Here is a 230,375-nt window from a genome sequence, read left to right on the forward strand (position 1 = left end):
CGTCTATAGAAATATGGTGAATTGGAGTACAGATGATTACCCTAACTCTTGTTATAAATTGTATGAGGGAGGGTTAGATTATATGAAATGACAAGTGACTTGAGTGTAGCTCTGTAATAGATATGAACTAAACATTTAAATTAAAATGTCCACTTGACATTACAGTGTGCTATTCTGATTAGAAGTTAAAGAAACCTTAAAAATGCATGTAGTTGTTTAAAATACACTCACAATCCTCAGACGGAAAATAGTGTATCGCAAACATTACTGTGAACTTCCTGTCAGTTCTACATCAAAGGCTTCAAAATGCTAACCACTGCAAATCGAAGAGTGTCAATGCTTTTCTTTTTATATTTGTATTACTTCTTAATGTTTTGCTTTTGTTGATGTTCATCTTATATCCTCCTTTCAGGACACTGTCCATTCCATTCAACTGCTCTTCCAAGTCCTTTGCTGTCTCTGACAGAATAACAATGTCATCGGCAAACCTCAAAGTTTTTATTTCTTCTCCATGGATTTCAATACCTACTCCCGAATTTTTCTTTTGTTTCCTTTACTGCTTGGTCAATACACACACTGAATAACATCGCGGAGAGGCTACAACCCTGTCTCACTCCCTTTCCAACCACTGCTTCCCTTTCATGCCCCTCGACTCATAACTGCCATCTGGTTTCTGTACAAATTGTAAATAGCCTTTCGCTCCCTGTAATTAAGTCAGGTGATGCTGAGGGAATTAGGTTAGGAAATGAGACATTGAAAGTAGTAAAGGAATTTTGCTATTTGGGGAGCAAAATAACTGATGATGGTCGAAATAGGGAGGATATAAAATGTAGACTGGTAATGGCAAGGAAAGCGTTTCTGAAGAAGAGAAATTTGTTAACATCGAGTAAAGATTTAAGTGTCAGGAAGTCGTTTCTCAAAGTATTTGTATGGAGTGTAGCCATGTATGTAAGTGAAACATGGACGATAAATAGTTTGGACAAGAAGAGAACAGAAGCTTTCGAAATGTGGTGCTACAGAAGAATGCTGAAGATTAGATGGGTAGATCACATAACTAATGAGGAGGTATTGAATAGAATTGGGGAGAAGAGAAGTTTGTGGCACAACTTGACTAGAAGAAGGGATCGGTTGGTAGGACATGTTCTGAGGCATCAAGGGATCACCAATTTAGTATTGGAGGGCAGCGTGGAGGGTAAAAATCGTAGAGGGAGACCAAGAGATGAATACACTAAACAGATTCAGAAGGATGTAGGTTGCAGCAAGTACTGAGAGATGAAGAAGCTTGCAGAGGATAGTGTAGCATGGAGAGCTGCATCAAACCAGTCTCAGGACTGAAGACCACAACAACAACACCTGTTAATGTACCGTTAAAAGTCAATTCCGGTCTGAAATTCACTTCCCAGAGTTGTTCGTGGTTCCTGAGTAAATGTAAGTCCTAAAGTTCTTGCTTGCGTTGGTAAAGCGAAACGAAACAAAACTACACAACCACGCTTAACAACCAAAGCGAGTCGCAGTTGGGCACCCATATTGTCATACATCGCATGCCAGCCCTCAGATTGTCTGGTATTTCATTGCGGTCAGTGATCTGCTGCCGATCACAACAATTTGTCCCCACACGTACGACCTACAAAGAGACTGCATCCCTATGCGGCGCGTCGCGGTACCCGCTTGTTCGTGAACCGGCATGGTGGCGCGCAGACGCTACCCCCACCACGGCGCTTCCCCCCTCTCCGAGTCAAAAGCGTTGCAGAGACGTTTATTGGCTGGGAAGCGCCCAAGGTCTCGCGTCACCGCGCCGCCTCAGTAAGCCAGCGGCTTTCGTGAAGAGAAGTGATATAACGTATCGTGCTAAGTGGCGGTCATTCCTCCAACAGAACTGTCATCGGCAACAGCTATGAGACTAGCTACAGGTCAGTACAACCGGCTCGGCGCCCACTTTGTAAATTGGTAAATTTGCATAGCCGGCTTTCTTCCCTGACGCACGCCATGGTCCGGTCTAAAATACGCAATGCCTGTGTTCGTGGGCGCAAGGACTACCGAAGCTGGCTTCTGCGGGGTACGTTGTTGTTGTATGTAAAACAACACTTCAACCAGTCACAGTTTGTCCGTTAAGTAATTTGCTGGTTCGGCCCATCATCTGACGGCGGCATAAACTACTTACGCAGTTAAACACAAAAAGTTTCAAGAAATCCATACCGTTATCAGAAGATGGGCTTAGAGCTGTAAATATTGTGGATAAATCGGTTATTCGACGAAATTGTGACTAGGTCCATAATTCTTATACTTCTTATATTTTTGTGTAGTAGTCAAGCTATTACGGATAGGGTTATATTCCTTTTATTTCTACGTGTGTATCTCCTGCTTTTAGTCTGGTTGACAGTTTTTGTCATTACAACGCAGTATATATAGTGCGTATTACATATACCTAGAGAAGATTGCAAGAGACCGTTTGATCCCAAACAGCAATAAGCTCCAATTCCTATTGAACTCTCATATTACGATAACGAGGAGGAATAGTTTTATGCGGCGTGCGTTGTGAAAAAGTTGTGTAATGACGAAAAATAAGAGCATCACCAGACATGACGTTTATTGTTCCTGCAAGTACGTACTTTTCATTGGATTCTATCATTCTTGTTTCTGTCGTCTATAGATCTTGTATGCCCCCGCTATAGGACGTTAACGCCTGTTACAATTAGCAAACGGGAAGTTCGTTTAGGTAATCCCGGAAACCCATACGGTAGCGAGTTTCTACAACAAATGGGTAGGTAAGGTGCAATTAAATAGATGAAAATTGATCTTGATGTATTGCGATGAAATCACTCACACTAAAAATTCGTGATTATTTTCACAGTATAGCTTTTTCGAGAATTGTAATACCCTTGGTAAGGAAAACACTTTTCTTTCCCTGATTGTCCGGTAAACATCACAGAAATGACGAGGGAAATCTTTTTTCATTCAATGTACATCTTTGTATGCATCATGACTATTACAGAGCTCTTTATTAAATTCAAAAGGCGTGTATTGTCAACCAAAGCAATAACCTGACAGTTGAGAAAAAAATTGAGATAATGTTTTCCACTAGTTACCAACGGAGCTCACTTCTGGAGTGATGTGTGTTCTATAGTCAGAGTCACAAAGACCAAATTTTAAGGGATAAGAACTGATCAGGGATTAGCCTACGCCAAATTTCATATCTTAATCGAACATACTATACGATATAAACGTGTCGATTTGCCGTGAAAATATAAAAGCGCGCGCAGCCGCATAATGTTATTGCTTGCTACGTATCTCCGTGTTGGAAAACAGTTCTAGAGTGAAGGCTTTATTTGATGGAAATAGGCAGCGTTTCACATTCTCTTCATCCGGAATCGTTGCTCACTCGAAAGCAGAGTGAGGAGTTGTTTACAAAAGTGATGACAGCCGAAAATCACAGCAACAAACACCGATTCTCCGTGGATCTTCCTGGATTTTGCCACGGGCCTCACTATAAACAATAGCATTGTCGGAGAAAAGTCTTGCAGGAGCTTGCCGTGCTTCACATTCGCGGTTGTCTTTCCGCTTCATTTTCATTGTAGGAAATTAAAATGGAATGATCATATGGCATTATTGGCCGGGAGACCCATTCTAGAAGTTTCGGCTGCTTGGCGCTAGTGTTTGGCGCCAATTCGGCGATTTGCGAGTCGATGAAGACGATATGAAATAACACAAACAGCCAGTCCCCGAGCGAAAGAAATCTGCGGCCTGGCCGGGAATTGAACCCATGGCACCAGATCTGGAGGCAGCGATGATTACGACTTTTTGCTGTCTCTTTTGATCAGTTTGCCAGTGATTCTGTGCGGATGTCGCGTGACATCTTTTAAATTCAATCGATGAGAACTTATTACAAAAAAGTTAAGCCAGTACGGTGGCCGAACACTTTGCCACCGTGCCGGCTAGACCATGAGCTATGGACATTCTAGGGCACTGAAAATTCATCGTTTGCAGTAGCTAAATAAAGTATGCTAAATCACCCAAATCTGAAAACAGAAACATTGTATCGTTCCTTAAACGAAGACATCTAGAAGTTTAGCTTTCCAACTCAGCCCGGTGTTACCAGCTGTCCCGAATGCAGCCGGATATGCGGATTTTTGAGAAGTGGCATTACTCAAATACCTCAAGTTTTGGATGTTGGTGACAATGGAATATGTAACGCGTATTCACTTAAAAAAACAGTGGAATACATGGAAGTTCGGATATGAGTTTCTGAACGCGTTGATTGCGGTAATTAAGAATGCGGCGCTGTAGGAGCTCAAGATCAGCCTATGAACTACGCAGCCATTTCCAAAGTGGTGTATATCCAACCACAGGGGTCGACTCTCACCTGCAACGAGAAAAAAATGAAAGGGAGCGCATTAAATGAAGGTCACAACCAAAATTCCGAATTCTTATGAGGCTGAAGTATGTTCCTGTGTATGTTGCCGTTCGCCTCATCAGCTAAGAGGGTGGAACAACTCTATTTTTGCTCTCCTGCTCGTAACGTTCAGCGACGTTATTATTTTTCTATCTCCACTCCCTTTGCCGTCTTCAGAGGACTGGAAAAAGCATCTGGCTTTGCCCGTAATGGGATAGGAACCGCTTCGTCACTCATAAAGAGATGTATTAATTTGGGACATCACATGACACAACAATCACTTTGCAGCTTCTGCCAACTCGCAAGTAGGGAGGCCTCGTTCATCTGTCTGTAAAATGGCTATAGTTAGGAACCTTAAGTTAAACGGAATCAATGTGATAAATAGGTCTGCTATACCAAGACAGTTATTTTTTTTATCAAATTTTCTTTTTGTATTTCCGTAGATTGCGTAGAGACTTGCCGATCATTAGTTGGGTTGACAGGGTTGATTTTGATTGCTATGTCGTACCACATTTACTAAACAGCTCAATTTTTGTGCTGTGTCTTGCCATATTTACCTGAACAGCTCATTTTTTGTCCACAGGAAACTGATTTTAAACATGAGCGCTATATATTCGAAGCTTGGCTGCATTCTATCACTGTTAGATAAATGATTACCTATGTGCTTTTTATGCAACAAATTAATGACGCTGGAGGATCATCTGAGAAGGGTTTTTGATGCAGTTGCCAAACTGCTTAAAGATGAACACGTAAGTAAATAAAGAAATAAATTGGAAATCACTGACTGCAGAGATTTAAGGTGAAACCTAACAAAAACGAAGCCAAGTATTGAAAACTTGCTAATAAAGCATAGATTCATCCATCCCATGAAAAGCATTTACAAGGTGAACGAGAAAAATGACTACGCTGCGAGCGATCTAGCAACGCTGTGTTCTACTTGTGTAGACTTGCGTGTTCATCCTTTCCAGATGCTCAGTCCACGATTCAGCTTCGTAGAGCCATCACGTGATTTTTGAGAGTCCCATCACTGAAGTTGGGTTTTTAGTGTATTACGAAAATGGAATACCGGAATTTTGAGTGACGTTATCAGGTTTTGTGCTAAACTTGGGGAATCCATGACTGGGACTTTTGAAAAGTTGAAACAGGCCTATGGGGAACATTCGTTATCAAGACCACAAGTTTTTCGCTGGCACAAATCATTTCTGGAAGGCAGAGAGCGTGCCAAAGATGAACCTCTCTCAGGGAAACCTTAGTCTTTAAAAAACGACGGAAACTTCGAATGAGTGCGTTCTCTTGTGTGATGAGACTGAAGTTTAACAATGTCAACCAAGTGTTTTACAACGATGTACTTGAAAGGCTCAGGCAAAGGGTGAATCGATTGAGACCGGACATGGCAGACAAGTGGATGCTGCATCATGACAACGCCCCATGTCACACGACCACTTCCATCACGGGATTTTTGACTTCAAAAGGCATTCCGGCATACTTGTTGTTCCACAGCTGCCACCCCTCCCCCCCTTTTCATTCACCTGATCTGACTCCTTGTGACTTCATTCTTTTCCCGAAATCGAAAAATGTGCTAAAAGGACGTCGTTTTGGGAACTCTGGAGAACATTAAAAGGAATGCTACCGACATGTTGTCTTTCAGCGCTACTACCAAGACTGGAGAAGACGACTGCGCCGGCGTGTAGTTATCGAAGGGAACTGCTTTGAGGGGGACAAAATTGTTTCAGAAAATAGAAACTCGTGTAGACAAAAAATAAGTCTCATTACTTTTCTCACACACCCCGTACACTACTGGCCATTGAAATTGCTACACCAAGAAGAAATGCAGATGATAATCGGGTATTCATTGGACAAATACAGGGTGTTACAAAAAGGTACGGCCAAACTTTCAGGAAACGTTCCTCACACACAAAGAAAGAAAATATGTTATGTGGACATGTGTCTGGAAACGCTTACTTTCCATGTTAGAGGTCATTTTATTACTTCTCTTCAAATCACATTAATCATGGAATGGAAACATACAGCAACAGAACGTACCAGTGTGACTTCAAACACTTTGTTACAGTAAATGTTCAAAATGTCCTCCGTTAGCGAGGATACATGCATCCACCCTCCGTCGCATGGAATCCCTGATACGCTGATGCAGCCCTGGAGAATGGCGTATTGTATCACAGCCGTCCACAATACGAGCACGAAGGGTCTCTACCTTTGGTACCGGAGTTGTTGAGACAAGAGCTTTCAAATGCCCCCATAAATGAAAGTCAAGAGGGTTGAGGTCAGGAGAGCGTGGAGGCCATGGAATTCGTCCGCCTCTACCAATCCATCGGTCACCGAATTAGTTGTTGAGAAGCGTACGAACACTTCGACTGAAATGTGCAGGAGCTCCATCGTGCATGAACCACATGTTGTGTCGTACTTGTAAAGGCACATGTTCTAGCAGCACAGGTAGAGTATTCCGTATGAAATCATGATAACGTGCTCCATTGAGCGTAGGTGGAGGAACATGGGGCCCAATCAAGACATCACCAACAACGCCTGCCCAAACGTTCACAGAAAATCTGTGTTGATGACGTGATAGCACAATTGCGTGCGGATTCTCGTCAGCCCACACATGTTGATTGTGAAAATTTACAATCTGATCACGCTGGAATGAAGCCTCATCCATAAAGAGAACATTTGCACTGAAATGAGGTTTGACACATTGTTGCATGAACCATTCGCAGAAGTGTACCCGTGGAAGCCAATCAGCTGCTGATAGTGCCTGCACACGCTGTACATGGTACGGAAACAACTGGTTCTCTCGTAGCACTAGCCATACAGTGGCGTGGTCAACGTTACCTTGTACAGCAGCAACTTCTCTGACGCTGACATTAGGGTTATCGTTAACTGCACGAAGAATTACCTCGTTCATTGCAGGTGTCCTCATCGTTCTAGGCCTTCCCCAGTCGCGAGTCATGGGCTGGAATGTTCCGTGCTCCTTAAGATGCCGATCAATTGCTTCGAATGTCTTCCTGTCGGGACACCTTCGTTCTGGAAATCTGTCTCGATACAAACGTACCGCGCCACGGCTATTGCCCCGTGCTAATCCATACAACAAATAGGCATCTGCCAACTGCGCATTTGTAAACATTGCACTGACAGCAAAACCATGTCTGTGATGAACACTAACCTATTGATGCTCCGTACTGATGTGCTTGATGCTAGTACTGTAGAGCAATGAGTCGCATGTCTACACAAGCACCGAAGTCAACATTACCTTCCTTCAATTGGGCCAACTGACATTGAATCGAGGAAGTACAGTACATACTGACGAAACTAAAATGAGCTCTAGCATGGAAATTAAGCGTTTCCGGACACATGTCCACATAACATCTTTTCTTTGTGTGTGAGGAATGTTTCGTGAAAGTTTGGCCGTACCTTTTTGTAACACCCCGTATATTATACTAGAACTGACATGTGATTACATTTTCAGGCAATTTGAGTGCATAGATCCTGATAAATCAGTACCCAGAAGCACCACCTCTGGCCGTAATAACGGCCTTGATAGGCCTGGGCATTGTCAGAGCTTGGATGACGTGTACAGGTACAACTGCCCATGCAGCTTCAACACGATAACACAGTTCGGCAAGAAAAGTTGGTTGGTTGGTTTTGGGGAAGGAGACCAGACAGCGTGGTCATCGGTCTCATCGGATTAGGGAAGGATGGGGAAGGAAGTCGGCCGTGCCCTTTCAGAGGAACCATCCCGGCATTTGCCTGGAATGATTTAGGGAAATCACGGAAAACCTAAATCAGGATGGCCGGACGCGGGATTGAACCGTCGTCCTCCCGAATGCGAGTCCAGTGTCTAACCACTGCGCCACCTCGCTCGGTGGCAAGAAAAGTGACTGGCGTATTGCGACGAGCCAGTTGCTCTGCCACCATTGACAAGACGTTTTCAATTGGTGAGAGATCTGGAGAATGTGCTGGCCAGGGCAGCAGTCGAACATTTTCTGTACCCAGAAAGGCCCGTGCAGGACCAGCAACATGCGGTCGTGCATTATCCTGTTGAAATGTAGGGTTTCGCAGGGATCGAATGAAGGGTAGAGCCACGGGTCGTAACATATCTGAAATGTAACGTCCACTGTTCAAAGTGCCGTCAATGTGAACAAGAGGTGACAGACACATAACCAGTGGCACCCCATACCATCACGCCAGTATGGCGATGACGAATACACGCTTCCAATGTGCGTTCACGATGTCGCCAAACACAGATGCTGTAAACAGAACCTGATTTCATAAAAAAAAAATGACGGTTTGCCATTCATGCACCCAGGTTCATCGTTGAGTACACCATCGCAGGCGTTCCTATCTGTGATGCAGCGTCAAGGGTAACTGCAGCTGTGGTCTCCGAGCTGATAGTCCATGCTGCTGCAAACATCGTCGAACTCAAAATGGTTCAAATGGCTCTGAGCACTATGCGACAACTTCTGAGGTCATCAGTCGCCTAGAACTAATTAAACCTAACTAACCTAAGGACATCAAACACATCCATGCCCGATGCAGGATTCGAACCTGCGACCGTAGCGGTCGCTCGGTTCCAGACTGTAGCGCCTAGAACCACACGGCCACTCCGGCCGGCCATCGTCGAGCTGTTCGTGCAGATGGTTGTTGTCTTGCAAACGTCCCCATCTGTTGGCTCAGAGATCGAGACGTAGCTGCACGATCCGTTACAGCCATGCGGATAAGATGCCTGTCATCTCGACTGCTAGTGATACGAGGCCGTTGGGATAAAGCACGGCGTTCTGTATTACCCTCCTGAACCCACCGGTTCCATATTCTAACAGTTATTGGATATCGACCAACGCGAGCAGCAATGTCACGATACGATAAACCGCAATCGCAATAGGCTACAATCCTATCTTTATCAAAGTCGGAAACGTGATGGTGCGCATTTCTCCTCCTTACACGAGCCATCACAACAACGTTTCACGAGGTAACGCCGGTCAACAGCTGTTTGTGTATGAGAAATCGGTTGGAAACTTTCCTCATGTCAGCATGTTGTAGGCGTCGCCACCGGCGCCAGCCTTGTGTGAACGCTCTGAAAAGCTAATCATTTGCATATCACAGCATCTTCTTCCTGGCGGTTAAATTTCGCGTCTGTAGCACGTCATCTTCATGGTGTAGCAATTTTAATGGCCAGTAGTGTATTTAGGTACTAGTGTTACTAGATTTGCATTGTTTGTCGTTGAGGCAATAAATCTATAAAGCTTGACCTCTTTCTTTTTAAGTTTTTTCACTGTACAATTTTACAATTAAACCTATGGAAGTGAGCGGCACTGTATCAGCCACCAAGAAAAACGTTTGAAGTTGAAGAATTTGTAAAAATCAGTATTTGAAAGGCAAGAGGTCCACCCAGAACGGAAAGAACTGCAAACGTTCAAAGCAGTTTGGCGACCTCTGAATTGAAAGAAATCTCAGCGCAAGCCCGAACTGTACATTACGACACCACTCAGCCACGTAGCTTCCAATGTTGTATCACTGTCAGCCCGCCGCTGCTTTCCGAAAACTGTTCAAACTTCTCTCCTCTCTCCCACTGAATGGCAGCGACTTCTGATGCCGAATCAGTTACTTGTGCTGAAATGTGTAAAAAAAAATTATTAGCAACTTGAGTTTCGTACTTTGGATGAAATAGAACTATACTTCCGACTACAGTTGTTCCAGTGTAACAGCTTTGTTCATTGTCTGTCTGATAATTCCTAATACAAGCTTCTAGGGGTTGTCGAGGAGACTTAATAAATAAAGCTTTTATAAGGAACCCATGCTAGTAAATGTATCATTTGAATGTAAAAAAAGTTTGACAATCGGATCACTATCAAAACTCCTGCCACACGGTTACGCACACGGCGCAGGCAGTCATCTCTAACCTGTGTCCTGCACATGAGCAAGTAAAATGAGTAGGCCTACTGTACAACTGGCTGTAGGCTGAAATCGACCGATTAAATATGGAGCGAATGAAAATGTTATGCTCCGTTATAGGTCAGTCCTGTTTCCATAAACTTTATTTGGCATTTAGAATCGTTGGCGTCACCAACTCACAACCAGATTATCACTTTTCGGCGTATCCTAGACCTCGGAGTGAGCTACAGATCAGTCACCTCAACCAAATCGATCAATTTCAGCCGAACACCATTTAGGCTGTGTTTACAGTAGCACCGGCAACAGTTGCCAGAGTAGTCGCCCGATAACATCGGCCGACAACTTGTCACAGCGCGTCTGATCTCCTTCGTCGGTTTTGGTGGAGTCAGGACGTTTAGGTTAGGTCAGAATCTGTGCATGAAGTACGTTAGATTTGAACCTCCTAGGGTGGGACGGATACCATGACGCTCAAGTGCATTGCGACGGGACGGATACCATGACGCTCAAGTGCATTGCGACTTTTGCTGTTAAAAAGACGCCTAACGCTTGTGAATGAGCTGTATCTGTCTCGCAAAGAACATGGCGAATACTGTACACTCTGTCCTCAGTTATCGGAATAACCAGACAAGTTTTACGAACATATGATATGAAGGGAGAAATCAAGATGATCTTGAGAAGCAAGGATACAAACAATGTTTTGCTGTATTTACATACGTCAGTTAATCTTTAATGACTGTCAAAGACAAGCATAAAGTGTAGAATACGATATTCTGAAGACCACGTACATTATATTTGCAAGCAATTTCTTATAACAGAATTACCATCCTAATGGCACAAAAAACGCCAGTAAGCAGTAATAATAATTTGTAGACAGCTAAAACCTACCTACCACAACCCCCTAAAAAAAGGTTAACTACATATAAGCACAAGATACGCCGCCCTTCTGGCTCGACAGATTATTTTTTGAGGTTATAATTTATGTATCAAATTTGATAGATTTTGCGTTGTGCTTTCCAATAAAATTGCGATTCCAGTCCACAGATTTCGGACTATACCCCGATAGTGATAGCTTTCATTTTCAGGATGCCACAAACTCTCCTTCTTGGGCTAAACCTAGCAGTTTCTCATAGCCCATATTCCCTGTGTGAGAACGTCAATCGATTTGACCGAAGAAAACTGATCTGATTTTCACCGTTTGTCGTCTGAAGTCCGTACAGTCGGAAGATGAGATCGGCTACACTGTCACTGCGACCCCTAGTGGCGCACTGATTTGAAAAGATCGGCCGTTTTCGACCGATGTCCGTGCTCCGCGGAATCCACCGACATCGGTGCCACTGTGACCGGAGCCTTATACCGTACTCATTTTAGCGACTCACGTATTGTACACCAGCTGCTCCACCTGACGACTGTCCGTTGCAAAATGTGTACTAAATGTGATCACAAAGGAACTGAATAATTTTATTAGACACAAAGTAATAAGCTTATATGGAATTTGATTTAATCTCCTTCAGTGTACTATCCTTGACAAGCAATGCTCTTATCCCAACGTTGAATCCATGACTGGAAGCATTTCTGGAAGGCTTCTTTTTGGGAGGGCGTTCAGCTGCTCTGTCGTAACTCTCTCAATGTCAGGAATAGTGTCAAAACGTTTTTCTTTAAGCACGGTTTTAAGTTTTGGGAAGAGCCAGAAGTCGCATGGTGCAAAATCTGGTAAGGCGGATGTGAGAATACAGGAACCCTTTTCCGGCCAAAAACTCGCGAATCAAAAGCGCGGTGTGGCACGGCGCGTTGTCATAATGAAGGAAACCAGTGGCCCACTTTTTCTGGTCTTTCTTCGTACATCGTTTCGCAAACGTTGCCGTACGCCCTTGTAAAATTCGGCGTTTAAAGTTGTTTCCCTAGAACGAACTGTGATCACACTACGCACTCAGAATCGGAAAAATGATCATGACTTTGCTTAAAGTGCCTTTTTAGGGCGAGGAGATTCACTGGTTTCCCCATTGGAAACCCTGAATTTTTGTCTGTCATACCCAAAGATCTAAGTTTCATCTCCAGTTATAGTTCTGGACACGAAGTGCGAATCCGAATGAAGACGATCCTTCGACTGCGTGCAGACTGAAACAAGATTTTCCTTCTGTTAATCAGTCAAAAGGCTGAGCAAATTTTGCGCTCCCCTGTCTCATTTGCAAATTGTCGGTTAATGTTTTGCACGTACCCGTACGAGATTCTAAGTTCTTCAATAAGCTTAGTTATTTGCCTGAAACTTCCTGGCAGATTAAAACTGTGTGCCGGACCGAGACTCGAACTCGGGACCTTTGCCTTTCACGGGCAAATGCTCTATCACCAAAGCTGTGAGGACGGGGCGTGAGTCGTACTTTGGCAGCTCAGTTGGTAGAGCAGTTGCCCGCGAAAGGCAAAGGTCCCGGGTTCGAGTCTCGGTCGGTACACAGTTTTAATCTGCCAGGAAGTTTCATATCAGCGCACACTCCGCTGCAGAGTGAAATCTCATTCAGTTATTTGCCTGTTTGAATGCTTTTTGCACGTTTTCTTCTATTTTTGAAGTTAATAGACGTCCCGTACTTTGTTCTTCTACAGACTCATTTCCGCTTTTAAACGTACCACTGAAGTCTTCAGAGTTACAGCATTATTGTTATACACCAATCGCAACATTTCGTGAGCTTTAATACGTTTTGCAACTGGAAACAGAACTTTAGGTTAACGCGTTGTTCGAAATCCATGGTGCACGACAGGCACGTAAACACAACCTCTAATGTCTCTGGACGCTGGGCAACAAGTCAGAAGGTGTTGCAGCTTACCACTGCCTGCCTCAACAGACGAGGCTTTCGGACAAAAATTAATCAAACATTTGCAGTATCAGCTGTTGCTAATAAAAAATTCATTGTCTGCGTTTTTTAATCACACCTCGTAATTGTCACGCGAGGCCGGTTTAACGCCCTAGCGACACAAGGGGGGGGGGGGGGGGGGGGCGGGCGGGTGACGCCAAATGCTAAGTTGCTTGTGTGGAAAAATGTTAAGAGGGCCTACCCAGCTGTCACGTACGCTTTCATACACACATTTCACAAACCCTGGTGTACGTCCCTGCAGCTCCGCAGTAAATGTTCCTAGCTGCAAACGTACCAGTTTCTGGCAGTCGTTGTTGTAGGCGGACGAAAATACTGTGAGATGGACACAGGTGATCCGATATGCGGCCTTCGTACTGCATGGTACTCGGCTATTGCGTAACATTTCATGCAGCAGTGACCGCACAACAACGCATAGAAGCCAGTAATAGGAATCTTCCGTATATTACAAGGAAATTCGTATCCTATGATAGAAAATTTACCTCTATTTTAGTCCAACTCCATGTTAATTGTAGCAAATAGAAGGATCATTTTTTTCTAAAACCATTAAACATATTGCTCTGAAATTTGGACTAAATGTTCAGTGAATATTTCTCTACAAAGTTATAATGCCATGTTAAGAAATATGTATTGGTTTTTGTTTTACAATTTTTTTTAAACAGATGCTTATTTTTTTTCTCTAAAATTTTGCACTTTTCTTGTATAACTCTTGAATTATACAATATTTTTTTTACAATTTGTTATAAAAATGAAGGAAAAGAAGTAAACAATATCGTGTATAAATTTCATTGATATACTGTTAGCAGTTTTTGAGAAAATGTTCCTCAAAGGTGGAAAATTTTAAAGTTATGGGAAGTGGCTTCCAAAGTTTTTTAATACATTCCTGCCCCATATCCTCTTTTTTCCAATGTTAGTTTCCTTTTCATTGATGTTTTGTTCCCTTTTACTGCATGTTGTAGGCGTTTGTCTCTTCTTCCTGCTACTCTTAGTCTTTCATCATCAATTAGGCGCATTATGGAAATGGTGTTTTGTCCTGGTTGGGAACCTGACGTTTCAGCACATCACATTTGATAATGTTTCCTTCATTGTATGTTGCCACTGCATCATACACTCCAACATGCAATGTTTTTATCGGCACAAACACTCTTTTGGGAATCCTAATCCAAATTAAATTATTTACACTTTCGTTTGGGTTTTGTGTTTTCCCACGTAAACACTTTTCCAATAAACTTGGCTGTGATAAATCTCTGAATATGGGCTTAATTACATCAATTACAGCATTTGGCAAACTGTTTTTATGGGCGTATTCCTTTCCTGATTGGTAGTTACAGAGTCATCACCAGTGGGGCAAAGTGCATGTTGTGGGTGCACATTTGTTGATGCAGTATGAAAAAATATTGCCCATACTGCTTTCCTCATATGCTCAATGCTTCTTGTATTTTGCACAATTGCTTCGTCTGTCAATTTTCCTCTTCCTCCAAGTGTCTTACCATCACTAAGCTTCTGGGATCCTAATGTCTGCTTTAGTTTGTGTAAGCAAGCCCCCATGTGCTTCTGCTCATGTCCAATGCACTCCTGTTTTTTAATGTGAATTTCATTGCCATATGGTTTGAGTTCCTCTACAGCTTTATATCCCTTAGAATCACCATCTCCTAGATAGTAAGTGAATCGTACATTATACCACTCCTGTGATCTGGAAGAAATTGCTTTCACTCCCTCTACTTCCATCGCTCCACTCGTGCAGTGAAAATTTGCTTCACAACTTTCACTATGTTCGTACTTGGTATTGCCCTTACATCTACAATGTTTTGAGAGAATAGCAACATCAATTACTTTGCAACTGTCTCCACTGGTAGCTGTCACAACTCCATTTAGAGATTTATGACTATGTTGCCATGATCCATCTAAAGCAACAGTTAAATCTCTACAATTCCCATTATCTGTCACAGCTTCTTCAACTGCTTTCTTCATTGTTGCTCGAGCAATATCTTCAGCAGAAGATCCCACCAATTCATTATAAAATCCAAACTTGGTTGGTGGTTTTGGCAAGTTCATAATTCCACATAACATTGCCCGGGTCAACAGAAGCGTCCGATCTTACCCGTCGGCTTTGACCCGTGACGTAAGCGTGTTGTGGTGTGTGACGTCATTACGGCGCGGAGTTTGATTTGCGATTGTGGCGTGTTTGTAGATGTCTTGTTTTTGTTTGTCGTGCTCTCTGGTGGTGTGTTCATGGTTTTCGTTTGTTTCGTTTGTTTCGTGTGGTGGGGTCAGCTTTCTGTTGCTCAGGTGTTGGATTTGAAGCGGAATTTCTATTAGTGAGTTTTTTGAGGTAAGTTCCGTTTTTTTTTTTGGTTATTTATGTATGTTTTGTGTATTGGGTATAGGTTGGAAACATCCGATCTCACGCGTCGGCTTTGACCCGTGACGTAAGGGACCTACACATTGATCTGTAGCGTAGCCCTGAATACGAGGTTAGGTTGGGAGTTTTTATTTTTGGAATGCGGCCGCGGCAGCGGCCGCCTATGATTCGAAAATATTGATTTGACACTAATGAACATGTATACGTAATATGAAGCAATTTGATGAACATATTGATCTGTAGCGTAGCCCACTTGAGGTTAGGTTGGGAGGTTTTTTTTTGGAATGCGGCCGCGGCAGCGGCCGCCTATGATTCGAAAATATTGATTTGACACTAATGAACATGTATACGTAATATGAAGCAATTTGATGAACATATTGATCTGTAGCGTAGCCCACTTGAGGTTAGGTTGGGAGTTTTTTTTTGGAATGCGGCCGCGGCAGCGGCCGCCTATGATTCGAAAATATTGATTTGACACTAATGAAGCCTGTGGGGGGATGGGGGCGCACTGCAGACTCCCCCCACCGCATAACGACACATGATGATCAAATTTTGAAAAAAAATGAAAAATTTTTTCCGTACCTGCTAAACTGCATAAGTGCCGATGTATGTAGGTGTAAGGGAAGCTTTCGTTTCTTAGTTTTCTATTGGGGGATGTGATCGGTAGGTTCTGTTGAGCTATATAGGTTAAGGGAAGTGTCCGATTATGGATAGGAATGTGTTTTTTGGTATTTGGTCAGTTTTGTGATGTTGATTTATTTCGTTGTTTTGCGTGGTTTTGAATGGCGGTCGGTGGCTACATTTCTGTATATTTAGTTTCTCCGCACCCAAAAACCCCTAATTTCCCACGCTTGTCCCGTTACAGTCATTAGGCTTTTTGTGAAACTTGTGTATTTCAGTGTTTACAATACGTATGCGATGTTTTTATATCCGCCATATTGGAATTGTTTATAGTCGTTTCCGCGGTATTTGTGACGTCATGGGTCAAAGCCGACGGGTAAGATCGGACGCTTCTGTATTTCCCATTGCCCCTGCAGCACTGCCCTTGCCAATGCAACGCAAGCCATACACTAGCCTAACATTTATATCATACACCTTCTTTCCACTATTACCACTACGAGGAATACTGTTAGGAAACGAAACTTCTGCAGCACATTTGTTACACTTCAATAACATTTTACATGCCAAATCAACGTGTGAAGTTATTTTCAGTTCCAGTCCTCTTTCTTTGCAAACTTGGCATAATACGTTATGTTTCAAAATATTAGAGAGCAAGGAAATGTTACATTCACATAATTACTGTCACTTTCATAGTTTTAAAATTTTTCTTTGCTGTCAGTTTCTTGCTGGAAGAAGTTCTATCACATTCATTTGGAGTAGTCGGTGAAGCAGTCTGTCAGCATCTCCCTTAGAAACAACAAAAGATTTCTTCTTCCACTCATTGTGCCTTTTCTTAAACACTCGGTTGCTTAAACGAGGCATATTGATATCCACAAACCAAATACATACAACAGGTGCGAGCAAAATTCGTCAAATACGCAAAATTGAACAGCTAAACAACACAAAGCAAACTCCACAAGTCAACACACACGGTATAGCGTTTATGTTTACCGATATGAACAGTCACTTGTCACAGAGATAAAGCCATACAACGCTGGAAAACAAAACACTGTCGAATCCCGCAAAGATACCCTGCTTGCAGCCAGCGAGCGGCGCCGACAGAGGTGGCACGACAAGTCGCTACAACCGTTTACGCGGCGCGTCAACTTTGCAGCGATGAAACACACACTTAGAATTCACTTAGAAGGGTGAAACTTGATTTGTTTTATTCAGAAAATTCCAAATAATTTTGTAATGAAAAAAAACAAACAAACAAAAAACGTTAATTTTGTCATTTTCATCGTTCCGGCTCCCCTAGCATAAATCCGTGTAAACCCATCTGTCTGCGTGTAGAGCTAACCCTAGCAATACTAACGCATTTTCCATAACGGGTAATACCAGGAAGGGTATGAGTACTGTATGTCCACTACGAAAAATTAAAAAAAGAGGAATTTCGCTAATTAACTTATATTAGCCACATACTTCTTAAATAGGAACTGATAAATAAGTAGGGTTCAGAATCTTAAAATATCTGTTAGCAATACCAACGCATTTTCTTTAATGTGTACACTGAGATGAGAGGTACTTTATGATCAGCAAATAAAAATTGTCCACGACTTTTATTCAAAACGTATCTTTTAAAGATATACAGATGTGTAATAAGGGTCATGAAATTGAAAATATGAAAGACATTTATTGTGAAGTCACATTCACTACTAAGACTAAAATTTGTTGGTTAAGTTTTACTGAAAAATTTAAAACAATTACGGATTCTACTCTAAGAGATAACTAGAAACAAAAATTTTTTAAAATTTCAAGGTATAAAGGACATGGTAAGGTAACATTTTCAAAAGGTGGGCATTAAGTGCCCTCCCCTCACCCTCTTCTTCCGTATGTATTGCAAGGGTTAATCCTATTTGCGTGGGAACGTTTTCTACAGCGGACTGCGGGCAAAAATGTGGAAACACCAAAATAACAAGGCAGTACCACGCCTAATATAGTGCAAGAAATCTGTTGGCATTCATAGTGCAAGAAATCTGTTGGCATTCAAAACAGCTTCCATTTATCTCGGAATGGATAAATACGGATCCTGTATAGTTTTCAAGGGAATCTTACACCGTTCTTCGAGCAAAACAGTGGCAAGCACAGGTAGATAGCGATATTTTCGAAGTAGACCACAAAGGTTCAATGATATTGAGATATGGTGATTGTGGTGGCCAGGGGAGATGACAGTTCATCTTCCTGCTCACATAACCAGTCCTGGACGCTGTGAGCTGTCTGAATAAGCGTTCTGTCGTCTGGGAACACAGCATCACCATTGGGTATCAAACATTATACCATGGGATGGACCTGATAAACCAGAATGGCCACATAATCCTTGGGAGTAGCGCGACTTTACAAAATAACCGTGGTCACAATGGCTGCCCATATCACCACAGAACCCCCGCTATGTTTCATTCTTTGGACGTAAACTTGTCCCGAAATTGGAAACAGTGTGAAACAACTCAACCGACCAAATGACTTGCTTCCATTTTTCCATAGTCCAGGTTTTATGGCTTCGGCACCATTTTTTCCTGGTAGGGGCATTTGCATCGTTGAGTGCTTTTGAAATTCCATCTCGCCCTGAAATTCCCCGCTTCTGGAGTTCCCTTCGTGTTTTGGAGTCGAGAGTGTTCGCGGTGCGGCATTCATTTCTGCAGCGACTTTTGCTGCTGTTGGCCCCTTAGTTTTTGTCACATTCCTCTCACGATTACGCAGAACACATTTTCGTCCGCTTTGTGACTTTTCTGATGATTTACCCCTTTCCCCGTATGCGGTATAAATCTTCGATACGGTGCCTCTTGAAACATCGAACACTTCGGCTCCATTGGTTACGGAAGCGCCCACTATCAGCACCAACAATTTGCCCATGCTGAAATTCACTTAGCTCCGACATAATGCACCTCACAAATACACAGAATACTATTGTGACAGCGACTTACATCTGCAAAGTTTTAAGGACATTGCACAGGTGCCGTTTGTGGTTAAACACAACAGTGCATCCTGCAGGCTTGTCTAGCATTTCTCGCTGTGTTTTCATATTTTTGTGCAACTACTGCAAATGTTAACGTAACGTGTATCTGAGGCGGAATATGGATGCCTGGCCGGTATTCATCTAGTGCAGGGGAGTCCAACCCCACTGCCTAAACCAAGTAATCGTATAAGTATGCCCCAAGAAGTGAGTAGTAAAAAAAACCCATAATATTCCGTTTATGTAAAATTATGATAAATTAAATGTTATTGTCTTCTTCCAGTGTGGTCTAGGTAAGCTAAAAAGTTGGACACCCCTGACCTTGTGGAATGTGGGAAACCAACTGAAAAGCACTTTCAGGATGGCCAGCTAACATGCCCTCACTAATCAGCACTTGGTTAAGTGAAGTGATTTACAGATTGGAGGAAGGCAAGGCGTACTGCATCCAATAGTGTCCTCACGGTACACAGCGTCTTCTGAAACGAAAGATCGTGGTAAACCATCCCTCGATGACGAGGTCATTAGAGACTGAGTAAACAGATCAGGCACACAACAAAAGCCCAAGCTGGATAGCCTGGCAAGTTCTGTCCGCGGCTCAGAAGTACGCGCGGCAGGAATGTGGCTGAGAGGGTCGACATGGTCTAGACAGAATTGTTGGCAATGTTCTAAGATCATTTTTGTGATTGCAAGTACGTGAAGAAGATAACTGTGCCTGACTATATTAATTCTGTCTAAAGTCTTCAGTGGAGTGTTATTTCCAAAATAATGTTAGTCGGTCTCCATTTGTTTACATGATTTCAGGAAATGCAGTACCAGTACCGATAGTTTAATACTGGTACTGTGCATGCAACTGCTGAAACGTGTTCTTTTTCATTACGAGACACGCTTAGTTTTATTCAGATAAGACATAGCCAATGGTTAAATTTTCGTTTCTATTTCTTGCTTTTAATGTGATTGCGATATCTGCATTCACCTTCACTATAAATTTTCCCTTTGGCACTGAAGATACAAATAAGAAATTCGGATAGGTGAGAGTAAGATTCGCTCACCGAGCCTTCCGTAAAGATTGAATAACGTATGTACATAATTATCGAGCCCCAGGAGAAAGAGATTTTCTTCGGTTTTAGCCTGTCATCGATACTGGCAAGATACAAAAATATGTAACATAAATTGCCGTGTCTTTTAACCACATGGACGTAGAAATATCCAGATGGCAAATTTGACGAGTAAATCTAGACGGTATGAATTGCAATTATTGCAGGAGGGATAGTTTGCTTTAAAGGAGTAAGATATACGTACACAGTCTAGGAATCGAGCAAAAGTAAGATATTTTGACCGTCTGTTGACCAAAAACAGTGTTCATACCAAAGTTATAGTTCTGTTATGCTCTTTTTCCGACTCTTGCTTGCTACGACGTAAATATTCCCTACTGCCCTTGCAAGGATCACTCAGGCGAGAAAGAATCGTAGGGGGCACACCTGCAACTTCTCACAGCACATTTTCCAGCCAATTTACTATCCAGATTAACATTCGGTATAATTGTATACGAATGCGTTAAGGCATTAATGTTACCTGATCTTGATAAAACTATCTCTGTGCTTCCGATTTCCAGGGTTCCTTCTTGTGCATTTTCTCTTCTGTTCCCGATTGCTCTGAGTTGCAAACAAATTCCTTAATCAATGATCGGATAAGTTTATTACATCATCTACGAATTTTCGGGGGCGATTACGCAGTTTGCTGTACATCGCCAAGTTGACGGTTTGTCTGAAATTTCGTTATCTTAAGTTTTTCAACTCTTTAGCACTGTTTGAATTTATGCAACCATCCACTGCTTCCCTTGAAATCACTTAATCTATATCGCGCGCAATGATAGTGCATCATATTTTTTTACTGCGCTGCGGATGATCTTCCATATACGTAATTATGATTAGTACCCGCTCCTTGGACGTTTGTCCTTTACTACGTTTCATTAGAGATTTAATTTGTTTCTCCCTGTCAAACAAGGATGATGAACTACATCATTCGACATGTGTTTGAATCACTTTCAATTGTTAATCACGTGAAGTCATCCTTGCCCCTCAGGTACATTGTCCGCACAGTCGAGTGTATACACCAGCATTCATTCCACTGACTCATCATGCAGAAACGCAAATATTTCATTTGCCACTTCTTTCTACTCTGTAAAGTGCCTTGGGTTCCTTTATGACGAAATATCAACTACGGTAGCTGTTATTGTAGAAATAATGCAATTTCTGCCTTGTTTATCGTTGCCTTTGCTCTGTTTTGTATCAACATCACTAGCACCGTAGCACTGTTGTGTGTTATTCGTCGACTAAGCAGTTCAACTATATACTCTGCGCCTCATGGAGTGCTCACCATTGGATACCTCCAGGCCCGCCCCCCCCCCCCCCCCCCCTGTTATCATTAGCAGCCAATATTGTGCTTCCATGGTAGACGATATGAGGGGCGTCGAATGCCGTAAACATCGTTGGACTTTTGCGTGTGGTGTCGTATGCACTCGACTGTGAGGACGACGTACACGAGGAACACAATGACTGCGATAAGTGCTTAATGAAAAAGACATCGAAATAGGTATCAAACCGTATAGTTCATCATTATTGTAGCGCAGGGAGCCACAAATCCCGTTTTCAGTGAAACGTAGTAAAGGACAACCGTTGTCAAAGGAGCGGGTACTAAACATAATTACGCACGTGGAAGAGCATCCACAGCGTAGTAAAATAGCGAATAAGAACAGATTTCTTGTAAGTCCGCAGTAGTATGACAGTGCAGTGCATAAGAAAACTGCTGATATTCAAGGGAGGAAAAGGCGCACTTGTTACAAAAACTGGTGTTTGCTCGTTTCAAGGATGCTCGATACAATAGTGATCTACGTTACGCACATCAAATGGCACGACATAGATTAGAGTGATTACAAGGGAAGCTGTGGATGGCTGCATAATTTCAAGCAGTGCTACAGAACTGGAAGACGTAAGGTAACGAAATTTTAAAAAATGCGTCAACTTGACGATGTACCGCAAACTGTGTAATTGGCCCATACATTTGTAGATGATTTAAACTTAGCCCACCGTTCAGTGAGGAATTTGTTTTCAACCAGGCCATTGGGGATTTGAAGAGGAAATTCCTGTGGAAGGAATATTGGAAATCAGATACCGAGAGAGTTGTATCAAGATCAACTAATGTCAGTGCCGACTGTTAATCTGGATAGTAAATTGGTTCAAATGGCTCTAAGCACTATGGGACTTACCATCAGAGGCCATCAGTCTCTAGACGTAGAACTACTTAAACCTAACTAACCTAAGGACATCACACGCATCCATGTCCGAGGCAGGAGTCGAACCTGCGACCGTAGCAGCAGCGCGGTTCCGGACAGAAGCGCCGAGAACCGCTGGGCCGATAGTAAATTGGCTGGGAAGTTATTCATTGTGCTGGGAGAAGTTGGAGGTGCTGTTCTCCCTAAGATTCTTTATCGTGTGCGTGACCTTGGAGGGGCAGTAGGGAATATTTACGTCATAGCAAGCAACAGTGGGAAAATGGGCGTAATAAAACAACTGTGATATGTGTATGGCTTTTGACCAATAGCTGCTGAAAATAACTTGCTTTCGCCTGATTCCTGGTCTGCATATAAAAATCATACTCCTTTAAAGCAGACTATCCTTTCTGAAAAGTGGCATTGCTATTCATACCGTGTGGGACCACTGAACAAATGTAGCCTCTGGATGCTTGTTTTATCCGTGCCTATGAAGTATATTACTATCTGAAGCTGTGCCTTAAAGGATAGCCAGTTTCACGATAAGCTCCACGACAGTGTGTTTCACATTCGGTTGCATGCAGTCACATTCCATCAGTTCCCATCATCCCACTACACCAAAACATTTCCATACTCGTTCTTTGAGTGGATACCTAGCTGAACGTCCTCCACTGTTCGTAACTCCCAAGAAGTTCATCTTCAGTCTTGATGGTGCGAACCTTTATCACTGTGGCGCGCCATTTTTCATGAGATATTCATGGTGAAAGTCAGTAGTTTGTTTTGAACATTTCTTGAATGTTGACGACGTCCATTTTGTGAGGTAAAAGATCAACGTTCCATAGAACGTTGATCTCTGCACCTCCTGGACACTGACTTTCTGTCGCCCTCCTGATGTACAGTGTGTCATTAGCAGCTAAGATTTTTCCTGTCATAACTATTAACACAACACTTTCAAACGAGCCTTATTAAAGATTGAACGTACGTCCTCACAATCAAGGAGTTCCTTTCAAGTACTTATTACAATGATGCGAAAGATGATCAAATCGGCAACCTCTTGGGTGTATAATTTACCTTGTGATTTAAATTTAAAAAATTCTGTTTTTTAAAATAAGACACTTTGGGGACTATAATTACGAAACTAAATAATATTCGTACATATAATTCATAAAATAATCTTCCTGAAATAGGAGCACCAAGTGTCACAAATTTTTACGAGAGCTGGACATTTAACAGTGGCAACTATGTCTTTACAACTTATACAAAATACACACGTTTCCAAGTTTCACTGTCCTTCAGAGTGGTCACCAGCGTTATGTATAGCCAGTAGGCAGCGATTTTGAAGTCGTAAGATATCCTTAGTTCTAGTTTTGTTGATATTTCGAGCGGAGCGATCATTTTTGGGAACACAGTCTGCTACCAGTTTATAGAAAGAAGCGGCAACACACTCTGAAGGACCCGTCCATCATTTTGCAGGAAAAAGCTCGGAGCCGTATGGTGCGAGGTGTAAGTGATTTGTTCGAACGATGGGGCTGGGAAATGCTGTACCGTTTATCACAAACCTCAGACTTAAAGCCGTTGTTATTTCAACTTGCTTCTTAAGATGAACAAAGCACGTTATAGAATTCACTTCAGAACTGTCAGATTCGTCGGGCAATAGATCGCTCCACTCGAACTGTCAACACAACTGGGACTGCTAAGGATATCCTACAACTTCCAAATTGCTGCCAACAGGTAATACACAATGCTGGTGACTGCTCTGAAGAAGAGTAAAACTTTGAAACATGTCTATTTTGTATCAATTGCAAATAAATATTTACCACTATTACAGTTACAGCACCTATATATACGTTCATTCTAAAATGAGATGAATGTAAGTTTTTCTTACAGCCCTCTTGCAGTCATTTGCCATAAATCAGTTAAGTCCTGTTCCAGACCTTCGCGTGCTTTCCTGTTTTCAGCGATACCTATCCACTTGGTTCCTGCTTGTTTTCTAGATCTATTCCGTTAGACCATCCTCTTGGACTTTACTCAGTTCTAGGAATCCACTTAAGATCCTTCTACTGTCTGTTCGCCTGGACACATATCCCACCCGCCTCCATTTTGTTTACATTATAATCGCTAACGTCTCCTTCTTTTCGATCTGCAATAATGCACATCGAGTATACAAACTACACCCTACCCCTGAAAATCACATTGCTTACAAGCTGTGAGAAATGCTAAACTGAGGCATGCAAGTACAATAACCGACAGGACACGGACCACCTGTCCTGTAGAAAAGCCTGCATGGTCTTGGTACGGGCAAAGTAAAACACAGCTGATCCCATTGTCCCAGTCCATGAATTAAACCGTTATTTCACTTCAGCTACAACCACAATTGAGCGCGAAAGAAATAGACTTACTGATTACTACTTTGGGATAAGTTAAATAAGGGTAGCTGCGAAAAAGTCTATTTTAACTATGTTACTGGGAATACCATTAAAAGTGCATCATGTGTATCAGATCAACTTCTACTGAATATGATGGCATCACACACTCCAAATGATAAATCTGTCCACAGTAATAGATACCCCCGTTAGTCCAAAAAGACTGAAGACTGGATTAATAAAAAAGTAGAAGTTAAATAGTGGTGTTACTATTTAGTGTTGTAAAGTCTTACCCCCCACTTGAGTACAGCGCACAGAACGTTCATATCACTATGCCAAACTGACATTCGCTTGAATATCGGTTATGTAGTCAAAGGGCTGAACCTGCGTGTGGATTTCTGCACTTAGTCGTTTTGTGGTAGGCTCGTATTGATGATACAAAGTCTCATCAACCATGATAAATTTTTCCTGAAAGGAAATGTCCGCGTTTTGCATTCCAATCAAGTCACGGCAGGGATCAGTGCGTTGGTTTTTTTTGTTCGGGAGTCAAGATATGCGGGACACGTCTTCAAAACGCTCTGTAGAATATCTTGAACACGTGCTGTAGAGATGTTGTTCCACGCGATTTGTGACACAGTACGGCCGCACGTACACTAATAACACTGCCTGCTCACAACTGACTACTCGAATACACATCTGAAGTTTACAATTGTTAGTTCGAGCTGCCACAGTAGTTATTGCGCTGATGTCGTTTATGCGCCAGGTCTAAAACAAGTCTGGGAACTTTCTGGTCAGACGGTGTACAGGGTGTGCAAAAACGTGGAAACACCGCGAGAATTGCTTGCTTGAACATTAATCTAGATGCTAACCAAGTCTGCAAATTGCAATGTGGTATTTGACCACGAACGGCAGCTGTACATTGCCCTCAATACGTTGCAAGTATCAGTCGTGATCAGAAAGTGTTCCGTGTAGCTTTGAGTGCGTTACGTCGAAGCTGTCAGTTCGAATGTGGGCAAATTGCTGGTGCTCGGAGGGTGGATACCTCCATAACAAAGGGAACCGAAAGTTTTGATGTTTAACAGGTGTTTAAACCGCATAGAGGGAGAGCGGAAAAAACACCATCCACCAAGTCACAGCGCTGTCTGGCGATCGTAACGTACGTATTGAAGAGAATTGTAACGAGGGAGAAGAGGACTACAGCTGAAAAAGTCAAGCCGGCCGCGGTGGTCGTGCGGTTCTAGGCGCTCCAGTCCGGAGCCGCGCTGCTGCTACGGTCGCAGGTTCGAATCCTGCCTCGGGCATGGATGTGTGTGATGTCCTTAGGTTAGTTAGGTTTAATTAGTTCTAAGTTCTAGGGGACTGATGACCACAGCAGTTGAGTCCCATAGTGCTAAGAGCCATTTGAACCATTTTTTTTGAAAAAGTCACTGCAGAACTGAATGTTACACTCGTGAACGCTGTACCCACCAAAACACGATAGAATCTCCATAAGCAGGGAACTTCAGGGGGAGTTGGAATTAAAAAACCACTGAGCAGTGATTCAAATGCCCTTAACAGGAAAACATAGTGCCGAAGCCGAAAACCTGGACTCTGGAGCAAGGGAAGAAACTCATTTGATCTGATGAGTCTTGTTTCACACTGTTTCCAACTTCTGACAGAGCTTGTCCCAAGAGTGATACGTGGAGGGGGGTTTGTGATGATTTTGGCTGTTATATTGTAGATGCCATGGTTACTCTAAAAGATCGCATTACTGCCAAGGATCAAGTATCCATTTTGGCCGATCAGGTCCATCTCATGCCACAGTGTCTATTCCCAAATAGTGATGTATTCCAAGACGCCAGGGCCCTTCCTCACACGGCTCGCATAATAGGACTGGTTTTGCGAGCACGAGGATGAATTGTCACATCTCCTCTGGACACCACTGTCACCAGACCTCAATAATATTGAGCCTTTGTGGTCTAGATAGAGGTTTGCTTGATCGCTTTCCACCCCATCATTATCTGAGCTTGCCGTTATTTTGGAGGAAGAAAGTTAGGAGATTCCTTTGAAAATCATACACGACCTTTACTTATCCATTGCTAGACGTCTGGAAGCTGTTTTATATGCCAACGGTTTTCATATACAGCACTAGGACGGTAATGTGTTGTTTTATTCTTTCCATGTTTTTGATCACCACCCTGTTTCTTGACCACAAGGGTTTCTCCTGAGGCCTAGAAACAGTGACTTGTCAAGCAACTATCCAGGAAGCACTCACTGATTACCGACGTACTTACATTCTTTCGACTCTGTCCCACGCCTCAGAATATAGTATAGTCTAAGACTAGGTAACCAATTAACTACAAACAACTTACTGGACGAATACCAGTTAGATTCCCGCAAACATCGCAGCATGACATCTGCTTTAATAAAAAGAGACAACAGGCGACTATCAGGTGTTTCTCATACTTCAGAAAAGCCTTTGACTCTTGTCGACCAGTATTTTACTCGCCATGTGGCCTACATTTGTGTCAGAGCGCAGTGCAATTGCTTGCCTCGTACCAACTATCTACTGAGCAAAGACAGTGTTCATACCATAGCTGTAGTTCTATTACGCTCATTTCCCCACTCTTCATTGCTATGACGTAATATTTTGTACTGCCATTGCAAGATCACGCACACGAGAAAGAGCCACAGGGGGCAAAGCATCTCCAACTTCTCGCAGCACAATAAATAACTTTCCAGCCAATGGGACCGTGTTGAATATTAGAAGAAAAGCTCAGTCCACTCAAAATCCGAGCTGTCCCTGTTGATTTATGTAGACTCATTAGCACGAAGTATCGACAATCCGTACCATCTTTAATCCCAAATAGGGCAAAAATAAATTTCACTCGCTCGTCAGAGTCTAGGCGTAATAATAAATGAAAAACTAAAGCGGCCTGTGCTCGGCCCTTTGCTTACCCGGAATGATATCTCCAAATACTGTTCCATATTTATAACTGCATTACCAGTACCCCGTATGTGCGTTGCCATGGCAGATCTGGATGTTCAAATGAAGATTTTCTTTGAACTGTGCCTCAAAACCCCTTCCTGTCTGCCTAATATACCTACTTTGACAGTTATTACAGGTAATTGCATATACACTTGTACCCCAATAACGGCTGTTATTAGTTCCTTATGTCTATACCTAATCAAAAAGCGCCGCAGTCAGGCACGGCAGCTAAGTACGAGGAGGCATCAGCTCTCCCCATGCTCAACAAAAGTGTAAATAGCTCTTCCCTTTAGACTTTAGGAAGAAAGTTGCACAATTAATAAAAATATTCCGGGCTATTATGCCGTGGTCGGATGGATTTTACATTAAAACCCAACGTTTCGCCCCTCTCTTCGGAGGATGTTTTCAAGGGGGATCGTAGCTTCTTTGAGTGAGTGTCCAATCTACACTCTGACTCGCTACTTTTGCCGTAGTCCACTGCTGCTATCACCCCATGGTGGAAGACTCGTACACAGCGATGTAGCGCAGTGATTAGCACACTAGACTCTCACTCGAGAGGACGACGGTTGAAACCCGCGTCCGGCAATCCAGATTTAAGTTTTCCGTGATTTCCCTGAATCGATTAAGGCAAATGCCGGGATGGTTCCTTTGAAAGTGCACGACCGATTTCTTTCTGCGCTCGTCCCTACTCAGAGCTTGTGTTCCGTATCTAATGACATCTTTGTCAACGGGACGTTACGCTAATCTCCTCCTCCAGCACTTTTTCTCTTCTTCCTCCTCCTGGAAGGTTCGTATACATAATCTTCAGCTCCAGTATCAAGATGTCATTTAGTTTCACACCCTCATCTTTTCTGTTGAAATCCATGTGTTGTTTAACGCTCTCTATAGTCCCTCTGTATAGCTTTTTTTATGGTATCTGCTTGTAGCTGTCAGTACTTGAAATGAATGTGGTGTACTCCTGGCTGCAAAACATGTCCCGCAACAGCTGTCAACCTCTCCCCTTCTGCAGTTGCCCTGTGATCTTTTAGTCGTTTTTGACCGCTCTTTTTTAGTACCCACGTATACCTTTCTACAACTACATTGAACGTGTACAGAGAGGCCATAGAGACTGTTAAACAGGAAGTAAGAGTGTGTGACACAGAATACCTGGATCCTGGTGCCGATGAATATGTGTACCGGACTTCCACCACGTGGTGATAATGGCGGACGACGGCAACCGACAACTGCCACTTGGCCCCTGGTATGCAACGCATGTGACCTCACGCCACTGCGCGGGTGGCGCGCGTAAATGGAATTTCCTGCAGTCAGCAGCGAACCAAAGTGTGAATCGGTTATTCAAAGAAGCTCCGATGCCCCTTGAAAATGTCCTCAGCAGATGGGGACGAAACGTTGGGTTTTAATACCTGTTAAGTTAGTCTTTTGGATCATATTTCACCATCAAATACACAGCTATGTTGGCTACGTGCAGACAGGCGCAGTAATTTCCATATACTCTGTCCCCTCTCCCGTCTTATCAATGTACACAGTCCCTCCTATCTCTCCTCGACCTGAATGCTCTTGTCTGAACAACATAGCAGCAACATTCGTTTCCGTCAGAACAAATTCCCTTCTATCCCACTCCATCACGCAACAGCTTTCCCGAAGCCCTTTCCTCACAAGGGAACGTCCCCATCGCACCCCCCTCAGATTTAGTTATAAGTTGGCACAGTGGATAGGCCTTGATAAACTGAACACAGATCAATTGAGAAAACAGGAAGAAGTTGTGTGGAACTGTGAAAAAAATAAGCAAAATATACAAACTGAGCAGTCCATGGGCGACATAGGCAACATCATGGACAATGTAATCTCAGGAGCACCGTAGTCCCGTGGTAGCGTGAGCAGCTGCAGAACGAGAGGTCCTTGGTTCAAGTCTTCCCTCGAGTGAAAATTTTACTTTCTTTATTTTTGCATAGTTATTATCTGTCCGTTCGTTCATTGATGTCTCTGTTCATTGTAATACGTTTAGTGTCTGTGTTTTGCGACCGCATCGCAAAACCGTGCGATTAGTAGACGAAAGAACGTGCCTCTCCAATGGGAACCGAAAACATTTGATCGCAAGGTCATAGGGCAACCGATTCCTCCACAGGAAAACACATCTGATATATTCTATACGACACTGGTGACGGTATGTGCGTCACATGACAGGAATATGTTGTCGACCCACCTAACTTGTATAATTGGTGAATGGGTAAAAAGATTCTTCTACCTTGCCCGATTTAGGTTTTCTTGTGGATGTGATAATCACTCCCAAAAAAGTGATGAAAACAGAGTTTGTCACATAAACTGAAAATTTTGAATAGGAAACCGTGTCCGGAAACGTACCGTGATACAGCCGTTTGAAAACATGTTTTCTAGATAGGTATGCAACAGGGAGGGAGGGGGGGGGGTTTCGTCGGACTGGCTGACGATTACGTCTGTCCTACCTCTCTGACCTGATACGGGACTCAATCACGTGTCTGTGTGTGTCGAGTACTCGCTTGCAGATTACGAGATTACGACGACATGATCCTTTTGAATGGTGAAGCTCACGTTAATGAAAGAGTTGCTCGTCGCCTTTATCAGGATCGTTCTCCACTACGTCCGACTCCATTGCATACCCTTTTCGCCACAATTTCGCTTAAAGAAGTGGTGCCATCACCTACAGTAGGCGTGACTGGTACTCAGTGAAGATGACGCACACCAGAATTGAAAGAGATCACACTGCTTCACGTTGAAGAAAACCCGTAAACGAACACACGAGCAATATCTTCGGTTATTAACGAGTGGGACTGTAAAACAAGTGAAGTGCTGGGTCACTCCTAATCAGTCACTTGTAAAAGTGGTTGCCTTACCAACATGCTATGAGCACGGAAACGGTACATTTGCGGATATGGGTTCCAATTCAAAATTTTATCCACTCACTCCTCTCTACAAGTCCTCGAAGTTTATAACGTGAATTTCCGAACACCATGTATACTGGGATGGACAATAATATGGAAACACATTATCATGTGGGGTTTTCGAGAGAATCTTGTATCTTTATATTCCTGTAAAGTAGCAAAATAGTGGCAAGTTCAGGTAACGATGGCAGAGGTGGATAGAGATCACGGACCCTTGTCTCCAAAGTACGCCACAAGGGCTCAATAATATTGGTTTGGTGACTATAGTGGCAAGGGGAGACACAAATGCATCCTCGTGCTCACAAAACCAATCCTGGACGATGCGAGCTTTGTCAACAAGGACCTTGTCTTGGAATACACCAGCACCACACTGTACGGTGGGATGGACCTGATAAGCCAAAATGGCCACATACTACTTAGGAGTAACGCGACCTTGCAGAGTAACCACGGGGCTCATGGAATACCACAACATGGCTGCCCAAATTACCACCGAAACCTCGCCTTGTTTCACTCTAAAACATAAACTAGGCCAGAAGTTGGAAACAGTGTGAAACAAGACTCACGTCCAAATGATGATATGCTGTTGTTCCATAACTCAGGTTTTTTGGTTTCGGCACTATGTCTTTCTGTATGGGGGATTTAAATCACTGATGAGTGGTTTTGAAATTCTAGCACGCCCTGCAATTCTCCAGCTTCTGGAGCTTCGTTCGCGTTTTGGTGCTGACAGGTTTCGCCAGTGTGACATTCAGTTCTTCAGTGACCTCTGCCTCTTATTTTTCTTCACAATTCTCTTCAGTCACCGTCTGTTATAGTCACTCAACGCACACTTTCGTCCGCGATATGAATTTGTAAGCGGATGATGTTTTCCGCCTTTCGTGTATGTGGTATAAACGTTCGATACGGTGCCTGTTGAAACACCAAACATTGTGGCTACCTTGCGTACATACCATCCTAGCACTAGCAATCTGCACACGTTCGAATTCGCTTAGCTACGACGTAATGCACTCCCAGACTTGCAACGTATTGAGGACATTGTACAGGTGTCGTTCGTGGTCAAATAAAACAGTACAGCCTGCAGGTTTGGATTGCATCCACATTATGTTCATGATCCTTAACTGTCATAATAAACTACAGTAGTGTAGAACTGTAGCTTAGTTTTTTCAGTTGTTACAGTCATGGGTGACTGGAATTCAATAGTAGGAAAAGGAAGAGAAAGAAACGTAGTAGGTGAATATGGATTGGGGGGAAGAAATGAAAGAGGAAGCCGCCTGGTAGAATTTTGTATAAGGCATAACTTAATCATAGATAACACTTGGTCCAAGAATCATAAAAGAAGGTTGTATACATGGAAGAGGCCTGGAGATACTGAAAGGTTTCAAATAGATTATATAATGGTAAGACAGTGAGTTAGGAACCAGGTTTTAAATTCTAAGACATTTCCAGGGGCAGATGTGCACTCTGACCACAATCTATTGGTTACAAACGATGGATTAAAACTGAAGAAACTGCAAAAAGTTTGGAATTCAAGGAGATGGAACCTGGATAAACTGACATACCCAGAGGTTGTAGAGAGTTTCAGGGAGAGCATTAGGGAACAATTTACAGGAATGGGGGAAATAAATACAGTAGAAGAAGAATGGGTAGCTCTGAGAGATGAAATAGCGAAGGCAGCAGAGGATCAAGTAGGTAAAAAGACGAGGGCTAGTAGAAATCCTTAGGTGACAGAGAAACATTGAATTTAATTGATGAAAGAAGAAAATATAAGAATGCAGGCAAAAAGAAATACAAACGTAACTAAAATGAGATCGACAGGAAGTGCAAAATGGCTAAGCAGGCATGGCTAGAGGACAAATGTAAGGTTGTACAGGCTTATCTCGCGAGGGTAAGATAGATACTGCCTACAGGAAAATTAGAGACCTTTGTAAAAAAGAGAACCTCTTGTCTGAATATCAAGAGCACAGATGGAAACCCAGTTCTAAGGAAAGAAGGGAAAGCAGAAAGGTGGAAGGAGCATATAGAGGGTCTATACAGGGGCGATGTACTTGACGGCAATGTTATGGAAATGGAAGAGGATGTAGATGAAGATGAAATGGGAGATAAGATACTGCGTGAAGAGTTTGACAGAGCACTGAGAGACCTGAGTCGAAACAAAGCTCCAGGAGTAGACAACATTCCATTAGAACTACTGACAGCCTTGGGAGAGCCAGTCCTGACAAAACTCTACCATCTGGTGAGCAAGATGTATGAGACAGGCGAAATACCCTCAGACTTCAAGAAGAATATGATAATTCCAATCCCAAAGAAAGCAGGTGTTGACAGATGTAAAAATTACAGAACTATCAGTTTAATAAGTCACAGCTGCAAAATACTAACACGAATTCTTTACAGACGAATGGAAAAACTGATAGCCGATCTCGGCGAAGATCAGTTTGGATTCCGTAGGAATATCGGAACACGTGAGGCAATACTGACCCTACGGCTTATCTTAGAAGCTAGATTAAGGAAAGGCAAACCTATGTTTCTAGCATTTGTAGACTCAGAGGAAACTTTTGACAATGTTGACTGGAATACTCTCTTTTAAATTCTAAAGGTGGCAGGGGTAAAATATAGGGAGCGAAAGGCTATTTACAATTTGTACAGAAACCAAATGGCAGTTATAAGAGTTGAGGGGCATGAAAGGGAAGCAGTGGTTGGGAAGGGAGTGAGACAGGGTTGTAGCCTCCCCCCGATGTTATTCAATCTGTATATTGAGCAAGCAGTAAAGGAAACAAAAGAAAAATTCGGAGTAGGTATTAAAATCCATGGAGAAGAAAGAAAAACTTTGAGGTTCGCCGATGACATTGTAATTCTGTCAGAGACAGCAAAGGACTTGGAAGAGCAGTTGAACGGAATGGACAGTGTCTTGAAAGGAGGATATAAGATGAACATCAACAAAAGCATAAGGAGGATAATGGAATGTAGTCGAATTAAGTCGGGTGATGCTGAGGGAATTAGATTAGGAAATGAGACACTTAAAGTAGTAAAGGAGTTTTGCTATTTGCTGATGATGGTCGAAGTAGAGAGGATATAAAATGTAGGCTGGCAATGGCAAGGAAAGCGTTTCTGAAGAAGAGAAATTTGTTAACATCGAATATAGATTTAAGTGTCAGGATGTCGTTTCTGAAAGTATTTGTATGGAGTGTAGCCATGTATAGAAGTGAAACATGGACGATAAATAACTTTCGAAATGTGGAGCTACAGAAGAATGCTGAAGATTAGGTAGATCACATAACTAATGAGGAGGTATTGAATAGAATTGGGGAGAAGAGGAGTTTGTGGCACAACTTGACTAGAAGAAGGGATCGGTTGGTAGGACATGGTCTGAGGCATCAAGGGATCACCAATTTAGTATTGTAGGGTGTAACCTCCCCCTCACTTATCGACCTTAATGACAGTGAAAAATGAAACCGCGTGTACCTAATGGGAATTTTGGAAAAGCAATCGTCACCGAAGTTAATCTGTCGGTAAATAGGGAGGAAAGGGTTACATCTAAATGAAAGGAAAAATGCAAGTGAAACTGGTGGAAATTAATTTTGAAATAGGGATAAAGTTAATAAAGAAAGTAAATGTGCGGCCGTTACGTTAACAATCAACTAGCGGTAATTAGATATTTGAGATTTGGGGGAAATTACGGTCGCCAGTCCTATGGACAATTACTATAATAACTGAAAAAGAAAGGTTATTACACATATAATTAGCACTAGAAGCGTGGCAACTGAAGGTTGACACGTGTAGTGTGAAAACTGAAAGTTTGTCAGAAGTAATAAATTTCGCTACACTTAATTTAGCAAAAGAATTAATGAAACCGGAAAATCGAAAGTTAATTTAGTGACTGAAGTTAATAGTGAGCTTTCTTTCTGAAGCACATCGAAATACAGTTAGTCTTGGACTACCTCAACAATCATTTCTAAAGCTACTTGAATCTACGCAATTTAGAAAGAAGAGATTTAACTTTGAACTTGAATTAAACGATTCTGAACAATTAACAATAGTAAAATTTAGTACGTACCAAGCTGAGCTGCAGTCACAGGTAAGCAAAATACGGTAACAAAACTCGCACTCTTAATTTGTGCTTGTGTAATCTAACTATTGTAGCCAGCTATGAATACTTAAATTGAACTTTGAAATTAAAGCAGTGAAATGGAATTATGCTGGCGTTTGAATTTCAAGACACTCGGGTTCATTTCGGAAAAGGAAGGGACCCTGCTTGGCAATGCAATTGGGACAATGAGCAACAAAGGTTCATGCTAAGTTGCTGTAATTTTGCGAGGCAAATGGAACAATTTGAAAAGCTGAGGTCTGCCATACAGTTCTGAAACTTTACGTGCTTTTAGTCTTCCTTGTTGGTAGATTGAAGGTTTGAAGCCGTCGATCGAGGAGGTGGCGACAGTCACTCATTGTCGGCCGTCGCTGTTGCAGAAGCTGGATGTTGGCGCGCCTTCTTCTCGACACGGTCACTAGGCGAAACGGGCTCTTGATGTGCGCCAGCTAATGCTTCCCGTCCGCGACACCATGTCAGAAACTATCATCGCGAGTCGAGCGCAATTACATGCTGCCAAACCCCGAAAGCGCGGCAACTCGCGGGAGCGTCACACAACACACCTGCTCCACTCGCTACTCCCGCCAGACTCCCTCAGCTCTGCCCGCGCTCCACGTGGCAGAGTTCCCACTACCAAAGATCCTACACACTTTGATTCTTCACACGACCTATCGATGTAATCGTTCGATAGCAGTTTTCCCGAGGCAAGACCCAGCGTAAAAATACAAATAATATTTACGAAACAAACCAATTATACATAAATATGCATAAATATATATATACAAATAGTAAAACAATTACAATATGTAAAGACACAGAAATGTCATATATTCAGGTAACGAAAATAAGGAAAACAAATTATAGTACAATAGATGGAAATAGGAGGATATGCATTTCCGGCGTTACAAGGGCTGCGTGGAGGGTAAAAATCGTTGAGGGAGACCTAGAGATGAATACACTAAGCTGATTCAGAAGGATGTGGGTTGCAGTACGTACTGGGAGATAAAGAATCTTGCAGAGGATAGAGTAGCATGGAGAGCTGCGTCAAACCAGTCTCAGGACTGAAGACAACAACAACAACAACAACAACAGTTAACACATTTTATTCGTACTTTAGTCTTTGCAATAAATATTTGGCGCAGCAGTTCTATCGTAACTCCTCCTTGAGCTCTAACTGAACACTAGCGAAAGACCATTCGCAAACAATGCGCACGGTACGCATCAGCGCACACAGTCATTACTTTGTATCTGGGAGTAAGCATTTACACTGAGCGAACAGAATTAATCCGAGGGGGTGAACATCGAAGCATTTTCTGTGTATTTCCTTTTTTTCGCGCTAACGTTGTCGCGGAGAAGTTGTTATATTGCGTACAGCGCGATAGAGAACTGAAACGTACAACTTGATTTGTCATGTATGGCGAACACACTGTTGGTCGTCGAAGCAAAACGGCGTAGACACCAAAAAATTTAGGTGTCTGAATTTTTGCGCAGGTGTGAAACAAATGGTGGTTTGGATCTGAATAATGATTTTCAACTGCAGCTATCGTCAGCCATAGACGATTTTCGCCTCCTTCTAGCTGCAACTGAACCGAAAATTTTAAAGCAAGACAAAGACTAGTGACGAGCCATACCAGCAGAAGAGGCTCGCACTAGCGCCCGTCTTATATACAGGGTGTCCCTAAATGTCGCCAGGCGCATTTTCTCTGGTGTTTCGGCAGATATTTGGAATTTAGTTATTGCGACTTGTAGCTAGAGTCAGCCCCAAACAGATTCTTCTCATCGCGTCTTTTCTATGACGCTCAGCGTCGATGGAATGCGTCGGTTTGCATCTCGTTACAAACTGTATGATTTTATGTAGAATTTTACGTCCCCATTCGACAGAGCACCGCAAAATTATGAGATACTCATGTTATCGATGTGTATTAACAAGGACAGAAAATCACTAAGGATTTTAACAGTACTCCAGCAGTGGGTGCGCAGCGCTTCCATGTGGCGGTAGCAGTCACCATGGGTCAGGGCGTTGATTTCACTGCTGGATTCCTGATTATTCTTCGTGTTGTACTGTTTCTGTTAATGAATATCGAATAAATCACTAGACTACTTCTGGACCGCTCTATAGAATGGACACGTAAAATAAAGAATTAAAATCATTTTGTTTGTAATGTGAAGCCAACCGACGCTTTCTGCCGACGTTGGGCGTCGTATGAGAGGCGTGATGAGCAGTATTCTTATGGGCTGAGTGTGGCTACAAGTCACAAAAACGAAATTACATAGGTCTACCGAAACACCATTGAAAATGCGCCTAACGACGCACAGGAGAGACCCCCGGTCCACCATTGTTGTTGTGGGCTTTAGTCCGAAGACTGGTTTGATGCAGCTCTCCACGCTACGCCATCCTGTGAGAGCCTATCTCCAAATAACTACTGCAATCTACAACTTTCTGAATCTGCTTAGTGTATTCATCTCTTGCTCTCCTTCTACGATTTTACCCCCCCCCCCCCCCCCCGCCCCCCCACACACACACACACTTCCCTCAGAATGTGTCCTATCGACCGAGCCCTTCTTTTGGTAAAGTTGCGCCACAAATCTGTCTCCTCAGTTCTGTTCAGTACTTTTTCGCTAGTTATATGATCGACCCATCTAATCTTCAGTATTTTTCTGTAGCACCACAGTTCGAAAGCTTCTATCTTCTTGTCTAAACTGTTTATCGTCCATGTTTCACTTCCATACATGCCTAAACTCAAGACAAATACCTTCAGAAAAGACTTCCTAACACGTAAATCTATATTCGATGTGTCGCGCGGAAGGGCCGCGCGGTTGGAGGCGCCATATCACGGATTGCGCAGCCCTTCCCGTCGGAGGTTCGAATCCTCCCTCGGGCATGGGTGTATGTATTGTTCTTAGCGTAACTTAGTTTAAGTTAGTTGAAGTAGTGTGTAAGTCTAGGGGCCGATGAGCTCATCGGTTTGGTCTCCTAAGGATTGACGCACATTTGAACATTTTGTATTCGATGTTAATAGAAAATGGTTTTCTTGCCATTGCCAATCTACGTTTTATATCTTCTGTACTTCGGCCATCATTCGTTATTTTGCTGCCCGAACTCATCCAACACTTTTGTCTCGTTTCCTAATCTGATTCCCTCGGCAACATCTGATTTAATTCGACTACATTCCATTATCCTTGTTTTGTTTTTGTTCATGTTCATATTATATCCTCTTTTCGAAATACTGTCTACTCCGTTCAACTGTTCTTCAAAGTCCTGTCTGTGACAGGATTACAATTTCCTTGCCAAGCCACAAAGCTTTTATTTCTTTCTGAATTTTAGTTCCTACTCCAAATTTTTCTTTGGTTTGCTTTTTGCTTATTCAACATTCGGATTGAATAACATCGGGGATATGCTACAATCTTGTTTCACTCCCTTCTCAACCACTGCTTCCGTTTCATGCCCTTAGACTCGTATTACTGCCTTCTGGTTTCTGCACAAGTTGTAAATAGCTTTTCGCTGCCTGTATTTTACCCATGCTACCTTCAGAATTTCAGAGTATTCCAGTCAACATTTTCAAAAGCTTTCTCTTCATCTATGATTGCTTTAAATGTAGGTTTACCTTTTCTTAACCTGTCCGCTAAGGTAAGTCGTAGGGTCAGTATTGCCTCGCGTTTCCTGCATTTCTCCGGAATCGAAATTGATCATTCCCGAGGTCGGCTTCTTACAGTTTATCCATTCTTCTTCTGTAAAGAATTCGTGATATCTTGCAACCATGACTCATTAAACTGGTAGTTCGTACCTGTCAGCAACTTCCTGTGGAAATGGAATTACCACATTCTTCTCGAAGTACAAGGGTATTTCGCCTGTCTCATATATCTTGCACAGAAGATGGAAGAGTAGTCGTGTCATGGCTGGCTCTCCTAAGGCTATCAGTAGTTCTGACGGAATGTCGTTACTCCCGGGGCATTGTTTCGACTTAGATCTTTCAGAGCTTTGTCAAATTCTTCTCGCAGTATCATATCTCGGAAGTCATCATTATCTGCGTCATTTTCTATGATATTGCTTTCAAGTTCATCTTCCTTATATATACCCTCTACTACTCCTGCCACCTGATACTATTTTTTCAAAAATATCCCCACACCTCTGTCCGTGGAATTGACCACTAGATATCAGGAGAGCCGGAATCGACAGTGGGGCCTATAAAAGGAGGTATTGTCGATAATTCGCGACTCACGTGACTATTCCAGCGCTGGACTGACTGAGCCGAAAGAAACAGTAGGAGCAGAAGGCTCAGTCAGTCCAGCTCTGGAATAGTCACATGATGTCACTTGAGTAGCGAATTTATCAGGGACATTTGGACCCTTCTAAATCTGCACACGTTAGCTGTTGATGTGACTGTAAAGTGGAGATATATGTCGTGTGACTAGGGCCTCCCGTCGGGTAGACCGTTCTCCGGTTGCAAGTCTTCCGATATGACACCACTTCGGTGACTTGGGCGTCGATGGGGAGGAAATGATGACGATTTGGACATCACTACACCCAGTCCCTGAGCGGAGAAAATCTCCGACCCAGCCGGGAATCGAACACGGGCCCTTAGGATTGACATTCTGTCGCGCTGACAACTCAGCTACTGGGGCAGATACTGTAAAGTGGAAACACGAGGGAACATCAACAACTAAACAAAGACTAGGCAGACCTCATATACTACCGGGCAGGGACCTCCGAGCATCGCGGAAGGTGTATAAAATCCCACGAAATCAGCGGGAGGAATCACACTGTAGTTCCAAAGAGCTACTAGCAGTTCAGATATCACATCAACTAGGGAGTTGCAGTGGTCGAGCAGCTTCTCATAAGCCACACATTTCTGTAGTCGGTGCAAAGCGACGCTTGAGGTGGAATAAAGAGCGACGTCACTGAAGAGCAGGTGAATGGAAATGAGTGATTGGCGTGATGAATCACGATATACCGTGTGACAATCCTGCTGTAAGTTGGCTTCCATCTCCGCCAACTCAAATATTCTAGAATTCCGTTAACAAACTGAAGATTGTTGTCCCAGTATTTCAGTAATGTAATTTCCAAATTGTGATTCGGTAGTCGCTCTATGCCGTGTGACTGATTTTAAAAATTCAGTCTTTTCTGAATGACGGCAGGTTCCGCACGTGTAACGAATAAGACTGGACATTGTAAATTAGTGATAAAATCTCGCCAGTGGCGGATCGGTACCACATCAATTTGATGCGTCTTCCCTGCAAGAAATGCGGAAAAATAACTCGTGGCACAATGAATGATGAAATTAAACATGCGGACTTGTTAACCGATAAAACTTTCGTGTCGTCTCGTTGTCACTGTAGGCTTGTACCACGGGAACTAAGGAGAGGATGTTGTTTGGTGGCCAGTATCTCACTTATTTGTCTCCTTCGATAATCAAACATCTGATGCTGTTCACATCCCTTATAAACCCTCCTAGGCCTGGTAACAACACTAAACATCATCAACGCCAAAGCACTGTGGTGGCCGCTCTGTCACGACTCTGATCATTTACAAACATGGTGGATACGTATCCAAAATTACACTGACATCCGACCATGTGTTGTGGGTGCCTTCACTCCCCCCCCCTTTTTTTTTTTTTCAGGCAGTCTGTATTGCAGGCAGTCTGTATTGCAAACATCAAGTTTGTATTGGGCTGTCTTGTGACACTCCTGATACTTCGATTTCTGTTGAACATCCACTGGCTGGTACTGCAAACTCTGTTCTATTACCAAACAATTCTTCGTGCCTATCTCACATTTATGAAGGTAAAGTATATGATCGTACATTATCAGTCGACACTCTGGTATAGTGTCGAATACCTTCCTGTAATCTAGGAAAATGGCATCCACTTCTTCTCCAGCAGCACTCATGCTCATAAACTAAGGATAATGCTGATACATGGTGAAACAACGCTCTGGTGAGCGGTTTGCGGGTTTAAATCACCTCGGGGTATGACCATGCGGTGCATTTGACCTGCGGTCGTCGCACGGTAACGCTGGCGGCACTCCACATACGCAGAGGTGTGTTGGTGCATGTCAGAGTACGGTGCAGCGAGTAAGTGTGCAGACGTTTTCAGACGTGCTAATGGTGACGGTGTGTTGAAAATGGCTCAAAGAAGACACATTGATGACTTTATGATGGGTAGAATACTAGGGCGACTGGAGGCTGGTCAAACATAGCAGGTCGTAGCATGGGCCCTCTGTGTGCCACAGTGTGATCTCAAGATTATGGCAACGATTCTAGGAGACAGGAAACCAGGCCAGGCGCTATAGTGCGGGACGTGCACAGTGTACAACACCACAAGAAGACCGATACCTCACCATCAGTGCCCGCAGACGGCCATGAAGTGCTGCAGGTAGCCTTGCTTGGGACCTTACTGCAGCCACTGGAACAGTTGTCTCCAGACACACAGTCTACAGACGACTGAACAGGCATGGTTTATTCGCCTGGAGACCTGCAAGGTGCACTCCACTGACCCCTGGTTACAGGAGAGCTCGTAAAGCCCTGTGTCAAGATCACAGTACATGGTCATTGGAACAGTGGTCCCATTATGTCAGACGATCCAGGTATAGTCTGAACAGTGATTCTCACCTGGTTTTTATCTGGCGTGAACCAGGAACCAGATACTAACCCCTTAATATCCTTGAAAGGGTCCTGTATGGAGGTCGTGGTTTGATGGTGTGGGGTGGGATTATGATTGTTGCACTACATCCCTGCATGGCTATGACAGAGCAACTGTAACAGGTCAGGTGTATCGGGACGTCATTTTGCACCAGTATATCCGCCTTTTCAGGGGAGCAGTGGGTCCCACCTGCCTCCTGATGGATGATAACGCCCTTCCACGGAGCCGTCATCGTAGAGGAGTACCTTGAAACAGAAGATATCAGGCGAATGGAGTGGCCTGCCTGTTCTCCAGACCAAACCCCATCGAGCACGTCTGGGAAGCTCTCGGTCGACGTATCGCTGCACGTCTTCAAACCCCTAGGACACTTCAGGAGCTCAGACAGGCACTGGTGCAAGAATGGGAGGCTATACCCCAGCAGCTGCTCGACCACCTGATCCAGCGTATGCCAACCCGCTGTGCGCCTGTGTACCTGTGCATGGTGATCATATCCCATATTGATGTCGGGGTACATAGGCCGGAAACAGTGGCGTTTTCTAGCGCATGTGTTTCGGGACGGTTTTCTCAACTTATCACCAATACAGATTTGTGTCGTGTGTGTTCCCTATGTGCCTATGCTATTAGCGCCAGTTTTGTGTAGTGCCACGTTATGTGGCACCTCATTCTGCAATTATCCTTAATTAATGAGCATGAGTGTATAACAAAACTGCACACACATATATTAACAGGGTTCCTTGTTAACATAAACAGGAAGCTACTTAAGATAGTCAACGTGTTGTGGTACTATCTCTCCGTAATAGTCCACATTAGCCTCACTGCTGGTGAAGTAGAAGTCCGCTATGTACACTACTCTGGTCGCTATGTGCTGCCTGAGACTGAGAGCCTGATTACGCCTGCGACTGATGACTCGACTCGGTGACTCACTGGATGACTGACTGGGCCCTCCGGTCCGCAGCGGTGTTCTAAGAGGGCTGTTCAATAAAGAATGATCATTATTTTTTTCACAACATACCTTTACTCATCCTCATAATTTTGATGGTCCTTCTCAAAGTAGTCTCCCATGAATGCGATGCGCTTGTTCCAGCATTTCTGCCAGTCTTCAAATACATGATGGAAACCATTTTTTGAGAGATCCTTCAAAATCGCATCCGCAGCCTTCACCACTGATTCTGATGATGCCTGCCACGAAGGCGTTTCTTCGTGTTAGGGAATGGAAAAGTCACGTGGGGCTAAATCCGGACTACAGGGAGGGTGAGGGATGCACTTCACGTTGACTTTTGCAAGATATTCGGCAACAACATTGGCAATATACGGCCGCGCATTATCGTGCTGCAGCATCTAGCCTGCTTAAAGGAAATGGGGTCTTTTGCGTCTGACATGGACTTGCAGTGATTCATGACATCCCTGTAGTACTGTCCAGTTACTTATGCGTGTGCAGGTACAACATGTTGATAAACCATTCCATGAATATCAAAGAATGGGACGGCGATAACTTACCCAGCAGAAGCAACCACTTTTGCTTTTTTGGGGATTGGTGACGGAGATTTCCCCACTGGGCTTTGGTGTTTGCTTTCAGGATCAGAATGATGTAGCAAAGTTTCATCAGCAGCGATTACGTTTGAAAGAAACTCCGGATCTTCCTCTAACATTAACTTTAACTGCATGCAGACCTGCACGTGGAATATCCTTTTGTTCGGGAATCAACAGTCTTGGTACCTATCGCGCACAAACGCGTTTCATGTGTAACTTTTGTCACCAACAGTGTGGGTGGCACCCAATGAAATGTTCAGTATTTCAGAAAGTGATCTTAGGGTAATTCGTTGACCCTCTCTCACAATGACAGCAGCAGTGTTGTTTTCTTCCGTAAGAGCAGTAACTGGAGCAACCGGTCCACCTTCCTTCGAAATTGTCTCCCCTCTTTAAACATTTTAAACCACCTTCGAGCTGTGCTGTAGCGAAGAACACTGTCCATAGGTCTCCTGTAACATTGTATAGGCCTTAGCTGAAGATTTATTGAGGCGACAGCAGAATTTCAAAGCTTCATATTGTTCCACGCGTGTTACCTCCACTGCAGCGGTGGGGACACTGAACATGTCTAACCTTGCCTGCCTCTCACAGGCGGGAACCAGGAGTTCCAACAATGAACCTACTTCGGCGTGTTTGTTGCACATTAAGCTAGCAGAATATCAAAATTACTTTTTAATACATTGTGGAAGTGAACAGTGATCAATGTGTTACAAATATTTACTATCAAAAACAGTCTTGATCACAATTTATGACCGGTTTCGACCACTGCTTTGGTCATCTTCAGATCTAAAAGTCGTATACAAAGCTTTAATTAGAGGACTACATATATTAAGGAAAATACATAGCTATAAAACGATGAGCCGGCCAGAGTGGCCGAGCGGTTAAAGGCGCTACAGTCTGGAACCGCACGACCGCTACGGACGCAGGTTCAAATCCTGCCTCGGGCATGGATGTGTGTGATGTCCTTAGGTTAGTTAGGTTTAAGTAGTTCTAAGTTCTAGGGGACTTATGACCACAGGAGTTGAGTCCCATAGTGCTCAGAGCCATTTGAACCATTTTTTATAAAACTATGAATTACCAATGAGTAAAGTTGGACGCCGTTCCAAAGATGTGGCAGCAGGCTGCTTTCCACTGAAGTTATTACACCAGTAAATCGTATCTGTGCAGCATGTACTTACATAAGCCAGTTAACGAATATTGCTGCCTACTCATTGAAAATCGTTTCAATAAAGACATGTTGCTGCTCAATAGTACATCGTCTGACGTGAGTCTTTGTCATTCCACTTTCACAACAACTTCGTTAGAAAGAAGCCTGCTGTCACATCTTTGGACTGGCGTTTGTCCTCACCATGGCAATCACTAGTTTGCCTATCGACTTTACAACAACTTCAGTGGAAAGAAGCCTGCTTCCAGATCTTTGGAACGGCGTCCAACTTCGCCATGGCAACCGGTGGTTCCAAATGGTTCACTAACAGGCCTTGAGAGAGCAACCCATGTACTGTCAAAACGAAGTTCATTTATCCTACATGTTCAAATATTTTTAACGCTTCTTAATTGAAAATAGCTAGGTTTAGTGTGTGTTTATTTTCTTTTCTTGATAATGTTCTTTTAACTAAGAAATCTTACATTGTTATTGGACTTATAACCCATTGGTTAGCAATGACATCATTCCGTCAGAAGTGGGCAGAGCCTCCATATATTTAGTAAGACGTGCACTGGTTTCTCCAGCAGTGATTTACCACCAGTAGGAGGATCTTACTCATTGGTAATTAATCGTTTTATAGCTTTGTAACTTTATGTACTTTCTTTAATTTATGTAGCCCTCTAATTAAAGCTTTGTATACGACTTGAACGTCTGAAGATGACCACAGCAGTGGTCGAAACCGGTCACCGTAATAAATAAATTGTGATAAAGACTGTAACTGATAGTAAAAAATAAAAAATATAATATTAAAAGATTAAATTTTAGCGCGAGAAATTATGACCATAAAATTATCGTCATTCTTTACTGATCATCCCTCGTAAATACTGGCTGTCGAGAGGGCGTCGGCGGCACGTTTCTTGTGAGTTTCTTTGGCGTCTCTCCTGACAGGCTCGCTAGCTCCGGTGCCTACTATCGATCTTCTCGCAGCCTCTTTGCCGATCGGAGGGCTGGCGACAGCTTCGCCACGACAAAAACAGCACTCGAGTAACACAAAATAAGTTAGTATATTGTGAAAGTACAACTACAACCCACGATGCTTAAATTGTCAAAAGTTGAAGACAGGAGGAAAAGTGCGAACAGCCAGGCTTCTCCTAGCTGCTTTCAAAAAATTTGAAGGCTGCGTCTTCTTTTATTACAGAGATAATAGTAATACAAACAGACTCTTTGGTCGGAAACTGTTTAGATAAATTTTTACATAAAGTGTAGGGGTATTAAATGACAGAAGGGTTTGGTGAATACCTGGAGAATGTTAAGAAAACACTAAACGTGGAAGGGTGTGAACACACATTGTAATATTTTTTACTACATACAATAGAGAAACAGTTTGGAGACAATGATTGCTTTTATCAGTATGACAGTGCACCCTGTCGTAGGGCAGCATCTGTGAGGCATTGGTTTGCAGGGAGTAACATTCCTGAAACAGACTGGCCTATCCAGAGTCCCGGCCTGAACCAAATGGAACACTTTGCGCTCGGTTAAAACGTCGACGTCACTCCAGAGGCCATCAGTACCGTCTGTGATTTCGGCCCTTGAGGACGCATGGGCTGCCGTTTCCCCACAGACGTTTTACCTCACTGAAAATCCTCAGCAGATTTTAAGCCGTTATAAAGGTCAATGTCAGACACGCAGCATATTAATGTTCACTAACAGATGTCCGAATACTTTTAATCAATAAGTAAACATTAAGAGTCTTTAATGCAGTGGTTTCCATTGTCTCGTGCATCCTCGGGTGATTGATCATTGCTCATTTTTCCGCCTTTTTCGGGCAGTTTCCCATCCCAAGGGCAAGAGGGTGCCCTCATTTCGCTCCTCTGCCCTCTCTGAGTAGGCCGCTGGCAGAACGAGGTCTCTCTTCATAGCTAAAGTCTTTAGCCGCCATTGCTAACGATTTTTGTTCAGTTTTGACAACGTTCTGCTATCGAAAGCGGGACCCAGGACGTCTTGATTTCAGAGACACTACCGCCTGAACCGCTGTAGGTCGTCCTTCGCGTCATACTCAGCAATGGAAACTATTAATCACAAATTTCTTGTAAAGTGTGCCTCATGTGAAGTGTTTTTTAGCCGCAGTACGTGCGCAAACTGTACTGTTTTTAACAGCATTTACGTCGCTATAATCTGAACACAAATATGCCTCCTTACATCCGCTGTGACAATGTTTGTAGTCGCAGTGTATTTACACAGCTTTAAGTGTGTACATAACTGTTGCCATTAAATCCCTTTGTTATGCCTCAGAATCGCTCGTAATGCGGAGGTAACGACGCGTTTTTGAGACTTGAGAGGCAGCATGCCCCACGTGCGTCTTTATTCTTTTTTTTTGTTTCCCCTCTGCAGAGAACAATATGCACTGTAAATATCCGTCCCCCTTTTGTTCGCCCTTAGTAAACGGATGACGACATTCTACTCTCTACAAAGCACAATACAGCAAAGTGCTTTGTTTGACCGGACTTAAGTGCTGTTTTGTAGGGAAACAAGTTCCTATAAATATAGGACGACGTTACAAGATACTTTATATGAATACGTTTGAACTTCAATATCTAAATTTAAAGTTATTCACGAACTATGGGAGACAGACTACAAGGTTTCTTGGACTGTTTCCGTACATGCATACGAGGGTCAAAGTAGCGTCTGGGAAACCGAATATATTCGTAACTAAATATTTTCTGTCAAGGCAGCATACAGGGTAAAAGTACTTCAGATGAGAGAAAGCTGTAGATGTTTGTCGGCATTACAACACATGACACCATGTTAAATGGGTATTGCAGTGCTCTACAGAAGAGTTGTCGCTCAAATAATATAGAGAGTGTACCATTCATCTTGACCACCCCAAGTAACTTATCTAGAAGAAACAAAAAAGCTGTATTAAGGAAAAGTTCTTCAGCTATCAGGGGGACATTGATCAGCATTGGTACCTTTCTTGTAACTTCGAAGATATGAACAGCAGTCCGTCTTTCTTAATTGCACCTTGTATTTTTAATGTGGTAATCTACTTTCTCTCCTCATGACATTTCAAAAATTGCATTGTATCATTCATGTAAACTTCACCTCATTAAAAACGTGACATAAGACTGACGTTGACTTGCCTGTACTAGCATATAGTGGAAGTACCTGGGGTAACGCAAAGCGTCCGCTTGGTGGAGTTGACAGTGAAGACTCTGAAAAACAAATAAAATGCACATTGGTCGTTTAGTCATCCATTTTCTGTTGGTGGTTTGAGTTACTCATTGTTACACAGTATACTCGCATCAGCCTTCAACTGAAGACGTTTGATTGAATGACCGCTGTGCACTTCGTGTTTTCATGTGCTGTCAACTTCTGCGTGTGGATTCCTGGTCTTCAGTCGGAAGACTGGTTTGTAGCAGCTCTCCACACTAGCCTATCCTGTGCAAGCCCCTTAGCGTCCGAATACATACTGAAACCTATGCCCATTTGAACTTCATCCCTTGGCCTCCATCTACAATTTTTAGTCTCCACAGATCATTACCAAATTGACGAGTACTTCATGCCTTAAAAATCCCTTATTTTAATGAAGTTTTGTCGTAAATTTCTTTCCCCGAGGCGATTCAATTGGAGAGTAATTCCATCTTATGCAAGACACACCTTCATGAGTTTCTCTATCTACCAATTTGATCTTCAGCATTCTTCTGTACCATGACGTTTCAGAAGCTTTCATTCTCTTCTTGTATGAATTGCCTAAGCTCCTATTAAATGATGCAGTAGCGCTCCAATCGCAAATCTTTGGAACCGCACACATTCAGGTCGACCGACTACGATTGACACGATACACGCGGAATACTCACGGTTCGACGCCGCGAATGCGCACTAGACGGCAATAACGCGTGAAAGTGGAAGGTGAATGTCTGATTTCTTGTAAAGTCTTTCATTCGAATTAAACATTTCTGAGAGTTCAGGTTTCCTATTTAACTAATTGTTGTAGTCTTACGTAGCTATCACAGAATTATGCGGTTTCTGTTCCGAACTATGGCTTCAACTGTTAATGTCTCTTGCTTCCACAATGAAATTTCATATAATTTTACGTTCATACAGCATTTTGTAACATGGAGGATGCAGTTGTTTTTGGACCTATTGCCCTGGAATTGTCCCTAACCCTCAGGATTAGGGAGGAACGACGACGAAAATGCAGACGTTGGGTTCGATCCTGGTGGGAAGATGGCAGGAGGATATATTCTCTATTAATGAAAAGTGAGAATTGAACCATATTGTGAGCGGACTCTCTCGCCGGCTATAGCCAATTTCTTCTCCCTAGCGTGCCGAAATAAAGCAAAAGATTTAATAAAACCAAACGTGAACTTTCGTCAACTAAGTTACAAACATAAATCGAAAAGCGTATCTCCTTAGAAATAAAAAATTGCCGACAGCAGCTTATTGTGATACAGCGGCCGCGCGGATTGGCCGCACGGTTAGAGGCGCCATGTCACGAATCGGGAGGCCACTCCCGCTGGAGGTTCGAGTCGTCCTTCGGACATGTCTGTGTGTGTGTGTGTGTGTGTGTGTGTGTGTGTGTGTGTGTGTGTGTGTGGTCTTTGGCGTAAGTTAGTTTAAGTAGTTTGTAAGTATAGAGACCGATGACCTCGACAGTTTGGTCGCATAGGAATTCACACACATTTGAACATTTTTGTGATACAGCGGGTCGTGAGAATCATACAGACACCTTTACTCGTTATACGTCTGGATTAGAATGCTGAATGCTTGTTAGGTCTATTCCATTTCTGCAATAGGAATCGGTACAAAGAATGCTTTTCGCAAACATCTTGTACAAAAGAGAGCCTCCTGGCAAAAAGTACTGCTTTTGTTTAATTACTGAACTTACGAAAATTTACTCACTGAAAATGGGCATAAATATCCAATTTGAAGAGTTAGCTGAAGGCCAGAGATGTCAACTATAACAGGACATCATAACAACTAGCAGAAAGCACACGCTGAGTACTAGCCAACCACGATACTTTTTGTAAGTAAGGTTCCAGCATCATTCCTTAAAACATTTATTGATTATTACGACAAATGTTTCGGAAGATTTACATTTTCAAACAAATCATTGTCCTGACGTATATATAACATCTGGTGTGACTGTAATTGGTGACTGTTCTCGTTATACTTCATGAAAATTCACGTCATTTTGTGCTGTTTTATACAGTGGTATAATATTGTAGATTTTTTGACATTTTACACCATCTATGGTGTGAATTGTCCTTTCAAGACATGTATTTCTCTGCAGGCCCAATCATCAAGAAACACGATATTTCTGCTCTTGGCCTCCTGTGGCCGCTATAGGCAAAATGAGGTGACGTCGCAGTGAACAAAAACCAAATCCACTTTTTCGACTCTCCTATATACTGTCGAGGTCCGAATAGCTTACTACTACCCCCTCTGCATATGCGCGTCTTTATCGCCGTCTGTGCGCATGCGCGGTTTCACGGGAGGTTAAAACTCTCGTCTGTTCGAGAATTACAGTGTCATTGGTAATTTTCGAAGATTTAATTTCTTCTCCGTGAACTTTAATCCCATTCCAAATTTTCTTTGGTTTCTTTTGCTGATTGTTCAATGTACAGATTGAATACCAGTGGGAATGAGCTATAACCCTCTCTCTCTCCCTTCTCAACCACAATTTCTCATTAATTTTCCTGTACTCTGGTGTTGTACAAGTTGTAAATTACCTTTCGTTCGCTGTATTTCATCCCTACCACCTTCATAATTTCAAAGAGTGTAGTTCAGTCAACACATCAGACCTTGTACTACGCTGATAAATTACATCCAGTGCGTGTGTCACAGCAAGATAGAGGAAAAAAAGTGGCTTAACACCTCATAAACAAGGGAAGCAGGACCACAACATTAAAAAACGTACAACACCGTAAATAACACGATATATAGCGATTGTCTGAAATGGACGACGAACGGAGAAATAGAAATGGTTTCGTTGTTTGCCAATGGACAAACTGTAGGATGTTTAGTAGATACAATACTACCAGCATACGCAGTTAACAGCGTCATTTGAGGTATTTGAATGAGTATCTAACCGTATTTTTTCCTAATATAGTATCATAGATCTAAATCTTTCGGCATGTCTCGAAAAACATTCAAATGACTCTAACAAGGGAACCTCCCCATCGCACCCCCCTCAGATTTAGTTATAAGTTGGCACAGTAGATAGGCCTTGAAAAACTGAACACAGATCAATCGAGAAAACAGGATGAAGTTGTGTGGAACTATGAAAAAAATTAGCAAAATATACAAACTGAGTGGTCCATGTGCAAGATAGGCAACATCAAGGATAATGTGAGCTTAGTGGTCCCGTGGTTAGCGTGAGCACCTGCGGAACGAGAGGTCCTTGGTTCAAGTCTTCCCTCAAGTGAAAATTTCAATTTCTTTATTTTCGCAAAGTTATGATCTGTCCGTTCGTTCATTGACATCTCTGTTAACTGTAATAAGTTTAGCGTCCGTGTTTTGCGACCGCACCGCAAAACCGTGCGATTAGTAGACGAAAGGACGTGCCTCTCCAATGGGAACCGAAAACATTTGATCGCAAGGTCATAGGTCAACCGATTCCTCCACAGGAAAACACGTCTGATATATTCTATACGACACTGGTGACGGCATATGCTTCACATGACAGGAATATGTTGTCGACCCACCTAACTTGTACGCTTGGCGAGTGGGTAAAAAGATTCTTCTACCTTGCCCGATTTAGGTTTTCATGTGGATGTGATAATCACTCCCAAAAACGTGATGAAAACATAAGAGTTTGTCACATAAACTGCAACAAATGAATGCAACAGTTTCACAGTCGCACAGTTTTGCCTGTGCTCTATCAAAACATATGTTTTTAACGTTTTAAAATTTTTCCGTGTGTAGACCATCAAATCCTGCATATGTCCAAGCAAATCTGAACGTGTCCTGCAATTTTGGAGAGCGAAGTTGATTATGTGTGAGTGCCTGAACTTTGATAATTGTGTGAAAACAAAAAATTAAACTCTTCGCTCGAGGGTAGACTTGAACCAAGGACCTCTCGCTCCACAAGTGCTCACGCTAACCACGAGACCACAGCGCTCCTGGGCTCAGACCACCCTTGATGTTGCATAACCTTCGTATGGACTACTCAGTTTGTATATTTTGCTTATTTTTTCATAGTTCCACACAACTTCTTCCTGTTTTCTCGATTGATCTGTGTTAAGTTTTTCAAGGCCTATCCACTGTGCCAACGTATAACTAAATCCAAGGGGGGTGCGATGGGGAGGTTCCCTTGTAAGTACTGTGGGACTTAACATCTGAGGTCATCAGTCCCCTAGACTTAGAACTACGTACACCTAACTAGCCTAAGGACATCACACACATCCAAGCCCGAGGCAGAATTCGAACCTGCGACCGCAGCAGCAGCGCGGCCCCGGACTGAAGCGCCTAGAACCGCTCGGTCACAACGGCCCATCTCAGTATGCCGTGAGTGTAAAAGAAATAAGTCAACTAGTGACATGTTTAACTGTATGTCGTATGCAAACTAATATAAAATACCTTTTATCCAAAAGTTCGTATAAAGTACACAAGATGTTAACGTGTAAGAATATTTTTTGAGACAGAAAATAAACAAAATTTCTTTCTGTAGTCCACCACCAATGGAGAATGAATATTAGGCACTGCCATCTATTCGTGTTGGTGAAACGTCAGAAAAATCGTTAAACGAACGTCTACCGAAGATTCCGAGACAAAAGCCAACGCACAAAACGTCAAATTTTGTGAAACTAATAAAATGATTTGTGAAATGGAAACAAAACAATAAGCAAATTAAAGGCAGCCGGTTCGGAAGTAAACACGTATAAAATCAAGATCTGTTCTTGGGTGTTATTCAGTACCGCGTTGATCCATCCCGCTCATTGCAACATGTTTACATCCTCCTTGATATGCTGCCCATTCCATGGCCGCGACGTTGGTGCTCAAGCACGCTGCATTCTTCGCCGACTGCAGTCGTGAGGTCACCTAATGTTTGAGGACGGTTCCTTTGACGACGCACTGAAAATTTCTGCTGGTCGCAAGAATGCTCAGTCGGATTTGTCAGCAGTTCCACAGGTTATTCGATTAAGTTGACTCGCCTCATGGAGGAAAATGTTCGCGAGATACTATGTGCATCATCGATTTGAAAGACTAAACCTGAAAGGATAAGGGGAAAAGATTAGGCTATTTTTACCTTTTGAGCGGGGTTGCTTGGATACAAGGATCCTAGAGCAGACGTCAGTGAACTATTAGATTCGGGATGGGATGATTTGGTGGAAGAGACCAAACAGCGAGGTCATCGCTCTCATTGGATTAGAGAAGCACGGGGAAGAACGTCTGCCGCTCCCTTTCAAAGGAACCATCGCGGCATTTGCCTGAAGCGAATAAGGGAAATCACTGAACACCTAAATCCGGATGGCCGGACGCGGGATTGAACAGTCGTTCTCCCGAATGCGAGTCCAGTGTGCTAACCACTGCGCCATCTCGCTCGGTGAACTATTAGATTTCTGAAACTTCATTATCACAGCCCAAAAAACACATTATAGGCATGTATCAGTTCTTATCCTGAGCAATTGATGATAATAGTTATGTTTTACCTGAACAACCAAAGATTCTTAACACAGACGGTGGTAATATACATGAACAATTTGTCCATGAAACAACCCTTTTAAATAACAATAGTTCAAGAGTAGAGCTGGTAGAAATAGATAAATGATTCAAGGTTGGCACTATACTTCTTAGATCAGCTAGCTTTAAATAACACTTACGATAACCATCGACACGCGGTGGTATACTGTGCTCAATAAATTAAATTGGACACCGAACAGTTTTACACTTATACGTGTACAACATCGAGCACTACCTCAGATCGGACAGCTAAATATACCGAGCCACATAATTTTGCAACCAATAGTTTTTAAACATTAAGCATTACTCAATGAAATGGCGGACATACTGTAGTTTGCCACAACTAATCAGACCGAATAGTCGGTAAACAAAAATGGTATGTTGCGCAAAGGAAACAAAAACGGAATGTTGGGCAAGGAAAATACGAATGAGTACTCGAATTAAGAACACTAGCCCAAAAATAAATAAATCACGGACACAGTCCGCCAAAGTTAATCTGGGAGGTTTAATACGAAATAGCAACCAGTTATGGTGCTACTAAAAGAAAGGCACTGCGAAATATGTAAATAGCTGCTCAAGCTAAGAGCGACAGCCGACTTAGATTAACAATTGAAAATAACTGCTTTAAAAGAAACAGCATCCTTAAGTCCATCGGAAAAGTACTGTTGTCGTTGTTGTGGTCTTCAGTCCTGAGACTGGTTTGATGCAGCTCTCCATGCTCCTCTATCCTGTGCAAGCTTCTTCATCTCCCAGTACTTACTGCAACCTACATCCTTCTGAATCTGCTTAGTGTATTCATCTCTTGGTCTCCCTCTACGACTTTTACCCTCCACGCTGCCCTCCAATACTAAATTGGTGATCCCTTGATGCCTCAGAACATGTCCTACCAACCGACCCTTCTTCTAGTCAAGTTGTGCCACAAGCTTCTCTTCTCCCCAATCCTATTCAATACCTCCTCATTAGTTATGTGATCTACCCATCTAATCTTCAGCATTCTTCTGTAGCACCACATTTCGAAAGCTTCTATTCTCTTCTTGTCCAAACTATTTATCGTCCATGTTTCGCTTCCATACATGGCTACACTCGATACAAATACTTTCAGAAATGACTTCCTGACACTTAAATCTATACTCGATATTAACAAATTTCTCTTCATCAGAAACGCTTTCCTTGCCATTGCCAGCCTACATTTTATATCCTCTCTACTTCGACCATCATCAGTTATTTTGCTCCGCAAACAGCAAAACTCGTTTACTACTTTGTCTCATTTCCTAATCTAATACCCTCAACATCACCCGACTTAATTCGACTACATCCCATTATCCTCGTTTTGCTTTTGTTGATGTTCATCTTATACCCTCCTTTCAAGACACTGTCCATTCCATTCAACTGCTCTTCCAAGTCCTTCGCTGTCTCTGACAGAATTACAATGTCATCGGCGAACCTCAAAGTTTTTTATTTCTTCTCCATGGATTTTAATACCTACACCGAATTTTTCTTTTGTTTCCTTCACTGCTTGCTCAATATACAGATTGAATAACATCGGGGAGAGGCTACAACCCTGTCTCACTCCCTTCCCAACCACTGTTCCTTTCATGCCCCTCAACTCTTATAACTGCCATCTGCTTTCTGTACAAATTGTAAATAACCTTTCGCTCCCTATATTTTACCCCTGCCACCTTTAGAATTTAAAAGAGAGTATTCCAGTCAACATCGTCAAAAGTTTTCTCTAAGTCTATAAATGCTAGAAAGATAGGTTTGCCTTTCCTCAATCTAGCTTCTAAGATAAGCCGTAGGGTCAGTATTGCCTCACGTGTTCAGATATTTCTACGGAATCCAAACTGATCTTCGCCGAGGTCGGCTTCTTCCAGTTTTTCTATTCGTCTGTAAAGAATTCGTGTTAGTGTTTTGTAGCTGTGACTTATTAAACTGATAGTTCTGTAATTTTTACATCTGTCAACACCTGCTTTCTTTGGGATTGGAATTATTATATTCTTCTTGAAGTCTGAGGGTATTTCGCCTGTCTCATACATCTTGTTCACCAGATGGTAGAGTTTTGTCAGGACTGGCTCTCCCAAGGCCGTCAGTAGTTCTAATGGAATGTTGTCTACTCCCGGGGCCTTGTTTCGACTCAGGTCTTTCAGTGCTCTGTCAAACTCTTCACGCAGTATCGTATCTCCCATTTCATTTTCATCTACATCGTCTTCCATTTCCATAATATTGTCCTCAAGTACATCGCCCTTGTATAGACCCTCTATATACTCCTTCCACCCTTCTGCTTTCCCTTCTTTGCTTAGAACTGGGTTTCCATCTGAGCTCTTGATATTCACACAAGTGGCTCTCTTTTCTCCAAAGGTCTCTTTAATTTTCCTGTAGGCAGTATCTATCTTACCCCTAGTGAGATAAGCCTCTACATCCTTACGTTTACCCTCTAGCCATCCCTGCTTAGCCATTTTGCACTTCCTGTCGATCTCATTTTTGAGACGTTTGTATTCCTTTTTGCCTGCTTCATTTACTGTATTTTTATATTTTCTCCTTTCGTCAATTAAATTCAATATTTCTTCTGTTACCCAAGGATTTCTACTAGCCCTCGTCTTTTTACCTACTTGATCCTCTGCTGCCTTCACTACTTCATCTCTCAAAGCTACCCATTCTTCTTCTACTGTATGTCTTTCTCCCATTCTTGTCAGCCGTTCCCTAATGCTCTCCCTGAAACTCTCTACAACGTCTGGTTTAGTCAGTTTATCCAGGTCCCATCTCCTTAAATTCTCACCTTTTTGCAGTTTCTTCAGTTTTAATCTACAGTTCATAACGAATAGATTGTGGTCAGAGTCCACATCTGCCCCTGGAAATACCTTAAAATTTAAAACCTGGTTCCTAAATCTCTGTCTTACCATTATATAATCTATCTGAAATCTGTCAGTATCTCCAGGCTTCTTCCATGTATACAACCTTCTTTTATGATTCTTGAACCAAGTGTTAGCAATGATTAAGTTTTGCTCTGTGCAAAATTCTACCAGGCGGCTTTCACTTTCATTTCTTACCCCCAATCCATATTCACCTACTACGTTTCCTTCTCTCCCTTTTCTTACTATCGAATTCCAGTCACCCAAGACTATTAAATTTTAATCTCCGTTCACTACCTGAATAATTTCTTTTATCTCATCATACATTTCTTCAATTTCTTTATCATCTGCAGAGCTAGTTGGCATATAAACTTTTACTACTGTAGTAGGCGTGGGCTTTGTGTCTATCTTGGCCACAATAATGCATTCACTATGCTGTTTGTAGTAGCTTACCCGCATTCCTATTTTTTTATTCATTATTAAACCTACTCCTGCATTACCCCTATTTGACTTTGTATTTATAAGCCTGTATTCACCTGACCATAAGTCTTGTTCCTCCTGCCACCGAACTTCACTAATTCCCACTATATCTAACTTTAACCTATCCATTTCCCTATTTAAATTTTCTAACCTACCTGCCCGATTAAGGGATCTGACATTCCACGCTCCGATCCGTAGAACGCCAGTTTTCTTTCTCCTGATAACGACGTCCTCCTGAGTAGTCCCCGCCCGGAGATCCGAATGGGGGACTGTTTTACCTCCGGAATATTTTACCCAAGAGGACGCCATCATCATTAACCATACAGTAAAGCTGCATGCCCTCGGGAAAATTACGGCTGTAGTTTCCCCTTGCTTTCAACCGCTCGCAGTACCAGCACAGCATGGCCGTTTTGGTTAGTGTTACAAGGCCAGATCAGTCAATCATCCAGACTGTTGCCCTTGCAACTACTGAAAAGGCTGCTGCCCCTCTTCAGGAACCACGCGTTTGTCTGGCCTCTCAACAGATACCCTTTCGTTGTGGTTGCAACTACGGTACGGCTATCTGTATCGCTGAGGCACGCAAGCCTCCCCACCAACGGCAAGGTCCATGGTTTATGGGGGAGTACTAGCTGGTGTAAATTATCCAATTTGAAAGGCAATTTTTTAAGAGTAACATCTAACCAAGATGGTAGTGCACGTAGGCTTTAACCACTAGTAGGGCAGTGTGACAGGTAATTCTAGCCCGTTTCGTGGTAGCAAGATGTTGAAATAGATACTCAGACAAGGGCGCCAGCCAACTAAAAATTAACAATTTTTTTGTTTTAAATAGTAATAAATTAGTGACTGACTCACTTGTTAGTACTGGACAACTACTTTCTAGCAAATAAACATTGCAACAAACATATTCTTCGCGTGCCGAGGATTATTAAACAGACTGCATCGTCTTACTACAAGTAGTACACAAAACTTAGTTTACTGCATCATCAGCCACGCCAAGCGGTGGAAGTAACGAACGGCCTGGGACAGCCGTTAGATAGGCTAAACATTCTGCCATCGTCAGAGCAGTGAGAGGGGTGAGCGCGTGTTTGACAAGAATATGAACGGCAAATTGCACGCCACCACACTTACGTCCAAAACTGATCTTATACAGCAAATTCACCCATGAATTTCCATAATAAAATAAGGCAACTTCATTAGTGTACAGAAGATCCCAATGTTCGAAAAGCAAGCTCCGAACAAGATAATTGACAGACAACCAAATCAACCACTGAGCGCCAGTTCGCGCACTAGGAGATGGAATGGTGTTACTCAACCTAGAGCGTGAAACGGTTACAGAGCGGATCTCCTCACGGTCATTTCCCACAGCTGGTTCCGGCCACATGTGCCCTAACACCCGACTTCACGCAGTTGCTAGCCGTGGCACAGTGCAAACAGACGTAGTACAAGCGGTTCCAGGAAAAATAGCTCCAGACGGACGTATACACAGCACGCTATTCCGACCAGAGCACTGTCTTCGGGATTCACTTCTCTTGCCCAAGTCCTCACGCCAACTACCTGCCAACTCTCATCGCCTAAAATCTTTTTCCTCGCGCGACGCGCGCTCCCGCTAGGCTCCGTTAATTGGACAATATAAACGTATCAACACCTTCGTACAAATATTGAGAGTATGACTGTACAGTCGGTTTGAGGATCATGTCTGTGCTGCACAGTCCTCAAATTACACTCTCGATATCGATTAGAGGCGCCAGACATCCGTACGAACTGGTCCAAAATTATTACTGTACCACCTTCCTGCTGAGGCTTTGAAACTGAAACCTCGATAAGTGCTTTGGTACTTGACTGGACCCGCTATCTACTAAGAAGATCTTCAGACTTCAAACAACTGCTATACTCGTCGGCGAAGAGAAACTGATATTAATCCAGGTTCCATTTCAAATGTTACCTTGTCCATTTTCGGCGCAGCTGAGGACTTATCCTGTTCATAATGGACGCCTTATGGCCAAATTCATCGAGACGGTTGCACACAGGACTACACCCCATCCTCCCCCCCTCCCCTCCCCACCCAACCACCCACCCGCCTTCCCCAGTTGCCTCCGGCGCATCTGTTGTATTCTCCTGTTTTTCAAATTACGTCGCTGTGGTGTACGCCAATTAGGATGGGCATCTTCCCGTTCTGGCAAACCTTCTTGCCTTAAAGTGAGCATAAGCGCACGGTCTAACAAGGAGACGGCACGAGCGTGGGGTCGGGGATTTGTCCGAAATTTTGTGTGGTGAAAGAGGACCCCTAACACCACACGTGGTTAAAATATTAGGACGCACTACCCGGAAAATCTCGGGAAAAATCGATCCAAAGTTTCTTAGGTGCCTTATGAGTATAAAATGTTGGTCCATTGCCGAGCCAGTCTGGCCTAGATGTTTAGGGCCCGGACTCTTACGCCCGAGGTCTCGGGTTCTATTCCTCCTGTCACTTTTTTTCTTCTGTTTCATTTTCTTTTGTTAGTCCAATTATTCAGAAAGTTTCCCAAACCTACATTATCTTCAACAAATTTGTAACATTATTGAATAAAAATTATTTTCTTTTTGTCCAACACAATTCATGGCGGTGGGTTTTCCATTTTTTATTGTAAAATATATAAAGAGAATCATTGGGTTTTTAATCAGAATAAAAAATTCGATTGGGAAACATTCAATTTTTATACATATAATAATTACAAACAAGAACCGCAGTGGTAATTATTGTAAAAACAAACAAAGCAATAATTTTTGCATCTTGCGCAACATATAAAAGCGGATTTTTTACAATCAGGGGGCGTTTGCAATAAATCTGTACAAAAATATGACCCATTAACATTTACGAAAATGTTTTGAGTTTCTGATAATTTTGAGCCAAACGAGGCATATCGAATCATGTCTCGGAATATTCGTGACGTTAACTGATGGTGAATTATAGAATGAATTTTTATACAGTCTTCCTGGGAATTAATTTCACGATTCTCCTGTAACAATGCGCTGCAATTTTGCAAGCAACAGAAGGAAAAAAAGTGCCAGAGGAGGAATCGAACCCGAGACCTCTGGCGTAAGGTTAGGGTTAAGTTTTTTTTAACTTCCCGTCGACAACGAGGTCATTAGAGACGGAGCGCAAGCTCGGGTTAGGGAAGGATGGGGAAGGAAATCGGCCGTGCCCTTTCAAAGGAACCATCCCGGCATTTGCCTGAAACGATTTAGGGAAATCACGGAAAACCTAAATCAGGATGGCTGGAGACGGGATTGAACCGTCGTCCTCCCAAATGCGAGTCCAGTGTGCTAACCACTGCGCCACCTTGCTCGGTTCTGGCGTAAGGGCCCAACTGCTAACCGTGTAGGCCAGACGGCGGTTCGGCAATGGACTAACATTTTATACTCATAAGCCACCTAAGAAACTTTGGATCAATTTTTCTCGGGATTTTCCTAGTAGTGCGTCCTAATATTTTAACCACGTGAGGTGTTAGGGGTCCTCTTTCACTACATTAAATTTCGGTCAAATCCCGGATCCCAGGGTCGTGTCGTCTCCTTGTAAGCTTGAACTGGTCCTTAGAGGTGTGTTAACAGGCTGAACAATGCCTGTAATAGTCACGGCCACGTTAACTATTGCCGATACAGCATGCTCTGCTGAAGTGCGAGGAGAATGCATCTTCACTTATACAGAGTTGGGCAAAAATATGGGAAACCGTAAACACAACACAATACCATGCTTAATACTGTGTAAGAAAACCGTTGACATTAAGAACAGCTCCCGGTTGATTCGGAATGGGTAGTTACAGATCCTGTATGGTTTTGAAGGAAATCTTGTATCATACTTCTTGCAAAATAGTTAAAAGTTCAGGTAACAATGATGCAAGTGGAACGCGATAACGCATTCTTCTCTCCGAAATATGCCACAAAGGCTCAATGAGAGCTGATGGCTGTGGTATCCAGGATAGATGGACAGTTCCTCGTGCCCACACAATCAGTAGGTGATGATACGAGCTGTGTGAACAGCGGTTATGTCGTCTTGGAGCATAGCATAGCATAGCATTGCCATTGGAGAACAAACACTATGCCGTGGGATGGACCTGATCATCCAAAATGGCCACGTAGTACTTTAGCTGCGACCTTGCTGACTGTCCACGGAACCCATGAAGTACCACGATATAACTCCCAAATCATTACTGGACCCCCGATTTGGTTCACTCTTGGGACGTAAACTCTGTTATAAGTTAGAAACACTGTGCGAAGTAGTCTTGTCCGACCAACTCACATTCTCCCATTGTTACACAGTCCAAGTTTTGTGTCTTCGGCACCACGTCTCCCTATGACAAGCATTTGCATCATTGGAGTGGTTTTAGAATTCCAGCTCTCCCTGCAGTTCTCTGCTTATGGAGCTCACTTCGTGTTTTGGTCCTGACAGGGTTCGCCACTGCTACATTCAGTTCTGCGGTGACTGTGCAACAGTCGTCCTGTTTTTTCGTCACAATTCTCTTCAATTACCGTCCGCCACCATCACAAAACACTTTCATCCTCGTTTTCACTTAGCAGATGCTTTTCCGCTTTCCTTGTTTGTGGCGGAAATCTTCGAAATGGTGCTTCTTTGAACACCAAACACTTCAGCTATCTTGGTTACGCATCTGACCACCATACACGCACGAATAGCTTGCCCACGTTCAAATTCTCTTACCTCCGACATAATGCACTCAAAACTGCACAGAACACTGGTTTGATCACGACTGTATCGAGGACATTTAACAGGTGCCGTTCGTGGTCAAATAAAACAGCACAACCTTGCAGGCTTGACTTGCATCTGTATTTATATCGAAGCATGTATTTCTCACGGTGTTGCCACATTTTCGTCCAATCCCTGGGCTTGCATTTTACTGATTATATTCTTTGCTTAAGTGTTTTGAGAAAGAAGTTACCGACACAAGTGTTTTGATTTTTTATTTTTAGTCGACAGATTCATTTACCTTGCTGTTTCGGCAGTATTCGCAGTTTCGTCCCTAAACAAATATTGCTCTTGACGTATTTCGCGCGATCCCGAGCGTTTACATAAACTAGGCAGGGGCCAAGGGTTCCAGGTGACATGGTCGCGCGTGATTTTTGTGACATGTGGCACCAATGATCAACCAAGAAACATATGTTGGCGGACCTGGAGCAATTATCGGAACTGTTACAGCTTCAAAACAGTCTGAACAAATATTTGTTCTGCGAAACGTAATAAAATTATGCATAGAATTCAACTGTTGCCTTTGTAGCATAGTTGTCAATCCAGTACCCGATCATGCGGTGGACACAGGTTCGATTCTTGGTAGTGCCACGGATTTTTCCTTGGTGGAAGAACGGGACAGGTGTGCAGTCATCCTCACCAGACGAGGTGGCAGTTCCAAGGTATGGATGATAACTGCGGGAATGTGGTGTACTGACCCCATGCTCCTCCACACCGCATTCGATGATTGGATAACACAGCGGTTGGTAGACTGACGCGTGGTCTTCAGGGGCTGATCGCCGGTTTCCTTTCTTTCTTTCTTTCTTTCTTTCTTTTCTTCTTCTTTCTTTCTTTCTAAAATTCAACTGTCCAGTGCACCTAAACTTCAATGATTTTGAAAAAACCTTTGGCAGTATACACTGAGCCATTGTGGACTTTAAGCCAATATGGGATTCTTTACCATCTTACTGAAGTCTTCAGAAACCTGTATCTAGACTAGAGTTGCTATGTAAGAACAGAAGATAGGAACACCCCTTTTTTTTAGCATTCTGACAGGCGTCAGACAAAAATATCTTTTGCCACACTCTCTTTTCATATTAGTTATAGATTTCATAATGGGAGAAACTATCGAAAACTACAACCTGGGCATACGTTGGAATTAACGATCTAGGGTTAGGGTCTGGATTTTGCTGATAACATTCTTCAGGTAGAAACATCACGAAGTTTACAACTAATGGTTACCAAGCTGGATGGAATGGCCATTTTTGCAGGGCTAAAATTAAATTGTGATAAGACAAATGCAATGTGCACGCAAAGTTGAAACGTATAGACAACTTTCAACGCAACGGAAGGTACTACAAGATGCTGACAGTTTTCCATATCTCGGCGGGCTTATTATCTGTAAAAAAAAAAAAGAGGAAGTAGTTGTAGAAATCAGCAGCAGAACTGGAAAATACAGGGTGATTCTTGCAGAGAAGAAAACAGCATCTAGACACCTTTAATAAAACTGTCCATTCACATAAATAACACCGTTACTAGTTTCGAACCGACAGGTCCATCAGCAGAGGGCTGTTCACGTTAAGATATAAATTCGTGTTGTTTACATTAGTTTTCACTTCTTATTTCCCATTGTGGTGAAAATTCCTTGGGATGGAGGTGCACTACAAATAAAATACGATGTGAGGGACGGCCTGTTCAATTGTACCTAACAACGATTGAAAACAACGTAAACAAATTATTAAACTGAAACTGTTTCAGATTACTTACGTCGAAAATCCGGCATTATTATGTTGCTGCTTGTGTTCATGCAGTAGACAAGACTGTATGAAGCACTTTTTGGATAACGATAATATATCCGCGTAGTGTAAAGCGTCTCTCTCTCTCCCTCCCTCTGCAGTATACCTCCTACAACACAGCAACCTTTAACACACTCGTGTCCTGCGGGTAGCTATGCTTCAGGCGTCGTCCAGCGTAACAGTCACTGGCTCCTGCAAGCTAAACAATGATCCACGATCATGCCGCATGTTGGTCAATGTTCTGGACAAAAACTTCGACACAGCAACATACCTAGTTGTTGACCCTGGAGTCTCTGGCAGCCGCCACGAGAGGAACCAAGTCTACTGCCAGCAGAGCGCACTTTGATGAGCATGGAATTGGGAGCGCGGGCGCTATTTTCCTACGACTTGTCATATCAGCGGCTCGCACCATATCCATACGCCACGACAGGTCTTACTGCGTACTATTACTTTTCAGCTTCACATTTGACAGATTCTTGGATTTCTTATTAACGTAATACTGTGGGCGTTCAATAAATAACGCTACACGCTTTTTTTTCTGAAAGCAGCTTGGTTTTTTCTGGATTCTAATACACCTCTGTTCAATAAGACCGCCTTACAGCACCTTACTGGGAGGCTCTGTGTTCCCGCACAGTAGCACTCTACTGTTCGACGTCGGAGCCAAAGTCTTGCTGTATCAATAACGTCCCCATCATCCACATATTGCTTCCTGTGAAGTGAATCCTTCATTGGGCCAAACAGATAGAAACCGTAAGATGCGAGATACAGTTTTCAACCTTTTATTTTTCGAATGTGTGAAATACGTTTTAACCATGAAAGTCTTGAATCTCACCCGTGTAACGACGTCCATTCCGCCACAAAAGATTTCGACATTATCTAGTCGAAGAAGTTGGGGCTTACACCATGGTTAGATAGGCGGCGCTCCTTGTGACTCACCGGTCTAGAGAAAATGATCCTTTAACAAGCAGTAGCTGGGTGCTCCACTGACATCATTCACGGAGTGGAGACTGTTCCCATCATCCATGTGATGTTCTGCTGAAACCTGGCTGCTCTCTGCTCAATTGGATTATGGTTTACTATACAGATTATCAATTGCTGTGTTGATAATTACTTTGAGGACTTACGGGCTTTCTGCTATTATCTTTCCACCATCACGTTTGCTCGCTGACACCGGACCAGCTTGTCCAGATTTTGTGGATTTCAAATTGATTCTGTTTTGAACTAATAAGTTGTGCACATTGGCACACAGGAGCCAAATAACGTGTAAACGAGAAAAGGTTTAGCAGTAATACAACAGTGCTCGTATGGTGCAGCCGTCCAATTGCACAACATATATACAGACTCACTCAGACCTACACTGTGTGATCCAAGCTATCCGGATACCCCAGTGTAATGCGCAGTCGAGCATTAGATGTTAAGAGATGAGGACCAGCCAGTATAAAAAGAGGCGGGGAGTATTGTTTAGTCGACAGAGAACCAGTAATGACAGAATGGATCGGGCAGGAGAGCTGGGCGGCTTCGTACGTGGACAGTCATTGGATGTCACCTGAGTACCGGATCCATCACTGACATTTCAACCCTCCCAAAAGTACCCATGCAGACTGTTAGTGATGTGACTGTGAATTGGAAACACGAAGAAATAACCACACCTAAACCAAGACTTGGCAGACGTCCTGTACTGACGGACGGCGGTTGACGAGCATTGTGGGGTGTGGCGGCTGAAAAAAAAATTAAATGAAATCCGCGGAATGATTCATTAGTGGTATCCAAAGTGTCACCAACAGTACAGTTAGTGCAATGGCTGTGTGTAGAATGTTAAAAAGAATAGGAGACAGTGTTAGAGTATCTCGTCATAAGCCACAAATTTCTCTAGTCAGTGATAAGCGACGTTTGAGGTACTGTGAAGACCGACGCCACTGGGCGATGGATCATTTATAACGCGTGATTTGGAGTGACGCATCACGCTATGCCAAGTGGCTGTCCGATGGAACGGTGTGGGTTCGGCAGATACCTGCAGAATGTTACCTGCCAACTTGTGTAGTACCAGCAGTGAAGTGCAGAGGACTTGGTGTCCTAGTGTGTGTTATTGTGTGTTTCGTGTTACGGTGTGGTCCCCGTTTCGTCCTTTGTTTTCCTCGAGAGTTTTTAGACCATGAATTCCTGTCTTGTACCAACAGTTTCATCTCACAGCACTGGCATCCTACGTCCTCAATTATTTGCTGGATGTATTGCTATCTCTGTCTGCCTCCAGGTACCTAGGGAGAGGGGGGCGAGGGGGCGTAAATCGGGGTATCAGCCCCAGGCAGCTATCATTCTTGAATAATAAGCCCTTGTTTCACAGAGCGCCTAGCATCCAGCGCACGTTGGTCTATCGATTGTTCATATTATTTTGAAACACATCTGTTGGTTTTTGAACACATTCTAATTACATTTCTGAACGAATCGTAAGATATTTGAATGCGTGCATATTGTACATGTCTCTGCCACATCTAGATATACACACATCAAAAAAAGTTTTGCATCATCTCGGTTCCGGGAGTACCGGAACCTCCACAGAAAATTGGAATAAAGATGAACATAAACATAATTTCCGCATTTTTTATTGCTCATGAAAGCCACACATTGCATGTTGTAACACCATACAGCGAGACTTTCAGAAGTGATGCTCCAGATTGTTGTACACACCGATACCTATAATACCCAGGGGCACGTCCTCTTGCACTGATGCATGCCGTGGCATACTAGCCACAAGCTCATCAATGCACTGTTGGTCCAGATTGTCCCACTCCTCAATGGCGATTAGGCGTAGAATGGTTAATGGGTCACGTCTTCCATAAACAGCCCTTATCAATCTATCCCAGGCATGTTCGATACGGTTCACGTCTGGAGAACGTGCTGCCCACTTTAGTCGAGCGATATCATTATCCTGAAGGAAGTCATTTACTAGATGTGCACGATGGGGGCGCGAATTGTTGTCCATGAAGACGAATGCCTCGACAATATGCTGCCGATATGGCTGCACTATCGGTCGGAGGATGGCATTCACGTATCGTACAGCCGTTACGGCGCCTTCCATGATCACCAGCAGCATATGTCGGCCCGACATAATGCCAGCCCAAAACAGCAAGGAACCTCCACCTTGCTGCACTCACTCGACACTGTGTCTAAGGCGTTCAGCCTGACTGCGTTGCCTCCAAACACCTTTTCGACTATTGCCTGGTTGAAGGCATATGCGATACTCATCGATGAAAAGAACGTGATGGCAGGCCTGAGCGGTCCATTCGGCATGTTGTTGGGCCCATTTGAACCGCGCTGCATGGTATCGTGGTTGCAAAGATGGACCTCCCCATGGACGTCTGAAGTGAAGTTGCGCATCATGCAGCCTATTGCGCACGGTTCGAGTCGTAACACTACGTCCTGTGGCTGCACAAAAGCATTATTCAACATGTTGGCGTTGCTGTCAGGGTTCCTCTGAACCATAATCCGTAGGTAGCGGCAATCCACTGCAGTAGTAGCCCTTGGCCGGCCTGAGCGAGGCATGTCATCGACAGATCCTGTCTCTCTGTATCTCCTCCATGTCCGAACAACATCGCTTTGGTTCACTCCGAGACACCTGGACAATTCCCTTGCTGAAAGCTCTTCCTGCACAAATTAACAATGCGGACGCGATCGAACCGCGGTATTGACTGGCTAGGCGTGATTGAAGTACAGACAACACGAGCCGTGTACCTCCTTCCTGGTGGAATGACAGGAACTGATCGGCTGTCGGACCCCCTCCGTCTAATAGGCGCTGCTCTTGCATGGTTGTTTACATCTTTGGGCGGGATTAGTGACATCTCTGAACAGTCAAAGGGACTGTGTCTCTGGTCAAATATCCAAAGTCAACGTCTATCTCCAGGAGTTCTAGGAACCGTGGTTATGCAAAACTTTTTTTGATGTAAGACGTTCCTGCGGACAAAAGGGGACGCGGCGATGAGCTGACCCGAATAAACCGGAACGGGTGGAATGCCAGTCGTTCTTTGTACATGTGGTTGACTGGGTGTGCAGATGATCAGCATTGTTATAATTATTAGCGAAATCCATAGATTCAAACTACCAGACAGTAAATAAACGACTAACAGGAATAACATGTAAGAAAGAAACATGTTATCTTCTCGGTGTGTCCAAGAAAAGAAAATTTTAACAGAAAATTTTCGACATATGGCTACACTACTAAGAGCCAGTTGTACAGTCCGCCGTTAGCAGACGCTTAAGTTCTACTCTCGGAACAGCGCGGAAAACGCGTTGTATGAACACGTAATAACTCCTACACGGAGAATAAATGCGGGATAACTAAAGCGATGATTCTGGCAGGGTTAGTAAAGCAGTTTTGAAAATTGGAGGAATAGTTACAGAGATTGTTTGTTAGAACCAGAAAGGAGATGGAAACGGGGACATCACAGAAATGAAGTGGAATGATATGACGGTGCCAAATTTATATAAAAATTTCGTGCTACTACTTTTCGATCTCATGCTTCAGAGACTCGAGCGTATGAATGAAATTTGAAACTATTTCGCAACATAATACGTTTTGGTTGTAGTAGGCCTATTGTCATTTGATACTGGCAGATCGTGAATTATATTATCATGATTTCGCAACATAATACGTTTTGGTTGTAGTAGGCCTATTGTCATTTGATACTGGCAGATCGTGAATTATATTATCATGTTATTTATGTAAATGAGGTTGATGGAAATGACCATTTGTGCCAAAGCAGTCTTGCTTATTTGGCGTGTGTTACAGTTGCTGCAATATCACAGAGGCCTACTTCATTTTGTCTAGCAGACGGCGACAAAATGGACATCAAACCGAGGAAACGCACCAGTCTTGAGTCCCATTCGTATTAACAGCTTTTTCAATACTCGGAAACGACATTTGGATTTTTCATGTAGCAAAATGTGTACATTGGTGAGGTGTCACGTTCTTTGAACAAAGGAAAGTACGCCGTATAGAGTTGTAACAACAAGAAAAAATACTGGGACCTAAAGACTGAAGAAACGTCTACAGTCTTGGTTATCTTTTGTATTTACTGGTTTTGTGTTTCCTGTAGTTGTCACACATGAGAGAAAGTAATTAGCTGACAGATAATAAGGAATACAAATTTTCTGAAGAGTTCGTATTTTCCCGGTTACAAATAATCCCATCCAGTATTGTGGAATTTCTTTTAAGTGGGTTGGGATGTCACACCGACCAACTGGGAGCAGGAGGGACACCACAGGACATTTTAATTTCCACTGTGCTCAATATGTTTGATGGCTTCCATTACAAATTATACGCGTTCGAATCCCACAGAGCGAAACACAGTGACCTGCGATAATAGAACGCTGTGTGAAGAGACGTGGCACTGCACTTTGGCACATTTAAGATCAAATAATATGTCTTTCATTTCTTCAAATATAAATGTTTTATATATCAAACATCTTCAGAAATATGTGCAATAAAAAAATGAACATATTTTTGAAAAATCTGTTTATCGATTTGGTTAAATTTTCGATGTTCTGTCTCAAACGTTCTAGAGGAGTGGCGGACGTCATAAAGATTTTGCCCCGATTCGGAAACATCGTAGATCCGAGACTATCTGCTTCTACAGATTTTACCCTCTACAGCTCCCTCTAGGTTGAAATGGTTCAGATGCCTCTAAGCACTATGAGACTTAACATCTGAAGTCATCAGTCCCCTATATTGAGAACTACTTAAACCTGACTAACCTAAGGACATCACACATATTCATGCCCGAGGCAGGATTCGAACCTGCGACCTTAACAGCGGCGCGGTTCCGGACTGAAGCGCCTAGAACCGCTCGACCACGGCAGTCGGTAGCACCCTCTAGGACCACGGAAATTACTCCCTGATATTTTAACACATGTCTTATCATTCTGTCCCTTTTTCTTGTCAGCGTTTTCTGTATACTCTTTTCCTCGCCGATTCTGCGGAGAAACTCTTCATTCCTTACCTTATCAGTACACCTAACTTTCAACATTCTTCTGTAGCACCACCTCTCAAATGCTTCTATTCTCTTCTGGTTTTCTCATGGTCCGTATTTCAGTACCATACAGTGCTGTGCTCCAAACTTACGACTAACTTCTCAGAAATTACTTTGTCAAATGGAGGCCTATTTTTGATACCAGTAGACTTCTCTTGGCCAGGAATTCCCTCTTTGCCTGTGCTAGTCTGCTTTCCATGTCGTCCTTGCTTCGTCCATCATGGGTTATTTTGCTGCCTAGGTTACAGAATTCCTTAACTACATCTACTTCGTGATGACAAATTCTGATAAGTTTCCCGTAGTTCTCATTTATACTTCTTCTCATTACCTTGCACTTGGGATAGCAACACCATCTGTAAATCTTTACTACATTGATATCCTTTCACTCTGAATTTTAATTCCACTTTGAACCTTTGTTTTATTACTGTCATTTCTTCTTCGCTGTACAGATTAAACAATAGGGCCGAAAGACTACATCTGTCTTACACCCTTTTTTTAAATCTGAGCCCATTGTTCTTGATCTTCGACTCTTACTGTTCCCTCCTTTTTCTTATACATATACAGGGTTTGCCCAGAAAGTAATGCACCGCTTTTTTTTCTCAGCCGGAAACAATGCTACGAATGCTAAACTTTACGTATGTATTATTTCAAGTCTCCTGAGTGAGTTCGCCAAGTTTCCGTCACTTCCGACAGATAGCGTAGCTGCAGGACAGGTTCAAAATGGCGTCTGTAGGTGATGTATGTTACAAGCAATGTGACGTCACTGAATTTATCACTTCAGAGAAAGAAAGTGTCGGGAATATCCACAAATGCTAGTACCGTCTATGGGGCATCTGCTGTCGACAGAAGTACAGTCGTTGGGCACGGAAGGAGAGGTCATCAGGAGGCGGTTCGGCGGAGCTCGACGATTTGCACCGGTAGGGGAGACCATCCACGGCTGTCACACCTGACATGTTTCAGCGAGCTGATGATGTCATTCGGGAGGACAGACGCATTACGACCCGGCAGCTGGCGCTGCATCTGTCATTCAGCAAAGGCAGTGTCGATGCAATTATCCGCACCCTTGGGTATTCAAAAGTGTGCAAAATGGGTCTGGCGTTGTATAACGGTGGATCACAAATCGCACAGAAAAGACATTTGTCTTCATTTGTTGCAACGTTTTGAAGCTGAGGGGAGGCCTTCTTGTCCCGGACTGACAGTTGGCGAAACCTGGGGTCACCATTTTGAGCCCTAAACAAAACGAGTCGATGGAACGGCGCCATTCCCATTCCCCACAGAAGAAAAAAATTTAAAGCAACTGCTTCCGCCGGTAAGGTCATGATCAGTGTTCTGGCACTGTGAAGGCGTGATTCTCATTGATGTGATAAGAGGCGGTACCATTAGTTCAGAAGCATATGTCCACACATTAACAAAACTTAAGACGCGCTTCCGGCGACTTCGGCACGACAGCATCCCAGGAGATGTTTTGCTGCAACACGATAACGCTCGGCCCCACACAAGTCTGAGGACTGCTGAACACATCGCAAAACAGGGTTGGACAGTGTTCCCCATCCACCCTACAGCCCTGACCTAGCATCCTCGGACTTCCACTTGTTTGGACCTTTAAAGGATGCCATTCATGGAAGACATTTTGAGGACGATGAGGAGGTGATTCACACAGTGAAGCACTGGCTCCGCCACCAGGACAAGGATTGGTACCGGAAGGGCATACACGTCATCGCTTCGCGCTGGAGGAAGGCCACAGAACGGGATGGAGATTACGTGGAAAAAGAGGTTGTGTAGAGAGAACACCATTCTCATTATGTTCAATAAAGAATTTTTGAAGAAAAAATGTGGTGCATTGCTTTCTGGGCAACCCTCATAGTGTAACACCAATCTTCCATTCTGGCTTATCTCTACTTTTCTCAGAATTTCGAACATCATGGACCATCTGACTTTGTCGAACGTTTTTTTGAGGTCGACAAATCGCATGTCGTCTTGATTTTTCTTCCGTCTTGCTACCGTAATCAACCGCAACGTCAGAATTGCCTCTGATGCCTTCACCTTTACTAAAGCCAAATAGATCATCTAAGAGATCCTCAATTTCCTTTTCCATTCTTCCATATGTTGCTCTTGTCAGTAACTCGGATACAAAAGGTCTTAACCAGATTGTGCGATAATTCTCGCACTTGGCGGCCCTTGCCATCTTCGGAATTGCGTGTATGTTGTTTTCCCAAAAATCTAATGCTGTATCGTTAGCCTCATATATTCTACATACCAGCTTGAATAGTAGTTTTGTTGCCGATTTTAGGAATTCTGATGGAATTTTATCCATCCCCTCTGTCTCATTTGCTCTTAAGTCTTCCAAAGGTCTTTTAAATTCTGATTCTAATACTGAATCCCCTATCTCGTTCCTATCGACTCCTGTTTCTTTGTCTATCATGTCATCAGAGAAGTCGTCCTCCTCACAGAGGCCTTCACCGCACTCTTTCCACCTATTCCCTGAACATTTTTCTACTTCTTTCGTCGGTCAACTGAAGTATTTCTTCCGTTACCCGTGGTTTTATCGGAGTTACTTCATTTGCACCTATGTTTTTATTTCAAGCTTCTGTGACTGCCCGGTTTAGAGATGTCTTCAACTCAACTGCCTATAGAACTATACATTATCACAGTATCTATAGCCTCAAAACTTCAAAGCGTATCGCTTCATTTCTTAGTGTTTCCGTTTCCCACTTATTTGCGCATTGATTCTTCCTGAACAGTCTCTTAAACCTCAGCCAAGTCTTGATGACTAAATTGTGATCTGAGTCTATATCTGCTCCTGGGTACGCCTTAGAATCCAATAACTGATTTCGGAACTTCTGCCTGACCATGAAGTAGTCTAACTGAAATCGTCCAGTTTCTCCCAGTCTTTTCAATGAATACCTCCTCTTGTGACTCTTGAAAAAGGATTCGCTCTTACTAGCTGAAATATGTTGCAGAACTGAATTGGTCTCATTTCTCTTTCATTCGTACTACCATGAGCATATTCTCCCATAACTATTCCTATTACTCCTTCTCCTACGATCACATTCCAGTCCCCCATGACTTAGATTTTCTTCTCCCTTTACTTACCGAATTACGCATTCAATATCCCCATATGCTTTCTCTATCTCTTCATCTTCTGTTTGCGACGTCGACATGGATACCTGAAGTATAGTTCTCGATGATGGTTTGCTGTTGATTGTGATGCTATCACTGAACTGTTCAGTGTCTCACACTCTGTCCTACCTTCACACTGATAAAGTACCTACTCCCGTTACAGCATTTTCTCCTGGCCGGAAATCCCTGTCTCTTTTTTCATTTCACTAACCCCCTTATATCTTGATTTCCCTTATCAGATCTTCTAATTTCCCTACGACGTTCAAACTCCTGATATTTCACTTCTCGACTCGTAGAATGTTATCCTTACGTAGGTTATTCTATCGTTTTCTCATAGTCTCCTCCTCCTTGGTAGTTCCCTCCTGGAGATCCGAATGGGGGACTAGTCCAGAATCTTTTGCGAATGGAGAGATCATCATGACACTTCATCAATTACAGGCTATATGTCCTGTCTTTAATGCAGAGGTTTCCATTGCCTTTTTCACCCTGACGCCGTTGGTCATTGCCGGTTCTTTAGGGTAGTTTCCTATCCCAAGGTCAAGAGTGCCCTGTATCTGTCCGCACCTCCACCCTGTTTGACAAGGCCGTTGGTGGAATTCTTATGCCGGAAGTCATTGGCCGCCATTGCTGATGTATTTTTTTAATCAAAATTTAGACAGTGGTGGGTTTCGAACGCGGAACCGTGGACCTTTCGATTACTAGTAAAAGACGTTGCCCGTAGACCACGAGTGAAGAAGACGTGAATGCAGAAGGATATCGACACATCTTACAGCAGTATAAGAATAGTTTTGCGATGCTGATAATTTATATCGGCTTGGTAGTGGAGCACGTCATGAAGCAGCATCTGTGACGCAATGGTTTGTGGAATAATGTTTCTGAAATAGACCAGACTGCTCAAAGTCTATACTTGACCTAAGTGAAACACTTTTGGGATGAATTCGAACGTCGACTTTTCTCCAGATCCCAAATCTCTGCATCCAACATGACCACCTTCTCTGCTTTCGGTTCTTAAATGGCTGCAACTGATCCAGATTTCGGCCACTGCATTGAAAGGGTCCCAGCAGGGTTCAGGCCGCCATAAGGACAGCGGGTGTGCACAGCCCATATTAATGTCCACTGATAGGGGTGCAGATTCTAAAATGAAACTTCCTGGCAGATTAAAACTGTTTACCGGACCGAGACTCTAACTCGGGACCTTAGCCTTTTGCGGGCAAGTCTCCTATCTTCCAAACTTTACAGAAGCTCTCCTGCGAAGGTAGACGAGGCACTGGCAGAAGTAAAGCCGTGAGGACGGGGCGTGAGTCGTGCTTGGGTAGGTCAGGTGGCAGAGCACTTGCCCGCAAAAGGCTAAGGTCCCGAGTTAGTCTCGGTCCGGCACACAGTTTCAATCTGCCAGGAAGTTTCATATCAGCGCACTCTCCGCTGCAGAGTGAAAATCTCATTCGGGTCCAGATACTGTTGATCATGTAGTATAGATTGTTGATGCGTAATGTCCTACAAAGCTAAAAACGTGGCAGCGGTTTCCATGCTGCACTCAAAAGTACACTACTGGCCATTAAAATTGCTAGACCACGAAGATCACGTGCTACAGACGCGAAATTTAACCGGCAGGAAGGAGATGCAGTGATATGCAAACGATTAGCTTTTCAAAGCATTCACATAAGTTTGGCGCCGGTGGCGACACCTACAACGTGCTGACATGAGGAAAGTTTCCAACCGATTTCCCATACACAAACAGCAGTTTGAAACGTCCCCTTTGAACAATTAAACTGACACACAATATTTTTAGCGCAACGCAATCTGACTTTCAAAAATCCCTACAAACGAATGGCCCTGACTAACATTAACCTATACGTTTCACAAATCACTTACCTCACAAAAATCTTGGTTACTCGAACTACTGCAATACAGCGAGCGCCACTACTGCCAGATAAATAAAAGATCCAAACTACTAAAGGCACTAACTACTGATAGGCATAGTCAGCAAATGAAAAATTTTGATAGAGAACAAACAATGTATTTACCTCAATAGTGTTCAAAAGTCATAATGTATATAGCAGTTCATGACATCCAGTCTCACAAATTTCAAAACCCCGCCATCTCTCTCCCCACATCCACCACTGCTGGCGGCTCACCTCCAACTGCGCAACGCTACGCGCTGTTCACAGCCAACTGCCCAACACTACAATGGCAGACAACAATGCAAACTAGCCACAGACTGCACACAGCACAGCCAGTGATTTTCATACAGAGCGCTACGTGGCGTTACCAATATAAAAATCTAAACAGCCTATGAAACTTCATTGCAGATTAAAACTGTTTGCCGGACCGAGACTCGAACTCGGGACCTTAGCCTTTTGCGGGCAAGTCTCCTATCTTCAAAATTTACAGAAGCTCTCCTGCGAAGGTAGACGAGGCACTGGCAGAAGTAAAGCCGTGAGGACGGGGCGTGAGTCGTGCTTGGGTAGCTCAGATGGCAGAGCACTTGCCTGCAAAAGGCTAAGGTCCCAAGTTAGTCTCGGTCCGGCACACAGTTTCAATCTGCCAGGAAGTTTCATATCAGCGCACTCTCCGCTGCAGAGTGAAAATCTCATTTGGGTCCACCCCACGGGTCCGGGGTAAGAATAGGCCCGAGGTATTCCTGCCTGTCGTAAGAGACGACTAAAAGGAGTTTAAACTGTTTCGACCTCCTAGTAGTAGGTCCCCCTTGTGGTTTGACCTCCGTTTTTCAAAATTCTACAGATGTATGAGCCTTTTGGGGAAGGACGCCTTACGTGGTGTATCACTGGTCCTCAGTGCACTAAGACCTTGGCACTCAGCATTGTAACGGCGTTGTAACCACACCCACTAGTCCTCAAATTGGGCCTAAACGCCTGATGGGTTGCACAAGTTATGCCCATAGTGCGTCCCCATCTGCACCTACGATCATGATAGACCTTCCATGGCACCCGAAATCCAGCACGGTAGCCAGCCCGTTGTGGTGGGGTCGTCATGTACCTTCTAGGTTGTAGCCCCCTGACAACATAGGGATCGTACTGCCGATACCTGAGCTGCACCCTCCCCACGTCGGCCAAGGAGTAGATGACCATCTCCTTGGGGCATCGGGACTCCCGGCAACGGTCGTCCTGCCAGGTGGCCCTTGCTGAGGCTGGGTGGCGCCCGTGGGGAGAGCCCCTGGTCAGAGTGGGTGGTATCGGGGCGGACGTTTCGCAGATGAAACATAAACATGTATCAGGTCGCTCTGCAGCCGAGTCTTTTAAAAAGAAAGGTACTGTCTCTGGTTCTCCTGCCCTTTCCCCCGTGGCCACTCCCTGGGAGGAAGGACAGGCCCACCGGCTTGGGGCGAAGTACTTCCCCCGCTATTTAGTCTGTTCTCGGACCGATGGGGGGATGTTGGCCACCTCCAAGCCCATGCTCTTTGTCCAGCACATCGAGGACATCTTTGGGGAAATCGAGGCTCTCAATAAAATGCGTTCGGGGTCCGTTCTTATAAAGACCACCTCCGCCACACGGCGGCGCTCCAGGCGTGCGACTGACTAGGGGACATCCCAGTGTCTATTGTCCCGCATCTGGCACTGAATAGGATGCAGGGGGTTATTTTTCATCGGGACCTCCTGCTGCAATCTCATGAGGGGCTCAGGGCCAACCGGGAGCACCGAGGCGTGCATTTCGTCCGGCGAGTTCAGCGCGGCCCCAAAGACCGTCGCGTTGACACCAGAGCCTTTATCCTCGCCTTCGAGGGGGACGTTCTCCCGGAGAAGGTAAAGGTGATGTGCTACTGGTGCGATGTACAATCTTACGTCCCGCCTCCTATGCGCTGCTTTTGATGTTTGCACTTTGGGCACATGTCGTCATGGTGTGAGGCTGAGCCCCTTTGTGGCGATTGCGGACGTCCTCTTCCTGACGAACATACATGCACCCCACCACCTCGGTGCGTCAATTGTCCTGGCATCCACTCGCCTAGATCTTTAGACTGCCCCGCGTATCAGAAGGAGAAGAAGATTCAAGAATTAAAAACTTTGGATCGTCTCTCTTATTCTGAGGCCAGGAAGAAGTATGACCGCCTCCATCCTGTGACATTGACAACTTCATTTGCCTCAGTCGTGTCCACTCCTTCCACAGTATCCTCACCCCTCTCCTGTCCCCAATCCACCTCCTCACCCCATCCGGGGTCTATGCCTCTGCCTCCCAAATCCCTCCCTTCCAAATCCTCCTCCCTCGCAGCCCCTGCCCCCTCTGCCCCGGGGGCCACCCTTCCTCCTCCTCCCCCTCCGCTGCCTGAGAAGCGATCCTCTTCTCAGGCGCTGGCCAGTGTGGCCGTGCGGTTGGAGGCGCTTCAGTCTGGAACCGCGTGACCGCTACGGTCGCAGGTTCGAATCCTGCCTCGGGCATGGATGTGTGTGATGTCCTTAGGTTAGTTAGGTTTAATTAGTTCTAAGTTCTAGGCGACTGATGACCTCAGAAGTTAAGTCGCATAGTGCTGAGAGCCAGCCTCTTCTCAGGCGTCCATCTGGGAAACGTTCCGGACCCTGGCTTCCGAGGTCCGCGTTCCAACACGGACCCCGCATGTGAGGACCTTCTTCGGGTCCAGCCCACCATCCCCGTGCCTCATCAGACTTCCAAGAAGGCCTCCAAGAAGAAATCTTTATCCCCCTCTCCACCCCGGTGCGTTTCGTCTGACGCTCCATCCGTGAGTCGCTGCTCCCGGCTGTCCTCAGTTTTGCCGGGACGCTCTGCTGCCAGGCGCTCAGCTGGCCTCTCGTCGGCTAATGATGCTGACCCTCCTACGCAACCCGGGAAAGCGGCCGCCGATGGCGACGACGCGATGGAACAGGATCCGCCTCCCGCCGGTTGTATCGTTGTTCCCTCGACACCTGGCCCTCTGCGGCCGTCGAGGTGACCAGCTCTTCACCTGTTTCGTTCCCCCTCTTTTCTGACTAGCGATGGCTTTGTTACATTGGAACATAAGAGGTATTCGATCTAATCGGGAGGAATTACAACTACTCCTCCGCCTGCACTGTCCGCTCGTCCTTGGTCTCCAGGAAACCAAGTTGCGCCCAACTGACTGTATTGCTTTTACCCACTATACCTCGGAGCAGTCTGACCTCCCCCCTGTGGACGGTATTCCAGTTCATGGTGGGGTCATGTTGCTCGTTCGGGATGATGTCTATTACCACCCCAGTCCATTGACCACCCCACTCCAAGCAATAGCTGTCCGTATTACTCTTTCTGCCTTCACTTTTTCTGTTTGTACCATCTACACTCCATCGTCATCTGCAGTTAGTCGGGCTGACATGATGCACCTGATTGTTCAGCTTCCTCCGCCGTTTTTATTGTTTGGCGACTTCAGTGCCCATCATCCCCTTTGGGGCTCTCCTGCATCCTGTCAGAGAGGCTCCCTCTTGGCGGATGTCTTCAACCATCTCAATCTTGTCTGCCTCAATACTGGCGCCCCGACTTTCCTCTTGGACTCTACTCATACCTACTCCCACTTGGACCTCTCGATCTGTTCTACCACTCTTGCCCATCGGTTCGAGTGGTATGTCCTTTCTGACACCTATTTGAGCGACCACTTCCCCTGTGTCGTTCGTCTCCTGCACCACACCCCATCCCCACGTCCTTCGAGCTGGAACATACCGAAAGCTGACTGGGGACTTTACTCCTCCCTGGCGACCTTTCCGGACCACGATTTTCTCAGTTGTGACAGTCAGGTCGAATACCTCACGGCTGTTATCATCAATGCTGCCGAATGTTCCATTCCTCGTACTGCCTCCTCTTCACATCGCGTTTCCGTCCCCTGGTGGAATGAGGCTTGTCGAGACGCTATCCGTGCTCGACGACGTGCTTTACGCATCTTTCGCCGCCATCCTACGTTGGCGAATTGTATTGGATACAAACGACTCCGAGCGCAATGCCGTAGAGTCATCAAAGACAGCAAAAAGCTTGTTGGGCCTCTTTCACCAGCTCCTTTAACAGTTTTACTCCATCTTCTGTCGTCTGGGGTGGCCTGCGCCGGTTGTCGGGCATTAAGGCCCACTCCTCGGTACCTGGCCTGACTTCAGGTGATGAGGTCCTTGTTGATCCTGTGGATATCTCCAACGCCTTCCGCCGCTTTTTCGCGGAGGTTTCAAGCTCCGCCCATTACCACCCTGCCTTCCTTCCCAGGAAAGAGGCAGAAGAGGCTCAGCGACCTTCCTTCCACTCGCTGAATCTGGAAACTTATAATGCCCCCTTTACTATGCGGGAACTCGAACGTGCACTTACACTGTCCCGGTCCTCTGCTCCGGGGCCAGATGCCATTCACGTTCAGATGCTGGCACACCTTTCTCCGGCAGGCAAAAGCTTCCTTCTTCGTACCTACAATCGCGTCTGGACCGAAGGTCAAGTCCCTATGCGTTGGTGTGACGCCGTCGTTTTCCTATACCCAAACCCAGGAAGGATAGACACCTTCCTTCTAGTTACCGCCCCATTTCTCTTACAAGCTGTGTCTGTAAAGTGATGGAGCGCATGGTTAACGCTCGGTTAGTTTGGATTCTTGAATCTCGACGGCTACTTACCAATGTTCAATGCGGCTTTCATCGCCGCCGCTCCGCTGTTGACCACCTTGTGACCTTGTCGACATTCATCATGAACAAATTTTTGCGAAACCGCCAAACGGTCGCCATGTTCTTTGATTTGGAGAAGGCTTACGATACCTGTTGGAGAGGAGGTATCCTCCGCACTATGCACAGGTGGGGCCTACGCGGTCCCCTGCCCCTTTTTATTGATTCCTTTTTAACAGATCGACAGTTTAGGGTCCGTGTGGGTTCCGTATTGTCCGACATCTTCCTCCAGGAGAACAGAGTGCCTCAGGTCTCCGTCTTGAGCGTAGCCCTTTTTGCCATAGCGATCAATCCAATTATGGATTGCATTCCACCTAATGTCTCAGGCTCTCTTTTTGTTGATGACTTCGTGATCTACTGCAGTGCCCGGCGAACATGCCTCCTGGAGCGCTGCCTTCAGCGTTGTGTAGACAGCCTATACTCATGGAGTGTGGAAATGGCTTCCGGTTCTCTGAAGAGAAGACGGTTTGCATCAACTTCTGACGATATAAAGCGTTCCTTCCGCCATCCTTACATCTCGGTCCCATTGTTCTCCCATTCGTGGAAACAACTAAGTTTCTAGGGCTCACACTGGACAGGAAACTTTGTTGGTCTCCGCACGTCTCTTATTTGGCTGCCCGTTGTACACGTTCCCTTAATGTCCTCAGAGTTCTTAGTGGTTCATCTTGGGGAGCGGATCGCACTGTCCTGCTTCGTTTGTATTGGTCCATCGTCCAATCAAAGCTGGATTATGGGAGCCTCGTCTGCTCGGCCATCCCTCTTACGCCTTCTCAACTCCATCCACCGTAGGGGGTTACATCTTGCGACCGGAGCTTTCTACACTAGTCCCGTCAAGAGTCTTTGTGCTGAAGCTGCCGAATTACCATTGACCTACCGGCGCGATGTACTGCTTTGTCGGTATGTTTGCCAGCTGTTGTCAATGCCCGACCACCCCTCTTATCAGTCCTTCTTCGCCGATTCTCTCGACCGTCAGTATGGGTTGTATGTGTTTGCCCTGCTGCCCCCTGGAGTCCGCATTCGTCGCCTGCTTCGACAATTGGATTTTGCCCTCCCTACCACCTTCAGAGAGGGTCAGAGCCCGACACCACCTTGGCTCCAGGCTCCAGTTCATGTTTATCTCGACCTCAGCTCACTCCCGAAGGAGGGTACTCCGGCTGCAGTGTATTGCTCACGGTTTGTCGAACTTCGTGCGCGACTTGCCAGTCACACCTTCATTTACACTGATGGCTCCAAAACTGACAATGGTGTCGGCTGTCCCTTTGTCGTCGGGGCCGGCACCTTTAAATACCGGCTCCTCGACCAGTGTTCCAGCTTTACGGCCGAGCTTTTTGCTCGCCATCAGGCCGTTCAGTATGCCCGCCGCCACCGCCATTCATCGTATGTATTCTGCTCTGATTCACTCAGTGCTCTTCAGAGCCTTGGAGCTCCATATCCGGTCCATCCCTTGGTGCAACGGATCCAGCAGTCCCTCCATTCTTTCGCTGAGGGTGGCTCTCCTGTCAGCTTTCTGTGGGTTCCCGGCCATGTAGGAGTGCCTGGGAATGAGGCTGCTAATGCTGCAGTCCTCCTGCCTCGGCCAGCCTCCCATTGTGTCCCATCATCTGATGTTAGTGGGGTTGTTTGTAAGAGGCTTGTGTCCTTGTGGTGGGATACTTGGTCCTCACTTCAAGGAAACAAGCTCCGGGCAGTAAAACCGTTCCCAACTGCTTGGACAACCTCCTCCCGACCATCTCGGCGAGAAGAGGTCCTTCTGACCAGGTTGCGGATTGGGCATTGCCGGTTAAGCCACCACTACCTGCTCTCCGGTGACCCAGCCCCGCAGTGCCCTTGTGGTCATGCATTAACAGTGCGCCACGTTTTATTGTAGTGTCCCTGTTTTAGTCAATCTCGTGTTGTCCTGTCTCTGCCATCTACTTCACAGGATATTTTAGTGGATGACACTCGAGCAGCTGCTCGTGTTCTTCGTTTCATTACTTTGACTGGATTGTCCAAGACATCTAACTCTTTCACTTATTTTACCTGCATCTTTGTAAGAACTTTCTGGTGTCCTTGAGTTTTACTAGATTCTATGTGCTCTAACAATTGTGACTGGGCGCTAATGACCTCAGTAGTTGAGCGCCCTTAAACCCCAAACAAAAATAAAATCATTTGGGTCCAGATACTGTTGATCATGTAGTATAGATTGTTGATGCGTAATGTCCTACAAAGCTAAAACCGTGGCAGCGGTTTCCATGCTGCACTCAAAAGTACACTACTGGCCATTAAAATTGCTAGACCACGAAGATCACGTGCTACAGACGCGAAATTTAACCGACAGGAAGGAGATGCTGTGATATGCAAACGATTAGCTTTTCAGAGCATTCACATAAGTTTGGCGCCGGTGGCGACACCTACAACGTGCTGACATGAGGAAAGTTTCCAATCGATTTCCCATACACAAACAGCAGTTGACCGGCGTTGCCTGGTGAAACGTTGTTATGCCTCGTGTGAGGAGGAGAAATGCGTACCATCACGTTTCAGACTTTGATAAAGGTCGGATTGTAGCCTACCGCGATTGCGGTTTATCGTATCGCGACATTGCTGCTCTCGTTGGTCGATATCCAAAGACTGTTAGCAGAATATGGAATCGGTGAGTTCAGGAGGGTAATACGCAACGCCGTGCTGGATCCCAACGGCCTCGTATCACTAGCAGTCGAGATGACAGGCATCTTATCCGCCCGGCTGTAATGGATCGTGCAGCCAAGTCTCCATCCCTGAGTCAACAGATGGGGACGTTGCCAAGACAACCACCTGTACGAACAGTTCCACGACGTTTTGCAGCAGCATGGACTATCAGCTCGGAGACCATGGCTGCGGTTATCCTTGACGCTGCATCACAGACAGGAGCGCCTGCGATGGTGTACTCAACGACGAACCTGGGTGCACCAATGGTAAAACGTCATTTTTTCTGATGAATCCAGGTTCTGTTCACAGCATCACGATGGTCGGATCTGTGTCTGGCGACATCGCGATGAACGCACATTGGAAGCTTGTATTCGTCATCGCCATACTGGCGTATCACCCGGCGTGATGGTATGGGTTGCCATTGGTTACGCATCTCGGTCACCTCTTGTTCGCATTGACGGCACTTTGAACAGTGGACGTTACATTTCACATGTGTTACGACCCGTGGCTCTACCCTTCATTCGATCCCTGCGAAACCCTACATTTCAGCAGTATAATGCACGACCGCATGTTGCAGGTCCTGTACGGGCCTTTCTGGATACAGAAAATGTTCGACTGCTGCCCTAGCCAGCACATTCTCCAGATCTCTCACCAACTGAAAACGTCTGGTGAATGGTGGCCGAGCAACTGGCTCGTCACAATATGCCAGTCACTACTCTTGATGAACTGTGGTATCGTGCTGAACTGCATGGGCAGCTGTACCTGTACAAGCTCTGTTTGACTCACTGCCCAGGCGTATCAAGGCCGTTATTAGGGCCAGAGGTGGTTGTTCTGGGTACTGAGTTCTCAGGATCTATGCACCCAAACTGGGTGAAAATGTAATCACATGTCAGTTCTAGTATAATATATTTGTCCAATGAATGCCCGTTTACCATCAGCATTTCTTCTTGGTGTAGCAATTTTAATGGCCAATAGTATATGAAATGTCGTGGCTGCGTCGGAACGACAGTTATACTTACAATTGTCGCTTGTCAATCAATGCAAACAAAAAGTAATGCTAATAAACGCTTTAAAAGTTCCTCGACCAAAACGTGGCCGCTCTGCCTGGATACGTTTACTTTGGTGGTGTGAGCAGTGGGGCGCGCGCTTCGTGCCTGCAGTGTGGTGCTGCCGGCTGTCTGCGGCCTTCCTCTGCGGCGTGGCGCTGGGCTTCGCGGCGGCCACCCTGGACTTCCGCAGCTCGTCGGCGTGGCTGCAGCGGCAGCTGCAGGCGGCCCTCGCCGGAGACTTCCTGCAGTACGAGTACGAATACGAGTACGAGTGGTCCACGCTAGCCGCTTCGGACATTCCAGCGAGGGCACTGCCCACCCTTCCTGCGGCTCGACGCAAGCCAGGTGAGTGCTGCCGTAGAATTCGTATGTCTGAGCACAGTACTTTGTATCCTGTGCTATGTTATGTTCCCGGCCTCTAAAGCGCTTCGTCTCCATTCGTGAAGCGAAAAAAGTTCGGATACGATCGTTTCGTGAGACAACCTTAACTTACTGTTTCAGGACCGTGTCGACGATCACAAAATTATCTGTATTCTGTCTCTCCTCCTTGCAATTTTGCAATTTTTCAGATAAAATAAGGCTTACCTCAGATATTTGCATGTCTCCTTGACTGTTTAGCATCGGGCTCGCAACCTACAGCAGGTGTTTCAATACTGTCGTGTGTGCTTTTTTTTCGGGGGGGAGATTGAGAAAGCTACAGACGAGCTATAGTTCAATCCAAAATTTTTATGTTGATCTCAAACTCACGGGAAAGGACGACGGAGCCTTCATAGTGTGGGGAAAAAATGCGGTTAGATCATTATCTACATCCATACGACCTGACGGTGTGTGGCGGAGGGTACCTTGAGTACCTCTATCGGTTCTCCCTTCTATTCCAGTCTCGTATTGTTCATGGAAAGGATTGTCGGTATGCCTTTGTGTGGTCTCTAATCTCCATGATTTTATCCTCATGGTCTCTTCGCGAGAGATACGTACGAGGGAGCAATATACTGCTTGACTCTTCGGTGAAGGTATGTTCTCGAAACTTCAACAAAAGCCCGTGCCGAGCTACTGAGCGTCTCTCCTGCAGTGTTCCACTGGAGTTTATCCATCGTCTCCGTAACGCTTTCGCGATTACTAAATGATCCTGTAACGAAGCGCACTGCTCTCCGTTGGATCTTCTCTCTCTTCTATCAACCCTATGTGGTACGGATCCCACACTGCTGAGCAGTGGGCGAACGAGCGTGCTGTAACCTACTTCCTTTGTTTTCGGATTGCATTTCCTTAGGATTCTTCCAATGAATCTGTCTGGCATCTGCTTTACCAACGATCAACTTTATATGATCATTCCATTTTAAATCACTCCTAATACGTACTCCCAGATAATTTATGGAATTAACTGCTTCCAGTTGCTGACCTATATTGTAGCTAAATGATAAGGGATCTTTCTTTCTATGTATTCGCAGCATATTACACTTGTCTACATTGAGATTCAATTGCCATTCCCTGCACCATGCGTCAATTCGCTGCAGATCCTCCTGCATTTCAGTAAAATTTTCCATTGCTACAACCTCTTGATATACTAGAGCAACATCAGCAACAAGCCTCAGTGAACTTCCGATGTCATCCACATGGTCTTTTTTGTATATTGTGAATAGCAACGGTCCTACGACACTCCTCTGCGGCACACCTGAAATAACTCTTACTTCGGAAGACTTCTCTCCATTGAGAATGACATGCTGCGTTCTGTTATCTAGGAACTCTTCAATCCAATCACACAATTGGTCTGATAGTCCATATGCTCTTACTTTGTCCATTAAACGACTGAGCAACTGTATCGAACGCCTTGCGGAAGTCAAGAAACATGGCAGTCTCGTAGACGAATAGCGCGAGCTGGGTTTCACACGATCGTCTTTTTCGAAACCCATGCTGATTCCTACAGAGTAGATTTCTAGTTTCCAGGAAAGTCGTTATACTCGAACATAATACGTGTTCCAAAATTCTACAACTGATCGACGTTAGAGATATAGGTCTATAGTTCTGCACATCTGTTCGACGTCCCTTCTTGAAAACGGGGATGACCTGTGCCCTTTTCCAATCCTTTGGAACGCGACGCTCTTCTCGAGACCTACGGTACACCGCTGCAAGAAGGGGGCAATTGGAAGAACCAAGCTATCCACGAGAGAATAATACATAAAAGCACACACAGAAAATAATGGTCTGTGCGCTGCCAGAAGACGTCGGTCTTGCGCTGTACAAGGCCGCCATACGATCGCTGCTGGAATACGCAGCGGTCGTGTGGGGAAACACGGCCGATACAAATCTGAAGCGCCTGCAGACGATCCAAAACAGAGCGCTACGACTGGCACTTCACCTGCCCAAAGACTTCCCCACCGAGGAGCTCCACCGCGTCGCTGCCGTCCAGCCCCTACGCCAGAGATTTAAGGACGCAGCGACAACATTCTACGAGAAAGCCGAGAGGTCGACCTACCAGCTGATCAGAGGACTCGGCAGCCGACCACACTGGCGGGCGTCATTACGCTGGCCAGACCTGCTGCGCCTGTAAAAGTGATGCAGCTATCCTATCAACAATTGTCCCTGTGCAGGACAGCTTAGAAACTCGCAAGCCTATCCCATAACCTTAACAAACATAATGCAGGAAAAATAGCGCTAGGCTATTAAAACCTATACCATAATCAAGTGGAACACACTCCCCTTGTTCCACACATTAGCACACACGCTAATGGTCAGTGTTTGTTCCAGCTCTGAAGGAAAATTACGTGTCGAGAGAGAACTAATCCGAAGGAATATGAGAAGTGTTCAGTAAGTAATGCAACACATTTTTTCTCGAAAAATTTAGATTGAAAAAAATCTGGAGTTTTAACTCTCACGATGCGGCCTGGCACTGAGAGAAGCTAACACACATGTCATGTAGCAGTAGCCGAGTGTGCCGTCTTCTACTAAAGCCAGCCTTACACTCTTACCCGAATTAGTAGGCAGTGTGAGTGGTATTACTTTAAATATTATGCTTATTAGTTACGACACCTTAACGGAGTGACATGCAACAGTTTGTGGACTTGCTTCTTGTCATGCTTTCCTTATCTGGGAGGACGACGGTACAAAAAAAATCAAATGGCTCTGAGCACTATGGGACTTAACATCTGTGGTCATCAGTCCCCTAGAACTTAGAACTACCCAACCAACCTAAGGACATCACACACATCCATGCCCGAGGCAGGATTCGAACCTGCGACCGTAGCGATCACGCGGTTCCAGACTGAGGCGCCTAGAACCGCACGGCCACAACGGCCGGCGACGACGGTACAGATCCGTGTTCGGTCATCCCGATTTGAGTTTTCCCTGATTTCGCTTGAAGTCTAGTCAAATGGCACCCACAAAGGCCAAATAGCAGAAAGTTGTTTTTAAACATTTTTGACTAGTTTTCTTTGTTTTCGAGGGTGCTGAATCCGAATTTTCAAATTTCCACCAAAATTTCGGCTAGGAAATGGGCTAAGAATGAAAAAAAACAGAAAAATGCTACTTTTACGGTTTTTTCGCTTATAAATTTAGAAATGACGCAATTTTAGGCAAAGATGATTTATGAAAATACAGGAAAAGATTTGCGACGAGATAGGTCCCAATGGCCATTTTCTTTAGAGCAACTGTGTGGCATGTAGCGCGAGTTCACTAACGTCACGATGTTGCTAGAGTGGCTGGTAGTTGATAGGTGACTGGGCTGTATAGTATGAGAGAGAGAGAGAGAGAGAGAGAGAGTCATTATTGAAACGCCCGCTAAACCCGCAGGGCAGAACAGGTGATTAGGACTGTGGAAAGGGCCAAATAAGGTGTCGGTAGGTTCACTCAAAATTGTAATTTATTGTAATTTATTAACACCTTTAAACCAAAATGGCACATAGACGAACATACAAAACTAAGGTTTCCAAAAGGCAATTATTTCACAGCTGAAGGCCTCCAAACAAGAAATCTTAAAAATCAACAAAATAAAAATAAAATAATTAAAATATACATGGTGTCACAGCTAGGCTGGAAATCTCAAAAGGCAAAATAAAATAGCAAATAAAATAATTAAAATATATGTAGTATCACAACTAGGCTGGAAAGCCTCAAGGCAAAATTAGATAGAACAAACATATGCAAGATGCAATACAAGCGGCTGAGGGCTACAATTAAATTTGAAAATTTTAAAATATATTACCATAATTTTTTAAGGCAGAAGGCAGCAATGTTTTTGCTAAAAGGGTAATTTCAAGAATAAGGTTTTAAGTAGCATAAGGCCCAAAATAATTCCAATCCCAAAGAAAGCAGGTGTTGACAGATGTGAAAATTACCGAACTATCAGTTTAATAAGTCACAGCTGTAAAATACTAACGCGAATTCTTTACAGACGAATGGGAAAACTGGTAGAAGCCGACCTCAGCGAAGATCAGTTTGGATTCCGTAGAAATGTTGGAACACGTGAGGCAATACTGACCTTACGACTTATCTTAGAAGAAAGATTAAGAAAAGGCAAACCTACGTTTCTAGCATTTGTAGACTTAGGGAAAGCTTTTGACAATGTTAACTGGAATACTCTCTTTCAAATTCTGAGGGTGGCAGGGGTAAAATACAGGGAGCGAAAGGCTATTTACAATTTGTACAGAAACCAGATGGCAGTTATAAGAATCGAGGGGCATGAAAGGGAAGCAGTGGTTGGGAAAGGAGTGAGACAGGGTTGTAGCCTCTCCCCGATGTTATTCAATCTGTATATTGAGCAAGCAGTAAAGGAAACAAAAGAAAAATTCGGAGAAGGTATTAAAATTCATGGAGAAGAAGTAAAAACTTTGAGGTTCGCCGATGACATTGTAATTCTGTCAGAGACAGCAAAGGACTTGGAAGAGCAGTTGAACGGAATGGATAGTGTCTTGAAAGGAGGATATAAGATGAACATCAACAAAAGCAAAACGAGGATAACGGAATGTAGTCAAATTAAGTCGGGTGATGCTGAGGGAACTAGATTAGGAAATGAGACACTTAAAGTAGTAAAGGAGTTTTGCTATTTAGGGAGTAAGATAACCGATGATGGTCGAAGTAGAGAGGATATAAAATGTAGACTGGCAATGGCAAGGAAAGCGTTTCTGAAGGAGAGAAATTTAACATCGAGTATAGATTTAAGTGCCAGGAAGTCGTTTCTGAAAGTATTTGTATGGAGTGTAGCCATGTATCGAAGTGAAACATGGGTGATAACTAGTTTGGACAAGAAGCAAAATGGTTCAAATGGCTCTGAGCACTATGGGACTCAACTGCTGAGGTCATTAGTCCCCTAGAACTTAGAACTAGTTAAACCTAACTAACCTAAGGACATCACAAACATCCATGCCCGAGGCAGAATTCGAACCTGGGACCGTAGCGGTCTTGCGGTTCCAGACTGCAGCGCCGTTAACCACACGGCCACTTCGGCTGGCCGGACAAGTAGAGAATAGAAGCTTTCGAAATGTGGTGCTACAGAAGAATGCTGAAGATAAGGTGGGTAGATCACGTAACTAATGAGGAGGTATTGAATAGGATTGGGGAGAAGAGAAGTTTGTGGCACAACTTGACTAGAAGAAGGGATCGGTTGGTAGGACATGTTTTGAGGCATCAAGGGATCACAAATTTAGCATTGGAGGGCACTGTGGAGGGTAAAAATCGTAGAGGGAGACCAAGAGATGAATACACTAAGCAGATTCAGAAGGATGTAGGTTGCAGTAGGTACTGGGAGATGAAGCTTGCACAGGATAGAGTAGCATGGAGAGCTGCATCAAACCAGTCGCAGGACTGAAGACCACAACAACACAACAAGGCCCACAATTGATATTTCAAAATTCAAAAAACATTTAGTCCATTAAAAACAAGAATTTTTAAATCATTGGCTATGATAGATTATTAACAGAGAATTAAACACCGGTGAGCAGGACAATGAAGAAAACGGCACTCCGAAGCCTCCAGACAGGGAGGTCGGTCTGCCCTCTTTCACTTAGGTAAGACAGGTGGTGAGCCCAACTACACTTGATCCCACGGAACCCAACCAGGGGACAGCCACGGACCGACCGACACAACGACTCGCCTGGTACCAATCAGTACATGAGAACTCAAACACAAAAGGTTATGAACGTGATTATCCACAATGAATATGTACTAGCTGTGAAAATTACACACCATGTTGGACAGCAACAACAGGTGAGGAAAGGACCCTACCTGAAATTACGTTGATTGCCTGGGCAGATAACCGGATCTCTAACGGCCATAAGGCAGAAAATTCCGCTGGTACACCTGAATTTGAAATACGGTAATACAGTTAACTTCACCCAAAAGGAACACTGTCTGAATTTGTCAGTGGCCAGGGCAGGTAACCAGAACAATAACGTCCACAAGGCAGAAAATTCCGCATGTGCACTCTAATTGTAGTCAACCAATGTAGTTAATTGAACCGCATGGCGGCTAAATTTCAGCAATAGAAACACAGTGTTGCTCACAGGAAAACCTCCCCAACAGCGAAACACCGAAACGAACCACACAACATGAATAGACGTGGCTTGGGTCGTTGAAACCACTACTCAACTTTGACGTCCTGGGTCGGTGAACCACGAAGCTCGTAGCGATCGGACAGCTCCACACACGATCCAACACTACGAAGGGACCGCCAGCGGACATAGCCGACTGCATCGCGCGGAGATAACTTCTCTGGTCCGGAGCAACCGATGGACTACCCTCAGAATGCCGACAACATCTAAAATAGTCCAGTGGAAATAACACCAACTACACACACAACCTGACACACTTGCACGAAGACCTGAACGACATCCAACAGTAACTAAGCACGCACGAAGACAAGATGCGCCCGACCGACGATCCACCAAGACCGCGGCCCGGCTCAAGTGATGCTTGGTGGCAATGGTCGGGCGAGCCATGTCGACGCAGACATCACTGCACTAACCCGACTGCACTAGTGCCGCATTGCAACTCCCCGCCTGGCAGGTCCGGACTGCTCTCCAGACGCGTTCCAACTGACTGGCAGACCCGAACTCGCGACAGGAACTGCTTACGACAGACAACGACCGGGAAATAATAGCTGTCGAGCAAAGATACTACGAGAGGGGATATATCGATACGCGCTGCTAGCGCCGCTCACGGACAGGCAAAGCAGCAACGTAGTGAGGTGGAAGTACGTTAAAAACAGGGTGTAAAATACATGATGGCGGGAACACGAGCCACGCACGGCTCAATTATGCACTGACTTTGATATCAGTTTGAGACCAGGTTTGTGTGTTAATATCATTGTTTACTCCGTCGACAAGTGAACTTGAAGCTCATGTGTGTTCTGCAATATGGCATGCATCCCATATTACACAGATTAGATGTCAGCAAGACATGGCTTGTCGGAACAAATAAAACGTTCAGTTAGTGTGTTCAGCATAGCTGATGCCTGCATGTCTGCCTTGTAACACTTGACAAGAATCGTAGCACAATTTAAAAGTGGAAAATACTCGTAATAATTTTCGGGGACCGCGCGCCGTTCGAGAATGGAACGGTAGAGAAACTGCTTGAAGGTGGTTCATTGAACCCTCGACCAGGCACTTAATTGTGAATAGCAGAGGAATAACGTAGACGTAGATGAATGGGCGATGAGGTAAACGGTTGACAGCAGTCCACGGACGCAAAGCCTGTGCAGCTCGTGGAAGAGTAACAGATGGTCCTGCAGCGGCAGTTGCAACAGCAAGTCAAACAGCAATTTCAACAAAAACTGAACTGCTCTGACAGAAAACTCAGCTTTTGTCTGATCCCTTAGGTTCTGGGTTCCCATCCCATCCAGCTGCTGAAACAGCACTTCGCCACTTTTTGGGTTTCTGATGACGCTCTCCAGTCGTCGCTCTTCCTTTCTTGAGCCTCTCTGGAGACGTTTTTCTTACTAAGGTTGGCTCCACTCCCGAATCCTGTTGCGCTCACATTCGAAGAGAAGTGTTCGTTGCTGCCAAATTATTATTCTCAACGTTTCCATGTTGTCGTATCGCACCTGGAGTTCCATCAACACTGCAAGCAACCTGGTCAGTCGTACTGCTCGCGGGTAATGGATTTGCAGGGATTGAGTCGACATTGTGATTGTATGAACCCTGCCTGCAAAAGGTCATATGCTGATGTTTTCATTCGAGAGGTAGTGGTCCAAATGGCTCCAGATCTGGAAGTATGCACTGCAGCCTGTACACTAGACAATCCTTCCTTGGACGCTTTTTTTGAAAATAGTGCACCCTCTTTAGAGATTGTACAGGTGGCAAATGAATGACTCACACCTAGATTCCAAGTAGCACAATTCTAGCCTCAGTGGCCTCTGAACGGTCTGTCATGCCCCGTTGGCATAAGCAGCAGGGTCTCCAGTCATGGCCTGACTCCTTCACACCACATCTACATGCAAACTGTCCGGATCGCTGGGCACACTGGACGTATTGTGGGGAAAGATGGACATATCCAAACTGTCGTCGGCTGTTGTGACAGTTGGATGCCACCCCCAGCCCCCCTCCCCACATGCATCAACGGATGATGCGTGAACCTCAGGCAATTGTTTCTTAGGGCGATCCTTCCAGCAGTTTATCGACGTCATGACTGCAAGCCAGGAAGTCCATTTCCCGAGGGACAAGGAGGCTACCGTTTCTTTGATTAATCTCAAGATGTATGCTCATCTTTGTTCTCCTGACTTGGTCACTTCATCCTGCACCTTAATTGTGTATGGTGACAGTCCAATTCCCCTCTGGCGTCAATCAATGCAGTGTACAAAAAGGTCGTACAGCTGATAACTCTGTTTGTTGTAGATAGTCACAAAGCTGGCAACATTTTTAGTCTGGATGCCTTTGCTCTTTGTGTTGTCCTACTGATGAGGTTGTTCAGGCACAGATCTCTTTCAGGAGCTCGACGACCTCTGTACTGCCTTCACATCTCTAATCGAACGTGGCCTGGCGTGTCCCACAGATTTCCTTATGTCCAGACACAGTGCCCCATTTCTGCCATGTGTGTCCTATTCTTGCTCCTTAAAGGTGGCAGTTAAGCAAGAACTCGATCGCCTCCAAGAAGCAAGTGTAGTTTAACAAGCAAGTGTAGTTTAACCAGAGTTTGGGACACACCCTGGGTGGGATCAAGAAATCAGATTGATCTCTGGCTATGTGGAGATTTTAAATCAGCTGTCAATGCCGAAACACGAGTGGAAACCTACCCCATACGTCATACTCTGATCTTCTCAGAAACCTTATCAGAGGTGAATGAAATGGAATTCTCAGCCACTTGCTCATCAAAGAAGGGATCCAGCTGTTGCCATTAACTCTCTACCATGCTTTCAAATCTTATAGTAGCTGCAGGATTTTTTGAGTAAGGTGAATTATTATTCTAAGTTTGTTCCACCTTATGTATTTGCTCAATTGATTGCGAAATGACGACGTTCAGTTCAAGTGGGCTGCTGACTGAGCGCATTTTCACATGGCCGAAGCATCTGCTGTGTTCCGTGCCCGTCTTTAGCCCTTTTCATCATAATACCCCCTGTTTTTGGCTGCTAATGCTACTCTCTATGGCACTGGTCCAGTGCTAGTGCATAGGAATGATGACATTACTGAACAATATATTGCCTATGCGTCAAAGACGGAGACACCTGCTCCAAAGAACTACTCGCAAACCGAAAAAGCTTTGGCGATCATTTTTGCCACTAAGAAGTTCCATGTTCACCAGTAGAGGACCAAGTTTACCCACATTAAGAACCACTTACCACTGGTAGCACTCTTTGGGCCCCGCTCTTGGCTTCTGGAGCAGAGGACACAATAGCTTCAGTGTTGGGACACCGTTCCTCAGCTCTTACAGTTATGCCATTAAATGCAAGCCCACAGCATAATATGCAAATGAGGATGCCGTCTCTCATTTGCCCTCAGGAACTGTCCCAGTATTTCTCAACCAGAAAATATCATGTTTCCACGTCGATGTGGAATGACAGCATGCATTGGCTGGATTTCCAAATTGCTCACATCACTGCAGAGGTGCACCGTGACCCTGTCTTACAGTGTGTCATGCACTATATACTCCATGGGTGGTTCACTTATCTTCCGAAATTTTCCAATCCTGAACTCCAGGCCTGTACTCTTCTCTCCCAATATTTGTGACTTCTCTCCATTGTTTTCCTGCTTGATGCAGGGCCAGATGCTCATGATGTTTTCATCCTGTCACCTGCACCCCCAAGTTTTGCAACTCTTACATCATGGGCATTGGGTATGTTGCAGACGCGAACCGTTCAAAGGCGACATGCCTACTGGCCAGAACTGAACAAAAACGTGCAGGCAATGGTGCACAGCTGTTCTGATTGTGTCTGGAACGAGGCTTCTCCTCCCCAGTCTTTCAACACCTGGCCCAACCCCACCCTGTCCCTCTTGGGACTTCATACATTTTGACTTTTCTGGCCTCTCTCTGGGCTCAGTGGCTCATTGTCATGGATGCTTATTCTCTCATAAACTGAAGAGCCAAAGAAACTGGTATACCTTCCTGATGTCGTTTAGGGCCCCTGCAAGCATGCAGAAGTGCCACAATACAATGTAGCATGGACTCGAATAATGTCTAAAGTAATGCTGGAGGCAATTGACACCATGAATCCTGCAGGGCTGCCCACAAATCTATAAGAGTACAAGAGGGTGAAGATCTCTTCTGAACAGCAGGTTGCAAGGCATCCCAGACATGCTCAATAATAATGTCTGGTGAGTTTGGTGGCGAGCGAAACTGTTTAAACCCAGAAGAGTGTTCCTGTAGCCATACTGTAACAGTTCTGGCGTGTGGGGTGTCTCATTGTCCTGCTGGAATTGCCAAGTCAGTCGGAATGCACAATGGACATGAATGGATGCAGGTGATCAGGATGCTTACATACATGTCACGTATCAGGGGTCCCATATCACACCAACAGAGCCTCCACCAACTTGAACAGTCTCCTGCTGACATGCAGAGTCAATGGATTGATGGGATTCTCTCCATACCCATACACGTCCACCCGCTCAACAAAATTTGAAAGTCGACTCGTCTGACCAGGCAACGTATTTCAGCCATCAACAGTCCAATGTCGGTATTGACCGGTACAGGCGAGGTGTAAAGTTTTGTCATGCAGTCATCAAGGGTTTACAAGTGGGCCTTCGGCTCCAAAAGCCCATATCGATGATGTATCATTGAATGGTTCATATGCTGACACTTCCCCCAGAGGGCTCGCCACTCTTCAGTGGGTTTGTGCTTGGCTACCACAGGGCCAGAGCCTATGCAGCGTTTTTCCCTTCTGTGCTGCATGTCTCTCCTCTTGCTCCCGTGAAAACTTCCTCTGTCCCTCCAGCCAAACACTGCCCGAGTCTTCCTCTAGCCAGAAGGGCTCAAAGAACACCGAAGGCAACCGGTCTTCTCCTTCACCAAGATCCTCTTCAATGGTGTCGCCATGTGGTACCCTAGCCCAGTGGACCACTGTATCACCGGTGCACACCACCAGTCGTTTTTCAGCGTTGGACCGCACAATGACGCCAGTGCTTCTGTGGACCCCATGGAGCAGGATCATCCTGCTTCTGTGCCCTGTAGTAGCGACTCTACACTGGCTGTCACTCAGTGGCCGCTGAGTTGACACCTCCTACATCTCTTCCCCATCATGACTGTCCTCCAACAGAATGTTAGTGGCCTTCAGTCCCACAAAGAGGATTTATGGCTGCTTTTAGCATTGCAGCGTCCCCTTGTGCTCTGCCTTCAGGAAGCGAAATCGTGCACTCATGACTGCTTTGAGCTTTCACATTACTTCCTGATTAGTTTTGACCTTCCCCTTGAGGTTGGCATTCCATCTCATGGGGGCATCATGCTGCTCATATGGGATGACATCCATGGTCAACCCTTCTCCCTGACTACCAGTCTTCAAGCTGTTGCAGTTCGCCTTTTCCTTCCCCCACGTGACTTTTCCCTCTGTACCATTTATGTCACTCGGTCACTTGATGTTACCAGGGCGGCCTTCCTTCAGCTTATTGGGTAGCTGCCTCCCCCACTTTAATGTGCATCATCCCCTTTGGGGTTCTCCCAGGACCTGTTGGAGAGGTGCCCTCTTGGCTGACCTTCTTAACCAACTTAACCTCTTCTGCCTCAACACTGGAGCACCCACTTTCCAACTCCTCGCACACCTATTCCCATTTGGACCTATCCTTTTGCAGCTTGCCCATCGTCTTGAGTGGTCCGTTCTTTCTGACGCCTGCTCGAGTGACCATGTCCCACATGCTCTCCGTTTTCTGACTCCCATCCCATCTGTGTGCACGCCCAAATGGCAGCTGGGACCTTTACATTTCCCTGGCAAGATTCCCCAGTTGTGATAACCAGGCTGACTCTCACTATCATCCTTACTGCCGCAGAATATTCCATTCCTCCCACTTCCTCTTTACCACGTCGTTTCCTCGCCCATTAATGGACAGACATGCTGCAATGCAATTCGTGCATGGAGATGTGCTGTCTGTCATCTTACAGTGGCAAACTGCATTCATTATAAACAGATGTGTGCCAAGTGTCGTCGCGTTTTTCGGGATAGCAAATGAGCTAGCTGGATTTCATTCACTAGTTCTTTTAACAGTTCCAATCCTTCCTCTGTCGTGTGGGCAAACCTCGAACAGATCACTGGGCCCAAGATCCGTTCCCTCATTTCCGACCTCACAGTGGCAGCCGATGTTGTCGTGAACCCTATTGCTATCTCTAACACCTTTTGTGGAAGTTTCGAACTCTTCCCACTATCACCCTGTCTTCATCCATCGGAAACGAGTGGAGGCGGCTCGGGCGATACCCTTCTCTTCTCCGAATCGTGAGTGTACAACGCTATATTTACTATGAGGAAGCTCCATCATGCTTTCAGTTCATCCCGGTCGTCCGCCCCAGACGCCATCCACATTCAGATGTTGCAGCACCTTTCTCTTGCAGCAAGCACTTTCTGCTTAACATGTACAAACGCATCTGAGTAGAGCGCACGTTTCCCGGACGCTGGCGTGAAACCACCGTCATACCCATACCTAAGCCCAGTAAGAACAAAAACATTCCTTCTAGCTACCTCCCCATCTCTTACCATCTGCGTTTGCAAGGTGATGGAACACATGATTCATGCCCGGTTGGTATGGTGGCTCGAGTCTCGCAATTTACTGACCAATGCACAGTGTGGATTGCGAGTGCGGCGTTCTGCAGTTGACCATCTTGTGACTTTGTCCACCCATGTCATGAATGGTTTTCTGCAGAAATACCAAGCTGTGGCCGCGTTTTTCAATTTGGAGAAAGCGTCCGACACCTGCTGGAGAACTGATATCCTCCGCATTCTTGACACGTGGGGCTCCCACGGCCGCCCGCCCTGTTTCCTTCAGGCATTTTTAAAAGATCGTGTTTTCAGGGTGTGTGTGGGTCCTGCCTTGTCGTTTATCCCGGAAAACGGTGTGCTTCAGGGTTCCGTCCTGAGTGTCGTCCTCTTTTCTATCGCCATTAACCCTATCATGGCCTGTCTCCCACTGCACATCTCTGGCTTCCTTTTTGTTGACGATTTTGCCATCTATTGCAGTTCACCACGGACCTATCTCACTGATCGGCGTCTTCAGCGGTGTCTTGATCGTCTTTACTCCTGGAGCATCGTCACTGGCTTTCGCTTTTCCACTGAAAAAACTGTCTCTATGAATTCCTACGACCCCCCAAGGGGTCCACAACTCTTTTGTGGATACGTGTGTGGCGAGCACAGGGCCCCGAGCTATTGCACGGTAGCCAGTCCGTGTGGTGGGGTCGCTATGTACCCTTTTGGTTGAGCCCCCTGAACACACAGGGATCACACTTCTGATACCTGAGCTGTGACCTCCTCATGCATGCCTTGGAGTGGTTGCTCGTTATACTGGAGCATCAGAACTCCCAGCAATGGCCGCCGTGCCAGACGGCCCTTGCTGTGGCTGGGTGGCGCCCCTGATCGGAGTGGGTGGTATCAGGGTGGATGCTATGCAAATGAAACGCATGCGGGTCCAGAACTCTGGCCATTCTTCTGCGGCCATCTCTCTGCGTGGAACTGATTCTTCAAGTGCTGCTTCTCTTGCCCCTTTGGCTTTCCTTTCCATGGCTACCCCCTGGGAAGAGGGTCAGGCCCGTCGACTAGGGGCGAAACCTTTCCCCTGTTATCTAGTTTGCACCAGGACTGATGGAGATACTTTCACCAATACCAAACCTTTATTCTTTGTGGAACACATTGAAGACAAGTTTGGCGAAGTGGACTCCCTGAGCAAGATGCGGTCGGGTTCGTTGCTGATCAAAACTGCTTCAGCTGCCCAATCTGCGGCCCTTCGTGCCTGCACCCATCTTGGCACAATTCCTGTGTCCATTACCCCCCACCAGTCTCTAAATATGGTACAAGGTGCGATTTTTCACAGGGACTTCATAATTCAAAGTGATAAGGAACTTCGGGACAATCTCGGACGGTGGGGTGTTCACTTTGTTTGGCGTGTTCAGAAGGGTCCTAAAGACAATCGCATTGATACTGGTGCCTTTATCCTGGCCTTTGAAGGGGATACCCTCCCGGAGAAAGTTAAGATTATGGTTTATCGACGTGATGTGAAGCTGTACATCCCACCTCCTATGAGGTGTTTTAAGTACTTGAGTTTTGTACACACGTCTTACCGCTGTTCACAGGCCCCTCTCTGTGGTGACTGTGGACGTCCACTCCATGAGGGGAGTCCCTGTGTTCCCCCTCCTGTGTGTGTAAATTGCCATGGTAGTCATTCTCCACGTTCACCAGACTGACCAGTGTATAAGAAGGAAAAGAAAGGATTTTAATGCTCATCATCCCTTGTGGGGCAGTGCCTTTCCATCTAGACGAGGTCTTCTTATAGACCAATTTATTGCAGACCACGACTTGTGCCTTCTTAATGATGGCTCCCCTACTCATTTCAGTGCCAGTCACGGTACCTTTTCTGCCATTGATCTTTCTCTTTCTTCTCCCTCTCTCCTCCCTTCATTACACTGGTCGCCACACGGCTTCCTTTGTGATAGTGACCATTTCCCGTTGATTATCTCGCTCCCTTCCCGCTCCCCGATGGACAGGTTACCTCGTTGGTCTTTCCACCGTGCCGATTGGCCTCTATACACTGCACAGGTCGTGTTTTCTCCCTCTTTGTCGGGTTGTATTGATGACGTCCTACGTGACGTGTCTGACGCGATTGTTCGCGCTGCTAGCCTTGCCGTCCCGCGCTCATCTGGGCCATTTCGTCGCCGGCAAGTCCCATGGTGGAGTACAGCCATTGCCATTGCCATTCGTGATCGCCGTCGAGCTTTGCAACACTTTAAGAGGCACCCATCTGTAGCCAGCCTTACTACCTTTAAACGCCTCCGCCCTAAAGCCCGTTATTTAATCAAACAGAGCAAGCAGATGTGTTGGGAACGATTCGTTTCTTCCCTTGGTTCTACTGTCCCTCTGTCATGGGTATGGGCTACACTTCGCTCTCTCCAAGGTTGCCATCGGCAGTCCACCCTCCCAGGCCTTCATCTCCCAGATGGCCTTTGTACGGACCCATTAGTTCTTGCGACCCATTTTGCAGTGGCATCAGCATCAGCCTCCTATCCAGCTGCTTTCCTTCACCAAAAACAGCGGGCTGAAGCTTCCACCTTATGTTTCACCCCTTGTGAGTCAGAATCTTACAACGAACCTTTTATTGAATGGGAATTTCTTTCTGCTCTATCTTCTCATGATACGGCCCCTGGCCCAGATTCCATGCATAACCAACTGCTTCAACATCTCAGTGCTCCACAACGGCAACATCTTCTTCAGGTGTTTAACTGTATCTGGCTCCAGGGTGACTTCCCTTCTCAGTGGAGGGATAGCATCGTGGTTCCTGTCCTTAAGCCTGGTAAGAACCCCCTATCTGTTGACAGCTATCGGCCAATTAGTTTGAGCAATGTTGTTTGTAAGTTACTCGAATGGATGGTAGCCCGTCGGCTCAATTGGGTCCTCAAATCTCGGGATCTATTGTCCCCTTAGCAGTGTGGCTTTCGAGAGGGACGGTCTCCAATCGATCATTTACTTCGCTTGGAATCCGCAGTTTGGCAGGCTTTTTCCCAGCGCCGCCATTTGGTTGCAGTGTTTTTTTGACCTTCGCAAGGCCTATGACACGGCCTGGCGCCATCACATCTTACTTACCCTTCATCAGTGGGGTCTTTGGGGCCCACTCCCGATTTTTATCCGCCAGTTCCTGTTCCATCAGTCATTCAGAGTTCGAGTTGGTACTGTTTTTAGTTCTCCACGGACCCAGGAGACGGGCATCCCACAGGGTTCTGTTTTAAGTGTCCTTCTTTCCCTCATTGCTATCGATGGACTTGTGGCCTCTGTCGGTCCCTTGGTCGCCCCTGCCCTGTATGTGGATGATTTCTGCATTTGGGTTAGTTCCTCCTCGATGGCATCTGCAGAACGGCAGCTTCAGGGAGCTATACGGCGTGTCTCTGCATGGACCCTCTAACACGGGTTTCAATTCTCTCCTTCAAAATCGTGGGTGGTCCACTTCTGTCGCCGTACTACGATCCACCCTGATCCAGAGCTCTATCTCGATGCACAACGATTGCCTGTGGTCCCACAGTTTCGTTTCCTGGGTCTTCTTTTCGACAACAAGCTCACTTGGCTGCCCCATATCAGACTCCTGAAGGTAGGATGTTTCCGTAAACTCAATGTCCTTTGCTTCCTTGCCCACTCCTCTTGGGGTGTGGACCGTTCCCTCCTTTTCCATCTTTATCGTGCTCTGGTTCTGTCTCGCTTGGACTATGGTTGTCAATTTTATGGTTCAGCTGCTCCTTCCACACTGCACGTGCTGGATCCAGTCCACCATCATGGTATCCATTTGGCCTCTGGTGCCTTCCCTACTAGCCCTGTTGATAGTCTCCTGGTTGAAGCTGGTATCCCCCCCCCTTTCTGTTCGGCGGTCCCAGCTTCTGGTGTCTTATGCACTCGCTATCCATTCCTCTCCTACTCATCCTTCCTATTCTATCCTGTTCCCAGACCATGGACGTCGCCCACCCGACTCCCGCCCACGGGCGGGTTTATCGGTTGGGCTCTGCCTTGCGTCTCTTTGCCGTGATTTTCAGATTCCTTCTTTGTCCTGTCTTCCTCGCTCCCTCCCCTCCACCCCCCCCCCCCCCTTGGTTAGTTCCTCGGCCTCGAATTTGGATGGCTCTCTGCCGAGGTCCGAAAGATTCCATCCCCTCGGTGGTGTTCCGTTCCTTTTTCCGCCAAATTTTATGGGAGTTTCGGGATGCTGTTGTTTTTTACACTGATGGCTCTAAATCTGCTGATCATGTGGGGTATGCCTTCACGTCCTCTGTTGGAACGGCAAATCATCTGCTGCCACCTACATTTGCGGTGTTTACTGCGGAATTTATGGCAATTTCCCAGTCCCTTACCTTTATTAAACAGTCCCAACGCAACCGTGTTTTGTTATGTACGGACTCGATGAGTGGCCTTCTTGCTATTGACCAGTGTTTTTCGCGCCATCCCTTGGTCTCTGCCATCCATTACCATCTCGCTGATATTCACCGTGCTGCTTGTTCCATTGACTTCCTTTGGATCCCTGGCCATGTGGGTATCCCGGGTAATGAGCTCGCTGATCGTTTGGCTGGGGGAGCAGTCACTTACCCCCCGTTTTCTGTAACCCCTCCTGCAGCGGATTTATGGCTTCACATCAAATCCCACTTCGCACAGTCATGGGCCAATTCTTGGGAGGCTACTCCCCTGTCTAATAAACTTCGTGCGATTAAGGTGACACCAGTCCCATGGCGTTCTTCCTTTCACCTCTCCCGAAAGGACTTGGCCACACTGTGTCATCTCCACATTGGCCATACCAGGCTGACCCATGGTTTTCTTTTGCGTGATGAGCCACCCCACTTTGTGGTTGTGGAGCCTTCCAGTCAGTAGCCCACATTTTGGTTGAATGCCCCCTTCATTTTGCTCTGCGTGCTAAGTACAGACTCCCTCACACTTTACCTTTGATGTTGGCTGACGATTCCCGGATGGTCTCTCTGGTTCTCAGTTTCCTCTGGGAAAGTGGTTTTTGTTCTCAGTTTTAAGGTTTTTAATCTCTTTCTGGTGTTGGGGCAGGGCGGTGAGTGTTTGGGTGTCTCCCACTGTAAGCCGTGTTTGGAGATTGCTGATTCACCTCCCTGACCGAGATCCTCTTTTCTTCCCCTTTAACTCTGTTTTTACCCTTTCTTTAAGGATTGGTTAGTCTCCTTTTCCCATACATCTTTCTACATTCTAGCGGTTGCACCTTTTAAGTCACAGGTGGTCTTGCCTATGCTGCTTCAGCATAGCGTTGGGTTCGTTCTCTTGCTGACTTCCCTCATTTTGTTTTTTACCATTGACAACATGACTGCCCTTTTACGTTTTTCCCTTTTTTCCCTTTTATTGTTCTGACTTTACTGAGATGTCCCATTAGCGGAATGGACCATATTTGAAACAAGGGACTGATGACCTTGCTGTTTGGTCCCTTAAACCTCAAACAAACAACCAACCAACCAACCAACCAACCAACCAACCAACCAACCAATTCCTATGACGCTAGTGGATTCTCCCATCATCTTTAAATCTTGGGCCTGTTGCCCTTCCGTTCGTTGAAACTACGAAATTCCTGGGGCTCATGCTCGATAGGAAACACTCTTGGTCCTCCCATGTCTCTAACCTTGTAGCCCACTGTACACGGTTCCTCAGTGTCCTACATGTCCTCAATGGTACGTCCTGCAGTGCCTATCGAACGACCCTCCTCCGTTTGTACCGGTCCCTTGTCCGTTCGAAACTCGACTATAGGTGCTTTGTTCATGCGTGTGTATGCCCATCCCTCTTACCCAGTGTCAACACTATCCACCATCGTGGCATCCGTCTGGCCACGGGCGCCTTTTACACCAGTGCGGTTGAGTCTGTATGCTGAAGCGGCTGAACTACCACTGTCCTACCACTGTGACTTTCTCCTGAGCAGGTATGCATTCCGTTTGACATGTGTGGCCACCCATCCTATGCCTCCTGCTTTGATGATTCATTTGATCGCCCATATGTTGCTCTTCCTGTTACCTCTTGGAGTCCACTTTCGGCACTTGCTACAGCGGCTTAACTTCGAACTACCTGCATCTTTCCCAGTGGGTGTGAACCCTTCGCCACCTTGGCTTCGTGAAGCCTTCATTCGCTTCCTAAAGACACTACTCCAACCTTGGTCTATCGCCTTCAGTTTCAGGACCTTCGCATGGAACTTCACGATAGTACCTTTGTATACACTGACGACTAACAGACAGACCATGGTGTGCGTTCGTCATTGGCACCCGTGTCTTTAGATATCAGCTTCTGGCACACTCCTCAGTACTTACAGCCGAGCTCTTCACCTGGTATCAGGCCACGGAGTATATCTGGCGACACAGCCTTTCCAATAGTGTCCTCTGCTCAGACTCACTCAGTGCCCTTCACAGTGTATGTGTGCTGTACACCGCCCATCCCTTAGAGCAACAGGTCCATGAAAACGTAAACTGCTTACTCTTGGTGGAGCCAGTGTGATGTTTCTGTGGGTTCCTGGTCATGTCAGTCTGCCAGGAAACGAGGCTGCTGACGCTGCTGCCAAAGCTGCAGTCCTAGTACCACAGCCTGCGAGTATCTACGTTCCCTCCGATGATCTCTGTGTTGCCGTCTTTCAGGCGGTGGTCCCTTTGGCATCGCCAATGGTCCTCCCTTCACAGGAATAATCTCCAGCTTATTAAGCCTCTGCCAGCGGCTTAGATGACCTCCTCTCGGCCCTCCCGCCAGGAGGAGATTATTTTAACTCGGCTGCTTATTAGCCATTGTCATTTGCTACCCCACTATTTTGTACACATTGCGCTCAAGTTTTAAGTGTCCGCCACTTCCTGATGGAATGTCCATTTTTTGACCTTTTACATTCCCATTTGGGTTTGCCATCTGAGTTATCTGCTGTTTTAGCAAATGACGTGCTGGCTGTTGACCACGTTTTACTTTTTATCCGCCAATGCAATATGGGGAGGCCATTTGATTTTTAGTTCTGGACCTCCGTTTCTTATGGTCTTTTTTAGCCCTTTTTCCACGTGCCTGTTTTTAGCAGTCTTCTATTGTCAATTGGGACTGACTAAGTCGTTTAACTCCTTTCTGTGTCCGCATTCTGTATTCTTGACTTGGGCGCGTACGACCCTAGTTGTTTTTTGCGCCCTAAAGGAAAACAAGCAGAGCATACAGTGTGAGCATTTAAACAAATAATGTTGCAAGCAATGGATATTTCCACTACCACAGCTGTGCTCACGTTGTTTCTGAGCACTTACAGAGCCAACTCTATCCGTGACCATAGCCCAGCAGAACTCCTCCACATTGTCTCCCGGGCTCCACTGTGTATGCATGCTCGTATGGGGCGAAACCCTCACGCATGCCGTCGATGGTGGTTGCCACCCACAAGTATCGCCTTACAATGGTTGACACAAGAGGTTTGGGGCGCCGAGGGATCAGTCAGCCCTGGAATACCCTCTCACCCCGCATGGTTACATTTCCCGCGTCCAGTGACGGTTTCTGTAGACATGGGTGAACGTCTGAGTGCAACCTCCGCCATTTCAGCCATTATCACGCGCACCGTTGTTGCCCACGTCACAGCGCACCAGCCCATTGCCAGGAGCGCAAGTTTCTTACTCCCAGCCGGTGGATTACTGTTCCAGGACTCCACTCATGCCACCAGTTCACCTTTTCAAGCATTGTCCGAGACATTGCCCAAGTGGGAGGGATCTTGTATCCCAGCCTGACGAGTCTGAAGACCCACCAAAGGATACGTAACACGATGACAGCCACTAGATGGCGCTTTTGCACCTGTGGGCGCTGGTGTCGCCACTGCAAGTGCCATCTCGAGAAAACGGCTGTCAGTGCCCGCAGCAGCCCTTTAAAGCCAGCAGCGCAACGGCTCCGCAGTCAATTGTGATTTCTCTGCGCCATTGTATTGATCTCGCTACACTTCGTCTTGATTCTGAATTCGCTACGTTTTAAGTTTCTATCTTGGTTTACTTACTGGACTCGCCATTCTGCCGCCGTTGTCTGTTATTTGTTTTGCTGTAACCATTGTCCACTTGTTTACTCGTTGTGACACCTTCGGCCAGTCGACCTGTTCCACTGGTTTTCGAGTCGTTCCCGATCTATCCAGATTCTGACCGCTATATTCAGTGGAAGGAATCGCTCGAGAGTTCCAGTACTACCACCTGTCCAGTTAGCACAATCACTACGCAGGGAGTTACACAGAATGAGGTACAGTGGTCGAACAGCTGCTCATAAATCGCACATTTTTGCAGTCGATACTAAGCGACTATTGAGGTGGTGCAAAGAGCTACGCCACAGGATAATGGATGACTGGAAACGAGTGATTTGCAGTGATGAATCACACTTTACCCAGCAGTAATCCGATGGAAGGATTTGGGTTTGGCAGTTGACCGGAGGATGTTAAGTAAACGTTAAATCGAAAGGATAAGAATACATTTTACAGTAACGTGTATTGCATACAGTATAGGAATAATTTGGACACAACGACTGTTTGTTTCAGCACAGCAATTGATGCTGGACAGTAAATGGGCTGTCCCGTCGTGAACCCAATGGAACACCTTTGGGATGAATAGGAACCTAGACTTCTTTCCTGGCCCCCGTGTCCAATATCTCTACCTACTCTGCTTTCAGTTATTGAGGAAAAATGGGCTGCCATTACTGCACAGACAAGTGGTTCAAATGGCTCTAAGCACTATGGGACTTAACATCTGAAGTTATCAGTCCTCTAGACTTAGAGCTACTTAAACCTAACTAACCTAAGGACATCACACACATCCATGCCCGACGCAGGATTCGAACCTGCGACCAGAGCAGCAGCGCGGTTCCGGACTGAAGCGCCTAGAACCTCTCGGCCACAGCGGCCGGCCTGCACAGACATCCTCACTGAAAGTATTCCCAGCAAATTTTAAGTAGTCATAAAGGCGAAGGGTGGACCCACTCCATACTGATGTCCACTAATAGATGTCCGGATACTTTTGATCAGGTAGTGTGTATCACAATGAATGAAAAGTTAAAAACAGCTCTGGCTAACCGGCTGTATTTTCACAAGTAAAGGAACTATGTATGATCATCTCTTTTGTCCTAGTGAAATGTTGTTAATTCTCAAAAGCAATTTATGCAGGTGTTCCTACTATCCCCCCTCCTCCCCCCTTCTAGTTGCAGCGTACTTGGGGAGTCATGAGAATTCAGTTCAATGCTATTAACCTACCAGCAATGGTAGGTTGTAACGCGAGAAGTAAAATAACCATATAGTAAATATCTTGGAAAGTTTCGTGTCCTTAATGCGGTGTCCGCTGCGTTCGAAAGTTCACTGTTACTTCCCTCGATCGACACTACCGCAAATAATTAAGCAGCACTCGGACTGCGTGTAGCGGAAGTGCTGACAGTCGTGACGCTCAAGAATCGTAGAATGTATTTTTTGTCAATGACACAAAACAGCATGTCCGGAAAGTTGTAAAATTTCGTCACGCTACACTGGTGGCGCCGTCTTCAAGCTAGCATATCGTAATACCACAGTCTACAAATACATCGTTGTTCTGTTCAATTTGATCTTTTATTTTCGGAAAGGTGCAAATGATTCTCGCGTTGTTGGTAATAATCCCCCTCATTATGTGCCTTTTCATCTATTTCTTTTTAAATAGACACCACCGAAAACTTTGCAATTAGTGCAATAATTTGAAGTCGGTTCTAGGCGCTTCAGTCCGGAACCGCGCTGCTGCTACGGTCGCAGGTTCGAATCCTGCTTCGGGCATGGGTGTGTATGATGTCCTTGGTTAGGTTTACGTAGTTCTAAGTCTAGGGGACTGATGACCTCAGATGTTAAGTACCATAGTGCTTAGAGCCATTTGAAGTCGGCGACGGCAAATTTTTGTCATATTTCTCAAAAACAGGATGATCGTACACAAAAATAATCACCTGAAAAATGTTCAACTTTTCTTGTATCTCCTTGATTAAATGTAGGCAGCTGCCTTGCCTTACTACGTTACAGGTCACTTTCGTACGGAACAGAAAAAGTGACCTGTGGCGCGATGTAGTTTCTGCAGATATCTCAAAACTTTCAAGGTTCTCAAAATTCATGGAAATATTAGTTGCTTGTATAGTTAATAATATTCAGACTCGTGACACATCAATTGAGCAGCAGTGTAGTGAAATAATTTTGAGTTGTGTGAAGACTGTATTTCGGCCGACCACAGGATTTTAACACCCAGTACTTTCTACCAATCGGAAAGAAAGTTTAAACTTTATCTGGAAGTAGCTTTATGGCCAGTAGAGGCCATCTGTCGGAGAAAAATGTGACTGTTGCCATAACGTTTCCAGAATATATCTTTTTACTATAATTCATGTGGAAATCCGTGTAAACAACAATGCGGCGCTGGCAACTTTTCTTTCTAACTGTTTCTCCATTTTAAATTACTCAAGCTGTAAGCCCTCTCACGATAAAGGAAATATTGCGTGAAGTTTTTGCCACAGTTCGTCGTTGAATGTACCTATTATTATTATTATTATTATTATTATTATATCAATAATAATAATTTTTCTTCTTTAGGGAGATTAGAGACCACAACAAGTAACTAAAAGGAATTTCTAGAAAGCCTTTTTTGCAGCGTAACGGCGTTGCATCCTTTCTGTGCTCGCCTTCTCTCTCATGTCCAGCTGCTATTCTGCTTTCGCTGATCGTGTACGCCCTTAAAGTTGTTGGTCAGTGGTCTGTACTTTGATCGGCGGAGATGGCTTCCCTATTCAATCCAGTGCTCTTGAGGTCCTTCCTTACTCCCTTGAACCACGGAGAATTTAGGTCTGTCTTCCAGTACATTTCACACACGGAGACTGTTAACAAATCTAACAATTGTTCATCAAAACGTTGTCAGTAAATAGTAAAATACAGCTATTAGAAGCTGAGCAACAGTATTTCACCTGTACAATAATTTGCATTACAAAACACTGAGGGATACAGAAATCCAACATATAAAATTATTCTCGTACGAAGGGTCAAACTACTACTGTAAGACCTGCTGAAAAGGAGAGGATGTATATAATTATTTAAAAATGGAAACCTCAACTATTTTGGTCAAGAACTGTTTCAGAGCTGGCTTTTAATAATTGACTAGTGGTCGGGACGTTAACAAAATTACCGCCACTAGGCATTTCAACTATTGATTGCTCATAAACATGTGTCAACATTAGAGTTATTGTCAATATTTTGTTCGATCTCTCTCTCTCTCTCTCTCTCTCTCTCTCTCTCTCTCTCTCTCTCTCTCTCTGTGTGTGTGTGTGTGTGTGTGTGTGTGTGTGTGTGTGTGTGTGTTGTCTATCGTGCTCTATTTTCTCGAGATGTTTGCATGTTATACCATGCTATACGTAATGAATTGTGGTACGAAAAAAATCTTTAAACTCGTCAGAAATTAATTTCGTAAATTTCAGTATAGCAACAATGATGGTTTTACTGAGCAAGAATAGCAGCTGATCGGAAAAATTTAGCTATAATGGCTGCTCGCCATTTTGCGTTCTACGAGAGACAGTTCGACCATTTTGTAAAGTAGTGTAAGTCTATTGTTACAGTGTTTTGTTCGGCAAAATAAATTGCAATTCACGCTTCTGAACAAAAGTGATTGCTAAAATTTCGGAAAACTTTTACGGAAGCAAAGTGCAATTACGGAATGCCCTTGAACTAGCGTGCTAAAGTATAAATGTGGTATCTTACCTTGGATCTTATTTTTCAATGCAGATTTCGCGTTTCATCACTATTCCCATTAAAATTCTCTCCAGTTTGGTTGTTCAAATTTTTTCAATGGTAATGGCTCCTTATGTATGTTCCCATTGTCTATGCAATAAACAAACGTAATATAGTATACACAATAATTAGTGCACACAGGAAGTCGCCTGTTTAAATTTTCTTTTATTATTAATTCTGACGGGATCGTGCATGGATAAATGCTAGGCAGTGGGCCAGCTTATTAAAATAATCAAGCAATGTCTTAAATAAATGTTTGTAAATACGTTACTTTTGTTAGGGGCGCTTGACAGTAGCGTTCTGTGTAAAGTCTATTTTAATTCTTTTACTCGACTGTGGATGTCTCTTCTTTTATCGGACGTCGAAAGCATTTACTCACCGAACAAATGGTTCGTACTGTAGTAGGCCTATTAATGTGCATTTAATGAACACGGGACCTTTCATCATGTCAAGATGCAGTATAGCTGAGACGAATTTTAACATAAATTGAAACAAATATTAAGTAATATCACTACATTCAATTATCAAACAATTATCAAACAAATTTATAATGAGACTTAAATTAAGCAAAATATAAATAATAATGGCGATGTGCAGTATTAATCTGCCGTAATCACTGAAAAGTCGTCTAGGCTCCCTTCTAAAACAAAAAGGTGCTGTCCGCTTCATAAAAATAATTGAGGGACGTAATTCTACATTTGTTTCTGCCGTTGTAGCCTACACTCCATACAACCCTTCATAGTACTTGATTTTTTAATTAATAATTTACTACTTTGCAAATATTTCGTTTGTAAATTCTGCTCTTCCGCAAATGTGCCTTAAAAAGCGTTATATGTATGTCCCATTTGCGAATGCAAATTAGATAACAAAAACAATGTAGAACACTTGATTGCTATGGAATCGAGAGTTTTAGATTAGAAAAGTGTGAACTTCTAAATGTAGGAGCAGATAATACCAGATTTATAAACCAGCGCACTCCAAAGCCAATTAGTGCGTCTACAAGAAAAAGGTCACTTACAGAACAATCGTGCACACTATTTCAGAACAGTGCTAAAAAATGTGGGACCCATACCACGGAAGGTTTTGAGAGCATACAAAGGACGGTACGAATGGCCACATGTATTCACCAAAATGCTGATAACCACGCCTTGCCAAACGCTTTAGGAGAGGCGCCAGCTATGCGGCGAAAGCCTCCTTACAGAGTTTCGAGGACCAATATTACGTGAAGAATCCAGATATTTCTCCAGTGATCTTACGTATCACCTCTGTCGAGACCGCGAAGGGAAGGTTCCATTGATTACTACGTGCAAGCATTCTTCCCGCGCTCCGTGTGCGAACAACTGGGAACAAACACTAAGGCTGCTGCCACAGTGGCACCGACATCTGATTCCGCTGACGACCGACATCGGCCGACGATGGCCGATCTTTCCAAATCAGTATGCCACTTCGTATGCGCTTACACTGTAACCGATCTAATCGCCCGAATTTACCGATTTCGGACAACGATCAGTGAAGTTAGAATCGGTTTGTTTTGTTCGTTGAAATCAACAGACATTTTCGCACAGTATATACAGAAGGGCCCAGAAAAATGTAAGTATTAATGGAACAAAATATAACTTTACAATTCTTGCACGGGCGGAAGGTTACTATGTGTGTTCAAAGTGACCCCCTTAGCAGCCAAACAACGTTGATGCCGCTGAACGTTGACCGAACTACGGCTATCAGCCGCACAGGACGCCTCGTTGGTTTCTCGTAGCTCGTTCAGTGTAGCTGGCTTTTGTTGACAAACTTCATTTTTCAAGGTCCTCCGTAGATAGAAGTCAAGATGTGTAAAGTCTGGAGACCGTTGTGAGTACTCAACAGCTCCTCTTCGCCCTGGAAGTTTTCATCCAGTAAGGCTCTGACATCTCTGTGGTATTGAGGCGCAGCACCATTTTGTTGTAGGTAAAATCTTTCATTTCCAAACACCTCTCGTATTGCAGGTCAAATCGATGTTTCCAGCGTATGAAGGTACACCTAACCAGTTACGGTACCTTCAAAGAAGGTGGGACAATAAAACCGCGCGCTGACGGACCGCACCACATATTAACACACAGTAGATTAACATGAAACTTCCTGGCAGATTAAAACTGTGTGCCGGACCGAGACTCGAAGTTTCATATCAGCGCACACTCCGCGGTAGAGTGAAAATTTCATTCTAGAAACATCCCCCAGGTTGTGGCTAAGTCATGTCTCCGCAACATCCTTTCTTTCAGGAGTGCTAGTTCTGCAAGGTTCGCAGGAGAACTTCTGTTAAGTATGGAAGGTAGGAGCTGAGGTACTGGCAGAAGTAAAGCTGTGAGGATGGGGCGTGAGTCGTGCTTGTGTAGCTCAGTTGGTAGAGCACTTGCCCGCGAAAGGCAAAGGTCCCGATTTCGAGTCTCGGTCCGGCACACAGTTTTAATCTGACAGGAAGTTTCATATCAGCGCACACTCCGCTGTAGAGTGAAAATTTCATTCTGGTAGATTAACATGCTTGCCCATGTGAACCTGTAGATTTTCGGGAGCCTAGTACATAGAGTTGTGGCGGTTTACAGTACCATTCAGTTTGAACTACGTCTCGTCATACCAGATAACCATCTCTGCAAATCGTTCATCCTCGTGAACCATGCCTTCAAACCACTCGTGCTACTCCATCCGTAGATACGAGTCGTCCTCGTTCGTAGCATGGAGCGATCTTGGAATGTTCATTTCCCACTCTACAGCCTCGAGAATTCGTTGTACGCTTGATCGGCGGCTTACTTCGCCTTCACGTGCACGCTCCTTCAAAGGATGTTTGAGTTGACTTAGTAAGGTCCCCCATACGTAGAAGTCAAGATGTGTAAGGTCTGTAGACCGTGCTGACTACCCAACGGCAGCGCTGGAAGCTGGACTTGATGTTTCTGGTCGACCAGAGCTTTCTTTTTGCGCATCTTGAACAGTGCCGTTGGCTTCAAATTAATCCCGATAACGCGCGAAGAAATAGTTTGGGAAAACAATCGACTGCGCTGCCGTGCAAAATTGCAACGATATTTAATTTTATTCCAGAAATATCGGAACCTGTGGACTAAAATCGCAGGTTTGTTGGAAATTACAAGTACCGTAGATAAAATCTTTATTGGAAAGTTTAGGCGTAAATTACAACCTCAAAAAATAGTGAAATGGTGGCATATCTTATGCTTATAATTACTGTAGTTGAACATTTTTGGGTTGTGTTAGGTTGGCATTAGCTATCTACAAATTATTACTGCTTTCTGGCGTTTTATGCCAGTAGGGTGCTGATTTTGTTAATATGAAGTGGTTCCCAAATGTGATGTACGGTATTTCCACTTCCAATGCTTTAGGTATTAAGAGTATCTTATGCTAAACCTTGTGCTTAACTTTACTCCATTGATGAATTTCTTCGTAAAACCAACTGATTTGTATATAAGTACAACATAACTTCTGCACCATTTCAGTGCAGTAATGTGTTCATTGTAAATAAGTATTACAGTAGTTGTATTACATGTTTATTACCTTATAAATAAATAAAAAACTTTTTTATTTTAAATTCAATGCATTAGTATTTGTAAAATGACTCTTAGCGTTCATTAAAAAATGACGATCATTCCACTTGGGACCTGTGGAATGGTACATTAGCTTATTTGTTTTAGTTGTAAATATTTGTCATGTATTGTTGTTTTTCTGACATGTTCCACATCCTGGAGGACCTCCTCACTACGGATCAATTGGAATGAAAGTAAATCTAATCTAATCTTAGGCTTGTCTTTCACATTTATGCTGAATGACAGCCATTGACGATTAACTGACGTACGTCTCCACAACCTTAAACAAATACAGCAAAACAGTGTGTTCGTAACTCGGTTTTCAAGGTCACCACGAATTATCTCGAGTATGCAACACAACGTTTTTCCCGTCATCTCAGGGATTCGTAAAACTTGTCTGGTTATTCCACTAACTGAGGACAGAGTGTACAATACTCGCCATGTTCTTTCCGAAAGAGATGTAGCTCATTCACAAACATTAGACGGCTTTTTAGTAGCGAAAGCCTCAATGAAGTACTTACCTCTAAGCACAGAGGCGTCATTGTATCCATTCCACTCTAGTAGGTTAAAATCTAACCTACTTCATGCATAGAATAGATTCTAACCTAACCTACTTGAACTCGCCAAAAACTGACGGAGATCAGACGCACTGTTGCCAAGTCGTCAGCCGATGTTATCGGGCGACCTTCGGCAACGGTGTCTGATGACAGTTGTCGCCACTGTCAAGCTTTTGCACCGGTTCGGAAATATCGTAGATCCGGGGCTGTCTGTCTGTTGCCACGTGGCCATCCAGTACCCAATGTTCTTAGGTTTATTCATTTCCTCCATAGTATGTTTGACATTTTGAGAAGTAATAAATGTTATGTGCATACTTTTCTGCTTTGAAAGGCAACAGGCTATGTAGATCGCTGACAAACAATGGACAAAACTGGTTCGTGCACCGATCCCTGAGGCACATCATAACGCCTGACAGTTTTGTTTGAATTGGTTAGAACCATTTTCTTGCTGTTGGACTAGCATGATTTTAGTAATGTCAACCCCCTATCTGATATCTTATATTGTTTAAGTTGATTTACAAGTATACTAATTACCTCTGGTATACCTTTCACTACTTCTTCGTATCTTATTCTCGAGTTTAACGTGGACCAGGGTGCAGCTTGGCGTTTGTCGCATAAAAAAATGCTTTTCAATGGGGTTAAACACGAGACCTATAGGTTTGTAGAAGTAGCACTTCGCCGATACAGCTGCGATGCAAGAACGAAATATGAGAGACTTATCTATCAATGGAGGGAACTTATTAATTTTTCTAATGCTTGTGTAAATAACTAGTATGAAATTGACAAGTTCACACTTCCAAAGAAAGAAAAGGCAACAGTCGCTTCCAAAATCGCAATGAATGTCGCAACTGAGGATGCGCTGCTGCTTTAATTCCTCTGCTAGAATGGTTGCTGCACTTTAGGATCTCGATGCCATGACAACACACACGTCTATCGTTCCTTCCGTAGTCCAAATTGCACACTTCTGCTGGGGCTGGACGCCTGTTTAGAACATCTCCAACCTCCTTGTCTGCTCATCTGCTGCCTCACTACAAAACACATGCCCTTATTTACCTATACGTTATGAGAGGTACTGTGGTTGTGCTCGTTTAAAATATGAAGCCAGGAGTGACACCAATGAGCTTCTGCAGAACATTGGGAGACTGGGTCTTCTCCCTGGCTTGTCACAATACTCGCCGATCTGGTGTATTGCCAGACTGCGACTCGTTGATGAACACAATGCAAAGCCATTCATCAGGAGCCCGTACTTCCCAGTCATAGCGCCAGTCCAAATGCGTACGTTTGTGTTGGGCTGCTAACGGAAGCCTCTGCATGGGACGGTAATTCCCTAGTCCAGCTACTGTGGAATGGCGCAGAATGTTTCAGGGAATCATTATTTGTTCTCGAATGGCAGGCACATATGTGAATGGGTTATGATGTGCTTGGTGCACAATACAGTGATACTCAGACATGGTCGACCAGAGCCTTGACAATGAGTATGTCGGCACCAACGTTCCTATGCAGTCCAATATTGGGCCACTGTCATATCAGAATACCCCCACAAATCAGGATATTGCATGATTCCGTCAGTCGACCACAGTGAGACCCCTATAGACACTGTCAGGTGCTGATAACTGTGTATCACAAGATTACATGGTATTTCTCTCCTTCAATGAACAAACGTCTGATGCTGTTCACATCCCCTATAAACCCTCCTAGGCCTGTCACGACTCTCACCATTTACATACATGGTGGATACGTGTACAAAGTTACATTGACATCCGACCATGTGTTCTGGGTGCCTGTGCCCCACCCCCTTTTTTCAGGCAGTCTGTATTGTAAACATCGGCTTTTCTATTGGGCTGACTTGTGACACTCCTGATACTTCGATTTCTGTTAAACATCCACTGGCTGGTACTCCGTTCTATCACCAAACAATTCTTCGTGCCAGTCTCATATTTATGAAGATAAAGCATATGATCGTACATTGAGTATCAGTCGACACTGTGGTACAGTGTCAAATACCTTCCTGTAATCTAGGAAAATGGTATCCACTTCTTCTCCAGCAGCACTCACGCTCATAAATTAAGGATAATGCTGATACATGGTGAAACAACGCTCTGACTGGCAGTTTACGGGTTTAAATCACCTCGGGGTATGACCATGCAGTGTATTTGACCTGTGGTCGTCGCATGGTGGCGCTGGCAGCAGTCCACGTACTCAGAGGTGTGTTGGTTCATATCAGAGTACGGTGCAGTGAGTAAGCAGACAGGAAACGCGTCCAGGCGGTACAGTACAGGACGTCCACAGTGTACACCAGCACAAGAAGACAGATATCTCACCATCAGTGCCTGCAGATGGCCACGGAGTACTGCAGGTAGCTTTGCTTGGGACCTTACTGCAGCCACTGGAACAGTTGTCTCCAGACACACAGTCTAAAGACGACCGAACAGACCTGGTTTATTCGCTCGGAGACCTGAAAGGTGGATTCCACTGACCCCTGGTCACAGGGGAGCCCGTAAAGCCTGGTGTCAAGAACACAGTACATGGTCACTGGAACAGTGGTTACGTTCACGGACGAGTCCAGGTATAGTCTGAACAGTGGTTCTCGTTGGATTTTCGTCTGGCGTGAACCAGGAACCAGATACCAACCCCTTAATGTCCTTGAAAGGGACGTGTATGGAGGTCGTGTTTAGATGGTGAGAGGTGGGATTATGATTGGTGCACATATACCCCTGCATGTCTTTGACAGAGGAACTGTAACAAGCCAGGTGTATTGGGACATCATTTTGCACCAGTATGTCCACCTTTTCAGGGGTGCAGTGGTCCCACCCTCTTCCTGATGGATGATAACGCACAGCCCCACCGAGCTGCCATTGTGGAGTAGTACCTTGAAACAGAAGATATCAGGCGAATGGAGTGGCCTGCCTGTTCTCCAGACCTAAACCCCGTCGAGCACGTCTGGGATGCTCTCCGTCGACGTATCACTGCACGTCTTCAAACTCCTAGGACACCTGAGGAGCTCTGACAAGCACTGGTGCAAGAATGGGAGGCTATACCCCAGCAGCTGCTCGACCACCTGATCTAGAGTATCCCTGCGCGTTGTGCGGCCTGTGTACGTGAGCATGGTGATCATATCCCGTATTTATGTCGATGTACATGCGCAGGAAACAGTGGCGTTTTGTAGCACATGCGTTTCGGGATGGTTTTCTCAACTTATCACAAATACCGTGAACTTACAGATCTGTGTCGTGTGTGTTCCCTATGTTCCTATGCTACTAGCGCCAGTTTTGTGTAGTGCCACGTTGTTTGGCACCACATCCTGCAATTATCCTTAATTTATGAGCATGAGTATATTTGCAGGATATCTTCTCTATATACACTGAGGTGACAAGTCGTGGGATAGCGATATGCACATAATATACAGATTAGTGGTAGTATCGCGTACACGAGGTATAAAGGGCAGTGCATTGATAGATCTGTCATTTGTACCCTGGTGATTCATATGAAAAGATTTCCGACGTGATTGAGGCTGCACGACGGGAATTGAAGACTGAACGTGGAATGGTAGTTGTAGCTAGACACACGGGACTTTTCATTTCGGAAATCGTTAGGGAATTAAATATTCAGAGATCCACAGTGTCAATAGTGTGTCGAGAATACCAGATTTCAGGCATTCTCTCTCAATGCGAACAATGCAGTGGCCGATGGCCTTCACTTAACGATCGAGAGCAGTGGCGTTTGCGTAGAGTTGTTCGTGCCAACAGATAAGTAACACTGCGTGATACAGCCACAGAAATCAATGTGGGATGTACGACAGACGTTTCCGTTAGGGCAGCGCAGCGAAATGTGGCGTTAATGGGCTATGGCAGGAGACGATTGACGGGAGTGCATTTGCTATTTAACAGCACAACATGCCTACACTGTCTTTTTCTGGCCTAGTGACCATATCGGTTGGACCCTAAATGACTGGAAAATCGTGGCATGGTAAGGTGAGTTCCGATTTCAGTTGGTAAGAGGTGATGGTAGGGCTCGAGTGTGGCGCAGACCTCAAGATGCCGCGGACCTAAGTTGTCAACAAGGAACTGTGCGAGCTGGTGGTGGCGGCGTAATGGTGTGAGCTGTGCTAACATAGAATGGACTGGGTTCTCTGATCCAACTGAACCAATAACTGACTGAAAATGGTTATGTTCGGCTACTTGGAGACCATTTGGGGCCATTCATGGACTACATGTTCCTAAACGATTGAATTTTTGCAGTGACAGAGCGCCGTTTCATGGTGCCACAGTTGTTTTGGATGAACGGAGCGGTTGACGTGGTCGGGGTTGTAGGGTGTGGCTGGGTAGAAGAAGGTGGCTGTTTTTAGCAATCTTTTTCTTTATTGTTGGTTCTTCCAATTCATTTTGAGCCCCACCACTCGTCGTAGTGGAGACGTGCTGATGCGTGCAGCCTGGGGAACATGATGCAGTGCTCGGTCAGCGGCTGCGCAGGTGGTAGGAGGTCAGTGGCACGAGGCCCGGCCTAGCTTGGCTCCTGTCATCGCGCACTAAAACACACTAAAACACTATTTCGCGCCATATTTCCTAAAAATAATCCCTTGCCCTCTACATGAAGAACATTCTGGACAATTCTAGCAAATGATTTGGTCATCCAGGTGGCCGGCATGAATCCCATCGAACATTTGTGGGAAATAATCGAGAGGTCAGTTCGTGAACAAAATCCTGCACCAGCAACACTTTTTGCAAATGAGGGACGTCTGTACAGGGAGTTCGGAAGTTCCTGTTACAAACGTCTATGACTTGTGGAGTAGATAATATTTTGAATTGGGGCTAATGTCTGGAAATGTACGCTTTCCATATTACAACCATTTGAAAACTTGTTGGTAAGGTGACCACTTTTAAAAGCAATTGATTAGGCGTGACCCACGACATCACTTCTTTTACAATTCCTCTCATTAAGAGCAAAGGAATTGCGGTGTACTCATTGGCAGGTTCTCCTCAACATTATGCGGTATGGCCGAACTGGCATTCACAAACACGTGATTGAGCTCGAAGCAGGTCAGAGGGGTAGGACAGATGTCGAATGACAGCCAATCCGACGTAAGCACGCCACACCATGAGTATTCTGTTGCACGCTTATGTGGCAAACATGTTTTCAAACGGCTGTAGCACTGTACGTTTCCGGACGTGAGTTTCTATTCAAAATATTATGTTGTCACTCCGCTCTAAAAGTTCTAGAACCAAGAATTTGTGAACACCCTGCAGAGGCAGCATGGCCCAATGTCTCTGCAGGTAGCTTCCAACGACTTGAGTCCATTCCACGTAGAGATGCCGCACTACACCGGGCAAAAGGAGGTCAAATACGATATTAAGAGATACCCCATGACTTAAGTCACCTCACTGTACAGAAGGAAATATCCCGACAGACTCATCATCGCAGAGCCCAAACCCCTAAGGACAGAAACTTGAAATTTGGAGAGGATGTTGACCTTATACCGTAGGTATAGTTTAACAAGGGATTTTTCGAAATTCCATCCCTAAGGGACTGAAATAGGAGATGAAAAGATTTTTGAAAATGTGTCGCGACTGCGGCAATTTTGAAGCTAGAACTGCGAAAATTTATATTTGATTTTACACTTTGTACAGTGTGGTCCTTTGCACTTGAGTGGTGGCCGTGGGAACATAAAATTTCGTTTAAATAAAAATTTAAAAAAAAACTGTGGAGACCACAAAGTCAACGTGAGCAAAGCAGCAAGTGCTAAGCTAGTTGGTTATGAAACGACGAGGTGAAGCAGTGTTGATCCTTTGAGTGAAACTTCCTCCAGGAATATCAGAATGTTCAAGGCTAGAACAGTTATTTAGTGTATTTTCGAATCTCACTCTTCCCAAGCAGTTTTTACCCTCTGTAGCTCCCTCTAATACCATGTAAGTTATTCCCTGATGTCTTAACACAAGTTCTATCATGCTGACCCTTCTCTCTGTCGATTTTTTTTTGCATGCAGTCCTAACCTTGCCGTTTCTGTGTAGAACCTCCTCATGTCTTACTTTATCAGACCATCTAATTTTCAGCATCCTTCTATAGCACCACATCTCAAACGCTTAGAATCTCTTCTTGGCTTTCCCCACAGTCCATGATCACTTCCATGAAATGCTGTGTGCCATATGTACATTCTCAGAAATTTCCTCCTTGAATTAAAGTCTGTGGTGAATACTAGTAGGCTTCTAGCCAGGAATGCCCTCTTCACTTTTGCTAGTCTGCATTTTATGTCTTTTTGCTCCATACGCCAGATATTGTGCTTCCAAGGTAGTAGAATTCCTTTATGGTCACCAATTTTTATATTAATTTTATTACTGATCTCATTACTGCTACTCCTGAAGTCTCGTCTTTCATTTCATTCAGTATAACTTTTAATTCTTTTCACTTCCACTGAGGATAACTCTTTATAATCTAAGTGCTTCGCTTTTAGTCTTTAATTCTTATTGTTCCATTTTGGTTCTTATACATATTGTGTATTACCTGTTTCTACCTACAGCTTACCACTATTTTTGTGACAGTTTCCAACATCTGGCACCATTTTGCATTGTGGAACGATTTTTCTAGGTTGACACATTGTATGAAGGTGGTTTGATTTTTCATTAGTCTTGCTTCCATTATCCACCACAACATTTGAACTGCCACTCTAGTGATCTTGCACTTACATAATCCAAACTGATCGTCATCTATAAGATCCTCAGTTTTTTTCTCCATGCCTCTGTATATTATTTGCAGCAACTTTGATACCCGAGCTGTTGACTGTTTGATAGTTTTTGCACTTGTCCACCCTTATTTTTCAGACTGTGTGGATGATAATTTGCTGAAAGTCAGATTGTACGTCTCCATTCTTGTGTATTCTTACATCAACTTGAATTGTCATCCCAGGGATTTCCTAAGGAATGTTATTTTGGCCTTCCATCGTACTTGGTCATAAGTCTTCTAAATCTGTGTTACACTCTATAATATTAGATCATCTGTGTCATCCATATCAACTCCCACTTCTTCCATCACATCATCAGACAGTTCCTCCTCCACTGTAGATGCCTTTACTTCCCTCTTTCCACTCAACTGCTCTCTCCTCTTTATTTAAAAGTGGAACTCCTCTCGTACTGCTAATGTTCTTTGCTTTTAATTTCACTGAAGGTTATTTTCATTCATTTATATGCAAAACCTGTCCATTGAAGGACCGTTTCTTTTTCTGTATCTTCACATTTTTACTGGAGCCATTTCAACTTAGTGTCCATGCTCTTCCTGTTTGTTTCATTGCTAAGCAACTTATACTGCTATATTCCTTTCCTAAGCCTTTTTGCACTTAATTCTGTTGTCAGTCAGTTGAAGTACTTCTTCAGTTACCAAAGGTTTCACCACCTTCCTTGTATCTATATTTTTCTGTCCAACTTCTGTGATTGCCCTGTTTAGAGATGTCCTTTCTTCTTGAAATGAACTGCCTACTGTGGTCATTCACTATCAAAGTATCTACAGCCTTAGAGAAATTCAAACATATAACATCACTCCTCTGTGCTTCAGTACCCCATTTCTTTTCACACTGACTCTTACGATGATTTTCCTGAACTTCAGCCTACTCCTCATCATTACTAAATTGTTATACGAGTCTATATCTGATCCTGGGTATGCCTTACAAACCAATATCTGATGACAAGATCTCTCCTGATGATGTAATCCATCTGTTATCTTCCTGTCTCTGCAGGCCTTTTCCAAGTATACCAACTCCTCTTGTTACTTTTGAACAGTATGTTCTCTATTAGCACCTGAAATTATCGTCACAACACTATTAGTCTTTCTCTCTCATTCCTACTGTCAAGCAGATTTTCACCTGTAATCCTGTTGTCTATTCCTTCCCCTGCTACTGAGTTCCAATCATCCATGACTGCTAGTTTTCATCTCCTTTAATTTACTAAATTACACATTCAGGCTCCTCCTCTCTCTCTCTCTCTCTCTCTCTCTCTCTCTCTCTCTCTCTCTCTCTCTCTCTCTCTCTCTCTCTCCCTCCCTCCCTCCCCTCTCCGTCTTCTACTTATGTCAGTGTTACTAGCACTAGTTTATTGCTGATTCTACTGAGAATACTGCTATCATTGCATTGTTCAAAGTAACTCACACTTCCCCTACCTTGCTGCCCATTATGAATCCTCCTCCAGTTACACAATTTTCCGCTGTTGTTGATTTTACCCTTCATTTTACAGACCAGAGATTCATATCTACTTCTGCTATATCAGAGAAATACAGAAAAGGGAGAGAGAACCCCCCTTGGGCATGCATGAAGTCTACATGTCCCCTACACGTCTCATTGTGTCTACACAACATGTGACAAGAGTGTTAAAAGTATTTCACCAGCATTAGCTCCAATGAAGCACCAAAGAAACTGGTATAGGCATGCGGATTCAAATACAGATATATGTAAACAGGCAGAATATGGCACTGGGATCAGCAATGCCTATATGAGACAAGTGTCTGGCACAGTTGTTAGATTAGTTACTGCTGCTACAATGGCAGTGTAGTAACACGGTTCACTTTTTCCGTCGCACTTCACATAGCGTGGACTGGGAACTGTCTCCTAGGCATGCCTGATGTGAACTCACTGGTCACGGCCCGTGCTGCCTGAGTTGTTGTTTTGCCGTTTTGCCATTCCGCTTGCAGAGGTCGCGGCCGAATTCTCGCGTGCCCTCTGGTGGACGGGACTCTACTTGTGGCAACTACCGTCCGTGATGGCACCGTGCCAATGTGCGCCTCCCGCGATCTTTCTGGTGGCTACTGCACTCCTCCTCCTTCGGGGGTGAAGCCACTGTGACCACTGCGTCGGAAGGTGGAACGTCATGCAGGAGCGATGACCTCCATGTCCATCTGAAGGCTGAAGTCGAGGGGATCTGCCAACCCTCGAGCCGGAACTTCGAATACGGCTGGAAGTGACCCACATGAAGAGGCCCCCGTCGTCCCACCACTGGAGCCCGGGATAGAACGGGCGACAAGCCATCGAACTCCAGACCCTGGTCCACCTCAGGAGGGGCAAGACCCCATGGCAGGGATGATGGGGAAGGGTCGACCACTGGTGACCCAGCCTCCTGTGAAACTGGGCCTGTGAGGGGGGCCGGCACTCACTGGGGCATCTCTAACAATGGCGATGCTGGTGCTGGAGCTAGAGCTACTGGAGGCTGCCAAGGCTGAGAACCATCGCAGTGTGGTGGAGTCACAGGCGGAGAGGCGGTAGCATCCCCTGAAAAACCAACACGGGTGCCGGCAATGGGGAAGCCGGTGCCCGAGGGGTCGGAGGGTGGGTGCACAAACGTGGACGTAGCTGATTTTGGTGACAATGTACATCCTGGTCCCCCGCCTGCAAGGTATAGAGGCGGCGGCCATTTCGGCGCAGGACCACCGCCGGCATCCAATGTGGATTGCGACTATACCCACGTGCCCAGACCGACATACCCGGTTGAAAGCCGGGTACTCCGTTTTGCAAATACTGGCGAGGACCAGGCCGGAGGAGGTGCAGCAGAGTCCTAGGTTGGTGCCCATGGAGGAGCTCTGCAGGGCTGCGTTCTCCCATTGGTGTCGTCCGGTATGCCGTCAGGAAAAACGTCAACGCCTCCTCCGCAGGAAATTCGTGCACATACTTTTTCATCTGCGTCTTAAATGTGCACACCATGCGCTCGGCTTCCCCATTCGATTGTGGATGAAAGGGGGAGAGCAAACGTGCCGAATACCGAAGTGCCTATAAAAATCCTGAAAGATCTGCAAAATAAACTGAGGTCCATTGTCCGAGACCAGGGTGACTGGCAGACCTCCCACAGAAAAGATTTTTGCTAGTTCCTGGATTGCAACTTCTGAAGTGGTTGAGGAGCAGTGAACCACATATGGGAATTGGGAATAATCATCAATGACAATGAGCCAAAAGCCATTTAGAAACGGGCCCGCAAAATCGATGTGAACACGTTCCCATGCCTGGGTTGCAGGCGGCGATGAAGAGAACGCTGACCTGGGAGATGCCTGTTGGCTCGCACACTGGGAACAGGCGGCCACCAAGTGCTCAATTTCTCTGTCAATACCAGGCCAGTACACATGTCTGCGAGCCAAGGTTTTAGTACTAGAAACACCCCAGTGCCCCTCATGTAATAATGTGAGGACTTCCCTTCGCAAACTTGCAGGAACAACCATGCGAGGAGCTGTATCATCGGTAGCCAGAAGGAGAACTCCTTCCAAGATGGAGAGGCGGTCTCGTAGAACAAAGTAATTACGAAGAGGGTCCGAGGCCCGGCCTGGTGGTCGGGATGACCACCCCTGCTGAATGAGGCGAACCACTTGCCAGAGAACCAGGTCAGCTGCCGTTTCCGTGGCGACTCTAGAACTAGTGATCGGGAAGCCATCAACCGCTTGGCAGGATGCCACATCCAAATGAAAACACATAATCTCCTCCCGATCGAACTTAGGATCCGGGCCCACCGGAAGACGGGAAAGAGCGTCTGCATTGGCATGCTGTCTGGTAGGGCGAAAATTAGTGTCATAATGGTACTTATAGAGGAACAAGGCCCAGTGCTGTAGTCTGTGGGCCACCCTATCCGGAATCTGAGAGGCGGGGCCAAATAACGATATTAACGGCTTATGGTCAGTGATTAACTGAAACTTCGTGCCATACAAGAAAGGGTGAAACTCGGTAAAAGCGTAGACAATGACCAAAGCCTCTTTTTCCACCTGGGAGTAATGGGCCTGCGCGGGACTAAGAGTTTTAGACGCAAACGCCAGTGGCTGCTCGGAACCATCTGCATTGCGATGGGCCAGGACTGCCCCCACCCCATACTGCGAAGCTTCTGTAGCCAGGGCCAACGGCTTATGGGGGTCAAAAGTAGCCAAACAAGGCGCTGATGTGAGGAGGCCCTTCAACGAGGTGAACGCTCGCTCGCATGCAGGCGACCAATCAAAAAGAACACCCTTGCGCAGAAGGCAGTACAGAGGGCGGGCTATGGTTGAAGCCCTGGGTATGATCCGGTGGTAATAGGCAATCTTGCCTAAAAAAGCTTGTAACTCCTTCAGCGAAGCGGGGCGCGGAAGGTCGACGATACCTTGGGCCAAACTTCCTAGCGGCTGGACGCCGTGCCGAGAGATGGTGTAGCCCACATACTCAATGGTCGGTTGGAAGAAGTTTGGTTTATGCAGGTTGCAACGCAAGCCCACGGATCTGAATTTAAGAGGGTGCGAAGGTTGTGCAAATGTTCCTTCGTGCTGCGGCCTGTGACAATTATGTCGTCCAGGTAATTAATACAATGAGGGATTGTCGACATGACGTGCTCAAGATAACGCTGGAATATCGCTGGGGCACTGGATATTCCGAAGGCCAACCGGTGGTATTGGTAAAGGCCAAACGGGGTGTTGACGACCGCCAGCCATTTGGAGTCTTCATCAAGTGGTATCTGATGATAAGCCTCCGAAAGATCGATTTTCGAAAAATATTGCCCTCCCGCCACGGCGGTGAACAATTCATCAGCACGAGGCAAAGGATAGGTGTCTACTGGCAATTGGGAATTAATGGTGGCCTTGAAATCGCCACAAAGACGTAATTTTTCCGTGGGTTTCCGGACAATAACGAGGGGCGAAGCCCACTCACTAGAAGAATTGGGAAGAACGACCCCTAAGGCTGTCAGCCGGTCTAGTTCTTCTTTTACCTGAGGGTGGAGAGCCAAGGGGATCTGCCTCGCGCGTGGAAAACGCGGGCGAGCCGACGCCTTCAACGTTAAATGAGCTTCAAAGTCTGAAACACGGCCCAGGCCCTCCTCAAAGATATCCGGAAAGTCAGAGATCAAAGATTCCAACGATTGATAGGGAACGTCTTCGGAGACCAACTGCACGGTGTCAGCGATAGAAAAACCGAAAGCTTGAAAGGCATCCAAGCCAAAAAGGTTAGCGGAGCTCGCATCACTGACAACAATAAAAGTAATAGGCTGGGTGACTGATTTGTAAGTCACGTCGGTAGTGAATTGACCCAGTAAGGGAATGAACTGGTTACCATAACCGCGGAGACGCCGGTAAACTGGCGCCAACGAGGGCGACCCAAGGTCGGAGTAAGTTTGTGCATTCAACAAAGAAACTGCCGCGCCCGTATCTACTTGCAGTTGTAATCGGCGCGACCGAACGGACACCTCGGTAAAGAGTGTGTGCCGATGCGTCGGGAGCCTGGCCCGAGGAAACTTCCTGAATGTCAACGTCCATGTCCTCTGTACCTGCTTCCTTCGATTCTTTTGAGGCCGAGCGGCAAACTTTAGCAAAGTGTCCTTTTTTATTACATTTGCGACAAACGGCCCAATGCTGGGGCCGCTGACCGATCATGACGTATATAGCACGACGCACAGGACGGCAACAGGGGCCGGCGGCCGGAACTTTGTTTACGCGCCGTGCGGGAGCGGTCGTAACGGCCGGTTGTACCGCTCGCATGTCGTCCACCCTGGACGCAGTGGACGCGGCCGCGTCGCCCTGAACCGCCGCAACGTCGCACCACGCTTCCAACTGTTGACCTGCGGCGTGAGAGACTTCATACGATTGATCAATGGACAGGACTTCCTCGAGGGAAGGGTCTTCTAACTGCAGGGCCCGTTGCCGGACCTTCCTATCAGGGGCCGAACGAACAATGACGTCGCGTACCATAACGTGGGCATACGACTCTCGCGACTGCTCCGTGACAAAATGACACTTGCGACTAAGACCGTGCAGGGTAGCGGCCCACGCCCGGTAAGACTGATGGGGCTGCTTCTTGCATTGATAGAACTCGACCCTAGCTGCCACAACACGCGTGCGGCGGCGATAATATGAAGATAGCAATGAACACAACGCGTCAAAAGACAAGGACGAGGCTTCCTGCAACGGCGCTAGCTGCCGCAAAACTTGATACAGCGAGGGAGATATCCAAGACAAGAAAAGAGCACGACATACCTCCGCATCGGCAACATGAAACGCCTGGAAATGCTGCCGAAGGCGATGTTCATATGCGTCCCAATCCTCCGCCGTCTCGTCATACGGGGGAAAGGGAGGAGGGAACGGCGCTGGAGCAGACTGCGTGGAGAGCAACCCCGGAAGCACTTGTTTCATGGTGGTCATGAGCTCCGTCTGCTGCTCAACCAAAACCCGCACTAAATCCTCCATACCGGAACAGCAACGCAACACGCGAAAGAACGACCCTACTCGTCGCCAATTGTGTAGTAACACGGTTGACTTTTTCCGTCGCACTTCACATAGCGTGGACCGGGAACTGTCGCCTAGGCATGTCCGATGTGAACTCACTGGTCACGGCCCGTGCTGCCTGAGTTGTTGTTGTTCCGCCGGCAGAGATCGCGGCCGAGTTCTCGCGTGCCCTCTGATGGACGGGACCTTACTTGGGGCAACTACCGTCCGTGACGCGCCGTGCCGATGTGCGCCTCCCGCGATTTTTCTGGTGGCTACTGCAGGCAGATTTAAGTGAATTTGAATTTTAGTCGGTGCACGATCAATGAGACACAGCATCTCCGAGGTAGCGATGAAGTGAGTATTGTCCTGTACGACCAGTTCACTAATGTACCGTGAATATCAGAAATCTGTTAAAACGTCAAACCTCTGACATTGTTGCGCCCAGAAAAAGATCCTGCAAGAACAGGACCAATAATGACTGCAGAGAATTGTTCCACGTGACAGAAATGCAACCCATCTGGAAATTGATGCATTGTGATGACTGCACAACACAAAGCTTTATGCCTCACCTGGGCCCGTCAATACCAACATTGGACTGTTGGTGACTGGAAACATGTTGCCTGGCTGGATGTGTCTCATTTAAAATTGTATCAAGCAGATGGACGTGTATAGGTATGGATGCAATCTCACGAATCCTTGAACCCTGCATGTCAGCAGGGGGCTGTTCGAGCTGGTGGAGGCTCTGTAACATGTGTGGCATGTGCATTTGGAGTGATATGGGACCCCTGATATGTCTAGATATGACTCTCATGGATGGCACGTAATCATCCTGATCACCTGCATCCATTCATGTCCATTCTGGGCAACTACAGCAGGACAATGCGACACCCCAAACGTCCAGACTTGCAACAGAGTGGCTCCAGGAGCACTCTTCTGAGTTTAAACATTCTGCTGGCCACCAAACTTCCCAGACATGAACATTATTGAGCATGTCTGGGAGGTCTTGCAATTTGCTGCTCAGAAGAGATCTTCACCCTATGGTACTCTTATGGATTTGTGGTCAGCCCTGCAGGATTCATGGTGTCAATTCCTTCCTGTACTACATCAGCCGTGTCTATGCCACATTGTGCTGTGGCACTTCTGCATGCTCGTGGGGGCCCTACATGATACTAGGTAGGTGTACCAATTTCTTTGGCTCTGCAGTGTATAAAGGCTGATGCATGGACTACATGAGCCATTTCTTCCAGCTCGACACTCTCTTGGCCTACTCACGTCATCATCATAGAGACAAAGGCAGCTATTCTGAGCTTTCCTATGTGTACTTACACTGCATTAAAATTAGACTTTTCTGTGCCTGTGTTGGACCTAATTGGGATGACACTCTCGAAACTTGGATTATTTTTCTGCAATTGTACTTTTCAACAAAGCTCCTAGTGGTGTACTGCATACTAGAATCAGATGACTTTTAGATATCAGCTCTGTCAAGCCTCTGTACCAGTACCTAGTGAGATACTGTATTTTGTACAGTCAATAAACTTGTTGAAATTTGACCACTGTTTTCCCTGTGTTCATGTGAGAGACGCTTCAACTTTCCATTTTGCTTCACTTCATTTATGGGTAAAAGCTTTTAATTCAGTAATCCTTATCATCTATGTGAATAAGAAGACTTTGCCTGCTATTAATTTTTATTTTGTTTGTTTATTTTTCATTCATTCATGACTCCTCCTTTGGACATAATGTCCACAATCCACCCTGAGTACAGAAATGTAACAGAAACATCATGTGCCAACACATCATCAGCTAGTCACAGCTTACACCCTCCATGACAGTAAATGCAAGTGGCGAAATATACAAACTTAAATTACTTCCTTTTGTGCTGCCCCCCTCCCTCCCGTTGTCTGTCCCTCCTCACAACTCGCAAGAAAATGTGTGCTCACTATGTGTTTATCTGTATGATATTTGCAAAACAATAAACTCCATGACTGAGCCGTGGTAAAAAACCGCTGCTTTGAAGAGCGCACTGCAGCACTTAGTGTGAAGCAGTCGCTCTCCGTTTCTGGCGGTGGCGCCACTGTGGCAGTCACAGCTTTGATGTCTCCCTCTGGTGGGAAAGGGGAAAGGTAGCCTGTTCAAGGGCATTTAAGGGGCGCTATGAGCTCGCTTGGGGGGAGTCTAATGAGTTGGTCAGCCGGGTCAGTGTGGGGCAGTCAGTGTCTGTCTGTCGTCCGGAGTGCTAGTATGTGTTAGGCCACCAGTCTGCTCAAGTTTGTTCAGGCAATGGGCATTGGCAGTTGGATCGATCGGTTGGTCAGTCGCGCATTGGGACACAAGATGACTTGTCCGTCTTGAGCATCGGTGCATGTGAGGTCGCCACATCAGTCCAGCGGGCCGCGCCTTATAGTGAGGGGCAGTGGCTTCGCGGCCGACACGAGAGCAACAGGAGTCAACCCAACGGTGCAAGCTGCAACGCCGTGAGGTGGGAGATCGGCGCACCTTCCTGCGTCCGTTGAAGCGGTGAGCAGCGGATGGTTCAGGAGAGCATTTTGGGGGTGTTGTGCCAGGTCTTTGCCAGACATTGCAGTTTATTAGAAGTTGAGTGATTCGTAATATGTTGTTTCATTTACTTATTAGATTCTACTTATTTTCTTGGTCAGTCTCTCATCCCCAGCTTGCTCGTCTGTCTCTCGTCTGCATTTGTTAGGCAGTTAGTGTCTGTCTCTTTGTTTGTCTGTTGGTCTGCCATACGTTAATAGCTGCCTGTGTCATGTTTGTCGAATTTGGTGTTAATGAATTTATTAAACTTCCTGGCAGATTAAAACTGTGTACCTGACCAAGACTCAAACTCAGGACCTTTGCCTTTCGTGGGCAAGTGCTCTACCATCTGAGCTGCCGAAGCACGACTCGTGCCCATTCCTCACAGCTTTACTTCTGCCAGCATCTCGTCTCCTACCTTCCAAACTTTACAGAAGCTGTCCTGCGAACCTTGCATGGTCATGAGTCATGCTTCGGTAGCTCAGATGGTAGAGCACTTGCCCGCAAAAGGCAAAGGTCCCGAGTTCGAGTCTCGGTCGGGCACACAGTTTTAATCTGCCAGGAAGTTTCATATCAGTGCACACTCCGCTGCAGAGTGAAAATCTCATTCTGGAATGAATATATTGCTTGAAGTGTAATGGCCAAATCCCTGAGATGTTTTTATCTTGCCTATAATGTGTAACATAGAGCATGTTTGTATATTTTATGTAAGACTGCATTTCATGGGTTTTTATTTAAATGGTCATTTTAGTGTATAAAATTGCTACCCTTCCACCGTAAGTTTTTTTTATAAAATCAAGTTGCACCTTTGGTGGCAAGTTAATTTTTTTTAATGCGAGGGTTTTTTACCATTTCCATCCCTCCTACAGGGTGCATAGTTTGTGATTGTGTGAGTTGTTAAAATTTTTTTAGTTTAAAGTAATCTGGTGTGTTGCAGATTTGCACCAGTGTAGTCTTTCAGAGGTTGTTGTGAGCAGTCATGACTATGGCCGTGTCAAAAAGCAGCGGCCAGGTTCTCAGCCGGAAAGCTCATACTGTCAATATTTGTTCTTCCTGCCTCTGAATAAAACTGTAACTTGATATTTTGAGGGTGCTTTCTGATTATAATTTTAAATCTGTTTCCAAAAAAAAAAGCTTGTGGGAATAAAATTTCCATTTGTTGAAACAAATTTAATTTTTCATCAGTTATCCACTGGCAACTACTTCCACGCTCACATAGTGTGATTAAATGTGTTATGTTCTTGATGAATCGTTAGTAAATAAAGTAAATTCTTAAGAAAAGGTTTTGAAAGTAAATTCACGGTTCAATGACTACTACTAGTATGTTGCAAGTATTTCCATAATTCAACCTGATTTTCACTTATGTTGTTTAACTTTTGTGCCAGTCACAAATAAAATTTTTAAAAAGTCTGCCTCATAGGACTCCCTAAGAGCCTCGTATCATCTAGTACTGTAACAAAAATTACTGTAATGTTGAAACTGATTTTGGAGATTCCTACTTTTGGGTCCTTTATGCAAATCTGGCATGCTCTTAAAGCAGTAGTTTACCTTCCTGCTGCACTCCTTTGCAGTTGGGTTGCCATACCCTATATACCCTCCCTATGATGGTGACCGCACAACTGTTTCAACCCTGCTGTAACGGAAGCTGAAGGTTATGTACCAGATGAACCAGCTCACTGTAACGTCTGTGCAATTGACAGACACTAGTGATGTTATCTGCCACATTGCTGCTAGGAATTTGGACTGGGTCTCCAGTAATATTGAACTGTACATGGCAACAGAGACTGCTACTTTGTTAATACATTGTGGAAAAATATTTTGACAGTGTGACTTTTCTCATTAGTCACACAGCTATCATGAATCAAGTGGCATCAGTGATGAAAACAAAATAAAATGTAAAATTTTAGAAAGCATTCTGTAATTGGAGCAAAGCTGCAAATGGTGCAGAATGCTAAAAATCAAATAATAAAAAAGAAGGTAGTGTCATCTTACTTCTGTGGATCTCTCTCTGTCTGCTACCACTAGCAGTCATAATAGTTAGAGGAAAGCCTGAAGATGAGAAAAGGAAATGGCCTAAACCAGTTGGTAATGAATAATAATGTGAAAATGTGACTATTGTTATTTGATTTTTAAAATAGACTGTGTACCCACAAGAGGTCCTGCCAGTGCACTGGACTAAATAAATAAAAACTGCTCCTAGATTTCATGGTCCAGGTAGATACATGTAATTGTGCCAGTGGTTGAATTTGGAGTGGAGTTTTATGTTTAGAAGTAGAGGTTTCATTTCTTTGCTCACTTTCTTGAAAAATTACTCACCTACTGGTCAATGATGGATTGTTTCATCATTAATATAATTGGATAGTTGTTTCTGTGGAGTTCGGTAAGTGCAGTGGATTGATATGTCACTATTATTTTATTATGATCTTTGCCAAAAGACATTAAATTATAGCAACAGAATTATGCCATGAGATTACTGTTAAATATTCATCTGACACACAAACTTCAGTACACCACTTGGCTTTCTTTCAAATACTCCTTCCATCCAAGTGTTGATGATCTGAAGACTCCAATTAACTAAGACTGCACTTGTGTGCTGTCAAAAAACAAGCAACTCTTAAACTCATTGTTGAAACCAGAGAAGCTTAATCATGTGTTGTAACATTCCACAGAGGTTGTATCTGTTCTCACATTTGATAGAGATGCATAACAGTGACCTCACCAATTCTACCATTGTCTGTTCAGACCATCAAGAGTATAGTAGAACTATCCCTAAATAAAAAACCTGGACTGTGCTATGACTGGGTGCATGACTGTTAAGGCAAAAAATTGTAAGCAAACAACATCTAGGCATCTCTTGCTAACCCCAATTGTATAAACTTTGTTTGGATTATCAGGTTACTGTGTCCACATCACTTTTGATTTTTTAATTGATAATGGGATTTGGGTCAAGCCTATTAATTCAACCAAATCATTTCACTTCCATATTTTCATGAGTTGACAAATTCCCATTATGACTCAATGATATTGAAGTCTTAGTGTACAATGCACTTTATTTTGTGAATTCCATTAACATTCGAATTTGTGAATATGTTAATCAAGTTGCCAATCTTTGTACCACTTTAAATCTAACCAGGATATAACTGAAAATTTCTGCAGAATTTTTCAGACTGTACTTTATTACTGATAACAGCACTGTCTACAAGGTAATTAATATACAACATGGACACCAGGGTCTCAACAAACTTCCATGGGAAATTGGCGAAGTTGCTTCTATATCTGGTGATGACTCTCCATCTAAGATCACATGCTGCATTCTCCCTATCAAGAAATACCAACCCAGTCACACCATATGATCATATTTTTGGTACTAAACATTGATGTGGTGCTGGAGTTAAATGTGTTTTGGAAATCAAAAAATACTGCATCTTCCTGAATGGCTTGATCCATGGCTTTCAGGGCATCATGTGAGAAAAGCATGAAGGGTTTTGCATTACTGATGTTTGCAAATACAGTACTGATTGGCATGGAGATCATTGTGTCAAATATATCTCATTACATTTGAACTCGGAATATTTTCTAGAATTCTACAACACATGAATGTCAAGAACAGTGGACAGTAGTGTTCTGGATCACTTCTGTTACCCTTCTTGCATACTAATGTGATCTGTGTGTTCTTCAGAAACAGTGAAATGAGTCATAAATGGGATTTTTGTAATATTTAACTAACAATTGACACCTGTGTTGAAAACACAGCATCTTGAGGCGTAACCAATAGTGATGTAGCTACATACATCATACATCCCTGAAATGGAGATAAGGTGTTGTCCTGCAACAATATAGTGAATTGGAAACTTAAGGACTTCAGGAAAAATGAAAGTATGATGCTGTCACAAATGCGAGAAATTTTGTGCAGAGGGTTAACAATGACCTGCAGAAGATGACAGCATTTATATGGATGTTTAACACATCCTAGTTCAGAGTTTATTAAAGCCAGATTCAACAGATTCAAAATACAGCCCCAGTGATTAGGACATGACAAACTTCCACGTAAGACACAGGCAATATGGAGACATTGTGACATTGAACCAGGAACATAATTTTCATTCCTACGATCTGGCATTGGATGATCTTGATGTCATGTTATGTGGAGTAAATATTGTCTTCTGTACTCAAACTGAACTGTGTAGGTAATGGTGTGTGCACATGGGAGGGTAGTGACACAGGGTGAGAGAGGTGAGGGATAAGGTGTGGGTGACACTTTGGTGAGGCAGGGAAATGGGAAGGGGCCCCACTTCAGGTACTTGCCTCAGGTCTCCATGACTGTAATTATGCCCCTGACGCAACTGTAAGTCTAGCAAGTATGGCAAATTATTCGTATGTGGCACTTAATTTTACTGATTTGTCTGTTACCGAGTGATCAGCTGCTGACGAGAGAAACTATTGTCTGATCAATGTAACTGTAAGGAGACTGTCTTCCATTCTAGAATGCAACCGTACTGCAGCTGACAGCCTGCGACAGCGTGTTCGGGTGTTGTGCTGGGTGATGACCAGTCCTAAGAACCATGCCACGAAGGCGGCTGCTGTCAATGCCACATGGGGCCAAAACTGTGACAAGCTGCTCTTCATGACCTCAGAGGATGGTGAGTGTTGACTGTGAATGTACTCTGACTAGAAGTATTGATATCTCATTTAAAAAATGTGCGGACATGAAATGGGTTTCAAATGCCAAATTGAAATTCTTGTCTTACTTTGTATCTTGTAGCACTATGTATTTAGTGTCCCAGTTTAATATAGATAACAGTGCATGTAGGTTGTGTTTTCTAATGAGAAGATACGCGTACAGAGACTGCTACTCCGGAGTCAAGATAAAATATGTAAACATAGAGTAGATCAGAATAACACAGATTTCTACAAAATCTGTTTCATTTCCTTATTTCATTGATGCTACATCTAAATTTAACAATTCCAACTTAGATGTTCTCCAAGTGTGTCTCTCTCTCTCTCTCTCTCTCTCTCTCTCTCTCTCTCTCTCTCTTTCTTTCTTTCCTCTCCCCCCACCTGCTTAGTTGCAGCTATTGTTTACAATGTGCAAAGTTTTTTTTCTGAAGATTTGACAGGAGTAAGAGTACAATAAACTTTTTAGTTAACTTATCTTTTCTTGTAGAGTTTACTCCAATTCTTGTCTACGGGGTCTGATTCTCGAATCTGAAATTCTCCTTTTTAGGTCCTCCTGGTTGAACTAATCTAAATAATTTTGATGATTGTCATTGCATAATTTTTGTGTTTACATTAATTTATTTTGCCACATTTTAGTATATCACAGACTTTTGAATTTTCACATTAACAAAGCCAAAAATTACATTGTTTGCCCAAAATACAAAAATACATCCGATCACATCAGAGACATGCTTACTACTGCTTCAATCTGTGGTAATAACAATGTTCCAGAGGTTTTACAATTTTCCTTTACAAATGAATCTCTATTAGTTTCAATTATTATTTCATAAATGAATTAAGAAATAAACATAATAAACAGTACTAGATTGTGTAATTAATAATAGAATTTTTAAGTATGCCAAATAATTCATAATTTCAAATGTTAAAAAAAAATTAACCGTACATTCACTTATTGATTGTAACATCCAAACTAATTCCTATTTGTAAAGTTTAGCTTTCATTATAAAATATTGCGGTTAAAATTACGTGATATTTTTTCAGGAAAACAGCTGAGATAATACTGACCAGTCCAAAATTTAACAAATATTACTGGTATCGACTACTACTGTTGAGGGAAAGTAATGCTACAGGAGGATGTCTTGTTAAAACTTCTAATTTGACAAGGAAAGAATAATTCTTAGTTTGTTTTCTTATCGTGTTAGGTAAAACCCGTGGTGTAGGGGTAGCATCTTTGATTCATAATCAAAACGTCTTAGGTCCCGGGTTCGATCCCTGCCACTGCCTAAATTTTGATAAATAATCAGCATTGGCGGCCGAAGACTTCCAGCATAAGAAGTCACCCTCACTCTGCCAACGGCCTTGTCAAAGAGGGCGGAGGAGCGGATAGAGGTTCAGGGCACTCTCTTGTCCTAGGGATGGGAAATTGCCCCTAAAGGTGGAAGAATCAGCAATGATCAACGACATGAGGATGCAGAAGGCAATGGAAACCACTGCATTAAAGACACGTAACGTGTATCCACAGGACATATGGCCTGTAATTGAAGAAGTGTCATGATCTCTCCATTGGCAAAAGATTCAGGAATAGTCCCCCATTCGGATCTCCGGGAGGGGACTGCCAAGGGGGAGGTTACCATGAGAAAAAGATTGAATAATCAACGAAAGGATGACATTCTACGAGGCGGGGTGTGGAATGTCAGAAGCTTGAACGTGGTAGGGAAACTAGAAAATCTGAAAAGGGAAATGTAAAGGCTCAATCTAGATATAGTAGGGGTCAGTGAAGTGAAGTGGAAGGAAGACAAGGATTTCTGGTCAGATGAGTATCGGGTAATATCAACAGCAGCAGAAAATGGTATAACAGGTGTAGGATTCATTATGAATAGGAAGGTACGGCAGAGGGTGTATTACTGTGAACAGTTCAGTGACCGGGTTGTTCTAATCAGAAACGACAGCAGACCAACACCGGCAACGATAGTTCAGGTATACATGCCGACGTCGCAAGCTGAAGATGAACAGATAGAGAAAGTGTATGAGGATATTGAAAGGGTAATGCAGTATGTAAAAGGGGATGAAAATCTAATAGTCATGGGCGACTGGAATGCAGTTGTAGGGGAAGGAGTAGAAGAAAAGGTTACAGGAGAATATGGGCTTGGGACAAGGAATGAAAGAGGAGAAAGACTAATTGAGTTCTGTAACAAGTTTCAGCTAGTAATAGCGAATATCCTGTTCAAGAATCACAAGAGGAGGTGGTATACTTGGAAAGGCTGAGAGATACGGGAAGATTTCAATTAGATTACATCATGGTCAGACAGAGATTCCGAAATCAGATACTGGTTTGTAAGGCATACCCAGGAGCAGATACAGACTCAGATCACAATATAGTAGTGATGAAGAGTAGGCTGAAGTTCAAGACATTAGTCAGGAAGAATCAATACGCAAAGAAGTGGGATACGGAAGTACTAAGGAATGACGAGATACGTTTGAAGTTCTCTAAAGCTATAGACACAGCAGTAAGGAATAGCGCAGTAAGCAGTACAGTTGAAGAGGAATGGACATCTCTAAAAAGGGCCATCACAGAAGTTGGGAAGGAAAACATAGGTACAAAGAAGGTAGCTGCGAAGAAACCATGGGTAACAGAAGAAATACTTCAGTTGATTGATGAAAGGAGGAAGTACAAACATGTTCCGGGAAAATCAGGAATACAGAAATACAAGTTGCTGAGGAATGAAATAAATAGGAAGTGCAGGGAAGCTGAGGTGAAATGGCTGCAGGAAAAATGTGAAGACATCGAAAAAGATCTGATTGTCAGAAGGACAGACTCAGCATACAGGAAAGTCAAAACAACCTTTGGTGACATTAAAAGCAACGGTGGTAACATTAAGAGTGCAACAGGAATTCCACTGTTAAATGCAGAGGAGAGAGCAGATAGGTGGAAAGAATACATTGAAAGCCTCTATGAGGGTGAAGATTTGTCTAATGTGATAGAAGAAGAAACAGGAGTCGATTTAGAAGAGATAAGGGATCCAGTATTAGAATTGGAATTTAAAAGAGCTTTGGAGGACTTACGGTCAAATAAGGCAGAAGGGATCGATAACATTCCATCAGAATTTCTAAAATCATTGGGGGAAGTGGCAACAAAACGACTATTCACGTTGGTGTGTAGAATATGAGTCTGGCGATATACCATCTGACTTTCGGAAAAGCATCATCCACACAATTCCGAAGATGGCAAGAGCTGACAAGTGCGATAATTCTCGCACAATCAGCTTAACAGCTCATGCATTGAAGCTGCTTACAAGAATAATATACAGAAGAATGGAAAAGAAAATTGAGAATGCGCTAGGTGACAATCAGTTTGGCTTTAGGAAAAGTAAAGGGACGAGAGAGGCAATTCTGACATTACGGCTAATAATGGAAGCAAGGCTAAAGAAAAATCAAGACACTTTCATAGGATTTGTCGACCTGGAAAAAGTGTTCGACAATATAAAATGGTGCAAGCTTTTCGAGATTCTGAAAAAAGTAGGGGTAGGCTATAGGGAGAGACGGGTCATATACAATATGTACAACAACCAAGAGGGAATAATAAGAGTGGATGATCAAGAACGAAGTCTTCGTATTAAGAAGGGTGTAAGACAAGGCTGTAGCCTTTCGCCCCTACTCTTCAATCTGTACATCGAGGAAGCAATGATGGAAATAAAAGAAAGGTTCAGGAGTGGAATTAAAATACAAGGTGAAAGGATATCAATGATACAATTCGCTGATGACATTGCTATCCTGAGTGAAAGTGAAGAAGAATTAAATGATCTGCTGAACGGAATGAACAGTCTAATGAGTACACAGTATGGTTTGAGAGTAAATCGGAGAAAGACGAAGGTAATGAGAAGTAGTAGAAATGAGAACAGCGAGAAACTTAACATCAGGATTGATGGTCACAAAGTCAATGAAGTTAAGGAATTCTGCTACCTAGGCAGTAAAATAACCAATGATGGACGGAGCAAGGAGGACATCAAAAGCAGACTCGCTATGGCAAAAAAGGCATTTCTGGCTAAGAGAAGTCTACTAATATCAAATACCGGCCTTAATTTGAGGAAGAAATTTCTGAGGATGTACGTCTGGAGTACAGCATTGTATGGTAGTGAAACATGGACTGTGGGAAAACCGGAACAGAAGAGAATCGAAGCATTTGAGATGTGGTGCTATAGACGAATGTTGAAAATTAGGTGGACTGATAAGGTAAGGAATGAGGAGGTTCTACGCAGAGTCGGAGAGGAAAGGAATATGTGGAAAACACTGATAAGGAGAAGGGACAGGATGATAGGACATCTGCTAAGACATGAGGAATGACTTCCATGGTACTAGAGGGAACTGTAGAGGAAGACAGAGATTGGAATACGTCAAGCAAATAATTGAGGATGTAGGTTGCAAGTGCTACTCTGAGATGAAGGGGTTAGCGCAGGAAAGGAATTCGTGGCGGGCCACATCAAACCAGTCAGTAGACTGATGACAAAAACAAAAGGTAAAGCATAATTTCTACTCCTGTCTCTATTGTAAGAACAATTTTATGCTTATACATCGCACTGTGTTATCAGTACACATAGATTCAAGATTCTAACAATGCAGTTTGGTCTTTGTTTGCAGCTAGCTTGTACAGGGTTGCCACAAATTCTGAAAATCAGAGAAATCAGAAAATTCAAGGAATGTCAACCGTGTCAGGAAAATTTAATAAAAAGGAAACACTGTAAAAAATCTCATTTCTTGTCTCAGTAGGTGAAATCATTTGTTTACTGACATGTCGTGCAACATTGCTGGCAGGATGCAGCTGAGTGTATGTGCAGCTTCCCTACACCCTCATTCTTACTGCTTCTTCCCTTTCTACCACTCCCCTCAGCCTGCAGTCAGTGCTGCCACCACTTCGTGCCACTAGCTTAGCAGCTGACGTTGAGAAGCAGAGAGGTGTGAGAAGACATTTTTTTTAATCTGATTCTCAGAGACTGTTGATGCAGCAGTTAAAGATAGAGGTCATGTGCGCATGAGTTGTCAGTGATTGTGTGAATGTGTGTGTGTGTGCTCAATTTCTGACAAAGGCTGTGGCAAAAAATTTAGTTGTGAGTGTGTGATTCTTTTCCATGTGCCTGTCTGTGTCTCAGCAATCATTTTTATGATGAATTGCTATATCAGTAGTCTTGAAATAAAAACAGTTTCTGACAAATGTGGCAACTCCTCCTTTCTCCATGTTTTCTCCACAGAAGTAAAAAGCTAACTTGAATCCTGTAACATTTAACATACCTATACCAGTGGTAGCATGATGTTCATAGAAGCAGATTATATCAGCTGATTTGCTCAACTCTAATTGTTAAACACAAATAAGCAACTAATTAAGGTTGCCCCTTAGCCCTCAGATATTCTGGTGCAATAAGGATAACTGTTTTGTACACTGTCAGAATTACAACTAGATGAACCTAATTGTCTTGTTGATTTTTGAGTATATCTCATTTCAATCAGAGGCTGTCTGCATGAATTGGGTACATTAAAATTGGCTTTCTGGCTGCCTATTTTATCTATGTGAATGTCATTTTCAGCCTGTCTCTGAACATCTTTTGTTTTGGCACATTCTGTCATTTGTAACAACTGGTACTTGTGATAGTACCCACCTTAATTATTTGCTATTAGCCCAGACAGTTTCCCATCCCTTTCCTGTCGAGATGAAGGCCATGCCTACTATAGTCCCACCTGCTGATAGTCAACAGGAACCACATCAATATGAGACCCCATACCAAATTCAAGCAGCCGATCCACCTCTAAATTAACTCTGCTAACAGAAGAGTTTAAATGGGCCGATCATGGTGCCTCAGAACAGACACAAGCAAAACACCAGTATGTCTCATTTACCAGATCAGTCTCAGTTGAGTAATTAGGGTTCTTGTCTATGCTCTTACCCACCCCACCCATTATTACCACAGTGTCTTCCTTTGTGAAGTATCTACAAAGTGAGCCTACATCCTCTATCACCTGACCCAGACTTGCACTAAGGTTTTAAAAAAAATTTGTGACCTGGTAACCTGACCCTAGTTTATCCTGCAACAGTTGGCCAGCACTTCTACCCAACAATAAAACTTTCTTCTTTTTTACAACTTTTTCTGACTTCTTACTTTTCAAACACTTTTGAAAGTTTGTTGTCTTGTCGACTCCTACACATGCTTGTGGCTCATCAGTTTCCAATTGTGATGACAGATCAAATCTGTTTTCCACATTCACAACAATACTGTCTGAGAAAGTCATATTCCTACGTCTTCTATAACCTGTTGTCACATCCCAACTCTTTCCCTTCTCCCCCTTAGCCAATCACATTTCATCATCATAGTGTCTGGAACATGTGAATAGCTGGCCACAAGAGTGGACTTCCATGACGGTGAAGACTGCAGGCCATTTCTGTGGTTATCTCTAATGGATTGGGCCTGCTGATCTGAAGCTCATCATTTCCCACTAACATACAGGCCCTGCCCATTGGATCTAATCTCACATGTCTGCCCACAGGCCAGGTCTGTTTGTGTGTGGTGTAATGCAGTGGGCTTTTATGATTTATCTGTGGACTCAGGACTTTGGTGCTCCTCGGCAGGCCAGAGGATTTCAGGAATTGTGACTGTGTCACTGCAAGTACATTGCACAGTGTGTTGCTTTATAAACATTTTATTTAATTTAGTACATTTTGGTACTTCAAAAATAGTTTATATATTAGAAAGTATGGGTGATAAAAAGAAGAATATTGTGGCAGACACAGGCAGTTTGTACGATATGTACTCACGTATTTCTTGAGAGAGAGAGAGAGGAAAAAAAAACACACATGCACTCAATACCTGTAAAATAAGACACAACACAGTGGGTAATGCCCGAGAATAATGAACATAGTAGAACCAACATTTTATTGGTGGTCACTTATAGTGTTAGTTTACACAACTCCTCCCTGCCTTGTACAGTTCTTTCAAGAGGCCTACCTTTTTCTGAGGTTTCTTCTGAAATCAGTGACGGTATTTAAAATCTGTCTTGTGACTCCAAAGAAATGCATATTTGCCACCAAATGTCTTTTGTTTTATTGAAATAAAATATCATCAGTGGTCTTAATGAAACACACATACCATTTGGCCTGCTTTCTTCATCTAAAAACAGTTCATTACAAAAAATGTGGATATTATTACTTAAGATTTTTGCTTGCACATTTAGAAGTACAGAAGTCCTTAAGTTTTTTCAACTTATGTCTTTACTTGACCTTGAGATCTCAAAATTTGTAAGGGAAAAATGTTAAAATTTATCAGGAAATCAGGGAAATACCAGGGAATTTCACTTGGGGAAACTTGTGGCAATCCTGTAGGTAATTCACCCTTAGTGTACGGAGAGAACAAAATGTTTCCATTCAAAGACTGTACAGTCCAGAATCGGTATTCCAGTCAGGAAAAATATGAGCATTAAGGCGATCATCACACTGATACATCAGGATGAAGATATTCATTTGGTTCAAATGCCTCTGAGCACTATGGGACTAAACTACTGAGATCATCAGTCCCCTAGAACTTAGAACTACTTAAACCTAACTAACCTAAGGACATAACACACATCCATGCCCGAGGCAGGATTCGAACCTGCAACCGTAGCGGTCACGTGGTTCCAGAATGTAGCGCCTAGAACCACTCTGCCACTCTGGCCAGCTATTCATTTGGTAAAACACTGTCCTGTTGCATGAAGAAGTTTGCAACTGCCAGCTGCAAATCATCCTACAACAGGAATTGTTGACCCTTAAAGGGTTTTTTTTAAAAAAAACAGACTGAGGGTGTGATAATTACATGGGAAGTGATCAGGACCATAGGGCAGGTGCTAGAGTAACTGTCACTTGAGGTGGCCTATCTTGAGTGGTAAGATGTTTGTGATTGGGTCATGCATTATCATGAAGCAGTAGCACCTCTTGTCGCACACTGTTCCATAATTGGCATATTTCAATAGACATTCTGCCCCATACACATTATTCTCTTGATGGATGTCCACCAATGTTTGTCCTATGGAAATCAAGAAAAGAATAACAGCATGTCATTCCTGTTTGGACACATTTGGTGGTAAAGTCGTCATAGTTCGCGTTTCTGCATTTACCACATGCATGGTTGGTAAGATAAAAATGCCACATTGATCCCTTGTCTAAATGTTGGTGCTTGTATACTCATATTGGAGTGCTATGATGTTTACATGCTGCAGCCATGCCCTCAGACTAAAACTATTGAACTATATAAGAATATGATTGAGTCCATGTCTGACCATCCTCAATTAGGTTTTCCTCAAATCATTGTCGAAACATACCGTTATGTTTTCCTCAGAAAGCCTACAGTCAATTCTCTTCACCATCCTTGTCCAGTGGAGCCAGTGTTTCACCATTAATGGCCTTAATGCTGACATAATGGGTCTCTAACTTTTCATCTTTGTTGTAAGTGCAGATGGTATGCAGAATGCTGTTATATGTGATTTTTTTTATGAGTGGACTGTTAGGCAATAGTGTTAGCATGTGTTTATCTAAATTGGGATTCATTTCTTGAATACTTAAATGTAAGTTTACCTTGTGATGTTGAACTCTCGGCATAACTTTGTGATTGAAATATTGGTAGCATGCATTTTAGTTGAATCGCCTTTTTTCATGCTGTGTTATTGAGATGTCAGCATGCTCTTGTAAAACTTGTTGCCTCAATGTTTTGTCATGAACTTCATTTGTATTAATTACTTGGCATTATTTTTGCTATACACAGATCCCAGACTACCCACAGTGGCCCTCAAAGTACCAGAAGGACGACAGCATCTATGGGCTAAGACACAAGCTGCCTTCAAATATATTGTCCATGAAGGCTTGTTGGAGAGTATTGATTGGGTGCTTAAGGCTGATGATGACACGTCAGTATCTGTAAAATGTAGTTATAGTTTTTCTTTAGTATATATTACAAATATTTAAAGAGAGAAATAAGGAGCTGCAATAGACTTGTTGTGGCATAACTGTCACGGGTAAGATGTAAATTCCCTAGCACCGAAAAGTCCTCTTTGTGCAAGTTGAATCATATAGTCTAGCATAAAATAGAATATTCTGAGTAAAGAAAGAAATGAGGGAGAATTTTCAGAGCAGCATACTGATCTACCAGCACATGGTAAGCCAACAAAAGAAACCGGTGCTGTTTGAAGTTTTCCTGACATAATAAATTCTTCGAAGGTTCTGAGTGTTGTCAGATGTTAACACTCATAGTGTGATATTTGATTGAATGACTTGGTATTTTATTTATTTATTTATTTATCAGGTTCTGTGGGACCATGCAATCCAAAGTTAGTTGGTTGTGGAAGGAGTCAGTACATATTTTACAGAACGTTGAATTAGAAATTTTGTAAACAGGTAATTAAAGAATTAATAAAGCACAAACAATAGTTGAGAGATTGTATGAATGAATAACATTTCTGTTGGGAGTTTATTGAAAATGAAACATAATGAATAATGCACACTTTTCTGTACAGTGCTTAAGGAAATGTTATCCAAGTTCATATCATTTTTACATCTAGTGTTCAATGAATGAATTTTGCAGTTTCTTCTGAATGAGTCATTGTTATCAACAACAAATCCCAACATGAAATATATGTACAGGAATACCAACATTAGAATTCCAAGACACTTCAACAATGGCCTTTGCGAAGTTCACAAACTGATATTTTCGATTATTCTGACCACCCCTTTCTGGACAAATAAAATATTTGGTGAATGGACAGAGTTGTCCTCAAAATATAATAGAGTGAAAGCAAACAAAATAAACAAGCCCTGTCACAGACAAGGAGATTATCCTTGCAGTGTAGGTAGCAGCATTCAGTTTCTGCACAAGTTCTTAATGTGATAGTGGTACTTGCAAAAAAGCTCTCGATCTACCATCATCCCGAGAATTGAAACCGATTGACTTCACTAACTATTTTGACCACCTTGTGAGAGTAAAAATTCACTTTTATAAGAGTTCTGTGTCAGAAACTGCGTGCATAGCGTTTTGTTGCAGTAAAACATGAAACTGTTGTCTGAAATCCATGTGCTGATGTAACTGTTTACTCTATCAGCTATATCATTTACATTATGTTTCACATCTTTTAAAATAACACCTGTGTTATCACTGAAGGGGAAAACTGTTGAGTTACCTGTCATGCTTAGTGGCATATCATTGATAATATATGAAGGAAAGCAAGAGGCCCAGGACAGAAATGTGTTGCACATGTGTTTAACATGACCTAAGAAAGTTCTAAATCTCTTCCCTGTATGTTGCACTGGAGGACAACATTCTGTTTACATTTATAGAATTTGTTGTGCGGTCCACACAATCGAATGCTTTCGCTATATCGAAGGAAATATCTACTGTTCTTTACCTATCATTTGACCCTGATAGTACCTTACACATAAAAGAATAAATTGCATTTGATATGGGAAGCGATCCTCAAACCAAGCTGCAAATGTGACAGCAAATTAGGTGTCAGAGATGTGCTGCTACTCATATATATTGCTTTCTCAAAAACTTTCCAAAATACCGATGGCAAAGAAATTGCCAGGTAATTGTGTACATCAACCTTTTCATCCTTATTATAAAGTGGTTTCACCAGACAGTATTTCAGTCTGTCAGGAAACTGAGCACACTAACAAGGCACACTGCACAGGTGTCATAGTACAGAACTAATATATGCGACACTGATCTTCATAATCCCACTTGAAATTTCACCATTCCAATAAAAGTGATTTAATACTTCACTGATTTAATACTTGATTCAATTCTATCTTTGCTTGTCCCAATAAAATTTTAATTTAACTCGCCAGTTATTGACAGGAAGAGATAATAAACTATTATGCACATCTCTGGTGGATCGTTGACAGTTTCATTCTCTTGCAAGAGTGGAGGTAATGTGTTTATAATTCACATCCTTCCCTGGTATCACTTTCACAATTGGTGGGGTCAGCAGAAGAAAGTACCCTCAATTTAGTAAGGTTGTATTTTCAGATGTACCACATGCTAGTAAGAAGCATTTCCCTTCGAATTCCTAGAAAGCACCATCTACTGTAAAAGTTCTTTTCTATGCTGTATTTATATTCTTGCGTTTGGATTTAGATATATCTATCTATACCTGCATATACATACATTCTCCACAAGCCATCATATGGCGCATGGCAGAGAGTACCTTGTACCATTAAAAGTAGTTTCCCTTCCTGTTCCACTTGTAAATAAAGTGAGGGAAAATCATCTGTCTGTATAACTTTGTATGAGCCACATTTTCTTGTAGCTTGTCTTTGTGGTCCTTATGCAAAATATATGTTGGCAGCAGTAGTGTCATTCTGCAGTCAGCTTCAAATGCCAGTTCTCTAAATGCTCTCAATAGAGTTCTTCAAAAATAATGTTGCCTTCCCTCCAGGAACTCCCATTTGAGTTCCTGAAAAATCTTGGTAGCACTTGCATGTTGTTAGAATCTACCCATAACAAACTAGTAACTTGCCTCTGAATTGCTTTGATATCTTCCTTTAAGAACCACACTTTCATAAAATTCTCCCAGTAAACTGAAGCTGTACCATACACCTTCCCTACCACAATCCTCACATGCTCATTTCATTTCATATCACTTTGCAAAGTTGTGCCCAGATATTTAAATGATGTGACTGTGTCAAGTAGGACACTATTAATGCTTTATCTGAACATTACAGGGTTTTTTCTGCTCATTCACATTAACTTTCATTTTTCTACATTTGGAGCCAGCTGCCATGCATCACACCAACTATAAATTTTTTTAAAGTCATCTTGTACCATCCTACTCAGGAGGACATCATTATCAGGAGAAATAAAACTGGCATTCTACAGATCAGAGCGTGGAATGTCAGATTGCTTATTCAGGCAGGTAAGTTAGAAAATTTAAAAAGGGAAATGGATAGGTTAAAGTTAGATATAGTGGGGATTAGTGAAGTTCCGTGGCAGGAGGAACAAGACTTTTGGTCAGGCAAATACAGGGTTATAAATACAAAATCAAATAGGGGTAATGCAGGAGTAGGTTTAATAATTAATAAAAAAACAGGAGTGTGGGTAAGCTACTACAAACAGCATAGGAACGCATTATTGTGGCGAAGATGGACACGAAGCCCACGCCTACCACAGTAGTACAGGTTTATATGCCAACTAGCTCTGCACATGATGAAGAAATTGAAGAAATGTATGATGAAATAAAAGAAATTATTCAGATAGTGAAGGGAGACAAAAATTTAATAGTCATGGGTGACTGGAATTCGGTAGTAGGAAAAGGGAGAGAAGGAAACATAGTAGGTGAATATGGATTGGGGGGGAAGAAATGAAAGAGAAAGCCACCTGGTAGAATTTTGCACAGAGCACAACTTAATCATAGCTAACACTTGGTCCAAGAATCATAAAAGAAGGTTGTATACATGGAAGAACCCTGGAGATACTGAAAGGTATCAGATAGATTATATAATGGTAAGACAGAGATTTAGGAACCAGGTTTTAAATTGTAAGACACTTTCAGGGGCAGATGTGGACTCTGACCACAATCTATTGGTTATGAACTGTAGATTAAAACTCAAGAAACTGCAAAAAGGTGGGAATTTAAGGAGATGGGACCTGGATAAACTGACTAAACCAGAGGTTGTACAGAGTTTCAAGGAGAGCTTAAGGGAACAATTGACAGGAATGGGGGAAAGAAATACAGTAGAAGAAGAATGGGTAATTTGAGGGATAAAGTAGTGAAGGCAGCAGAGGATAAAGTAGGTAAAAAGACGAGGGCTGCTAGAAATCCTTGGGTAACAGAAGAAATATTGAAGTTAATTGATGAAAGGAGAAAATATAAAAATGCAGTAAATGAAGAAGGCAAAAAGGAATACAAACGTCTCAAAAATGAGATCGACAGGAAGTGCAAAATGGCTAAGCAGGGATGGCTAGAGGACAAATGTAAGAATGTAGAGGCTTATCTCACTAGGGGTAAGATAGATACTGTCTACAGGAAAATTAAAGAGACCTTTGGAGAAAAGAGAACCACTTGTATAAATATCAAGAGCTCAGATAGAAATCCAGTTCTAAGCAAAGGAGGTAAAGCAGAAAGGTGGAAGGAGTATATAGAAGGTCTATACAAGGGTGATGTACTTGAGGACAATATTAAGGAAATGGAAGAGGATGTAGAGGAAGATGAAATGGGAGATACGATACTGCGTGAAGAGTTTGACAGAGCAGTGAATGACCTGAGTCGAAACAAGGCCCCGGGAGTAGACAACATTCCATTAGAACTACTGACGGCCTTGAGAGAGCCAGTCCTGACAAAACTCTACCATCTGGTGAGCAAGATGTAAGAGACAGCCGAAATACCCTCCAACTTCAAGAAGAATATAATAATTCCAATCCCAAAGAAAGCAGGTGTTGACATGTGTGAAAATTACTGAACTATCAGTTCAATACATCACAGCTGCAAAATACTAACGCAAATTCCTTACAGACGAATGGAAAAACTGGTAGAAGCCAACCTTGGGGAAGATCAGTTTGGATTCCATAGAAATATTGGAACACGTGAGGCAATACTGACCCTACGACTTATGTTAGAAGTTAGATTAAGGAAAAGCAAACCTACGTTTCTAGCATTTGTAGACTTAGAGAAAGCTTTTGACAATGTTGACTGGAATACTCTCAAATTCTGAAGGAGGCACGGTTAAGATACAGGCAGCAAAGGCTATTTACAATTTGTACAGAAACCAGATGGCGATTATAAGAGTTGAGGGACACGAAAGGGAAGCAGTGGTTGGGAAGGGAGTGAGACAGGGTTGCAGCCTCTCCCCAATGTTATTCAATCTGTACATTGAGCAAGCAGTGAAGGAAACAAAAGAAAAATTCGAAGTAGGTATTAAAATCCATGGAGAAGAAATAAAAACTTTGAGGTTCGCCGATGACATTGTAATTCTGTCAGAGACAGCAAAGGACTTGGAAGAGCAGTTGAACAGAATGGATAGTGTCTTGAAAGGAGGACATAAGATGAACATCAACAAAAGCAAAACGAGGATAATTGAATGCTATTTGGGGAGCAAAATAACTGATGATGGTCGAAGTAGAGAGGATATAAAATTTAGACTGGCAGTGCCAAGGAAAGTGTTTCTGAAGAAGAGAAATTTGTTAACATCGAGTATAGATTTAAGTGTCAGGAAGTCGTTTCTGAAAGTATTTGTATGGAGTGTAGCCATGTATGGAAGTGAAACATGGACGATAAATAGTTTGGACAAGAAGAGAATAGAAGCTTTTGAAATGTGGTGCTACAAAAGAATGCTGAAGATTAGATGGGTAGATCACATAACTAATGAGGAGGTATTGAATAGGATTGGGGAGAAGAGAAATGTCGCACAACTTGACTAGAAGAAGGGATTGGTTGGTAGGACATGTTCTGAGGCATCAAAGGATCACCAATTTAGTATTGGAGGGCAGCGTGGAGGGTAAAAATCATAGAGGGAGACCAAGAGATGAATACACTAAGCAGATTCAGAAGTAGTTACTGGGAGATGAAGCTTGCACAGGATAGAGTAGCATGGAGAGCTGCATCAAACCAGTCTCAGGACTGAAGACCACAACAACAACATTGTACCATCCTACAGTCACTCTTCTTTGACACCTTCCCATATATCACAGCATCTTCAGCAAACAATTGCAGATTCCTGCCCATCCTGTCTGCCAGATCATTTATGTATATAGAAAATAATAGTGATCCTATCACACTTCCCTGGGGCACTCCTGACAATACCCTTGTCTCTAATGAAAACTCACCATCGAGGACAACATACTGGATTGTATTACTTAGGAAGTCTCTCATATCTGGGAACGTATTCCGTATGTTTGCATCTTTAATAGTCTGCAGTGGGTACCATGTCAATTGCTTGTCAGAAATCTAGAAATATGGTGTCTGCCTGTTGTCCTGCATCTGCAGTTTGGAGTATATCAAGTGAGAAGAGGGAAAGCCGAGTTTCATGCAAGCAGTACTTTCTCAAACCATATTAATTTGTGGGCACAAGCTGTTTGCCCTCTTGTGGGCACTAGCTTTTCACCCTCTTGTGGGCACAAGCTTTTCGCCCTCTTGTGGGCACAAGCTTTTCGCCCTCTTGTGGGCACAAGCTTTTCGCCCTCTTTTGGGCACAAGCTTTTCGCCCTCTTTTGGGCACAAGCTTTTCGCCCTCTTTTGGGCACAAGCTTTTCGCCCTCTTGTGGGCACAAGCTTTTCGCCCTCTTGTGGGCACAAGCTTTTCGCCCTCTTGTGGGCACAAGCTTTTCGCCCTCTTGTGGGCACAAGCTTTTGTTGTTAGAATATTCAAGGAGGGCATTAACTGCTGCAGTGAGAAGGAATGGCAATGCCTGGAGCAATAGTCTTGGGCTTTGCCACTCCCAGAAAAGTGCAGTCTTGAGAAAGGAAGTGAAAATAGTCAGGTGTACTGCCAAATATGAAGAGATGAAGTAATGGCTTCTTAGTTTTGTCATTACATTATTCTCTGTGGCCTTCATTGTATATTTATTTATCAGTATTGCCCTGCCATCATTATAGTCTGTAGAGGAAATACTAAGATACAGAGAATGCAATATGTCAGGCCTACAAGACAAATGCTTTGTGGTGAAATAAAATAGGCCATCAGGATATTGCACGTGCTGTTTTGTAACTGTTTCCTTTGGGTACTCATAAGTGGAGAGCTGCATCAACCCAGTCTTTGGGCTGAAGGCCATCACCAGATCATCATCATCATCATCATCATCATCATCATCATCTGTTGCCTGAATATAAATCTAAGTTCTGATTGGTGGGGGGATAGTTGAGACTGACTTACATAACATTTTGACAACAGTCTGAGTTGTAACTGTCAATGGACTGATGCCAGAGGGCTGCAGTGACTCAGTATACATATCTGTATGCATCCCCCACTCCTTGCATGCACCATAGTCTAGATGTTGTGTTATAGGTTCACACCATACACTGTGTTTGTATCTGTATTGCCCACTTCAGCAGATTCTATATCCACCATGGTATACAATCTTTACATTCTGAACATCAAATTATGATCTAAGCTCTTACAGGTGGATTGAGGAAAAGATTTCAGGCTTTGCTGAGGTGGTACTTGTGAGACATGGCCAATAAGATTTTAGTGAATTAATTCCAGTTGATTATTCTGTGATTGGATCTCAGAAGTTATAGGTAGGGACCAGATCCTCTGCTTGGTTGAATTCCATTGAGTGTCCAATTAGAAAAGTGTTCCTGCAATTGCCATATTGATGGGGTGTTTTAAATGAGTATGTTGCTTATGTTTCTCACCATTTATGCATTTTACCAAGGGTAGCAGTATTAGAGTAGGCTTTGAAGTGGCCACAGAATTCATGATTTAGTACGGTCTTCTAAAGATGCAGTGATATATTTCAATACCACCAGCATATATGAGATACATTGTGAGCACAGTGCTGACTACGCTGGGGAAACCAGAACGCCTGTTAGCACACACATAGCACGGCATGAGTGCTGTCTTGGGTTGGGGCAATACATCAGATTGGTGCTAGTGGAGGCACTGTTGCAATTGTGGGTCTGCTATCAGTGGTATTTTGTCCATAGTTGCAGACATCTTCTCTATGTCTACATCTATGCACGTACTCCACAAGCCACTATACCTCTCTCTCTCCCTCGCCCCCCTCTCTCTCTCTCTCTCTCTCTCTCTCTCTCGCCCCCCTCCCCCCCCCCTCTCTCTCTCTCGCCCCCCCTCTCTCTCTCTCTCTCTCGCCCCCCCCCCCTCTCTCTCGCCCCCCCTCTCTCTCTCTCTCGCCCCCCCTCTCTCTCTCTCTCTCTCTCTCTCTCTCTCTCTCTCTCTCTCTCTCTCTCTCTCTCGCCCCCCCCCTCTCTCTCTCTCTCTCTCTCGCCCCCCCCCCCTCTCTCTCTCTCTCTCTCTCGCCCCCCCCCCCCTCTCTCTCTCGCCCCCAATGATGTCCATTCACTGTCTAAGTGGGATAGGAACAACTGCATATCTGCTTTTTCTAGCATAAATTCCTCCCTAGCCTTCTTCATGGCTCTATTAGCTTTAGTAACCCTCATCACTGTATCATCACAATTGCTAATTCCTGTCAGTTTACTGGTAAGCTGTCTATATATTTTCAATACAGTCAGGCCTGTTTGTAATGATGTCTAAAATATTTGTATTGTGTGTGGGCTTTTGAACTAGCTGCTCAAGGTAATTTTCAGAAAACATGTTCAAAAATACTTCACAAGTATATATGTCTGTATTATCTGCTGTGAATACTTAAATGTCCCAGTCTGTAATTGATAGACTGAAGCCTGTTTCAATTAATAACACATGATATGGGTATTTCTGCACTACTGAGCATAGACTTCTCATGCATTATTCTACAACTGTTATGCAAATCGGGTGGCTGGTACTAGTGTCTACTAGAGTCAAAATTACTCAGATTGACTCTTTCAGCCTTGATAGACAGAATAGTTTTTTGTTGATGGCAATGAACAAATGAAAACTCCCCCCCTCCTACAATGTCTAATCCGTCTTTTCAATATATGTTCCATGGCACAATAAATATTTCAGAGCTTTCTTCTTTGGGTTCCAGCTAGCTGTCATTTCTCAGAATAATTTGAGTGCAACAACTTTCCTGGAGCACAGTAAGTTTGTTTTGAATACTTCAATTTATTGTTAAAATTTTGATAGTCAAAATTTCTCTACATTGTAAGTGGTCTGATTTTGCTCTCTGTTTATCAACTGGTGAGCATTCATCAGAGGATTTCAAACTACCACCTAGCCTAGAAAGACTTCACAAGTACACTACCTCAGTAGCTGTTTCCTTTGTGCTGTGATTCTCTGATCTATCAAGGGGAGTCCTACAATTCTGCACCCCTTAACACAGGTCCAGAAATCTGCAGTCATGTTCATCATGGAACTGATGAAGCCTCTAGTTGAGACCACATACTCGGCTCCAAAGCAAAGGACCCCAATTAACTATAGATAAAACAATGAAAATTGTGATCTGTACTTGAACCCCATGAGAGAGGCCAGCAGTCTTCACCACTTCTACCAACTGCCCATAGGGATTCAGGTTGGTTCAGAACCCGTGACAGGTGTCAGTGATGCCAACATGAGCAACAACTGGTAGACTACTACCCTCAATAACTGCAGGAGGGCCTCCACCACATCTCAGATGAGGCCCTCCAGTACACGCACTGAGTGCACATTGCATTTCTTTCCTGATCTGGATGCTATTTCCCTAAGGCTCTCCATAATGTACCTGGCATTGGAGCTCCAATAACTAGTAAACTCCTCAAACTCTGTGTTTGCTCAGACACCATTAAAGGAGCAGCCACCATTCCATGCAGAGTGAATGGGTGAGGCCAGGCATCCAGCCTCCACATCAAATTCCACATCAAGCGACACTACTGTGTAACAACCATTCACCATGCAATGAGTGCAGATCCCCACATCGAGTGTGCTGGAAGGTGCCCCATCAGCAGAGCCTGTGGGCAAAACATGCGACACCTGAGGTGTCACATGTGATGTGCTGTTTCTCTGCTGTCACTATATCCTAAGGCAACAGCCTGCAGACAGCTGACGACAGCTGTAAGTGTCTTCAGCTGTTTGTGGACTATGGCCAGCTCCTCCTGCATCCACACACAGCTTCACAAACCCTATCATCTATTACAACTGACTTAAAAATCAAACTATGAAAAACAGAAAAGGCTAAATAGGTGAATGCTAGTCTCCTGGTGCTTCAAATCAGTGGAGGCTGGCAGCTGACTAAGATGTAGTCAGCTGTCACTGTCTTTCCAAAACAAACAAACTGACTGACTGACTGACTGACTGTTGTGTGGCTGTGCAAATGTACATATTTACCATTACTAAAAGTGATACTACAGGACTACTAAGGTGGTTTATGAAGTCATCACAGTCCGACCGTACATTCGGAATCTAATGCATTGCTAGCAGTGTCAATGTTATAACCACACTCACATCTCCCAGCAAAACATGATCAAATATGTTGCTTGTGGTGGAGATGGTTATGAGGGTGATTGACCACTTTCTTCTTTATGATGTATAACTTGTAATGATGACCATACCATCTCATCCTGTGAATGTCCCATGTATCTTTGAGCAGGCTGTTCAGGAGGTCTGGGAGATGAAAAGAGTACCTTACCCTTTCACTCACAAGTTGCTAGCTAGTCTAAAAACCTGCATTTTACCATCTGGCACTCGCAGTACCATTCTTGCTGTGTCTCACTCAATGAAGGACATGGCCATGCTGACTTGTGACCTGCAATTCAATACTACAGTTGCGAAATTGTCCAGTATCATAGTATCATCCCCATCTTGTTCTTCTACATCTGTGGAACAAGCCTCCAAATCTTCAGCCCCCCCCCCCCCCCCCCCGCCCCCACGTGATAAAATCACCTGCTACACAAATGGCAGGCCAGGAAGGACAAAAGCAACACTCCCACAAAGATTTTTTATCTCCTTCCAGCCAACAAACATCTGGGTCTTTGTCTGCCAACAATGAAGGCTCTAAGAAATTTAAAAAAAGGGAAATGGTCTTCTCCTTCCTCGACTTGGAAATCCTCTTCAGTAGTGTTGTCACATGTTACTGTCACCCGGCTAACTTCCATTTCACTAGGGCACACTGTCTATCATTTCTCTGCCCTAAAGTCCACAGGCCAACCAAGGGAGAATGCCGATAGCTCCATAGATTTCATTTAAGATGATCCTGCAGCCTCTGTGCCCTGTAACAACGAGTCTTCGAAAACTGGCATTTGGCAGGTGCTGATGTGACTACCCTTTGTTTGTTCGCTTCTCCCCATTCCCAGTTATAACTCTTCTCCAAAGGAACATTTGTGGCACTATATCAAATGAGCAGGAATTACAGCTCCTCTTGGAATCCCAACATCTGATTGTTTTCTGCCTCTAAGAAATGAAATTGCGTCCTCACAATCACTTTGACTTGTGATTTCCCTAAATCACTTCAGGTAAATTCCAGGATGGTTCCTTTGAAAAGGCACAGCCAATTTCCTTCCCTAATCCAATGGAACCAATGGCCTTGCTGTTTTGTCCCCTCCCCCAGATCAACCAACCAATCTTCCGCTCACTGAAACTACAAAATTCCTAGGACTCATGATAGGAAACTTTCTTGGTCCTCCCATGTCTTACCTGGACACACACTATACTCAGTCCCTCAATGTCCTACATGTCCAAATCAGCAATTCCTGAGTAGCAGATTGGCCCACCCTTCTTCATTTATACCAATCCCTTGTCCATTCAAAACTAGAATGTGGGTGCTTGTCTATTCATTTGCATGTCTGTCCATCTTGTCACCTTAGAAGAATCCACAGTCATGGAATAAGTTTGGCCGCTAGTGCCTTTTACACCAGCCCAGTTGAGTCTCTATTCAGAAGCTGCTGAAGTACCACTGTCCTACCAGTGAGATGCCCTCCTCAGTGAATATGCATGCCATTTGTCTTCCACGCCCAACCATCCATCCTGTGTCCCCTTTTTCGATGACTCACTTGACCACCAGTATGAGGCATTCCCTTCTTCTCTATTACCTCCCAGAGTTCGATTTGGCTACTGCTCCAGCCCCTTAACTTCATGCTACCTTCCACAGTCCTGATTAGTGTGAACCCTCCACTGCCATGACTTTGTCCGGTTTCACATGTTCATCTTGGATGTCATTTGTTTCCCATTTTCAACCTATCCCTATTAATTTCTCAACCTTTGCACGATAGCACCTTCGTGTATAGTGATAGCTCTAAGACCGACCATGGTGTCGGGTGTGCCTTCATCATTAGCTCTGACCATTTTCAGTATTGGCTTCCAGAACACTGTTAGATTTTCACTGCAAAATTCTTCACCCTGTATCAGGCCACCCACTACATCTGGCAATATAGGCTTCTTAATTGTCGGCATATGCCCAAATTCTTTGTGCCCTTCAGAGCCTCTGTGTGCTGTACACAATCCATCCCTTAGTGCAACAAGTCCAAGAAAACTTCCACCTGCTCCCTGTTGAGGAAGCCATTGTTCTGTTCATGTGACTTCCTAGTCACGTTCATGTGATTTCCTAGTCATGTTGGTGTGATGGTAAATGAGACGGCTGACACTGCTGCCAAGACTGCAGTCCTCCCACCTCAGCCTGCTAGCTCTTCTTTCCCTTGGACGATTTCCGTGTTGCCATCTATTGGCAGATGGTGTCACTTTGACATTACCACTGGTATTTTCTTCACAGGAACAAGCTCCAGGGAATTAAACCTGTCTCAATGGCTTGGTCAGCCTCCTCACTGCCCTCTCATTACAAGGAAATCATTTTAGCTAGGTTGTGTATTGGGCACTGTCTTTTTAGCCATCACCATTTAATTTGTGATCCCCCACCACTTTGTGCTCATTGTCATCAACCTTTAATGGTTCACTGTCTCGTGACCCAATGCCCTTTTTTTCACCAGTTATGTTTGAGTGTATATTTGTCGTCTTAAGTTATCGGCCACTCTAAACGACGTATGGGCTGTTGATCGCTTAGGGTCCTCTGCTCTCTCTACAGTGTATGTAGATCTTCCTCCAAGGGGGAGTCCTTACTTTTCGAGAGATAGATATATATATATATATGGGGAGGGTATAGAATGGTAGAACTTGAAAGTAGTTGATTCTCATCTAGCAACATGATCATTCCCTCCCTGAGCTTAAAACCTGAATATTGTAGGTAGGAGTAGTTATGATATAAAATGTATATAAAGTTTCAAAACTGTTTAACAATTGATTTCAGTTAATTATAGTGCAGATTTCCTGCCAGAACACAATGTATTGTCATCAAAAACAGAAAACAGTAGACAACTTGGGGCACATGTTCACAAGGGAAGAAATTGGTTTACATATCTTTGGATTCTTGTCAAATCACTTGACAAAGTAAACACATATGTACATAAAGAGCATTTCTGAATGAAACGGTAACTGAAACTAATTTTGGTGTGACTTATTCCAGAGTAGTGCTCCAGCATTATCAACTCTTGTCATATGGGAATAACAACAGACAGTGATTAGATTCAGAGACACATGGCTAGGATTGTAGCTTTTCAGATCACACAAAAATGTTTGAGATGTTCTGGAAACTTAAGTGGGGTCTTTGGGAAAAGAAAGGGTGCTCTTGTTCTCATGAAGCCTAATGGGGTAAATTAAGAGAACCAAGATTCAAAGAAGATTGTACAAAAATCACTATCTCCCTCATCTGTTCCAATAGGCATCATTACAATAAGCTAAGCGAGATTAGGGTGCATACAAAGGTATGTATAGTAATTTTTCCACCACTCATTGTTTGAAAGTCACTAATATTAGTATGAAGTACCCTGTTTCATGTACTGAATGGTGGCTTGCAGGTTTCAGAGTACATAATGGCAGGACTGAAATTTGAAAAACTGATTTCAAAATGCAAAATATGCCACAAAACTGCAAATGCTATATGGCGTTAGAGAACAAATTGAGTTAGCTTGTGATATTGTTCCATTAGAAGCAACATGGTTGCTGTATCACTCTGCTCTAAGTTGTTGTCAACAATGCGCTGTGGTAAAAGCTGTTTATTTTGAGCATATACCATCTTAAGTTACACCGTAATATACATGACACCAAAATCTTTTCCTTTCTATCTGTTTTAATGAGAGATACTAGTTTGCAAAGTGTGTGTGAGTGTGTATTTACAATTAATTTTCTAGCTGTGTGAAACTTTAATGTTCAACATTATTCTCATATTACTCTCACGTATATAGTCCTCTAAGATATGGTATTAAATTTTGGGGGAATACAGGTATCACAAAAAGTTCTTTTAAGCTCCAAAAGAGAGCTATTCATATTCTGAGGGGTGCTGCCTACAGAGAGCCATGTAGAGGACTATTCAAGGAATTGAAAATTTTGACCCTCCCTAGTTTATTCATCTACAAATCAGTATATTTCCTAAAGTCAGATCAAGAATTCTCCTTTCTAAACAGTGAATTACACAACTATCAAACCAGGAACAGGCATGTTTTCCATGGAAATATACATTCAAAAGCCCTGTACCAAAATAGTGTGATGTATCTACCCAAAATAATGTTCAATGCCTTACCACAAGAAATAAAAAACATACAAAAACTTTCATATATTTAAGAAAGAAAAGGGCTATCATTAGGTCAAAGAAAATGTTATTTCCATTAATTGTTGAATATATAAATTGTTCTCTCTTCCTCCCTTCCTCCCTCCCCCTCCCCTTCTCCCTCTCCCTCTCTTTTTTTCCATATGACAATTTCTATGTCATGGATAATGATAAATTGAACTGGATAGAATATTTTGAGTAAATGTTAGTGCTGCTATAATTCCTGTGGTTCAACAGGTTCATTGTGATGGAAAATTTACGTCACCTGTTGCTGCCTCTGGATGCCTCACAATCTCTCTTTGGGGGTCTGCGGCTGCGGCCGTTTTCACCAAAGGGCTTTATGAGTGGCGGAGCAGGGTATGTGCTTAGTCGAATGGCAGCTCTCCGATTTGTTGAGCAGGGAATATCTGGAGACCTTGGAGGTTGCCGTAATCCAGGATACAGAGGCGAGGATGTTGCCATTGGTGAGTTGAGTGATCATTCTTAAGTGGTATGGTATCTTGCTGTGGAAGTCATTTAATTTGCTTCTTGTGTTGCTCTTATTGAAATCTGATACTACAGTCTTCAGAAATATGCATCCATGTTGATCCTTCATATTTTATGTCATCCACCCACTTTTGACTGGATCATCTATGATTTTTCTTATCTGTTGGACACCAACAAAGAACTCATCCACTAGTTATACAACATCACTGTTAATTTGTAGAATTTTCTTATTGTGTTGATTATGTATTATTTCAGTCTTTCTATAGTTGGTCTTCAAACCTATTTTCACACTTGCCCTATTGAGTTGTTCCATCAATTATTGAAGTTTATCTGCAATAGAGGCAAAGATCAATGTCTTCAGCAAAATGAAGGTGGGTCAGTCTAATTCCATTAACATACAACCCTTCTTCATTTTCCCAATTAAGTACTTGAAGGAAAAAAACACTCACATTCTGCATATTCAGATTTTATGTGGTGTAAAAACATTATTGCAATTGGTATACAGCATTTCTGTAGTATCATTTATCCTTGCAACCTGAAGTCCTGAAAACAGAAGCTAATCCCAACTTAGGTTTTTTTTATTGCCTTTATATCAAGACTGTTGCTGAAAAGAAACCTGAATACATGTCTCCTAAACAGTCCGCAAAGTGACATCGTTATAGTGCTTGACAATAACTGAAATGAGCACAACCATAATGCACATCACACATTATTGATTTAGAACCTGGATTTCTTAATGTACTATTTCTTTTTGTAGAGACAAAAAGTGTTCTCTGTGAGTAATAAATTAAAAATTGTTGATCTTGTGAGGAATGATGATCCAAAAGGTAATTTAGCTTGTGAATATAATGTACCTGGAGTATTAATCAGGATGATTGAAAGAAGAGAATCGACTTAGAAGTTTCATAAGCGCAATGTGATAAATGTCTTTATAGTAGGTTTAAAAAAACTGGAAAGGTGCCACTTACGCCAAGCTGCAAAATTTCACTTTGATTATATTAGCAACAAAGAATTTATTGGTTCTAATAGATGCTTTTCAAGGTGTAAATGTCATCATGGTATTAGCCAAATGATACTGAAGTAGTAATAAGATCTTCCAGTGGCAAATCTGCTGAATTTCTAGGCAATATAATGGTAGATGAAAGCTAAAATGAACATAAACTGTATAATTGTGAAGAAACAGTTATTTTTTTATTGACTGCTTCCAACCAGAACTTTCATTGTAAAAACAATTTAGGAAAAAAAGGTGGGCCTCAAAATGATAAAGATGTAATTATGCTCCTCTTGGGGTGTAATGTATGGGATTTTGATTATGATGTGTTCCACATTTTAGTATTTGCAGTAGGTGTGACAATGCTGCTATTCAGCTAACTAGACAATCAAGTCCTCAATTAGCAAATCTGCATAAGGGGTAGCAAGTTTGGGACACTTGAAATCTCACATGTGTGAGAGGCCTTACAAATCAGTGATCCAGGCCACATAAGACTACTCAGGGCACCTGTGATACTAGTTAAACTGTAACTGTGCTGCTACCAGATGAGTTTGATGGCCAGAATACTGCATAAGCAACCAACAGCACTCATCCAGCAGAAATAGAATGACTCGCTAAAGGTGAAAGAAAAGAAATATGACAAATCTTGGATTTGTTGATTCTAGCTGTTCACCTATCTGCTTATTATGTAGCAAGCTACTTCAGAATACTTCCTTGCTACCTGCTAAGATGCACTGACATTAGGAACTATGCAACCTGATGGCAAAGAAAAGAGTGAAGAATTTTTTATGTGTACGAAAGTCATTGTTGAGTTTGAGGGATCATTAGGCAACAGTTGAGTAGAACAGGGAAAAGGAATACCATAGAAGAAGAATGGGTAGCTTTGAGAGATAAAATAGCGAAGGCAGCAGAGGATTAAATAGTTAAGACAAGGCCTAGCAGAAATCTGTGGATAACAAAGTATACACTGCATTGAATTTATCTGACAAAAGGGGGAAAAAAACATAAAAATGCAGCAAATGAAGCAGGCAAAAGGGAATGGAAACGTCTAAAAAATGAGATTGTCTGGAAGTGCAAAATGGCTAAGCAGGCATGGGTAGAGGACAAATCTAAGGATTTAGAAGCATATTTCACTAGGGGAAAGATAAATATGGCCTACAGGGAAATTAAAGAGGCATTTGGAGAAAAGAGAAGCAGGTGTGAGACTATAGAGAGCTCAGATTGCAAACCAGACTCTGAATGTGGCTCTCCAGCAGGGATACGACTTCCTCAAATCCTGCCATGAAATGAGATCCATCCTTCATGAAATCCTCCCCACTCCACCAAGAGTGTCTTTCCGCCGTCCACCTAACCTGCGTAACCTCTTAGTTCATCCCTATGAAATCCCCAAACCATCTTCCCTACCCTCTGGCTCCTACCCTTGTAACTGCCCCCGGTGTAAAACCTGTCCCATGCACACTCCCACCACCACCTACTCCAGTCCTGTAACCCGGAAGGTGTACACGATCAAAGGCAGAGCCACGTGTGAAAACACCCACGTGATTTACCAACTGACCTGCCTACACTGTGATGCTTTCTATGTGGGAATGACCAGCAACAAACTGTCCATTCGGATGAATGGACACAGGCAGATAGTGTTTGTTGGTAATGAGGATCACCCTGTGGCTAAACATGCCTTGGTGCACGGCCAGCACATCTTGGCACAGTGTTGCACCGTCCGGGTTATCTGGATACTTCCCACTAACACCAACCTGTCAGAACTCCGGAGATGGGAACTTGCCCTTCAGTATATCCTCTCTTCTCGTTATTTGCCAGGCCTCAATCTCCGCTAATTTCTAATTTCAATTTGCCGCCACTCATACCTCACCTGTCTTTCAACAACATCTTTGCCTCTGCACTTCTGCCTCGACTGACATCTCTGCCCAAACTCTTTGCCTTTACAAATGTCTGCTTGTGTCTGTGTATGTGCAGGTGGATATGTGTGTGTGTGCGCGCAAGTGTATACCTGTCGTTTTTTTCCCCCTAAGGTAAGTCTTTCCGCTCCTGGGATTGGAATGACTCCTTACCCTCTCCCTTAAAACCCACATCCTTTCGTCTTTCCCTCTCCTTCCCTCTTTCCTGATGAAGCAACCGTTTGTTGTGAAAGCTAGAATTTTGTGTGTATGTTTGTGTTCGTTTGTTTGTTTGTTTGTTTGTGTGTCTATCGACCTGCCAACACTTTCGTTTCGTAAGTCGCATCATTTTTGTTTTTAGATATAACTTTACATGAAGGTAGATGAACAAATAGTTTGAACTGACTTTTACAAGTTTAAAGTATAGAAATGGCACAATTCAAAAACCCCTGAAAAATGTTTTTTTGCATGTAAAATCCAAATGAAGCAAGATTTTTTTCAAATGGTTAAAACTTACCTCAGTCCTGGGCCAAATTTTAATCATCAGTTGTCTCTAGCCCAGAGTTATTTAGGGGTGACTGTTTTTGCATGTGAAACCCAAATGGTGCATGCAGCAATGGTGCCATTAGCTGAGCTTTAATTTCAGGTCAATTAAAAACTCTTGCAAGAGAATTTAATAGGTTTTCACAAATTGCATGTGCGCCAGCTCCAGTTCACTGTTCAAACTTTGCTTAATATACAGTAACATAGCTACAGTAAAACAGATGTTCAAATAGCCATTGGTCCAGGCTAAACCAAGAGCTTTTTACCCCATGTGCCCCGCTCAGATAGAAACCAAGCACAAAGACCGAACCACCCACCCGCACCCCACCAAACAGCGATTGTGCATTCAACTTTTTCATACATATTTGTTATAGTGTTTCCATGCTGTAATGATTTCAAAATTATATGTTGTTATAGTGTAAAAGAATTCATGCCTGATGAACGTACATAGGTAAAACTAGAATTATTCATGAATAACTGTTGTTAGAAATCAAAGTGTTTGAAGTGATATTAAGACCAAGAATGTGCATATCTTCACCCATCATTGATGAGCAGTCTTACCATTCATACTCCCCTCTGCTCAATAAGTACTGTGCTTAGTCAAATAAAAAAAAAACTTTGAAGACAACTGTGTGTTTCCTGCTTGACAGCCCACTCTTTTTTGTTTGTTTTGGAGACTGAATAATAATAATAATTTTAGGTCGCTGCATGGTGGCAATAAATGCAACATTTCTGGACAGCCGAGACTCTGATGGGCTGGAGCGCTTTCACGCCTATGGCCCAGAACGAGAAATGGCACCAGATAAGAGAATGGATTGGCTGAAGAATTATTCTTATCACCCACTACAACCTGTAAGCATTCCTTCACAAGTCTGACTATTTTCCTTTCACATTATTATTGTTTCCACAATCTAAAGAATGAATATAATAGTAAAAAAAACTGTAAAACTTTCTGTTGTTATGAAAGAAAACTTTTCTCTCTACTTAGTTCCTACTATCTTTCAGACTGCTGTAACATAGTTGAGACAGATAAAACAAATCAATTTGATTTTCTTCTTAACACAAGTAACGTTATGAGTAGCATTTAATTAAAATTAAGCTATTCATAAGAAAACAAGTCTTTCATGTATGTTTGATATTTGTTTCATTATTCTGCTTTCCATCTGTTTCATTTAGTTCAAATTAAGTGAATTAGTTCCCTGGATGGCTTGTAAAATATTGAAATGATATGAAGCAGGTCAGTTTATACACTATTTACCGTAACTTGTACATAAATATGCCCGCAAATGTGACTTTATATAACAATTTAAGCTATTTTGTTTGGTTAAATAAATAATTATTTAATTCTTGTGAACTACTTTTGGTACTAGGTTCTAAATAATAATTCTTAAATCAAATGATAGTAGTTAAATTTTATCTGTCAGGCAGTGTGAGTATTTTGGCAAGAGAACAAAGACTTTGATACTACTGTTATTCACTCTTTTATGAGCTAATGTCAATTAATTAAGAGTAATGAAGTAAAACTTGAGCTTCTCACAATATATTGAATGTTCAAATAACTTATAAGATGCCTTGACAACCTCCAATTATTCAATTAGGTGCATTATCGAGGCACATATGCAACAAGACATTGCTGTGCATGCCAGTTTAAACACACAATGTGTGGGGTTGTCCAATCATAGAAACAAAGAGGTGACAGACAACCAATGTCAGACAAGATATAGTGAAAATTAGCCAACCATAGGTGAGCAAATAGCACTGATTCTGTCCTCTTGTTTAACAAGAGATTGAGCAGGATTCCAGTCAGAATTTAGGTATAACTGTGTGTGTCTATCTAAAAGGTCACTTGCAAATTTAATACCGACAGTTTTCTTAATAGCACTATTCCAATAATTGGAAGTGGATGCCAAAATTTCATAGAATGGCTAGTACCAAGGTAATGTTATGCAGTGAAAACTTGATTGGGCTATTGTAATTGACTATATTACTATTGTCCTGTACAATTACCCTCCATGATCCTAATGATATGAGTGGTGTAAGACATGCTAAAATTGCAGAGAAAGTTGGAGATACCCTCCTTACAAAGACCAAAAAGATGGTTAACCACCACCCTAAAAAGTCCTTGATTTTAAATGATTGTCCAAAAACACACTTTATGCCGTGTTTCTTCAGAAACAACTAATTCTGTGTGAATGTTACCTGTGTAAAACAAAACAGCCATAGACTTAGGTGCCATCTCATTATTCTCATCACTTACCTGATTCACAGTTGGTTGTATTGTAAAGCATATCCTACTTTTCTATGAACCAAAGTGTTGTGTCTAGACAAGACAGCCTAGACACAATGAGAGGAAGCCGAAAGGCATGCGCTTAAACTCACGCAGGCTGGCGTGAGGTCTGAAACAGGATACATAATGAATGCTATAAAGAAAAGTACGTAGCTTCTGGAATACTTAACTTTAATCCATAATTGTATAACATCACTCTTGTACAGATATAATCTCCATTTCAATATACTTGGTGATGGCGCCTTGCTAGGTCGTAGCAAATGACTTAGCTGAAGGCTATGCTAACTATCGTCTTGGCAAATGAGAGTGTGATTGTCAGTGAACCATGGCTAGCAACGTTGTCTGTACAACTGGGGCGAGTGCTAGTAAGTCTCTCTAGACCTGCCGTGTGGTGGCGCTCGGTCTGGTATCACTGACAGTGGCGACACGCGGGTCCGACGTACACTAATGGACCGCGGCCGATTTAAAGGCTACCACCTAGCAAGTGTGGTGTCTGGCGGTGACACCACACAAAGTATGAAGTGTAGTTTGATGCTGAGATGGATGCCAGCAACTGCCAGCCTGAAGATAAAATTCTGTGAGAGTCCACTTCCTATAAATGGCTTGTCCCAGTGCATTTCCTCCTGGCCAGCACATCACAGTGCGAAAGGTTGCCATCCTTTTCCATCTCCTTTCCAAGAGAAATCATCCTTTAGATGAGAGGAACCCTCTGTACTCAGTAGTGAAGGAACTGTGTAGGCAGTGTGTACATGAATACTTAGCATCTGTAGAGATCCTGTCTGATAAAAAATAAATTTTCATGAAATGTGCAGTAGTTTTCTAAAATTAAAAAGAAATACATTCCTCAATGATTCAGTTTTATACAAACTGAATTTTCAAACTTATAAGCTATTTCTTAGCATTAGTCCTGTGAGAAGTAGAACTTCATCTGCAATTTAACTAAAAGCTAAATTCAAACACCTATTAAAATTGGGCAAGTTGAGGTCTTCAGAAGCAGCAGTGCAACAATGGTTGATACTTTATTTCTAAATTCAAGAAAAAGGCAGTGCCGGTAGGTCTGTGCAGTGTTGCATCAGTCTCAGTAGAAAATCAATTTTATAGTACCAAAAATAGAACACACAGACCATCAAGAAAGTGAAAAACAAAAACAAAGCACTAGAAACAGTGTGCCAGTTACATTGAATAAGTTTTCAGCACTAGACTCGGCCAGCGAAACAGTGAATAGTGTAAGCAAAAGTAAATTTAACACATCTCCGATAAAGGCTGAAACAAAAAAATCTAATACCTGGAAGCACAAAAAAGTTATTACTGTATGCATACAGCCACAGAAAAGGCCTCTTAGCTCCCCTTTATGAAGCTTTACACAATGATTATTCTGTATTCACAAAAGTTAAACCCATTAAGTGCTGTAGTTCAGAATTTATCAGAAACAAACAATCTTAAAAACCACATTGTATTCATTGGTGGCACCAATGATGTTTACAAAAACGAGAGCAAGTCAGCACTCGCAGTTTACAGGAAGTTATTGCCAAAACTATACAACATGAATGTTACCATAATAAACCTACCAGTGTGACATTATCTCCCACAGTGGTCATGTGTTAATACAGAAATTGAGCGCCATAATTTAGAACTGCAGAAACTATGTAAAAAACTGAATCATATGTGCTTGCTAGATATAACAAACTGAAATGTGAAGAACATACCAGGCACAGACTTCACTTAAACGGAAATGGAAAGCTGAAGTTAGTGAACCAGATAATGGAACTTTGTAAGGAGATGCATAAAACCATGGACCCAATCATCTTAGATTACAATGAAAAAGTTTTTTTAGGCTCAGTTTCAAGCAACACGATTTTACTGAACTAAATGCTTTGGATTGGAAAGAAACCCTGTCCAAATGCCGAAGAAACTGACTTGGGAGTGAGTAAATTCTCATTACAGTGCAGTGTTAGACTTGTGTAACACCGAGTGAGGTGGCACAGTGGTTAGCACACTGGACTTGCATTTGGGAGGATAACAGTTCAATCCCATTTCTGGCCATCCTGACTCAGGATTTCCGTTATTTCCCTAAATCTCTCCAGGCAAATACCAGGATGGTTCCTTTGAAAGGGCACGGTTGACTTCCTTTCCCATCCTTCCCTAATCTGATGAGACTGATGACCTCACTGTTTGGTCTCTTTCCTCCAAACAACCCCCCAACTTGTGTAATAATTCAACTGATTCAGAATACCATGTCACAAAGTGCTGTAAAATATAAGTGCCCTTTAGGATAATGCATGTAAATGTACAGTATCTTAGGAATAAACTCAATTTGCTGCAACTATTTGTGGATGAGAACTCACCACACCCGTCAGTTATTACAGAACATGGACTAAAAGACAATGACATTATCACAAATTAGATGGTTATGTGTTAGCAGACAGTTACTGCAGGCAACAGCACAAAGGGGATAGGGTGGCAATATTTGTAAATGAACATCTTCCATTTAAAAAAATCTCATTTGTTGAACAATACTGCAAAGAAGGAACAATTGAAATGGCTAGTGTGGTGGTCCACATAAACACTCATTCAAGCAGGTTAGCTGAACATAAACTTATTGGTATGTACCACCCACCAAATACAGATGTGTTGTGCTATCTTGATAGACTGAACAGGGCAATTAGAAAAAAAGGGCCACACTGACCTTAGTATAGTTGGAGACTTAAATATTGATGCAAACTCCTGTAGTATAACACAGTTGAAAATAACAGATACATTAAACTTATACAATCTCACAAATATCTCCTTAATTTCCTCCATAACCTCAACTCCTTTTCGAATCTGAATTTCACCTGGTCCTTCTCCAAAACCCAAGCCACCTTCCTGGATGTTGACCTTCATCTTGTTGAAGCTCACATCCACACCTCTGTCCATATCAAACCCACAAACAAACAACAGTACCTTCACTTTGATAGCTGCCATCCATTCCACATCAAACGTTCCCTTCCCTACAGCCTAGGTATTCGTGGCAAACATATCTGCTCCAGTGATGAATCCCTCAACAATTACACCAATAACCTGACCAGTGCTTTCCTCTCCCGCAACTATCCTGCAGACCTTGTCCACAAACAGATCTCCCGAGCAATACATTCCTCCCCATCCAACAACAATGTTCCTACCCCCAGACCACACAGAAGCATCCCCCTTGTCACCCAGTATTATCCTGGCCTCGAATACATCAACAAATTACTCCGCCACGGATATTACTTTCTCAAGTCAACCCCTGAAATGAGATCATCCCTTGACAAAATTCTCCCCACACCACACAGAGTTGCCTTTCGTCGGCCCCCTAACCTCCGTAACATCCTTGTTAAACCCTACAATATTCTCTACCCAGCGGTTCCTACCCCTGTAACTGACCCCTCTGCAAAACCTGCCCCATGCATCCCCCCACAACCACCTACTCCAGCCCTGCTACTGGTGAAACATACACAATTCAAGGCAGGGCCACGTGTGAAACTACACGTCGTTTATCAGCTGACATGCCTGCACTGCACAGCCTTTTACATCGGTATGACAACTAAACTGGCTGAGCGCATGAACGGACACAGACGAACTGTCTGCCTAGGAGATGTCCAATACCCAGTAGCGGAGCACGCCCTCCAGCATAATTCTAGGGACCTAGGAACCTGCTTCACCGTATGTGCCATTTGGCTTCTCCCACCCAACACCAGTCCCTCTGAACTGCGGAGATGGGAACTTGCACTCCAACACATCCTTTCATCCCACCATCCCCCTGGACTGAACCTACGTTAAACAACCTCGCTCCCATTTACTCTTCAGTCTTCTCCTCTTTCCGTTTCATCTTTAGCCATTCACACATCTTTTCATCCTACATAGTTGTGTTTATCTTTATACTGTATTCCTCTTTACTTCTGTATGCATCCTCTTTGGTTTGAAGCTGGCACAGTACTTACAGTAGAATATCTTTGGCTTCTCTCTGACAACCATGCCTCCATCCTTGCTACCGTCCCTGTTTCCCTTTCCCTGTTGCTTCATAACCTGGGTTGTGAGTAACTGAATCCACTTTCCCTTCTTCCCTTTCTTTCCCCTCTCTCCTCCCTGATGAAGGAACATTTGTTCCGAAAGCTAGGAACGTAAATTTTCGGTTCTGTTTTTTGTGTATCTATTGGCTGTACTGAGCTGAGGTAAGTACTGGCCAGCCCCTCTATCTCTTTGTTAGTATTTGTTTCACATCTTTATATGAGATTTTCCATTAATCATTTAGATTATGTAATAGTCAATAAAAATGTAAAAGATAGTGTTAACTCTCAAAATGTTGTTTTTCATTACTCAGATCACTATTGTCAGGTGTTAGAATATTTAAGATTTGCTGTACCAACAGCAACCACAATAACTGAGAAGAAGCAGATCCTGAATAGCACCAACATCAGTACCTTTAAAACTAAGTTAGCAGAGGAGAAATGGGATGCTATTTACCAAACTAAAGGGTCAGAAAACAAATGGGAAAAAATTATAGGGCAGTGCTTAAGCATTTAGACTGCTGTTGCCCTCTCAAAGAAGTAAGCAGAGTATGAACCAACTCTAGTCTTGAAAGTGATACTAGGGTGAAACTTATACCTATGCTGATTAAGTTATGGCAGAATATACATGATCTCGACTGTTTATATAAGGAAACAAAGCTACATATATTTAAGGAAAAGTACAATCAAGCCAAAAAACTTTTAAGACAGACCTTTTACACTTGAGGAAACAAATAATGATGCTATAGAGTGTTCAGCCAACATGGTAAGGCATCCTGGAGACTAATCGATAAACATCATAAAGCCACTAACAATGGACAGGGTGAACCAGTTACCATTAGACACGAGTGCCATCTAGTGAAAGATCCTAAAGAAGTATGTAATTTATTCAATAAGCATTTTATCTCTCCTTTTGACCAACCAGCCCCTATTATAGATCTACAGGCTGGCACACCAAATGATGTCACAGATGGTATAGAACTTGAATTTATTGAGGTCAATGGTGAATCAACAGGAAATATTTAACAGAATGCAAAAGCTAAAGGACAAGCATTCATCTCTGGATGGGATGGTATCTCAAGTGTGGTGTAAAAGAAATGTGCCAATGAAATAACTAAAGCCCTTATCTACCTTATCAACTGTAGTATTAATGAAAACATATACCCAAATGCCTTAAAAATAAGTGTAATTCAGCCAAGCCATAAGAAGGGAAGTAAAGTAGTAGTTTCAAATTATAGACTGATATTACTAATCCCTACCTTCAGCAAAATATTTGAAACAGTTATCCTATCACAACTCACATCATTTTTCTCAAGACACAAAATGATTACCAAATTGCAGCATGGGTTTAGGAAAGACCTAAGCATGGCCACTGCTGTTACCAATTTCCTCCATGAAGTATATAGCAGTATAGAATGGGGTATCCAGCATAGCCGGAATATTTCTTGACCTGAGCAAAGCTTTTGACTCAGTAAACCATGAGCTTCTCGTAAGAAAACTGTGAGTGTATAATATCAGTGATGCATCAATGAAACTTCTATCCATCTGCCTGGTGAATCGGAAACAGTGTACCAAAATTACACAGCCTATTGACAATAAGATCCTAACCTTGAAATCCACAAGTGAAACAGTGACACATTGAGTCCCTCAAGGCTCAATTCTTGCACCTTTCCATGTTGCAAACCCCATTAACTCACGCATTGTAAATTATGCTTATGACACCTCAGTTTTATTTCTTAATAAAGACTGTGAGGAACTGAAATTCTCAGCAAGTAATGATATACTAGAATTATGTTCAACAAGGATTAAAAGTCAATGTAAATAAATCCCAGATGCTAATATTTACAACTGGCAGCTCACGCCACTCATGTGTAAATGAGGTATGCAGCATAGTGACAGAGGAAGCAAATGAGTGTAAATTTCTAGGGGTCCATCTGGACTCAAACCTCTGGTGGATTAGCCACATTAATGCAGTATGGAAAGTAATAATAATAATAATAATAATAATAATAATAATAATAATAATAATAATCTGGTTCTGCCTTGCCATGAACCCACTATCCGACATGCTAAATAATACAAATTATGGATACAATATTACTGGAACATACCCACACAAAATCACACATTTGCTATACATGGCTGATCTAAAACTACTGGCAGCAACAAATCAACAACTCAACCAATTACTAAAGGTAACAGAAGTATTCAGCAATGATATAAATATGGCATTTGGAACAGACAAATTTAAGAAAAACGGCATAGGCAAGGGAAAACACACTAAACAAGAAGATTACATATTGGATAACCACAGCGACTGCATAGAAGCGATGGAAAAACAGATGCCTATAAATATCTAGGATACAGACAAAAAATAGGAATAGATAATACAAATATTAAAGAAGAACTAAAAGAAAAATATAGACAAAAACTAACAAAAATACTGAAAACAGAATTGACAGCAAGAAACAAGACAAAAGCTATAAATACATATGCTATACCAATATTGACCTACTCATTTGGAGTAGTGAATGGAGTAACACAGACCTAGAAGCGCTCAATACACTTACACGATCACAATGCCACAAATATAGAATACATCACATACATTCAGCAACAGAAAGATTCACATTAAGCAGAAAGGAAGGAGGAAGGTGATTTATCGACATAAAAAATCTGCATTATGGACAGGTAGAGAATTTAAGAAAATTCTTTATAGAATGAGCAGAAACTAGCAAAATACACAAAGCAATCACTCATATAAATACATCGGCTACACCATTGCAATTTCATAACCACTTCTACAACCCCTTAGACCACATAACATCAACAGACACGAAGAAAATAAATTGGAAAAAGAAAACACTACATGGCAAGCACCCGTATCATTTAACACAGCCACACATCGATCAAGACGCATCCAACACATGGCTAAGAAAAGGCAATATATACAGTGAGACGGAAGGATTCATGATTGCAATACAGGATCAAACAATAAACACCAGATATTACAGCAAGCATATTATTAAAGATCCCAATACCACAACAGATAAATGCAGACTTTGCAAACAACAAATAGAAACAGTAGATCACATCACAAGCGGATGTACAATACTAGCAAATACAGAATACCCCAGAAGACATGACAATGTAGCAAAAATAATACATCAACAGCTTGCCTTACAACATAAAGTTATAAAACAACACGTTCCCACATACAAGTATGCACCACAAAATGTACTGGAGAATGATGAATACAAATTATACTGGAACAGAACCATTATAACAAATAAAACAACACCACATAACAAACCTAACATCATACTCACCAATAAAAAGAAGAAATTAACACAACTAATCGAAATATCCATACACAATACAACAAATATACAGAAGAAAACAGGAGAAAAAATTGAAAAATACATCCAACTGGCTGAGGAAGTCAAGGATATGTGGCATCAGGATAAAGTTGACATTATACCAATTATACTATCAACTACAGGAGTCATACCACACAATATCCACCAGTACATCAATGCAATACAGCTACATCCAAACTTATATATACAACTACAGAAATCGGTAATTATTGATACATGTTCAATTACCCGAAAGTTCCTAAATGCAATATAACACATACCATACAGTTAAAAGGAAGTGACGCTTGATCAAGGTCCGCGTCACTTTCCATTTTTAACCAGACTTAACGTCTGAGAAAGTAAAGAATAATAATAATAATAAACCCTGTGGAGGCCCAGGAAAAGAATAGGCGTCCGGTATGTTCTGCCAGTCATAAAAGGCGATGAAAAGAACAAACCACTAATAGGGCTAACCCCCTTTTAGCGTGATTACTTGGTTCAGGACAGAACTAAAGAAGCCTCGGACAAGTGCCGTCATGGTCGGGGACAACGCTTGAACCCTATGCCCGTCCACAATGGTAACGACACTGCTTAGCCAACTGGAAAACGATTTATAACCAAATAGAGGTGTTTTGCAGGATATGCTTCCTGCAACCACCCTAGAAGGAAAACAAAGACAGAGGATGAGGTGGTCAGATGAAGTTAATCGACACCTCATGTTCTGTTATTACCAAGCAACAAACCTAGGAACCAACACAACTGGATACAGATCAGAAGTATACACAACATTTATTACCAGATACCTAGAATTAAAATTTTTAACAGAACAACTTCTAGCTGATCAGATCCATGTAATAATAAAAAATAACAAGATACCCCAGTCAGAATTAGAAAACATCAAACAACAAGTACAGCAAATACTGGAACAAAATAATGTGCAATCAGAAGAAGAAGAAGAAGAAGAAGAAGAAGAAGAAGAAACAGTAATGGACTCAAATATCCCAGAGCAAACAAACAAAGACCAACTCGCATCAATTAAACAATCAGAGGAAAACGAAATCTTAAGACACCCACCAGAACAAGCACAAATAGAACACGAAGTGACACACATGTTAGATATAGAAGAAAAATTTCAGCTGACATATATAGAATACAAAGACACAAATACAGACATTAGACCATTCTTGCATAGACCGCCAAATAACCCACAACTCGAAACAACAATAAAAACTATCAACACAATCATACACAACAAAATAAATGAAAACACAACTATGGAAGAGTTAAAACTACTGGTTTATATAGGAGCACTCACTACACTAAATATACACACTAGGCAGAGATCAGAACCAACCAACACACAGAAGCAGGCCACAAAACCAGCATGGCAACACAGGCTACAGATCAGAATAGAAAAACTGAGAAAAGACATCGGACAGCTAACACAATTTATAAGAAATGAAATGTCAGAAAAAAAACAAAAAAGGTTAGGTAAAATCTCACAACAAGAAGCAATGGAGCAATTAGATGAAAAGAAGCAGAAATTACAAGCATTGGTCAAACGACTTAGAAGATACAAAAAAAGTGAAAATAGAAGGAAACAAAACCAAACATTCAACACAAACCAAAAGAAATTTTACCAGACAATAGATAACACACACATTAAAATAGACAATCCACCAAGCATAACAGACATGGAACACTTCTGGAGCAACATATGGTCAAACCCGGTACAACATAACAGGCATTCACGGTGGATACAAGCAGAAACAGACACATACAAGATGATACCACAAATGCCTGAAATGATAATTTTACAACATGTCACCCAAGCAATTAATTCTACTCACAGTTAGAAAGCCCCTGGAAAAGATAAAATAGCAAATTTCTGGCTAAAGTAGTTCACCTCAACACATTCACATCTAACTAAATTATTTAACAGTTACATTGCAGACCCATACACATTCCCTGATACACTTACACATGGAATAACTTATCTGAAACCTAAAGATCAAGCAGACACAGCAAACCCAGCTAAATATCGCCCCATAACATGCCTACCAACAATATACAAAATATTAACTTCAGTTATTACACAGAAATTAATGACACATACAACACAGAACAAAATTATAAATGAAGAACAAAAAGGCTGTTGCAAAGGAGCACGAGGACGTAAAGAGCAACTGATAATAGATGCAGAGGTGACATATCAAGCTAAAACTAAACAAAGGTCGCTACACTACGCATACATTGATTACCAAAAAGCTTTTGATAGTGTACCCCACTCATGGTTACTACAAATATTGGAAATATACAAAGTAGATCCTAAATTGATACAGTTCCTAAACATAATAATGAAAAACTGGAAAACCACACTTAATATCCAAACAAATTCTAATAATATCATATCACAGGCAATACAGATTAAGCGTGGAATATACCAAGGAGACTCATTAAGTCCTTTCTGGTTCTGCCTTGCTCTGAACCCACTATCCAACATGCTAAATAATACAAATTATGGATACAATATTACTGGAACATACCCACACAAAATCACACATTTGCTATACATGGATGATCTAAAACTACTGGCAGCAACAATTCAACAACTCGACCAATTACTAAAGATAACAGAAGTATTCAGCAATGATATAAATATGGCATTTGGAACAGACAAATTTAAGAAAAACGGCATAGGCAAGGGAAAACACACTAAACAAGAAGATTACATATTGGATAACCACAGCGACTGCATAGAAGCGATGGAAAAACAGATGCCTATAAATATCTAGGATACAGACAAAAAATAGGAATAGATAATACAAATATTAAAGAAGAACTAAAAGAAAAATATAAACAAAGACTAACAAAAATACTGAAAACAGAATTGACAGCAAGAAACAAGACAAAAGCTATAAATACTTATGCTATACCAATATTGACCTACTCATTTGGAGTAGTGAAATGGAGTAACACAGACCTAGAAGCACTCAATACACTTACACGATCACAATGCCACAAATATAGAACACATCACATACATTCAGCAACAGAAAGATTCACATGAAGCAGAAAGGAAGGAGGAAGGGGATTTACCGACATAAAAAACCTACATTATGGACAGGTAGAGAATTTAAGAAAATTCTTTCTAGAACTAGCAGAAACTAGCAAAATACACAAAGCAATCACTCACTTTAGATCACACAACATCAACAGATACGAAGAAAGTAAATTGGAAAAAGAAAACACTACATGGCAAGCACCTGTATCATCTAACACAACCACACATCGATAAAGACGCATCCAACACATGGCTAATAAAAGGCAATATATACAGTGAGACAGAAGGATTCATGATTGCAATACAGGATCAAACAATAAACACCAGATATTACAGCAAGCATATTATTAAAGATCCCAATACCACAACAGATAAATGCAGACTTTGCAAACAACAAATAGAAACAGTAGATCACATCACAAGCGGATGTAAAATACTAGCAAATACAGAATACACCAGAAAATGTGACAATGTAGCAAAAATAATACATCAACAACTTGCCATACAACATAAAGTAATAAAACAACACATTCCCATATACAAGTATGCACCACAAAATGTACTGGAGAATGGTGAATACAAATTATACTGGAACAGAACCACTGTAACAGATAAAACAACACCACATAACAAACCTGACATTATACTCACCAATAAAAAGAAGAAATTGACACAACTAATCTAAATATCCATACACAATACAACAAATATACAGAAGAAAACAGGAGAAAAAATTGAAAAATACATCCAACTGGCTGAGGAAGTCAAGGATATGTGGCATCAGGATAAAGTTGACATTATACCAATTATACTATAAACTACAGGAGTCATACCACACAATATCCACCAGTACATCAATGCAATACAGCTACATCCAAACTTATATATACAACTACAGAAATCGGTAATTATTGATACATGTTCAATTACCCGAAAGTTCCTAAATGCAATATAACACATACCATACAGTTAAAAGGAAGTCACGCTTGATCAAGATCTGCGTCACTTTCTATTTTTAACCAGACATAACGTCTGAGAAAGGAAAGATGATGATGATGATGATGATGATGATGATGATGATTACTAAATACAGGGTATAATAATAATAATTAGTTGTGGGCTGTATCTTCTTAGCCAACTGTGCAAAATGGTGCCCACCCACACACTTAAAACTGTGTATTATGGGACAATCTATTCCAATCTTAGCTACTGTACGGAAATACGAGGTTGTGCTGCAGATGTTCACCTTAACAGAGTATTATTGCTACAAAAAAGAGGGTTAAGGATTATGCATGGGCTAGGCTATAAAGACTCTTGCCATTATGTTTTCAGACAACACAAGTACTTCTCCATATATTCTTTGTATCTTTATAAATTAATTACTTTTTCATCTCGCAGAAAACTGAAGTAACTAAATGTAGTGATATACGTGACCACAACACCAAGTCCAAAGAGAATTACTACCAGCAAAGAACAAGATTAAATATGACAGACCAGAGCTCATATACTAATGGACTGATATGGTATAATAAACTGCCAAAATCCATGAAACACAGTAATAAAAAGCAATTCAAATCAAAACTAAAAGAATTCTTAATTGAAAAGTGTCTCTATTCACTCAATTAATTTTGAATGGTTAAGTTTAAGAGCTGTAAAATAATGTAAAAAAAATTGGCTGTATTAATATGTGTAAGATGTGATGTATTTTAACAAGCATCAATTTACTGTTTAATTACTACCTGTGAGGCTAAGATCTAAATGCATTTTATGTTTGTAACTGTACTTAACATTTGCAAAAGCCATCATATTGATGACTCCACGGAAAAAAATTTAAATAAATAAATCTGTTTTCGAAACAGATTTAAGCCTCATAATAAATTGTTTAAGGTCAAATAGCAGTGATAATCCTCCCCCACCCAGTGGTTTACCTAAAAGGGAAAAGTAAAATTTCATGTGATCATCCAGACAGAATTTACAGGGTGACTATGGCAATAAGTTTACCAAGGAAATATAGTAGATGAGAGATTTCTTTCTTTCCTACAAATATTTTTACAACACTATGAATACAGTTTTCCTTTACAATATGTCGGGGACAACTACATAGACAGTGAAGAGAGAGGCTAGGTTCTAAGTGTATTAATCCAGGAAAGAAGAGCTTTGTATAATGCAAAGGACTAGCTCTGATAAAGTTTTATAGTACACCACAAGAAGCATGGCAAAATTCTTCAGCCAGTCATCAAACAAAAAAAATGCAGTAAAAAAATTCAGCACATAAAGATCGAAGCAAAAGCAATTTGAAACAGTGTTAGACAAAATAAATAAGCCTAGTAAGACAAATAATGTAAAACTCATTGATGACCGTAGTAGTGAGACACAGGACACTAAATTCAAATCATTGGCCACTAATTGTAATTAAATCTTCCTAACAGTAGCTGAAAACACAAGGACAAAGAAGGGACCATGAAAATCAGATCCATTAGCCTTAACAAGATGGGTATTGCACACTTCACCAGTGCATTTTACTGAATAATTATTAAACAGATAATAAAAAGTGTTTGGGTACTAAAAAGCAATAACTCCTCTGGCCATTGTAATATTTCAGCAAAGTACTACTGTAAATTTTTGTGCTGTCTTGGTAACACCTCATGAGTTGAAGCATATTTCCTGAAATGCTAGAATAAATTATAGTAGCCCTTCCCATGTTGTCATATTTACAACATTTCTGAGAAGAAATGTGTAGCAAATGCTCATTTTGGCTTTTATAACTACTACTTGATTGAGAAAGCAATATGTGAGCCAAGAAACACAGTTCTAATAAAACTAAGAAATAAAAACGCTCTGTTAAGACCATCTATTCTGTAGATCATAAAATTCTACTAGGGAAAGTAAAATGCTGTGGTATTATAGGTATTACCCCGTCGCACAGATGGAGTTACATCTTAATAATAGAAACAGGGGATTACACTAACAAATATGACATGAAAAAAGACAAAATTCAGCAGGAGAAAACATTAAAAGTGTGTCCCCCACGATTAAGTACTTGGTTCATTCCTGTTCATCAGCATAAATTATTTACTTGATAAATTGAAAGAAGGGGAAATTGGGATTTAATGTTTTGCAGTGATGTCATTAGAGATGGAACACAAGTTCATTTCTTGGAAGATGGATAGTAAAATTAGCTGTGTTCTTATCAAAAGAAGCATATTGGCATTTGCATTAAGCAATTTATGAAAACTATGGAAATCTGGATGCACGGATGGTGATTTGAATCACTGTGCCACTTTGCTTATTGGAACATTGGTCTAATGGTCACAAACAGTGAGGTCTGCTGATAATGCAAGTATACTGATTCAGATTCAGATTCTTTATTAGTCATTCAGCATTGTTACATGCAATAGACTTCGTCAGTTCACTTAACTTATTAATTTTACAAAAAAAATTTTTTACACATTTAAGTTGATATTAGGCATTTCTAAAAATTCTTCTAATGAATAGAATGGATTGGTTAACAAGAAGTTATGAACATTGTCTTTAAATAATTTGTCAGGTTTGATTGACCCATTTTTAGACAATTTGTTATATATTTTAATTGCCATATACTTATGACTATTGTTAGTTTTGGCTAATCTATTTTGTGGCAACAGCAGAGAAGTACACGTTCTTGTATAGTAGCCATGTCTTTCATTTGTTACACTTAAATTAGGTAGTTCAGCAAGTATGTAGTTAACACTGTCAAGAATATATAAATTAATTACTGTTAAAATTCTATATTTAGTGAACAATGGTTTACAATGTGTTCTATTATCTACCTTAGCCATTACTCTGATTGCTTTCTTCTGGATCACCATAATTTCATTTATTTTTCTGCTGTTTCCCCATAGTATTAACCCATACCTTAAAACAGATTGAAAAAAGGCAAAGTATGCTGTCCTTACATACTCAAATGTCACACAACACATCAGTCTCTTCAACAAATATATAACTCTTGACAACCTAACCACTATGTGATCTACATGAGAGTTCCATGTTAGACTGTTGTCAAGTACAATACCTAAAAACTTTGCCTTTTGTTTTTCTATTTTTGTAGACTTTGATAGACTGAACCACATATTCTGGGTCTTTTCCTCATTTAATAGCAGACCATTGGCATTAAACCATGATGTTGCATTTTCTTTTGCCAATTTCATATCACTTACAAGGTTATCAAGTACATGGTTTACAGATAGAAAAGTTGTGTCATCTGCATACATATATGTCTTTACATCTATATTTCCTGGTAAGTCATTTATGTGTACAAGGAAAAGAAGTGGTCCCAATTTAGATCCCTGTGGCACTCCATGTTGAACCTCGAGTATGTTTGACAGATGACTTCCTGAACTCACCACCTGGTTCCTTTTATTGAGGTATGATTTGATGAGTTTTAAACTTTTATCACATATTCCATAGTACTCAAGTTTAGAGAGCAGAAGTGAGTGGTCAACACAGTCAAAAGCTTTGCTCAGATCACATAAGGTTACCTGTGCGTGCGCATGGTCCTCAAATGCTGCTAGAATGTCTCTGACTAAGAGCTCTATGGCATGTATAGCTGACCTTCCTTTTCTGTAACCAAACTGTGATGCACTTAACATACCATTTAGTTCTAGGTACTCATACATCTGCTTATATATTATGCCTTCAAAGACTTTTCCTAGTACTGGAATTAGTGAAATTGGTCTGTAGTTTGCAGGATCTGATTTGACACCCTTCTTAAAGACTGGAGTTACCTTGGATAGTTTGAGAGGATCAGGAAAAAACCCTTCTATGAGACACAGGTTTATAGAATACGTTAATGGTGCTGCAATGTAATGTATGATTTCTTTCAATAGATTGTTTGACATATTAAAAATATCTGTACTGTATGAATTTTTCATTTCTTTGACTATTTTAAGAACTTCATGTTGGCATACCTCTCTGAAGTGTTTCAATGATGATCCGGCCCTATTATGATTTGGGTTTGCTCTCTTCAGATAATCTATATATGTTACATTCGGTTTACTGATCAGCTTTTTGATATCATCAGCACAGCTTACAAAATATTTATTGAATGTATCTGCTGGTATTGGGACTGTCTTGTCGAAGTTTCTGACTTCACCTTTAACAGTATTAATTACTGACCAGGCTGTTTTGCATTGGTTTTTACTATTTTTTATGAAATTTGTGTTGTATCTTAGTTTCGCTAATTGCAACTCTTTCTTATACAGTTTCTTAGTGATTTTTTCAAGATCCTTAATTTCATTAGAATTGTTTACTTTGGCAAGGCGCTTCAACAGCAGTAGCTTATTTTTTAGATTCTCCAGTTCTTTGGTGTACCAAAATTTACCTTTTCTTATTTTATGGTATTTCTTTTGAACAAGATGGGCTTTTAAAATACCTGTTAAGTAATTGTGGAATGTTTCATAAACTGTTTGGGCACTGGAATCACAGTTTTGAAATAATTTGTCCCAGTTTGTTATGCTCAACTGGTTTGTTAGTTTTATGAGATTGTGTTTTGTTAATATTAAGGTATTAGATTTTGTTAACTTTTGTCCAGCCTTGCTCTCATCTCCTTTTATAAAATGTCTTAACTTTACTGTTAACATGGAGTGGTCTGAGAAAACAAACTCCTTTACCTTGGTGGAGTACATATCACGAGCACAGTTGACAAAAGCATTATCCAAGCACGCTTGTAGTCTTGTTGGTTCTGAATTTACATGATGGAAGTTGTGCTGCCTCAGCATATTCAGTAACTTATTTACACTGGGTTTGTTACATGTTACATCAAAGCTTGAATTAAAGTCTCCCCCAATTACAGTTACATACTGTTTCCATTTTGTTATGTAGCAGAGTACACTGTCTAAATTATCTAAAAAAGTTTTATCATCTGAGTCAGGGGAATGGTAGATACATACTATGATAAGTTTCATTATATCACATATGATCCCGGTAATTTCAAAGTGTTTCTCTACACATGCCCAACCAAGATCTAGTTCTCTACACTCTATTTCATTTGAAACATAGATAACAGTACCACCATTACGGTACTGAGATCTGCAAAAACTGTTTCCATATTTATAACCTTCTGGTACATAGTATTGTATTTGTTCTGGTTTAAGCCAATGTTCTGATATACATAAGAAAGAATACTTATTCTGTGGCAATGACTCATCCAGAATTTCAACTTTATTTTCAAGACCCTGAATGTTTAAAAATAGGATGTTGTTGTGACTTATCTGTGAGTTAGCAGGCTGGTTTTTCACATTTTTATTTTCTTCTTGGCTTGAAACCATAAAAAATTATCACTGAATGACACAGATGTATTTTTCCTTTGGCTCCTCCTTAAGCATTGCTGTGTTGCTGCTCCAGTCGTTGTTGGTTCTGTTACTGCTGCTGCTTCTGCTGATAATGATGGTGCTGCTGCTGTTTCACTTATTTCTGGTGTTTGTTGTTCCATAACTACTGTGCCTTTCTGTGAATTATTAACATTTGGAGTGTTCACTTGCATTAATAAAATTTCACATTTGTCTTGGAGAGGTGTAGCTTCACTGATAGCAGATTTCACATTGGATTCTACAGGATACACACACTTTCTGTCCATGAGAGGTATGACTTTTCTATCATCACACTGCACATTTGAGATTTTATTTACAAGTTCTAAAATTTTGGTTACTATTACGTTTTTTCCCAGTACATTTAGATGGGAACCATGTGTTGTGTGAAATCTTTTCCCTAAGTTGCTGATGTTCACAAATGTTACATTTTCAAACCGCTTGCAAATATTTTGCATCTCTTTATTTGCAGTTTCAATTTCTTTATTTACACAAGACCATTCTATCAAGTCGTAACGGTGTGGCACTGAAAAAACAATAACATTTGTTCCTCTCAGCTCATACAGTTTTCTTTTTAGCGAGATTAAGAGATCGTTTTTTTCGTTCCTAGCTATATCATTTGATCCCGCCAGGAAGATGGAAAAGTCCTTTTTGCTCAATGAGGAAATTTTTTCTTGACTCATTGACGTAGCAGCACTGAATTTTGCTCCTGGTTTTATTGTACAGTTAAAACTAAAATTCTGACTACTTGTACGCCGAAATTCAGCGGCTGTATTTCGTCCTTGGCTGTCGGCATACAGTTCAATTTTACCGGTACTTGCTGTTCCGAGATTGCCTGTTTTCTGCCTATCTTTGCAGTAAGCGAAGTCTTGTTTGGCACTATTTATTATGTCTTTCTTGCTAACACATGTCGATATTGTCTCAGTAGAGCAGCTTAGCGGTGGAAGATTTTTCGTGAGCACTTTCGCATATGATCTTTTACTTAACTGCTGCTGAAATATTCCATGTTTTACCTTATTCACAAAGTCGTTTGATTTTCCACATAGTACACTCGCATTGTTAACTTCACTTTCACAGTCCGTAGTCGAAAGAGCTTGAAAGTAATTTTCGTTCACTATATTTCTGTTTCTTTCGCCGTTTTCTGTATCTTGTATTATCTGTTTGCGTCTTTTGTACTTCACTTCCGTCCAATTCTCCGTCATATTCGTACTTTCATGGCGCGAGTTTTTCATGTTCCGTTCACTTTTTTCTTCTTTAAGTTTCTTGATATCCATCTTCAAGGAACTGATAATAAATTGTAAACTAGACACCCGTTCGCTGAGCTTTGTAATTTCATCCTTACAACTGTCACAATTTTCCTTTTTCACGGCAAAATTCACACTTTTTCTCGGACACGCACAACGAATTTTTACACTAGCCGCCATCTTACTTACTTACTTATGATAAAAGGTCCAAACACATCCATACCAGTCCCAGCCAGACAATAATGGAATAGGCTCTCAACCAGTTCACAGCAAATAAGTTAATCTTTAATCTTTCAAAGAGTAATATTATGCAATTCAAACTTGACTTGTTAAGAATGAACCTTCAGATGTGTTAAAACAGGATTTATGGAACATTGTATGCAAATGAATGAATAAGCAGGCCATAACACTAATTTTGTTAGTACTGGAAGGTCATCATGAGGAGGAAAAAAAACTGGCATTCTATGGGTTGGAGTGTGGAATGTTCGCTCCCTTAATGGGGCAAGTAGGTTAGAAAATTCAAAAAGGGAAATACATAGTTTGAGATAAGATATAGTGGGAATTAGTGAAGTTTGGTGGCAAGAGAAAAAGAACTTCTGGTCAGGTGAATACAGGGTTTTAAATACAAAAGCAAATAGGGTAATGCAGGAGTGTGTTAATAATGAATAAGAAAATAAAAATGCAGGTAAGCTAGTACTGTATTCACATAATAGTGAACACGTTATCATAGCTAAGATACACACTAAACCCAAACCCACCACAGTAGTAAAAATTTGTATGCCAACTAGATCCGCAGAAGAAGACACTGAAGAAATGTATGATGAGATAAAAGAAATTATTCAGATAGTTAGGGAACAGAAAACTTAACTGTGGTGGGGTACTGGTATTTGGTAGTAGGAAAGCAAAGAGAGAGAAGAATAGTAGGTTAAGATGAATGGGGGGATGTTAATGAAAGAGAAAGTGACCTGATAGAATTTTGCACAGAGCATAATTAAATCATTGTGAACACTTGGTTTAAGAATCATGATAGAAGGTTGTATATGTGGAAGAGGCCTGGAGACACTAGGTGGTTTCAGACTGATTATATAATGGTAAGACAGAGATTTAAGAACCAGGTTTTAAATTTTAAGACATTTTTTAGGGGCAGTTGTGAAGTCTGGTGGCAATTTATTGGTTGTGAATTGTAGATTGAAACTGAAGAAATTGCAAAAAGGTAGGAAATTAAGGAGATGGGACCTGGATAAGTTGAAAGAACCAGATGTTGAAAGTTTCAGAGAGCACTAGGCAACAACTCAGTAGAGCACGGGAAAGGAACACAGTAGAAGAACAGGTAGCTTTGAGAGACGAAATAGTGAAGGAAGCAGAGGATCAAATGGGTAAAAAAGACAAGGTCTAGCAGAAATCAGTGGATAACACAGGATACACTGTATTGAATTTAGCTGATGAAAGGAGAAAATATAAAAATACACCAGATGAAGCAGGTGAAAGGGTATGGAAACATTTAGTAAATGAGATTGACTGGAATTGCAAAATGGCTAAGCAGGAATGGCTAGAGGACAAATGTAAGAATTGAGAAGCATGTTTTGTTAGGGGAAAGGTAGATGCCACCTAGAGGACAATTAGATACCTTTGGAGACAAGTGAAGCAGCTGTATGAATATCAAGAGTACAGTTGGAAAACTGGTATTAAACTAAGTGGAAGAAGTATACAGAAGGACTACACAAGGGAAATAAAGTAGAGGACTATATTGTAGAAAGATAAGAGGAAGAGGAAGAAGATGAAGATGAGAGGGGAGGTATGATACTGTGAAAAGAATTTGACAGACCATTGGGAACTTGTGTCAAAATAATTCCACTTTAGTAATTGGCATTCCATCAGAACTACTGATAGCCTTGGGAGAGCCAGTCATAACAGAACTATTCCATCTGATGTGAAAATTGTATGAGCCTAGCAAAATACACTCACTCCAAGAAGAATGTAATAGTTCCAATTTCAAAGAAATCAGGTACTGACAGTGTGAATATTACTGAAATATCATTTCAATAAGTCACAGTTGGAAAATACTAACACACATTCTTTACAGAAAAATTTCAAAACTGGTAGAAGTTTGTCTCAGTGAAGATAAGTTTGGATTCCAGAGAAATTTAGGAACATGTAAGGCAATACTGACCATAGGACTTCACTTAGAAGACAGGTAAAGGAAAGGCAAACCTCCATTTATAGCATATGAAGGGTTAGAGAAACATTTTCACAATGTTCACTGGAATACTCTCTTTGAAATTATGAAAGTAGCATTGATAAAATAGTGAGTGATAGGTTATACATGAGCTGTACAGAGACCAGATGGCAGTTAAGTGAGTCAAAGGGCATGAAAGGAAGCAGTGGTTGAGAAGAAACTGAGACAGGGTTGTAGCCTGTCCCTGATGATGTTCATACTGTACACTGAGCAGGCAGTAAAGAAAACCAAAGAAAAATTTGGAGTAAGGATTAACATTCAGGAAAAATAAATATCAACTTTCAGATCTGTTGATAAAGTTGTAATTCCCTGAGACAGCAAAGGACTCGGAATAGCAGCTGAATGGAATGCACAGCATCTTGAAAGGAGGATGTAATATGAACATAAACAAAAGAAAAAAAGGACAACAGAATGTAGATGAATTAAGGTGATGCTGAGGGAATTGGACTGGGAAACAGACGCCAATAGTAGAAAATGAGTTTTACTATTTGGGCAGCAAACTAACTGATGACAGCCAAAATAGAGGGGATATGAAATGTAGACTGACAATGGCAAGAAAAGTATATCTGAAGAAACTTTTTAACATCAAATATAATTATCAAAGTAGTCTTTGGAATGAATGTCACAGCAGCAGTTCACATATAAACTGCCTAACAAAATAAGTGAAGCATCCAGAAGATATGGCTGGGTGTTAATGTAACTTTGTACTTGTACACATCATCAGAAGCTATACAAATGATTAGAGCTGCCCTTTTCTCTCACAGGTAGAATGGCTGCCACGTTGCTTCAGTTTGTCTGTGCTTAGCGTTGTTACCAGACATAGTGGGATATATGAGGTGTGAACAGTGCTACATGTTGAGTGTTCATTCTGAAGGACATGGAGGTGCCACATACTCATCTGAGACAGTATTATCAGCACTTGAAAGAGTTTGAAAAAAAGTGTAATTGTGTGTCTCCATTTGACCAGCTGATAAATATGTGCAGTATCCAGATTTATAGCTCATTCTGGTGTGACAGTGACCCTGTGTTGTACAGCTGGGAATGTGAGAGCAGGGATACCCATCATCAAATTTCTGGCCAACCATGTCTGACTACCACAAGGGATAATTGCCATAGTTTGCACCGAACTCACAGAGCACAATGGAATGTCATGTACGCGCTACCTCCTCACCCGTTACTTCTCATGTGACAGTATTGTAGTGTCATTTTTCAACAGGGCTATGCTCATCCAGTCCACAATAGAACATGTGTGCAAGCAACAGAAAGATCAACTCTGCCGCAGTGCCAGCATCAGGATATTGAGGACCAGTTACAAAAATTGTGGAACAGCTTGCCTCGGAAGGTGAGATGACAGCTTTGACACCCTTCCAAACTAAACCAGTGCTTGCAATCAGGCCGGAGGTGATGCAACACCACACTGAAAAGTGGGCTCATCCTGCTAAGTTCTTTGTGGAGTTGACTCAGTTTTGTAATCACTGAAATAACATCATGTACTCAACCTATGAAGTTTCATTTCATTTCCTCCTCCTCTTCTCAGTTTTCACTTTTTTTGTCACTTATTGAGATAAAAGGTTATACTAGTTGTACTTCTCTTACCATTAAGAGATAAATACATACATTAATGTAAATAGTAAAGATCTGGAATTATCAGCTTTTGTTACAAAAACAAATCTTATGAGTGTAAACACCAACAGTTTTACAAGGAAACATTGCAGTTCAAAATCTTATCTTGAATAACAGCAGTTCTCTATTAAGTCTTTGTTTATTCTTTAAGATATTTAAATTAATTATCTTAAATGTAGTTGTAGTATGTTGTAAAAATTTGTTGCTGTTGTATGTTTTCCCTCCCCTGTGTGTTGTAGGTATGTACAATATTTTTCATTACATTAATGTTTTGGATTTAGTTTCACAAACATGATTCCCTGCAGGATTTACATAGAGTGGGAGGCTAATGTTTTATATTGTCTAAAAATGTCTGTACAAGGCTGTCTTGTTTACCTTAGATACCACTCTTTACTGCCTTTTCTTGCAGTCTAAAAAGCAATTCTGTATAGACTACTGGTGCCACACCCCAGTTCTCAATACAATACTGAAGACACTAATTGCAATTTGGAATATATTTGCCTTAAGGTATCATAGTCAAGGAAGCCTGAGGCCTGTATTAGTAAATATATATTTGTACTGACTGTCTTACAACTAAGATCTGTATGCTCTTCCCACGACATGTCATCACCCCAATTATTTCTGTTTATTTGTATAGCTAAGTGCTACTGGAGTGTAAATGGTGTATTATTTATATTTAGATCACAGCTAAGGAGGAAACTTATTATCTTGTCTTCTCTTTATTTACAAGTAGCTTCTTTACAGTCATGTAAGTTGATGGAATACTGTTATTGATTTCACCACTGTTGCGAGCTGTTTGCATATCACTGCCTAAACAACAAAGGTTATGTCATCCATATGGCTTATGGCTTTGCAGTTTTGGGGCTCAATTAAATCATTAACATACACAATGAACAGAAAAGACCATAATATGCTCATTCTTCCTCGAAGAATATGCTCATTCTTCCTTGAGGTGCATCATATTCAAGTATCCTGTAGGTTGTTATTAGCATATCATTCATGTTAACACATTGTTTCCTGTCTTTGAAGTAGGAGGTAAGTAGTTTTAAGGCTACTTTTCTCGACCCATAGCCTATTAATTTATGCAATAAAATGATATGATTCCCTGTATTGAAAGCTTTGCTCATATCCAGGAAAGTGCCTGTTAACTTGTCTCCTTTATCCAATCTTTTTAATGTTGCATTTATAAAAGTTTCTGCTGCTGTTATGGTAGATTTTTCCTTATCTGTAGCCATGTTGTAGATTATTGAATATATTATGTCTGATGAAATATGCCTGAAATTGATTTAATATTACTTTCTAGCAGTTTGTGAAGTTCCAAAGTTAATGACAGTGGTCTGTAATAATCTGTCATTTTTCATTTCCTTCATATAAAGTGCTAGAATTTCAGTGATTTTCAAGTGGTCAGATTCTTCATTTTTTTAGCACCTTAGGTAAAACGCCATCCAGCTGAAAACACTTTCTCAGCATTTTTGGATTATTGCTAGGAGGGCATGGATAGTAACGCCAAGGATGAAAAAAAATTAGCCCAGTCATATACTTTATTCATGCCAATTGTACTGAACTTTGGTCTGGATTTCTCTCTACTTATTTTGGGTTATTTATTATTTCATTGTTTTCTTTTTACATTATATTGTCATGTTCATGATACCGCTATTGCTATCTCAACTGGAGGTGCATATTTGAAATGCAAATTTATGAGCTTTACAGTTATCCATGGCATGTATATTTTTTTCTGTGCAGTTTGTATATTGTTAAAAATAATATAATTAAGAATCTCTAGACCATTTACAACCATCTTCACTATTCCCTGTACTTTCTCTTCTGCTGAGCTTGTGATAATGTGATCAATGTATGTCTGTTTATGTGTAATTATTCTTGTAGGTGCATAGTGTGTTTATAGTTATAGCACTTTAGTGAGTCAACATGATGCATATAACTTTTCCTATTATTTAATAAGTCTATGTTGATGTCCCCAACAAAAATGTGTTGTTTATACACTGATGGCTTCTACAGTAAGTCCCCTAGACAATTAAAAAATTCTTAAATGCTGTTGCCAGATGACTAAAGGGCTACTGTAGTCAGGTTCCTTTTCCATAATTTTAAGTTTATTGTTGCAGTGTCAAGTACCATTTTATAATCAGCTCATCATCTCCTTTGATATTTTAAAGTGCTATATCATTACCCTCATAAATGATTCCCCCACCACCTATGTGTCTTTGTACAGAAAGGTTGAGTTTGTAGTTATTTAGCCCGCATCCATATGCTTCATCTTCCTTGTAATCCAGTTCACTCGCTATGAGAAATGTGGTTTAGTTTTATGCTCATTCTTAACTTTATGTAGTAGAATAGAAAAATCTCCTGCACGAGTTAATTTGCTCTTATTTACTCCAGAAAAGCATCCTTTGTGCCTTGTGATTGAGACTTTCGTTTGTCATATTTTTGTGCAGAAAATAATGTCACTGTGCAATATAACAGCAGTGTCCCAAAACAAGATGCCACCCTTTTGTAAATTTTTAAAGTGTATTTTCAGGGTTGCAGAATCCCCTTACTTGAGTTTTAGCATCATATTGTTTGTAAGTGGAGTTGGCCACACCTCATTGAAAATGTTGCTATTCTGTCAACAGGATTCTTTATCATTGCAGAACTTACGAATTTTTGAAAGTTTCTACCTGCTTTTCTTATTCATTTCAGGTTGTGTAAAACTATAGTATTCTAATTACCATTTTACACTTACAGGCTTCTAAGTGTTGTTCACCAGCTGCAGTGTCATTTCACTACATCACACCCACAGCCATGCGGGCCATCTACTATCTGGTATATAGGTTAAAACCATATGGACTGGATGAATGTGAATTACCAGCTAGCTGACAGTTTGAAAATGATTAGAAAAATCCATGGCTACAGTATTATGTAAGGGTTGGACAGTGTGCAAAGTACATCTGGACAGTAAAATGTAATTTAAAAGAATCAACAAAGTGCTAAATATTGAACTCCTTGTGATGTGTGAAAATACTTTGACCAAAGACTTGACAAACTAACAGAGATACTCTTCACTGCAAAGTAAGAGTATATGTGATAAATGTGCCATCAACAATCCATGAATAAATGTATTCTTTTATCCATTTATTTCCCAAAGAAATGTGCAAATTGTGTATAAATACTATGCATTTGTGTTGTATAAATAACATTTTCTGTGACTTCATTTATCTTTCATTCTTGTGTTTCACTCATTTTACATAGACTTGCAATGAATAATACATCGTTTAGCAATTGATAGTTCAACTGATTTTTAAATTAATTTATTTCTAATAATGTATGATAAAATAACCTGGAACTATCTGACTTGCTGGTGAAGTCTATTTTCAATAGATCAGACAATCTTGTAAAGAACTACTGAACTACTTTGAGACCTGAACTGTGTAGGCTTCTGCAGCCAGAGTCAGTTGACGCAAGTTTTCTCAATATTGCATAACAGTAGACTTGGGAGCAGGTCATTGTAACTGTGGCCAAGACATTGGTTTGTCCAGTATAGCATTTTACTTTATGATGCAGTACAATACTCAGAAAAATTTTGTGTGTCCTTTGACATTTATTATTGGTAATCTAGTCTACCATATTTGTAACATGACGAACTGCCTTAGTCTCAAGATTCATCTCAGTGTGTTTATTCACTGATATTGAATCAACTTTCATCACATCAGTGAATAGTTAAGAGATTTGTCCAGTGTTGTTAAAAAAGTTAAATTTATTTTCTCTCATGTATGCCATGAAACTATGTAACTTCGTGATTCAATACCACTCAGTTTAATAATACATTATGCATATCACCTGTTTCATCTATTGAATGGAAGCCAGGTACAAGCATTAAAAGTATTTTATTCTGAATGATTACATTGAGTGTACTTTGATATTTGAACTGTGCCTTCAGTGATGTTAAAATTACATGAACCTGGAGATCTAAAGTAACATCAGATATATTTTACAGTGATAGATCATTAAATATCGTGTAACAAATAAAACTAATTTTCTTTATTGCCTACGAAAATCTGATATGTCATAGAATTGTTTTGGAACAGTTTATACCTAGAATTTCCGAAATGTACAGTTTCATATTTTAATCTGAACTGAACTTATAATAAATGCCAGTGAAATAAATTATAAAATTTTGCTTCCGGAAAGGAAAAAGAACTTATCCATATAAACATGCATTATGTATTGATTTTTGCATATCTTTATCTTTGTTTGTGACAAATCTGTGAAACACGGTAAAAAAACATAAGGCAGAGTGCTTGAGGAAACAGAATGGATACTTTGAATATAATAGAGGGAAACATTCCACGTGGGAAAAATATATCTATAAACAAAGGTGATGTGACTTACCAAAAGAAAGCGCTGGCAGGTCGATAGACACACACACAAACAAACACAAACATACACACACAATTCTAGCTTTCGCAACCAACGGCTGCTTCGTCAGGAAAGAGGGAAGGAGAGGGAAAGACGAAAGGATGTGGGTTTTAAGGGAGATGGTAAGGAGTCATTCCAATCCCGGGAGCAGAAAGACTTACCTTAGGGGGGGAAAAAGGACGGGTATACACTTGCGGGTGGCCAGTATTTTTCTAAAATTGACCTGTCAGAAGTTTATCAACAACTTCCCCTCGATGCTGCTTCCCGGCAGTTTCTGGTCCTTAACAAGCCTTTTGACCTATATCAATACCAATGATTGCCATTCGGGGTTGCCAGCGCCCCTACTCTCTGTCAGTGACTCTTGGAACAATTATTGCTCCCTTTCCCTGTGTGTATCAATTACATGGACAACATTGTTGTCACTGGCTCCACCACTGAAGAACATCTTCAGAACCTCCGCACACTTTTCATGTCTTAGAGACTGCCAGTCTTAAGTGTAATCTTCAGAAATCACAATTTTTTTCAGGCATCTATCACGTACTTGTGGTTTCAACTCTCTCGGGATGGTATTCGTCCGCTTCAGCAAACTGTCGCTGCGATCGATGCCCTTCTTCGCCCTACATCTGTTAAGGAACTTCAGGCCTTCTTGGGGAAAGTAGTGTACTATCACAGGTTTTTACCATCTGCTGCTTCGGTGGCTCAGCCGTTGCATTGCCTGTTGCATAAAAACGTGCCTTTTCCTTGGTCCGCGTGATGCAATGCGGCTTTCCAGAAATTGAAGACCATGCTGGAACAGGCCCCGTGCCTGGCTACTTATTGACCTGGCCAACACCTTGTTCTTGCCACAGATGCCTCTCAATACGGGGTCGGTGCAGTTCTAGCGCACCGTTTTTATGACGATTCTGAACAACCCATTGCTTATGCCTCCAAAACGCTCACAGATGCCCAACAAAAGTATTCTCAAATTGAAAAAGAAGCTTTGACCATTATTTATGCTCTTCATAAGTTTGGTGTTTTTCTCTATTGATCCAAATTTCATCTCGTTATGGATCACAAACCACTTGTTTCCTTGTTTCATCCATCAACGTCACTTCCCAACAAGGCTGCACACCGCCTCCAGCATTGGTCTCTTTACTTGTCTCATTTCAATTATGAGATTCATTTCTGGCTGACAGCTCAACATGCAAATGCTGATGCACTGTCTCGCCTTCCCATGGGTCCTGATCTGGCATTTGATAGGGACGAACTTTTGTGTTTCCACCTGGATGTTGCCGAGCACCGGGGACCGGCTGGCGGCTGTTACAGGTTCTGACCCTACCCTCTGCCGGGTTTTACACTGTATTCAGAATAGTTGGCCAGATCGTCCGTCCACTAAGACTTCTGATGCGTTGTGGAACTACTTCGCTTTGCGCTACCGCCTCACGGCTAGGGATGATGTTATTCTCCTTTCCACCGACAATGCTTCGCCGCGTGTTGTGGTCCCTGCATCTTTGCGTGTTTCGGTCTTGCACCTCCTTCACCAAGGGCACTGGGGTGTCTCTCGCACAAAATGTCTGGTGCGCCGCCATGTGTACTGGCCCAGGATCGACTCTGAAATAGCACACATGGTCGCTGCCTGCGGCCCCTGTGCGTCACAGGCCGCCACCCCGAAGTCATTTTTGTCACCGTGGCCTTCGCCTGAGACGCCCTGGGAGCACATTCACGCTGACTTTGTGGGACCCTTTTTAGGTAGTTATTGGCTACTCATAATTGACACCTACTATAACTTTCCTTTCAATGTCCGTTGCACGTCACCTACCACCGCAGCAACCACAAGTGCTCTCACCTGCATTTTTTGTTTGGAAGGTCTTCCCACTACTCTTCTTACTGATAATGGTTCGCAATTTGCCTCTTCCGAATTTGTGGATTTTTGTGCTCGTCACGGCATCATGCATGTCATGGCCCCCTCCGTTCCATCCATAATCAAACGGTGAGGCTGAACGACTGGTCCGCACATTTAACGCTCAGATGAGGAAACTCCTGACTTCTTCTGTTACTGGTGATGTGCTTCTCCAATTTCTGGCTTCTTACCGTTTCACCCCCCATGGGTGACCACAGCCCGGCTGAGCTCTTACATGGCCGACAGCCCCGCACGCTACTTATCTTCTGCGGCCTTCCACCTCACGGCCGCGGGTGCCTTCACTTGGCTGGTTCACTGCCGACCTTGTATGGGTACGGGGATATGGCAGGCGGCCAAAATGGAGTCCGAGCCGCATCTTACGACACCGTGGCCGACGCCTGTATGAAATCCAGACGGACACAGGTGTTGCAGTGTATCATTCGGACCAGCTTCGGCCTCATGTGCCAGTAACGCCTGTTCCGAATGCCGCTACACCATCTTCGGCTCTACCTGACACTCGAGTTCTTAGCATCTCTCATTACTCACAATGCAGCCCTCTCACCATCATCTTGGTGCCAGTACAAGAACGGATGCCACCAGGTGCGTGCCCATGCAGGAACCGGATGACCAACATCTGTCGGAGCAACTCTACTCGCCTCCTTCTCCTACAGACGCCGACACATCGCCCATGTCTCCTGTTATATCAACCGGACTTGCCGCAACGCAGATTGGTGCACGGGGCCCCAGCAGATTCGACCCCTACGTCTCCTGTCATGTCGACCCGTTATCATCAAGGACACTTCCGTCCATACAGGAAGTCTCCTCCTTGAGACTTTACGGCCAGTCAAACAACGCCTATGGACATTATCAATCTACAGGCCACCTCCATCAAGACCAGTGCAAAAATTTCAAAGGGGGGAAAAGTGTTGTGACTCGGCAATCATTCAAAGTGCCGCCACGCAATTACGTGCATCCTCTACATGCGGCGCTGTCTGTCTGCCAGCCATGCAGCAGCCACGCCACCTAAGCGGCCAGCCAGCCAGCGGCCTCTAGACTTGGACTCAGTGCTCATTTGAATGTTACTGGGTTCACATGTCTTGCTTTGTCATCTTGCTCTGACTTACATGTGTAGAGTCGTTTTGAAATATGTGTTCAACTTGACGTTATAACACTAACACATACCATTATATGCAAAAAAACAGACCTGTGTGCCCATAAATTTATCAATTCTAACTTTTGAAAGAGAAAACTCTTGAATTTAATTGCAAAAACTTCTGTACCCTTACAAAAGGCACACAAACCAGTCTTCAGACTGAATATCTGTCATTCATTGAGATATCCTTAGCCACACAATATAAAACTTACCTCTGACTGCATCCTACAAACGGTTTCAAGTTGTCAGCAAACAGAGGTGGGATCATCTAGCAGAAGCTAAAATGGTCACAGCTAAAGATAAAAGTTTGAGCTAAGAAGAACTTGGCTGTAACATTAGGAGATTCTGAAAGTGTTTTAAGAGACAAATTAGATTTGATACAACAAGTTTTAATACACCAAACAGTGATTACATGTGGGTTTACTTAGTTTCCCACAACTAAGTTAAGAACTTAAACAAACTGTAAATAGAATCACACATGTAATATATTCAGTCAACTCATGACTGAGACTGCTACCTTCAGCAGAGTTCTGAGATACAGAGGCAAGACTTAGATGTGCAGTGCAGCTACATGCTTACCTGGATGGGTGTCATAGGCACCTCACCCTCTCAAACCATGACTCCTTATATCATGACTGTTGAACTGTTAACTAACTCTTGGACAGCCAGTCCAGGGATTATTTGCTGCTCTGCACATTATACAAGCAACAGCTGAGAAATGGCATGGATACGAACACTTTGACATTGATAGTGGAGTCAGGAATGTTAAAATTGATTTCACGAAACATGTGCCTTCTTTTCTCCCAATTCAAGGATTCAAAGCCCTTGTAGTATATGACAGACAACTGTGGGCATGCATCAGTTGTAGCTCCACAGGACATCTAAAAAGCAGATGTCCATATATAAAACTGCAACATCAGGACTGACTCAAGGAAGCAGGAGTAATAACATATATGCAAACGCTAATAGATCTGCTGTCACCAGGCACAGAGCTGCTGGGACTCAGTACAGTGGGACCAGCCACAATTGGCATGGTGGCAAACAACACAGCAGGAATTCATGAGCTGGCTTCCTCTTGCAAAAATGCAATAGACATATGGATGGCTCCAACAAACAGCAGCTTCAGATGTAAGACTCAGGAGAGGGGCCAACAATAGACTGTATGAACACCTCTGAGCAGACAGACATTGATTGTACTCTGAGCTATAGTACCTTTTAGACACTGAGTGTTCATGTGACAACAGAGGCACCTAAGCCATAAAGTATAGCAACTGGTTCTGAAGAAGGTGGCAAAGAGCACACTGTGTCATCACTGTCCACTGTGGCCACATCCACCCAGGATATAATTGACAGACTGCCACATGGGAAACTTCAAATGATTAAGCAGTACATCTTCCAGGATGGGGTCATCAAATTGCAGTGCCCACTGGTGGACCTCTTCATCAGGGGCTGACCTAATTATGGTATCCCTGGCCATAGTATCAATGTAAAACTCCTTGTACTGAGTGGTAACAGAGTAGCGCTACCAACTGAGACTCCACTGCTCCACTGTCCAATAATGGTGAGGTTGCTTCCTGCACTGACAGAATTCCACCTACATGGAAATATCATAAGCATACCAGTGGTGATAAGACATCAATAAGCGACAAATTTCATTGAACAAGAGGGATGTGGGTTCCTGAAGTGGAGCCAACTTGCATAACAAGTGATATGTGTGGGGTGTAACTGACAACAGAAAGAGTCTCAATAATGTCAGTATTATTATCTCAAATATGGTGATGAGTTGCTGTTACTGCTTCACTGTTAGTTATGAGATGCCCATATGTATTTTCTGGTTGTCTTTTTTGATATTCTACTGTAAAGTTTAAAATGTATGTTATGACAAAGAGGACCAAAAATTCCACTAGTGATGTTTTACTCACTGTAATAAAATCACTTATAAATTTTCAAAATTATGACCGTCCATATTTTTAACTTAGTGAATCCTTCCACTATAAGTCTGAAGTAAACTACAGTTATACGTATCAGCAAGTATCTGCAAGTAATATTCTCCATGGACGAAGATTTTCCAGAAAATTAAGTGGCAAGCCCTCATGAAACTTGCATGTACCAATACTGGTATCAACAACAAGTTTGGCAATGTACTCAGCATACCATGTCATTTCTCTTCTACTGCATAATTGATTTTTCTTTTTATTATGCTTTTGTCCAAAGCAGGTTCCTCCATGTGTTCAAGTTCAGTGGCCAGGTCATTGCATTGTTTTTGCACACCAGTTACTATTTTGAGTGACTGTTTATGCTGTGAACAACTACACTTCATTAACAGAATGTCTGTGCTATGTTTTCTGATTTTCTTCTTCAACCAGCGTGATTTTATTGTGCATGTGATCTTCATCTTGCTTGGATCTTAATACTCAAACTTCTGATTTGGGCTTGAATTGTTCCACCATAACTTCATTATGCAATCTGTTCTGTTTTCCCATGAAGATGCTGATGAGCTTTTTTTTGTGACTTTTCTAATGATTCTCACAATATTGTGAAAAGGAAGGTTGCTACTTTCCTTTTCACAATATTGTTACATTCCATCCTGGATCTTCCATGGTTTGATCCTAATGATTCTCGACATTCTTATGCTTTTTTTTTTCTTTAAATTTTATTTGATCCTCTGTCCCATTTAATTCACATATAAGCTCAGTTAAGATCATCATTTTGCTTTTGAATTTGCTGTTTAAGATCATCAATCTGCTGCTCAGTGTTGACAGTTCTTTGTTGAAGATCATTATTCATTGCCTTGATGTACTCAAACAATACACATCGTTCAAATGGTACTGGTTCATGGCTTACAATTGGTGTGGTATCCTCCATTGTTAAGCTATTTGTCAGAACCCCAGATTCATTACCACCACCATTTGAGCTACTGTTATTTGACGAAATGTCTGATTTCAGAACCACCATTTGTGACTCAACTCTCCAGCATACTGACATCTCCTACACTCATGTTATACTTCACTATTAGCATTCATTTTTAAGGGTAACAGGTGACTTATTGTTTCTCATAGTCACACATACTCACAGTTTACAGTCAACAATTTCACTCCTTTGCAAGTTGATTCTAGCAAACTGAGGCACTTCTATGCTGAAATGCTGCACACTCACCATTTTCTGTTGTTCTGCTGTATTGGGCATTTCTGAAGATTATGATTAAGTTATCATTCAACACAAGCATCACCAATTATGATCTCACTACTTGCTCACTACCTTTATCATTACTCCTCTCGTTGTTGGTAACAGATTGTTTCTTAGTTAGCATTACATGCTTTTTCTTGGAAGTAGTTCATTTTGCACAACAGACTGAACTGTCACTATTTATTTAGTATATAGTCTTTGAATCAATAATTGAATTGCAGTTAATAAAGTCATACCATGAGACTCGAATAAAACTTCAACTTTCTTGAATGCTTCAATCTTGGATTACATTCCCAACTTGTGAATTTCTCTATAGTATTATTATTTCACTGCACCTTACAGGCAACCATAAAATTCAGTACACTACTTGTCTACCATGCAACCACTTCCTTCAACCAACTGTCCCCAACCAATGACATCTATACACTCCACTCTAATGACTTCCAGACCAGTTCACACTCAAGAAGCTGCAATACTTGTTGAACCCAGACACACTTAACCACATGTCACCTCACTGAGGTACTACCTGTTCTCATATTGATTGAGACATGACAATTGAACTTCATGAAACATAGACATCTGCCGTCACGTGCTTACAATACTGTATCAGTACATTTAACAAGAAATGTGTTTCATGTGAACCAACATCATTTTGTAAACTGAACTCCTTCTGATGCAAGAGAGATTCACATTTCCTATGTATTCAGGTGTCTGTGATAAGGACAAATTCTGAATGTGTGAGAGATCAAACTAATCATGGTAATAATACAGTTCATAGTGGGAGGGCACCTCCATGGAATACATGGAGAGGGTTTTAAGGGCGCACGACGGCAATGTCTTTAGTGCTTGCTCATTAACAGATTGAAATGGGGGTCAAGAAAAGACTCAGAACAATAAGATAAAACAGAACGTAAGACACAAAAAACTAGCTTGGAAAAATATGTGCCTACCCACACCAAAGCATGAGATGAAGCATGCCGCCAGCAGTAAAACATGGACAACCCAGGAAGAAAGTTGTAGAGGGAGCTAAAACAATATAGCAGATGGTAGTGGCTGGCTGACTGCAAGGAAAAAGGGAGGAGACAGTCACTTTGCAATACACTAAAACCTCCAGCCTAAAAGTTTAGGCCAGAGTCCAGACACATCACAAAACTTTAAAACCCTAGACACACACGTCTCATCATTAGCTAAAACACAGGGCAGATCCCCATCAACTTGTGCTTCAGTCCTTGCATCATGGTATAAACTGCAGTCTGTTAAAATGTGTGTCACTGTATAGAAACTCCTAAAGAATCAGAGATTACTGCAATAATGGGTATAAAACAATTGTATGGCTTTAGACAGAGAGATGCTGAATGAAACATGCTTGTTTGTCAAGAGAGCAATGCGTGATGTCTTCAGTGATTACCTTGACCAAATGTTCTCAAGTGATCTTTCGCAGAACCCAAAGAAATTCTGGTCGTATGTAAAGGTTGTTGGTGACACCAAACTGAGTCCAGTTGCTAGTGAATGAGACACGAAATGAGACTGAGGGTAAAAGAAAAAGCTGAAATGCTTAACTCCATATTTAAATGTTCCTTTATAAAGGAAAACTCAGGAGAATTGCCCCAATTTAATCCTTGTACCACTGAAAATATGAATGAAATAAGTATTAGTGTTGGTTGGTTGGTTGGTTTGGGGGAAGAGACCAAACAGCGAGGTCATCGGGTTAGGGAAGGACGGAGAAGGAAGTCGGCCGTGCCCTTTCAAAGGAACCATCCCGGCATTTGCCTGGAGTGATTTTAGGGAAATCATGGAAAACCTAAATCAGGATGGCCGGACGCGGGATTGAACCGCCGTCCTCCCGAATGCGAGTCCAGTGTGCTAGCCACTGCGCCACCTCGCTCGGTAAAGTATTAGTGTTAGTGTTAGTGTTAGTGTTAGTGTCAGTGGTGTCAAGAAACAGCTGAAATCGTTAAAATGGAACAAAGCTCTAGGGCCCAATGGAATCACTGTCATATTTTATACTGAATTTATATCTGAGTTAGCCTCTCTTCCAACTATAATCTAGCATAGATCCCTTGAACAAAACCTGTGCCCAGTTATTGGAAAAAGGGACAGATCACATCTGCCTACAAGAAGGATAGCAGAAGTGATCCACAAAACTATTATCCAGTGTCACTGACATCGATTTATTGTAGAATCATAGAAAATATTTTGAGCTCAGACATAAGGAGGTATTTTGAATAGAATGACCTCCTCAATGCCAACCAGCATGGTTTTCGAAGACATCGATCATGTGAAACCCAACTTTCACTTTTTTCACATGACATACTGAAAGCTTTGGATCAAGGCAATGAGGTAGATGCTGTATTTCTTGATTTCCAAAAAGCATTTGACTCAGTACCGCACCTACACTTATTGTCAAAAGTATAATCATATGGGATATCAAGTGAAATTTGTGACTGGATTGAGAACTTTTTGGTCTGGAGGACACATGTTATCTTGAATGGAGAGTCAGTCAGATGAGGAAGTAACTTCAGGTGTGCCCCAGGGAAGTGTGTTGTGACTCTTGCTATTCATGTTGTATATTAATGACCTTTAAGACAATACTAATAGTAAAATCAGGCTTTTTGCCAATGATGCAGTTGTCTATAATGAGGTACTGTCTGAAAGAATCTGTATAAATATTCAGTCCGATCTTAATAAGATTTCAGCATGGTGCAGAGATTAGCAACTTGCTTTAAATGTTTGGAAAACTAAAATTTTACATTTCACAAAACAAAAAAAATGTGGTATCCCCTGACTGTAATATCAATGAGTTACTATTGGAATCAGCCAACTCATACAAATACCTGGGTGTAACACTTTGTAGAGATATGAAATGGAGTAATCACATAGGTTCAGTCATTGGTAAAGCAGGTCATAGACTTCAGTTTATTGGGAGAATACTGGCAAAATGCAATCAATCTACAAAGGAGATTGCTTACAAATCACTCAGGTGAGTGGTTAATGGTCACAGATTTGTTTAATCTGTGTGAGAGCATCACAGAGATACTAAAGGAACTGAACTGGAAGACTCTTGAAGAGAAACAAACTATCCTGAGAAAGTCTATTAACAAAGTTTCAAGAACTGGCCTTAAATGATTACTCTAGGAAAATACTTCAACCCCCTATGTATCCCTCACATAGGGATTGAAAAGATAAGATTAGAATAATTACTGCACACACAGAGGCAGATTAGTTTAGATTAGATTAGTACTTGTTCCATAGATCATGAATACGACACTTCGTAATGATGTGGAATGTGTCGGGTTAATAAAAGGTGTCTATATAAGATATTACATTACACAAAATTTTACGACGCTTAATATTTTTAATTTTTTTTTTTCCAAACAGTCATTCTTTATGTGCTCCATATGTGAATACGACAGGAAGAAACCCTAATAACTTGTACAATGGGATGTAACCTCAGCCATGCACCTCACAATGTTTTGAAGAATATATATGTAGAAGATGAAGTTATCACACTGAAGTGAGTTACCTCCTTTGCAGAAGTATGAAGATTGATTTCTACCAGTCAAATGGCATGACTCAACAGTTATAAATAATGCGTAAAAATGCTGAGGCCAATAAATTCCTGTTCTGTCATTACTTTTTTTAAAGAAGTTTGAAATTAACTCAGCTTGTCCTGGACTAACTTCTACAAGTACATAGACTGTAGATAAGGAAAAAATGACACCCACAATAAGGAAGCATGACCACTTTATTGCTTGTGATTCACATTCCAAGGCAAATGAATTAAACAATTGTTTCAGCACAATGTTCACAGCAGATATGCACCTATCAAAACAATGACACAGTTGAGACAAACTGAACTGAGATAAAGGTCTCTGTGATCAAAAAACATTTACAAATAAATCTGGTGGACTGAATAATATAATTGAAGATATTCTAAAAACAGGACAGGATGCAATGATTTCTAATCTTATACTTTTAATTCATGTAAGTCTTAATAATGTACATGTGCCAGAAGGCTACTTTTAATCACGAGTGTCCCACTTCACAGATACTGTCCCAAGCCTGAACTAAGTTCTCCCTCTACATTGGCCTTCCTTGTGCGGGAATAAAATGCAACAGGACTTAGAGCCAGAGATGGACCACCCGGACAGTAATGAGGCCACATGGGAGACAGCCAGCACCCGTCATCAACCCACAAGCTGAATATACAGCCACCACTTCTGTGTTAAAGCCTTCCATGTGACAACACCAGACCAGTCTTCAGAAAGTTAATAAAGCTGACTTACTGCCAATTACAACAGACTGCAATTATTCATTAACCTGTTCCAAATGGTTCTGAGGGCTTGGGGTTGGGTTGTTTTGGGGGAGGAGACCAGACAGCGATGTCATCGGTCTCATCGGATTAGGGAAGGACAAGGAAGGAAGTCTGCCATGCACTTTCGAAGGAACCATCTGGGCATTTGCCTAGAGCGATTTAGTGAAATAACGGAAAACCTAAATCAGGACGGCTGGACATGAGATTCCTCCCAAATGTGAGTCGAGTGAAATGGTTCTGAGAGACACACAAACAAAGTTAATATCATGCATTCAGCAATGAGCAACAGCATTTAAACCCAATTGTACCAGCCCTCATCACCAAGCAACTAAGCAGTTTAGGCGGTGCTGAGCCTGTGCTATTCAGCATTGTGCTGATAATGCAGCCACATCTACCTCTACGAGGCTGCCTAAGCATCTGGGCACTTAGGCAGTCTGACACTTTGCCATCATATCAGAAGTATGTCATGAGGAATCAGCCATTGCAGCCCTTGCTGAGGTATCAATAACAGATCTCTATGCTAGGATCACCAGAGCATGATGCAGCTAGCCGTTCCTGCAGCAGCTGCTGTCGGCCACATATACTGCAGCCGAGGAATGCAATAATCTAGTGAATCAACAGCAGTAGCAGCAGCAGCAGCAGCAACAATGGCAGCACAGAGCATTATCAGCAGCCAGAAGCCAACACATTGGGAAACACCCTGATATTCATCTCACTCACCATCATTACTTGCAGCTCTAAATCAATGATACTAAACAAGCTGCAATTAAGCAGCTTTTGTAACTGTGATATGACCTCCTTTAGCTCAACACAAGATCCTTCTTCAGCAGATAATCTCACCCCCACACCAAGCCATCCTAGACAACCCATTATAACTGGTATCAGAGGAATTACTGAGATAGAGATGAAGATGGATAGCAGAAGACAGCAAGCAGAACCATGGATCTTCTGCAGCAGGGGCATCCTAAGCAGCAATTCCAGTAAGTGTCAATTTTTGTTTTTGGGCCTGTATGGTTGTTTCCATATCCTTTCTTCTTCCTTTTCATTTTATTTTTGGTATACTTTGAGCTTATGTTCGTAATGAGTAGACAATGTGAAGCAGCAAATGTCAGCTCAGGACTTTGTTCAGCAAGTGATAAATCAAGTAGCTAGGTTACAGGCAGAATGAGGGTAACTAAGAGAGGAAAGGTCATGATCATATATTAGTACACCTGCTATGGCCACTAATACTGCTGCATTAGACACTGGTCACCCCATTTCAAGGAAAATCAGAGGAGAATGTCTATGTATTCTTAGATGATTTAGATGCAGGCACTAGATTTAAAAAATAGAGTAATGAGCAGTTTTTAAGTGTAGCCAAGTCAAAACTAACAAGGGATGCCATGACATACATTGTATGTCATGAAAAGTTTTGGGAAGCACAGTCATTTAATGAATTACAAGGGTTAGTGGAGAGCTGTTGTATGCTGGGGCCTTCAGTCTGAAAATTGGTTTGATGCACCTCTCAATGCTACTCTATCCTGCACAAGCCCCTTCATCTCTGAGTAATTACTGCAGCCTACACCTTTCTGAATTTGCTTACTATTTCATCTTTCTGTCCCCGTCTATGATTTTTACCTCCTACACTTCCCTCCAACACTACATTGGTGATCCCATGATGTCTCAGAACATGTCCCATCACCTGATCCCTTCTTGTAATCAAGCTGTGCCACAAATTTTTTCTCTCCCCAGTTCTACTCAGTACCTCCTGATTATTTACATGCTCCATCTTTCAACAGGATGGTGCTCCACCGCACTTCCATCATGATGTTCGGCATTTCTTAAACAGGAGATTGGAAAACCGATGGATCGGTCGTGGTGGAGATCATGATCAGCAATTCATGTCATGACCTCCACGCTCTCCCGACTTAACTCCATGCGATTTCTTTCTGTGGAGTTATGTGAAAGATTCAGTGTTTAAACCTCCTCTATCAAGAAACGTGCCGGAACTGCGAGCGCGCATCAACGATGCTTTCGAACTCATTGATGGGGACATGCTGCGCCGAGTGTGGGAAGAACTTGATTATCGGCTTGATGTCTGCCAAATCACTAAAGGGACACATATCGAACATTTGTGAATGCCTAAAAAAACTTTTTGAGTTTTTGTATGTGTGTGCAAAGCATTGTGAAAATATCTCAAATAATAAAGTTATTGTAGAGCTGTGAAATCACTTCAATCATTTGTAATAACCCTGTATACAGTTTGCTTAGTTCTGTCTATAGTTGGACAGTGATAATAGTGAATTCTCAATCATACCACCAGAGAAACTTAATAGTTTGGGCCCCCACCATTCACAAGTGTGAAGATGAGTGAAAACTAGAAAATGTCAATCACAGTTAATGAAAGTTCACATAATAACTTAGCTGCTCCATATGATGAGATATTCAGCTTTGATATCTTCGGGTGTTGTTCCTTCAGAAAGTCACAGAATTCGGCATCACTTTGTACTAATTTTTAAATAAAACACAGAGTATATCATTTTTCTTGTCTTATATTGTGACCACTTATCATGCACATCGGTGGAATTTACATTGGCCTTCTGACAGCCTCCAAAAGACTCACACAAACAACTTCCAAAAGAGAATAATGCAAACTAACTTCAAGGCTCATGTGCCACTTCCATTTATATAAAACTAAACAATCAAATGGATTGTTAAATTTACAATTTACGAAATAACAATTAAAAGTCATGAGATGATTTTAGTTACTTAAATCAAAAAATGTGGCCTGTATTGCCCTACATGTCCTGATATTCAGTTTACAAAAGTTTACTTAATTTTATATACAATTTTAATGAATTTTACAGTACAACAATTTAAATTACATTTTAGTTCATTATAAACAAATCACTTTGAATAAAATATTGTTAACAGAGCTATCATTTTAAATTATCATAATGAATAAACATCGTAGCTTTTCAAAAATAGTGAAAAAGTAAATTTCCAAGAATATGTGGTGCAACACGACTGCACAGTTCCTATCATAAAATTTCAAAGTTGGTTTATTAACAAACTGGATGCTTCCCTTAGCTGCTAATATAAAATGAGTAGTATATTAATGTGAAATTTAATCTGAGATAGTAACCTCATTTGTACTAATTTTTTAAAGAGGCAGTTTACTACTGAAACTGGGTTTAGACATAACAGTGTAGAGACGTAGAACCACTGGCTCTACCCCCAATAATATCGCTGCCCTACTGCAGCAAGAACAACTGTATCTTTGCCAGATCAGTTCTCTAAAGTATGTGCTCTATGCTACACTCGTTGTGTATACGGAGGAATACAAGTGATTATTTATCATCGTAATTACCACGCCCGCTCTCCACTACCTACAGTGGTGGCCCCATTATTTTCTTTTCAACTGCACCAGAAAATACCGAGTTATACTCACGCTGGTACACTGCCAATCACCGCAGGATACACATTTCATGGTACGAAGAATATACTCCATGACAGTGCTTCACTGCAAGGATCACCACAGATGATTTATTTGCGCATCTATTTGGTGTTCTTGTTGATTCCTATATGATATAACCAGTGCAGCTGTGGTTCTCAAATGGTCAAGAATGTTACCATTGTTTCAACAACTGCCAAACCAGGGTATCATTACCTCTCCGCAAATGGATGAACACACTAAATTGCAAATCAAATTTGATGTTATCAGAGAAGAAGGTGAGATAAAGCCTGCCACTCTCTTAATTAACTGTGCTACATCAACAGTGACCATACACAGTGAACAATGGCTGCCTGCCACCATTCCCACCTTCCATCTAGCCATTGCTACTAATATAACAATCAGTGGCAGTGTTAATGAACTGCATCGCACACATTTCCCCTCTAATGGCTCAGCATGTATCGACATTCCGTGTGCTACATACCAATCACCTCCATGTGAGCCTGCCTTCCACTGCAGAGAACCAATATTTACATATTATTGTGGACAAATGTGTTGTAAAAGTGATCTTCTTGTGCCAGACCATGTCTTTCTACAGCCTACATTTGAACTTTATGTTGCACATTATACCATACATCACCCGGGTGACGTCACACTTGTTATGGCCACATCACGTCGTCATGATGGCATCACACCAACAACAGCCATGCTGTGCTCTGGCCCAAACCTATCACATGACATCACTCAACAAGGAGGCATACCATGACTACCTGCAACCGCACAGGGTTTTCACACCTCGTGACCGCAGCATATCAATACAGTGAGCCTGACCGCACTATGACCCACACCCCATTGGAAACACAAGGAGTTCCTACAACAGCCGCCACATTGGGTGACCTATACCGATGCACCATCCACCACAATTGCCACCAACCAGGACTTGTCCTCCACACGGCATTCCTCGGTACCCCACTGAGAGATGTTGTCCTCCACGACACCGATGCACCAACTGCGTCACCTGTGCAGTGCCCCGTGATAATCGATCACAACACTCACATTACTGTCACACCTATTGCAACTACTGTGCTGTGACAGCAGCTGCCACCTCTATTAGCACCACCAGATGGTGTTCATGATCCCACACCATGTACTCTGCACGATTACAACAACCTCATACTACTCCCGGCTCCTCGCCACCAGGCAGATTACTGCCGGCCACACACCATGTTACATCTGCCATGACTACAAGTTGATTCTCTGCAAGTATGGTTTGCACTCTGCAAATGCATGATGCAGTCGGTCAGGATCACAGACGACCACGACAAGTTTTTGGTAGTTTTGAACCATCTCTACACCAACACTGACCTTATCAGCGGCATCCTATAGAACACACCAACCACTGACAGATACAAGACAGTGAAGATGTTCATACTACAGCCCTGTCAAGTTCACCTGAACAACAACCCCACCTAGCCATCGCTGAGACATCATTAAGCCATGATACCCCGTCAGTGCTCTGGTACAGGTTATGCCTCCCAATCGACACAAAACTCTAATCAGATCATGCTCTCTGGTCACTATGGCTTCTCAAGCTGCCTGAAAATATACAGACGCCCATGCTGACACACTAAGGCAAACACCTGGAGACCCAGTCACGTCTTGCCGACTGGATGCTTGCCCTTGCACATCATCATGCCTTGATAAAAACTCTGGCATCAACATCAACAATGACTGCATCTACAGCCAGCCCAGGCCAGCCTGCACATTGGTTGCACACATGGAGACCACCGCACAGTGCTCACTGCACAGTTGCCGGTTAACCAACAGTCGCCGAGCCACAGCGGCCTTGCAAGACTGCTGCAGCGAGGCACCAACAATCAGATACAATGATGACCCAGGCACCACATTTGTAGCAGAATGTAAAACAACAATCTGCTGCATTCACACCTGACCATCAACCCACACGTAACTGTCACAACTCACTCAGCTAGGACACTGTGCCTACTCAGCCGCACTGCCCCTGCTTGTTCATGCACACTTCGGTGCCATTGCAAGCCACTGTTACCTATCCTGCAGCTACCCAAACTAGTACAGTGCCCCAAAACAGGCACATCAGGTCACTCCCCTGCTTCAAGCTACCTCACTAAGAAATGTGACAACACTCACTATATCCCAAGTCTATATTCTATCAGCGTGTGGCTCTTCATCTATGACAACAATCTTAGAGCCAACTTCCTAGTCAACACGGGTGCTGACATTAGCACGCTGCCACTTCAGCTGGCACCTGGAAAACATACACCATCCGCTACACAACTATGCACCGCAAACGCCTGTGATTCCGGTGATAGGCAGATAGGCACAGCTTCTATCACAATTTAACTGGACAACCACATGACCCCCCCTCCCTCCCACCTACCCATGGACTTTTGCATGGCATTATAATTTTCTGCCAGATCTGGGTAGGGCCTTACTACTGCATCACAACGGCTGCACTCTGATCAGTGAAGTAAACGGTGACCACCTAACGAAGGATGAGACTCCACCACCTGTTCCTCCTACCTCAGAAACAGTGCTGGACCTCAGTGCCAGGCATTATTCAAGGAGCTTAGAACTATGAGTACTGCATACACCAACCTCCACCACACCAATTCCAGCTCACGAGCAACTAATGAACACTTCTGTAAGCACTGCTCTGAGCTCACGGCCCAACTGCACATCACTCAGCAACAGCTGTCATCACACCAGCAACAATGAGAGTCGCCCGCCTGAGACGCAGCCAGGCCTTCAGAATCACGGGTCAGTCCAGCACCTCTTACTGCTGGTGATGACGCTCCTGTGAATGGGCAGCACGAAAACAGTGATATTGCTCTCGTGAGTGGGTCAGGTGTAAACAGTGAAATCGCCTCTGTGGGCAGATCATGTGCCTCATATGCTACTCCACATCAGCCCCATAAAAAGATTGTCATCATATGCGACAGTACTGTACACAGAATTAATGCTATCCCTGGTCCACTGGTCTGATGCCAGCCCCACCACCTCACCCCTCACAAACTAAATGCAGCCAAGGCCACAATAGATGAACTGTCACGCGAGGGCACCATCAGGCCATCAGAAAGCGCGTGGGCCTCACTGATTACTATAAGAATGAAAAAATAAAAAACATGGCGCCTGAGTGAGGACTATAGACATTTGAACGGGTGCACCATTATTGAAAGTTACCCCATGTCCAATAATCAGGACTTCTCCCAGGAACTGCCTGGTGCAATCATCTTTAGTATGATCAACTGCAAAAGAGCTTAATGACAGATCCCAAAGGCAATCTTCGCCCTTGAGTTTTTGGAGATATATGAGGTATTTCAGTACTTCGAGATGATATCGAGGACCGGCTGCTTACTATCTACACAGACCACCACCCTCTAGCTGACACTATTAAAAATCCAACAACCGATACCTCCTGTTGACAATTTCGCCATCTGGACTTGATTTCACAACATACTACGGACATCCGCTACGCACGGGGTGCAGAAAACATGATGGCTGACTACCTCTCATGACTTGCCATCACATCAGCACACCTTGACTTTCACCAACTAGTGGAGGCACAAGCAAATAACACCGACCTTCGAAACCTGTTATCTGGACACACTATGGGCCTTCAGCTCAAGCAGTGAACTATCACAGGTACAACCAAACTAGTTTGGTGCAAAATATCCCATGGCAGTCAATGACCAATCATTCCACAGAACTTCAGGAAGACAGTCTTCAACCTCCTTCTCAACTTGTCTCACCGCAGAGTACACCCGACACTGAAACTGATAACAGAACATTTCATGTGGGTTAACATTAAATGGGACTGTGCTGCATGGACTACAGCCTGCATCCAATGCCAACAGGTCAAGTCAGGACATCATGCCCAATTGCCCTTCAGGAAATTCCCCATCCCAAAGGGCTGTTTCCAACATGTCCACATGGACCTGGTGGAGCCAATCCCAGATTCAAACAGATACAAGTGCATCTTGTCAACCATAGACAGGACAACTTGACAGGTGGAGGCCACATCTCTGACTGATATCTCAGCCAACACTGTCGTCCAAACTTTCATCACAGTATGGATTGCATGGTTCGGCTGCACAGAGTGACAACTGACTGGAGCCAGCAGTTCAAGTCGGCCGTGTTCTCGAGCTCTGCCACCTCTCTGGGTGCCACCGGTTCCACCATCCTTATCCAATGGACTTTTGGAATAGTGGCACCGCACCCTCAAGATAGCGCTCATATGCCATGACCAGGAGTGGACGGAGGCCCTCCCATGGATGCTGCTGGGCACACGAGCTGCCTAGTAAAAAGATCTGGATGGCTCACTGGCAGAGGTGCTCTACAGAGAACCAATCACCCTCCTAGCAGAGTTCGTATCACAAACAAACGATCCTGTGGATGTCAACTTGCCGGACCTAATAAAACATATCAGGGACTGCATTCGCCATGTCTGGATCCCATCGCCATCACATCATGGCAAACCAACCATCTTTGTGCACAAGGACCTCCAATCGTGTACACGTCACGCTCAGGACTGACGCCATCATCAAACCCGACCTCCACCTTGTGTACGGTGGCCAGTACAAGGTAATGAAACGAGAGCCAAACACTTTTGATATCTTGCAAGCTGGAAAAACGACAACAGTGTCACTGAACCACCTAAAACCAGAGTGGACTTGAGCAGACACACCAATGTTTACCCTCCACCAGCCACAGCTCCAGGGCCCTCAAGCCAATTTACAGTTGGCCTAGACCTGCAAGACTACCGCCCAGAAGACATTTCCATAACACTGCAGGGCTCACTACTTGTGGTTAGAGCCAAATTTGATAATAGACAGTCAGGCTGCAGCACGGTCTCAAGGTTGTGGGGCAGGGAAGGGGGTATGGGGGCTCTGCACCCAAATAATAACGCTATTACCACAGCAAAAACAACTGTATCTTTGACAGATCAGTTTTCCATAGAATGCGATGTATGCTACATGCATTTTGTATAAGCTGTGAGAATAAAAGTCTTCGTAGTAAGTGATAGGAGTGCGAGTGATTATTTGCTGTCATAATTACCATTCCTGCTCCCCACTACCTACAACAGTATAAAGTCCGGAATGTTAAAAATTTGAGCTAAAATGACCTCTTCAGAGAATATTGACATGAGTAAGGAATTTCAGATGACGATGGGAAGGTAGTCCCATCTCAATACTCCTGGAAGAGGTTTTACTAACTATAAGCTAGTAAATGCTCTTCTACAATCCTGAGGGTGGAAAGAGACAATATGGAAAAGAATTACAGATCAATACCTAGGCATAAACTATCAAATACAGGTTCAAATACCAAAAATAGTGAGATACCAAAAACATTAAATTATATAAGAGAAATCATGGGTAATACACGTAACACCCAAAACATATAAAATTATAAAGATGAAGCATTAATAGTGTGTAACACTTTAGAAACAAATAATTTGAAATATAAAAATGTACAGTGGATGAGGTATCAATTAAAACAAAACATCCTAAAGGCATATATGAGATACTCCCAAGATGTAGATCACAACATGAGATACTCTCAAGATGTAGATCATAACGAAGTTCAAAACATGTAACATATGATTCCTGTCTAAGTAATACAAGAAACATTACTACATTAATTGTGAAATTTCATTTTCCTACATAAGTTATTTCTTCTGGTGTGATCTGCACCCTCCACAGTCCAATGTGGCACTCGGGCAACACTGTCTTTTCAGTAACTGAAGTCACACACTGAATAAGTTTCCATCCTAATGGATGACACCACATGTAATAAACAAATGATTCTGTCATTTATGTACATTTATGATAATGATTTTCTATTTGACTCATTTTACACTTCAGAATGTAGTTCTTTACATGGGTCATTTTACCACAGAACCAGACAAAATATGTAGTATAAATAATATTTATACTTCCAAGAAATAGTATCAAGATATTGACTTAGATAAGCATAGGCATCATATTATACATCAATTAATATCCTAAAATTTGACACTATTCCTCCTCCTGTAGATACAGAATTTCAAAGGCAACATACAAGTCTAGTATGAAAGCGAACCAAACAGGAAATTCCTGTGAGAAAAACCGCTTGCTCAGCCTGAAACCTACCTTACATCTCAAGTGTGACTCTAAGCCAACAACAAATGTTAAGTGTAAGATAAAAAAATCATATTTTATGGATGAGTATAAATTGTTTAGATCATAATTATCATCTTTGTTTATATGAGTACAGTCTCAATGTATATATCACCTTCGATCTGCATCGCAGGATACACAGCATCTCAGTATCATCATGAAGCTTCTTGAAAATAATATTTGTGGAAGAAAAGCTGTATGTCATAGCAGTAAAATTAACTTTAAATTCCAAATTTTTCATATTACTTAGAATCCAGTAAATTTATATACTGGGTGTTTGAAAAGGAACTCCCTAGTTTTAAGTATATATTTAATAGGGAAATTAATGAAAAATTACACCAATGAGTACATATCACGAAAGAGAATTCCTTCAGGTTTTGTTTAATGTTAGTACAGTAGATGTCCATTTGTTGCCCCGCGCGAGATGATATTCCACGTCTTGCCATGTACTCACCAACATTTCAGGTGTAACTGTCCCAGCCGCTGTGACAATTCTTTTCCGTAAATGATCGATGTGTCTGACCTTTTCACTGTATCATCATCAATTCTGTGTATAAAGTAAACAGCAAATTCATACCTTCTGATTTTATCAGTAGGTTTTATTCCATGTAACAGTTGTCATTTGTAGGGATTCAACTTAAGTCTTTTACGCACAACATCATACACAGTATCTTCAGGCACACCTAATTGTAGACTACATCTGGCCAATGACTTCTTCAGGCTCTGAACACATGAAACATGGATCTGTTCAACAACATCTCCAAAAGTTCTTGGTCTATGTGGTGATTTTGCTTATAAAACACTACCTGTTTCCTTGAAAGACTTTAGCCAATGACAGATAGTTTTTGTTGTAGGTGGTTCACCACCATACTGACATCTAAAATTACGTTGCAGTGTTATAACTGACTCAGTCTACACAAGCCAAATAACACACTGCACTTTCTGTTGAGGAGTACACATTATTACCGAGTTGCTCTGCACTGCACTGCACTGCATGCACATGCACTCCTGGACTGAACTGAGGGAACAGAGAGGTGAGGGGGGGGGGGGGGGGGGGCAGCACTGATGCCATCTCAAGGTCAAGCAGACCTGCCAACTGCAGGGGAGCCAAACTTGGACAGGTAATGAATCAAACACCACAAGCTAGAACAGTGTGTGTCACTTTGAACAGACTCTAGCACACATTAAAACTAGGGATTCTTTTTCAAACACACTGTATATATTATGGCATAATAATATGAGTTACTTGACCTTATCTTGGACAAGTGTGTCATTAAATTAGCATGTAATTAATCAGTTACTTAGTTAAACAAGAAAAGTCATCATAGAAGATTTTCACAAAATAAATGAAATATAAAGTAGTAGCACTTAGTCTTAGTGGGTCATGAAAAATCAGATAAATGTATACAATTCAAAGGTAATCAAGTTGCAGATTTGCTTCCCAGACCATTCCTGAAATCTTGGGTTGAAGCCAATTCATGTTACAGATAATGAGAAGGGTTTCAGAGATGGAAACACGTGCATATGGAAAAGAGGAAAACTGGTTGAGTGATCATCATGTGGATGACATAATATGAAAGATAGAAGAAAACTTACAGCGTGTTATGAACGTAGAAAAACAGAAGACAGATTCCCCATATATTTCCAAACGCCCCCCCCCCCCCCCCCCCCCATGTCAGTGAAGGTGATAGATACATGGATGTAGATGTTGCCATATAGCAACAAACAATGGCTTAAAACAGACTAGCATAATAAGCTGAATAAAATAAGATAGACATGGTAATACATGAATTTTAAACAAAGTAGCCCTAACAGGCTACTGAAAATTGAAAAGAAGCTTAAGTAGTCTTTGTATTTACACAAGAAGAAAACCAAATTTCTAGACATCAAAAATGGCAAGATGGAACATCCAGTTCGAGACCACTATCATGATCATAATACATAGCATAATATATAAAAATGAAAGTTAAAATTGCAAAAGAAGACACTTGGAGTCACGAAGGACAAAGGCATAAACATAAGTATAAGCATACAGAACAGTCAGTTCCAGATATCATCGTCATTTCATTTGAAGAATGTCACATCAAACATCAACTCAAAATCCCATGTACCTAAATCATATTTTTGCTATACATAACAGGATTGGGCAACAAACATCCAAGGTTCATCAACCACGCACAACGTGTTCAAAATTTCAAGAGCTTCCTGCACCAAAGCCAGAAACAATGAGAAATTCAAGCAAGACAAGAATACCATCAAATACAAGAAAACAAGAAAGAGCAAAGTATATACAAGTGTCCAGCCCAAGAGAGTTAACCATCATGTATTACTGAGCAAGTTCATAGAGTCATGAATAAATACTACTAGAGAATGTCAGTAAAGAATGAAATGTAATGCAATTAGGTAAATTATAAGTTGTCACACTAAGAAAAAACAGAAATCAAATATGGAAATTACTTGTTGTCACACAAGGACAAAATAAAAAACTGCAAAGAATAAAGGTTGAGTCAGAGAATAATTAGGTAAATTTTCTGTTGCAGAAAGCAATTAAGTAAATTTTTCTGTTGTCACACTAGGACAATGCAGAAAGCAATTAAATAAATTTTTCTTTGGCATGCTATGACAAGCAGAAAGTTGCAAAGCAAAAAGGTCAAATCAGAGAACACACTACTGAACACTCAGCAGAGAGATGGAATGAACCGTAGAAACAAAATCATTAGCTTCATATTGTCATCAACAGAATGACAGAATCCCATTAAATACTTCATACAGTCAGACCACAAAGCATAATTGCATCAAAATCTACAGAACAATAAATAAGGTGCATTACCTCCTCATCATCCAATACATGTAAGGTGTAAGACATTCTGTATGAAAGTGTATCAAGTGTGTAATGACTGTCAATATAAGCACATCATAATAGTCATTCAAAACATTGTATTTACATATGTGAAAAATATAAAGGCATATTAGTGAAAAACATAATAAGCATGTGTCAATCATAAGTATTATCAAAGCGTAAGTATTATCAGTATCTCTCAGGAGTATTATATTCATGTATATGCGTATATTCCCAATGTTTGTGTAACAAGTATAAATTAAGCTAAATCCTCCACATTTCTACTGATAATCAATAATATCAAGGACCATAAGGTAAGATTTGTATATTCTCAAGTAAAAGGAATGTAGTATTGATGTGTAAGACTGTAGAAACAAATACCACACTGGCTTGGGACCTGGCATCTGCCACACACATGATGCACAAAAGAGTGTACTCCCCCTGAGGGTACAAGTTAATGATGAAATCTCATAATCACTATATAGATTAATAAAAAATCAAATCAACTCAATTATCACTTTGCTGTTCTCCAGTCTTTCAGTGCATATATCACTCAGTTTAGTAAGGTAAATGTGCAGATTTGTGTCAGAAGAATGTGGTATTGATGGGTAAAACTGTAGAAGCAAATACAAAAGGGTTGTTGAATTGGCTAGTACTCCTTTCAATAATCCTCCACTTTTGCATCTCCTGCAACTCTCTTTCCTCAACCTGTCTTCTACAAACAGGAACTGAATAAGGTTTTATAAAGACAGGCTGGTGCTCTTCAAGCCCTAACTTACATGCATAGCTATTTACTCTACCTGGTTTCTCACTAAATATATCTTTATAGGATCTCAATACTTCTTTCAGTTCTGACTTTTCATCTCCAATATGCTTCTCTGCTTCTTTTACCATTTCAGCTTCAAGTTGATGAAAATACCTATCAGTCATACCATTACTTGATAAATCATCACCATCTATATAGCCTCTTCCTACTGCAATGTCAAAACCATATATTTAATTAGCAGATGTGTCACCAGCTCTTAAGTGTAACCTAGTATAACAAAAAAAAAGTGTATTGTTGTTAGGAAAATTTACTCTGAACTGTATCTAGTCAAATATTACAATGTCTTTCAATATCAAATCCATGCCTAGCAATATCTCCTCATTCAGATCACTGACCATGAAGCATCCTTGCACAAAAACTGCATTGTCAACATGAAATGTAATTAAGGCTTGTTTATTTACAACTTTACTAAACTTATTTGTAGCACCTTTAATCCTAAATCCCATTATAGGAAATTCAATGTAACTCAGAACTCTGCTTAACTCTAACACTGAACTTTTCAGAAATAGTAGAAATTGCACTGCCTGTGCCAATCAAACAATAACCATGCCAGTCGCCAACTGCGTTTTTGATGTATGGTCTACCATACAAATCCTCTTGTTTGCTAATACACTCCTGGAAATTGAAATAAGAACACCGTGAATTCATTGTCCCAGGAAGGGGAAACTTTATTGACACATTCCTGGGGTCAGATACATCACATGATCACACTGACAGAACCACAGGCACATAGACACAGGCAACAGAGCATGCACAATGTCGGCACTAGTACAGTGTATATCCACCTTTCGCAGCAATGCAGGCTGCTATTCTCCCATGGAGACGATCGTAGAGATGCTGGATGTAGTCCTGTGGAGCGGCTTGCCATGCCATTTCCACCTGGCGCCTCAGTTGGACCAGCGTTCGTGCTGGACGTGCAGACCGCATGAGACGACGCTTCATCCAGTCCCAAACATGCTCAATGGGGGACAGATCCGGAGATCTTGCTGGCCAGGGTAGTTGACTTACACCTTCTAGAGCACGTTGGGTGGCACGGGATACATGCGGACGTGCATTGTCCTGTTGGAACAGCAAGTTCCCTTGCCGGTCTAGGAATGGTAGAACGATGGGTTCGATGACGGTTTGGATGTACCGTGCACTATTCAGTGTCCCCTCGACGATCACCAGTGGTGTACGGCCAGTGTAGGAGATCGCTCCCCACACCATGATGCCGGGTGTTGGCCCTGTGTGCCTTGGTCGTATGCAGTCCTGATTGTGGCGCTCACCTGCACGGCGCCAAACACGCATACGACCATCATTGGCACCAAGGCAGAAGCGACTGTCATCGCTGAAGACGACACGTCTCCATTCGTCCCTCCATTCACGCCTGTCGCGACACCACTGGAGGCGGGCTGCACGATGTTGGGGTGTGGGCGGAAGACGGCCTAACGGTGTGCGGGACCGTAGCCCAGCTTCATGGAGACGTTTGCGAATGGTCCTCGCCGTACCCCAGGAGCAACAGTGTCCCTAATTTGCTGGGAAGTGGCGATGCGGTCCCCTACGGCACTGCGTAGGATCCTACGGTCTTGGCGTGCATCCGTGCGTCGCTGCGGTCCGGTCCCAGGTCGACGGGCACGTGCACCTTCCGCCGACCACTGGCGACAACATCGATGTACTGTGGAGACCTCACGCCCCACATGTAGAGCAATTCGGCGGTACGTCCACCCGGCCTCCCGCGTGCCCACTATACGCCCTCACTCAAAGTCTGTCAACTGCACATACGGTTCACGTCCACGCTGTCGCGGCATGCTACCAGTGTTAAAGACTGCGATGGAGCTCCGTATGCCATGGCAAACTGGCTGACACTGACGGCGGCGGTGCACAAATGCTGCGCAGCTAGCGCCATTCGACGGCCAACACCGCGGTTCCTGGTGTGTCCGCTGTGCCGTGCGTGTGATCATTGCTTCTACAGCCCTCTCGCAGTGTCCGGAGCAAGTATGGTGGGTCTGACACACCGGTGTCAATGTGTTCTTTTTTCCATTTCCAGGAGTGTATTACTTTCTGTGAGCAAATCATCCTCTTATATGTCATGGCCTAGTAGCTAGCGTTTCTGACTCTGGACCACGGGGTCCTGGGTTCAACTCCCAGCTGGGTCAGAGATTTTCTTCGCCTGGGGACTGGGTGTTTGTGTTGTCCTCATCATCTCATCATCATTTCAGGAAGTGGCGAGATTGGAAATGGAAAGATTGGGAGGTTGTATGGGGACTGATTACCATGATGTTGAACACCCCCACAAACCACCACCACCACCATCATCCTCTATATCTTCAAAATATAAATCTTTCTGCAAATGGATCTCATTATCATTAGATAGCTGTATAGGGAAAAGTGGTACCTGTGTGCTTGTGTCATGAATAACTTCTAATGCTTTATTGCATTTACAAGTTGGACTTCAGTAGGTGTGCTCATTAGTGTTTCAAGTAAAATCTGGGTGGGAATGATCAATAGACTGACTACCCAAACTGAAATCTGACACATCCTTTCCAACATCTTGAAATGTCCAATAATCCTCTTATTTACCACAAAATGCTGTGTTCTAATGTCCTGGCATTCACACAAAGTATCACTAATGTTGATTGGAATAATGTGACTCTCGTGAGCCTCATCACTGGTCCGGTCATGATCAATTACTCCAACATAAACCATACCATTCAGCTCTTCTAAATTAAGTGTATCAGCTTCATTAGTACTGACACCACTCACCTAGGTGTCACACACTTCCACCAGCACTGACTCAGGATAAGCCCCTCCTCCTCATCACAATTAGCTACAGATATCTCCTGTTCAGGGTACATTAAAATACGAATACCAAAGTAATCACTATCAATATCTGCATCTTCCACATAACATTCAGAGTTAAACAATTTTAGAAAAACTCCCTCTTCAAGTTCATAAGGAGCCAGAGTATATTTTTACCACTATATGTCTGTTTAATTGTAACATCCCAAAACTTACTATCAAAAATCAGTTGCTTTAACAAGATAGTTAATACATTCTTATCATCACACTCCTCTTGATATGAATTTGTTATTGCCTGGTCATGAAAATTATTTACCTCCTCCACCTGACAGGCTCCAAGTTAAGGTATTGACAGTTTTCCTGGTTCTGGCTACTGTGGTTTCTGCTCTGACTATTACCATTACCATTTCTATTATTACTTTTATGTTGTCTTGTTGTCTCTGTAGGCTTATACCAAGGGAGCAAGGAGAGGATGTTGTTAAGCGGCTGATATCCTCTTTCTATAACACAAGCTGGACACATATATTAACTAGGTTCTTTATTCATAAGAATAGAAATCACTTAACTCTAGATATTCATTGTGGTACAAGCCCTTCCGTTCTAGTCCATGTTAGCCTCACTGCTGGTGAAGTACAAGTCCACCACGTACACTGTTCTGGTCACTATGTGCTGCCTGTCACTGAGCTAGCAGCAGAGCTAACTGCTACTGTGACTCCCACTGGGCTGCGACTGATGACAGACTGGCCCTCCATTCTGCAGAGTCAATCTAAATACTAATGGCCGAGAGGGCGTTGGTAGTGCATTTCTTGTGAGTCTGTCATTGGCCTCTGTCGATCTTCTTGCAGCCTCTTTGGTGCCTGGAATTCTGGCGCAAGCTTACACCAGCACATTCCTCCTCTCCCCAACCCACCACCAAAGTGCGTAGTGAGGCTGTGTATGACAATGGGGAGGGAGGCAGGATGCTGAACATAGAGATGGGTCAGGAGCCGTAGCTTTGGAAGACAGTGTACTCCCAGCTGTACCCCACCATCTGGCTTGTGAGGCAACAGGAACATCCAGAGGAAAACAATTGTCAGGGCACACGTCCAGGCCTGAGGGAGTGTGCTGGGGCAATGACAGCAATGGTGATGGCAATGGCAATGGTGGATCCAGGTCTATGTGGTCAATGAGGAGGGACGGCGGGGGTGAGGGCACATTGTACATCTGCTCCCCATATGTGGTGCCCTGGTGGCACCAATGGACAGCTGCAAAGCTCATTCAGTCCCATGAATCTAGGGGATTAAAAGCAGCAGAATCACAGAGCAAATGACATGGGTGAATTTGGTTCTAGTGGTGGCACGGCAAACTATCGGGACCTGCAATTAAGTACATATAATAGCCAGTGCATTCCTGGATCATGCCTCTTTCCCAGCACACACTTGCTATAAACCCTAGAAAAGAACAAGGTAGTGCAGCATAAAAGTGGTACTTGCAGACCATTGGCGGCACCAGATGCTGTGGTGAGTGTAGCAGCGTCCGATGGTGGTGGCCATGCAGAATTTCCACCAGTGATAGTCCGTCTCATGGGTGAGAGCGACAGGAGGCAGGAAAGGGTTGCAGCACCTGTTCCCATGTGTGGGTAGTGTGAAAGTTGGCCACCTGTTGCTTGAAAGTGCGTATGAAGCATTCTGCTTCTTCATTGGACTGTGGGTGAAACAGAGCACTAGTTAGATGATGAATGCCGTTGCGTTCACGAAACTGTGGACTGTTGTCTGACACAAGAACTTCTGGCAAACCTTCTAAGCAAAATATGGAGGACAATGCTTGAGTGGTGCTATATGATATGGTAGAGTTCATAGGCACTGCAAATGGAAACTTGCTAAAAGAGTCTACCACTATGACCCAATGGGTGTTCCAAATGGTCCTGCAAAGTCTATGTGCCAAGGTGATTGAGTCTTAGGGCAAGCTGAGTATATTTTTTGTGGAGCGGATTGGTTCTCTGCGCATGCGAGACACTGTAACATCATCTGTTCAATATGAGCATACATGCCCTTCCAAGTATAGTGCTGGCGCGCTAGCTGTTTAGTGTTAACAATTCCCCATTGTTTGGTGGAGCAATCGCAACACATTCTTTTGCAACAATTTGGGAATAAGCACAGGTGATTGTCCATTGTCATTTTGAACTAGAATCACACCTTGTTGAGCTGAAAGGCTATGCCTACGTGCAAAATATCGTCACACAGCTGAGTTCTGGATACTGTTCAATGAAGAAGCATTGACTTGCAAAACTATTGGCTTGGAGGGGTCAAAATGCACTAAACATCTGTCACCAAGCAAAGCATTTTTGAGTTTCTGAAATGCATCTTGACAGTCTTTAGTCCACACAAAGGGTATATTTTCGCAATGCAAGTGATGCAACCGAGCCGTGATCTGAGCGGCATGCAGTATGAACCGAATGTAGTATTTCATCTAGCCTAGTACTGACTGCAGTTCAGACACATTGTGAGGAACAGGCAGTTCACAAATTGCAAGCAAATGAGATTGGAGGGGATGCACAGTCTGACTATTTATCACATGACTTAAGTACTGTAGTTCAGCTTGAAAAAAGTCACACTTCTTGAGACAACACTTGAGCCCTGCTTCTGACAGGACTTGAGAAAGAGTACACAAATTGGCAACGTGTTCCTCTTGGGTACGAAATGAGATGAAAATATTGTCAAGATAGTTTGAACAAAATGGCACTTTTGCAGTCAGCCATTCCAAGTAACTTTGAAAAATGCTGGGTGCGGAAGCACAGCCAAAGAGCAAACGCAAATACTTCAACAGTTCTAAGTGTGTATTTACAACACTTTCTGTGATTCTTCATCCAATGGAACCTGCAAGTAGGCATCACAAAAATCTGTCGTAAAAAAGGAACATACTGCCACGAGTTCCTCAGGGTGAGGTAATGGCTAAGTGCCAACTACTGCCTGCAGATTGACTGTAGACCTGAAGTCAACACAAATGCGAAAGTGACCAGAAGGCTTCGGCAACAAAACTAGTGGACTTGCCCACTGACTAGCTTGAATGGGAGCAATTACACTGTTATCCTGAAATTCTTCCAGTTCACTGGCTGCTTTGTCTTGTAAATCAATTGGAATGGGGCAGGCTCGAAAAAACTTAGGCTGTGCATTGTCTTTCAATGTAACATGCACTAAAAAGTTATTAGCTTTTCCTACCCCTTCTGAAAATAGTTCAGGAAATTATTTAGTAAGCTAGTGACACTGTCTTTTGGATCACAAGCTGACATGGAAAATATGTTGTCGTGGATGCTAAGGCCAAACAAATCAAAGGCATCTAAAACAAAAATGTTCTCACTGTATCTGGATTTCAACACAGTAAAATTCTAAAATGTAGACTTTCACGGCCGGAAATATCATGTCCATTGTAATTATCCAGGCTGTTATGCCGTGGTCGGTTGATGAATTCTGTGTCGATTCCCAACGTTTCGTCTCCGACTGCGGGAGACATCTCAAGGGGGTCCATAGCTCAATGGAAGGTCCAACACACCCACTGGCTCGCTACTGACTGCCGCTAAATTCCGTGTCCGCGCAGTCCCACGTCAGTGCAATAGGCCGCTGTCTGTCACCGTCGATCGCCGTTGCCACCACCCAGTAGTGGATGGGTGGTACACATCTTCTTTAACACCGGCATCCATATACCGTTTAATTTCACCCCCTCCTCCTTTCGGTTGAAATTATTTGGGTGTTTAGCGATTTCGATTGCCTCCCTGTAGAGCCTTTCGTAATATCCGCTTGTGGCCGCTAGTACTTGTGTCTCCTCAAAACGAATATTGTGGTTCCCTGACTGGAAAGCATGCCCCGCAATAGCTGATCGTTCCATTTCTCCTCTTCTACAATTTCCCTTCTGCTCTTCCAAACGTTTAGAAACAGTTCTTTTAGTGGTACCCACATAAACATCACCACAGCTTCATGGGATCCTATACACTCCAGCTTTTTCCAGTGGTTTGCGAGCGGCCTTGGCAGGCTTAAGGTATTCCTGTATCTTCCTGGTGGGCTTGTAAATTACGGTAATATTCCGCTTCGTCAAGATCCTCCCTATTCTTTCCGTTACATTTTTAACAAACGGCAGAAAAACCTTAGATTTTGCAGTAGCCTGTACGTCAGTATGATTTCTGCGTGGCTGCCTCAATGCACGTTTTATTTCGGCAGACGAATATCCGTTCTTCATTAGTGCATTATGGAGATGTTCCATCTCAGCATCGAGCAACTCAGGTTCATAAATATTTCTAGCTCTGTCCGCTAACGTCTTGATAACACCCCGCTTCTGTTGTGGGTGGTGGTTTTAATCCCGGTGCAAATAACGGTCTGTGTGCGTGGGTTTGCGGTATACTGAGTGGCCCATACTACTATTTTCGTTTCTAAACACAAGCACATCGAGCAAATGTAACTTGCCGTCTACCTCCTCCTCCATTGTAAACTGAATTCTTGAGTTGATACTGTTCAGATGTTCGTGGAACCGGCTTAGTTCCTCCCTACCATGTCTCCACAGCACAAACGTGTCATCCACGTATCGGAACCATACATTTGGTTTTTTGCTGGCAGTACCTAAGGCCTGTTCTTCAAATTTCTCCATGAAGAATTTTGGTATTACGGGTCTTAGGGGGCTTCCCATAGCCACACCATCCATTTGCTCATAAAACTCTTCATTCCACTTGAAGTATGTGGTCGTCAAACAACACTTAAACAGTTCTCAAATATTGGCAGGAAAAATTCGATCCAGCTGTTCCAATACATCATTAAGTGGACCTATGGTAAACAGCAATACCACATCGAAGCTGACCAATATGTCCTCCGGCTGGACCACTATGCCATTCAATCTGCTGATGAAATGTGTCGAATTCTTTATATAAGAGTCCGAACGGCCCACATGTGGTTTTAGCAGCATAGTCAAAAACTTGGCTAACGAGTAGGTGGGCGAGCCAATGGCACTTAGTATCGGTCTTAACGGCACATTTTCTTTATGAATTTTGGGCAATCCATAAAGCCTCGGTGGTAGCGCAACCGAATAGCAGACACCTTTCTGTACACTCTTTTCAATGGAGGACTTTTTTATTAACCGTGACACAGTTCTGAGAACGCTGTTAGTGGGGTCCTTATTCAGCTTCCTATATGCTTGCGGATCCAGTAGATCAGTAATTTTACTCCGATAGTCGGCCACATCCACAACCACTGTTGCGCTTCCTTTGTCAGCTGGGAGAACCAAAATACTATCGTCGTCATTCAGGAATTTTAAAGCACTTCTCTCACCCACAGTTATATTACTTTTCGGCTGTTAGTCCGCGTTTTGTGCCCACGGAAGAAATTATAGCCAGTGTAGAAGCAGGAATTCGCAGTGTAGATTCTGTAACGGCTGAAGAAATCCGTATAGAAACAGTAAGAATAATAGCCAATGCAAAACCGCCGAAAAGTAATATAACTGTGGGTGAGAGAAGAGCTTTAAAACTCCTGAATGACGACGATAGTATTTTGGTTCTCCCTGCTGACAAAGGAAGCGCAACGGTGGTTATGGATGTGGCCGACTATCGGAGTAAAATTACTGATCTACTGGATCCGCAAGCATATAGGAAACTGAATAAGGACCCCACTAACAGCGTTCTCAGAACTGTGTCACGGTTAATAAAAAAGTCCTCCATTGAAAAGAGTGTACAGAAAGGTGTCTGCTATTCGGTTGCGCTACCACCGAGGCTTTATGGATTGCCCAAAATTCATAAAGAAAATGTGCCGTTAAGACCGATACTAAGTGCCATTGGCTCGCCCACCTACTCGTTAGCCAAGTTTTTGACTACGCTGCTAAAACCACATATGGGCCGTTCGGACTCTTATATGAAGAATTCGACACATTTCATCAGCAGATTGAATGGCATAGTGGTCCACCGGAGGACATATTGGTCAGCTTCGATGTGGTATCGCTGTTTACCATGGGTCCACTTAATGATGTATTGGAACAGCTGGATCGAATTTTTCCTGCCGATATTTGAGAACTGTTTAAGTGTTGTTTGACGACCACATACTTCAAGTGGAATGAAGAGTTTTATGAGCAAATGGATGGCGTGGCTATGGGAAGCTCACTAAGACCCGTAATTGCAAAATTCTTCATGGAGAAATTTGAAGAACAGGCCTTAGGTACTGCCAGCAAAAAACCAAATGTATGGTTCCGATACGTGGATGACACGTTTGTGCTGTGGAGACATGATAGGTAGGAACTAAGCCGGTTCCACGAACATCTGAACAGTATCAACTCGAGAATTCAGTTTACAATGGAGGAGGAGGTAGACGGCGAGTTACATTTGCTCGATGTGCTTGTTTTTACAAACGAAAATGGTAGTTTGGGCCACTCAGTATACCGCAAACCCACGCACACAGACCGTTATTTGCACCGGGTCTAAAACCACCACCCACAACAGAAGCGGGGTATTATCAAGACGTTAGCGGACTGAGCTAGAAATATTTGTGAACCTGAGTTGCTCGACGCTGAGATGGAACATCTCCATAATGCACTAATGAAGAACGGATATTCGTCTGCCGAAATAAAACGTGCGTTGAGGCAGCCACGCAGAAATCATACTGACGTACAGGCTACTGCAAAATCTAAGGTTTTCCTGCCGTTTGTTAAAAATGTAACGGAAAGAATAGGGAGGATCTTGACGAAGCGGAATATTACCGTAATTTACAAGCCCACCAGGAAGATACAGGAATACCTTAAGCCTGCCAAGGCCGCTCGCAAACCACTGGAAAAAGCTGGAGTGTATAGGATCCCATGCAGCTGTGGTGATGTTTATGTGGGTACCACTAAAAGAACTGTTTCTAAACGTTTGGAAGAGCATAAGGGAAATTGTAGAAGAGGAGAAACGGAACGATCAGCTGTTGCGGGGCATGCTTTCCAGCCAGGGAACCACAATATTCGTTTCGAGGAGACGCTAGTACTAGCGGCCACAAGTGGATATTACGAAAGGCTCTACAGGGAGGCAATCGAAATCGCTTAACACCCAAATAATTTCAACCGAAAGGAGGAGGGGGTGAAATTAAACGGTATATGGATGCCGGTGTTAAAGAAGATGTGTACCACCCGTCCACTACTGGGTGATGGCAACGGCGATCGACGGCGACGGACAGTGGCCAATTGCACTGACGTTTTCAAAACACGTGACGTCATGCCGTGGTGTGTGAGCGCGCGTACACAGAATTTAGCGGCAGTCAGTAGCGAGCCAGTGGGTGTGTTGGACCTTCCATTGAGCTACAGACCCCCTTGAAGATGTCTCCCGCAGTCGAAGACGAAACATTTGGAATCGACACAGAATTCATCAACCGACCACGGCATAACAGCCCGGATAATTATAATGGACATGTGCATGAGTATAACTCAGAAGAAGACTTTGCTTGCTTCTCTTGTCCATCAGACAATTTACATTCAGTGGATTTTCTGCACCACTATAGAGACAGTTTTGTGTCAGGCATGAATGACACTCAAAATATTAAATTTGTGAAACGATGTCTTGAAGGTGAAGCTCAATCATGGGTAAATTTAAATTTAAGTCAGTGGGAAACATGTCAAAGTTTTGAGAAAATTTTTTTAAATAAATTTTGGTCAGAAGCTGAACAGGGGAGAATTGAATTTTTGAATGGACCTATTTATAGGAATAGAGACAGTACTTTGATAGAGTTTTGTAAGGACCAGCTTAAAAAATTAACACACCTTGACAAACCATTTGACAAAATGACATTGACTGAGGCACTTAAAAGGAGATTACCTGAAAGCTTGCAGTGGGACTTAAGTTCACAGACCTGACAATTGTTTTGAACAATTTTTACGATATGTTGACAGGCTGGATAGGGCAGTAGAAAGAAATATGTATCATAATAATCAGAATGCTAGAAGTCACAATGGGATAAATTACAGAAACAGGGATAGTGGTAACTTCTATCAGAATCAAAATGTTAATAGAGAGAGAAATTTTGAACATCAGCAGTATAGGAATAATGGGGATAACCATGGGCAATTTAATAGGAGAAACAATCATAGAAGTAACTACTCAGAAAACAGCAGTCTGCGTCAATGAAGGTCCACAGCTTTGGGGCAAGGAAACATAACTAACACAGGATCCCCCAAGTTGCACTTGCAATTAGACAACAATAACAGCGTTAATGATATGGCACATGTATCTCAAATTTAACAGAATAAATATCAAATTTCTCATTTATGTTTTGATCAAAAGTTTTGGGATACTATGTTCAATTATAGTGATGTAACTGCTAGTCACAAATTGGACTGTGAGAGTAGTGAGAATTTTGATACAGTATGTACTAATGATCTCTTCTCTTGGTCACAAAACAGTGTTATTAGTGTATGTAAATCAGGTGATGACTGTATTGGATCTGAACTAGGTGGTATTTTTTATGTAAATGTGAATCAGAGCTGTGAAATAATGGAGATTGGTAAGTCTGAGACTGGTAGCTTCTTGCAAATGAATGTAGATGAGGTATGTGACTTTGACAGAGATGAGACTTCTGTTGTTAATGATGTTGTTGATGAAGTAATTTTGGAAGAAAAAGATGATAATGATTATCAAGTATTTGTGGAGTTTAAGAATAATGAAGTTTCAGAGTTATTTGTGAATGATGTTGACCATACAAATAAAGTATGTGATATGTAATACTGTAAGTCAAATTCATGGAATACCAATCCAGTCAAAGCAGTTTTTCATTAATGTCATAATGAATAATGATCCAAACAGTAAAGGTGTGGTATCTATAAACCTAGAGAATGAAGGTGAAAACTTTTTGAAGTTTGTTTGAGACTAGATTGACGATAACATAGATAAATGTGAATTTTGGAATAAGTTAGCTGTGGTTAGTCTGAATTTGTATCCCAATTGGTGGAATGAATTGAAAGAAGATCTAAGCAAGAAGTGTAATACTGGAATTAACATATTTTGTGTTCCATCTGTAATAAGTGATATTAGTGGTACCATGGAGTCCACTCATTGTGTTCAATATTTACCTGACAACATGAGTAACCAAAGTAATTCTATGATAGCAGTAAAGTTGGTAAAATGCAGTAAAAATAGTGTGGATCTACCATTTGATGAAATTGAAAGTGATCTTTTACATGAAGTGTCTGACAACAGAGATGATGATTCAGATTTTGGGTTTTCTCACATTAAGATTAAGATTTATCAGTGTGAAGAGAATTGTTTGCTTGTTACGGGAAGCCTGATTTGTGGTATATCTGAACAATTTTAGAGATGAGCTCCAGTATAGCAAGAATTTTTCTGAAAATGCCCATTGTAGTGTGGTGTAACGACGTATTAGTTTTCGTTTGATATATGTATGACCATGTGCAGACTTCGTCACCTACGTCAGTAACAACCCACTTCAAAATGATTCATATTCTTTTAAATTGTCATAGGATGGCTCTTGAACGAAACTGTAAAACATCCGTTGAGTCGTGTGCAAAGAATTACATCACTTGGGCCAATTGGGTTTTGTAACTTTTCCCAATTTAAATTTCGTTTGTTTCTCCTCAGAAATTATATTGACACACGTTATCTTGATCTAATCGATATCAGAATCACACATTAAATAAACTTTTTAGATTCAAAGTTTCGGTGAACGACGTAAGAATTACTAATCTTGTCAAATATATTATTAATCTGTTCACACAATTCTTCATAAATAAATCTTCAAGACACGTGTTTCAACTTTAATAGCATACACTATTTTATTAGCTTCCTACACATACAGATGTGAACTTGAGCGTTGACAGACCGTGACTGACATTTCAATAAGATTAAGCTCTATATGACGTCATTGTTGTACAAAAAGAGTATAAAAATTCATTTTTAATTTTTTAGAAACACGACACAACAACTCGGTTCCAGGATCTTCTGTTGCTCCTTGGCTGTCGACCCGCGACGTATAGCGGCCAGCAATTTCCTCTCTGGTCGCGGCAACGAAGATGCTGTCCCCGTTCGTTGCGCCGATCTCTCCGTACATGAAACACATAAAAAAAATACAAAACTTTTAGATAATTCACATCTATTACAAATAATAAGAAAACACATAAACAAAACTAAATTAAACTTATAGTCACCTGCAAACTGGGCTGACTTTGGTGGATGGGTGACGCTTAATTTCGTCCCACTACATACCCCACCCACAAGCTCAGTTTGTCAGGTTTTAACCGAAATTAAAACTTTTCAATATACAATATTTAACTGTTAATACATTTTACGTAACCTAGAGTCCTTGCTATTAGATAGATTTAATCCTTTTAATACGATATTGTTGTGACTATTTGTCATTTACTCTTAATTGTGCTATTATGGTAATTCGTAACCGAATATAGGGAGATTGCTCCTCTTCAGTTAACAGTTGCTAATAAATACTAATTTAGTACGTTCTTTAACGTTGTACATTAGGACAGAGCGTTCAAATTGTGATAGATTAGTTTCAGTTTCATTTATTTACTAGAGTTATTCTTTTCAAGAATGTATATTACTAATAAGTTTCTCACAATAACTAATAGTACTATTTGCTTTACGTCATTCTCTTCCCTAATGCCTTATTTATGCCTGAGGTCAAGAAGAAATCAAGCAAAACTTTCTTTAAAATCTCGGCACGGCTTTCTTTACCTTCGGACACCTTGTTGGGTAATGGCCATTTATTTAGGAGAAACAAGCGAGAGAGCCCCGTTTGGTGTGTTCTATATTAACTCTATTACAAACCTCTATTAAAGGCACTCTGCTATGTTCTCGTGAGCCATATAGCTCTGGACGCCCATGGTCCCTAAAACTATTAACCATCCCCTTTGGTTCCTACTATCCGAGTAAATTTAAAATACGCAAAATTCCTTTAGACCTAAGAGCAAAATTTCCTCCATATAAATCCCCCTTTTGGTTATCTTTCTCTTTTTGAAGTACCAGTAGATTATTGTAGAACACATGTTTAAGCTTTCTGTCATTTATTTAAAATAACACGTAACTATCACGAAAAACTTCACATGAATAAACTATGAACGCTCTTCCGTGTGTAACATATACTAAATATTAACTTATTTAGGAATGAAGGGTTTCATTTGATCAACACTATATAATCCTTTAATTACACCTGATGAAGGTTCCATAAGAAGTAATGCTTTGGGATGTACAATCTTATGTACAACATATGGACCTTCAAAGATAAAGAAGAATTTTCTACATTCCTTACCGATCTTAGAACTTTTAGGATGAGATCGTACTAACACAAGATCTCCTACCTGAAATGAGGGTTCTATAGCCTGTTGATTATAACTTTTAATTCTCCGTTCGGCATTTTTTACAATCTGTTCGCAAACTTTTTCGTCTGGAATGCATTGTTGGATCTCATTTACTGGTGGCCAAGGTAAAGCAGCTAGTAAAGGCTCACCTATAATTCGTTTGCCTAAAATTTCTATAGGTGATAATCCCGTCGTTAGGTGAGGCAATTCATTTAATATCTTTTCGAATTCAGGCATTAGTTTGGCCCACCGAGTATGTTTATGTGCACAATAAGTTCTACATAATCGTCCTAGTTCTTTCATGACTCTTTCTACTAAATTACTTTGAGGGTGATGTTTCGAAATTAAGATATGTTTGATTCCATATTGTCTTATCATATCTTGAAATCTTTGACTAATAAAGGCACTACCGTTGTCAGACATAAGTCGTTTAGGAATGCCCCAGTTAACAAAGTAATTTCGGGTGAGGCAGCGTATAACGCTTGCTGTATTCGCTCGTTTCAAAGTATATAGCTTCACATGTTTGGACCAACATTCCATTACAACAAACACATATGTTAATCCTCCTGAACTCTGAGGCAGAGGGCCGAAAAAATCTAATGATAGTAGATCCCACAAACCTCGAGGAATTACAGCATATAATTTATAACGCTTGGATTTGTTATTAACTTTAACCTTTTGACAGGTTTCACAAGCCCTAATAATACTTCTCACAATACGGGACATATTTTTGAAATAATAATACTTCATTAGATGTTTAATACATTTATGAATTCCAAAATGCCCGTAACCTTCATGAATATAAGTAATTAACTCGTCCACAACAGTTTTCGGAATGCAGATTTTCCATCTCTGGTGTTCCCTCTGTGCTTTCCAATACAACAAGTCGTTAAAATATAACCACACACCCCGGGTGTTAACTGTTTCGTCCCCATTATTAAGGTTTTGTATAAGGTCCCTATATTGATCGTCATTTCTTTGATTGCATCTAACAGCAGTTACTATCCGTTTAACCTTACGTTCGTTCTCCTTAGTTAAAAGGAAATAAACATGGTAATTTGTTCCTGGTTCTTCTGCAATATTAATATTCTCCATTCCTACGGGAAGCCTTGACAAAGCATCTGAAACTACATTCTGAGATCCTTTTATATACCTAATTTCGTACTGAAATTCTTGCAAGCATAATACCCAACGTAATAGCCTACGGTGAAGTAACCGGCAATTGTTCAAAAAGATTAAAGCCTGATGATCAGTATATACAATTGTTTTTCTTCCCATTAATAATCCTCTAAATTGTTGAAAACCCCATACCACTGCGAGAGCTTCCTTCTCGGATACAAAATAATTTCTTTCATGTTTATTTAAAGTTCGACTAGCGAATCCAATAGGCCGATATAATCCCTCTTCATTGATCAGATCACCTTGGAATATTACACAAGACACACCATAATCAGAGGCATCCGTACACATACAAAAGTCCTGATCGAAATCTGGGTGGTATAACATTTTGGCTTTGGTTAACGCTCCTTTTATCTTATTAAAAACTTCCTCTTCCTCTTGTCCCCAGAGTCATACTGACTTCTCTTTCAATAAATCTAGTAATGTAGGATTAACAATATCCTGCCCTGGAATAAATCTTCTCAGGAATCCTACCATTCCTAAGAATGATTTCAATTGTTTCCGATTTCTAGGACTCGGGCATCGAGCAATAGCTTCAATACGTGCTGGGTCTGGCCTAATACCTTTACGGTCCACTATATGCCCCAAAAATCTTACTTCCTCCTTTCCGAAGTAAGACTTAGATAATTTTAAAGTAACTCCTCTGTCAATTAAACGGTTAAACAATTCCCGTAATATCGTTACGTGTTCTTCCCACGTTTTAGTAGCTACCAAAATATCATCTACATATAAAATAATCTTTTGTAACAATTGCTGACCCAAAGCAGAATCTAATGCCCTAATGAAAGTTGACACTGATATATTAAGTCCAAAAGGTAAAACTTGGAACTGATATGATCTGCCTTCAAAAAGAAAAGCCGTATATTGCCGTGAATCCGGGTGTAATGTTACTTGATGGTAGCCGGCGGTTAAATCCATTGTACTCATATAACGAGAACCAGCAATCTTAAGAAGTACGTCCTCCATAGGAATAGGTCTGTCTCTTTCCATCTCTATAATTTTATTTAATTCCCGGGCATCCAGAACTAGTCGTACCCCACCAGTGGCTTTCTTAACTACCCACAACGGACTGTTAAAAGCGCTACATGATCGTTCGATAATGTTTTGTTCTAGCATCTTACTTATTTCTCTACTAGCCGGTTCTTTGAATTGTACTGGAATGGGATAAGGTTTCTTAAAGAATGGTTTTTTATCTTTAATCTTAAGTTTACAAACGTAATCTTTAATTCTCCCCGGTTCATCTGAGAAGACGGCTCTAAATTCTAACATCAAAGATTCCAACTCTTCCTTTTCTTGTTCGGATAGACAATTCGTAGATAAACATTTTTCTTTCACTTCGGTTTCGATACTATTACTAGCCTGACATTGGTATACTGCATACTCAAGATCACTAAAATCTGTTAATAGATTCATGGTCGGTGCGTACTTAATCTGTAAGGATTCGTAGCAATTTTCAGGTACTTGACTATTAGAGAACCTCACTTTAAAAGTACATGCCTCCTTATGGATGGTTAAGGAAGAGTCTTTAAAATCTAATATAGCTTTATATTTACACAGCCAATCTATACCTAAAATTATGGCCACATTTAAGTTGGCTACGATGAGTACAGAGTGAGCAATTAATTGTTTAGCAATTTCAAAAGTTACATAAACTTCCTCAGTAATATTTTGACTTCTTTTACCAGTAACTCCTATAATTTTCACCCCAGTTACAGGTAAAGTCGGGAAATTCCAATATTTTCTTTTAAGCTGAAATAATTCTTTGGATAAAATACTTACTTCGCTACCCGAATCAACTATAATATTTACTTCGGTATCTTTAATATAACCTTTAATAACGGGTTTATATGTTACATTCTCCCTTATCTGATTATCTTCCTGAAGTAAATCTTGTTGCCAGTCACCGTCCTTTTGGCAGCTTAATGATAAATTGTAATTGGGTCTTGTATAATCTTGACCAATAGTTCCCTTTAGTTGACCCGTACTAAAGGACTTTACTAGTTTTCCGAACTTTCTATGATGACGTCGCCTACCACTTGACCTTCATTAATTACTTGAGGATGATTTATCTCATGATCTTTATTGTGTAATTTCCGCACTTTAGAGTTATTACCACGATTTTGTTGGCTCTCTTTATCTTTAGATTGATGTTTTATATAACAGAACCGGCTATGATTGTTGTTATTAGCTTTTCGTGGTTCTGAATTATTATTATTGTTTCGAGGATTGTCATTTCTACCAAATCTAAACTTCTCGTCTTCCCTTTCTCTATTAAGTATATCTAACTGCTCTAAATATCCTAACAATTCGCACGGCTGTGACCATTCTCTTTCTATCATTCTTTCCTTTACGTAATACGGTAACCTACTAATTAGGACTCGTATTAAATGACTTTCAATAATTGGTTCTTCAATTAATTTAGCACGGTTTAAATGCCATTCAAAATAATTCCTATAACCTCCCCACCGTTTAGAATATGGAGGAGGGTCTAACAACTCTAAAGTTAAGTGTTGTTGTTTTCCTCTTGACCAATAATTTTGTTTAAACTGCTTAACAAAATCATCCCAATCCCTGAACTCAGTTCTATGCAGTACTGCCCATTCCGCAGCTTCTGCTTCTAAATGTCCTATTACAAATTGAATGCGTTTTTCATTACTCCATTTGGGAGATAATGATGTTTCAAAAGCTTTTATAAAGATTATAGGGTGAAGTTCGCCTCCTGGTTTGAATACAGGAAATCGACTTGCTACATTTGAATTTGTCGTTATGTCATCCAGACATTCTGCGAGAGAAATAGTCGGATTTTGTTTAGATTGCAGACGGAGTTGCATCGGATTGGCTTGCCGTGATTGCTTTATTCATATTGTTGTCGTCCGTGCTAGCAAATTCGATGCGACTGTTGTCTCTGATTACGTTATTACCTCTGCTACCTGAAATGTTCTCGTTATTATCTAATTCCGATAACCGTTTAGTAATTTCCTGTATCCGCATTTCTGTATTGGATACGCGATTAGCTAATATCGATTCTTCACTGTGCTCACGATGTGAACGCTCTGTACCTTCATCAATGTTATTATCTTTGGCAGTCTCAAGGTTACTGCATATTTCAGTAATTAAAAATTTCATGTTTTCGATTTCGGTATGGTCCTTTTCTACTTGATGGGTTAATGTCTCTAATTCTACATTATCTATTGAAGAAATCTCTACAGGTTTGGTAGAGACCTCTTTAATAGATTTCAATAATTCTCTGCGAACAGTTTCTGTTTGCATAGAAAATTCATCTCGTAACATATCGTTATTTTTCTGTATTTCATTTACAACTAAGATATGGACACTATCTAGTCTCTCGGTTAAGTCAGTGATATCGTTTCGCATGCGAGCTTTTTCCTCGCGCGATTCCTGGATATGTTCTTCTAACCTTTTACAATTATCAGCAATCTTATTACTAAGTCCTACTAATTTTTCCTGCATTTCAACTTTAGAAGACTCTATTTTATCACTTAATTCTCGACTGGTTTCATTAAGATATTCCTGCAACCTGTCTGTTGATTTTGTTAGCTCCCCTTTAAGTCTAGCAGTAGATTCCTCGTTAGACTGTTTTAATTCCTGTTTTAGTTCCTCTTTTAATCTAGCAGTAGATTCCTCGTTAGACTGTTTTAATCTAGCCATAGATTCTTCGTTAGACTGTTTTAATTCCTGTTTTAGTTCCTCTTTTAATCTAGCAGTAGATTCCTCGATAGATTGTTTTAATTTAGCGATCGCCCTAAAAAGGGCTCTCATGCTCCTATCGGACATAGATTGCTCTTCGTCTGACATTTCACTTCCCGACATTATTGTAAGATATTAACTATTTACACACGCAGACTTGTAATCAACAATCCTGTAAAAGCACACTCCCTATGTACAACACTCCACTTCCAACTTGAAACAAACTCACCGGACACTAATATTGTAATTTGTAGTTCTCGATGATCAGTGTGCTGCTATGGGCTGCAGATGTAACAGCCGTCGATGCAGCCGCTGAGATGCTGCGACCCCGCTTCCGCAACCGGCAGGACGCTGAGTCGAACACCGGAAACGTCGCTGGCTGCAGCCACGCCCGGCACCGCCGTAGACAGGCGAAGCCCTCAGCAACACCTCTAATACCAGCCGGAGGAACGCCCCGCAGCTGACGTACTGGGCCTATTAGTTTAGGGAGAAAAAAGGTTGTCGGGGTTTGCAGCGTTCAGCTGCTGCCCAACAGATGCGCCTTCTCGTGGAACAACTGCGTGACCGTACTGC

The 230,375-nt window shown here is 42.5% G+C and overlaps 1 protein-coding gene across 2 annotated transcripts; it reads left to right on the top strand.

Annotated features, from left to right (window-relative positions):
• The first annotated feature begins 1,814 nt into the window (after positions 1–1,814).
• On the top strand, positions 1,815–185,812 carry LOC124711748 (glycoprotein-N-acetylgalactosamine 3-beta-galactosyltransferase 1-like). 2 transcript variants are annotated; one of them, XM_047241960.1, is made up of 8 exons: positions 1,815–1,910; positions 82,122–82,355; positions 131,141–131,296; positions 140,111–140,252; positions 154,751–154,977; positions 159,126–159,277; positions 182,201–182,326; positions 185,347–185,812. In XM_047241960.1, the coding sequence occupies exons 1-8, from the start codon at positions 1,895–1,897 to the stop codon at positions 185,476–185,478; spliced, it is 1,185 nt and encodes a 394-aa protein (XP_047097916.1). In that variant the 5' UTR covers positions 1,815–1,894; the 3' UTR covers positions 185,479–185,812. The 2 variants fall into 2 exon arrangements, with proteins under 2 accessions (XP_047097916.1, XP_047097917.1); XM_047241961.1 differs by lacking the exon at positions 182,201–182,326.
• The last annotated feature ends 44,563 nt before the right edge of the window (positions 185,813–230,375 follow it).

The sequence above is a fragment of the Schistocerca piceifrons genome, chromosome 8 (assembly GCF_021461385.2).
Source record: "Schistocerca piceifrons isolate TAMUIC-IGC-003096 chromosome 8, iqSchPice1.1, whole genome shotgun sequence".
NCBI classification, from domain to species: domain Eukaryota; kingdom Metazoa; phylum Arthropoda; class Insecta; order Orthoptera; family Acrididae; genus Schistocerca; species Schistocerca piceifrons.

What these genes read in the sequence shown, in the direction of transcription:
- LOC124711748 (XM_047241960.1), top strand. An exon ending in AGGCGAGGATGTTGCCATTG is followed by an intron (nt 154,978 to 159,125) that starts GTGAGTTGAGTG and finishes TAATAATTTTAG; the next exon opens with GTCGCTGCATGGTGGCAATA. An exon ending in CTTATCACCCACTACAACCT is followed by an intron (nt 159,278 to 182,200) that starts GTAAGCATTCCT and finishes ATTTTTCAACAG; the next exon opens with GGCTATGCTCATCCAGTCCA.